The sequence below is a fragment of the Nerophis ophidion genome, linkage group LG05 (genome assembly GCF_033978795.1).
Source record: "Nerophis ophidion isolate RoL-2023_Sa linkage group LG05, RoL_Noph_v1.0, whole genome shotgun sequence".
In the NCBI taxonomy this organism is placed as follows: domain Eukaryota; kingdom Metazoa; phylum Chordata; class Actinopteri; order Syngnathiformes; family Syngnathidae; genus Nerophis; species Nerophis ophidion.
Genome location: NC_084615.1, coordinates 61,550,966 through 61,788,119, shown reverse-complemented (window position 1 = coordinate 61,788,119; position 237,154 = coordinate 61,550,966). Strand labels below are relative to the sequence as shown.

The 237,154-nt window shown below is 39.1% G+C and overlaps 10 protein-coding genes and 2 non-coding genes across 20 annotated transcripts; 4 read left to right on the top strand and 8 right to left on the bottom strand.

Annotated features, from left to right (window-relative positions):
• Positions 1-52,771: 52,771 nt before the first annotated feature.
• trnal-caa (transfer RNA leucine (anticodon CAA)) lies at positions 52,772-52,881 on the bottom strand. Its single transcript has 2 exons — positions 52,844-52,881; positions 52,772-52,817 (listed from the first exon to the last, which is right to left on the bottom strand). It is a non-coding gene; the product is annotated as a tRNA-Leu (tRNA).
• Positions 52,882-59,105: 6,224 nt separating this feature from the next.
• her11 (hairy-related 11) lies at positions 59,106-60,729 on the bottom strand. The gene is made up of 4 exons (XM_061899597.1): positions 60,662-60,729; positions 59,909-60,004; positions 59,735-59,828; positions 59,106-59,665 (listed from the first exon to the last, which is right to left on the bottom strand). Exons 1-4 carry the CDS (start codon positions 60,713-60,715, stop codon positions 59,106-59,108), a joined length of 804 nt encoding a protein of 267 aa, XP_061755581.1. The 5' UTR covers positions 60,716-60,729.
• Positions 60,730-68,912: 8,183 nt separating this feature from the next.
• On the top strand, positions 68,913-69,722 carry her5 (hairy-related 5). The gene is made up of 3 exons (XM_061899596.1): positions 68,913-69,018; positions 69,096-69,191; positions 69,259-69,722. The coding sequence occupies exons 1-3, from the start codon at positions 68,971-68,973 to the stop codon at positions 69,691-69,693; spliced, it is 579 nt and encodes a 192-aa protein (XP_061755580.1). The 5' UTR covers positions 68,913-68,970; the 3' UTR covers positions 69,694-69,722.
• Positions 69,723-79,824: 10,102 nt separating this feature from the next.
• Positions 79,825-89,623, bottom strand: pfdn6 (prefoldin subunit 6). The gene is made up of 4 exons (XM_061901703.1): positions 89,440-89,623; positions 89,170-89,240; positions 88,971-89,095; positions 79,825-80,147 (listed from the first exon to the last, which is right to left on the bottom strand). The coding sequence occupies exons 1-4, from the start codon at positions 89,501-89,503 to the stop codon at positions 80,027-80,029; spliced, it is 381 nt and encodes a 126-aa protein (XP_061757687.1). The 5' UTR covers positions 89,504-89,623; the 3' UTR covers positions 79,825-80,026.
• Positions 89,624-93,842: 4,219 nt separating this feature from the next.
• On the top strand, positions 93,843-106,289 carry mmgt1 (membrane magnesium transporter 1). Its single transcript, XM_061901702.1, has 4 exons — positions 93,843-93,997; positions 94,363-94,415; positions 95,620-95,723; positions 105,353-106,289. Exons 1-4 carry the CDS (start codon positions 93,919-93,921, stop codon positions 105,507-105,509), a joined length of 393 nt encoding a protein of 130 aa, XP_061757686.1. The 5' UTR covers positions 93,843-93,918; the 3' UTR covers positions 105,510-106,289.
• A 1,888-nt stretch (positions 106,290-108,177) lies between these two features.
• On the bottom strand, positions 108,178-156,735 carry ints6l (integrator complex subunit 6 like). 5 transcript variants are annotated; one of them, XM_061901685.1, is made up of 18 exons: positions 136,688-136,991; positions 136,486-136,563; positions 131,458-131,607; positions 127,940-128,029; positions 127,662-127,845; positions 127,430-127,558; positions 123,427-123,587; positions 123,046-123,198; positions 122,809-122,941; positions 122,603-122,697; positions 122,412-122,522; positions 120,937-121,152; positions 120,731-120,857; positions 120,506-120,648; positions 119,618-119,852; positions 119,178-119,543; positions 116,756-116,849; positions 108,178-111,009 (listed from the first exon to the last, which is right to left on the bottom strand). In XM_061901685.1, the coding sequence occupies exons 1-18, from the start codon at positions 136,796-136,798 to the stop codon at positions 110,907-110,909; spliced, it is 2,679 nt and encodes an 892-aa protein (XP_061757669.1). In that variant the 5' UTR covers positions 136,799-136,991; the 3' UTR covers positions 108,178-110,906. The 5 variants fall into 5 exon arrangements, with proteins under 5 accessions (XP_061757669.1, XP_061757674.1, XP_061757671.1 ...); XM_061901686.1 differs by lacking the exon at positions 108,178-111,009 and adding an exon at positions 112,352-116,408; XM_061901690.1 differs by lacking the exons at positions 136,486-136,563; positions 136,688-136,991 and adding an exon at positions 156,715-156,735.
• mospd1 (motile sperm domain containing 1) lies at positions 142,508-151,466 on the top strand. 2 transcript variants are annotated; one of them, XM_061901700.1, is made up of 6 exons: positions 142,508-142,667; positions 146,171-146,450; positions 146,524-146,599; positions 149,864-150,096; positions 150,694-150,855; positions 150,965-151,466. In XM_061901700.1, exons 2-6 carry the CDS (start codon positions 146,297-146,299, stop codon positions 150,994-150,996), a joined length of 657 nt encoding a protein of 218 aa, XP_061757684.1. In that variant the 5' UTR covers positions 142,508-142,667; positions 146,171-146,296; the 3' UTR covers positions 150,997-151,466. The 2 variants fall into 2 exon arrangements, with proteins under 2 accessions (XP_061757684.1, XP_061757685.1); XM_061901701.1 differs by lacking the exon at positions 142,508-142,667 and adding an exon at positions 145,060-146,010.
• Positions 151,998-169,667, bottom strand: pabir2 (PABIR family member 2). Of its 3 annotated transcripts, none has more exons than XM_061901694.1 (11): positions 168,459-169,650; positions 168,184-168,381; positions 166,960-167,038; positions 166,832-166,885; positions 166,548-166,591; positions 161,046-161,100; positions 160,639-160,743; positions 160,040-160,125; positions 159,711-159,775; positions 156,715-156,811; positions 151,998-153,565 (listed from the first exon to the last, which is right to left on the bottom strand). In XM_061901694.1, the coding sequence occupies exons 2-11, from the start codon at positions 168,306-168,308 to the stop codon at positions 153,424-153,426; spliced, it is 852 nt and encodes a 283-aa protein (XP_061757678.1). In that variant the 5' UTR covers positions 168,309-168,381; positions 168,459-169,650; the 3' UTR covers positions 151,998-153,423. The 3 variants fall into 3 exon arrangements, with proteins under 3 accessions (XP_061757678.1, XP_061757679.1, XP_061757680.1); XM_061901695.1 differs by having other exon boundaries at positions 153,370-153,618; positions 168,459-169,667; XM_061901696.1 differs by lacking the exon at positions 151,998-153,565 and adding an exon at positions 153,627-155,036 and having other exon boundaries at positions 168,459-169,663.
• LOC133553713 (small nucleolar RNA U109) lies at positions 160,843-160,940 on the bottom strand. The gene has a single exon (XR_009806975.1). It is a non-coding gene; the product is annotated as a small nucleolar RNA U109 (small nucleolar RNA).
• Positions 169,668-178,166: 8,499 nt separating the features above from the next.
• Positions 178,167-192,109, bottom strand: hprt1 (hypoxanthine phosphoribosyltransferase 1). Its single transcript, XM_061901699.1, has 9 exons — positions 191,886-192,109; positions 188,586-188,692; positions 184,538-184,721; positions 184,407-184,472; positions 184,212-184,229; positions 184,045-184,127; positions 183,525-183,571; positions 183,340-183,416; positions 178,167-180,660 (listed from the first exon to the last, which is right to left on the bottom strand). The coding sequence occupies exons 1-9, from the start codon at positions 191,910-191,912 to the stop codon at positions 180,613-180,615; spliced, it is 657 nt and encodes a 218-aa protein (XP_061757683.1). The 5' UTR covers positions 191,913-192,109; the 3' UTR covers positions 178,167-180,612.
• A 1,881-nt stretch (positions 192,110-193,990) lies between these two features.
• phf6 (PHD finger protein 6) lies at positions 193,991-214,886 on the bottom strand. Its single transcript, XM_061901691.1, has 11 exons — positions 214,719-214,886; positions 211,212-211,373; positions 208,636-208,737; positions 198,393-198,526; positions 198,274-198,320; positions 198,027-198,181; positions 197,808-197,951; positions 197,493-197,597; positions 197,264-197,397; positions 197,005-197,136; positions 193,991-194,876 (listed from the first exon to the last, which is right to left on the bottom strand). The coding sequence occupies exons 2-10, from the start codon at positions 211,341-211,343 to the stop codon at positions 197,007-197,009; spliced, it is 1,083 nt and encodes a 360-aa protein (XP_061757675.1). The 5' UTR covers positions 211,344-211,373; positions 214,719-214,886; the 3' UTR covers positions 193,991-194,876; positions 197,005-197,006.
• A 283-nt stretch (positions 214,887-215,169) lies between these two features.
• Positions 215,170-236,508, top strand: cab39l1 (calcium binding protein 39, like 1). Of its 2 annotated transcripts, none has more exons than XM_061901693.1 (9): positions 215,170-215,565; positions 228,197-228,330; positions 228,718-228,882; positions 229,705-229,823; positions 231,925-232,093; positions 232,171-232,230; positions 232,305-232,370; positions 232,456-232,599; positions 233,907-236,508. In XM_061901693.1, the coding sequence occupies exons 2-9, from the start codon at positions 228,214-228,216 to the stop codon at positions 234,096-234,098; spliced, it is 1,032 nt and encodes a 343-aa protein (XP_061757677.1). In that variant the 5' UTR covers positions 215,170-215,565; positions 228,197-228,213; the 3' UTR covers positions 234,099-236,508. The 2 variants fall into 2 exon arrangements, with proteins under 2 accessions (XP_061757677.1, XP_061757676.1); XM_061901692.1 differs by lacking the exon at positions 215,170-215,565 and adding an exon at positions 227,460-227,823.
• The last annotated feature ends 646 nt before the right edge of the window (positions 236,509-237,154 follow it).

The window sequence follows — 237,154 nt, the reverse complement described above, 5'->3', positions numbered from 1 at the left end:
TGACTGCGTGGGTTCCCTGCGGGTACTCCGGCTTCCTCCCACCTCCAAAGACATGCACCTGGGGATAGGTTAATTGGCAACACTAAATTGGCCCTAGTGTGTGAATGTGAGTGTGAATGTTGTCTGTCTATCTGTGTTGGCCCTGCGATGAGGTGGCGACTTGTCCAGGGTGTACACTGCCTTCCGCCCGATTGTAGCTGAGATAGGCGCCAGTGCCCCCCGCGTCCCCGAAAGGGAATAAGCGGTAGAAAATGGATGGATGGATGGACTATTCAGCCCATTTGATATAATTATTGTGGTTTATGTGTCATTCTTCAAGAATCTGATGGTTTTTAGATAATTTTGAGTACTCCTGTTGATTTTCCATTTTATAGTGTCAAAATGCTTCACTAAAACACTACAATTAGTGGTAGCCTATCACATTTGCACAGTACCCTCTAAGAATGAAAATTTAATTAAATTTGGATGGTAACTTATTTCAAGCAATGCCGAGACAGAACTGCAAGATGGCCTTTCTGAAAAGGAAGAATAAATTATATACTGTAGAGTTAATGCCAAGTCATTGCTTGTAGATTAGATAGATAGTACTTTATTTATTCCTTCAGGAGAGTTCCTTCAGGAAAATACACATTTTCAGCACAATCCCATTCAAGATCAGACAAACATTACAGGGAAACAGAACAGGATCGCTGACGGGTCTGCCGGGTTCCAGCACCCCTTACAAAAAAGGTGAGATACAGGTAAACAAGTGGGGAGGAATGGGAGAAAAAAATAGAAGATTAAAATAAAATAAAATAGAATGAAAAAATCGGTCTAATCCTGGGCCCCTGGAGAGGGGGTCCAGACTGAGGCCAAGGGGGGGAAAAAAAATAAACAATAAAAAACAACAACAATTCATAGCCATTGTACACATCCCTCTCACATGTGTGTAACAGGGAAACATTAAACATCAAAGACCACAAAGGACATGAAAGACATTAAAGCAGTGAATACAACCAGCCACTTCTACATACAGCTATGAATAAAAAGTAAAAGAAACATATTCACTGTGGTGGCCTCTGCGGTGTTCCACGCCATCATCCGCTGGGGTGGAGGAAGCATGGCCAGAGACAGGAGCGGACCCAACAAAGCAACCAAGAGAGCCGACTCCACTCTCGGCCGCCAACCAACTCTCGGCCAGTGTCTGGTCCGCGTGGATGAGCGAGGATACGTCCAAGGAGACTGAGGTGTCCGACACCTGCTCACCCAGCCAAGACACCACGAAGCCTCTCCGTCCCGGCGCTCAGTGCTAGCTCCGCAGCCCTGTCCCCTCATCTGCATCTCCTTCAGTCCCTCTAAACCGACTCCGGTGTGGCAGGGACCCAGCAGCTGGTCTCCATGGCCAAAAGGCTCCCGGGAGGCAGATCCAGAAGTCCACAAAAAAGCACCGCAGAGGTCACGAAAGTGTCACCCCTTGTCACACAGTCCCAAAGGGTCCCGGACCAAAAGGAAAAAAAATATATATATATATAAACACATGAAAACAAGAGGGAAACACAAAAGGATGACACAAGAGCACGGAGCTCCTGCCAACAGCAGCCAATACAGCAGCGCCATCTTGGAAGAAAAAAGCTCAGAGGACGAAAATGCTCAGGCCGAACGGTTTCAGTTTGGTTGTGCTTCACTTTAAAAGATGCTCACTCAGCAACCTGCAAAAAGTAACGTCTCATAAGTAACTTAATTTTAATAATTGAGTACACAATTCTTGCAATATCGTCACAAGTGTGTATACCCGTCAACCTCACTGTTTTGCCAGGAGATCCTGTATTTTGTCGTTCTTCCCGATCAAATTTTTTCCCGAATTTTGCTCTCAATAAAAATCCTCACAAGCTCCGCAATTACAACAGCGATTGGGTCGTTTTGACTCAAACCTCGGCAACACTTGGCATCATGCGCTCAAGACAGTGTAACCTCCGTGCTTCGTCCCCCCCATGCCTTCATCCCATTCCGCACAGGAATATGAACCCGGGCTGTCAGCATGAGAGGCAAACGTGCTGACCTCCGTGCTAAAAGCCCAGGCTGTCTAAGTCGGTGGCGAGAACACCCTTGGAGTAGCCGGGCAGTGAGGTTTGTCCTCCGCTACATTTGCAGCAAGGTGAGTTGCATGTTACGTGATGTAGAACACATTTCTGCCAAAAAGCCAAACTTTGTGTAAACATCTTCACAAATTAAATACTTAGTCTCTTTCACCATGGAAGATCATGCAGCTGCTCTCACTTCCTCGTGCTCCAGGAAGAAATGTTTTCAACTCATGCACCCCCTGCATCTACGCTTGAGTGTGAATCTAGGGAATGCGGATTTTAAACCCGTATCTAACAACAAAATTAGAACCAACTCTATTGAATGCTCTTTTAGCATAAATCAAGAACTAGTATTGTCCCGATGCCAATATTTTGGTACCGGTACAGAATGTATTTCGATACTTTTCGGTATGCTTCAGTACTTTTTTAAATTAAAGGGACCACAAAAATTGCATTATTGGCTTTTAGTGTTGTCCTGATACCAATATGTTGGTACCGGTACTGGTACCAAAATGTATTTCGATACTTTATAGTACTTTTCAGTACTTCTCTAAATAAAGCAGACGACAAAAAAAATTATAATTGTCTTTATTTTAACAAAAAAAATCTTAGACTGCTATAAACATATGTTTCTTATTTCAATTTAGTATTTAAATAAAATAACGAACATACTAGACAACCTGTCTTTTAGTAGTTAGTAAGCAAACAAAGGCTGCTGACATATGCAGTAAAATATTTTGTCATTTTCCCTTGTTATTTTGTCAACATTATTAATGTCAAGTGGTAGAAAATGGATTATTATTCTACCGTATTTTTCGCGAGTTGTCCAGGGTGTATCCCGCTTTCTGCCCGTATGCAGCTGAGATAGGCTCAAGCGACACCCCCCCCCCCCACCCCCCACCACCCGGATTATAAATCGCAGTTTTTTCATGGTTAGCTCGGGGGTGCGATTTATACTCCGGAGCGATTTATGTGTGAAATTATTAACACATTACCGTAGAGTATCAAATATTATTATTTATCTCATTCACGTAAGAGACTAGGCGTATATCAGCAATCGTCACACACACACTTCAACCAATAAAAAATTGGCGGTGGCGGGTCATGGCAGAAGTGCATCGTGAAAAAAAAGATGCTACCTGCTACTACTTCCGACGAAGCGACACCGAGGAAGAAGATTTCATTGGATTTAGCGATTAGGAGTGACAGATTGCTTGGTAAACGTATAGCATGTTCTATATGTTGTAGTTATTTGAAAGACTCTTACCATAATGTGTTACGTTAACATACCAGGCATGTTCTAATTTTGTTATTTATGCGTCATATAACGTGCACTTATTCAGCCTGTTGTTCACTATTCTTTATTTATTTCAAATTGCTTTTCAAATGTCTATTCTTGTCCAATAAATTTCCCCCAAAAATTGCGACTTATACTCTTGTGCGACTTATATATGTTTTTTTCCTTCTTTATTATGCATTTTCGGCCGTTGCGATTTATACTCCGGAGCGATTTATAATCCGAAAAATACGGTACTTGTTCATTTAATGTTAATATCTGGATATTTTCTTTTTTCAACATGTTCTATCTACGCTTCTGTTGAAATGTAATAATCACTTATTATTCTGTTGTTTGGATGCTTCAAATTAGTTTTGGATGATACCACAAATTTAATTTTTAGAGACGGTATAGTACCGAATATGATTCATTAGTATGGCGGTACTACGCCAATACTGGTATACCGAACAATCCTATCAAGAACATATAAATATTTGAACATATTTCAAATTGGTTTCATGTACACGCTGATTTAAAAAGTGCCCTAAATGCAAATGATTTTCCAAAACGTACCCTTTGAGAATAGTAATGTTTCAAGTAGTTATGCTACTGATTAATGAAATAAACCCTGACAGCAATTGAGCTGCTTAAAGGTGTCTAATGTGCAAAGTAAAGCCCTCACATCTGCTGACCAAAGCTGTGTGCGAATCCCTGTGGAGAAGTCATGTCTCCCCTTCCCCGTGTGTGTGTGTCCACATTACACCCTCACAAATTAGGGCTTGACATTTGGGCGCCATAATTGCTTGCTGAAAAGCATGCGGCATCAATTAGGCTCTCAGCACCGTGACAGGTTCTCCCTACAGGACATAATCACACCACCAGAACACACACACTCAATTTGTCAACATTTCATGACATGATTATTTCTTGCATTTATCATTATTGAACATTTCAAAACGAAAGCTGCGGAGGAGTTTGTCTCCCGGTGGCACTGCACTAATAACAGCGCAGCTCTCCCTCTTCCACTCTGGTGCCGCCTGACAGTTTGTTCTCCCCGCAGGGCGTGGAGATCTTTGGGGTCAGGCAAAAGGTCAATTGGTTCATTTCCATAGCTTCCACATGAAACATTCCGCTCCGCTTTGGAAGCAATTCAATCAGCAGTGAAAACACTGCTTAGCAGGAATTAGCAGCCAAAAGATGGATGGGTCCCTCGGAGAACCATCATGTGGATCAAAAGGATAACTTTTCAACATAGGAGTCACACTGTGCACTACCTTCTATTGCTTTTAAATATGAATTAAAAAAATAACACTACTGTAAAAAAAAATGATAACCACAGAAAACATTTGCGCACAGTTTTGATGTTTTACCCTTAGGAGTGTACTCACTTTCGTCGCAAGTGCAAGGGGGCCAGGTGTACGTCGGCAAACCTCGCTCCCAGACAACCTCAAAGAGTGTGCTAGCAGCTGGGGGGTTTTAGCCTAGTGGTTAGCACACTTACCTCTCAATCCGGAAATTGTGGGTTTTGCCCTCGGAACAGTGGCAGTATGGGTAAGATCGATGCACATCACAGTGTGACATTTTTTAAAGCTGCCAGTAAATGTACACTCCTATATACGCTGTACACTGACACTATTTTAAATTGTATGCAAGTGTAATTCCTCAGAGGTGTCCCATGAAAAAATCAAATAAAATATTTTCATAAATGGGATCGGTGTATTGTACTCCCTTTTTGGAGGCACTAAAAGATCCAGCTCACTTTTTAAAGATGTTCCAACTCAATTAAATAAAAACTAGATTTGACCTCAAAGAGGCTCCACATTGTAGAGCAGTGGTTCTCAAATGGGGGTACGCGTACCCCTGGGGGTACTTGAAGGTATGCCAAGGGGTACGTGAGATTTTTTTTTAAATATTCTAAAAATAGCAACAATTCAAAAATCCCCTATAAATATATTTATTGAATAATACTTCAACAAAATATGAATTTAAGTTCATAAACTATGAAAAGAAATGCAACAATGCAATATTCAGTGTTGACAGCTAGATGTTTTTATGGACATGTTCCATAAATATTGATGTTAAAGATTAATTTTTTTGTGAAGAAATGTTTAGAATTAAGTTGATGAATCCAGATAAATCTCTGGGCACTTTAAGTTGATGATTACTTCTATGTGTAGAAATCTTTATTTATAATGGAATCACTTATTTATTTTTCAACAAGTTTTTAGTTATTTTTATATCTTTTTTCCAAATAGTTCAAGAAAGACCACTACAAATGAGCAATATTTGTCACTGTTATACAATTTAATAAATCAGAAACTGATGACATAGTGCTGTATTTTACTTCTTTATCTCTTTTTTTCAATCAAAAATGCTTTGCTCTGATTAGTGGGTACTTGAATTAAAAAAATGTTCACAGGGGGTACATCACTGAAAAAAGGTTGAGAACCGCTGTTGTAGACTTTGAAAGTGTTACGTTTTGGTTTAGGAGGGACACAACACTATCAATATCAAGCAAATGCAAAGCCACTAACGTTTGCTTAAAAATGTTCAAGATCAGTGAATGATTTTGTGATTTTGAAAAGAAATAAACTGAGGCAAAAACTAACGTTAACGCTCGTTTGAATTCAAAATGACTTATTCACTGAGTTTGTAAAGAAATGTAAAAATACTGTAAAAATTACTGTATGAACAACAGGACAATGAAATAAATCGAACATTTGTGGAAAAAAATAGACACACAGTTGAAAAATAGCAATCGCATCACACTAATAATGCTCTGATACTGATACTACCCTAAAAATCAATACTATCTGTATTTGGATCTATCCGCCAGTCCGTGGTACCCAGCATCCTCTGACATTTAAGTGATGGAAGTGCAACATTTTTTTTTTTTATATAAAGTTGTTACAACTCATCCAGTATTTAGCAATAGGATTGTAATCTACTAATGGGTGTGGTGAACTGCAGGATACTTGGAGATTTGATGTAATGACCAAATAACCAAACTTGCATAATTGGCCTGACACATCAGCACAAAGTGAGTAGAAAGCACGTAAAGTCAAACAAATATGTTTGGGACTGTAAATTAACTTCCTCCTGTCAAATTTGTGGGTTCTTCCGAGGATGTTGTAGTCGTAATGATTTGTGCAGTCCTTTGAGACATTTGTGATTTGGGGCTATATAAATAAACATTGATTGATTGATTGATTGAATATTGTGTTTTTCTTTAATGTCACAAAAGTTAGTGAGTGGTCTCCGATGGGGGGGTTGGCGGCCAACTACAGCACCTACAGTAAAAGTGAGTATTGGAATGACCAAATCTCTGTTCACTAGATCTGACATGAAGTTGTCTCTTGAGGGTGCCGATGGGTACCTTTCATATTTTAATCAATACGGTACCGATTCCCGCTGCTTTAGAATTGATATCCTTATCAATTTTCCATACTTTTCTGTATGTTCAAATGTTTTCATAAATGTTAATTGTTTAAGAAAACAAAACTATGTTTTTTAAACGTGAGTTCAAACCCAGAGTCATACCAAAGACTATAAAAATGGGACCCATTACCTCCTTGCGTGGCACTCAGTATCAAGGGTTGGAATTGGAGGTCCATCCATCCATTTTCTACCGCTTATTCCCTTTTGGGTTTGCGGGGGGCGCTGGCGCCTATCTCAGCTACAGTCGGGCGGAAGGCGGGGCACACCCTGGACAAGTCGCCACCTCATCGCAGGGCCAACACAGATGGACAGACAACATTCACACTCACATTCACACACTAGGGCCAATTTAGTGTTGCCAATCAACTTATCCCCAGGTGCCTTGTCTTTGGAGGTGGGAGGAAGCCGGAGTACCCGGAGGGAACCCACGCATTCACGGGGAGAACATGCAAACTCCACACAGAAAGATCCCGAGCCTGGATTTGAACCCAGGACTGCAGGACCTTCGTATTGTGAGGCAGACGCACTAACCCCTCTTCCACTGTGAAGCCGGAATTGGAGGTCAAATCACCAAAATAATTCCAGAGCGGAGCCACCGCTGCTGCCCACTGTTCCCCTCACCTCCCAGTGTGTGGAACAAGGGGACGGGTCAAATGCAGAGAGTAATTTCACCACACCTAGTGTGCATAAGTTTCTGTTGTCTACACTGGGAATCAGTAAAGGTGTTACAGATTATAGGTGTGTCCTGCTGGTTCAACACTTTACACACAGGTAGGAGCATGGTGACATGAATGTGCAGAAAATGTTTGACTGTCTCGGTGGTAAAAGTCCTGTATGCATGCTAAACTGAACAAAAAAATGTAATGAATAAATAATGCACCACTTTTTAATGGCACACGCCGTGTTAGTAAATCACACGCCTACTCACAGAACACATTATCTCGGACAAGGGTGTCAAACGTACGGCCCAAACAGGTTTGATGTGGGATGAGTTTGTTAAGTATAAAAATGAACGGACATTTTTTTATGAAAGAAACAGCTGTTCTAAATGTGTCCACTAGATGTCGCCATAGCAATTCTTTATATCTGTGTAGCTTATGCTACATATGTAAAAAAAACACACACAAAAAACACATGATGTTATTGCACCAGTCGAGGAAAATAAGCAAACTACATAAATAACATCCTGTAATATGATTTTGGTATTATTTTTCTATCTTGATAGATTGAAATTGAACACCAATGAGTTAACTGATGGACATTATCACATAATTTATTCAGAAAGCATAAATAACAACAAATAAAGATTGAATACCATTTACCGCAACATGTAAGTCCAAAAATGGGTTTTCTACCTTCAAGGTACTCAAAGCGCTTTGACACTATTTCCACATTCACGGCGGGAGCTGCCATGCAAGGCCCTAACCACGACCCATCAGGAGCAAGGTTGAAGTGTATTGCTCTAGGACACAATGGACGTGACGATGTTGGCTAAAGGTGGGGATTGAACCAGGAACCGTCAGGTTGCTGGCATGGCCATTCTCCCAACAGCGCCACACTGTACCCCAAAAAAACCAACAACATTATGATTTACCTTTACATTTTAAAGGCCTACTGAAACCCACTACTACGCACCACGCAGTCTGATAGTATATATATCAATGATGAAATATTAACATTGCAACACATGCCAATACGGCCTTTTTTGTTTACTAAATTGCAATTTTAAATTTCCCGGGACTTTTTTCTTGAAAACGTCGCGTGATGATGACGTGTACGCGTGACGTCACGGGCTGTTATGAATACGAGCGCTTCGTACACACACAGCTAAAAGTCGTCTGCTTTAACTGCATAATTACAGAGTATTTTGGACATCTGTGTTGCTGAATCTTTTGCAATTTGTTCAATTAATATTGGAGGAGTCAAGGTAGAAAGACGGAGTTGGGAAGCTTTAGCCTTTAGCCACACAAACACACGGTGATTCCTTGTTTAAAATTCACGGAGGTGAAACTTTACTATGGATCACAGCGAACATGGATCCCGACTACATGTCGACCAGCAAGTTTCGGTGAGAAAATTGTGGTTAAAAAGTCGCCACTTACCGGATATCAGCTGAGCTTGTGCCGCCCATACAGCTGCCGTCGACTTCCCTGAGACACTGTGCGTCAACACCCGGCCGTGGACACATACCTCTGACTATCAGGTAATATTAAACTCACTAAAACACTAGCAACACAATAGAAAGATAGGGGATTTCCCAGAATTATCCTAGTAAATATCTCTAAAAACATATAAATCTGTCTCAATGCAACGCGATTGTAATCGCGTTTTTTTTTTTTTTTAACTTGTTTTTGTTTTTTGTTTTCTTCTAGTCCGTCGCTATAAATATATCCTCAAACACGAATCTTTCATCCTCGCTCAAATTAAAGGGGAAATTGTCGTTTTCTCGGTCTGAATAGCTGTTTTTGTTGGAGGCTCCCATTAAAATCAATGTGAATATATGAGGAGCCATCAACATGTGACGTCATCATCTGCGACTTACAGTAGAGGCAGGGCTTTTCTCCAGTTGCGAACTTTATCGTGGATATTCTCTACTAAATCCTTTCAGCAAAAATATGGCAATATCGCGAAATGATCAAGTATGACGCATAGAATGGACCTGCTATCCCCGTTTAAATAAGAAAATCTCATTTCAGTAGGCCTTTAAGAATGTCCTTGTTTTATTTTTAAACAAAGAAAACAATCTGAAGTTGTCTTTATTTTTAAGTTATTGTGGCGTGATTTTACCAGTCCGGCCCATTTGGGAGTAGATTTTTCTCCATGTGGCCGTAAGTCTAAAATGAGTTTGACACCCCTGATCCAGGACATGGTATTTGGATCTTAGTAAATCAGGCCCTGGGTGCGTTATAATGTTTTGCATGAACATGGGTGAACATGCAGCGCAAAATCTATTTATGGCCGTCTAAATATATTTGGTGCGGGCCGTAGCGAATGTTACGCACTGAAAGGCTGTTGTGCAGGGTCAAAGGTCACATCAATAACTAATTGGCGGCATGTTTAGTTTGTTTTTGGTGTCAAGCTAATGATCGTCTCTTAGTGACGTTAAAAACTCAAAAGAGCAGAAAGGATTTTGTCGCTGTCTAGTACGAATGTCTTATGAATTCTCATGCAAGGATTATTCATGCTCAATAGCTTTCACAATGCTAAGTACGCATGTAAAAGCCATTAAAGAGTGTATAGTTTCTAGCGCATATAACAGCTGTCCCTCTGGTTTCACTGCAGTGCTGTGGGTGTTATTTTCCAGAAGGACCAACCCAAATTTAAGGGGAGTCAAACCATGAATTAAAAGATAAAACATGCACGTGCTATGCACAACATTGCCAAACCAAACAGGGCGACTGGAGGGTGAGCTGCTGCTACCACTAAAGAGACAGGAGGCACGCACAATGTCACACTATTGTTTGTTGTTGCAAACACACTGCAAATATCCAACAACTATACATGAAGGGTATTTGTGTTCTTTGCAAGAGTGGTGCTTCTGTAGCAGCAAGCAGCTTCTTCAGTAGGCGAGAGGAGGACTGCACTCCACTCGGGGATTGAACTCAACGCTGGAAGTTGGAAATGTGCTTTGTTGCTCCTCAGTCAGGTGGAAAATGACGGAGCCATTTGTCATTGTGTGCCAAGATGCAGAGGTCGGGCAGTGGATTCCTTCATGACAAGCTTATGGAATCCAATGTTTTTCCACAGCCTCGCCCTTTTCACACCTGCACCTCCAGGTAAAATAACAAAACAGGGGAGAATAAGAGAAAAGAGGGCTTAGAGGGAGCCAGTTAAAGACAGGGCAGAGGAAAACGATACGAGGGAAGAATTTACCGTGAAATCCTGCACGTCTATTGGCTTGGTTGGGCCTGAGCACTTGCACTGCAGCACTCTGCGGCACATGAAGAAGTGCTAGGATTTGGCTGTCATCCCAAACTGGGGAATACTACCAATTACTTGTGCTGGTGACCCCAGAACCCACTGGCAAATGATGTTGTTTCTTATTGACCAACCCATGATTTGAGGTAATAAATGAAACGCTGAATAAAACAGTTCCAATTCTTGATTTACTGCCTGGTCAGAGGCTAAAGGGTATATTTTATGACGGGAAGAAGATGAAAGGGATACTCACCAAAACATGCACCATGGTGACCTTTGACCCCAGGTGTCACAAGTGGCTTCTCCAGACACAATTTGTTGTGGGACGTTGGTTAAACCCCCTTTACTCTTTATAATGTTAGACATCCTTATATCCACATTTATACACATTAATAAATATCCTATATCCATATTTCTACACAATAGTGCCCCTTCTTCATCCATATTCATACACAATAATATCCCCTTTTATATGCATATTTATACACAATAGTAGAAGTTTGTATCCATATTTGTATGTAATATTAGACCTCCTTATCCATATTCTACACAATAGTATACTTATTTCTATATTTCTACACAATAGCTGCAAGGTACTTATGTTTATCCATATTTTTGCGCAATAGTATACTTATTTATTTCCATCTTTCTATACAATAAGATACTTCTTTATTTTCATATTTTTATAGATTACTAGTTGTCCTTTATCCATATTTCTACACAAAGGTATATTTACTTGTATCCAAATTCTTACACAATAGTTCCCCTATATGCATACTTTTACACAACTGTACACTTCCTTTTATACATATTTCTACACAATAGTAGACCTTCTTCATCCATATTTGTAAACAATAATATTCCCTCCTATATACATATTTACCACACAATAGTAAACATTCGTATCCATATTTATACGTAACAGTAGAACCTTCTTATCCATAACCTATACCAGTGGTTCTCAAATGGGGGTACGCGTACCCCTGGGGGTACGCGTACCCCTGGGGGTACTTGAAAGTATGCCAAAGGGTACGTGAGATTTTTTTTAAATATTCTAAAAATAGCAACAATTCAAAAATCCCCTATAAATATATTTATTGAATAATACTTCAACAAAATATGAATGTAAGTTCATAAACTGTGAAAAGAAATGCAACAATGCAATATTCAGTGTTGACAGCGAGATTTTTTGTGAACATGTTCCATAAATATTGATATCAAAGATTTCTTTTTTGTGAAGAAATGTTTAGAATTAAGTTCATGAATCCAGATGGATCTCTATTACAATCCCCAAAGAGGGCACTTTAAGTTGATGATTACTTCTATGTGTAGAAATCTTTATTTATAATGGAATCACTTGTTTATTTTTCAACAAGTTTTTAGTTATTTTTATATCTTTTTTTCCAAATAGTTGAAGAAATGCCACTACAAATGAGCAATATTTTGCACTGTTATACAATTTAATAAATCAGAAACTGATGACATAGTGCTTTGTTTTACTTCTTTATCTCCTTTTATCAACCAAAAAGGCTTTGCTCTATTAGGGGTTACTAGAATTTAAAAAATGTTTACAGGGGGTACATCACTGAAAAAAGGTTGACAACCACTGACCTACCCAATAGTATACTTATTTCTATATTTCTACACAATACACAAAAACTTCTTAATATCCATATTTCTACACAATAACTGTACAGTACTTATTCATATCCATATTTTTGCATAATACTATACTTACTTATATCCATATTTCTATACAACAGTAGTTGTCCTTTATCCATATTTCTACACAAAGGTATATTTACTTGTATCCCAATTCTTACACAACAATAGTTCCCCTATATGCATACTTTTACACAATAGTACACTTCCTTATATACATATTTCTACACAATAATAGACCTTCTTTATCCATATTTATACACAATAATATCCCCTTCTATATGCATATTTATACAAAATAGTAGACATTTGAATCCATATTTATACATGTAACAGTAGACCTCCTTATCCATATTCTTTATAATAGTATACTTATTTCCTATATTTCTAGACAATAGTAAACTTCTTCATATATTTATATTTTTACACAATAACTGTGCAGTAGTTATTTATAACCATATATTTGAACAATAGTATACTTACTTATATCCATGTTTCTACACAATAGTATACTTCCTTATTTCCACATTTTCATACGACAGTAGTCATCCTTCATCCATATTTCTACACAAAGGTAAATTTGCTTGTATCCATATTATTATACAATAATAGTTCTCCTTTAGCCATATTTCTTCTACACAATATTACACTTCCTTATATATATATATATATATATATATATATATATATATATATATATATGTATGTATATATATATGTATGTATATATATATATATATACAAAAGGACACCATTCTTCAATGATATACATCATAAAATAATTTAAGACAGTTATGTTAACATTACCAACTCTTATTCTAATTGACATAAGTGGTTTTACGGATTACCTGTAGATAACAATTGTGTGCGCATTTACTGGTAACTTTTGCCAGAGACAGAAGGAGAACCCTTAAGTACATAAAATTCCTACAACATAACTGTCACAATGGTGCATTGCAATTTTTGGCAAGACCCCAGGATGCAGAAACAGCAAGCAACGTGCAGGTGAGCTGGTCACTTTTTTTGAGAACAGCAGACAAAAGCAACACAGGCAGTGCAAGAACTCCGGAATGATTGCAAAACACTGTGGAATGCAGAGGGTGAAGCACACCGGACACGGCGGAAACAACACAAGGCAAAAAACACCTGCAACTTCGTCTGAGAAGTGAGACTGGAAAAGAAACCCTTCTGATTAGTGATCAGAGGCAGGTGAATCCCCTGTTCGCTAAACCGAGACAGGTGTGGAGCTCAACACTCAACACAGGATTTGGCAACATAGAGAGAGAGAGAGAGAGAGAGAGAGAGAGAGAGAGAGAGACGGGTGATCTGAAACATAAAAATGTACAGCACAGGAAAAACTTAAAGAAGTAATGACAAAGTCCAAAACTATCCTGTGGGATCATGACAATGACAGCCTAAACAGACTGATCTTTCATAGCTATTATTTATTTGGATTTTAAATATGGTGGTCGACAAATGTGGGTTGACGTCGACTTAATAATTAGAATAACTTAGATGGGTTGTCAACAAAAACGTGGTCAATTTAAACGGGACGGATGGATGGATCTGGATGGATTCAAATTAGAATCGGAATCAGAATTGTTTTTATCGCCGTTGTCAGTGAGGGTTCTCAAAATTTATTCAATTAAAAATAAAACAAAATGAGTAAAATATGAATAGGAATAAAGTTCAATGGAATGGAATAAAATTATCTATTCCGTATAACGTAGATCAGGGGTCGGCAACCCAAAATGTTAAAAGAGCCATATTGGACCAAAAATTCAAAAAAATATATATATAATGTGTCGCGTGCTGAAGCGAATCTTCATTGACAGAAATTTTGAAATGTAATGTTTATTCTACACATTTTTACAACATTGGAAACCATTATTAAATCTGAGGCTACTCAGAAGGTGAGATAACTCCTGGAAATGACTGGCGTCTAATGGCCAAAGGTATAGATGTGTGTGTCCAAGTTAAAGGAAATGGCAGGCGGTCTTCTTTTAATAGATTTATTACAATCTTTGGCAAGCATGGTAATGTTTTCTGTGGTCTGGAACAACATGGCATACAACTATCAGAAATGCAACCAGTATTAAATACAGAAAAATATGTCATGAGACATGCATAATTAAATTATATACAGAGGATAAACGTACAGAAAAATTAAATTAGTTTAACTATACCAACAAATGAGGCATAATAATGTACTATGTACATACAGCCAGCCTAAATAGCATGTTAGCATTGATTAGCTTGCAGTCATGCACTGACCAAATATGCCTGATTAGCACTCCAACAAGCCAATAACATCAATAAAGCGCACTTTTGTGCATTCACGCACAGCATAAAACCTTTGGTAGACAAAATGAGACAAAGAAGGAGTGGAAGATTTTACATGTAAACAAACTGTTGCGTCACGGTCCACACTACGGTGAGTTCAACAACCGCTGAAATTAGTAGGAAAAAAACTAAGTTCACCAAATACTCTCATCAGTGAAGCATAAACACAAACATATTAAACAGTGGGCTTTCTAACAATTGGGAAGGTTTGTGTCATGTTTGTCCTCGAACAAAAAACATTTTCAATTCTTTTTTTAAAATGCTTCAGGGATCCACTGAAGAGCCGCGGGTTGCTGAACCACGACCAAGATAGATTGATGGATGGATAGATAGATAGATGGATAGATAGATAGATAGATAGATAGATAGATAGATGGATGGATGGATAGATAGATAGATAGATAGATAGATAGATAGATAGATAGATAGATAGATAGATAGATAGATAGATAGATAGATAGATAGATAGATAGATAGATAGATGGATAGATGGATGGATGGATGGATGGATGGATGGATGGATGGATGGATGGATGGATGGATGGATGGATGGATGGATGGATGGATGGATGGATAGATAGATAGATAGATAGATAGATAGATAGATAGATAGATAGATAGATAGATAGATAGATAGATAGATAGATAGATAGATAGATAGATAGATAGATGGATAGAAAGAAGGTTGGTGTCAATATGTGTGGTTGATGTTATGTTTGGGGATTCCCACCATCTCTACAACACATTGTTGAAGTGGGCTGGATGACTCAACGTGGACTAAATAATTTCTCTGTTGCTAAGTTGTTACTAAGGGTCAGCCCACTTCTTATCTTACTTACTACATTCAAATGTGTACAGTTTTGTTGGGTTATAGCTCCTCTGGAGAATCAGCCCCATCCGTAGTGGACATCAGCATTTCGCATAACAGAGCTATTTTCTTCCTTAAATGTGAAACTTTGACTAAAAAGAAATACACCAAAAACAAAAGTCCACTGCAGAGAACACTTGTTCTCAAGAGGAAACAGAAGACGATTAAAATGGATAGTAAAACGTTTTGCATCTCTATAAATTTGTATTGGTTTAGCGCAGTGGTTCTTAACCTGGGTTCGATCGAACCCTAGCGGTTCGGTGAGTCGGCCTCAGGGGTTCGGCGGAGGTCAAGACACAACCGACTCATTGTGTGAATAAAAACTTCTCCCTATCGCCGTATTATGGATACCCCCAAACAATGTTCCCGCTAATGTTCCATCTGATATTCAGGCGTGTAATTAGTTGTGAGTTCATGCACTGTGTTGGTTTTGTTCTTTGAACAAGGTGATATTCATGCACGGTTCATTTTGTGCACTAGTAAAAAACATATAACTTTGTCTTGAATATGAAAAAAAAAAAAATCACTAAAGAAGGGTTCGGTGAATGCACATATGAAACTGGTGGGGTTCGGTATCTCCAACAAGGTTAAGAACCACTGGTTTAGCGGTAGTCTACAAAGCTGAAATCAAAACCGAAAGTAACCGTTGCTTGCAGGTCAGTGTCTGTTTTGGTTACTTAAAGTTCCTTTTCATTGATGGGAATTAATACACAAAACAAACAAAAAGTGATTATGAAATGCAATTAATAACAGTGAAAAACAAAGCATTCTTTTTTTTCAAAAAGCAATAATTTTATCTAAAAAAAAAACTGTTTTATTTTCATTTCTGTCTGTGTTGGCCCTGCGATGAGGTGGCGACTTCTCCAGGGTGTACGCCGCCTTCCGCCCGATTGTAGCTGAGATAGGCGCCAGCGCCCCCCGCAACCCCAAAGGGAATAAGCGGTAGAAAATGGATGGATGGATTTTCATTTCAGATTTAATGACAGACAAAAAAATGGCCAAAATCAAATGTGTTTTCATATTACGACACCAGAAGTGGAAGTTGTTATTTATTCATAAGAATGGGAATTCATCATGTCAATTATGTTTCTATTAGGGCTGTCAAAGCTAACGTGATTGACCATAAACCTCAAAAACGGCACTCATCTTTTTTAACAGGCGATTCATACATATGCGTCCTTTTCGACTCTCAGGCCAAGATGTAGCGGGGGAAACTTGACTGTAGTTCACTCGTTAGTGATGAGCCACAAGCGGGAAAATAGCCAGCAGAAATGGACAAAGAAAAGGGCACATTATGGAAATAGCAGTTTCAAAGCCGTGGCAATTTGTTCACCCAACAAGACAGGACTATTTTTTCGCCACAAGATGAGGCGACAACCATGCAGCAAATGCCAGAGGTGGGTGGTGCTCCACTTCCGTGTTTAGATTACAGTTAAAGGCCTACTGAAATGAGATTTTCTTATTTACACGGGGATAGCAGGTTCATTGTATATGTCATACTTGATCATTTTGCGATATTGCCATATTTTTGCTGAAAGGATTTAGTAGAGAACATCAACAATAAAGTTCGCAACTTTTGGTCGCTAATAAAAAAGCCTTGCCTTTACCGGATGTAGCAGACAATGTGCGCGTGACGTCACGGGTTGTGGAGCTCCTCACATCCACACATTGTTTACAATCATGGCCACCAGCAGCGAGAGCAATTCGGACAGAGAAAGCGACGATTTCCCCATTAATTTGAGCGAGGATAAACGATTCGTGGATGAGGATAGTGAGAGTGAAGGACTAGAAAAAAAATGTTTTAAAAGACAGGGCAGTGGGAGCAATTCAGATGTTATTAGACACATTTACTAGGATAATTCCGGAAAATCCCTTATATGCTTATTGTGTTACTAGTGTTGTAGTGAGATTATACTGTCGTACCTGAAAGTCGGAGGGGTGTGGACACGGGTGTGGTGACCGCCAGTGTCTCTGAGGGAAGCCACGTTTCTCGACAAGGCGAAGCGAAGGCAGCCGGTCGGGCCGAGCTTTTTTTCTCCTCCTCCACGGTGGAAGCATTCCACGTTCGGGGGCGGCCAGTCAGAGGAGGCAAGACAGTCCGCAGCTGCCTCTTTGACAGGTGCACGATGAACAACGCAAGCTCCGCTCATGTCTCCGGAAGGAGCCGACTTATTACCACAATTTTCTCACCGAAACCTGCCGGTTGACATGTGGTCGGGAACCATGTTCGCTTGACCGCACTGTTCCATAGTAAAGCTTCACCTTCGGGAATGTAAACAAGGAAACACCGGCTGTGTTTGTGTTGCTAAAGGCAGCTGCAATACACCGCTTCCCACCTACATCTTTCTTCTTTGTAGTCTCCATTATTAATTGAACAAAATGCAAAAGATTCAGCAACACAGACGTCCAGAATACTGCGTAATTATGCGATTGAAGGAGACTACTTATAGCTGGGTCTGGGTTGGAAAAAAATGTCCGCTACCATCCGAGACGTCACGCGCACGCGTCATCATACCGACATTTTCAACAGGATACTTCGCGCAAAATTTAAAATTGCAATTTAGTAAACTAAAAAGGCCGTATTGACATGTGTTGCAATGTTAAGATTTCATTATTGATATATAAACTATCAGACTGCGTGGTCGGTAGTAGTGGGTTTCAGTAGGCCTTTAAGGTGCAGTGATAACCTAAAATGTAGCTTGTTGCTGTGACTGATTTAGTAAGTAAAATGACATAAAATCTCAGGATTTCGAAAGGGGACTTATTGCAAACAGTTTATCTGACATCAAAACATGTCAAGACACTTTCTCAAACCAGTCACACACTTCAAAATAAAAGCGTTACACTATACATTCGGTTTAACTATCCATCCATCCATCCATCCATCCATCCAATTTCCTACCGCTTGGCCCTTATGGGTTTGCGGGAGGTGCTGGAGCCTATCCCAGCTGCACATGGGCGGAAGGCGGGGTGCACCCTGGACAAGTCGCTACCTCATCACAGGGCCAACAGAGATAGACAGACAACATTCAACACTCACATTCACACACCAGGGCCAATTTAGTACTCCGGGAGGAAGCCGGAGTAGCCGGAAGGAACTCACACAGTCACGGGGAGAACATGCAAACTCCACACAGAAAGATCCTGTATCGATCTACATTGACAAAAACAAAATGTCTTACGTTACGATCGTACTTCATCAAAGAGGTTTTGTAAAGTTATCCTGTGATATTTGCACCTAAAAAAGTGCTGGTACGTCAGTTGAGGAATGTGGCGAACAATCAGATCAAAATTGGCACCATGCCATGCCTACATCCTATAGCATAGGCAAAATTCCTTTACTATTTTTTGCCGCCCAGATTTCTGGTATCTGTCATTTTAAACACACCTCAAGGTTGTTGAAGTACGACTCCTGCTTTTGGCCTAAAAGTGGCAGATGACCTGTTTGTTATCAAATATGGGTTCTTGAGACTTTTACGTGCGTTCTGTCATGATGGACGTCTCCAGCTGTTTTCCTGACGATACATCAATATGGCGCCAGGGGCTAATTTTTTAAATTTATTTACAAGGGGGAGCGAGAGAGTCAATTTTGAAATGTTATGTTCGGTACCCTCGAAATATCAAATGTTTCGGCAGACCAGACGCGCTTGCAAATATTTGCAAATTTTTGTGCCTCAAATATGCCATCAAATAAAATATGATACTAAGCTGGACATAGATGAGTTCCCGGACATAGATTAGTTGCCGACTGTATAAATGGTAAATGGTAAATGGGTTGTACTTGTATAGCGCTTTTCTACCCCTTTTTAAGGAGCTGTCACGCCAAATTTCTTCACCCTACAAAAACCTTCCCCCCGTTTTGTTAACGCTATAATATAAAAATATAACGCTATATTATAAAAATACAGAAGTTTTGTTAACGCTATATTATAAAAAAAAATCAAAAAACAATGTACAAACACAGGCTATGGGATGACATAAGAGGAAACGTGACCCCTGAAGTAAATGCGTCATCCCATAGCTTGTGTTTGTAAATTGTTTTTTTATTTTTTTTATAATATAGCGTTAACAGAACGTCTGTATTTTTATAATATAGCGTTATATTTTTATAATATAGCGTTATATTTTTATAATATAGCGTTAACAAAACGTCTGTATTATTCATGACCCCGGAAGTAAATGGGGGGTGAAGGTTTTTGTAGTGGGGAAGAAATTTGGCGTGACAGAGCCCAAAGCGCTTTGACAGTATTTCCACATTCGCCCATTCACACACACATTTACACACTGATGGTGGGAGCTGCCATGCAAGGCGCTCGCCAGGACCCATCAGGAGCAAGGGGGAAGTGTCTTGCCCATGGACACAACGGACGTGACTAGGATGGTAGAAGGTGGGGATTGAACCAGTAACCCTCAGATTGCTGGCACAGCCACTCTACCCACTTCGCCACGCCGTCCCAATCTGCACTTTTTTGTTTCCACTGTCCTGGCTTTGTCTTCATCAAAAATGCAACAGTTTAACTTGTCAGTTAATCCTTAAACAAGAAGACTATAAAATGGTTTGGTGTGTCTGATAAAGTTTAAACGGGGCTTTGTGATAAAAGTGCATTTATCTGCTGCTCTCACGTTGACACAGCGTGTAAATCCTCACAGGAGAAAAAGCGGACAAGTCCCAGCGAGTAGAAAGTGATCCCTTTGCGCTTTATTAGAGCTAAAAAGGAGCCTGAGACGGCGCACAAAAGCACTTCAGTGGAATCAATGTGAGTCAATAGATTTGTAGATTAGATTGTCACTCTCAATGATACAGTCAATCTCCAATTACAGTATATTCACATGGATGGATGTTTTAGGTTTAAAAACGAGAATTGAGATTTTATTATATTTTATTAATCTTAGATAATTAACTTCAAGAGTGACATCAGTGTTTTTCGGCCCTTCACAAAGATCAGAGATCCTCCTCCACAGCAGAAATTTGACAGGCTGCTGGAAGAAGGAAATCCCCTGGCCAGGAGAGACACTTAATTCACTTCAGTGCGGAGGCAACAAGCTGGGTGGTTAAAAACACTCCTTGAAATAACAACGTCACAGAGAACATTTGTTCATCCTACAAGGTTTCATCACGCCAACATCCACTGCAGCTTGATAACCTTCCCTTCATTACTAATTCTACTCTTCAATAAGAACCGCAAGAAATACAATTACAATCTGATTTTTTTTTCCAATTCCATTGAAGTTAATCCAATGATAAAGAGCTTTAAGCGTAATTCTCTACATTTAGTGATACAGTCTGAAAAAGTAATATTATCAAATCATTTTATAAAGACTTTGCAAACCATGTATTAAAGAAATGGCCAGTTTTCAAAAATAATGATTCCATCCAAATTGCTATAAATGGGAGTAACTCAATAATGATATCACTAAACAGAACACCTAACATAAATGTTTCTAAGTAGTTGGAGGGAAATTATTCAACCACCCCAATGTAAGTCATATTGTCATCTTTTATTAATATGCAATATTTTACAGTCAACAAAAAGTGTTGATTCAGTGTAAATTTGCCACAAATAGATTTGGCGCTACCTGTTAGGTGGCAGTCTGCATTATATGCATCATAATGCAGCTCCTAACACGGCTCATACTCACTAGGTCTGCCAGAGAATAAGAATGCATAGCATTAGGGATCAGTGTGGCCCACTTTACAACTTTGCCAGATCCCACTAGATTAGGGGCTCCCTGGGGTTCTGCCTCCAAGAGTCAAAGTGAAAATGTAGTAATGGGCCGTGGACAACAGTTTTAAGCGTACAGCTGCTTAATAAGTGAGTATAGTTTATCCAAAACTGCCATTATCTAAGGTAGTTGAGATCATCACGTTCAAAGATGGTAACTTATTAGCCTTGCGGAAAGGCCATCAATGATTGTGTGAGCTTATAGGGGAACTGCACTTTTTATGGAATTTTGCCTATTGTTCACAATCCTCATATAAGGCAAGCGCGCATATATGTCTCTTTTTTACGCGTTCGAACAAGTGAATAAATGCGATCAAAAGTCCGCTTATAATGAAGCCTATTGGAGTCTTTTTATTCTGCGTATAAAGCGCTTAAAAACATCCAAATTTTTTTTATACGCACTCTTAAGTATTTACTGTATGTTATGTAATAATAGGCACATTCATCAAGCCATGCCATTATCTATGTATTTTGCCCATTTTAACCTTCGTCTTGTGTTAGTTTTAGTTTTTAAATGCATAAAAACACCACATACATTTATTTTTTTGCATCAAAGCTTTTTGACTTTGTCAGGAACCTCTTTGTCAACAAAATAAAACATTTTAATTTTTTTCACTAAATTATAAAATGCTCTGATAGAAATTATGCCCTTGGTGTTGTTAGGGTCGGTTTCGACCCAGTTATTAAAATAAGATTATAAAGCAATGATAAGAGCCAAAACTGAACACACTGACAGCCAGCTCCTCTCCCAATCATGTGAGCTTTAGTGGATTCTCATTTTACCTTCTTATCCTGTACAAAAACAAACAAAAGACGGACACTAAAAGTGTCACTTTTTGCCACTCTGATTATGTTTTTTATTAGTTTTGGAACTAGTAATCTATTTCTCTTGGTTTCATTTGCTTGATTGGTTGTTGTTTGTTTGATGTTGGATTTCTGTTGCTGAAAAAAATACTTTTTAGCCATTTTCTTGAAGTAAATATATATGGGTCGAAATTGACCCGTAACACCATAGATGTTACTATAGTTAAAATTCTTAAAATGAAAAAATAAATAAAACACATTTATTTAAGAGATGTGTTCTAATACCCCTTAGTAATAGTTAGGTAACACAACAACATTTTTTTTATGTATATGATTCTCTTGAGATTCGTTTTACCATTTTTAAAAATTGAAATCGAGGGGTATACTGGCAAAAAAAGGCCCAATGGCCCAAACCAAAAATATTAAAACCAATATTTTCAAGGATAAGGAAGCCTAACGAGGTAACCAAGAGATGAGAAACAAATTGGATGATAGATAATTGTTTTTAGTGTATTTTACAGCTGATTTAAGACATGGGTCAAAACCGACCCGTTAACATAAGAGATGGTAACAGAAAGCTAACAAAAGAGGAAGATTAAGCATATTGCGGGGCATTAATTTAAAAAACGCATCACAATGTTCACTTTTTCTTTCAAAAAGATCACTGATTATTACTCACTGCGGGCTTTATGAGAGCTAACAAACACAATAAAACATCACTTACTGTACAGTGTCTGCTGTCATTAGGTTAGGATGTTCATATATTCCCGTGTAGATGAAGAATGACTCATAATCCTTGCAAAGAAAAAAGGGGGTGGAACCAAATGTCTTTTCATGTCTTCCTGGCCTTTCTTGAGTCTAAATTGGTTGTCAAAGTGAAGTGAAGTGAATTATATTTATATATAGCACTTTTTCTGTAGTGACTCAAAGCGCTTTACATTGTTAAGCCCAATATCTAAGTTACATTCAAACCAGTGTGGGTGGCACTGGGAGCAGGTGGGAAAAGTGTCTTGCCCAAGGACACAACGGCAGTGACTAGGATGGCGGAAGCGGGGATCTAACCTGGAACCCTCAAGTTGCTGGCACGGCCACTTTACCAACTGAGCTATACCGCCCCCAAGTTGATTAACTTGTCGGATTATGTCTTCATCCTCCTACTATCCAGGTGAGAGGCATTATTTATGATCCAGAATAAACTTTCACAAGCTCCGAGGTGAAAAATCAGCTCACCAGCCGATGATGTCTACATAGCCACACAGGCTTGTTAGATCCCCGTGATCACGGAGTCACTATGAATTGTTTAACTGTGTTAGCACTTATAATGACAAAATCCCTAATATTTGGTTAATACTCAAGTCACGAAATGTAAATTGAGTAATTGTTGCCGCTTTTCGGATGTTTTATTAAAGGGCTTTATTGGCGGAATTGAAGACCTAACATTGGCTCCATTGTAAGAGTTTAAATGCTTTTTTTTTTTTTTAAATACATGCGTCGCCTTGTCTATCAAAAGGATTGTGAAAGATAGGCAAAAATTCAAAACAAAAGTGCAGTCCATCTTTAAAAGAGTGTGAATATGCATTTCATTTACGGAAGAGACCCTTTGGTGGGCCAAATAAAACAACTCAGCTGGACGAAGTTGGACCAGTGGACCCTCTTTAGGCATTCCTGCTCTACACACAAGGGGTGGAACAATACATTTATTTGTACTATACATTTGTATAAATGTTTTTAGTACACAACCTCTGTTATGGCTTAGGAAATTATTTATCCATTGATCCATTTTCTACCACTTGTCCCTCTCTGCGTCGAGGAGGGTACTTAAGCCTAACTTATCTGCACTCAGGCAGAAGGCAGGGTACACCCTGGACAAGTTAATTTCACTTAATTAAGATAAACAGGTTGCCAAAATTAAGATTTATTTCTTACAAAAAAATTATATTTGTACAACTCTCGATTTTAGAGACTTACAATGAAGAATTAAATGCTGTTTCACTAGATGGCAGAAGATAAATAAATAACCCGTGTAGCCACATTCATACATACAAAATAAGTCATGGTATGCTTGGTGGTGCTGCTGATTTTGTAAAATATTTTTATGGTCTATTGTTTTCATTGACTTTGATTAATTGCAATAATTTTTATTTATATGCAACGAATTTGATGTATGTTAAAAACATCTCCCGGTGTGACACATTTAAAGAAATGTTTAAGAAATAAATGTAAAACAAAAAAAATTGCCAGAAGAGTTCATTAATGTACATCATATATTTTGTATAGAATTTAGAATTAACAAAGCTTTTGATAACAAACATTTCAAAGTGAAATCTTTGACATAAAGTCAAAATTGAGTTTTTCACTCTATTAAGGCATGTATCCTTTCACAACCCAGCAGCTAATCATGGCAGTGCTCTGACCAAAGAATAGAGTCAATGCTCACAGGAAATATCATTGTCAGCTTTTCTCCGGTTTCACCTGAACCTCCTAAGTTCATTTCCCATGTCGCGATCAGGAAGATCTCCATGTTGTCTGCTTCATTAGACACAATTAGCTTCCATCCTGACAGAGTGGAGGATCGAATGTTGCAGAGCTGCAGCCAGCATAACATAAAAAAAAGATTGTTTCTTAGGACTTGATAATGAAGTTTTGTTCGTGTTGTCTCATAAACATACTTTAAAGTTGGACATAGTCATTCTGGTCTTTTGTAAGTATTTTCCCACATATGGAAATTCATCTAAAATGATGATAAGTAAATAAGTAAATGCAGCAGAGCCCCATGCTTGGTCTTGCATATCAGTTATTCAAGACAGTTGGATCTCATGACCAGAAAACAGCAGCACAAGGCAAATAAAGAAAAATGTCAGGTTTTCTGTGATATATGTTTGTTCTCATGTCTATTTAATTTTGCTTTGTGGCTTATTTAAGCTATCCAATTGAAAAGACTGCAAAGACAAGCGGTTTAATATTTGAACTGAGAAACTAAATTTTTTTTGCAAATAATCATTAACTTAGAATTTAATGGCAGCAACATATTGAAAAAAAGTTGCCACAAGGTCATTTTTACCACTGTGTTACATGGCCTTTCCTTTTAACAAGAATATGTACTGTACAAGTACAGTACATATTCTGTACAGTGGACCACTAAATGGTAACACCCGAAAAAGTTTTTCAACTTGTTTAAGTCGGGATCCACGTTAATCAATTCACGGTACGTTTTAAACAAGTGATTGACGATCATTCAAGAAAAACATTCACAAACGGTTCTTATTTGACATTTTGACGATATAATTGCTTCCCGTCAGTTTTAAAATTAATTTAAATGATGGAAGTGAGTAATTTACGCAATGAATCGTGATCAATGAAATATCACAAATGAGGTTAATCTGGTTTAAAAAATGCATTGTTTGACAGCACCATTTAAGAAATTCCCCCCCAAAATGCAGTTCCCCTTTAACATGGACAAAAGTTAAATAGTTAATGTTGTTTTTGTAAAAGCCAATTGAGCAGCACAGTTACTTGGCACTTGTCATCTTTATGACAGGTTTAGCTCGGTTGGTAGAGCGGCCGTGCCAGCAACTTGAGGGTTGCAGGTTCGATTCCCGCTTCCGCCATCCTAGTCAATGCCGGTGTGTCCTTGGGCAAGACACTTTACCCACGTGCTCCCAGTGCCACCCACTCTGGTTTAGATGTAACTTAGATATTGGGTTTCACTATGTAAAGCGCTTTGAGTCGCTAGAGAAAAGCGCTACATAAATATAATTCACTTCACTTTATTGTCAGTTAGCACATGCTTAGAAATATCTCAAGATGAATTTATGAGCCAATGGCTAAATTAGAGTCATTGAATAGGAGTGCACTTCATAATCCGTTTAATCAACTAATTGTTAAGATAGTCAATGAATCTATCAAAATAATTATTGGTTGCAACATTAGTCGCCACTAACGCGTTATTTTGCTACGAGGCAAGCAAATAAGCCATTGGTATTCAGGGGACATACCCACCAGAGACCTAAATGGGTAAACTCCACAACTAAAACATACAGGTGAAGAAACAAACAAGAAGAGTCCACTTGTCACCATTCAACTTTGGCTGAAAACCATGACCGTATCTGAGGTTCTACACAAACATCTTAGCTTTGATTTGTAGGTAACACAGCAAATAATAAGAACATCTAATGATATACAGTAGCTCATGAATAATTCACTCTTTTTATTTCTGCAATATCCCCATGGCCAGGGGCGCCGAAAAGGGGGAGTAAAGGAGACGGATTCTAGGGGCCCATGATGGAGGGGGGCCCAGAGAGGCCTCTGATGATGATGAAATGATATGAAATTATGTGTTGGGGGCCCTGTAAAGATTATTTTCATGGGGTCCAAAATCCCTATCGGCGCCCCTGCCCATGGACAAAAATAAAACTGGGTGCCGGCTGTAAACCACCCTTTGGACACCCCTGATTTAGAGTCTCCAGTTAACCTAACCTGTATATGTCCTGTGTTTTTTCCTGATAATAATCATGATCAACAAATGAAGGCAAAATTTTAAAAAACATTCAATGGGCTTGAACATTTTTAAGAAAATAGTATGGCTATCGGCAATGCAGGACCTGTATTTTCTTGGTATCAGATCGATGCAAACCTTTTCAGTTCCGCCCAACCCTCGCTAACTAATTTTGAGTGATTGATTGATTGAAACTTTTATTAGTAGATTGCACAGTACAGTACATATTCCATACAATTGACCACTAACTGGTAACACCCGAATAAGTTTTTCAACTTGTTTAAGTCGGGGTCCACGTAAATCAATTCAGGGTAATAGTCAGTAAGGGAGTGGGATTTAGATGAGAAGGCCTCCTAACGCCTGATGGCTGATTTATGTTTACTCTTTTTCTCCTTTTAGTCATCGTGTGCAGGCCTTTGTAGTGAATGTATTCCTGGGTTTTGTATTCCTCAGCAATGCCTGTTTGGCTCTAGTGCCTCACTAGCCCTGGTATGTTTTTATTGGAGCCAAACTTATCAGTGAGATGATCAGAGACCTGCTGCCAACAATGCAGGTCGGCCTGTCCTTGTTATGAAACCACAATGCATAGTTTAATTGGTAAAAAGGAATACAAGTACCTGACGGCAATGTTGCACAATATGGCAAAGATGACAAATTCGTGAGCCTTCTTGAAAGCAATAATCGGCCATTCTTTTAGACAGCTGACGCCCACCTGCTCAGGAGGATCAAAGTCTGTGCACATTAGGAAAATACATCTGAACTGCTCCAAGTGCCACATGGATGCTTAGCCACACATTCCCCCTGTCAGAGGCAAACAAAGATGCTTTTCTGGGAGGCGAAAGGCCCGCGGTTTCCCCAACATGCCTCATCTGCGGTGACCAATCACAATAGTTGTTACAATCCCAGGCCCTGAAGGTAGATAGGTGAGGGTTTATGTTGTCATTGGTGGATGTTTTACAATCGGGCCTAATACATGGCGCAGTTCAGTGTTTATTTTCACAAGGACCACCTCATTCCTTTGGTGTGACCCAGAGAGATGTGGCGTGTAATCATAACAACATTGATAGGGACGCGTTTAAATGTCTGCACAAGCGGTAGACGTTACGCATCCGTTCAGCATGTGCTGTGTCAACAAGCAGGCTGTCATCCTGTGAAAAGTCTTCATTAGGAATATGTGCATGCAACGACACACGTGCACACACACACGCACACACACACACACACACACACACACACACACACACACACACACACACACACACACACACACACACACGCGCACGCATAGGGCTACAAATGTAGTAGCCTGTCTTCAGTGAATCGGTAGAAGATCAGTGCAGTGAAGTCTGACTTCAGCCAACAGAAAACTAAAGTGCCAAGTTCCTCAGGACAGGGAGTGGTGGCTGCTTCTGGTCTCATTTTATTTATTTGCCTTAAATAAGCAGCTGCAGTCGTGTGAAGAGGCGTCGGAAATGTTGCAATCTATTGTAAGTCACTTTTCTCACCGTTCACATACTAAGACTAAGACTTTCCCACTTATTTTCCCAACATAGCTCATTCGGCATACTTACACCGAAAAGTAATACTGTCATGAACTTTTAACAGCATAACGTTTACATGTGTGCATACAGTATGTATATATTGTGGAAGCTGTTAATGTCAGCCCCGCTTATGCAACCCATCTAAGTCCCGCATCATTATTACTAAAAAAAGGGAAAATGGATTATACTTTTATCGCGCTTTTCTACCTACTCAAGAGTGCTTTGACACTATATCCACATTCACCCATTCACACACACATTCACACACTGATGGCGGGAGCTGCCATGGAAGGCCCTAACCACGACCCATCAGGAGCAAGGGTGAAGTGTCCTGCTCAGGACACAACGGACTTGACTAGGTTGGTGGAAGCTGGGATCAAACCCAGAACCCTCAGATTTCTGGAATGGTCGCTCTATCACCCTAGCCACGCCATCCCAAACTGACTAAGTATGAAGTGAGTAAAAGTATTAATTAATAGTTATTAGGTCGAACACTTTTCTGGACAACAAATGTAAAACTCAAAAGGTATCATTTGGTCTGTTATGTCGACATGTGTTGTAGTGTTGTTAGCATTAAAAGTAGCACATAGCGATTTTTTTAAGGCAGGGCAAAAAGCTCATCGTTTTATTGGCATCTATGAAACAACAATGCACTTTCCTTTTTCTTTATTTCCAAGGTTGCTTTTAAGTGATCCTAAATACTCCACATTTTTACTGATCTAATAGATAAGCTGGACTGTAATATTACTGATTCCCTGAGCTTGGAAAATAAATAAAACACTACTAATATGAGTTTCAAAATTACCTAACTAAAATTCTGCATATGCTTGCAGGTATGTATGTATTACTGGTCAATAATGCACATATACAAAATATAATGATTAAAGGCCTAATGAAATGAGATTTTCTTATTTAAACGGGGATAGCAGGTCCATTCTATGTGTCATACTTGATCATTTCGCGATATTGACATATTTTTGCTAGAAGGATTTAGTAGAGAACATCGACGATAAAGTTCGCAACTTTTGGTCGCTAATAAAAAAGCCTTGCCTTTACCGGAAGTCGCAGACGATGTGGGCGTGACGTCACCGGTGGGAGGGCTCCTCACATCTGAACATTGTTTATAATGTGAGCCTCCAGCAGAAAGAGCTATTCGGACCGAGAAAGCGACAATTTCCCCATTAATTTGAGCGAGGATGAAAGATTCGTGGATGAGGAAATTTAGAGTGAAGGACTAAAAAAAGATAAAATAAAATAAACAAAGTTAAAAAAAAAAAGGCGATTGCAGTGGGAGCGATTTAGATGTTTTTAGACACATTTACTAGGATAATTCTGGGAAATCCCTTATCTGCCTATTGTGTTGCTAGTGTATTAGTGAGTTAAATAGTACCTGATAGTCGGAGGGGTGTGGTCACGGGTGTGTTGACGCCAGTCTCGGAGAGAAGTCACGAAGCTGCAGCAGGACAGAAGCTCCACTGATCTCCGGTTAGATTCAACTTATTTCCACAATTTTCTCACCGAAACCTGCCGGTTGACATGTGGTCGGGAACCATGTTCGCTTGACCGCTCTGTTCCATAGTAAAGCTTCACCTTCGGGAATGTAAACAAGGAAACACCGGCTGTGTTTGTGTTACAAGAGGCAGCTGCAATACACCGCTTCTCACAAACACGCGTCATCATTCCGCGAGGTTTTCAACAGGAAACTCAGCGGGAAATTTAAAATTGTAATTTAGTAAATTAAACCGGACGTATTGGCATGTGGTGGAATGTTAAGATTTCATCATTGATATATAAACTATCAGACTGCAAGGTCAGTAGTAGTGGGTTTCAGTAGGCCTTTAACAATTAATAACATTTAAACAAAATGTATGTCCGCAGAACACTAAAAATGTCAGAATGTGTAATAAAATTGATTAAAGGACTGAGTTATACCACAGTGTCCATGTCATTACCCCTGCATTCATTCAATTAATATTATATTTTTTAACAAGTTACTAATTATTCATATCCTGTATTTATACAGTCATAATACAATGTCCCTGACAGTTTTACTCCTGGATATAATGTTTCATCATTTAATAATTCATATATTTATATCATCCAATCTTGAAACTTTTATTCCCATTAGGAAAATATTATTTCCCGTGTGTTAAACACAGGAAGTGAACAATTCACATTGGTACCTCGTTTTTTGTAAGTAATATGTTTCAAAAGGTCTCAAAAAAACACTTGTTTTCTTGTATTATGTAAATCTGACAAAAATTGTAAATCACGGCACTGAGAGGGACAAGCGGTAAAAAAAGGATTTACCTTGGACAGCAAAATTCTATGGCATCTATTAGCTGCTTCTCCTTCAAACACACCATCAGCAGCTTCACTATAATTCAATGGCCAAATGTCTGCCGTTTAGAAACTACTGTTACGACACCACTTTTTTCAACTTGATCAGCCTATGTATGTTGTAGATCAGTGTTTCTTAACCATAGGGCTGCGACTGCCCCTTAGGTGGCCGCCGAAAAATATTTGTTTCTCAGCTGTGGTCCATATAGACCCCAGCGGTACTCAGTTGTAATACAATTTCCCGCCACTTGACAATATGGTAATGACAATATCAAACAAACAGAAGAAGTCTGGAACTAAAGTAATTGAGAAGTTTCTTAGGCGCAAACACAATGACTAAAGTGGTGCAGCTGTATTCTCATTCGTACTTGAATGTTTTTAACAGTTTAGTTTAGAAACATATTCAATTTTAATTTAGTTTGTTTTAGCACAATTGCACACAATACAAGAGTTACACAGCATAATTTTATGTAAATGTATTTTTCCTAAATTATTTATGAGTACCTTCGTATACAGTATATTTGGTTAGTAATTATTTTTCAAATCAGCCATGAGTTAAATAAAGAATACTCTTTGTAATTAACACGTGCTTTCATATAATTTGACAAGGTTGTAAACTCTAAATAGGTTAAATATAATTATTGAATATGATTAAAATCATGCCGACTTGTCTAGGGCAGTGGTTCTCAACCTTTTTTCAGTGATGTACCCCCTGTGAACATTTTTTTAATTCAAGTACCCCCTAATCAGAGCAAAGCATTTTTGGTTGAAAAAAAGAGATAAAGAAATAAAATACAGCACTATGTCATCAGTTTCTGATTTATTAAATTGTATAACAGTGCAACATTTTTCTCATTTGTAGTGGTCTTTCTTGAACTATTTGGAAAAAATATATACAAATAACTAAGGGACGGTGTGGCGCAGTTGGAGTGGCCGTGCGCAACCCGGGGGACCCGGGGGACCCAGGGTCATTCCCCACCTAGTACCAACCTCGTCACGTCCGTTGTGTCCTGAGCAAGACACTTCACCCTTGCTCCTGATGGATGCTGGTTAGCACCTTTGCATGGCAGCTCCCTCCATCAGTGTGTGAAAGCGTGTGTGAATGGGTAAATGTGGAAGTAGTGTCAAAGCGCTTTGAGTACCTTGAAAGTAGAAAAGCGCTATACAAGTACAACACATTTGTTTATTTATTTAAACACTTGATTAAAAATAAACAAGTGATTCAATTATAGACTGACCATACGTCCTCTTTTCCCCGGACATGTCCTCTTTTGCGGGGGCTGTCCGGGCGGAATTTCTTAAATGCCTCAAAAGTCCGGTATTTTGAGTTAGGGTTGCGTGTACGGTATTTCCGATGTACGAAGGTTAAGAAGGGGTTAAAAACAAAACAAATTGTGAAGGTGTGTGCGCACGCAGCTGCATTCGTGAGGGAGGGACAGAGAGAGCAAGAGAGTTATGATAAACGCGCATGCGTCGCCAGACTCCGCTTTATATGATAGATTTATCAGAATTAGCGGTGTCAAAAGTGTGCCCCGGACGCCATTTGCGGCCCGCAGCTAATGTTTTAAAGGCCCATGGCACATTCTAAAAATACTATTAAAAAAAAAAAAAACATAACAAAAGTGACAAAAAAAAGCTTAAAGGTGAAATGTAATTTAGAAAAATTTTCAATATTGACTGATATCATTGCTCAAAACATAATATTGAATCAAAATCAATGTTATCATGAATTATTGACCTATCCAAGGTTCCATTACATCACATCAAATATTCCACTTTGAAAAATATTTTTGGTGGAAGATTTTGCATATTTAGTGCGTTTGCGATTAAAAACATAGCTTTGTTTGACAAAAAAAGGGCAGAAAACAAACAACATAAAAAGAACTAAAACATTTTGAAATGAGGGATGGATAAGAAGTTGATGTAGACTCCAGAGATTTTAGTGTTAAATATAAAATGTATGTATGCCCTGGCACACCATTATCATCATTTCATGACCCAAGCAAAACACTTTTTACACTTTTATACTGAAATAAATACACTTACAACTTATTAAATAAAAACAGAAAAAACTCCCAGCAGCGGTAAAGTTCAGATCCATGAAGAAAAGAAGAAAGTGAATGAATGTTTATAACTGAATACATTTACATATGCATACAAATTTGTTTTCTTTTTTTAATTATTTTTTTAATGGATGAAGTAATGTTTATGACAACCTTTTTCCAAAACACAACATGGAATGTTAGATAAAACAGGATAATGTATACATTTATCATTTTTTTTCAAAACGCTTACAAAAAAGTGGTACCCTAAAAATTTACTAAGGGACCCCATTTTTATGACTTGATGGGGTACCTGGGACCCCATTTTTAAAAGTTCCTAGCGCCAACACTGCTGTCAACATAGGAGAAAAAATGTTCTATTTAAATTAGTACATTACTTATAAAGCAAGTTCGAGTATCATTGGCAAAATTCCCCGAATCGTGGCCTTGGCACGCATATATGTGTCCTCTTTTTGGGATTTCAGAATATGATCAGCCTATTCAATTATAAATAAAGATTTCTACACATAGAAGTAATCATCAATTTAAAGTGCCCTCTTTGGGGATTGTAATAGAGATCCATCTGGATTCATGAACGTAATTCTAAACATTTCTTCAGAAAAAAAAGAAATCTTTAACATCAATATTTATGGAACACGTCCACAAAAAAATCTAGCTGTCTGTGCTGAATATTGCAAAGTTGCATTTCTTTACACAGTTTATGAACTTACATTCATATTTTCTTGAAGTATTATTCAATAGATATATTTATAAAGGATTTTCGAATTGTTGCTATTTTTAGAATATTTAAAAAAAATCTCACGTACCCCTTGGCATACCTTCAAGTACCCCCAGGGGTACGCGTACCCCCATTTGAGAACCACTGGTCTAGGATATACCTTGCAGCTGGTACAGGCTCCAGACCCCGAGGTTTAAGAGGTTAGGAACCACTGTTTGTCACCAATAGATTAAAAAACTGCTTAACCTACCATGATTTCTTGCTTTAATTCAATAAATATTATCTGCTTCTTCCTCTCAGCAATGTCCTTCACACTAAGGATGTAATGATATGAAGAGATCCTATCACAGGCATTGTGACCAGAATTATCATGGAATGTGCGCAATAGTACTTATGCACACAATGAAATGTTTAAACAAGGTTTTATGAAGAATAAATAAACAAATCAATGATCAATGAAACATTCAGGGGGACCTATAAATCATTTTGTCTTTTTTGACTTATAGATCTTGTTACAATTTTGGATAATAATGTTAAATAATGCCACAGTATCATATCATAAGATTCAATCATTTTGGCGTGAGCTCACACAGTTTTTGGATACTTCTCAATTGGTCCACAGATTCAGTCTGCTGATGGGCTCAGCCCCAAGCATCTCATATTGTGATTGAAGCACCCAGCAGCAGTTTGTAGTCGACTCAGAGCAACCTGTTCCTTTCAGGGTAGTTAGGCGCCAGGTGGCAACATTGTGGACTGTGAGGGGAGTAGGGCTCTGGATTTCCCGCCAGAGAGCTCGCTATGCTTCGAGGATGTTGAAGGCGGAGCTGCAAATAGTTGCCACGTGGCGGTGGAAAGAATGGCGGGAAGTTGGCCATTGGCGGTCCAGTTAGAGTTCAGGACAACATTTTGTATGAGATGTCTTGAGTCCAGTGAGGTGCAAGTCTGGGTGCGATGCCAAGAAGATGGGGTAGGCCCCAGGCAGCCAGTGAAGCTCGTCAAGCATGAAGAGTTTTGTGGACGCCTTACTCGTTTCCTGCTTCTCTTGCATCTCGCTTGTTTTTGTTCAGGTCTGAATAAAGCCGGTATTATCCATTTCCTTGGCAAACGTTTCAAAGAAAGCTCAGGTTTTTTGTTTTTTAAAGGCCTATTGAAATGAGAATTTCTTATTTAAACGGGGATAGCAGGTCCATTATATGTGTCATACTTGATCATTTCGCGATATTGCCATATTTTTGCTGAAAGGATTTAGTAGAGAACATCCACGATAAAGTTCGCAACTGGAGAAAAGCCCTGCCTCTACCGGAATTCGCAGAAGATGACGTCACGTGTTGATGGCTCCTCACATATTCACATTGATTTTAATGGGAGCCTCCAAAAAAAAGTGCTATTCGGACCGAGAAAACGACAATTTCCCCATTAATTTGAACGAGGATGAAATATTTGTGTTTGAGGATATTGATAGCGACAGACTAGAAGGAAAAAAAAAAAAAAAGTTAAAAAAACATCGCAATTGCATTGAGACGGATTCATATGTTTTTAGACATATTCACTAGGATAATTCTGGGAAATCCCTTATTTTTCTATTGTGTTGCCAGTGTTTTAATGAGTTTAACTGTACCTGATAGTCGGAAGTGTACGCACAGTGTCTCAGGGAAGTCGACGGCAGCTATGGGCGACACAAGCTCAGCTGATATCCGGTAAGAAGCGACTTTTTAACCACAACTTTCTCACTGAAACCTGCTGGTTGACATTCGGTTGGGATCCATGTCCGCTCTGATCCATAATAAAGTTTCACCTCCGTGAATTTTAAACAAGGAATCACCATGTGTTTGTGTGGCTAAAGGCTAAAGCTTCCAACTCCGTCTTTCTACTTTGACTTCTCCAATATTAATTGAACAAATTGCAATAGATTTAGCAACACAGATGTCCAAAATACTGTGTAATTATGCCGTTAAAGCAGACGACTTTTAGCTGTGTGTGTGTGCAGCGCTCATATTCCTAACAGCCCGTGACGTCAAGCGTACGCGTCATCATTACGCGACGTTTTCAAGAAAAAACTCCCGGGAAATTTAAAATTGCAATTTAGTATACTAAAAGGGCCGTATTGGCATGTGTTGCAAAGTTAATATTTCATCATTGATATATAAACTATCAGACTGCGTGGTGGGCAGTAGTGGGTTTCAGTACGCCTTTAAAATGTTCCTTTATTTTAATTTGTGAAACAAATAAAAGAGTCCCCTCTTCTTTCCAGTTGTTACCTATGTTTTTATTTAACAGGATTTGCTTCCGGCTTATATCCCGCGCGTTGAGACTGGCGCATGAGCGACACAAAGCCGCACTCTCCCACTCTAGACATCTTGTTTTTATTCGCATCATCTCGGTGTGTTAGTCCAACTTTTCAAAAGCCAAACACGATCTGATTAAAGTCTTTCCCTGGGTTGTAGGATGCCTCGTTTGAGCTGAACTATTTGAGAAATCAGACTAATTTAGTGCATGTATTCCAATCCAGTTCAACCTCAAGGTGTGTTGAGTATAAGTATGTCTCCAGCAGGTTAGACTACTGTAATGCCCTTCTCACTGGGCTCTCTAAACGAGCTGTATAACAGCTGCAGTACATCCAGAATGCTGCTGCTGGAGTCCTGGTTAGAACCAGGAAATATGACCATATATAGTGCTTAGGTCACTGCCTGTTGCTCAAAGAGTAGGCTTTAAAACAGCTCTGCTTGTGTACAAGACTTTTCATGGTCTTGTGCCAAAGAACATTAATGAGAACATTAGAGCCTTATGAACCATTTTGGGCCCTAAGCACCCCAGGGAACCACTATGTTCGGCGCCAGGTCGGAACATGGTGAGGCTTTATGTTCCTAAAATCTGGAATAGTCTTCCAGGAGATGTGAGGCCTCAAGGTTGGCAATGTTCAAATGCAGGATGAAAACATTTTTATTTAATTGTGCATAAGACAACTCAAAGTATTCTATCTAGACTTTTTGGGAATTATGATTATTTTTATGATGATTTTATTTTTATTCATGCCTTTTTGTAATTTTCTGTATAACACTTTTAAGTGATTTGAGTACAAATTGTGCTCCATAGGTAAACTTGCTTTGCCTTGGAAGTGCACAGAAGTCAAAGGTACAAAACGCAACGATCCAACAGGTAAAACTAAATTGGCTAGATTAACTTATGGAAAACAGGTGTGCTGGAAGGAAACAGAGTAGAAAGTAAAGGTGCAGCAAAACAAGGAATCCAACAGTAGGTAGAACCAAAATAAGGCCAGCAGGACAGGAAATGATATAAAACATAAAAACAGCGAACAAAGTCGAAATTGTCTTGTGGGATCTTGACGTTATGTCTTACTAGCTATTAGCTTAATCTACCAATTGAGACAACAGAAGTTTTGGTGAGATCTTAAGGGGTTCACTGGGACATTTTCCTCGCCAACTAGCGGTAGGAAGGCTTGAAACCCAAATTTTTGCCCGTAAAGCAGTGTAATTAGCCGAGACACATCTCATATGCCAAAAACTTGAGTCGTGCAAACCGCTGTAGTTTGTTACCCGCAATGTTTGAACCCAGACAGTGTACGAAAACTGGGGCAAACTTATGTTGAAATCTTTTGTCAAAAACCAAATCATACGAAAACCGAGGTACCACCGTATGGGATATATAAAGAATATGCACATTTATCAGTGTAAAGGCCGACAAAAGGAATGAAGATGACTTTTGATCAGGAGCATCATGCATGCAAACATGGTGTCTATTGATGCTTCTGCGTTGTTGTAGATCAGACAAGAGAGAAGAAAAAAGCTGATGACAGGGTACTTTCATGATACTTATCGCAACGTCCTATCAGAAGCATCTCAGTGTGCCAGACAGAGTACCACCAGGTCCCGTAGCTTTAAGCACATCTCCTTCATCATATCTCAGGGCTGATGAGAGGTTGGTGGTCTTCTCTGTTGAACGACAGATAAATTGAGCAGAATTCAATGAGGGGCATTTGAAAAAAAAAAATTACAATCACAAATATGGTACAGGACTGGAAGAAGAAGAGAGAAAACCCCTCTGATAAACTATACACACGTACACACGCACACACACACACACACACACACACACACACACACACGTCGTCTCACGCAACACTTCCCTCGGGGGAGATAAAGAGAAACATTGCCCTGATGTGGGATCTGAACCGAGGATGTCGTTGTGGCTTGTGCAGCCCTTTGAGACATTTGTGATTTAGGGCTATATAAATAAACATTGATTGAACGATAGGGGCTTCACGGTGGCAGAGGGGTTAGTGCGTCTGCCTCACAATACGAAGGTCCTGCAGTCCTGGGTTCAAATCCAGGCTGAGGATCTTTCTGTGTGGAGTTTGCATGTTCTCCCCGTGAATGCGTGGGTTCCCTCCGGGTACTCCGGCTTCCTCCCACTTCCAAAGACATGCACCTGGGGATAGGTTGATTGGCAACACTAAATTGGCCCTAGTGTGTGAATGTTGTCTGTCTATCTGTGTTGGCCCTGCGATGAGGTGGCGACTTGTCCAGGGTGTACCCCGCCTTCCGCCCGATTGTAGCTGAGATAGGCGCCAGCGCCCCCGCGACCCCGAAAGGGAATAAGCGGTAGAAAATGGATGGATGGATGATTGAACGATTGATGTCGGCGTGGAGGCAACATGAATGAAGAGGACACAGATAAGAACCTGCAATTCCTGATTGATTTTATATGAATTTACAAATATGATTAATATTGGTAAATCAACTAAAGACCTTAAGGATAGCTTTTCCTGAATTTGGGAACACAACATGTCTTCATAGTCAGTTTTTGTTGGTTCTTAAAATGCTCTAACTTATTTTACTGATCATCATATGTGCATTTTATTGGGATTCTTCTAATTTCATGTATTATTTCATATTATTTTTCATATCTTGACTACTAAGACAATAAAGCTTTCTTTACATGCAAAATGGCTGACATTCTAAAATAAATTGATAAAATGAAACAGTTGGTATATTAAAATTTGAATTAATTCTGGCATGCTTTTATTGTGAAGCTTGCTTTGCATTGAACAGGAAGTGACGGTGTGCACATTTTAATGATGTAACTAGACAGCGGGCGATGAGGATGAAGTTAAGAATACTACATACACACGTCGACTCAAACGAACCAAATGACCCCTTTGGATCTCCAATTTTATGTCAACAAAAGCGGTCGACAATACATGGCGATGTCAACTTAAGCAGGAACATTTCAGTCAAAAGAAGAAGACGATGAGCCAGGACTTGGTGGGTTGGTCAACAAAGACAGGTTGTCAACATAATCCAGATCAATTTGAACGGATTGCATTGATAAATAATTATACAAGTAAATAGTTAAAGGGAACGTTTGCAGCTTGCTGAAAGTTAACAGAAAGTATAAGAAGAACAGGACCGGCTATCTTATGTTACCAATAGTGGTTTAAAAAAACATACATTTTAAATACCTATATTTTTCACAATTACTGATTATGTTGAACAAAAATTGTTTTTCAGCCCGTAGAAAAAGGCTGTTACTCACGGCTGTCACTTGCACACGTACGTCTCCACACAAACAAAAGGATTTTAAATTGTATGCCCTTTGTGCTAATTCCTTTTCCAAACACTGCTTTAGCATAACATTGCGGTCCTCTCCAAGGTTTCTGATAGTCATTCACATTGACATTCCACTTCGTTGTGAGTTTTTCCTTGCCCTTATGTGGGCTCTGAACTGAGGATATCGTTGTGGCTTGTGCAGCCCTTTGAGACACTTGTGATTTAGGGCTATATAAATAAACATTGATTGATTGATTGATTGATAAACAGTAGATGCTCAAGACTACAAGGTACGCTACAAGCTACGAGTGACAAACCTCAAACGTAGTATCGAATTGTACTACTTTGCCTAACATAGTGTCATGATCCGCAACTTGGATTATGTCATATTCTGTTTTTGTTCCGTCTTTGTATTGTGTTTTGTTATTTGACTTCGTTAATTCCTGGTGGCACTTCCTGTTTTGTTTACGTTGCCATAGTCACGTATCAGTGTCACCTACATCTTGTTTTTTACGCGCACCTGCCTTGTGTTCAGTTCCTGTATTCCAGCCGGCCTTCTTTGTTCATTCTTTCTCGCAGTCTAGTTTGCTGATCGATTCAACAGGTGATGTCGCTGATTCCTATTGTGGTAAAATACTTTTTGTATTCGTTAGCTTCCACGCTATTCCTTCGTTTGTGTACCTAGCTCACATGCTAGCGCTTTCAGTTCTTTCTAGCTCCCATGCTAGTTCTGTTGGTTTTTTTGTCTTTAGTGCCTTGTGCAAGTCTTTTTGTTCTCAGTCTGTTTTATAGTAAAAATAAATCATCATTTCTTACCTTCACGCTGTGTCCAGTCCGCCTGCATTACAGAGAGAAATCACCCGCATAACCACAATGCCAGCTAAGCGTCACACACAGTAGGCACTAATCCAATTAAAGCCCCATGAAAGAACTTTCAGTTTTTGGTTGGTTTTGGCAGCGCCAGTGGACCAAAGCGGTAGTTTTTTGCCTAAAGGAAGACCACAATTCCAATGAGCACCAGCGCAAATAGCGCCAAACTGGCAGGATAATACCTAAATACCTCAACGACTCCAAATGACTGATCTTTCCATAGTAGGAACCTAAATATTTTTCTTTATATTTCCTGTTTGCATTGTTTTTTTCTTCATACAGTACTTTTCAGTGTGTTGCGTGGCTGGTCGTGTCAGTGTGGAACTGCGAACTATCAAGCTGCTGGCTGTTGCTACCACGCAAATTTTCGATAGCTAACATTAGCATTAGCGTTTTGATTTAAGCATTGAGAGTCACTTACTAGTTCAGCAGGAACAGAGCCATGGCAGCATTGGTCTGAAATTCCCTCCTCGTCTTTGAGCTCAAATCAGCGAGTGATATTGACCCTTGACTGTTTTTTTTGTCTGTTCAGGCAAAACTTTCTGTTTTTTTTGCAGCTTCCGCCATGATAGCAGTAAATGCACGTAGCGATAATTACTTTTCTTTTAGTTTTTTAGCGGTACATAAGCGTTTGCATCGACTTCCGTCTTTTTAACGAATGGGGAAAAGGTTGATTGATTGATTGATTGAGACTTTTATTAGTAGATTGCACAGTACAGTGCATATCCCGTACAATTGACCACTAAATGGTAACACCCAAATAAGTTTCTCAACTTATTAAAGTCGGGGTCCACGTTCATCAATTCATGGTATAAATATATACTATCAGCATGATACAGTAATCGCACAAATTAATCATCAGAGTATATACATTGAATTATTTACATTATTTATAATCAGGGGGATGGGATGTGGAGGGGGTTGGGGTGGGGGGGTTAGGTTTCGTCATCAACAATAATATTATCTGAGAAATGGACATTTAAACATTGTAGGTCTGACTTCGTAGGATATGTACAGCCAAGTGACGTAAGTCAGCACATTTGTAGTTTTTTGTCTGGCAGAGTCTTAATGTAACTTTTCAGTCACATTAGAAACAAATAAAGCCTTACCACAGTAAGATGTATCTTCTTGGGGCCAGTGGATGTCTGCTGAGATAGATTTCGATGGCCGTGGTACTAACACAACTGTTTATGTAAAGCTCCATGAAGGTTGAAGGTATTTGTCAGTGACAGTATGTAATTTCCTCTTTTACTGTAACTCACCGCTTGTTCCTGCATGGATGCAGGTGTTGCGACGGGAAACCCCAAGCTAGCCAAGACCATAGCTCATCTGCAGCGGCGATGGCAGGTGTCTGCTTTTGACAGAGCAATAAAAATGTATCTATTTTTCCATGCTTGTAATGCCGCGCTTGAATTCCATAAATATCTTCAATTGCTGGCTTGTCATTCTGACTCGCGTCCCCGGAGCATGGAGTGGTATATTTAAAGTACCTGTCGTCTTTGATCAACTTCCTCTGCATGGTTAAATATAGAACTGCTCGTGACAAACTAGTTTTGAATGAGACTCATTTTAGAATAGGTGTGAGCTGCATTATTCAAAAAGCACATCTTGAGAAAGTCACAGTGGAATTTCTTCCGTGGCAGAGATAAGGACAGAGTGCTCTATTTGTCAGGGCATGGGGCCCCTTAAGGCCCCCGAGAATCTGATGGCCAGGCTCTTTTTTTTTCTCTTGCACTCTGACATTTTCTCAGCAGTATGAGGTTACATGCGACTTCTGCATCACTAAGCCTTCTTTTGCTGCAAACACGCTCGTTTCTGGTGACATCCGGGCACAAGTTCCCATCAGACTGCCCTCAAAATCAAGTCGGACAGGATCCGGTATTTTTAGCTGACCTGTCAATTGCTCGCTATTTTTGTCCATGGCCTCTGTTTGGTCGGCTGACCTGTGGCCTGTTAGGTTCTTGCTGAATTCTGGACGAGGGCAAAGAGCACAAAGTGCGGTGAAGTACATGGCCTGGATTGCAAACGTTCCAGGGTGAGAGTTGGAAACCTGCGGTGGCTGCAGGCGAGCAGGGTCACAGCCCACCCATTGGGTGGTGGGGGGTGGAGGCTCAGGGGGTCACAGAGGCTGAGGAGGAAGTACGTTCCCAAACTGAAGCCCAAACACTCTCACGGGACAACAGACAGAGGGAGACCACTTGAGGATGACGAGTATGAAACAAATAGAAGTAGTCACACAATTTCACCACAATGAATTCATTAAACCTGTATCTAAACCAGGGACCAGGAGGTGTGAAAAGCAAGCCCACTCAGAGCCAGTTAGAGCACAGGTCACTTTTTTGGCGTGTGCATGTGGTTTATTAATTTTGTTCATAACAAGCACATATTGTGATGAACAACTGTGTCTTTTCTTTGTGTTGGAAAGAAATCGATCCAGCACTGTGCTCCACATCAGTGATGAAGCGTTCAAGGATAATTCTGAGGGCTAGTTCAGGCGACTGGTCAATTACGATTTTTTTGGCCATATGTTCAGTTCAGTTCAGTTATGTTTCAGTTGATTTCAAAACATGCATACAATACAATGCAATTCATCACATATTTCAAGTTGTTTCATTGAAGCACGTCTGAAAAGGAGTAGGAAGAACCTGAGCTGTGACCTGTATTGGATTTTTTTCATGTGATTGTTAACAGTGCAAGGCATCTTTTGTATGTGGAAATATATGAGATATGTATCCAACGTGATTCTGGATGCTCCGGTCGGGTTTATCTGACCAATCCCAGCAGGCACAAGACATTGATGCAACGTTGATTATACATACATGTCCTTTAAAACTGACTTTGAAACATTGTTGCAAAATAGTTGTATTTGTAAATTGAGAAAACATTGATGTCTAACTTTGGATCCACATTGTTGGTTGGAAAATAAGCAAATTTCAATGGTCAAATCAACGCCACAATAGCATACGTGTTACAGCCGAACTATACCACGGAGCGGCATAACTCGATTGGTAGAGTGGCCGTGCCAGCAACTTGAGGGCTGCAGGTTCGATCCCCGCTTCCGCCAACCTAATCACTGCCGTTGTGTCCTCCGGCAAGACACTTTACCCACCTGCTCCCAGTGCCACCCACACTGGTTTAAATGTAACTTAGATATTCGGTTTTCACTATGTAAAGCGCTTTTAGTCACTAGAGAAAAGCGCCAGTCTTGCAGCCATGTCCTCTCTGGAGGACAGCTTTATAAGATCTGTGAAAAGGCAGCCATTGTTCATCACCTGCAACAAAAAAATTACCAAGGCGATAGCAACTTCTGATAGAAAAGAAGACTGATGCAAAAAGCGCTGTGTGTCAAATATAATTGAGTGTACTAATACATACAACAGAAAATTATTAAACCAGGATGAAGGAGACAAAAAGGCATATTTCACATATATTCACATATCACATGTTTAGGACCACAACCACTAGAGGGAACACACAATCAGAAAGGTTGTGTGCTGGTGGTTCTCACACCAGCACTTGACTCTTGCCTGGTTCTCCCACCAGCACTTGACCCTTGCCTGGTTCTCACACCAGCACTTGACCCTTGCCTGGTTCTCACACCAGCACCTGCTCCGGGGCTGGAGCCCACACTAGTGCCTGCTCTTGGGCTGGAGCCCACACCAGCACCTGCTCCGAGGCTGGAGCCCACACCTGCTCCTGCTTCCACGACGACGATGACTCTTCCTGCTTAAACGACGACTTCTACGCCTGTCTCCACGACGACGGCTGCGCCTCCAGCTTCCACGGCGACAACGACTCCGCCTTCTGCTTCTACGGTGATGACGGCTCCACATCCTGCTTCCACAACGACGTCTCAGCATCCTCGAGCTAGCCTGCTGCGCAAACAGCAATCTGGGGCCTGCAGGCACTCCCCTCAAAGGTCAGTACATGGACGCCAATGGCGCAAACAGCAGCCCAACATAAGACTTGGTCTAAGAACTCTACGGCTGCTTAACTTTTGGCGCCACTCACGCCCACCTTCTTTGCGGCCACCGATGTGGCCTTTTCGAGGTCGCCCGCTAAGACTTTTGCGGAAGAAGCGTTCCATCCGCCGCCGCCACCTGACTTGTGCTCGGTGGATTCGGGGGGACACAACCCGGCGACCCTCCACCAGGGCCTCCCTCTGCCCTCACTTCGCTTGTGAACTTTCTTGTTGTGGGGGGGTGGGCGGGGTGTTCAAATTTTTTGTTTTTTGGGACATCTGGGATCTGTCCTTTTAGGGGGGGATCCTGTTGTGATCCGATGGTCGGATCATCACATATTGTTGCTTTGTTCCTTGTTTATTGTTTATTGTTCTTCGGTCAATGGTCAACAAAGCAAACAAACACTTGTACATTCATAGATTGAAAATAAAAAGTTGTACATTCATAGATTGAAAATAAAAAATGTTGCAGACCGAAAGGGTTTAGGCTGAAGTTAAACACTTATTGCGCCTAACCCTATAAACAATTTCAAATACAAAATAAACTTCAGAAAATTATAAAATGTCCTTTGCACAACTTATTATAAATACACATTATAAACAACATTATAAAACAACATGAACATAGTTCAATTTTATACACAGTACAGGCATTGTCATATCACATTCTGTTGTTTGGACTTCCTTATTTCCTGTTTGCTTTGTCACCATGGTTGCATATTGTTTCCACCTGCCACTCGGTTCCCGCACACCTGTTTCTACTGATCACTGCCTTATATAAGCCTGCCCCTTTTTATTCTACTGTCTCGGATCCTAGTTTGCTTTCACGCAACAGTTGATGACTTGTTTTCCATACTGTTACTCGCTAGCTCTCACGCTACGCTTTATTTTATTCCTAGATTTCATGCTAATTGTTTTGTTTTCCCTTTTTCTGCCTTTGTGCCAAGTATTTGTGTTTCCGTTTGTTTTCCTAGCTTTCATGCTAGCGCTTTTTGTTTGCCTTTCTGCTTAGCACCAGTATTTTTTTTCCTAGCCTTGTTATTAGTTTAATAAATACTTTATTTCTTACTTTCCGCTGATGCCCCGACGCATCCACGGAGGAACAAATCCGGCATCGCAATGCCAGACAAGTCTCACAGAATTAGGGATTAGATTCCAGCATGAGCACTAACGCTGTGTGCCATGAGGGACAACGAGAACGTCGGGGAAAATGTTCCATGATATTACGATCGGTGATGGAGCAAGAAGGGGCTATAGGAATACATATGCGGTCAAACTTCATATGAAGCACAGTGACATTCATTAATTGAGATTTTTCATGCTCTTATTCATGCGAAACTGGATCTGCCTAGGTTTGCCAGTAACCTAATAAACACTTAGCACCTCTTTCTGTCCATAAAGGTCAAAGGTCTTTCTTCTTCTGGCTTCTCCAATAGTGACTTTCCTATTGATGACTATCAGTATGACGTTATTTGCATGACATGGTCACTACTGCCTAGTTTCTCTTGTTATATTATTATTTAATACTAATTGTTATTCCTCTTCTTTACTGTCATATTTTTATCCTCATTGTTGCTTTGTATTTTTATTCTTATTGTAATTTTTTTTCTATTTTGTTTCCATTTATACACCATTATTTATTTTTAAATTTTTTTCGATCTCAATTCTGTACACTGCTGCTGGAATTTTAATTTTCCTGAGGGAACTCTCTGAAGGAATCAATAAAGTACTATCTATCTATCCTTCTATATACATTTCACATCATGCTCCTTTCGGATTGTATGCATCTCTTTGGACTATTAAGATGCATAAAGAGGAATGACGGACGTGTCCCTCACCCCGCTCCTTGAGTTGTTGGCTGAGTGCTGAGGTGTCTGCAGTGGCCCTTCTCATGGCTTCTCTCTGGCCCGTTCCTGCCGGCCTGGAAGCGCGTCCAGCTGCCCCATCATTCTGTCAGCGCCAATCTCTCCAAAAAAGAGGCCGCCAGGAGAAGTGGATGGCCCCTCCTCTCAGGACTTATGTCAAAAATGTTTCAGTCTGCAGGTAATTTGCTACAGTCTGGGATCCTTTCACTCCTTTCTTCAAAGCAGAGTGAGAGAAATGAAAGGGAGGAAAAATGATGCTTATTGACAGATCTACATTCTTGTGTGGAGTGCAGTCCTCCTCTGCACGCTGCGCTGATGCTGACGGAGTCTCCAGCAGACCTTAAATCTGACTGACTCTGGAGTCTCCTCCAAAATGCTTCAGCTAAATGACTCAACTGCAAAAGAATGTCAAGTTCTGTCTCAAAGAGACAATAAAACACATTTTATTGGTAGCTATTTATCATATGGCTGGTCACATTTGACAGATTTAGGCTATTGAAACTGCAATGTTTATTTTCATCATTATTATCATCATTATTATTATTATTATCTAGTTTCCTTGCATTTTGTGGGCCTTAATATGCAAGAGGGGTTTACAAGTATAAAATGTGATAGTTTAGCCAAAAACCAGGTATGGATCCATCCAAAAAGTATCGATACCAAGGGTAGTATTAATATTGGAACAATACTAGCATGATGACATCGATATTTTTCTATTTATTTTCACAAATATATGTTATTGTTGTTGTTGTTGTGTTGTACAGATTGTTGCATGTCATTGTTAAGGATTTGAATGAAAAGTTGTTTGCCTCTGTTTAGTTATTTTGCACTATTGACTTGCTTTTGGGCCTTGCGATGAGTTGGCGACTTGTCCAGGGTGTACGCCGCCTACCGCCCGAATGCAGCTGGGATAGGCGCCAGCGACCCCACGCAACCCAAATAGGGACAAGCGGTAGAAAATGGATGGATGGATGGATGGATGGATGGATGGATGGATGGACTTGCTTCTGGTCAGTCGTATTTAATAAAAAGGAAAAGTTGTATTATCTTGTTTATATTATTTGATTTATTTATATTGGTTTATATTGTTATATTGTTTACAATTCAAATTAAATGCAAAATTCACCAAACCATTAAGTCATCTGGGAAAACTTTTATTACACTAATACACTAATAGTGTATTAAGAATTTTAAAAAAGCATGGGTGCTGTGTTTACTTTATATGAGATCATTACTAAAATGGCAATATCGCCCAACTCTATAACTCTAAAACTTACTCACTGTAGTGCCCTCTTTACATTTGACAAGATAAATCGCTGTCCATCGTGAAATCTGTTGGTGTTTATTATGAAAAGACGCTATTTTGGTTTATTTTAATGCAAAAACTAGGGTTCAGACTTCAATGAACTCTTCCTTGGGACCAAATGCCGTACAGCCGTACTAGCTGGACTGGGACTCAATTTTACCTGCATTTATACTATTCAACTCCTACTCTGAATTTATTTTGACAAATGTTTTGGAGTAATATAAATACATGGAAAATATTCATGTCCCGTATTCTGTTTTTGTGCAAAACAAAACTAAAATAAAAAAAATAGTAATGAAAATAAAATAAGTTCAAATAAAGGCAATGACTATTAGACTGCCTTTGTTAAAATATAATAAAGGAAATGTTCACTCAATTTCTTTGTCAGGGTCTCTTGGTTTAGCTGTTGTATCATCTGCTTTGGTGGTATGTTTGTGTCAGAAAGTTAAACCCAGTACCATCTCCGGACATCCCCGGACATAAAGGCAAGGTATAGCAAAAACTAAACGCATGGATAAATTAACGGCTGTCAATCAATGGGAATGTTATTGATTGACCCACCGGGAAAACCCCCAGAACTCCAAATCTGTCGGCCAATGCTCCCCCACTGTTCATATAGGATTTGTTTTTTGAGAAAAAATGTTGCCAAACGTTTGCCCCGATTTACTTACACTGTCCCAGTTATGGTCAGAGGTGGGTAGTAACGCGCTACATTTACTCCGTTACATTTACTTGAGTAACTTTTGGGATAAATTGTACTTGTACGAGTAGTTTTTATGCAACATACTTTTACTTTTACTTGAGTATATTTATAGAGAAGAAACGCTACTTTTACTCCGTTCCATTTATCTACATTCAGCTCGCTACTAGCTACTTTTTTTTATCGATCTATTAATGTTTTGGTTACATAGCTTCAAAGTAGAATCTACGCATGCCTGCGTTTCACCAATCACATGCAGTCACTGGTGACGTTGGACCAATCAAACAGAGCCAGGCGGTCACATGACCCAACTTAAACAAGTTGAAAAACGTATTGGGGTTTTACCATTTAGTGGTCAATGTACTGTACTGTGCAATCTACTAATAAAAGTTTCAATCAATCAATCAAAAGTGTAAAGGAAAAAAGACACTTTTTATTTCAACCGTACTTCCCGTCAAAAGCCTGATCGCACAGTTCCTTTCTTCACAATAAAAGAGCCGCTACATCGCGCCTGCGCTAACAAAATAAGAGTCTCCGAAAGTCAGAGCAAACAAGCTAGCAAGCTACGGAGTTTGCCGCCAATGTATTTCTTGTAAAGTGTATAAAAACGAAAATAGAAGCTGGACGAATAAGATGCCAAAAACCAACGACTTTCATGTGGTATTAGACACAAAAGAGGAACTTGTTTTCCTCCTCCATTTGAAAACGAGGACGTCTGATTACCATCATTGCAAGTCATCAGAATCAGGTAATACACCGACTTATATTCTTGTCTTCATGAAAGACAGGAATCTATATGTTAAACATGCATGTATATTCATTAAAACACCTTCAACATGTGAACAAAATCGGCAAAATAAATAAATATAAATTATATACTGTATATATAAATGTATGTACATATATATATATATATATATATATATTCATGTATATTTATATAAATGTATGTACATATATATATATATTTATATATATGATATGTGTGTGTATAAATGATTTGTGTGTGTATGTATGTATGTATGATATGTGTGTGTATAAATGATATATGTGTGTAAACATGCATGAATATTCATTAAAACACCTTCAACATGTGAACAAAAACGGCAAAATAAATAAATACAAATTATATACTGTATATATATATATATATATATATGTACATATATAAATGTATGTACGTATATATTATATATATATATATAAATGTATGTGTATATATATATATATAAATGTATGTGTATATATGTATATATATATATATATATATATATATATATATATATATGATATGTGTGTGTATAAATGATTTGTGTGTGTATGTATGATATGTGTGTGTATAAATGATATGTGTGTGTGTGTATATATATATATATATATATATATATATATATATATATATATATATATATATATATATATATATGAGGTAGATCACCTCGATTTGGTCATTTACTAAGTAATTGATAAACGTTGAAAAACTTATTGGGGTGTTACCATTTAGCGGTCAATTGTACGGAATATGTACTGTACTGTACAATTTACTAATACAGGTTTTAATCAATCAATCAAATCAATCAATGCCTACTGAGGCTATGGTGCTGTTAAGTTATTGTGGCTCAATGTGCCATTTATTTATTTTATTTTAATGTACTATTATTTAATATATATTATTGTTTTAGTTGCTTAAGAGATATTCCTGGCTCTGAATTTGCTCATTGCTATTTTTATGTTTTTGTGCATTATTTGTTGCCGTAATCAGGTTACTCATCAGTTACTCAGTACTTGAGTAGTTTTTTCACAACATACTTTTTACTTTTACTCAAGTAAATATTTGGGTGACTACTCCTTACTTTTACTTGAGTAATACATCTCTAAAGTAACAGTACTCTTACTTGAGTACAATTTCTGGCTACTCTACCCACCTCTGGTTATGGTATGGTCAGACAATCGCACGAATGGGTGACTCAGTCTTTAAAACATAGTTGTTTGCCTCTGTTTAGTTATTTTGCACTATTGACTTGCTTTTGGGCCTTGCGATGAGTTGGCGACTTGTCCAGGGTGTACGCCGCCTACCGCCCGAATGCAGCTGGGATAGGCGCCAGCGACCCCACGCAACCCAAATAGGGACAAGCGGTAGAAAATAAGTCACAATGGGGGCCCAAGAAAGTTGTGAGGACCAGCACTTTGATACAGAAGGTGGGAAACACTATAGTGAATTCAAGAAAGAACTCAAAGTAAAGTATAAAGGTAGCTCGGAAGACTTGTTAATGAAGTTAAAAGTTATGTTAAATGCTCGTTTATGCATTTTATTAATCCTTTACATGAGTTTTACATAGTTTTCTGAATTTAAAACTTTAATTAGGGACCGCAATGTCCCTATTGGTACAATGGGACAGAGGACCCTATTGTGTCTGTAAGGTTTTATTCTTTCTTTCTTTATTATTCTTTATTATTCCGCACCTTCGTGCTGTAATTTGACCCCCTTAACATGCTTCAAAACTCACCAAATTTGACACACACATCGGTATGGCAAACCTTCCCAACTTATTAAACAACCAAACCCCAAAAATCAAAATTGCGCTCTAGCACCCCCTAGGAAAAAACACAGACAAAACTGCTTGTAACTTCAGTTAGGAATTTCGTAAAGACATTAAACAAAAACCTCTGTGTAGATATGACTAAGACGTACATTTCATACACTCACTTCTTTCTGCAAAAATCAACAGGAAGTTGGCAAAAATCCCTTCAAATTTTTCTATAAAATGTCATTTCTGCCTCTTTGAGCTGTAATTTGACCCCCTTAAAATGCTTAAAAACTCACCAAACTGGACACACACATCAGGACTGGCAATAATTGCTATCTAATAAAAAAAACCAAACCCCAAAACTCAAAATTGCGCTCTAGCGCCCCTTCGGAATAAAACACAGCGAAAACTGCACCTAGGAAGAAAACACAGACAAAACTACTTGTAACTTCCGGTAGGAATGTCGGAGAGACATGAAACAAAAACCTCTATGTAGTTCTCACATAGACCTACATTTTAATAGTGACATCCTTCAGCAAAAATCAACAGGAAGTTGGCAAAAACCCCTTCAAAACAAAAATTTTCTAAAAAATTTCATTTTTGCCAGTGTGTCAATGTTAAGATATTATGCTGAGTTGGTAAGTCGATCTGTTTGCTAATAGTAGCTACTATAATAAATAAATGATTAATGGGTTGTACTTGTATAGCGCTTTTCTACCTTCAAGGTTCTCAAAGCGCTTTGACACTACTTCCACATTTACACACACATTCACACACTGATAGAGGGAGCTGCCATGCAAGGCGCTAACCAGCACCCATCAGGAGCAAGGGTGAAGTGTCTTGCTCAGGACACAACGGACGTGACGAGGTTGGTACTAGGTGGGGATTAAACCAGGGACCCTCGGGTTGCGCACGGCCACTCTACCACTGCGCCACGCCGTCCTATCCATCCATCTTCTAACGCTTATTTGGTTTGGGTCGCGGGGGCAGAAGGCAAAGCGGTCCCTTCCATCGCTGCTTGCAGCTTTAATTATTCTTTATGTTTTGTGTTTTATGTTTTGGTTGTCTGGAATGGATGCAATGGGATTTTGTATTTGCCTGGTAGAAAAGAGATTCAAGTGGACTGTACAAATGTTCAGGTAAAGTACTTAAGTCTTAAGAATTATGCACTTTGGTTTCAATACATGTCCTATGTGTCGAATAATCCTGTTTCAGACCTGTGGAATGTAGAAAATGAGCCACACAGGATATTTATATTTTTTCCAACTGCTTTTGCAAAGTGTGCAAAGTGTAAAAGTGTGTCATGTATCACAATTTGTACTCAGCAGGCCGCACGAAAGCTCTCCACTGCAGCGCATCTCAGGTTTTCTCCCAATCAGGAATGCACAACAAAAAGGTGGATTTAAAGCGGTAACAAGATCAGCTCTAATCAGTCTGTCAGGAGGGAAATTCCAGCGTTGTCCACCATTGTCAGGGTGATCTCTTGTCCCCTTTTTTCCCCTATTAATTATGTGCCGTGCCGCAGTAAGCATCCTCCACAGTGTGGCCAAGCTTCTCGGCTTTCATACGCTGAAAACATGCGATGAGGCGCAGTGGAGAAGAATCAAGCCGCTCAGTGATGTGCATGCCCTCTCATTTGGCTGACGGAGAACAATGGCCGCCTCATAACTGATGGACTCACACAAACAGAGCTTCTTCTGAGCAAAGAGAGGGGAAAATAACCATTATCTAATGTACACGTTCTATCATGTGATTCATCCTCTTTTCGTCTATAGCCAGACCCTCTGGTGTGGTGTAGAACTTTCTTGGTGAACATACTCAACTTGATCATCATCAAATAAAGAGCGTCTTTAATGCAAATCTATGTCAGGCCAAGCAATAGAAGCAGAGAAGAAAGATGATGTCCAAGTGATTGGAAGTAAGACTGATGAATGGACTCAAACCAGTTTAGCCTGAATGAAATAGCCTTTTTTTAACATTATTTTTGTGTTTTTTGATTTTTGTAATTTTTTAATTGTATGGCTTGTGGGTTTTTGTTTTCTTTCTTTATATTGATTTATTTATTATTAGAAGAGGCCAGTGTTTTTCTAACATGCAACTAAAGTGTGTTTGTGCTGTCCTCTGCTGGCCAATAATAAAATATATCACATTTATGTATAGATGCATGGATATCATACTGTTTTTTTCACTCGTTATACTGTATGTAAGGCTGCTTTGAACTATTGTACTTTTCCACATTTTAAGTAAAAAAACATTGCGTTTATTTATATGCACAATATTCTCTATTTATCGTGCCCAATTTGTTCCATATGTACAATTCAAATTTTAACGAGCTATTCTGAAATATTCCAGTTGTTTCATTTTAGTGACAGTGACTCTCAAACTGTAGTACGTGTACTAGTACGTTGGCTCCATCTAGTGGTGGGCCAAAGAATCACTTGATTAAAGTACAGTTTTATTTTCCTATATTTAAACACAGCGTTACTGTTCAAACTATGTGTAATGTTACCGTGGCCAAAACTATTAAACATACTTGTTGAATAAAACATTTTCCTTCATTTTAAATCAAGACTCAATCCTACTGTAATTTAACGTCGCTCATTAACGGAGGTACTTGGAAAGCCAAGTTTTTTTTGAGGTGGTACTTGGTGAAAAAAGTTTGATAAACACTGCTTTAATGAAACTGTTTCAATGTGAAATGAGTGGCTTTTTATGGAAAAAGAACTGTCAGAAGTGGGATTTGAACCCACGCCTCCATTCGGAGACCAGAAATCCCAGTCACATGGAAGGACAAGTCCTTGAGTCTGGCGCCTTAGACCGCTCGGCCATCCTGACATGGAAGCTCGCTGCATGCTTTTATGATTTAACTGATATCACTGCCGATGGACACGATCTTTGCGTCGTGCAGGACATCAGTGACAACATTTAAAAACACAAACAGGGTTACTTATTTTTTGGAGAGTTCCTACAATGCTTCAACACATTGATACCACCGTCACACTATCCATATTGTCTAGAGTTGTCTTGATACCAGTAGTTTGGTACCGATACAAAATGAAGTTCGACACTTTTCGATACTTTTCGAGACTTTTCTAAGAAAAGGGGACCACAAAAAAAATGTCATTATTGGCTTTATTTTGATTTAGAAAAATCTTAAGGTACATGAAACATATGTTTGTTTTTGCAATCGAAGAACAATTTTGTCCTTAGATAAAATTGTGAACATACTATACAACGTGTCTTTTAATAGTAATTAAGTAAACAATGGTTCCTATTAATTAGTCTGCTGACGTATGCAGTAACATATTGTGTCATTTACCATTCAATTATTTTGTCAACATTATTGAGAACAAGCTGTAAAATGTATTATTAATCCACTGGTTCATTTACTATTAATATCTGGTATACTTCCTCTTTTAACATGTTCTGTCTACACTTCTGTCAAAATGTAATAATCATTTATTCTTCTATTATTTGGATGCTTTACATCAGTATTGGATGATGCCACAAATGTAGGTATTTTCAGTTTCAGTTTATTTCGAACATGCATATGATACAACGTTGCATCACACAATTCCAGTTGCTTCATTACGACACATCTGAAAAGGAGTAGAAAGAAGCGGAGCTTATTTAATCATACCCCTTTTCATACCATAGCATTTTTTTCCAATTTCCTTGTTCTCTGTAACATAACAGTGACCAAATAAATAATAACTAAATATAATACCGTTTTAAGCATACAAATACATAAATAATATTTGTCTCAATAAAAAAAGGAAGAAAATAAAGGATTCAAGATGTTCATCTTAAGTCTTATTCTTTGTGAACACTTCTAGTTCGAACAGTCTCTTAAAGGCCTACTGAAACCCACTACTACCCATCAATGATGAAATATTAACATTGCAACACATGCCAATACGGCCTTTTTAGTTGACTAAATTGCAATTTTAAATTTCCCGGGAGTTTCGTCTTGAAAATAAAAACATTTTTTTTTATTTTTTTTAAATAAAAAGTTTCTCGTGGCCATGAGAAACTTTCTCGTGGCCACGAGATAATTGTCTTTAGGGGCTCCGTATGAAAACGTTGTGTAATGATGACGTGTACGCAAGACGTCACGGGTTTTTAGGAAGTATGAGCGCTACGCACACACACAGCTAAAAGTCATCTGCTTTAACAGCATAATTACACAGTATTTTGGACATCTGTGTTGCTGAATCTTTTGCAATTTGTTCAATTAATGTTGTAGAAGTCAAAGTAGCAACATGGAGTTGGGAAGCTTTAGCCTTTAGCTAAAGCTTCCCAAAGCTTATTTTTTTAAATTCCTGGAGGTGAAAATTTATTATGGATCAGAGCGCGGTCAAGAGTACATGTATCCCGATCACATGTCAACCAGCAGGTTTCGGTGAGAAAAATTGTGGTAAAAAGTCGTTACTTACCGGAGAAAAGCTGAGCTTGCCCCGTCCATAGCTGCCGTCGACTCCCCCGAGACACTGTGCATCAAGGCACCAATGGACGTACACCTCGGACTATCAGGTACTATATAACTCACTAAAACACTAGCAACACAATAGAAAGATAAGGGATTTCCCAGAATTATCCTACTAAATGTGTCTAAAAACATCGGAATCCGTCCCAATGCAATCGCGTTTTATTTTGTTTTTGTTTTTTTTTTCTAGTCCGTCGCTATCAATATCCTCAAACATGAATCTTTCATCCTCGCTCAAATTAATGGGGGAATTGTCGTTTTCTCGGTCTGAATAGCTCTTTTTGTTGGAGGCTCCCATCATAAACAATGTGAATATGCGAGGAGCCCCCACACTTGTGACGTCATCGTCTGCGAGTTCCGGTAGAGGAAGGGCTTTTGTCTTAACACCGAAAGTTGCAAACTTTATCGTGGATGTTCTCTACTAAATCCTTTCAGCAAAAATATGGCAATATCGCGAAATGATCAAGTATGACACATAGAATGGACCTGCTATCCCCGTTTAAATAAGAAAATCTCATTTCTGTAGGCCTTTAAACTAAATTATACTGGTTCTTTGTTAGATTTATTTGGTTAATCCATTCCATGACTTAATTCCACATACTGATTGATTGATTGATTGATTGATTGATTGATTGATTGATTGATTGATTGATTGATTGATTGATTGATTGATTTAAACTTTTTTTTCTAGATTGCACAGTACAGTACATATTCCGTACAATTGACCACTAAATGGTCACACTCGAATAAGTTTTTCAACTTGTTTAAGTCAGGGTCCACATAAAAAAATATTCTAAATATTTTAAATGTTGTACGACAGGTATCAATCCGATACTAGGTGGTTAGAGGGTCATACATTGGACATAATTTAAGTTCTCTTGTGGGACGTATTTCCTGAGTTTATGAATATTATATGAATTTAAAAAAAGAAAAGAAAAAAGATTTTGTGACGATAAAAAGTGTTGATGTAATCATAGTAGTATTGACTAGTTACTCTTGCACTTGGTATCATTACAGTAGATGTCAGGGGTAGATCACCCGTGGCATTTGTTTTTACGTTGTGATGCCGGTTAGCTAGCGTATCCCCCTATGATGTGTAATAATAATAATAATAATGGATTAGATTAATATCGCGCTTTTCTATTGTTAGATACTCAAAGCGCTCACAGAGAAGAGGGAACCCATCATTCATTCACACATGGTGGTGGTAAGCTACATCAGTAGCCACAGCTGCCCTGGGGTAGACTGACAGAGGCGTGGCTGCCAATTTGCGCCTACGGCCCCTCCTACCACCACCAATCATTCATTCATCATTCATTCACCAGTGTGAGCGGCACTGGGGGCAAGGATGAAGTGTCCCGCCCAAGGACACAACGGCAGCGATTTGGATGTCAATAGGTGGGAAGCCAACCTGCAACCCTCAGGTTTCTGGCACGGCCGCTCTACCCACTACGCCATGCCGCCCCCGTAGTGAAGCATGTTTAGCTATTCCTCGTCCTGCAGGGATGATACTTGTAAAAACTCACTTCATTTGTCGCCAGGGAAGCAAGGATTAGTGATTTACAAGTAGTTAAAACACAGCAAATTGCAGCTGGAGATTAGCCGCTAGCTAGACAGTCATGTTTTAAAGCACCTCTTCCTGAGGGTGTTTTAGTGTTATAGTTTCACCTTCATCGTTAGTTTTTAAGCAAAAATGCGTCAATTCTCCCTTTTTGGTCTACACGCTGTGTCTGCTTGTAAGTACTCTGTGATTATGCACTGCCGAACGTGCTCCTCTGTTCGTAAAATTAGCAATGTCATGACGTAACGGCGGCGTGCCGTCATGCCTGTAAAATAAAAAATATGATGAACTTTTATTTGGTATAGCGCTTTTCAGAGTACTCAAAGACGCTTAACAGGATAACAAACATTTAAATATAAAACAGTTCAAAGTAATAATGTAAAATACAAGAAATATAAAAGCAGTACATTGTAGAATACATAATAATACTGGACATCTACAAGACAGGTCATTTCAAGACACAGAACACAAATCACTGGTTAAAAGCAGATCTGAAAAGGTGTGTTTTGAGAAGGCTTTTGAAAGTAAAAAGGTTTGAGCAGTCACGGATGGGTTTGGGAAGAGAGTTCCAGAGGGTGGGAGCAGCGATGGAGAAGGCTCTATCACCCCAGGTCCGGAGCTTGGTTCTGAGTGGTGGGGAGAGGAGGTTGGCATCAGAGGAGGAGGCTGCGTGAAGGGGTATGGCGGTGAAGCAGGTTGGTGAGGTAGCAGAGGGCCTGGTCGTGGAGGGCTTTATGGGTGAGGAGGAGGATTTTAAAGTGGATCCGGTGAGGAACGGGGAGCCAGTTGAGTTTCTGGAGGACTGGGGTGATGTGCTCACGGGAGCGGGTGTGGGTGAGCAGGCGGTCGGCAGAGTTTTGAATGTGTTGGAGTTTATTGAGAATTTTGCAAGATGAGTTGTAGAGGATGCTTATGCAGTAATTAAGTCTGGAGGTGATGAAGGCATGGAAAAAAACTATTTGAGAAATCAAACTAATTTAGTGCATGTAAACGTAGTGACTGCTGGCATGCCCGCAAGGCTGACAAGTTGCCATCTATGATGATCTCCACTACCTTAAATAATGGCGGTATTGGATTAAACTACAAAACTTTTGTTTAGCTCAGGGCCCACTTGTGCACATTTTCATTTTGGCCCTTGGAAGCAAAAGGCTTGGGTGCCCCTTGCTCTAGAGAACACTATGTAGGCGAGCTCTACTTCACAATTTGAGAAACAGCGCCCTTTGGTGAGCGTGAAGACGAACTCACGTGACAACCAACCTAATGTTAAGTTAAGTTAAAGTTAAAGTACCAATGATTGTCACACATACACACACTAGGTGTGGTGAAATTTGTCCTCTGCACTTGACCCATCCCCTTGTTCACCCCCTGGGAGGTGAAGAGAGCAGTGGGCAGCAGCGGTGCCGCGCCCAGGAATCATTTATGGTGATTTAACCCCCAATTCCAACCCTTGATGCTGAGTGTCACCGTTGCTGCTCTTGGAACCTTGATTTCCCTGAGGACAGGAGGGACCAAGACAGTTAAATGCAATCTAATCTAAATGGATCTACTTGATATCAATCTTCCACTCCTGAACCACCTTTAGGAGTCTAGTGTATGTACAGTGGGGCAAAAAAGTATTTAGTCAGCCACCGATTGTGCAAGTTCTCCCACTTAAAATGATGACAGAGGTCTGTAATTTTCATCATAGGTACACTTCAACTGTGATAGACAGAATGTGAAAAAAAAATCCAGGAATTCACATTGTAGGAATTTTAAAGAATTTATTTGTAAATTATGGTGGAAAATAAGTATTTGGTCACTTCAAACAAGGAAGATCTCTGGCTCTCACAGACCTGTAACTTCTTCTTGAAGAAGCTCTTCTGTCCTCCACTCGTTACCTGTATTAATGGCACTTGTTTGAAGTCGTTATCTGTATAAAAGACACCTGTCCACAGCTTCAAACAGTCAGACACCAAACTCCACTATGTCCAAGATCAAAGAGCTGTCGAAGGACACCAGGAAAATAATTGTAGACTTGCACCTGACTGGGAAGAGTGAATCTACAATAGGCAAGCAGCTTGGTGTGAAAAAATCAATTGTGGGAGCAATTATCAGAAAATGGAAGACATACAAGACCACTGATAATCTCCCTCGATCTGGGGCTCCACGCAAGATATCATCCCGTGGGGTCAAAATGATCATGACAACGGTGAGCAAAAATCCCAGAAGCACACGGGGGGACCTGGTGAATGATCTGCAGAGAGCTGGGACCAAAGTAACAAAGGTTACCAACAGTAACACACTACGCCGACAGGGAATCAAATCCTGCAGTGACAGATGTGTCCCTCTGCTTAAGTTAGTGCATGTCCAGGCCCGTCTGAAGTTTGACAGAGAGTACATGGATGATACAGCAGAGGATTGGGAGAATGTCATGTGGTCAGATGAAACCAAAATAGAACGTTTTGGTATAAACTCAACTCGTCGTGTTTGGAAGAAGAAGAATGCTGAGTGTAAGCCCAAGAACACCACACCTACTGTGAAGCATGGGGGTGGAAACTTCATGCTTTGTGGCTGTTTTTCTGCTAAGGGGACAGGACGATTGATCCGTGTTAAGGAAAGAATGAATGGGGCCATGTATCGTGAGATTTTGAGCCAAAACCTTCTTCCTTCAGTGAGAGCTTTGAATGATTGACCAAATACTTATTTTCCACCATAATTTACAAATAAATTCTTTAAAATTCCTACAATGTGAATTCCTGGATTTTTTTTCACATTCTGTCTCTCACAGTTGAAGTGTACCTATGATGAAAATTACAGACCTCTGTCATCATTTTAAGTGGGAGAACTTGCACAATTAGCGGCTGACTAAATACTTTTTTGCCCCATTGTATGGAGGCCTGGAGTCAGATCTTAACAGTGACTTGAAAAACAACACGCAGCATGGATGGGATTTATTAACAACAAATAAACACGTATGTACATTGCAGGCATGATCCGTTGAAATGTCTTTCAAGTGTCCCTCCACTAGGGGCATCAAAACCAGGGTCTCCACATGAGTGCAGATGACCTCTGCATGGGGTGAGTAGGCGACCTGAGCGAGGTGACAGGCGGGTAGTGGAAGGCCGTGGGCGAGGAGGAAGCCAGCGTGTGGAGGGAGTGCGGGAGCGAGGAAAACGAGGTGTTGGCCGACGGGGGTGACAGACTGGGGGGGAAGGAGAAGTGACAGGCAAAGGAGGGGAAAGCAGGAGAGGAGGTTGAGAACCAGGGGGAAGTGGGAGGCGTGTGGAGCGGCGTGGAGCAAGCGTGAGGCTGAGGCGGGGAATGAACGAAGAGCAGGGAGTTGTCTTTACTCTCAGATGTGCAAATGCCCTCTGCCGACGCCGCATCCGGGAGTCTGATAATACAGTTTAAAGATGGCGCATTGTAGGCCTGCTGCTGCTGCTTCTGCGTGTGTTGCTTCAGCCCCTCCATGAGGTGGGCTCTCTGTGCCGGTGGGATCTTGTGCATGTAGGAGGCCATTTGGGCCACACACTGCTGAAAACCTGCACCCTCTATGGTGATGAGAGGAGGACTTACCGCACCACTGCCGACATCTGCTGGTGCACACATGGTCATTAGGCGGTGCACGTCAAGGTCACAGCACAACACACAGCAGGACTAACCATTGCTCAGCTTCTTGCCTTCTGTCCACTTGTGAAGATACTCCACCGCCAAGTCCAGAATCTCCGCCTTTTCAATCTTGGGATTCTGCAGACGCTGTTGGCGATATTTATTGATGTGAACAATAACACACTTTCCATCACAAATGCATGCTGTCGTAGTTCATGGCAACTCACTGGGTCTGCTGTGTTTGTCAACAATAAGCTTCTCAGTTCTGCAAGACTGTTATTTATTCGATCTCTTCTCTTCTTTTCCACGGCCGGTTTGAGAATCTATGGAGGAAATTCAACGGCAACATATGACTATTATCTATATTAACCTGAAAAGTACCAACTGCTTTTTTTAATGTATTATGCAGGTCTGTGTGTGAAACTAATCATAAATAGTCTAACAAAATAGCCTTATTCATAATATATCAATGCTATATTTTTACAATTATGACAATTTCCAATACACATAAAGTATGCAGAGGTACATATATGTTTGTACAATCCAACCTAATATTATATACTATAATATAACATAATTTAATGCAATGTAATGACATTTTATAAAATAACACAATATTATATTGTATAAAAAAAAACTCTCATATAACTTTAAAAACAAAACAGTTTAAAATATTAGTCAACATGCCAGCCTCATAGTAATAATACTGTTAAATGACAACTTCTCAGACATTTTCATTCAAAACTGGATCTGCATTGTTTTGATTATATTAGATTGACCGAGTGGCCAGTTTGTATGTCACAAAGTGTATAAAATGTTGACATATTTGTTGGATGTGACATTAATAATAATTATTATAATAAAACAAGAACTCGAATGAATAGTGTATTTTTCCCCAAACTTAGCAACTCATTTTTGTCTGTATATAAAGCGATCTAAATAAAAAATTAAAAAAAGAACATATTGTGGCAAATTCTTACCCTTTTTCTACTCTTGGTATCATCCTGGAGATTTCTTTCAAAGTTCCTGGTCATGTTTGGGCCCAACTTCTGTGTGAGAGAGAGGAGTATGATGTTGTGAAGGAGCCATTTGTAGGTCTCTTCTCGCCTCTGATTGGCTGAGGCCGGCAATGACAACGCCTCCCTCATATGGGTTCGATTTTAAATTGCAGTGAAATACAAACAAGAATAAAAGAAAATAAAAAACGAAGTGGAAAAATACAGTAAAAAAAATAACACTTAAAAACATAAAATCTATTTTTTTTCCACTATTAAAATATCTAATGCAAGATACGCTATATAGTTTAGTCAAAACAATTGGATCTGTTATTATAATGAATACATTGTGAGCTGAAGCATCTATTTAGCATTTAAAAATTTTTGAGTTGTGATTGTATTAATTATTGTATCTGCAGGCGTAGAGCAGTGGTTCTCAAATGGGGGTAACGTACCCCTGGGGGTACTTGAAGGTATGCAATGGGGTAGGTGAGATTTTTTTTTTATGTTCTAAAAATAGCAACAATTCAAAAATAATTTATAAATATATTTATTGAATAATACTTCAAAAAAATATAAATGCATGTTCATAAACTGTGAAAAGAAATGCAACAATGCAATATTCAGTGTTGACAGCTAGATTTTTTGTGGACATGTTCCATAAATATTGATGTTAAATATTTCTCTTTTTGTGAAGAAATGTTAAGAATTAAGTTCATGAATCCAGATGGATCTCTATTACAATTCCCAAAGAGGGCCCTTTAAGTTGATGATGTATGGAAATCTTTATTTATATTTGAATCACTTGTTTATTTTTCAACACGTTTTTAATTATTCGTATATCTTTTTTTCCAAATAGTTCAAGAAAGACCACTAAAAATGAGCAATATTTTGCACTGTTACAGAATTTAAAAAAATAGAAACTGATGACATAGTGCCGTATTTTACTTCTTTATCTTTTTTTTTCAACCAAAAATGCTTTGCTCTGATTAAAAATGTTCACAGGGGGTACATCACTGAAAAAAAGGTTTTTAATTATTCGTATATCTTTTTTCCAAATAGTTCAAGAAAGACCACTAAAAATGAGCAATATTTTGCACTGTTACACAATTTAATAAAGTACAAACTGATGACATAGTGCTGTATTTTACTTTTTTATCCTTTTTTTTCAACCAAAAATCCTTTGCTCTGATTAAAAATGTTCACAGGGGGTACATCACAGAAAAAAGGTTGAGAACCACTGGCGTAGAGAATACAAACATATAGTTTTATATAAATAATATATCAAACATTGAAATTAAATTTAATTTGATTACATAAAATATATGATTATAAATAAGTATAGATATCCATGTCTGTGGACCGACCATTGTTCCTAAATACCGAATAATTGCTCATGTTCATATTAATTCAACATTTAATTTAGGTTTCAGATATAAGTGCAAAAAAGAAGTGCGAGGCTGGGAAAGAAGTTTCGTCTCGTGGGAACAGAATCCAAAGTGAGAAAGTGCTCAGCATTTTATGACGTGCGAGACATCAGCACTTTGCATTAAGTGACCAAACGAGCCGCTCGTCATGACGTCATAATACAATGCCCATGAGGGACATGCGCGCCTGAATGGTGGGGGAGTATCGTCTGGCTTACACGTTATATTGCATGAATGCATGATATAAGGTGCATGCACGCATCTTGTTCCCATGGGAACAGGGGACGTGAGGCCATCACGTGAGCGGTGCCGGTGTGTCGAACGTGAGGATGATGATGATGACACCAGTGTGTCAAGTGTGCTGCGAGGGGTCAACCTCATGTTGGATTCACACCACTTGTTGGCTTCACTACACGTTCCCACACTCGCAAAGTCTCGCTCTCACGCACACACACACAGACACACACACACACACACACACACCCGCACACACGCCCACACACGCATTTGTCGGCATGCTCTGCAGGACACACCTCACAGGTCACCATATTGGAAGTAATGATCCATGTGATGCACATAAACACCCTTCTTAAAACACAATTATATGTCACAACAATAAGCTCGAGCAAGCACATTATTACTCATATTGAATAGAATATAATGCGAGTTTTTTTAAGTTGGATGTACCTTCTTAGAATTTGCTAAAGCAACCAAAGAAAGGCATATTTAGTCACGCACTGCTTATTATTTGGTATCACTTTTGTTGTAATTTTTTTTAACGTGCAGAAACAACTACATACCAATTCAAAAATATTGTTTAATGCAGGGGTCGGGAACCTTTTTGGCTGAGAGAGCCATATAAGCCAAATATTTTAAAAAGTATTTCCATGAGAGCCACACAACTTTTTTTTTCTTTTTTTTTTAACACTGAATACAACTATATGCGTGCATTTTTAAGAAAGACCAACATTTTTTGAGTATAATAAGTCTCTGATTCTTTTTAATAATGTTGTTATTCTGAGGCTAGCCAAAAATAAATAAAATACTTCTTACCATTAATGCGACTTCTTGAACAGGTGCGGTAGAAACCCGGTGGATGGATGAAAATGCATGAGAATGTTTTATATTTTGAACGTTATTTTTGATACTGTGATTACCAGCGGATTTATTCATTACTTATCGTGTCAAACAATGTCAGCTAAAATTTATCTGAGAGCCAGGTGCATTCATCAAAAGAGCCACATCTGGCTCTAGAGCCATAGGTTCCCTACACCTGGTTTAATGCAAGGAACCCATTTTAGTTCAAAATAGACCAAGCATGTTGACAAAGCAGAATTATGTATTTTACAACACATACATATTTATCATTTTTAAATAGCTGTATATATATATATATATATATATATATATATATATACATATATATATATATATATATATATATATATATATAATGTGTGTGTGTATTCAGAAGTATTAAGCAAAATATGTACATGTATGTGTTTTAAAATACACTGTATACAGTATATTAAGTAATATACGAAACAAAAAAGATGACAAAAAATAACATATTAATAAAATATTAAATATAATAAAATATAAAATAAAATAAAATACGATATATTTTATAACACATACATATTTATCATATTTAATTAGCTGTCTATATACATACATCGAGTTCATATAAATATATATTTATATATATATATATATGTATATATATGTATATATATATACATATATACATATATATATATATATATATATATATATATATATATATATATATATATATATATATATACAGTATATATATATAAATGTGTGTGTGTGCATGCGTGTATTCAGAAGTATTAATCAAACAAAATGTGTACATTTATGTGTTTTAAAATACACTGTATGCAGTATGTTATGTAATGTACAAGACAAAAAAGATTATAAATAAATGGGTTGTACTTGTATAGCGCTTTTCTACCTTCAAGGTACTCAAAGCGCTTTGACACTACTTCCACATTTACCCATTCACACACACATTCACACACTGATGGAGGGAGCTGCCATGCAAGGCGCTAACCAACACCCATCAGGAGCAAGGGTGAAGTGTCTTGCTCAGGACACAACAGACATGACGAGGTTGGAATTGAACCAGGGACCCTCGGGTTGCGCACGGCCACTCTTCCACTGTGTTAAATGTAAATATAAACAGAATACATTGATTTGCAAATCCTTTTCAACCCACATTCAATTGAATGCACTACAAAGACAAGATATTTGATGTTCAAACTCATAAACTTTTTTAAATGTATTTTTTTGCAAATAATAATTAACTTAGAATTTCATGGCTGCACACGTGCCAAAGTAGTTGGGAAAGTGAAGTGAATTATATTTATATAGCGCTTTTCTCTAGTGACTCAAAGCGCTTTACATAGTGAAACCCAATATCTAAGTTACATTTAAACCAGTGTGGGTGGCACTGGGAGCAGGTGGGTAAAGTGCCTTGCCCAAGGACACAACGGTAGTGACTAGAATGGCGGAAGCGGGAATCGAAATTGCAACCCTCAAGTTGCTTGCATGGCCACTATACCAACCGAGCTATGCATGTTCACCACTGTGTTACATCACCTTTTCTTTTAACAACGCTCAATAAACGTTTGGGAACTGAGGAAAGTAATTGTTGTAGCTTTGAAAGTGGAATTCTTTCCCATTCTTGTTTTATGTAGAGCTTCAGTCGTTAAACAGTCCGGGGTCTCCGCTGTCGTATTTTACGCTTCAGAATGCGCCACACATTTCTGATGGGAGACAGGTCTGGACTGCAAGCGGGCCAGGAAAGTACCCGCACTCTTTTACTACTAAGCCACGCTGTTGTAACACGTGGCTTGGCATTGTTTTGCTGAAATAAGCAGGGGCGTCCATGATAACGTTGCTTGGATGACAACATATGTTGCTCCAAAACCTGTATGGACCTTTCAGCATTAATGGTGCCTTCACAGATGTGTAATTTACCTATGCCTTGGCCACTAATACACCCCCATACCATCACAGATGCTGGCTTTTGAACTTTGCGCCCATAACAATCCGAATGGTTATTTTCCTCTTTGTTCTGGAGGACACCACGTCCTCTGTTTCCAAATATATTTTGAAATGTGGACTCGTCAGACCACAGAACACTTTTCCACTTTGAATCAGTCCATCTTAGATGAGCTCGGGCCCAGCGAAGCCCGCAGCATTTCAGGGTGTTGTTGATAAATGGGTTTGGCTTTGCATAGTAGAGTTTTAACTTGCACTTACAGATGTAGCGACCAACTGCAGTTACTGACAGTGGTTTTATGAAGTGTTCCTAAGCACATGTGGTGATATCCTTTACACACTGATGTCGGTTTTTGATGCAGTACCGCCTGAGGGATCAGAGGTCCGTAATATCATCGCTTACGTGCAGTGATTTCTCCAAATTATTTGAACCTTTTGATGATTTTACGGACCGTAGATGGTAAAATCCCTAAATTCCTTGCAATAGCTCGTTGAGAAATGTTGTTCTAAAACTGTTCGACAATTTGCTTACAAAGTGGTGACCCTCGCCCCATCCTTAATTGTGAATTAGTTAGCATTTCTTGGAAGCTGCTTTTATACCCAATCATGGCACCCACCTGTTCCCAATTAGCCTGCACACCTGTGGGATGTTCCATATAAGTGTTTGATGAGCATTCCTCAACTTTATCAGTATTTATTGTCACCTTTCCCAACTTCTTTGTCACGTGTTGCTGGCATCAAATTCTAAAGTTAATGATTATTTGCAAAAAAAAAAATGTTTATCTGTTTGAACATCAAATATGTTGTCTTTATAGCATATTCAACTGAATAAGGGTTGAAAAGGATTTGCAAATCAGTGTATTCCGTTTATATTTACATCTAACACAATTTCCCAACTCATATGGAAACAGGGTTTGTACATCAGAATAAATGAATATATTACACACATATAGACATAATTACATATACTGTATATACAGTATATGTATATATATATATATATATATATATATATGTGTGTATTAATATGTTTTATATATTTTAAGCATGTTTATCAGTCAGTGAACAACAGCACTTCCAGATGTATGTCTCTAGTGCATGACAATTTATATGAATTTCAAAAATATACTTGAATGAGAGTCATTTAAAGTAAAATATATATGTGCCTATCTAAACAAATGCATTTTGTGGAATTTGACAATAAACTCAAATTTGTTTGTTTGTTTGTTCGTTTTAATATTATCACTTTCTAATTGACTGAATGCAGGGTCTGATTCGTGCAACACATTAACGTTAAAACCGTTATATAGAACTAGTATGATGAATTAAAATATATACAGTATGTGCATTTTAAAAATTAAACATATACATTATTTTTGTAGATTCTGTTGCCCAAGGCGTAAAGCAAAAACGGTTTCGGCATCAAGCCTGTTGTTAAACAATCGTGTTTAACATATGGTGTATCATTCTAATTAATTACGACAAGAACGATTACAAGTGAAAATCCAACATCAAAGAAAATTATTTTCTATGATATATATTTCAATAAATTCATTTTGTCAATCAATACATCGAATATGGTTTCATCACACTCCACCCTGCTGTGTGCAAATGGTCCTATGGGGTCTTTTCACTGCCGTTGCCATGGTTACCAACCTGCTCAACAGGCTTGCACTAATCGCCCTTCTTTGGTTGTAAACGGAAGTATCAGAGAGTCTTTAGAGGCCTCTTTATCTCTGCAGGACCTCCATGATCCGATCACCCTACTGTTATCTCCACACCTGAGCCTATTATGGGGATCAGGGCGGACATATGCAATGTGCACATACACAGAGACACTCCATGTCATACTTAAATATGTATTTTAGTGTGCAGTAACAACACACCGGGCCATACACACACACACGTACACGCACACACACACACACACGCGGCACGCGGTGTGCTCGTGCTTTTGTGTACAGAGCACCTTGAAACAACAGTAACACATGTCGGCGCCAAGGTGTGAAGTGAGCAATTTGGCCATCAATGCGTGTGTGTGTGTGTGTGTGCGTTCCTGACAATTGAAGATTTTTAGCAGAGTACTGCACATCACGAACATTTGCACATCCTTTTTCTTATGCAAAGAAGGGATTGCACGAAGGCTTTCGAAACCAAACACTCCAAATGCAAAAACTTCCGTTTAAAAGTGCAGGCAAAACACCACAACCTGCAAAAATACACGTTTTAACCAAGCTTAGAATGTATTGAATTTTGGATTTTACAAGAAGTGCATGTTTTTGCAATGTTTCTTTTCGGCATTGTTTCTTTTTTCAAATGTAAATAATTCAATGTATATACCTGTACTCTGATGGTTAACTTGTGTGATGACAGTATTATGCTGATAGTATATATTTGGACCATGAATTGATTAACGTGGACCCAAACTTAGACAAGCTGAAAAACTTATTTGGGTGTTACCATTTAGTGGTCAATTGTACGGAATATGTACTGTACTGTGCAATCTACTAATAAAAGTTTCAATCAATCATCGGTTTTATTTTATAATACTGTCTGTTTCTATAGGGCAACACAATCATTTATTTGACACGTGAACTTAGTTGAATTAAAAACCCTTTTCAGCATCAAAGTCAGCAGCATCAACAAATTCCAAATGTTATGCATGATAATAAATAAATAATACTTTTTGGATTACTTTGCTACAGCAGCCACGCCACATATTTACTTGTAGTAAACAGGAACAATTACAGTATAAGAAAAAGTAAATATAATACAGTAGAGGTGTATAATTGCTTGTATTATTAATACAAAATCACCACATAAACGTACACGAGCAAGCTTTGTACTGTGCAATTGTTCAAGAAATTCAATAAATGTGTAATTTAATACAGGCACATTTATGTATGTAATTTTCAACAAAAATGTACAAGATGTATACAATACAGAACTATTTACTTATTTATAGTAATTTACTAATCTTAATTTTAGCATGGATTTTCTTTATATTGTAGTTTAGATAATAATAAATGGAGAAAATTAAATATTTAGATTTTTTTTCCCACATATAAAATCTTGTTTAAAGATTCTGCAACATCTCGAGGATATTCGATTTAAGAATTGCAAGTTATATGCTTATTCTCATATTAACATACTTATTTATAGCTTTAAAGTCTTGCTATTGCTTTACAAATCTTGGTTTAGGATGTCTTCCATCCATCCATTTTCTACCGCTTATCAAGCGGAATTTTCTGTATGCACTTCATTTTACTGGGTTTTTGTGTATTTCCCCCTCAAATCTAGTCTTTTTATCTTAGCTTTTGTGTGTAAATAATACAATAATAACATATGTACACAAAATACATTTATATACTTTGTAAAAAACTGTTAAATTGCATGTATTTATTGAAACCGTACAATTGTACATGGTAATTGGGATTTGTTGTATATTGTCTATATTATATAAACATGTAATATAATATATCACTGTATAATATATACTGTATATATAATATGTAAATATTACATATATGTTATATTTTATATTGCTACTATGGTACATTTTTAGTCTACTTAATACCTGCATTATTTTTTCCATCCTTACCCTTTCCATGTGTGGAACAATAAAGTTTGTCTAAGTCTAATTCAAAATGCATTTTGATATGAATGTACTATTTTAAGGACATACAAATCAAAAAATAACTATTATTACAGATAGTGAGGGTTGAATGCAAGTTTTCAGTGAAGTTGAAAGAAAGGCGGGTCTCGGTGGGCGTGGCTACCTGCAAGGCACACAGATAAATGTGCAATCTGGGCTTCAGGTGAGCTCAGCAGCCCAACATGAAGCCGTTAACTGCACCAGAGACTTCCAGGCAGAGGGTGAGGAGGGTAAGGAATTCCGAAGAACTAAAATTGTCACGAAAAAATACAGTTATATCATTTTAATCGCATCTTATATTTTACAGGTGACTAAGCCTGTAATGGAGAAACGCAGGCGGGAGAGGATCAACCACAATTTGGAGACTTTGCGCCTGTTGATGCTGGACACCACCCAGGATGAGGTAGGCGGTACATCGTTACAGTCAACATTCACGCTCAATAATAACCGAAATGATCTTTACTTTGCAGAAATTAAAGAACCCCAAAGTGGAGAAAGCGGAGATTCTCGAAAGTGTAGTCCAGTTCTTGAAAGAGAACCGTGCAGTGACGTCATTGTCCGGCGGCCAGAAGACCACCGGCCCTGGGCAGCAGCACCGTGACTACCGGGCCGGGATGAGATCTTGTCTGCGGACAATCAAACACTTCATGGCCGCGGAGGACCGGAACGCTGCTGGACGAAATTCCGTTGGACCTCCCGAGGCTCAGATGATTGCGTCGTCCTCAGGACATGTCCCCCACACATTTTACCCCCAACATCCGCAGCAGGGTGGAACCTCTTCTCTGCGGTACCTGCCGCAGGGGGGTGATAATCAGTGTGACACCCGGAAACTGTCCTCTCCTTCTGCCTGCGTCCAAAGCCAGGATCCTGTGTGGAGACCCTGGCTCGCCTACACGTCACAATAAATAATCCACGGATATACTTTTTTTTTCTATCTTACTTTCTCAGCAGTCTTTATTTGATTTTTTTTAAATTTTTTTGATTTTTTTACATTTTTTATGGAACGGCATTTTTTTATTCCACTTGTTTGTGATCATTCCAAGTGAAGTGCTCATCAAGGTGATGATTGCCACATTTTTGATCCACATTGGATATGCTGATGCTGCTATGTTGTCATGCAGAACGTACACGCATAAGCATACATTGGCCACCTTGCAGACTCCACCCGAGTTCCAGAGATTTTTTTGATTTTTGATTTTTTTTATTTTTCATTTTTTAACAAAATGCTGCTGTTGCAAAGACTGTAAACATGTTGATAGTGTAAATCAAATCAAGTCACATGATTTTTCAATTCGGCCTAAACATTAAACTGTGCAGAATTATTTTTACTCCATCTTATCTGCACATTTTCATATTTTTCCCGTATAAATATCAAATTTAAATACATTATTTTCTGTAGAATACAATAAACATTTTGACATTAAATTGTTAGAAATATTGGAAAACATTGGCAAAGCAGTGTACTTTCACTTTTGATTCAGCTTTTTTTTTTTTTTTTTGTCTTTAATTACTTGGGGTTTGGAGATCCCAAAATGTAATGTTCTCTTTTAAATAACATTACATTTAAATGTAATATGTCACGTGTTCATTTGAATTTTTAAACTACTGTATGGGTTTTAGACATGTAATGTATTATTAAATTCGATAAATATATATATATATATATGTGTGTGTATATATATATATATATATATATACATATTAGTCATTTAAAAATATATACTTTTGTGCTCATTTTCCCCTAAACAAAAATGATTGTATTAGTATGTTTGAATGATTAAATATAGTACAGTCGTATTCTAAATGCAATTTGTATGTAATTTGTATTTTTCTACTATTATGGTTGTGGTTGTATTAAGACATATACTTAATTGCAACGTTTTTTTGTTTTTGTTTTAAAGTGTATAAGTTAGGGAAGATACACAGTACATAAACATTTAATTTAAATACATGCATCATCAAATATATATTATTTGAATTTAATATACAGTAAAACTGAACAATGTCTTAATTTTCTACCGCTTGTCCCTATTGGGAATATATTTAAAAATATAAATAAAACATATATAGATTACATTTAAATGATCTGGGATTTAAGGATAATTGGTGGGGGAAAGGAAACAAAAGCAAATGTAGAGATACTTTTAGTGGTATATATAATTTATACATTTTTATCTTGTATTTTTCCACTGATTAGTATGTAAGACATACTGTAATATAAAATGTCTTTTTTTTAAATAAAAGTGTAGGTTACTTGCTTATTATTTTAAATCATGACACACATGTACAATTAATATATATACAGTATAGTTGAGGTTACTGTGGTTTATCTGTTATACAGTGCTCAATACTGGGGGTAGTGCGGAATATACAGGAAAAACAGGCTATTCATCCCTACATCATCCCAATTAATAAATTAATCTCTTTATATATATACATAAATTCATACATACGTTCATACATATATGTAAGTGTATGTATATACTGTATATATATTGATTTATATATATATACATATATATATATATATATGTAAATCATATAAGGTTATGAAGTTGCTGTATAAAGTATGACGTTTTAAAAAAAATTGTTAAGTTAGACGTACCAAAAAAACATAAAATGTTAGTTTTTGTTGTATTTATTTCATGCACTATGGTTATACATCATAAAATCACAAAAAAAAAACAATACTCTTCTCTACCCAATTCGTGATATGAAACACTATTTAAATGCATTATAAGTTTTTTTAAAACTTTTGTACAGTTTCTTCTATAGGCTTCATGCCTCTTCTTCATTTTGAGCACACAAAAGAAAAGACGCTGCTAGATGTTGGTAGTGTGAAAGTGGACAATATGTTAATGGTGATTGTCAACATTATCAACATTACAAAGCAGACTTTAATGGCTCAGCAGGAACTCAAATGTCCTGCATGCAGAACTTGTTTGTGCACATTTTTTACTTCTCAACAACTTGGAGCATGCAGTTGCATGCATCAAATCAAATATATTGTTTACGATGGCTAGACACAAGTATTACACGTTCATATATAACCTATTAGTATTTCAGGAGACAATAAAAGAAAACATGCTCCTTAGACAAGTGAGTGTCGAGCAGAACAGCACAATTCCTTGGCATGAAAAGAGGTGTTAGTCCCGCTGCGCTGCCCTGTGTGCAAAACGCTTTTGTACATTTTGGGGATGAAAGCTCCTGCAGGAAAAGGCAAATGAAAGCAATGAATGAGATTATAGGCTTTCACTTCTGGGGAGCATCTGTCTCCATGCAAACACGCCGTTTATTGTCGTCTTTTGCAACGGCCACAGGATTACTGCTCACCATAGGGATTACTTTTCAGGGCAATCGTTCACTTACAGCCCAAATCGTGTGTGCGCGCGCATGCGTGTGCGTGTGCATGAGTGTGTGCGTGTGCGTGTGCATGAGTGTGTGTGTGTGCGTGTGCATGAGTGCGTGTGTGTGTGTGTCTCACGAGGCCACCGCGGCCGTGCTCCCCGCACCGTTTGGTCTCATTCCAAACACCTTTTGGCGTCAGATCCGACTGAAATAACAGTATTTATATACATTGTCACGTATACAGCAGGGGTGTCCAAAGTTATGCCACTGAGAGCCGCACACAAGAGAGAGCGCATGCGCAAACTCTGTGGATGTTGCCCATACTGACTGTCTCAGGAAGCCCAGGGGTATAGTTGTGTCAGCAAGCTTGTTTGTGATTTAGGTATAAACACCCTGCGATGAACCTGCGACTTGTCCAGGGTGTACACCGCCTTCCGCCCGAATGCAGCTGAGATAGGCTCCAGCACCCCCGGCGACCCCAAAAAGGGACAAGCGGTAGGAAATGGATGGATGGATGGGTATATATAAACACCTTCCAGGCCAACCTGAGAAAACTGATGTTGGGGTTTATACAGTGGGGCAAAAAAGTATTTAGTCAGCCACCGATTGTGCAAGTTCTCCCACTTAAATAAATGACAGAGGTCTGTAATTTTCATCATACGTACACTTCAACTGTGAGAGACAGAATGTGAAAAAAAATCCAGGAATTCACATTGTAGGAATTTTAAAGAATTTATTTGTAAATTATGGTGGAAAATAAGTATTTGGTCAACCATTCAAACCTCTCACTGATGGAAGGAGGTTTTGGCTCAAAATCTCACGATACATGGCCCCATTCATTCTTTCCTTAACATGGATCAATCGTCCTGTCCCCTTAGCAGGAAAACAGCCCCAAAGCATGATGTTTCCAAACCCATGCTTCACGGTAGGTGTGGTGTTCTTGGGATGCAACTCAGTATTCTTCTTCCTCCAAACACGACGAGTTGAATTTATACCAAAAAGTTCTATTTTGGTTTCATCTGATTACATGACATTCTCCCAATAATCCTCTGCTGTATCATCCATGTATCCATTTTGGTATAAACTCAACTCGTCCTGTTTGGAGGAAGAAGAACTGTATGTAGACTGCAAGGGTCCGAAAAAATACAGCTGACCAATACCAATTCTATATGTGGAAACAATGATATTTTTTTAACCTTATATAGAATGAGTAAAAACAGTTTTCAAAGTACATGTTTCTTTGCTGCTCTTATTTGTTAGATGCATTTTACTGAATAAGCCCTTTAAAAAAAAAAATTAGGTGATGTAATGCCTTTACTGTATTATGTTTTATGCTCTGTATGTGATTAGACATTGGAGTATGCGCAGCTTGATGATAATGACACTGAAAAATAGAACTTGAATACACCTCACGGTGATGCTTGGACACGTCATCAGTGATAAACCCGGGGTCATAGGGTGTTTCGGGTCTTTAATCATCAGACACCCTCATCCGGGCGACCCAGCCGGGGGTGATCAGACCCCGGCCTCTGTCCAAGTAGCGCACCGCGGATCCACAGCCACCGGGAGGCTTTTTCTACGGCCTCAAGGATGTTCTTGGTGGCTCTTCTCGATTGCAGTCCTCCAATGCCAAGGATTCTGAACACACGCTGTAGTGAGTGACCAGCAACACTCCTGCACCCAATTTCGACTGGTTCAAAGCGGGCTCTCCAGCCGTTACTCCGACACTCTGCAGTGAGCTCAGCGTATTTGGGCCCCTTTCGCGCATTTGCTTCGTCAATCCGCTCCTCCCAGGGGACAGTCTTTGCGGGGGCCATTTTGATGTTTTTCATTTTCAAAACCAATTAAGTAAATAGATATTTTTGGTGTCCCCTCAAGTTTGGGGACCCAGACGGGTCTCGGTCATGAAAATGGTAAAAATAAGTTGTTTTGTTGCAAACCTTAAATTTCAAGATCAACTTTAAAGCTACGATTTAAATTTCAATTTTATGCCCATCCATTTTCTACCGCTTGTCCCTTTCGGGGACGCGGGGGGTGCTGGAGCCTATCTCAGCTGCATTCGGGCGGAAGGAGGCATACACCCTGGACAAGTCGCCACCTCCTCGCAGGGCCAACACAGATAGACAGACAACACTCACACTCACATTCACACCCTATAATACAGCCAATTTAGTGTTGCCAAACAACCTATCCCCAGGTGCATGTCTTTGGAGGTGGGAGGAAGCCGGAGTACCCGAAGGGAACCCACGCAGTCACGGGGAGAACATGCAACCTCCACAAAGAAAGACCCCAGCCCGGGGATCGAACCCAGGACCTTCATATTGTGAGGCACATGCCCTGTGCACCGCGCGGCTCTACGTTGATGATGATGACACTGAAAAATTAAATCATGCTGGGGCCATTTTGATATTTTTCATTTTCAAAACCAATTGAATACATCGATTTTTTCATGACTGAGACGGACGTGGTCTCAGTCATGAAAATGGTAAAAATACATTGTTTTTCCAACACTTAAATTTCAAGATCTACTTCAAATCTATCTTTTGATAAAAATTTGTATTTAATTAAATGTTTTAATGTGATATGACCCTTTTTGTTAAAAAAACAAACAAACCCTTTTTTACAGCAAAAACACAAAATATGCAATATTTCTCCAACCAGAAAATTTCTCAGTGAAATATATCCATCCGTCCATCCATCCATCCATCCATTTTCTACCAATTGTTAACATCATTGATTTTGAGAAACGAAAGTTTGAAAGAAATAAAAAAAACAGCCTGCATGGCAGCTTTGTCTTATAAGAGTCAACATTGCAACATTTTGCTCGTTATTCCACTTTTTTGTAATAATTATAGTATATTTAGAATGTGTCGCAGGCCGATAGCTAATTAGCTGCGGGCCGCAAATGTCCCGCAGGCCATACTTTGGACAGCTGTGATGTACAGTATTTACATAAATATATGTATTATCATTACAACAAAGGTGTCAGGTGACATGCGTGAACTGACGAACTCCTGCATTCTTCCACTCTGCTCCTTTGGACTAGAAAGTGAGTTGCTTTTCTCATTGTTGTTTCACAAAATCTCGCTCTTTTCCGCCCTTTTTGATTACCTTTCAAGAAACTCTGAAGAAACGTTTATCCTTTTCGTGATTTGAATGATTTGTACAGCCAAAAACAACACAGACATAGAGCATTTTTTCTTCGAGAAAGGCTAAATGGTGCCCATAGTTCAAAACTTGGGCCAACCAAGTTGACTCTGTTGGCTCCCATATTAACCAGAGCCTGCACTTTCTAAAGAGGCTCAAGGTCCATGGTTTGGAAAGTGATACCGTGATGTCGCTTTATAAGGCAAACATTGAATCTGTCATCCCTTATGGCATCCCAGCATGGTTTGGAAATCTGTCTGTCAAACTCAAAACGTTATCAAGAGGGCTGGTTAATAATTGGCATGCAGCCCCCTTGTTTCCTTCAAGAAATATTCAACAAGACCGTGAGGAAGCAAGGTCTTAAAATCACCCGTGACCCACACCACATCCAAGTGAAATTGTGTTGATGCCAAATGGTAAATAGTACAGAACAGCCTCATACAAAATAAACAGGTATAGATTTTCCTTTGTCCCACTGGAAATCAAAGCACTTAACAACAGAAAACTATATTGTAATAAAGGATGCAATAATGAGTGCAATATAGGGATAGTGTAATATGGGAGGAGTGCAATACGGGGGGAGTGTAATTTCCACCCATCCATCTATTTTCCACCACTTGTCCCTTTCGGGGGTCGCTGGAGCCTACCTCAGCCGCATTTGGGGGTAAGGCGGCGTACACCCTGGACAAGTCACCACCTCATCGCAGGGCCAACACAGACAGACAAGCAACATTCACACTCACATTCACACACTAGGGCCAATTTAGTGTTGCCAATCAACCTATCACCAGGTGCATGTCTTTGGAGAAGGGGAGGAAGCCAGAGTACCCGGAGGGAACTCACGCAGTCACAGGGAGAACATGCAAACTCCACACAGAAAGATCCTGAGTGCAGGATCGAACCCAGGACCTTCGTATAATGTGTGATCTCATAACCAACTGATATACCTGGGCACTGTATAGTGTCGTCACTGTATTGTCGGATGAACTGTATGTATGTATATATGTATGTATGTATGTATGTATGTATGTATGTATGTAAAACGATGTGTCTTGATGTCCAATACACATTTCTCCTCAAAGACAATAAAAATAATAAAACTAATAATTTTATTAGTAATACAAATAATTAATGGGTGTGTGTGTGTGTGTGTGTGTGTGTGTGTGTGGGGGGGGGGGGGGGGGGGGGTCGGACGTGACGTCAGTAAAATAGTAACGATTAGCGTTTCTTTGCTCAACTGACGATCCCACACAAAGCATCTGAAATGACCACAAGTACCCCTGGTGTACCGGAGGCACACAGCACTTGACCGCCAGTCGGAGAACAGGTAGTGGAGGGACAAGCGGTAGAAAATGGATGGATGGATATCATTACCCACTCCTACTGGTAATAATTGTGATAAAGCCATGACAGACTCACTCATTCATTCAGCCTGAAACATGCTTAAATATGAACTATTGGCACTAGCTAGAGGTTGTACAGGTGCTGTTCATATTATTAGAATATCATGAAAAAGTTGATTTATTTCAGTAATTATATTCAGAACGTGAAACTTACATATTATATCAATTCATTACACACAGTGATATATTTGAAATGTTTATTTCTTTAAATTTTGATGATTAGTACTGACAATTACTGAAAATCCCAAATTCAGTATCTCAGAAAATTTGAATATTAGTTACGACTAGTACCAAAAAATATTTTTTAGAAATGTGGGCCAACAGAAAAGTATGAACATGGAAAGTTTCAGCATGTACGGCAATCAATACTCAGTTGCAGCTCCTTTTGCCTGAATTGCTGCAGCAATACGGCGTGGCATGGAGTCGACCAGTCTGTTGCACTCCTCAGGTGTTATGAGAGCCCAGGTTGCTTTAATAGTGGCCTTCAGCTCTTCAGCATTGTTGGGTCTGGCATCTCGCATCTTCCGCTTCACAATACCCCATAGGTTTTCTATGGGGTTAAGGTCAGGTGAGTTTGCAGGCCAATCAAGAACAGGGATACCATGGTCCTTAAATCAGGTACTGGTAGATTTGGCACTGTGTGCAGGTGCCAAGTCATGTTGGAAAACGACATCTTCACCTCCATAAAATTGGTCCGTGGCAGGCAGCATAAAGTGTTTTAAAACTTCCTGGTAGACTGCTGCATTGACCCTAGACCTCGAGAAACACAGTGGACCAACACCAGCAGATGACATGGCACCCCAGACCATTACCGATTGTGGAAATTTGACACTGGACTTCAGGCAACGTGGATTCTGTGCCTCTCCTGTCTTCCTCCAGACTCTGGGACCTTGATTTCCAAAGGAGATACAAAATGTACTTTCATCTGAAAACATAAGTTTGGACCACTCAGCAGCAGTCCGGTCCTTTTTGTCTTGAGCCCAGGCGAGACGCTTTTGACGTTGTCTCTTATTCAAGAGTGGCTTTACACAAGGAATGCGACAGCTGAAGCCCATATCTTGCATACGTCGGTGCGTGGTGGTTCTTGAAGCACTGACTCCAGCTGCAGTCCACCCTTTGTGGATCTCACCCAGATTTTCGAATCGGTTTTGTTTGACAATCCTCTCCAGGGCGCGGTTATCCCTCTTGCTTGTACACTTTTTTCTACCACATCTTTGTCTTCCCTTCGTCTCTCTATTAATGTGCTTGGACAAAGAGCTCTGGGAACATCCAACCTCTGTGGCAATGACCTTTTGTGTCTTGCCCTCCTTCTGTTTTGAGTTAGTTAGCTAATTAGAGTGTGGCACCAGGTGTCTTCAATATCTGACCTTTTCACCATATTCTAATTTTCTGAGATGTTGAATTTAGGGTTTTCATTGGTTGTCAGCTATGATTATCTCTTTTTTGGCAAAAAACACTTGAAATGTATCAGTCTGTTTGGAATGAATGTATACATTCTACAAGTTTGACTTTCTAAATGGAATTAATGAAATAAATCAACTTTTTCACGATATTCTAATATAACCAGCACCTGTATGTGTGGGAAATGAACAGCGTGGTATTGTCCACATGAACCGTGCACATGTCAGACACATGCAGGCTTGTGTGCAGCAAGAGCTGGAGTGTCACAAGTTAACACCTTTGGAAGTAAGACCTGGTTAAGGAGGTGTCATGACAATAAATGTACTCTGTGTGTACTCTGTTTTATCAGCTGTGTCTACAAAATATATTATATATTCATCTATTTGTGCCTCTCTACAGTTTTGGTCGGACCTAATTTCAAAGGAACCATGAGAGTGCAAAGACTACCAAGTTGAAACCAAATGCCCATCCATCCATTTTCTACTGCTTGTCCCTTTTGGGGTCGCTGGAGCCATTGTTGGAATGCAATCTTAAGGTGATTTAACTAAATGTTTGTACAGGATGCAACCCGCCTTTATTTACAGTCTATTTAATGCTTTGTGATGTCGCCTTGTTCGTTGTATAGAGTAAAGCCGCACGATATGACTTTCCGGTCTGCTCGGCAGCACAACAAAGCGTAGCTCGTAAGGTCCAGGCTACAAAATAAAAGCACTCCAGTAAAATAACTTTTACGTCTCAGTAGGCCGCCAGCGTCTTTACCTCAGCGCATCCTCCGTTGTATTACATGCTCTCTTTAACAATGTTAACTTCTACCATTTTAAAAGTTAAATAGTATATACAATAGTATACATCCATCCATCCATCCATCCCTTTGGGGTCGCTGGAGCCTATCTCAGCTGCATTCGGGGGGAAGGCAGTGCACACCCTGGACAAGTCGCCACCTCATCGCAGGGCCAACACAGATGGACAGACAAAATTCACACTCACATTTACACACTAGGGCCAATTTAGTGTTGCCAATCAACCTATCCCCAGGTGCACGTCTTTGGAAGTGGGCACATACCCGTAGGGAACCCACGCATTCACCGGGACAACATGCGAACTCCACACAGAAAGATCCCGAGCCCGGAATTGAACCCATGACTACTCAGGACCTTCGTATTGTGAGGCAGACACACCAACCCCTCTTCCACCGTGAAGCCCAATAGTATATATACACCTTGTAAAATCAAATTATATGAAAATAATTATGGAATAAAAAACAAACAGCCTCACACACACACAAAAAATCAGGAAATTTACCTTAGTTTCGAATGGAAATGTTGACAAATATGGAGCAGTTTCCCCACCCAGTGCTAATACATTTAAACACAGTTTGAGCAACAGGTGCACAATCAGTCAAATTTAAATTGGTGTTTTTTAAATTTATTTAACTAGTCTTAGCAGAGTAAATTTAACGTGTGAACTGTTTAATGGAGAAGAAAACCCACTAGTCCCAATTCACTTTAAATACTTGCAAGTTTTGAAGGATTTGTTCATGACGCGCACAGCTCTAGTGTGCACTGTAGTAACTCCATTAGGCAGGAGATTAACAGGCATTGTCTACCACTGATAAAAACAACAGTTTGGACACCAAGTTCCTCATGTGATTAATCTTTTGACAGATTCTGAATCTAATAACTAATGTTCCTCCCTACAGAGATAATGCAAATGTATTGTACAAACACAGTAGTTCCATCAGTTTGTAACCACTTTGGTTTAATGTTTTGTGTTAACATTGATGTTGACAGAAAAAACAGTGTCATAAAAAAAACATGTTTATTAGTTAGCGCAGAAGAGTCGCCCAGGCAAGTGAAAGATACAAGCAGATTTCATTGAAATGGACTTCCGAAACTGAGCTTTATGGTGTGTGTGTCTGTTTGTGCACTTCTTCACTTGGTCAGACTTTTCCTACAGCAAGGCCTTGTGCTTTCTGAAACTCCTGCTGTAAACTAGACAAAAGCTCTCGATGCTGGTCGGATTTCTTCTCCATGTCTTTCAGAAGCGTCTCATACCGCTGACTGGAATAGTGAAGGAGGAGGAAAAAGACAAAAAAGAACGTTAATACTTATTTCCAAAGTATATTGTCATATAAGCTCCATCAAGTTTAAATACATCCAAATGAAGAATCTTACACACTAATCTGAATTTAGAGAAAACACAACATTGTCATGATTTAACTCACAGTTTTTTCAATAAATAGAAAAATGATTTTCTGAAATACTCAAATGTTGATCTGTATGATGGTAATTTTGAGTGTAAACTCCAAAACAACCCATGTTTTCAAGTATGAATCCAACAGTGCCCTCTGCTGGTAAAAAGCCAATTTCAAATGGTCATTACTGTTAAAGGCCTACTGAAACCCACTACTACCCACCACGCAGTCTGATAGTTTATATATGAATGATGAAATATTAACATTGCAACACATGCCAATATGGCTTTTTTAGCTTACTAAATTACAATTTTACATTTCCCGGGAGTTTCGTCTTCGAAACGTCGTGTAATGATGACGTGTACGCAAGACGTCACAGGGTTTTAGGAAGTGTGAGCGCTACGCACACACACAGCTAAAAGTCGTGTGCTTTAACGGCATAATTACACAGTATTTTGGACATCTGTGTTGCTGAATCTTTTGCAATTTGTTCAATTAATATTGGAGAAGTCCCAGTAGAAAGATGGAGTTGGGAAGCTTTAGCCTTTAGTCACACAAACACACGGTGATTACTTGTTTAAAATTCCCGGAGCGGAAAATTTACTATGAATCACAGCGCGGTCAAGCAGACATGAATCCAGACCAAATGTCAACCAGCAGGCTTCGGTGAGAAAATTGTGGTTAAAAAGTCGCTTCTTACCGGATATCAGCGGAGCTTCCGTCCTGCTGCAGCTTCGTGACTTCCCTCAGAGACACTGCGCGTCAACACACCAGTGGACAAACACCTCCGACTATCAGGTAATATTAAACTCACTAAAACACTAGCAACACAATAGAAAGATAAGGGATTTCCCAGAATTATCCTAGTAAATGTGTTTAAAAACATCGGAATCCTTCCCAATGCGATGGCATTTTTTTTTTTTAATTAGTTTTTTTTTTTTTTTTTTTTCTAGTCCGTCGCTATCAATATCCTCAAACACAAATCTTTCATCCTCGCTCAAATTAATGGGGAAATTGTCGTTTTCTCGGTCCGAATAGCACTGTTTGTTGCAGGCTCCCATTAAAATCAATGTAAATATGTGAGGAGCCATCAACATGTGACGTCATCGTCTGCGACTTCCGGTAAAGACAGGGCATTTCTCTTAGCACCGGCAGTTGCAAATTTCATCGTGGATGTTCTCTACTAAATCTTTTTGGCAAAAATATGGCAATATCGCGAAATGATCAAGTATGACACATAGAATGGACCTGCTATCCCCGTTTAAATGAAAACATCTCATTTCAGTAGGCCTTTAAAGTACCAGTAGAGTGGGAAAAAAAGTTGCTTCTGTAGAAGCTATTATCATATATATCCAATTTATGACACCGAAAGTCTTACAAAGTTTTCGAGTAAATAGATATGATCAAAATAGTATCAATCTCATGGAAATTACAGAGCCACTTGAGAGATAATGAGCTAGCCAGACACATCAACCACAACCACAAATCCTTTCATCACCAACAACAATGCAAATCATGCAGACTTTGTGAGAGCCAACAACGATTACTTTGAGAAACATTATAATCCAGAAAGGTATATTGTTGATCCTGAATATAAGGAAGATGAGCTACAAGCTTTAGTGAGACACTAAGCATCATGTAGCAGTATAGCTAAGTGCAAAACAAGAAATACCAACATAATAAAACGATAGCTAACTGCAAAATTTCTGCTCTTACTTTGATGACAACTGATAAGATGTCCATATCTTCCCATTTAGATGTAGAATTAATCATGATGCACACACACGAAGGTTTAACAAGTAAAGGTCTCCCTGAGACACTGTCCTGTTTGTGTGTTTGTCTCCATCACCGGGTATGAATTAAATATCAGATTCCGGCTTCCTCCCACCTCCAAAGACATGCACCTGGGGATAGGTTGATTGGCAACACTAAATTGGCCCTAGTGTGTGAATGTGAGTGTGAATGTTGTCTGTCTATCTGTGTTGGCCCTGCGATGAGGTGGCGACTTGTCCAGGGTGTACCCCGCCTTCCGCCCGATTGTAGCTGAGATAGGCCCCAGCGCCCCCCGCGACCCCAAAAGGGAATAAGCTGTAGAAAATGGATGGATGGATGGAGATGGACAACTTCTAGATTTATGGCTAAATCCTCCTAATATGCAGATAAAAGGCATGATTTATAATCCAGAATTACTTTGACAAGCCAAGACGCGATGGTGTGGGAGCAGCAGGACATCACGACCTGCTCGTAGTAAAGCAGCAGAAGGTTACTTAGCTGTGCGTTATAATTTTGTCGCTAAAAATAGTTTGTCTGTGTTAGAGCTTATAACAACAACATAATAATTTGTTAATATTCAAGTCACAATATGTACGCCACCTTCCGCCCGAATGCAGCTGAGATAGGTTCCAGCACCCCCCGCGACCCCAAAAAGGGACTCACAGTAGAAAATGGATGAATGGAGTGTATATAGAATCCATCCATTTTCTACTGCTTGTCCCTCTTTAATTATCCTAAACAGATAAAACAAAACATCAAAATAAAATGGACTCTCAAACTCGGTTAGCAAAAACTGGACTACATTACATTTCCATAAATTGAAAAACTGTGTCGGATGGTGTGTTTTGTTGCCAGTTGCAATTGTATGATATTTCTAATGACTCTGGACATTGAAATTAATTATTTTTAATGTAATTGAAGGCCTTCAGTTCCATAAAATCAATTTAATGACCCTCAGAAACCCTCCTGGTTCTCACTTTGTACACCCCTGGTTTACTAAATCAAGACAATAGGTTTATATATAGGTTTATATTTATCAATATTAAAAGGCCTAGGTCCCCCCAAAAATGTCATGGGGGTACATGAATATAAACAGGGTCTCTGCAGACTTCAATAAGTCAAATGTACATCTTAACACTTTTATAAGATCACAATAAACTAAATGTCTACTTCCCAATTCATAGTTGTAGAATGCCTTCATGCCAAAAGGTTCCAAGTTTCTTGCAGAAATTGCAGTGTGCTTTGGATATGTTTCCACCACTTTCAACAATGCATTGAATTGTTTGCGCTGGAGCAACAAATCAAACCTGCATTTACTAATTTTAGACAAATAATTTAGCTTTGCTAAACCCACACCCATCCAGTATGGTCGCCGCTGTGCTGTCACGTGATCAAAAACAGTCTATAGCGACATTGTTACTGTGGGAGATAACACCTATGACCTATTTTTCAGGCTTAGTAACACAGCGCCTTGTCCACAGTACTATTGAGAACTAGGAGGTATGCTATCGATTAAAATTTCTGCTACCGCTGAATCACATTTGAGTTTGGAAAAGCACATATTCTTTCTCATGCACACACATCTCTTTCTCTCACACACATTTCTCATTCTACGTCAACAATCTTTTAAGCACAGTATATTTACAAACATTTGTGAACTCTTAACATGACCAATGAGATAAACACCAGCATGCCGTTAACTTAAATAGTTATTCAACAGTTTTGTTTATTTACAATTACATGTTGGCTCTCTCTTGTCCCATGCCCCGAACGGCCCCGACTCGTTCAGAAGTTGCAAAGTTAATCTTCACAAAGGTTTAAAAGTAACCCTTTATATTGTGAATGATTAGTTCTAGTGTAGACGAAGTTGTTCAGTGGTTGTATATAGCCACTCTTCACAGGAAAGAAATACACAATATCTAATCTACTGTTGTTCCTTCTGAAGACACTTCCCCTTAGTGTTTTGGACATTATGCTGAATGTAATATCTAAAAGGGAGCACCAGTTTTGTACTGAAAGACACAACCATCACATCAGTCTGCATCCCAGTGAGAGCGGACATTTTAAAACAATGTTTTCTTATGTTCTTATTTTGTATTTCTTGTTTAACACTACTGTTACATGACGGTTTAGTGTCACGTTACAACTGGATCTGCTTAGTACCCAGCCTCTAAAACTTCGAGCTAATCCTTTGTGTATTCAGGCACAAAAAGATAAGGTTCTGAATCATCATTTGTCCCAAAGTAGTCGTGGTTAGCTTTCAAAAAGTGTGCAATGAATAACGGTTGTTGTGGTTGTGGAACTAGCATTCAATGCTGTGCATTGGGCTGCAACTCACAAATATTTTGTAAGTCCATTGGTCAACAATTATCGTAACAATTTGTTGACTAATCAGATAATAAAGCATACACATATTTAATTCATTTTTTTTCATCCACTTCTAAATGGAGCTTTAGTTATTTTAGGCATGTGTTTACAAATAACAAATATGAAAAATATGTTCATAAATCAAAAAAACGTATACTCACTCTTGTTAACTCGCTAGCAATAACACTCTTACCGAGGTTGAGACGGCATCCTCCCTTCAAATGTCCAATATCATTTCTCCGCTTTAAATGCTCACATAACACAGATGTACTGCCATAAAAACACAGTCCACTTTGCAAAATGAGCATGGTATTTAAGTTTTTTAACCAGAATAAGAGGAAATATCCTAAAACTTGATGTGTTATCACTAGCTATCACTCACTTTTTGCGAGTGAACCACTACTGCCCCGAAAAACAGGAGTGATTACATCTTGACTATGGTCGACAAGTATAATTGTCGGCGACAGATTTTATTGTCAACATTTATCGACAATGTTGACTAATCGTTGCAGCCTGAGCTATGCGTTTTGTGAAATCAATGCACACAGGAAAGAAAATATCAGTTTCGCAGCTGTAGTCCTTATAGGCTGCAGAGGTACTCTATTGTAATACACATTTCCACCACTTGTGGCAGGAATGAGAATCTCCAGCAAACAGAAGAAGTCTGGAGCTAAATTCATAGGGAAGCGCAATAAATATGACAAAAGTGGTGAACCTGCACTTTCATTTGTAATTTAATTTTATTGACAGTTTAGTTAAGAAACATATACTTTATTAATTTACATTATTTGTTTTAGCACAACAACTGTACGTAAATTTATTTTTCGTTGGTTAATTATGAATTCCTTCTTATGCAGCACATTTGTTTAGTACTCAGTTTTTCTAATCAGCTTGAACTAAGCCCAAAGTTTATGAGCTAAGTGAATAATCTTTGTAATTAACACATGGTTTTATATCATTTGAGAAAGCTGTAAACTGTAACTGTAAGTAGGTTACATATAAATGGTAAATGGGTTGTACTCGTATAGCGTTTTTCTACCTTCAAGGTACTCAAAGCGTTTTGACAGTATTTCCACATTCACCCATTCACACACACGTTCACACACTGATGGAGGGAGCTGCCATGCAAGGCGCTCACCAGGACCCATCAGGAGCAAGGGTGAAGTGTCTTGCTCAAGGACACAACGGAAGTGACTAGGAGACTAGGATGGTAGGAGGTGGGGATTGAACCAGTAACCCTCAGATTACTGGCACAGCCACTCTACCAACTTCGCCACGCCGTCCCCAATAACTATGTTGTATTCAATATAATTATTGAATACAATAACAATCAAATGTAGTCAGTGTAGTGGAAAAGTTGGTCCCTGATGTCAAAGAAGCTAACAACCCCTGCTTAAATTGATATGTTATTATGAATGTGCCTGCTATTCACTCCATTGTTACAGCATTAGGGCTGAGCGATATATTGAGTTTTTAAGATGTATCAATATATATTAAACAAGATATGAATTCAGAAAATATCGTAATCGATATAATTTATTTTACGTTAAATAGACCAAACACTGCCTATTTGTTGTGTTCCTTGTTCTCCCCCGCTCCTCACACCCTCTCATGGGCTACTAAACCCCTCCCCTTCCTCCTTCCAAGACGTGCTTGCACGTATAAGAACATCCATGATTGGTTGGTTGTTAACTATGATGAGTCACAAATGGTTGAGATTAAGCCAACCAGAGGCAAGATCGAACCAGGAAGGGAAATCACAACAGACAATCCCTATTGACGAGAGAGTCGTAGGAGAGAAGAGCGATTTATATATTAAAAAACTAGTGAAAAATGGCAGAGGGATTTTCTTCTTTAGATTTTTCTTTTAGCGACGTAGACCACGTCCAGGAAACTCAAAATGCATTTACTTGGCGTCTGGATAAAACATTCATTTGAGTTGTTTACGATGTAAGCCCAAATTCAAACTGTTCTGGAGTTGACAACATGAGAAATGCTACCAAAAATGTATTATTTGCACAGCTTTTATCATATTTTTCTATTTTATTTATGTTATGTAATTCTGTGCTACTTAAACAGTTTATTTTCTGTGCTGTTAACACCCATCTTGACTAACTGGGTTAATAAAAGTGCCACTGACTGTTTACAGTGCAGTTGTCATTCATTTCAATTTCAGTGAATCTCGCTCAAAAATGAATAACTTTATATGTATACTTTCACTGGAAAATATATTGAGATGATATCGAATATTGAGTTTAACTAAAAATATATCGAGATATACTTTTTCATCCATGTTGCCCAGCCCTATACAGCATGTATAGCAAACGTTGGAGGTTTATGGTTTTTTAGAGGGCTTTATTGGCAGAATAGGAGAATCCCCATTACCTGCATGTAGGGATGGGCGATATATCGATGTATTCATTTACTAGCAAGATGGTCTCGCTTTGCTCGACATTTTTAATTCTAAGAGAGACAAAACTCAAACAGAATTTGAAAATCCAAGAAAATATTTTAAAGACTTGGTCTTCACTTGTTTGAATAAATTCTTTTTTTTTTTTTACTTTGCTTCTTATAACTTTCAGAAAGACAATTTTAGAAAAAAAAATACAAGCTTAAAAAAGATTTTAGGATTTTTAAACACATACACCCTTTTACCTTTTAAATTCCTTCTTCTTCTTTCCTGACAATTTTAAATTTGAAGCCCATCAGGCTGCACCAACCTTTTGGTGCCTTGTTGACACAGAAAAGTACAGTGGTGTATGCGCAGCAGCTATGAAGGTTGCAAGCCTGTTTGGTTCAACTTATCATTGTGAATCAGCCTTTTCTGACATGAACTTCATCAACAACAAACACAGAACACGCCTCAGTGATGCACATCTGCAAGACTCACTCAGAGTTGCAGTGTCAAGTTACACAGCAGAGTACAACACACGAGTTAACAGCATGCAATGCCAGGATTCCCACTAACTGACAAAGAAACAGATAACAGATTTGGTGTCCAGTTCAAAGTTTGACATGATTTATTTAAACATTTGAGAGTTTACTTTTGTATTTTACATGAATTATTATTCGTACAAACATGGTGCAAAGTAATTCATGATTTGTTAAAAAATGTTAGTGGCTAGCTAGTTCAAATGGGATATTGTGATTTCACAGGACTGTCTTAGAAGTGATCAGTTGAAAATGTTCAATTTGAAAAATGTGCACTCAGAGAAAATATAAAAATAAAGTGTTGCATATTGGTATTTATTGTGAGAAATCATTAAGATGATCAGTGTTTCCACATAGATAAATATAATTAATTATTAATAATTAAATATAGTTAAAGGTAAATTGAGCAAATTGGCTAGTTCTGGCAATTCATTTAAAGGCTTACTGAAACCCACTACTAGTTCAATGATGAAATATTAAAATTGCAACACATGCCAATACGGCATTTTTAGTTTACTAAATTGCAATTTTACATTTCCCGGGACTTTTTTCTTGAAAACGTCGCGTAAGGATGACGTGGACGCTTGACGTCACGGGCTGTTAGGAAATATGAGCGCTGCGCACACACACAGCTAAAAGTCGTCTGCTTTGACTGCATAATTACACAGTATTTTGGAGATCTGTGTTGCTGAATCCTTTGCAATTTGTTCAATTAATATTGGAGAAGTCAAAGTAGAAAGATGGAGTTGGGAAGTTTTAGCCTTTAGCCACACAAACACACAGTGATTCCTTGTTTAAAATTCACAGAGGTGAAACTTTACTATGGATCACAGCGAACATGGATCCCAACCGAATGTCAACCAGCAGGTTTCGGTGAGAAAATTGTGGTAAAAAGTCACTTCTTACCGGAGATCAGCTGAGCTTGTGCCGTCCATAAAGCTGCCGTCGACTTCCCTGAGACACTGCGCATCAACACCCCCCCCCCAGACTATAAGGTACTGTTAAACTCACTAAAACACTAGCAACACAATAGAAAGATAAGGGATTTCCCAGAATTATCCTAGTATATGTGTCTAAAAACATCTGAATCCGTCCCAATGCAATCACGTTTTGTTTTGTTTTTAACTTGTTTTTTTTTTTTTTCTAGTTCGTCGCTATCAATATCCTCAAACATGAATCTTTCATCCTCGCACAAATTAATGGGGAAATTGTTGTTTTCTCTGTCCAAATAGCTATTTTTGTTGGAGGCTCCCATTAAAAACAATGATAATATGTGAGGAGCCATCAACATGTGACGTCATCGTCTGCGACTTCTGGTAGGGACAGGGCTTTTCTGTTAGCAAGCAAAAGTTGCGAACTTTATCGTGGATGTTCTCTACTAAATCATTTCAGCAAAAATATGGCAATATCGCGAAATGATCAAGTATGACACATAGAATGGACCTACTATCCCCGTTTGAATAAGAAAATCTCATTTCAGTAGACCATTAAGTGTTTATCAAACTGGTAGCCCTTTGCATTAATTAGTACCCAAGAAGTAGCTCTTGGTTTCAAAAAGGTTGGTGACCCCTGCTGTAGACGGTGTATCATCATCATTATTAATGTCATTAGTACTCACATCTCTCCGTTGATGTATTCCAGCCTTTTTGTCACAGTAGCTTTGGCCTCATCCAAGTCTTGTTTCACCAGGACAGGGCCAATGAGTTTGTAGACTGTGTTTGCACTTTCTAATAGATCTAGCTCCTTTAAATAGAAAACGTAAGCATGTGTTTATGTAGGTAAAAAGTATGCGTAAGTAAATCGCTGACATATTATACCTCTTTGACGATGTTGTTTTCTGTCAGCTGCGTCTCCAGCTTCTGTCGGGCTGACATGCTCTTGCTAACATCTAAACAGCGGATAAGGGACATGGAGTGAGCCAGTTAAGGGACATGTATTACACCAACCCAATGAAAGCACATTTCTCAGGATAAACAACTATAATGTAACAATGTTCTTAATAAATACACTAAACTATTTTCGTATACAAGTGACTGTTCTTACAAGGCGTTAGCAAACTAGCATAGCTAGGAAGCATGCAATGTTACCTTTTTGCATCTGAGTATATTTTTCTAGCTCGGCTTTCAGTTTCTTCTGAATGGCCTCTGCCATGTTTGGATTAATTTATATAAATACAATATCAAGATTGAAAAAAAGCCACAGATGTCGTGGGCTATATGTAGACCTTGAAGGCTTTGGCAGAAACGAGTTACCGGAAAGGGGGGTGGGCGTGATGCCGAAGTTATTTTGGCTCTTCAAAATAAGAGCCGTACAATTCAGTATCTCCATCCATTCGTTTTTTGCCGCTTATTCCCTTTGGGGTGGCGGGGGGCTCTGGTGCCTATCTCAGCTACAATCGGGCGGAAGGCGGCGTACACCCTGGACAAGTCGCCACCTCATCGCAGGGCCAATAGTTTCTTATTGATGGTTTATGCAAGGGGTCTCAAACTCAATTTACCTGGGGGCCATTGGATGCAGAAACTGGGCGAGGCTGGGCCACAAGAAAAGATTTCTTAAAAAAATCTAGCATGCACTTTTTTAATGAATTCACCTTCTTTGAATGGCTTTCCCGCCTTAACATACTTGCCAACTCTCGCGATCTTTCCGGGAAACACCCGAATATCAGTGCCCCTCCCGACAATCTCCCGGGGCGATCATTCTACCGGTTTTCACCCAGACAACAACATTAAGGGCGTACCGTAATAGCACTGCCTTTAGCACCCTCAACCACCTGCCGTCTCGTCCACATTTCCACCGTTCAATCAGATTGCCGGCCCAGTCACAAATTGTACAGTATGTGGCTTCTGCAGACTCACGGAAGTGACTGCAATACATACTTGATCAACAGCCATACAGGTCCCACTGAGGGTGGCCGTATAAACAACTTTTCTTACTGTTACAAATATGTGCCACACTGTGAACCCACACCAAACAAGAATGACAAACACATTTTTGGAGAACATCTGCACCATAACACGACATAAACACAACACAACAAATACCCAGAATCCAATGCAGCCCTAACTTTTCCGGGCTACAATAGGGAGCAGGGTTGGGGGCGTGCGGGGGTGTATATTGTAGCCCGGAAGAGTTAGGGCTGCATGGGATTCTGGGTATTTGTTCTGTTGTGTTTTTGTTGTGTTACTGTGCGGATGTTCTCCCAAAATGTGTTTGTCATTCTTGTTTGGTGTGGGTTCACAGTGTGGCGCGTATTTGTAACAGTGTTAAAGTTGTTTATACGGCCACCCTCAGTGTGACCTGTATGGCTGTTGACCAAGTATGCCTTGCAGTCACTTACTGTGTCTACAGAAGCCAAATACAAAATGTGGCTGGGCTGTCACGCTGTTTGTACAGGTCGTAGGGGACGCTAAAGGCAGTGCCCCCTAATATTGTTGTTAGGGTGAAATTCGGGAGAATGATTACCCCTGGAGGGGCACTGAAAATTGGGAGTCTCCCGGAAAAATCAACAGTATACAAATATTACGCTATGAAGCGCCATTCATTTAAAACTTGCGGGCCGCACCAACATTAAATTTCACATCAAGGTGCGGGCCGCAAAATAACGTATTGCGGGCCGCAATTGGCCCGCGGGTCGCCTGTTTGAGACCCCTGGTTTGTGCTTTGGTTCTGTTTAATTATATGAACATAATAGTAGGTATGATAATACATTGTTTGAAAATACTAAAAAGTACTAGGCTAAATGTGAATAATAAAAACCATTGCACCGACTTGGAAAGGGTGGTGGGTGTGAGTTTGGACCATCAAAATAAAATACACTACAATAGGTGGGTTGCAAAATCACGTGAACTGAGAAGCACATCCGGACACTTCTGGGTTTCAAGCAATGGTCGAGGCCTATAGGATCCCATCAGAGGCTATTGTTTATTTACCTGAATCCGTGCAGATGTGGCCGCATTTTGAAATGTTTAGAGGCAAATATGTAGGCGATCATGAAAAAAATATTTACAAGGGAAAATATATATTTTTTAAGGATTTCAACCAATGATCATCACCAAGATGTGACTGCTGGCCACAACTTCACTTCATTTGACCCTCACAGTATTTAGAGAAGAAAAGATTGGAGACCCATCATGTGTTTATATCTGAGGGACCACAAATTGAGCATTAATTCGTACAAGACAAAGTTGGATTAATTTGTGCATCGCTAAGTAACGTATTGACATAACGAGTGCCCTCCTTATGTGATCGTAACATGAATGAGAAAAACATTTTTTGTTTGAAGTTGAATTCCTGCTACAAATACTAGTCTCATCTACAATTCATGTCTGCAGTTATTTTTATGATGTGAGGTTCATACTCTGTCTCATTATTTAGCTATAGATGTCCCTGTTGTTCAGAAATGCTCGCCATATCAATATTTAGTATATGCTGTTGAGCCTATGAGATATTTATTCATCTAGTTTATTAATACCATTAAGGATATTTTATTGATGCTAGAGAATATCACCAAATACGTTATAATGTGGTCATTTGTGTCTCATAAACCTACTCAGTGGTTTAGTGGTTAGAGTGTCCGCCCTGAGATCGGTAGGTTGTGAGTTCAAACCCCGGCCGAGTCATACCAAAGACTGTAAAAAATTGGGACCTATTGCCTCCCTGCTTGGATCTCAGCATCAAGGGTTGTAATTGGGGGTTAAATCACCATAAATGATTCTTGGGCGCAGCACCGCTGCTGCCCACTGCTCCCCTCACTTCCCAGGGGGTGATCAAGGGGATGGGTCAAATGCAGAGGACAAATTTCACCACACCTAGTGTGTGTGTGACAATCATTAGTACGATAACTTAACTTTAAAGCACTTGGCTTTCCTGCACATCAACAACAACAAAAATTTTAGTTTCTTATGAAAATCGACAACAAAAATAGGGTGGATTGGACCAACAATCACAATATGTATTACCAGAATTTAACATGACATTAGTTTATTTGCACAACCAGGTCTCTGTAGTTATATGTAGGCATAGCAACCACAAAAAAACACAATCTAATGCCATCCCTTGTCCTTTTCTTACATTCAGTTCTGCTATCAAACACTAACAATGTAATAGAGAATAAACTTGATTGCATCACAGAAAGTTTCTCAATCAAATTGAATGTTCAAACATTTAACAAAGTGATCCCTGCAGACACAAGCATGGTCTGATTGAATTCCACAAGATGATGAATGTGATATTTTTGAGAGCCTTTTCCTTCGACACACTTTTTTATTTCCCCCCGACTGTATTACATTAATGAACCACTTCTTTCGGGACTCTATGAAAACTCTTTCTTATCTCTCTGTTTGAACGACTGGAACACCTAAGAACAGAACAGCAACATGGCATTTTAGACTTAGACTTCGACAAACTCTATTTATCCACAAGGGAAATTGTTCCACACAGCAGCTCAGTTATAAAGGCTGGAAAGGATAATGCAGGTATAAAGTAGACTAGAAATGTACTATAGTAGCAATATAAAATATATGTAATAGTCCTGGGTTCAATCCCGGGCTCTGGCTCTTTCTGTGTGGAGTTTGCATGTTCTCTCCGTGACTGCGTGGGTTCCCTGTGGTTACTCCGGCTTCCTCCCACCTCCAAAGACATGCACCTGGGGATAGGTTGATTGGCAACGCTAAATTGGCCCTATTGTGTGAATGTGAGTGTCAATGTTGTCTGTCTATCTGTGTTGGCCCTGCGATGAGGTGGCGACTTGTCCAGGGTGTACCCCGCCTTCCACCTGATTGTAGCTGAGATAGGCACCAGCGCCCCACACGACCCCAAAGGGAATAAGCGGTACAAAATGGATGGATGGATGGAAATTGGCCCTAGTGTGTGAATGTGAGTGTTGTCTGTCTGTCTGTGTTGGCCCTGTGATGAGGTGGTGACTTGTCCAGGGTGTACGCGCCTTCTGCCCGATTGTAGCTGAGATAGGCACCAGCGACCCCAAAGGGAATAGGCGGTAGAAAAATGGATGGATGGATGGAAATTGGCCCTAATGTGTGAATGTGAGTGTGAATGTTGTCTGTGTTGGCCCTGCGATGAGGTGGCAACTTGTCCAGGGTGTACACCGCCTTCCGCCCGATTGTAGCTGAGATAGGCACCAGCGGCCCTGCGACCCCAAAAGGGAATAAGCGGTAGGAAATGGATGGATGGATATAATTTTATATTTTTATATACATTTTATGCTGAAAATCTACACTCACTCTCACTTGTTTTAATGCTGCGCTCAAGCTGCTTGGCCATGGTGTGAATTAGGCCTCGAAGAAGAAAAACGGATGTGACGTCATATGCAACGCTCCTATAAATTTTATTTTGTATGCGTATTTGTGGCACCCCTAATGGTAACAGTGTAAAATACGACAATATTTAAGTTTTTATTAATTCCTTTTTTCAAACAGAATCAACATAAACATACATCATTGCGCACCAATAAAGGATAATAAAGTACAATCATATTCCGTTCATTCATTGCGGCTTTTTACGACAGCGGTTTACGACACTGCACAGAGTTCATCGTTGTCCTGTTGAAGATGGCGTCGTCGTTTTGGAAAGGCGTCGTCGGCATTGGACTTTTTGCCTTAGCACATGCGGCATTCTCGGCGGCACAGCGTGAGTTTTGCCGGGTGAAGCGCTTGTCTGGGCGTCAGCACTTTAGTCTGTCGGGAGAGGGGCTGACGGGGAGATGAATTAAAGCAGTCTCGCTAGGCCTTGTGGGGCGACAGCGAGCTAGCAAGATGCTAACCCAGCTCAGCTGGATGAAGGGTTGTGTTTTGATTGAAACTTTTATTATTAGATCGCACACTACAGTACAAATTCCCTACAGTTGACCACTAAATGGTAACACCCGAATACGTTTTTCAACTGGTTTAAGTCGGGCTCCACGTTAATCAATTCATGGTAAAATGCTAGGTGGACATCCCTAACTGCAATTTTCTCCTACATGCAACATTCATTTCATCTTCTTCTCCCGTCAGATCGGTCATACATGAGACTCACAGAGAAGGAAAACGAAACCCTGCCAATTGACGTGAGTTGTATTCATTTATCCCATGTTTAGGATGACTCAAGTCCAATGGATGTGGGAGTGTGTGACAAAAGTCTTTGAATCCTTAAAGGCCTACTGAAATGAGATTTTCTCATTTAAACGGGGATAGCAGGTCTATTCTATGTGTCATACTTGATAATTTCACGATGTTGCCATATTTTTGCTGAAAAGATTTAGTAGAGAACATCGACGATAAAGTTCGCAACTTTTGGTCGCTAATAAAAAAGCCTTGCCTTTACCGGAAGTAGCAGACGATGTGCGCGTGACGTCACGGGTTATAGGGTTCCTCACATTGTTTATAATGTGAGCCTTCAGCAGCTATTCGGACTGAGAAAGCGACAATTTCCCCATTAATTTGAGCGAGGATGAAAGGTTTGTGGAATAGGAAAGTTAGAGTGAAGCACACAAAAAAATTAAGGAAAAAGCGACGGCTGCAGGCGGCGGCAGTGGGACCGTTTCAGATGTAATTAGACACATTTACTAGGATAATTCTGGAAGATCTCTTATCTGCTCGTTGTTTTAATGAGATTGTAAAGTCATTACCTGAAAGTCGGATGGCTGCGGTGAACGCCAGTGTCTCTCAGAGAAGCCGATGGAGGAGCCAAGATCACTGCTGCCTTTTTGAGCTGCAGGAGGAAGTCCCGTTATCCACTGACTTAATATCACAATTTTCCCATCCCGAAAATTGTTGGTTGACGGAGAGAAACATGTTTGCTTGACCGCTCTGTGTTAAAGCTTCACAAGAAACAAAGAAACACAGGCTGTGTTTTGGTGCTAAAGGCAGCTGCAATCCACCGCTTTACATCAACAGCATTCTTCTCTGTAGTCTCCATTATTAATTGAACAAATTGCAAAAGATTCAGCAACACAGATGTCCAAATTACTGTGTAATTATGCGATGAAAAGAGACGACTTTTAGCCGTGTGTGGTGCTAGGCTAATATGTCCCCTCCAACCCGAGACGTCACGCGCATGCGTCATACACGTCATCATTCCGTGACGTTTTCAACAAGAAACTCCGCGGGCAATTTCAAATTGTAATTTAGTAAACTAAACCGACCGTATTGGCATGTGTTGCAATGTTAATATTTCATCATTGATATATAAACTATCAGACTGCGTGGTCGGTAGTAGTGGGTTTCAGTAGGCCTTTAATGCACCCATAGAGCTGTGATGTTGTGTTGCAGATTGTGCTGCAAACCTTATTGTCTTTCGTCATGACCTGCTATGGTATTGTCCACATTGCTGGAGAGTTCAAGGACATGGATGCTTCATCAGAGCTCCAGAACAAGTACGTTGCTTTTTCACCTTATCAGTTCAGCCCCTACTCTTCGGTACTTTGATGTTGACCTCCTTTTTTTTTTTAAATTATTCATATGGTAGAGCAGCTGTGAACATTTTTTTTAATTCAAGTACCCCCTAATCAGAACAAAGCATTTTTGGTTGAAAAAAAGAGATAAGGAAGTAAAATACAGCACTATGTCATCAGTTTCTGATTTAATACATTGTATAACAGAGCACAATATTGCTCATTTGTAGTGGTCTTTCCTGAACTATTTAGAAAAAAAGATATAAAAATATCTAAAAACTTGTTGAAAAATAAACAAGTGATTTCATTATAAATAAAGATTTCTACACATAGAAGTAATCATCAACATAAAGTGCCCTTTTTGGGGATTGTAATAGAGATCCATCTGGATTCATGAACTTAATTCTAAACATTTCTTCACAAAAAAATAAATCTTTAACATCAATATTCATGGCACATGTCCACAAAAAAATCTAGCTGTCAACAATGAATATTGCATTGTTGCATTTCTTTTCACAGTTTATGAACTTAAATTCATATTTTGTTGGAAGTATTATTCAATAAATATATTTATGAAGGATTTTAGAATTGTTGCTATTTTTAGAATATTTAAAAAAAATCTCACGTACCCCTTGGCATACCTTCAAGTACCCCCAGGGGTACGGGTACCTCCATTTGAGAACCACTGTGGTAGAGGACTTGTACTTCGTTTCACAAGTATGCCAGAAACGTTTGAGTAGAAAAATCAAGTAAACATGTACACATTTTTTGACTTATGCTATTACAATGAAGAAAATAAGTATTTGAACACAATGCTATTTTGCAAGTTCTCCCACTTAGAAATCATGGAGGGGTCTGAAATGGTCACAGCAGGTGCATGTCCACTGTATGAGAGAGAATCTAAAAAAAAGAAAAATCCAGAAATCACAATCTATGATTTTTTAAAAATGTATTTGTGTGATACAGCTGAAAATAAGTATTGAACACCTGTCTATCAGCTAGAATTCTGACCCTCAAATACCTATTAGTCTGCCTTTAAAAGTCCTCCTCCACTCCACTGTATTATCCTGAATCAGATGCACCTGTGTGAGGTCGTTAGCTGCATAAAGACACCTGTCCACCCCATACAATCAGTAAGACCCAAACATTCAGCATGGATAAGGGCAAGGAGCTGTCCAAAGACACCAGAGACAAAATTGTACAACTCCACAAGGATGGAAAGGGCTACGGAGAAATTGCCAAGCTGCTTGGTGAAAAAAGGTTCACTGTTAGAGCAATCATTAGAAAATGGAAGAAGCTAAACATGACGGTCAATCTCAATCGAAGTGGAGCCCCATGCAAGATATCACCTCGTGGGGTCTCAATGATGCTGAGAAAGGTGAGGAATCAGCCCAGGACTACACGGCAGGACTTGGTCAATGACCAGAAAAGAGCTGGAACCACTGTTTCCATGGTCACTGCTGGTAATACACTAAGACGTCATGGTTTGAAATCATGCATGGCACGGAAGGTTCCCCTGCTTAAAACAGCACATGTTAAGGCCCGTCTTAAGTTTGCCAATGACCATTTGGATGATCCAGAGGAGTCATGGGAGAAAGTTTTGCGGACAGATGAGACCAAAATGGACCTTTTTGGTCAGAATTCCACTATGCGTGTTTGGAGGAAGAAGAATGATGTGTACCATCCCAAGAACACCATCCCCACTGTGAAGCATGGGGGTGGTAGCATCATGCTTTGGGGGTGTTTTTCTGCTCATGGGACAGGATGACTACTGTATTAAGGAGAGGATGACTGCAGCCATGTATTGTGAGATTTTGGCCAAAAACCTCCTTTCCTCAGTCAGATAATTGAAGATGAGTCATGGCTGGATCTTCCAACATGACAATGACCCAAAGCACACAGCCAGGAAAACCAAGAAGTGGCTTCGTAAGAACCATATCAAGGTTCTGGAGTGGCCTAGCCAGTCTCCAGACTTAAATCCAATTGAAAATCTTTGGAGGGAGCTGAAAGTCTGTGTTACTCAGCGACAGCCCAGAAACCTGACTGATCAAGAGAAGATCTCTTTGGAGGAGTGGGCCAAAATCCCTTCTGCAGTTTGTGCAGACCTGGTGATGAACTACAGGAAACGTTGGACCTCTGTAATTGCAAACAAAGGCTACTCTACCAAATATTAATGTTTGTGTTCAAATACTTATTTTCAGCTTTATCACACAAATGAATTGTTAAAAAATCATACATTGTGATTTCTGGATTTTTTCTTTTTAGGTTATCTCATACAGTGGACATGAACCTACCGTGAAAATTTCAGACCCCTCCATGATTTCTAAGTGGGAGAACTTGCAAAATAGCAGGATGTTCAAATACTTATTTTCTTCACTGTATATGACCTGGGGATAGGTTGATTGGCAACACTAAATTGGCCCTAGTGTGTGAGTGTGAATGTTGTCTATCTGTGTTGACCCTGCAATGAGGTGGCGACTTGTCCAGGGTGTACACTGCCTTTGGCCCGAATACAGCTGACATAGGCTCCAGCACACCCGCTGACCCTGAAAGGGACAAGCTGTAGAAAATGAATGGATATAGATTTCTGTATGAAACCACTAACACAATCTGTATTGATCGAGTTTGTTGCCTTCATATGTTTTGGTGGGTGCTGGTGTCTTCCGTTGACGTTTGGAAACGCACAGAGGCAAAATGCAGCGAGACTGTGCACTATAAACAAGAAAAACAAAAATAAAAACGCCTTGCTGCTGCAAAACGTATCCTAAACATCATCGCATACACACACACACACACACACACACACACACACACACACAGAGGTGGGTAGAGTAGCCAGAAATTGTACTCAAGTAAGAGTACTGTTACTTTAGAGATATATTACTTAAGTAAAAGTAAGGAGTAGTTACCCAAATATTTACTTGAGTAAAAGTAAAAAGTATGTTGTGAAAAAACTACTCAAGTACTGAGTAACTGATGAGTAACCTGTTCATTTAATAATCACGGCAACAAATAATGCACAAAAACATAAAAATAGCAATTAGAAAATTCATAGCCAGGAATATCTCTGAAGCAACTAAAACAATAATATATATTAAATAATAATACATTAAAATAAAAAAATTAAGGCAAATTGAGCCACAATAACTTAACAGCACCATAGGCTCAGTAGGCATTCATCGATTTGATTGATTGATTGATTGATGGAAACTTGTATTAATAGATTGCACAGTACAGTACATATTCTGTACGATTGATCACTAAATGGTAACACTCAAATAAGTTTTTCAACGTTAATCAATTACTTAATAAATGACCAAGTCGAGGTGATCTACCTCATATATACATATACATACACACACATATCATATGTATGTATGTATATATATATACAGTGCCCTCCATAATTATTGGCACCCCTGGTTGAGATGTGTTAAAAGCCTTAAAATAAATTCAGTGTTTATTGCAGAAGAATACTGTCACACTGAAAATTGTAGGAAAATGTAGCCTTCAACTCAAATGAATTGTAAGAAAATAAAAAAATCCCTGACTAAAAAATAATTATTTTTCATTAAATCACCTGTTCCACAATTATTGGCACCCTTAACAATTCCCAGGAAATAAATATAATTGAAGCATTTCTGTCATTTCTACAGTAGTTTACAAAGTTTACCAGAGTACGTAGGAACATTTAATTAGTAATTCATCACTTCCTGTTTCCCTGGGGTATAAATATGACGTGACACCGAGGCCATTTCTCTTATCCACTCTTAAACATGGGAAAGACAAAGGAACACAGCATACAAGTGAGGCAGATGTGCGTCGACCTTCACAGGTCAGGCAGAGGCTACAAGAAGATTGCCACTCAACTGCAGCTGCCCATATCCACTGTGAGAGGAATAATTAAGAAGTTCAAAACAACTGGAACAGTGGTAAATAAGCCTGGACGAGGACCCAAGTTTATTTTGCCACCACGCACAGTGAGGAGGATGGTAAGAGAAATCAAAAGATCTCCAAAGCTCACTGTTACAGAATTACAACAAATGGTAGCATCCTGGGGTCACAAAGTCTCCAAATCAACCATCAGGCGCTGTCTACACGCCAACAAGCTGTTTGGGAGGCATGCACGGAGAAAACCTTTCCTCACTCACAATCATAAACGCAAGCGTCTGGAGTTCGCCAAACGGTATTGGGGCTTCAACTGGGACCGTGTGCTTTGGTCAGATGAGACCAAGATTGAGCTTTTTGGCAACAAACACTCTAAGTGGGTCTGGCGTACCACGAAAGATGCGCATGCTGAAAAGCACCTCATACCCACTGTGAAGTATGGGGGTGGGTCAGTGATGCTGTGGGGCTGTTTCACTTCCAAAGGCCCTGGGAACCTTGTTAGGGTGCATGGCATCATGAATGCTTTGAAATACCAGGACATTTTAAATCAAAATCTGTTGCCCTCTGCCCGAAAGCTGAAGCTGGGTCGTCACTGGGTCTTTCAGCAAGACAATGACCCTAAACATATGGCCAAATCTACACAGAAATGGTTCACCAGACACAAAATCAAGCTCCTCCCATGGCCATCTCAGTCCCCTGACCTCAACCCCATTGAGAACCTGTGGGGTGAGCTGAAAAGGAGAGTACAGAGGAGAGGACCCAGGTCTCTGGATGATTTAGAGAGATTCTGCAAAGAGGAATGGCTGAAAATCCCTCTTTCTGTCTTTGCCCATCTTGTGAAACATTATAGGAGAAGATTAGGTGCTGTTTTGTTGGCAAAAGGGGGTTGTACAAAATATTAACACCAGGGGTGCTAATAATTGTGACACACATTATTTGATGTCAAATAATTATTTCTTTATGTGGGATTTTTTCCCCACTGAATAAATGCACTTGTATTGAAGGTTGGATTTTTCTCTTTTTTTCCATTAAGGTCCCATATTATTTAGAAAAAAAATAAAATAATTGGAAGCTAAAAAACACATCTCAACCAGGGGTGCCAATAATTATGGAGGGCACTGTATATATATACATACATACAGTATATAATTTATAGTTATTTATTTTGCCGTTTTTGTTGACATGTTAAAGGTGTTTTAATGAATATACATGCATGTTTAACATATAGATTCCTATCTTTCATGAAGACAAGAATATAAGTTGGTGTATTACCTGATTCTGATGACTTGTATTGATTGGAATCAGACAGTATAGTGCTGATCATGTCCACATTTTCAAATGGAGGAGAAAAAAAGTTCCTCTTTTCTAATACCACATGAAAGTCGTTGGTTTTTGGCATCTTATTTGTCCAGATTCCATACTCGTTTTTATACACTTTACAAGAAATACATTGGCGGCGAACTCCGTAGCTTGCTAGCTTGTTTGCGCTCGCTTTCGGAGACTCTTATTTTGTTAGCGCTGGCGCGATGGAGCGGCGCTTTTATTGTGAAGACAGGAACTGTGCGATCAGTCTTCAGGCTTTTGACGGGAAGTACGGTTCAAATAAAAAGTGTATTTTTTCCTTTACACTTTTGATTGATTGATTGAAACTTTTATTAGTAGATTGCACAGTACAGTACATATTCTGCACAATTGACCACTAAATGGTAACACCCCAATAAGTATTTCAACTTTTTTAGGTCGGATTCGATGTGTGACGGTCACGTGACTGCCTGGTTTTGTTTGATTGGTCCAACGTCACAAGTGACTGCATTTGATTGGTGAAACGCAGGCATGTGTAGTTCCTACTTTGAATGCGTGTCTGACAAAATCAAAACAAACAAAGCGTGCATTAACAGATCGATAAAAAAAAAGTAGCGAGTAGCGAGCTGAATGTAGATAAATGGAGCGGAGTAAAAGTAGCGTTTCTTCTCTAGAAATATACTAAAGTAAAAGTATGTTGCATAAAAACTACTCTTAGAAGTACAATTTATCCCAAAAGTTACTCAAGTAGATGTAACGGAGTAAATGTAGCGCGTTACTACCCACCTCTGCACACACACACACACACACACAGATGGATATTATATGATGCTAAAAACAATGTTATTTTTGATAAATGAAAGTCAGTTACAGAAACAAACTGTCACCGTCATGCACCTTTTATGTATTGGAGAAAGGATTACACAATGAAAAATTATTCTGACAATGTATGAAAACAAAATAACTGAAGTATAACTAAAAAAATGTTTTTTTATCTGTGCCTTCTTTAAAAACCTGCAGAGGAAATATATTTTACGTAAAAATAACTTAATTTGGAGGGGTATATATCATCAGGTCTGGGCCGATATTCGATAAGTCAATAAACCGACCGATAAATGAAGATAAAGTCGGGTTTGTTTCCAGCGTCGATAACCTCCGTATGCATGCATTAAGCATGTACAGTAATCTATTTATTTATATCTGCACCTTAATGCTCTTTTATCCTGCACTATCAACGAGCTAATGCAACAAAATTGTGTTCTTATCTATATTTTAACGTTCAAATTTGAATGACTATAAAAGGAAGTCTAAGTCTTTTTTGCTCATGCTTCAGCAGCTGCAAACGTTGGTACTGCATGCACATGAACGGCAATAATGATAACTGCAGTAAAATTCCAGACGGTCAGTAGTACCGTATTAAATTACAATGATTGAGAAAACTTAATTGATACCTGCCCTTTGATAAACAAATGGAAGGACTAGCGTTTGCTTACTATCCTAAATACTAAAATGAAATCAAGCTACATTAACGTTTCCCATTAAGAAACGTCATACCCCATTTTAAATTTGTATAATTGCTGTCCAAACTACTAATATACATTATTCACATTGAACATAAAGGCTGTGCAGTCTTTGCACCAAGTGATCTATATAAACTCCACGGTGTCAAGTTAATGATTTACTGTCGAACAAGAAGTGAACTCACGTGACGTCAAATAAACCGGAAGTGGAAAAAACTTACATTAAAAAACAAAACATTCTAAAATGCTTACAAATTAAAATGGAAGAAGAATAACGTACAGTATTTACACACATAAATAAAAATAATATGGCTCTATTTATTTTAGTTATTACAAACAAATACAACTTGGTTAAAAGATTTTAGTGTGTGTATAAGTTATTTATAATAATAATGTTAGCCATGATCATTTTGCTCACAATAACTTTATTTAGCTATTTTCCTCATAGTTCGGTTATGTATATTTGAGATTCCTTCACCCCCTCTTTAACAGAGACATAAACTATATTAATGCCTTTTGGTTATGAGTTTTATTCAAGTGGAAAATTTTGCTGACAGAGTATTTTATTTTTATTTTCATTGTTGGCTTCCTTCCAAGACATGCACCTGGGGATAGGTTGATTGGCAACACTAAATTGGCCCTAGTGGGTGAATGTTGTCTGCCTATCTGTGTTGGCCCTGTGATGAGGTGGCGACTTGTCCAGGTGTATCCTGCCTTTCGCCTAAAGGCAGCTGAGATAGGCTCCAACAACTCCGAAAGGGACAGGGGGTAGAAAATGGATGGGTTTTTTATTTTATTTATATTGGACATTTAAAAGTTTACATTCCAATTACAATGTTAAAACCTACGAACCTATGAGTTTATTACATTTGAAAGGGTATTCTTTCAATATTATGATGTATTATCATCACATCACTGGTTAATTTGGTCTCAAAATAACGTTAAACATAATATTCTTTATTGGCAATCATTTGTGGTCAGTATATGGACCAGCAAGACGTATTATCGTCCCAGGCCTACATTTCCTAGTTTTACATTAATTATTTGAAGCTTTGGGCGTTCCTGTTGAAATTTTTGACTACAAACTTTCCGATTGACCAGCACAACTGAAAGGGTGCAAATTGAGACATAGCGATACAGTGGTCCCACACTTTTTGTTAGTCATCTATTCCAGAAGCTCAGACGAAAACCAAAACAATGTTTTCTATAATGTCAATCCAATCAATCCCTTCAAGGCATCCAACCATATCAACACAATTCCCACAGAATAAATAGAGTTTAACATGCAAAAAAACAATATCACTATAAGTGACATGAAAAGGATACATTTAACATCACTTTTACTTTTTATTGAACACTGAGGGGAAAGCCACAGGGACGGTCACCATTGCACTTTGCTACCCTTTCAATAGTGCATTTCACATTTTTTATGAAAGTGCTGGCACTTGCAACTTTTTCTGGCCCCTATTGTGACTTATTTTGCAGTCATACTTAATAAGCAACGCATGGGTTTCTTTGTTTGGGCACTGTTTCTTGCGAAATGATACGTACAGTGTTTGGTCGTACAATTGGCGAGACAATGTACAAAAACTGAGGTACCACTTTAAAGGCCTACTGAAATGAGATTTTCTTTTTTAAACGGGGATAGCAGGTCCATTCTATGTGTCATACTTGATCATTTTGCAATATTGCCATATTTTTGCTGAAAGGATTTAGTAAAGAACATCCAGGATAAAGTTCGCAACTGGAGAAAAGCCCTGCCTCTACCGGAAGTCGCAGACGATGACTTCACATGTTAATGGCTCCTCACATATTCACATTGATTTTAATGGGAGCCTCTAACAAAAAGAGCTATTCAGACCGAGAAAACGACAATTTCCCCATTAATTTGAACGAGGATGAAAGATTAGTGTTTGAGGATATTGATAGCGACGGACTCTGATGTTTTTAGAGACATTTACTATGATAATTCTGGGAAATCCCTTATCTTTCTATTGTGTTGCTAGTGTTTTAGTGAGTTCAACAGTACCTGATAGTCGGAAGTGTACGTCCACGGCTGGGTGTTGACGCGCAGTGTCTCAGGGAATTCGACGGCAGCTTTATGGACGGCACAAGCTCAGCTGATATCCAGTACGAAGCGACTTTTTAACCACAATTTTCTCACCGATACCTGCTGGTTGACATTCGGTTGGGATCCATGTCCGCTCTGATCCATAGTAAAGTTTCACCTCCGTGAATTTTAAACAAGGAATCAATGTGTGTTTGTGTGGCTAAAGGCTAAAACTTCCCAACTCCCATCTTTCTACTTTGGCGTCTCCAATATTAATTGAACAAATTACAAAAGATTCAGCAACGCAGATGTCCAAAATACTGTGTAATTATGCCGTTAAAGCAGACGACTTTTAGCTGTGTGTGTGCACAGCGCTCATACTTCCTAAAAACCTGTGACGTCTTGCGTCCACGTCATCATTACGCAACGCTTTCAAGAAAACCTCCCGGGAAATTTAAAATTGCAATTTAGTAAACTAAAAAGGCCGTATTGGCATGTGTTGCAATGTTAATATTTCATCATTGATATATAAACTATCAGACTGCGTGGTTGGTAGTAGTGGGTTTTAGTAGGCCTTTAAATGCCACTCTCCTAAGCAGAAATCATTACTATTTCCTGCTCTGTGGTTTTCCCCTGCACAATAAAAGCCAATAAAGGTTAAATCAGTGGTCTTTACCCCAATGGTGTCTCCTTCAGAAGGTTTGGAGAGTCTTTTTTTTTTAAACACCAGTGGGATTGTAGAGGTCTGAGATTGATGAGCTGAATATGCAAGTATTCCAACTTTTAAAGTGATGTTTTCCTGCAACAAAAAGTGCTGTGTGCACTCAAACATGTCACGTTTCTTTCCCCAGAACCTTCGATACGCTGAGGAATCATCCGTCTTTTTACATTTTCAACCACCGAGGACAAGTGCTGTTCCGCAGCCCCGAGGAGGAGGCGTCCTCTCTACGCCAGCCGCAAGCGATTCCCAGCTCGTTTCGGCTCCGCAAGCTGGAGCACTTGCACTAAGACTGGCCTTTTCCCTGCCTGTGAGATGACTAACGTCACTTATTAGTTTTTTTTCATGTTAGACAAGGGGTTCGGGGGGTAGAGTCCCAACTCGACACCCCCTATTTTTTTTTATTTTTATCATGTATTTGTACATACACGATGTATCATGCTGTACAAACACGCACTTCACATGAGTAGTGACCATCATGTCCGCCTCCACCTGTGTGCCAACCCTTGCGTATTTCCAGCAGGTGTTTGTTTGGAAATGCTGTAGAGTCTTAAAATACAGAGACCCCTTCTAGCCATTGTTGTCCCTATTGACACCACTTGGGATGTATCTCTCCTTTGCACTGAATATGCTCTGTATGAAGGCTATCATTGCATCTCATCAGACCGTAGAAGATATTGCGCAGCCATTAGCTTGTTGGTCGTAGCTCTTGTTTGCAATAAAAGGTTTGATATTTGCCACAGGTTACATCACTAAGTCTAAATCTACTGACCTGAAAGTGAAATAATGATACAGTAGTTTTGTTTTCATTGCCGTTTTCTTCATGTATAATTTAATAAAAGCAACCCGATTTTACTCTGAACACAATGTTATGTGCGTATCAGTTCGAAATGTAGTGACGTCATGTAAATGAACTAGGCTGTCGCTAATGTGGCCACTAGGTGTCAGCAGAGCAACTGTAACACGGTCTGACCTTTAAACGAGTTTTAAGTTACGACTCATTTGCAGTTGGTATTGAGATACACTCCAATATTAAACACGAACAATAAAACAGGAGAAGTCCTCACAGACTTAATGTCTTTTTAATTCATGTTCTAAACCTGTGTATAGGTTTTTAATTAGGGGTGAACACTGCAGTCAGTCTCGGCAACTGACTGCAGTGTTTGGAAAATAATGGTCATATATTGTCATTTGCAGAGGATAGTGAATGTATAATGTTATACAAGCTATACATTGACTACTCTAAAGCAGTGTTTTTCAACCTTTTTTGAAAGAATGCGGAGGCGCACCACCGGCAGAAATCACTAGAAAACGAAATTCAGTTGACAGTAAAAAGTCGCAATATTTGGATATGACTTTTAATCATAACCAAGCATGCATGACTATAGCTCTTGTCTCAAAGTAGGTGTACTGTCACCACCTGTCATACCACCATCCATCCATCCATTTTCTACCGCTTATTCCCTTTCGGGGTCGCGGGGGGCGCTGGCGCCTATCTCAGCTACAATCGGGCGGAAGGCAGGGTACACCCTGGACAAGTCGCCACCTCATCGCAGGGCTAACACATATAGACAGACAACATTCACACTCACATTCACACACTAGGGCCAATTTAGTGTTGTCAATCAACCTATCCCCAGGTGCATGTCTTTGGAAGTGGGAGGAAGCCGGAGTACCCGGAGGGAACCCACGCATTCACGGGGAGAACATGCAAACTCCACACAGAAAGATCCCGAGCCTGGATTTGAACCCAGGACTGCAGGACCTTCGTATTGTGAGGCAGACGCACTAACCCCTCTGCCACCGTGAAGCCCCTGTCACACCACACCGTGATTTATTTTGACTTTTTTTTGCTGTTTTCCTGTATGTAGTGTTTTAGTTCATGTCTTGTACTCCTATTTTGGTGGCTTTTTCTCTTTTTTTTTTTGTATTTTCCTGTAGCAGTTTCATGTCTTCCTTTGAGTGATATTTCCCACGTATACTTTGTTTTAGCAATCAAGAATATTTCAATAGTTTTTAATCCTTCTTTGTGGGGACATTTGTTGATTGTCATGTCACGTTCGGATGTACTTTGTGAACGCCGTCTCTGCTCTGCAGTAAGTCTTTGCTGTCGTCCAGCATTCGGTTTTTGTTCACTTTGTAGCCAGTTCAGATTTAGTTCTGTTCTGCATAGCTTCAATGCCTTTTATTAGGGGCACTCACCTTTTGTTTATTTTTGCTTTAAGCATTAGACACCTTTTTACCTGCACTCTGCCTCCCGCTGTTTCCGACATCTACAAAACAATTAGCTAATTGCTGCCACCTACTGATATGGAAGAGTATTACACGGTTACTCTGCCGATCTTTAGACAGCACCGACACTGAGCACATCATTTGCAAACTTCCATTACCCAAATAGGTCAAATTTGATAATCTCCCACGTCACACCAGACTATCTCACAGCACACTAGTGTGCTGCGGCACAGTGGTTGAAAAATACTTCTCTAAAGGACAACCAACTTTTTCTTCATTATGTGCCTCAGTAAGTTAAGTCGTTCTATCAAATCAGTCCCTTATTGTCACTTTCTTAAAGTATTGTGAGGATAAGGAATGCCAAATATATTTTTCATTGTAAAGTCTAATTCTAGGAAGCAGGAACATGCAACAAATGAGAATTTCCGATGTTTAAGGTAGTTTAAATTAATTAGTGTAAACAACATTGATGGCGTACTTTGACTTAAACATTTTGGCTTTCGGCTCAAATGACTCCATACATAAAAGGGTGAAACGATAGTACAAAGTACAATCCTCCGTCTGCTAAGGGAAATTCTACCCTCTAGTGGAGAAGGTCATACATTACAATAATATCCAGCCTCTGATCAAATGTGAGAATTGGGAAGTGGAAACAAAATTAGGTACTATAACAAAATCATCAATTATAATACATATTATATACACACATAATGAAAACAGTTAATATACCGTTTGACAGGTTTATTTGTTTTTGTAAAAAAAAAAAAATTCAATAAAATTCTAAGTTTACAAAATTGGCTTTCAAAATATTTGTCTGCCTCTGACATGAACACATTTGAGAAAAATAATCAGTTTTTCCTATGAACATGAAAACAGTAGTGTACACTGGTCATAGAAAGAAAAGACATCCCCTCCAAAGAAAGTAACTGTCATTAAATGGAGATATTGTGATGTCTGTGTGTGTGTGTGTGTGTGTGCGTGTGTGCGTGCACGCCTTGGCATACTTCTAGGGACTTTTTATCCGTATCTTTTATGAGTGAATTGTTCAGCCGGGAGACAGCTTAGAGTTTCGGTCCAGTTCCTGGAAATGAGCTCATCATCTCCCCAAAGAATCCAAATGTGTTCACGATGGACACTGTCAGCTGCACAAGTAAGAATGTATTCTATTGCTGTAAAGAAGTGTGACCTCTCTGTGTGTTTAATAATACAAATTCATTGGAATAATAAGGACCACCATTGCATGTTGTTTGTTGGCAACTTGGAGGTACACGTGTGACATACATTTGATGGTCTCCGTCCATCCATTTTCCTACCACTCGTCCATTTGGGGTCACGGGGAGGTCGCTGGAGCCTATCTCAGCTGCATTTGGGCGGTAGGCGGGGTACACCCTGGACAATCATTTCAATCATATTGAAGTTTGTTTTTTAAATGATATGTGTGACAGTCATGTCAGGATAGTTGGCACCTTTGAATTGACATTATTATTATTAGTAGTAAACTATCTGCATAACACTCTTGGAACATTTCCTGGGAAAATAGTGGTGTGGAAAAAATACTTGACTCCTTTACTGCATGTGCTTCTCTGTCAACAAAGAGAAAATACAGAAAACCAGTTAACAGGTGTGAATGTCAAAATGTGCAGTAGGAAGGGGATTCACATGGCCCCATTCGCCACCTGACACATGAAATGTGACCAATTGGGGGTGGTTGCATTATCCACTTTGGCAGTCGGTTGGCAGTAAAGTGTTAAATATCCTAAAAAGCGTTTTGTGGCAATTCAAACTTTGACCACAGCGTCCATTGCTATGTAGAGTGGTGCTTTCCATCATTTTTAGCAGACTGCATTGAAAAATGGTTAATTCTACCTTTACGAATCCCTTCCCTACGTAAGAAATATGCTACCTCGAGGTACAGTACATTGTTTTCCTATGCCCTACTTTTCGAATAAATTTCTTGCCAAAATTTTTGTGCCGGTTTTCCTAATATTGTCTGGTTTATCGTACACTGTGCACAACACAGAAGGATTTAAATCAGAGCCAACCAAGGGATTTAAATCAGAGTCAACAGTATGAAATAATTGAACTATCACACATCATTTTACGTGGCTAACAAAAACCTCCAAATGTGTGCCCGTGAGGCATTTCGTCATTAAAAAAAAAAATTAAATGTGTTTCCAAATTGCACGGTATGTAATTGCAGTTCTTAATTTAAAACTATGGTATAAAAACAGCCATTCCAAACATTTTTTGGGGTCATTGAAACCCTTTTTGAAATTAATTCTACAATATCTGAACTTGAATTTCCACCTGTCACCGTGACTTCTGACTGCAAAGCCATTTTCAATCAGTTTTTTGGCATACAATATGATATTCAAACGAAAGCAGCAACTGTGTAACAACATCATGTACAATTACATGGTGCCATGTTAACTGCAATGTGGTCCACCATGAAAATGATTTATTTTTCACAGTTTTTTTTAAGTACGACTAGTATTATTCAGGATAAAATGTGTCATATTTGTTGGATTTACATAATTTCTTATGGGAAATATGCATTTGGGTTATGTACCATTTGTATTTTGTCAGACATTTTGGAAACAAATTACCAAGAAAAAGTGAGGTACTACTTTACTTCTTTTATAATTTAAATAATGGTGGATGCGCCAATACATTTTTCTATATACTTTTACATGTATAGGCACTCAAATGATTTAAACCATCCAATGAAAGACAGTTTTACTGCCTCAAAAAGCTGACAAGAGCTAAAATCTGCAATGTGACGATGAAGGCCAAAACATAGCCTCACTCTCATTGATTAAATATTCAGTGCTGATTCAGTTTTGTGATAAATCAGGCTGCCTGGGGCGATATTTTCCACGGTGTAGACTTTTTTAAAAAAAATCAAAAACAAGTTTGACCCAAATCTCACTAAAACTTTCATGAGCCATCCCATAAAGTTTGTGCGAACCTTAAACTGACGTTCACAACAGCAGCAGCACAACTTTTCTTACACTTCAAACTGACTTCATGAGCATTTTTTGGCAATGTCTGATATGAAGTGATCCAACCATCCTGACTGTGACTGTAGCAACACGATATACTATATTGCTTCCACAAAGTAGGATGACTTCTTGTGAAAAGAGTGGTGGCAGTGGGCAGTGAGGTCAGCCATGTTGTTGGAGCTTTTAGCAACCCTTCCAGACCAGCTGCCGTTTAGAAGGATGTTTTATGGCTTATTGACAAAGTGTTGTGGATGTCATGTGAAGAGGATTATGTATAAAGTCCATCTACTCATCCACACTGGCTGTTTTTGCAGATAAGCCCTCCCTTGGCCTTCGACAGGAAGTGATGTAACAGACCGCTCGAGTACAAGTGCCTTTGTCTTTCCTTGTTTTTCAGGCTTCTCATTCTTGGCACACGGCTCAAGTGAAGTCCTTGTTAGCGCAGCGGCCCAACTAACTACCGGGGTCGTCAGGAAGTTGTGACGGTGCACCGTGCTTCTCGTCCAGCTCCAGGAGGGTCAGCTCTAATTGCTGAATCAACACACGCTTCTTGAACCTGGAAGAGATCATGGATGCAACTCAGGATCCTCGGTGGTGCATGATTGGACATTTCTCTTGAGGGAACGATTTCTGACGATTCTGGATCAACAATTGCATTTAAAGTAGTGGTAACAGATCCATCAGTTCGAGCTCCAATAACATTTGCATTGTTAGCTCGTGACCAAGGAAGCCAACAAATTAATACTTTATTTGGTGGTAGACCAAATAATCACTTAGTAAAAATTACATGTTACAGTATGTATGTAATAGTGGTCAAAAATATTAAATATACCTTTTAAATAAAACTTGTTTTAATGAATATTTAGGCCTACTACGCTATTACTACTCAGTGGCCTAGTGGTTAGAGCAGGGGTGCCCATTACGTCGATCGCGAGCTACCAGTCGACCGCAGGGGGGGGGGGTGTCAGTCGATCTCCAGCCAGGCTTTTAAAAAAAATAGACCTAAAAATTAGTGATCATCAATCTTCACCAAGACGTCACTTAAATGACATTCACGGTACCGGAGGGTCTTGTGAGATGACGCTGGCTGCTGCAAGATCATTATTATGAAAATATGACAGAGAGGAAGGCGAGAAACACTTTTTATTTCAACAGACTCTCGCGCCGTACCTTCCGTCAAAACTCTAAAGGCCGACTGCACATTTCCTATCTTCACAATAAAAGCCCTGCTTCATGCTGCCTGCGCTAACTAAATACAGAGTCTCGGAAAACTGGCGTGCACAAGCGATCCCTCAGAAAGCTGGCGTGCACATCACTTGTGCACGCCAGCTTTCCGAGACTCTTATTTTGTTAGCGCAGGCAGCATGAAGCAGGGCTTTTATTGTGAAGATAGGAAATGTGCAGTCGGCCTTTAGAGTTTTGACGGAAGGGACGGCGCGAAAGTCTGTTGAAATAAAAAGTGTTTCTCGCCTTCCTCTCTGTCATTTTTTCATAATAATGAACTGGCAGCAGCCAGCGTCATCTCACAAGACCCTCGGGTGCCGTGAATGTCAATCAAGCAAGCTACGGAATTTGCCGCCAATGTTTTTCTTGTAAAGTGTATGGAAGCTGGATGAATTAGATGCCAAAAACCAACCACTTTCATGTGGTATTGTGCAGAAAGGACAACTTTTTTTCTCCTCCATTTGAAAATGTGGGCGTTATCATCATTACTTTCTGATTCCAATCAATGCAAGTCATCAGAATCAGGTAATACACCAAATTATATTCTTGTCTTTGTGAAAGAAAGACATCTATATGTGTTACACATGCTTGTATTATCATTAAACACATTTAACTTGTTTACAAAAATGTCTCTTTCATAAATAAATAAATATAAATGATATATATAAATGAGGTAGATCCCCTCGAGTTGGTCAATTGAAAAGTAGCTCGCCTGCAGAAAAAGTGTGGGCACCCCTGGGTTAGAGTGTCCGCCCTGAGATCAGTAGGTTGGGAGTTGAAACCCCGCCCGAGTCATACCAAAGACTATAAAAATGGGACCCATTACCTCCCTGCTTGGCACTCAGCATCAAGGGTTGGAATTGGGGGTTAAATCACCACAAAAAATTATTCCCGGGCGCGGCACCGCTGAGGCCTACTGCTCCCCTCGCCTCCCAAGGGATGAACAAGGGGATGGGTCAAATGCAGAGGGCACATTTCGCCACACCTAGTGTGTGTGTGAAAATCATTGGTACTTTAACTTTAACTTAACTTGTGATTTAAGGTTTATCATTATGATAATCGTTAAACATGTTTTCTGAGGGGGTATTTGGTCAAAAAAGTTTGAGAACCACAGCAAGTAAGTCAACATGAGTTGAAAACACACAAACTGTAACACAAACAACTGATCACATCATGCAACTATTATCATTACCTCTTAAAAACATCAAACTCGTCGACCACCGCATTATGTTACCTGCAAGTCGCCACTATGGTTACCAACTCTCTGAAAATATCAACACAACTTGTAGGCAGAGTTGGCCGACCGATTGTCTTCACAACTACCAGTTTGGTGGCTATTTTTAATCTGTGTGAAATCATTTTAATTCTATTCCTCTCAAATATTTAGATGCATGTTTTGGATTTTTAAGAATAATTGACAGATTGCTTAATAATGTATTTTTAGTACAAAACAAGAAAGTTAACAAAGTAACTGGGCTATTCTCTAATTAACAATTCAATCAGACATTTATAGGGATCGAACCCAAAGTTTCTGCTTCAAAACACTTGAGTTAAAAAATGTTGGTAAGGCGATTAAATTTGTTGTTAAATTTCACAAAGCACCATATCATTTAATAATCTTTTTTTTTTTAATCTTATCTATTATCTAAACGGTGTCAGGGGCCATGCTGTGAGTTGGAGAAAAAAAAACGATGTCCACCAGTTGTAACTCTCCCTCTTGTACCTGGTTCAACATAATGCGCTATACCTTAATAGTACTCACACGCACACACAAATGATAATGTAATGATACAAAAGCACACATTTGACAAAGTTTAATAGTCTCACTCACCAAAACAAATAAATAATTTTTAAAACATTTATTTAACATATCTCTCAGCTGGCTGCACGCAACGGGCACATGCAGGTCTGTGTGCGACACCCCTAGACTCCGTGGCATTAAGGCGACCCTAACCTTATTGTATCGGAAATTGGTCCGATATCAGCAAAAAATAAGTATGGGATTATATCGGCTTGCACCTAAAATTTCAGCTACAATCAATCTCGCAGCATGTTTACTTGAGCAAAGCTGGACAGACAGTTAACAACGGAATGTTACCATGACTTGATTAACGTGGACCCCGACTTAAACAAGTTGAAAAACTTATTCGGGTCTTACCATTTAGTGGTCAATTGTACGGAATATGTACTGTACTGTGCAATCTACTAATAAAAGTTTCAATCAATCAATGTCCTCCCATAAGCAAACAAGGAGGGTCTTTCCTTCTTTTTAAGTCAAGTCATTTACACGAGGTAAACATGGTAGGTTATATGCTACCAGGAGCTTGCTGCTACACAACAGTTAAGCACACAATGGCACACAAGCTAGACATATGTAATAAGTGTCCCTAATTGAACAATATTGCAGTCTAAAACACCACATTTTTCAATATAAACCATTATCAAATAATTATAGTTGCATATTACTTCCATATTCAAAGTCTCCAAGGCAGAAACGCATTAAGTAACATGTCCTTATCATTTAACTTACTGCATCGTGCCTTTAATTGATCAAGAAACAATCTTAATTAAAGACAACATACGCCCACTAAAGATGGTTAATAAAGAAAAGGTTGGTGTTTTTCATACCATTGTTCTCAGTTTGACTAATTTCACTTGATCAAGCCTTTTCTGACATTCTACACAACTAAATAAGGAAGGTATGTATGATTTGTGCGGATATCGTGCTGGATCAATATCCTTATCAGCTAATACTCAAGGCTTCAATAACGGTATTGTATCGAAAGTGAAAAATGTTGTGTTGCGACACCCCTGGTAGTGATTAGGCAAAGGCAGTGTTTTGTCACGGCCAGCCACAAATACATTTGGCAATACCCGTTTTCCCTCCCACTAGTTGTCTAGGAGTGCCTTACAGCTGAGTTGGGACCAATCTGGTGTGTAATCCGCCTCTTACCCAGAGTCAGCTGGGATCGGGCTCCAGCTCACCTAGATGGCAGTATGGCTGGTAACTCCTCTTTCCTTAACACACCTGGGGCCTCATGTATTTAGAGTCGCATGGATTTCCTACTACTAAATTGCGTACGCTCAAATCCAGAAAATGTCGTAAGCACAAACAAATTCAGATGCAATATGTTCACACTTATTATTCCAAGCATTTTTCTTCTGCACAGCCCAATCAACGTGAAAGTGAGCTCACATGTTTGAGTGGCTGTGTCACTCTCGGTCCACGCCCCCATTTGAACAGGGATATCACATTTAAATTGGCCATGTGCCTGAGATTCCCCACTTAAACAATCAGAAAGTCAGAATTTAGAAAGATAATAATGAGTTGGATGGCAAAAGAGAAGAATTTAACGGACAATGAGCTGGAGGTGCTTCTTGCTGGAGTGTAAAAATGTAGTCTATTTTCACTATTGTTGCAGGTTAGTGCAGCAGTGCATGTGCAGGGGCAACGGTGTGGTTTAGCATCTTGCACTTTAACATGAGTCTACTTTGCACACAGGCTTGCTTGAAATATCTTAAGATGTAGTTTAGCCAGGAAAAACAGCAAGTCATTAACTTTAACCACTGACTCGTAATGATGCTGTAACAATGGAATACAACATTTTCGAGGTAATTAAGCTTAATGTGCATCACACAGGGTTACTATTAGGACAATCACATAAATTAATGTACTCACCAAGAAATCACAAATAGTGCACAATGCCAGCAAGTAGTTTGTTCCCTACTGTAACTTAGAATGTAAGAATTATACATCGGACCAGCCCACATCGCTACAATGTTGCTTTATTGCAATTGTGCATTGCATGTGATCTGTACATTGATCGAATGAATATCTTTCCTGTTGATATACACTGTACATATTCATCATATGATGGCTTGCAATGTGTGTGTAGTTTGTAGCTCCGATTACATTTGGAAAAGTGGCTGTCACTGCAAATTGCGCTTTAACGTTACCCTGTTCAACTGCATTGTATGGTAAATGAATATATCTTTCTATACATGCCCATAATTCTTTCCCACACGGCTGGCACGGTGTGGCTAAAAGTCAACTGGCACAGTCGTTATCAGTCGGCCAGCTCCCTCTGCAATGGCCCGTGTTGCGAGGAACCCCAGTGTGGTAAGCACCTGTGTGGGCACAGGCAGTGCACGGCCCCGCACTGTGTTGTACTCTACAAGTGGCATTAGCTCTGCGCACAGTTCCAGGACGAGCGTTGAAGGGAACCTAAAGCGGCTCATGAGCCAGATGTCATCATTTGCCAATAATTCTTGTCTGTCTCAAAGAACACGCTCTCTTGGCAGTGTACCATTTGCTATATTGTTTTATGCTGCTAAGGCAGCCATAGTTTTATTGTCTTTCTTGCACAAATTTGCCTCTGCTTTTAAGCCATTAGTCAAACATACAGTACATGTAAGTGGTTTACTTCATCTACACACCACAAAGCAGGCTGGGTAACATGTTGTACTCTTTCCTAACATACACACCCAGACTCTTTTAGGCATTTTGTTCTCAAACACATAAATAGCAAAACATCTACCACTTTTGGAAGCTTTAACATGAAAGCGCATATTGTTCTTTCCTATTAGCAACTGACATCTAGTTGCTCTTTTTGAAAAAAAGAATCTAGAGGGGTATTAATATTTGCTAAATATATCGACAAAGTCGATCAGTTAATACACTGATCCCTTCTGCTATGTCTTCTTAGTCTCTGGCAGACCGGGATGTATGAGCTGTGTTAAAAAAGCATAGGTACAGGCTACATTAACAGACGGTCCCGTGATAATGTGTTTATGACCAAGGGCGCAAAAGGTTGCACGTATTATTAAAAAACGCCTCAAATCCATATTTACGTTCCCATTCACACATAAATTGAATGCAATCCTGCTCAGCACATGAGTCCTGCCCACTAAGTAGTTAAAAAAACTACACTGCTCAAAAAAGACAAAGCAAAACACACTTGTACCTGTGCTCATGATGAGTGTAAGTACTGTAACATTCTGGCTCACAAAGCTATGGCTCATTTAGACCAACCTAACAGGCATGTTTTGGACTGTGGGAGCCATGTGCTGCTGCTTACCTGGAGGCCTCTTTGATGGCATGTTGGATGAAGTAGCGTTGGACATTTACCGGTCCTTTCACCTGCTGCAGTAGTCCTAGTATTGCCTCCATGTCTGTCAATAAGAGAGACAAAGCAAAATGGAACAAGAAGTATGCAGAATAATAAAAAGTGGTGTTGTACTGTACCTGAATTTTAATGGAAGGACGGAAGAATACTGTGTATATTAAAGAGAGATTGAAGAGGGAACTCAAGGTAGATGGTCATGTATGATAATAACACAAAGTACCACAACATTGTTGGATATATATATATATATATATATATATATATATATATTTTTTTTTTAAATAGCACAGCCATGTTGGTGCAAAATGTGGTGCACTCAATCATTCCCATGTTCTCTGGCTTTGTCGCAAAAAAAATAAAAAATAAAATAAATTAAAAAAATAAAAAATAAAAATAAAAAAAAATATATATATATATATATATATATATATATATATATATATATATATATATATATATATATATATATATATATATATATATACATACATTTGGGAGACTCAGGGATCCCAGTTAGTTCAAATAAAAATAGAAGGAAAAATTAAAATAGAAGGATTTAAAAAATATCAGCCGATAGTCAAGGCGATCCTTTTGGGGGAAACAGAGCATCTCCCCCTGAAGTTGAAGAGATTTTAATCATTTGGAAGGAATTTCCTACATATAAATTCTGTAAAAATGCAAGAAAACTTACCAATGGTTTTTATCTATTGAATGTTATAAACTAAAAGCCACACCTCTTTTTCATGACTGTAGCACACCATCAATAGTTCCTGTTTTTTGTTGGGAAAATACCTTCACCATCCATCCATCCATCCATTTTCTACCGCTTATTCCCTTTTGGGGTCGCGGGGGGCGCTGGCGCCTATCTCAGCTACAATCGGGCGGAAGGCGGGGTACACCCTGGACAAGTCGCCACCTCATCGCAGGGCCAACACAGATAGACAGACAACATTCCCACTCACATTCAAACACTAGGGCCGATTTAGTGTTGCCAATCAACCTATCCCCAGGTGCATGTCTTTGGAAGTGGGAAGAAGCCGGAGTACCCGGAGGGAACCCACGCATTCACGGGGAGAACATGCAAACTCCACACAGAAAGATCCCGAGCCTGGATTTGAACCCAGGACTGCAGGAACTTCTTATTGTGAGGCAGACGCACTAACCCCTCTGCCACCGTGAAGCCCTTCACCATACCAATATAAGCAATTCCAAAATTCACAACAGCCATAGTTTATTTCATTATTTCTAGGTTTTGTTTGGTTTGAGAAAATATTTTCACTTGAAAAATGAAAGGCATTTCATGAATACTTGAGATATGATGGTTATATATAAATGTACTTAATGCATAGCAAAATCTTGACACATCTGGATTTAAATCTTTCTTTTTCTGAAAGATTTTACTGCAGTAGAATCTGATTATATTTTCCTTGGCTTCTAAGACCTGGATTTTTCCTTCTTTGTTAAAATAATCGTATTTACACCAAACATGATTGTGTTATTTCAAATGAAAATCACTCCACGATTTTTTACCCATAATACATCATCTATATCAACACATTAAACTCTAAGCACCTAAAAATGCGAAGATGTTTAAGATACGTTTTCTATCAAAAACGCAGCAAAGGCGTTTTCATTTTTATTTTTCTTGCTTATAGCGCACAGTCTCGCTGCATTTTGCGTCAGAGCGATTCCAAATGTCAACGGAAGACACCGACCAAGATATACGAAGGCAACAGACTCGACCAATACAGATTGTTTTACTGGTTTCATACAGAAATCTATCTATCCATCCATCCATTTTCTACCGCTTGTCCCTTTCGGGTTTGCGGGGGGTGCTGGAGCCTATGTCAGCTGCATTCGGGCGGAAGGCTGGGTACACCCTGGACAAATCTCCTCCTCATCGCAGGGCCAACACAGATAGACAACATTCACACTCACACACTAGGGCCAATTTTAGTGTTACCAATCAGCCAATCCCCAGGTGCATGTCTTTGGAGGTGAGAGGAAGCCGGAGTACCCGGATAGAACCCACGCAGTCACGCGGACAACATGCAAAATAAAATCAATTTAGCAAGAAGAATAGCGGAATTACGCTAAGTAGCAGACGTCTGGGATCTCTCGGACTGTAAGTAAAATTATTGTGAAAATTCTGGGCAACAGTGTGACATTTGCATGTGAGCTATTGTATTATGGCACTGCCATTTGAAATTGTCAATAGGTGGGATAGTTGGTTGTATATTTGTGCCCTGCAAATGGCTGACGTCCAGTCTAAGGTGTAACCTGCCTCTCGCCCGAAGTCAGCTGACCCGCGATCCTAATGAGGATAAGCGGTATAAAAAATTGATGTGTGGATGCTTCACTGGCTTTTACTCACTTCTTCCAGGTTTGCGGACCTCCTTGATGACTCTTGTCCTCAGCTCTGCCTGACTGCCATCTAGTGGGGGTATGAAGATAGTTTCCAGCACAGCCGGTTCAGAGTCTATGCTCTCTATCTGGCTCTGTGGACTCAGACGTTCACAGTTGTATCGCTCCTCTAGCGGCTGGTCTTCTTCACCATCTTCGACCACAGGTGTCTCCTCGCCCATGTTTTCGTCCTCCCCATGATCTACTGCTGCTACTATTTTCCCCTCCAGGCGTGTCTCTGCTACAACGTCTATCTCATTGGGCCATTTTTCCCCTGATCCCGGCCCAGGAGGTCCATCACCATTACTCTCGATGTCTGCCACATTGCCATCCACTCCTGCACGAATGAAAAAAAATTGTCCTGATCTAAACAAAAGCTCATTTTGCAAACCATCAATACTGCAGTCTTACCTTTGTGCTGTGCTGGTAGCACCTTTGGCACATTCTGTTGCCCTTGAATCCCGGCAGGACTCTTTCCAATCACAATGTGGTTGGTACCGACAGGTGGAGTCTGGGGTCGCCGTAGTAATGGTGACATGCTCCGCCTTCTCTTCAGCGTGGCACCAGAATTGGAATCACCAGAATTTGTCCTTTTCTTGTTTTGAGGGCCTGCCACAAACTCATCAGCCTCATCGATCATCATTCCCTGGGAAACACAAACAATTGAATGTGAAAGAGCCCCAATCTGCATGATAGGGAACAAAATGGGAACATGGACATGTTGAACCTGCTGAGATGCGGCGTCCTCTCCAGTGGACACTTGTTTTTGGTGACCAAAAGCAATAAACCTAAAACAAATGTCCAATAAAGAGGACGCTGGCTCTCAGGAGGGATTTTCTTGAAAATGAAATCCGGGCCACTTCAAGTCAAGTCAAGTCAAGTCAAGTCAAGTCAAGTCAGCTTTATTTGTCAATTTCTTTACATGTAAGACATACAAAGGAATCGAAATTATGTTTCTCACTCTCCCATGCGTAGACAAAAAGAAAAAGAAAACACAACAGTAAAGTGCAACGTGAATATGTCTACCTACTAAAGTGACAATATATGTAGTTCCTGTTGTTTTTAAATAGGATATGGCTGTAAACAATGAGTGTTTCATCAGTAGTGCAAATACTTGTGATATACTTAGCAGCAGATGTGTGCATTTTTGCATAGTCATTAGTATTGTTATTATTATCATGATTACAGTAATTCAGATAGTTCACACAAAGGGCAAATACATGAATTTGGGTGTATTCCCCAAAAAATGGAAGTCAAAAGTGTACATAGGAGGTAAAGCGTCCTCGCTGGGTTGTATACCTTCTTATCCTGCTTGAAAGGGTTCCCAAACGTGTGCAAACGTTTAGGTTGATCTGGGTCGATCTCTCTCAGAGGAGACGGCATCATCTTCAGGTACTCCTGGTAGTTTCCCATCTGAGCCACTGGAATACTGTGCAGGTAATCTAACAGCAGTGACACACAGGAATGAATAACTCATTGGACGTAAATCTGAGTGGATTATTGTGACATAACGGTGATCAATACCTTCATCTTGCCCTCTGATTAGTTTTTGTGATGTCCTCAGTAGGTTAGAGCGCATTCGAGTAAGCTGATCTAAAAGGTTCCGCCTTGGGATGTCGTAGGCATTTCGGTATGCTTGAGGTTTTACGTCCTGTGAACGCGATGTCTCTAGTTATATTTTCTAGTTACACCTCTAACATGAAGAAATGTCCTCGTGATCCTCCACCCACCTTGTTGAGCAGGGCGATCTGGAAGCCTGCAAATTCTTTGACATTTATGTCCACCATGCGAAGCGGAACCTCCCCAGTGATTCCCTGAAGTAGCTGTTTAAAGTCTCGCCTGTGGGCCAGAGACAGCGAGCTGGAGTGGTTCTTCACCCTTATGCCAGTTTCCGGGGGAGCCTTCTTTCCCACAGACACAATTAATCGCTCCGACTCTATCTTTGCCTTAAAGAACAAGAGGAAAAGACGCCATTTTACAACTATAGTCATTTATTTATTAGCCAGTATTTTTACCTTCACTGAATTTGTTGCTGTATTTAGTGGGTAGCATATTAGAAACCTCTTCCTGCGTTCATGAGAGGGAAGCGAGATGAGTACCTAAATCCTCGTGGGTGGCTTGGCAGGATGTACTTAAATGAGGGACCTGGGGCAATTCAGGGTGCCCCGAGCTGCTGGGCACCTTTCACCCGAAATTGGACCAGGCGTATGTTGCCAAGGTGCAGCTTCAGCCTGATAGGAAACCCCCCTCACAATATCTCTCTGGCAAAGGAAACCTTGTTGCGATGTTTACTACTTGGACAGTCAAGTTTGGTTGTTTTCTCTACGTCCACCATACCTAAAGCCGATCCTAGCTGGGCCGATCTGAGGATCTTATTAATGCATCCAATCTCTGCCATGATTATTTATCTGTGCGTTTAAGCCTTTTTTAGGTGGAAAAAGTCACAAATGAGATCTGTATATTTGTGGAAAAAGACACCTTACCCACTTTGCCCCCAGTGCCACCCACACTGGGGTAAAAGTAGCTTAAATGTATCTAATAGGTTTCTCGATGTAAAGCACTTTGAGTCACTAGTGAAAAAGCACAATATAAATACAGTATAATTCACTTCATTAACTCACACTTCACTTGCTGGCAAATTTTACTTCAAAGCGCAACCTGACTGTAATTTAAATAAAACTATTACCAAGTTTTGAACAAATAGATGGCATGCATTCAAGTAAAACATTAAAAAAAAATTCTGTGTGAAATTCTGACAATAAAATGTAATTTGTGTCTAAATATTGGTCTATTTTTTCGGTTAATTTAAATCATGCAAGCAAGTAATAACATGGGATTAATAATGATTATTCTAAGTTCAAAACAGCACCACTTTAAATATAAATATATTATTAAATATATACATATTTTTTACATGCATATACACAATGTCCAACTATGCAGCACGCAACCACAAATACCACGCTCCCCACTTCCCGTAACTCTGCCGCTCATCAACAAAGATATACCACATACAGGCAAAGATGATTCTAAATTTGAAAATCAGATGTTCATTAGCCTACTAGGAGAATAAGTGTTGGACATTGGGGGTTCAAACTTTCATTCTGGGCTTCACGGACACTAAAATGGTCAACCACATTCCTTCCAAAGCGTTCACAGAAATGGCATGCAAGAACATGGAGTGGTGGCCGTCTGGTGTGTTTACCTGCTGGCTGAGCTTCTTCAGATAGGAGATGACGCTGTAACTCAGACCACAGTCCATGCTGTCTCCGATTAAATTAGGTGCACCCATCATTCTCAGGGCCTTTTTTAAAGGCTGTCAAAAGATAGCAAGAATAAGAATTTCAATGACCGAGGTGTTGAAAAAAGGCTGTAGGAGAATTGATAGCCACTTACTAAAAGGAAGTACGGAGGCATGGTCTTCAGGTACATCTCAAAGGCTTGTCGCCACTTAAGGTTTGGTTTTAGTTTGTGCACTTTGAACAAGTCATCTGGAGCAAAAATAATGAAGAGAGTGAGGAGCAGCTAATATTGACCTTATTTACCGTCAGATTGATAAAGGCTTCACACCACACTTCATAAGACAACAGTGTATGTCTCACCGAGGAGTGGGAGGAGCACGGGGTAATTGTAAGGCATGACAAAGAGGTTGACACATGTGAGAGTGGTGCTGGCTTTAAGGTAACCAAAGGGTTGGCCCAGGTCATTCTGCTTCCCGCTGCTGTTAACAAACACCTGAGGAAAAAAGACGTGTTATCTTTTCATATAAAGTCAAGTATTTTTGCGTTGAATCACGAGGATCAAAAGAGGTATGAGAGGTATGTGTTGTGTATATAGACCTGCCAGCACATGTGTGGAGACTTCCTTTCCAGAATGTACTGAGTGAGAGGGGAAGGCTCCAGTTCATATTTGTCAAACGGAAGCTTGTCTATCACCATGGGCTCGCAGTCCACACAGGAGAAACGCACCACAGGATGAGCAGTCCGGGGCGGCTAGGAACAGGATATTAACACAGGGTTAATATACATTTACAGGTCACAGAAATAAGAACACAAAAGCTGCCTTTACAAAGAAACTGATGCTCAATTTGATTGATATTGTCAATAACAACACAAAACAATATTCGATGAGCTGGAAATCAATGACCAACTAGTTCTTGTCAGATGGTTCATCAACAGACAAATTCCAAAGCAAGACAACGCATCCTAATCTCTGCTTACCAGCGTAGGAGAGTTCTGGTCCGGCCAGAAGGACTCTGGGATGGGCCAGTGCCCAACTGGAACCCCTGTCTTTGGATTTGGACGCACATAGATGAGTTTGTGGCAGCTGTGCCACAAGTGTGGGCTGAAGGACGACACAGAACGACTAGACTCAGAGTTCTCTACAAAACAGGAGAGGACATTGTTTAGTCAAAATGTGGCATGCTATTTGGCTGTTAAAGACATTTCAAACGGACATTTCTGGAACAACGGTTCTCCTTTCATTGTAAAATGGCACCGTGAAGGAAAATACAAACTGCACACAACTTTCCCACAGATTTGTGCATGGGGGATACCGAATTATAGTGCAATCAAGCTGTCACACCCAAATGAGAATGTTCTTTAAACTAATTCAAATTGTAGTACGTGTAGAGTACAGTGTTTATGCGCTATTCAAATGGTGCGTTTCAGGTTAAAAAAAAAAGGTCAATATTGTAATCGGGGTCGTGAAGAGGGGGAGCTCGGAACTGGAGTTAGTGCATGTGCCTGACAATACGAAGGTCCTGGGTTCGATCCCCGGGCTCGGGGTTTTTCTGTGTGGAGTTTGTATGTTCTCCTTGTGACTGCGTGCGTTCCCTCTGGGTAACCCAGCTTTCACCAACCTCCAAAGATATGCACCTGGGGATAGGTTGATTGGCAACACTAAATTGGCCTTTGTGTGTGAATGTGAGTGTGAATTCTGTCTGTCTATCTGTGTTGGCCCTGCGATGAGGTGGCAACTTATCCAGGGTGTACCCCGCCTTCCCCCCGGGTGCAGCTGGGATTGGCTCCAGCACACCCGGCGACCCCGAAAGGGACAAGCGGTAGAAAACGGATGGATGGATGGGTCGTAAAGAGGAATTGGTAGCTCCGCCTGTGATTGCTGTGTGCCATGTTCACCAAGAAAGACTTGACCGACTGAACAGACAAGAAATGACAGCAATATGTTCAGTAGAATGGAAGGAGGGGAGATGATTTTGTGTCCTTCATTTAGTCAGTAGAGTTGTTTGGCTGTTATGTATTATTACTACTGTACTACTTGTTACCTCTGTATTATTATTTCTATCTTCAATCAATCAATCAAGGTTTACTTATATAGCCCTAAATCACCAGTGTCTCAAAGGGCTGCACAAACCACCACGACATCTTGTGAATGTTATGTAAATATGTTGTATATTTTCCAACTAGCTTGTCCAACATTGCAAGCAGCTGTGGACAGTGATGGGCACATGTGCTGACGTAAACAACAGTAACCAAAGCAAAAAAAACATGTAGCCATTGATGCCTAATATTGGTGCTTAATCAATGCAGACTCAGCCTTCTGCAAAAAGTGCTTGAAGGTGATATTGTACAAGTAACGTCTTGTAAGTAGTGTAGCGTCCTGACAGAAGCACACTGAGTCTGACGCTCTTTATACATTTTTTTTCCAACCTTAAAGGGGAACTGAAGTTTTTATTTTTTATTTTGCCTATTGTTCACAATCATTATGAGAGACAGGATGACGGATGTATTTTTTTAATAGTCTCTCTTGTAAATAAACATAACTAAAAGTCCACTTACATTGGAGCCATCGGGAGGTCCTCTTTTTCACCAGTAAAGCCCTCCGAATAAAACAAAGCGGCAACAATACTCCATTTACACTTTGTTACCTGAATTTTAACCAAGTATATTAGTATATTGTTATTATAAGTGCTAAAGCAGACAAACTATTTTTGGTGACGCATTGTCACAGAGAGCATAAAGCGTGTTGCCGCTGTATTGACATCAACTGATCTTTTGGAAGTGTATTTTATATCATAAATAATGTGTCTCACCTGGATAGTAGAAGGATGAGGAAATAATCCTACAAATTTGCCAACTTTGGCATCCATTTTAGACCCGAAAATGGCAAGAAAGACACAAAAACACACTTGGTTTCCCCCACCTTTTTCTCCGTGAGAATTTTGACTAATTTTTCCATCCAAACGGGAATATATAAACATCCAATCAGTCTGCATCCTAATGACAGCAGGCATTGTACAGTAAGTGATATTTTATTGTTTTTTTGGCTCTCATGAAGTCTGCAGGGAGTAGTAATCAAAGATGTTGGAATAAAAAAAAAAAGATTGTTTTGATGCATTTTTGAAATTAATGCGCTGTGTATCCTTAAAATGATCAAAACACGTAAATATTACAGTGGTGTGCCGTCAGAGCTAGCAAGGCCTGTTCTGCTGGCATAACATAACCACAAATCATGATCATAGTTAAAGATTAAAAAAATGTTTTATTTACTTTCCCTAAATATCTAAAAGTATTCATATCCTCTTCATGTCATATTATGCTCCTTCCACGCTGTTGTTTTTGGTTTATAGAGTTTTTATCCACTCAGAATTCAGTTAGCTTATGTTGCCATGCTGTACCAAATCTGCCTAGAGCCTTCAGAATCAGCATTGCAGGCGTCCATGCGCTGTAAGCGAACAGAGACATACAGTGATAGACAATTACAATAGCCAATCAGATCACGCGTTGTTGTCAGTAAGGCCTTCTAGATGGCCTAAGGCGGCTATATAGTGATGTATGAGCCAGGTTATATAATAACTCCATTACCCAGCATGCCACAGTAGTGGGGAACATGCGCAGTAGCCCCGTTTTAGGTTCTTAGTGTAGACATCTTTTATGATCAAACAAGACAACACATATATTTGCAAGGCCATTTTTCAAGAAGGATATTTAAAGAGAAACTACATCTTGTGAGAACATCTCGGCCGACCCTGGAGCTAGCTCAGTTGTCCCGGCGATAAAATGTGAGTTCATATATTTTATTTCTTTCACATTAAAAATGTTTTTTGCAATTTAAATTTTGACAGTACTACGTAAGATATGCTTTACGTGCTGATGTGGGTTTATTGATTTTTAAATGCGCCACAAAATATCCCATTTTGTACAACGCGCAGTAGTGTGTAAATGTGTTTCTGGATAGTATTTCTCCAGCAATGGTCATGTGGTGATATCAATGATGTCACCACATGCAGCCCTTTGAACACTTGTGATTTTGGGCTATATAAGTAAACATTGATTGATTAATGATGGTATTTTGAGAGGTAATCATTGAAGTCAAACATCACTGAAGGCCCAGGTGTGAAACGCACGGCCCGCCACTGAAATATTACATGGTATTATAAATGTGCTACATTACATTACAAATATACTTACAATGTGGCTATAAAACCTTGATGGAGGAGTTTGGATGTTTTTACAGTGCTTTATAAACAGAATAGAGTGACTCCTATAGGTTCCATTCTAAGCAGGTGATCACATTTTTTTACTTTTTTAGCTGGAAAGGCAACATTCCAAAAAAAGTGCAGTTCTGCATTAACATTTCAAAAGCAGCCCTTATAACATCACTATCTAGTAGCCAGAACTACACAGCACTTTCTCATTATGCACCAATGATGATTACAGCGAGCGAAGTTGCATTCACAAATACTCGGAATTGTGAGTATCAAAAATTAAAACTCACTAACTGATGTTTTTTTTTTGCACATTCAATAATTATGACAACCCGTTGTAGATTGTATTTCTTATTTTTGAATGCATTACCTAAGTATTTCCATTATTAGTCTGGAGGCAGTGTTTTTTATTTTACAAAAATTTAAATGTTTTTTTTTTTTAAGTACCAGTTTGGCCACTGCTTTTAAAGTACCAATTTGGTACTAGTATCAAATATTAAGTAAACAATACCCATCACTAACTGTTTTGTTTGTTACATAAAAACCACACAAAAAAAACACAGAAGGAGGTTAAGTTGTATTTGTTTTTAAGTTTTTTGCTCTCATTGTATCTCTCACAGTGTCCATATTAGCTACAATTATTATCACCTACAAGTCTTTATCTAAAACTCTTATGTTGTACATTGTCTGCAGTACACAGCAGGATTCAATCTTTACATTGATTGTGTATAATCACAGTGATTATCAGATGTATTGATCATTGCGGAGGGACTCACCTTCGCCTACAATAGGCGGATCTGGCCCAGTTTTCTCAAAATTAATAACTACACCACTTTGAACTTTTTGGACTAGAGACTCCAGACACTGGTTCAGCATTCTCTGCGTTCGCACGCAGTATGAGCGCCCTGAGACAAAAACAGAAACGTGTGTTACTAACACAGAAAAAGTTCAGGCTTTAAATATTTACAGTAAATATTACTAAAGCATATTTAGAAGAGAATGTCAAACCTCCTGTGACTTCACACATTTGGGTGATGGCAGACTCATCAGTGGGAACGCTACCGAGCTGCTCGTTGTCTGCCGTTGCTGCTCCTGGGAGGCGAAGCACCAGTGCAAACAGTCTCTGATCCCAGCGGAAGGGCTCTTTGGTCAGCTCGCTCCCAGCCAGAGGCGAGTTTAGAGGCAGGTGGAGCTGCACAGGGGCAGAATAAAAGTGCAAGGTAGATTAAGAACATAATTTATGAACAGCTGACGTTATCAAGAAAATAGTAATGCAATTCTCCCACCTCGTCTGGGACCCCTGAGCTGTGTGTGAGTTTGTTGCCATCAGTGATTGTGATGATCACAGATGGCTCAAGGAAGAAAGGGTTACGCCCCTGCGGAGAAAACAGCAATCATTAGCAACTTAACAATCCATTAGTTTTCTGTACTGTTTATTCTTGTCACGGTCAATGGGAAGCTGAAAGTGGTCCCAGCAGAAAAACATTCATTCACATTCACACCAGATTTGGAGAAAGAACACACAATACAGCTTGAAACATCCAGCACTGAGGCAGACTTCTCCAACAATATTGAATAATACATTAGCATCATGCAAACAATAAACATCAGACAGTGAATGCTTGTTGTTGTCAGGATCCGTCCATTAAATGATTGTTTTTTTTTTGTATTGCTCGTATGAGACCCAAGCCGCCACAGCTGCACGATAGAGGTCAGCCTTGTCTTACTGCATCACAGAGAGCATACTTAAGGAGATTTACACACTGGAGAACTGGTGTCACTACTTCGGTAGAGTAATCTACCCGTGCCTACTCGCAGAGGAATCCATATGAGAGACGAGTTGAGAACATGAAGCCAGATGGAGTAGTGGATTAGATGTCTCCGATGAATAACTACACGCTTTGTTATGGCCATCAAATCCTTCACTCAACAGTCTACATCGAAGTGTGAGTACTATTCAAAATGGTATACTGGAAATTTAACTATTACTAAAGACACATTCGTACTGTTTGCCATACATTTATTTATTTGTGCAGACCTCCACAGAAAAAATTTGGTGGATGACATCATGACTGTTTCCTAACACACCTTATATGCACCTGGTCTGCCAGACAATAAAAAAATGCAGCAGGGGGATCAGTGTTGCCAACTTAGCAACTTTGTTGATATATCGAGTATATTTAGTAAGTATTCACACCACTCTGGACTTTTCTTTTTTTTTAAAAAGGCAACCTGCGACAAATGTAGCAACTTCTTCTGGACTTTTCAGACACTTAAGACAAAAGTTAATTTCCTGCAGTGTCCATAAAAACTACATAAACATACACAAATATGAAAGTAAGTTTATGACACCCCCCACCCCCATGGTTAAGACCTCCACTTGAATAAATAAACAGTTGGTGATACCAATAAATAACAATGAACATATGAATATTAAAACAATAATGCATTGCTGAAAAAAGCAATTTTTTTTTAATAAATACACAACCCCCTAACAGGCACCCACGATTTTCAGGTATAAATAAACCCACTGGGGTGCTCTATTAGGAAATATAATTCAGTTTTCCTGTGAGTGTCAGAAATAATAAAATTGTTGTAACAGTTTGTAAGGTAAACAAAATACTACATACAGCTCTCAAGTCCCATAATGCAGTACAGCTTTCCATCGCTGTACTGAAAATTATTACAACTACAGTAAAATGAACTAATAGTTTCATTTAAAACTGACCAATATATATTTTTTTAATGGTGACTTTTTATTTTGCAGCTGTTATATTGTGTATTTGGTGAAATTATACAGGTGTACTTAATGAAGAGGCCAATGAGAGGATGCATGTAGCCCATGAACTGATTGAATGTATTTACAGTTTTACACGTAAATACATTATAAACCAGGGGTCTCCAATTACTAACTTTTCAGCTGATTTTGAGTAGCTCACCAAAGGGTGAAAGAATATTTGATGAAACTCAGTCATTTTATAACTGTTCAATTCAGAAACGATGCCTCTATTAAATGACAAAATACCAAAAATTGTATAAAGACAATGAGCCACTGTTGAGTGGATACAGGCCGCTGCTTCCTAATATATAATGCCAAAATACATGTTTTTAAACAGCTTTTAATCTCTAATGCTTTCGTTTTATTCAATGCTTTTCTATTTTTAAGTCAATCGCTGATTTTTCTGTATTGTAAACAGTTTAAAATAAAAATAATAGACACATATTACTTACACATCCAAAGTATTCAAAACAGAAGATTATTAGAAAGCATTGAGTAATAAAGGTGTCCGCATCATTCAACTTCCTGCGTCATACCTTGAATTTAATAAAATTTCGTGACCACTAGGAGTTGTCAAAACAAACTATCACTTCTTCAAAAGCATAACTGTGTTATATTAAGTTTGTGTCTTTATACCCAACATTGTTGTCTGATTAATTTTACTTCATCAAACCTTTTCTAACATTCCACACAATAAAATAATAAAATAATACAAGTATGGTCATTCTTGAACTATTTGAAAAAAAAGGTATAAAAATAAAAAAGTGATTCAATTATAAATAAAGATTTCTACACACGGTGGCAGAGGGGTTAGTGCGTCTGCCTCACAATACGAAGGTCCTGAGTAGTCAGGGTTCAATCCCAGGCTCGGGATCTTTCTGTGTGGAGTTTGCATGTCCTCCCCGTGAATGCGTGGGTTCCCTCCGGGTACTACGGCTTCCTCCCACTTCCAAAGACATGCACCTGGGGATAGGTTGATTGGCAACACTAAAATTGGCTCTAGTGTGTGAATGCGAGTGTGAATGTTGTCTATCTGTGTTGGCCCTGCGATAAAATAGCGACTTGTCCAGGGTGTACACCGCCTTCCGCCCGATTGTAGCTGAGATTGGCACCAGCACCCCCCGCAACCCCAAAAGGGAATAAGCGGTAGAAAATGGATGGATGGATGGATGGATACATAGAAGTAATCATCAACTTAGAGTGCCCTCTTTGGGGATTGTAATAGAGATCCATCTGCATTCATGAACTTAATTCTAAACATTTCTTCACAAAAAAATAAATTTATGGAACATGTCCACAAAAAATCTAGATGTCAACTTTGAATATTGCATTGTTGTATTTTTTTCCCCACAGTTTATGAATTTACATTAATATTTTGTTGAAGTATTATTAAATAAATATATTTATAAAAGATTTTTGAATTGTTTTTTTTAGAATATTTTTTTTAAAATCTCACGTACCATTTGGCATACCTTCAAGTACCCCCAGGGGTACGCGTACCCCCATTTGAAAACCACTGGTCTATTTCCTGTTGATATGGTATCAAATTAATATCGGTATCAGCAAACACTCAAGGCTTCAATATCGGTATCGTATATGAAATGAAAAAGGCGTATAAGGACACCTTTAACATAAATATAAGATGTAGATGAACAAACATGTTTGATAAAAAATCTGAGTTATGGATACCAACACTTTGTTAATGCTCTGGCAAAACAAGCGCATTCCCTTTTATTGGGTTGAAATTGCTATGAAAATAAATGTTTAAATAAATAAGTATCTCTGTGCCATATTTATTTTGTTGAAGTATCTCTCAAAAGACAAAAAGGTTGGAAACCTCTGATCTAAATGGACAATTTATAAGAAATTAACCACCCCAAAAATGCCAATTTTATAATTATTTTTTTAAATAAAATTACATTAAATAAACTTGATTAGGCTGTTCTAGCTACATACTCATTCTTAAAGCTTCTGCTAATGTAACTAAAACACTACGGAAAATAACACTGGCAACACCTACTGTACCTGTCCGTAATTGTCTATGCCTGAGACAAGGCGGTTGAGGTTAAGCAGGTCGAACGCTGTGCGGAGAGCGTGGCCTAAAGTGGTCAACCCGGACGCTTGCAGGTTCTTCAGCTCACACATGAAGGTGGCGTGATTCTCCTTCCAGCCTGCCTGAAAGAAACACAGCAAATAAATCACTATAATGTTATCTGAGGTGCTAGAAAACACTGAACACAGCGTTCAACGCAGAAGAAATAATATAAGACATGTTGTATCTTTACAAATCAGGTCTGCAAAAGAAGACAGCTGATCCATACCTAAGAGCCTCATTTTCTATGGGAGCGTCCAAAAATACAACTCCCACTGCTGCCTGTTCTCTGTGAAGAGTCCCACTGGAGAGGATGTGGGTGTGTAACTGCTCTTAGACTTTCCTCCAGTAAGGTCAAGTACTTCAGTGCTGCAGCTTCATGCTTAATCTAAGGATCACCTGCAAGCTTACTCAACTGCTTCCCATGTCAAAAAGAGAGAGGCAGTATAGATCTAATGTTTTTACAGAAAATTGTCACAAGGTAGAGTTTTGTATCTAAGTTCCAAAACCAGGATCTGGGTGTAACCTCGTTGCTGCTGCATGTTTGATATTAGCTCATTCAAGCCACAGCGCAGTAGAGAACTAACAGAGACGTTCACGCTTTGTACTAGTAAACATACAGTAGAGTGCCGAGATTGCACCCGATAATTCAGACTACAGAAAATGTTCATTTTTTTCCCACCCACCAGCCACTCTCTCCTTCTCTATCAACAATTTATTGCCCGTGTGACTGCATAATCAGAGCAGTAAAACCTTGTCCTTCCATCATAATCCTTCATGCACAGAACCGGCACATACAGCATAAGCAATCAAAGAGAGAGAAAAAAACAAATGTTGCATCTTGGATTTAAAAATGTGAGAGCCGACTTGCACTATTAATGAATGTAATCAGTGTTCTATATAGAAAGCACAGCATAACACAGGCTTACTAAAACCTGCAATGCTGATGATGAATTGAGATTAAATGCTAAAAATAAATTATGTGAAATGCATTTTATTTTGCATCAATTACACATAAAAGTATCTCAGTGATATAATTGAGTGCTACTAAAAAATTAAGTGTACTAAATAGTGTGTGGCACTTTTTTAACCAGTGTGCATATGTTAAGCACAGGTTCAGAAACCTTTACGATCAAGGGGGTTTTTTTGCCCGCTTTTCTACAAAACAAAAATAGTCTGAAACCACAAAATGTAACTCAGCCTATAAACTTTTTTAAATTTTTATTTTACCTTTTAAAAAAACAGAATACAACAAAGAAAAGTGCATGAAGGTCAACTTTCAAATAGGATTGCAGCAATGGATTATTTTAATAATCGAGAATTGAGTAGATTTTTCAAATAATCGAGTCATCAAATAACAAAACTCTTTACACTAAAGCCCTAATGCGTATTTTAGGGAATATAGCCAATGGTTGAAATAAAAAAATAAATAAATTATTTTTGCAATAAAATTCATTCTTTTTTTTTAATAAATGCACTTTATCAACATTTCAATTACACTCTTAACGTGTGCAGTAGGGTTGCGCGATATAGACAATAGCGATAGCGCTTTTACTACTATTGTTACATTGTGACAAGGAATGTTGATGACACACTGTAGCTCTGTCCTGCAAATATGACATCGACAAGAAAACGAAGGCACCCTCAACGCACTAAGCATTTTCACTAGCAACTTATGTCCTACCACAGTGCAAAGCCACACTCCTTAGTCTATGTTGGCAAATAAACTAAGTGTCTTATGAGTACCATTATCACTGGAGGACGAGAAGAACACTACCACTACTAACCACAATCATGAGCTCTTTAATGCAAACAAAGTTGGGCGGATCGATACCATTATCGACCATGACAATATTACGTAGAGTGATAGTATACGGTCGATACAATTGTTGTTAGATTAATATTTTTTTATTTTTGCTGTTTTTGTTACTGTTTACAAATTTAGGAAATTAGTCCCTGGACACAGAACTTTAGGGGAAAAACCAAAGCATTTAAATAAAATTTTATGTTGCAGTAGGAAATAATTAAAATATTAAAATAATATCAAAGAAGTAATCCTTCAATTATCTTGAACATTTTTATGAACATTGGTATGACGGATACTGCCCCTGCAACAACTTGGTATTGGATCAATACTCAAGTTTGTAGTATCATCCAAAACTAATGTAAAATATCCAAACAACAAAAGAATAAATGCTTATTACATTTTAACATATGTTTAGATAGAACCACATTACAACAGAAAGTAACCAACTATTAAAAGTAAATTTAAGTAAAATACAGGAATTTAAATGAATTTAATATTAATAATAGGTTTAACAAAACAATACAACCGAAAATGATGCAATATGCTATTGAAAAACTCTGCTGTTTGCCGCCACACATATCACAACAACCACACACCACCACTCTCATGTGCTCTTTATTGCAGCGGCCGTGTGGAAACTATAGCCGCAAAATTTGAGTTCTGGATTTTATCAATTGGGATTAGTAGCACTCATTAACCATATAATCGAAGCAACAGAAAATATATCGAAGCTGTTTTTCTGATGTAATCAATTGATTATTGGTTGCAGCACTTTTTTCATAGATATTACTACCTTTTCAGGAAATGCTAGACGCTTGTTTTAAAAAGGTCTTTCAACATTACATCTTTTAGTATTTGCTCATTTATTTCCACATATCAAACACATTTGGGAGTGAAGGCCAAGGAATTCACCTCTCTAATTTATTGTTTATACACATACTGGCTCTTGTTGTATTTTCCTTGCCTTCCTCACACTCATAAGCACAAGTCAGGACTCAACCTCACGTAAAGTCAGAAATTATAGAACTGTGTGTTTAAAAAGAGCCACAACAAGGAGGCTGTAGAGCTGTGGGTTGTCCACCATTGGTCTTAGACTACATGCCAAAAAGGAAGGAATGTTCAAATTTAGCAATGGAGCACATAAATTAATAACTATGATGATTGATGATGCATCAGGATACAGACATAATGATAATAATATGGTATACATTTAACAGGTTCATATATGTTAGAATATTACAAACACAAATATAGGTTGTAAAATTAGAAAACAGAAAAGAGGGCATCTAAGGAATACAGTATTATTGAAGTATTGTGAAAAATCCACCACATCACAGAAATAAAAATGCTTTGCTGTAAAATAAAAATGTGACAGTGTATTTCATTACACCCTCTGAAAATGTCCTACTGAGGACTATTGGAGGACCCTATGCCACCTCATAGAAAAGGAATGGCTGATTGGTCATGTATGAGAAGTCATAACCATGGACATCCTCTCATAATCATCCAATCTTTTAGTGCTGATTGTATAAGTATTGTAAACAATGACAATACTGGAAGGACGATCAAAGCATTACAGCCGCTTTAAGACCTCAACTTGCCTCCTTTCACTTTCAATAGTGTCAAAGAAAACTGAGAAAACCCCAAGACATTGAACACATCAGTTGAAACGAGACACTAAAGCGCAGACTGTGTGGCCTATCCAGATTAAGGCACATCATCTCAGCGTCACACAGTAAATGTTTTTATGAAGACGTGTTGTAATCATTGAAGTCATAAGGAAGTGGCCGTGTAGCTTGTATAGCAGCAAGAATAATTTTTGTGAAAGTGCAGTGAAGTACACTGCATAGAACAACCCAGCTTTCAAGTATGACAAGTAAATGTGACTACATAATCGAATAGTTATGGCTTGGACAAGAGCCACTTCATAGGCACTTGGTGAAATGATTTACTTTCAACCTTCCTACCCCATATTTTGTTAAAAATACAAAATATGGGGTACAGTACTCCAGTATAATGTGATCAAAGTAGTTTGGTTTGGATACATTTGTTGCTATTTTCTTCATTTTAATGTGTGTTAAGGTAATAAATAAATGATAAATGGGTTGTACTTGTATAGCGCTTTTCTACCTTCAAGGTACTCAAAGCGCTTTGACGCTACTTCCACATTTATCCATTCACACACACATTCATACACTGATGGAGGGAGATGCCATGCAATGCGCTAGCCAGCACCCATCAGGAGCAAGGGTGAAGTTTCTTGCTCAGGACACAACGGACGTGACGAGGTTGGTACTAGGTGGGGATTGAACCAGGGACTCTCCGGTTGCGCACAGCCACTCTACCACTGCGCCACCCCAGGTCAGTTTCCTTCTAAGTTGGTGCTATACAAATAGGATGTGTATTAATCACCAGGCATGAAAATGACCAGAGTCAGGTGGCAGGTTACGAAACAAGTCAACAAGATAGCAAAGGGGCTCTGGAATTATTGTAGTGCGTCACTCACAGGTTGCATCAACATGTAATATTGCTTTATTTATTATAGCACTATATTCATTCAAACTCTGATCCAAGTGTAAATGAATAGGGAGACAGCCAGACATTCACTTGACTGTCAACAAAGATGAGTCCCTAAAAAGCTATATAACATGTGTGGGCGTCTGAGAGAGATACAGTTTGGGAGGGGGTGGGTGTGATTATGTGCTGAAACACAGTCCTCGCAGTATGGGCAATAAAAAAGAAATCATCATATATTGTTTCCCCGCACACACACATCTCGAGAAGGTTTATCAACTTTCACCTCATGTTGGGCCAATGGTAACACACAACTAGGACAAGGGGCGGGGCTAATGATGACGGGCAGGCTCTGCGGCCAATACGGACAGTGAACTGTGAGGAAAATATGACGTCACGGGGGCTAATATATTTCTACGCCTCCATCTCAACGCCCCAGACTTTTCTCTACACAAAAGCAAAATGTCCGCTGGATGTGAGGAGGCAGTGCTGCTCTGCTTCTGCGGATAGCTCCGACAAATAAATTGCCGCTTTTTTTGCTATCAGGAAGCCAACGACAGCCGGCAACAATAAAATTCCACTTACAGAAAAAAGACCAGTTGGCCTGGAAAATGTAACAATTGTATCAGTTGCTAATTACCTTCACTCCGTATGGTGGCTCATCGAATGTAACTAGCATGTACCTGTCGCCTCTACTAGCCGGGTCTCGGGCACGCAGCTGTCAAAAAAAGGAAAACCAAAACAACATATATATTAATTTCGACCGATTTCGCCCAAGGAACCCTAGGAGCACCAAAGGTGAACACTTTCGAGAAAAAAGTCGGGGTAAAAGCATTCGTTACCTTCATAAAGACCTCAACCGCGCCTTTAGCAATGTCCAGATACGTCGTACCCAAATAAGTGCGCTGATTCATAGAGGCGGACGTGTCTAACAGAAAAACTAAAATAGGCATTTTAAATGTAAAGCCGCTCTTGTATGCTTGTCTAAATTTACTGTTAGCCACATATGACCTACAGTACGGCCAAGCAGTTCACACATGTGTGTATATATTTGTTCTAATAAGCCCCCCCCTCCAGAAGAGGGCCGTTGCCTCTGCCCTCCCTCTAGCCGCCTTTCCTGTGCTCTGTCTCAGCTCGCGCTCTTCAACTTCTGCTCCCGAACGAAAGGAACGCCCCTTCCCTCCTCTGCAGCGCCATTGGCTCGGTGGAGCGGGCAATGGCCACGCCTCTTTCGCGTAGAATCTATATAAACGAGCAGAAACGAGGTCCACGTCATGGTTCGTGTGTAAACATAAGACACAGCCGAGCCTGGGAGTTTAGATATCGATCTATTACCAGTTATATACAGCAACGATACCGATACATTTTCCTTGAAATTGCATTATGAAATAATTAATAAATTGTATTAATATCAAACAAGTAATCATTCATTCATCCATCCATCTTCTTCCGCTTATCAGAGGTCGGGTTGCGGGGGCAGCAGCCTAAGCAGGGAAGCCCAGACTTCCCTCTCCCCAGCCCATACTTGCCAACCCTGCCGGATTTTCCGGGAGACTCCAGAAATTCAGCGCGTCTCCCGAAAACCTCCCGGGACAAATTTGCTCCCGAAAATCACCCGAAATTCAGACGGAGCTGGAAGCCACGCCCATTCCAGCTCCATGAGAACCTGACTCAATGTTGTGACCCTCTTAAACACGACAATACTGCCATCTACTGTACATAGAATAGAATGTCTGCTCTGAAGCCCACAGTAAAGAGACGTAACTTCATCACGTCGCCTGGTTATTGATTCCAACCCAATATATTACACCTTCGACGAGCAAAATGAAGAAATACGCATGCAAGTTCCAGAACGATTGGAAACAAGAATTTCAGTTTATCCAGGAGAGTTCGAATTGTAAGGGGTATGTTGCCTGTAAATTTTGTAGAACAGACTTCTCCATTGAACACGGTGAACGGATATACTCAGCCAGGAACGGTCAGCGAAGCACAAAGCGTCCGCAGCACAGCATTGTTCACAACCCAGTATTATGGCCCATCTTGCAAAATGGAGACCCGATGGTGTATCTTATGCTGAGACAAAGATGGATGGCTATGCTGATAGCTGGAAGCAACATCCCGTTCTCATTTGCGGATGTCTACAACAAATCAGTGAAGGATGTTCCCGGATTCGGAGATCGCTCGCCAATACGCAAATGGCAGAACAAAGGTTACTCAAATAGTGAAAGGTAAGTGTTGTTTTTTTTTTTTTTGTAACCAGCAAGCACAGTACAGTTAGTAGAACAACTGTGTTTTTATTACTGTGTATTTGATAGGTGCCGTCGGAAATTCAGCTATTTCTTTTATGTATATATATATGAAATATATATGAAATACTCGAGTTGGTGAATTATACGCCACCCCTTAACCACGCCCCCCGCCCCAACTACGCCTCCGCCCACCCCCGACCACACCCCCTACCCCCCCACCTCCCGAAATCGGAGGTCTCAAGGTTGGCAAGTATGCCCCAGCCACTTCGTCTAGCTCTTCCCGGGGGGATCTCGAGGCGTTCCCAGGCCAGCCGGGAGACATAGTCTTCCCAATGTGTCCTGGGTCTTCCCCGTGGCCTCCTACCACTTGGACGTGCCCTAAACACCTCCCTAAGGAGGCATTCAGGTGGCATCCTGACCAGAATGCCCAAACCACCTCATCTGGCTCCTCTCGATGTGGAGGAGCAGCGGCTTTACTTTGAGTTCCGCCCGGATGGCAGAGGAAACTTATTTCGGCCGCTTGTACCCGTGAACTTATCCTTTTGGTCATGACCCAAAGCTCATGACCATAGGTGAGGATGTGAACGTAGATCGACCGGTAAATTGAGAGCTTTGCCTTCCGTCTCAGCTCCTTCTTCACCAGAACGGATCGGTACAACGTCCGCATTACTGAAGATGCTGCACCGATCCGCCTGTCGATCTCACGATCCACTCTTCCCTCACTCGTGAACAAGACTCCTAGTCCGAGTCCATAGTTCTTGCCCGTAAAAGGGTGGAATGCCATGTCCGGGTTGGGGAGGAGACCTTGCCCCAAGTGGAGGAGTTCAAGTAGTCATTCAATTATCTTGAATTTGAAGAATACGTATGAACATTGGCATGACCGGAACTGCCCCTACTTGATATCGATCGGATTACATTCAATTATTTGAACAAAAAAAAGGAAAACTACTATCTGCTGCCAATCAAATCATCCAACGCCCTCTTGTACACTATCCCTCCGTTTGTTAAGATTATAGCATATTATCTACGTTAGGCATGGCAAACTTTTTTTTATTAAGGGCCACATTGACATTGCAGTTGTGGTTGCACTCAGAGTGCAGCATATGTAACCCATCCCTTTTCTACCGCTTGTTCCTTTTGGGGTAGCGGGGGGTCGCTGGTGCCTGCTTTAGCTGCATTCGGGCGAAAGGTGGGGTTCACCCTGGTCAAGTCGCTACCTCATCGCAGGCCCAATACAGATAGACGGACAACATTCACACTCATATTTACATGTCTTTGGAGGTGGGAGGAAGCCGGAGTACCCGGAGGGAACCCACGTAGTCACGGGGAGAACATACCAACTCCACACAGAAAGATCCAGAGCCCGGGATTGAACCCAGGACTACTCAACACCTTCGTATTGTGAGGCAGATGCACTAAACCCTCACCCGCCGTGCTGCCCCCGCATGTTACCGTATATATGTGTATATATGCATATATATGTATATTTATATGTATATATATATATATATATATATATATATATATATATATATATATGTATATATATATATATATATATATATATATATGTAATTGCCTATGTATTTCATAATTATCTTTTTTACATAGGCTGTACAAATAAAATATATAGCTTTTACAATAAACAAACTGGCAACTCCTTCGCCAGAATGTTACCGTAAAATTTGCGTTTTTGTTTTTTTTACAGCATATATAATTATTATTAAATGGAAATAAAATAAATGGAATGGAAAAATTGTAAAATTCATGTAACGGCACGGTTCTTGTTTTTATAGTGTATATATGGAAACATTTTACTTAATCAAACTTCCAAAGACATGCACCTGAGGATAGGTTGATTGGCAACATTAAATGGTCCCTAATGTGTAAATGTGAGTATGAATGCATATTGTTTATCTGTGTTGGCCCTGCGATGAGTGGGCGACTTGTCCAGAGTGTACCATGAATTGATTGACGTGGACCCCAACCGAAACAAGTTGAAAAACTTATTTGGGTGTTACCATTTAGTATTCAATTGTACAGAATATGTACTGTACTGTGCAATCTACTAATAAATGTTTCAATCAATCAATAAAAAAAAAAACTCTGCCTTCCTCCCGATTGTAGCTGAGATATGCTGCAGAACCGCACACCCCGAATGGGATAAGCGGTAGGAAATGGATGGATGGAGGGTTCCAAAGTTGATTACTGTAAAAAACTCAAATGCCAGAATTTTTCCATAAAATCTACTGTCATTTTTACAGTGTGCAATTTGATGCATAACTTGCTTTGAAATATTAAGCCAAGCAGATATTAAAGTATTTATCTTTATTTTAACAAAAACATCCATCCATTTTCTACCGCTTATTCCCGTTCGATTGTATTTTAAATATATGAGTGTACATCTACTTTCATTATCAGAATATATGTAGAATATATTTATACTATTCATATATTATATATTACATATATATGTTATATATTATTTATTTTTATTATGGTCTATTGTGAGCGAACTGTGGTGCTGAATTTCCCCCAGAGATCAATAAAGTACTTTCTATTCTATTGTATTCTATTATTACATGCAGTAATATTAAAGTTAAAAGACATGCAATTGCATGCAGATTTTTTATTTTTTTTAATGTCACAATGTAAAGAACAAATACATTTAGTAAGAAAAGATGAAGTACTTCACAACACGTTATTTTTTCACGAGCCACATTATATTATGTAGCGGGCCAAATCTGGCCCGTGGACCTTTAGTTTGACATTTGTGACTTACATTATACATTATTAGAACACAACAAAAACACATACGTATAATAAATATTGATTGATTGATTGAAAATTTTATTAGTAGATTGCACACTTCAGTAAATATTCTTTACAACTGACCACTAAATGGTAACACCCGAATAAGTTTTTCAACTTGTTTAAGTCGGGGTCCACGTAAATCAATTCATTGACGTAATTACACAAGTATCAAACCTCTGCTGATACGCCGGTGTTATCGTCGATCGGTATTAGAATCTGCCCCCAAGTTAGAACATCCGGTTCCCATGTAGTTTGTTTCCTATATCAGTGTTTTTCAACCACTGTGCCGCGGCACTAGTGTGCCGTAGGAGATTATCTACTTTCACATATTTGTGACAAAAACATTTTTTGCAAACCAGTAATTATAGTCTCCGAATTATGTGTTGTTGTTGTTGAATGTCGGTGCTGTCTAGAGCCGTGTAATACTCTTCCATATCTTATGCTTCAACCAAAAATAAACAACAGGTGAGTGCCCTTAAGAAAAGGCTTTCCAGCTTAGGGGAGGCTATGCAGAATGAAACTAAAGCTGAAACTGGCTGCAAAGTATACAAAAACAGAATGCTGGACGACAGCAAAAACTTACTGTGGAGCAAAGACGGCGTCCACAATGTGAATCCGAACATGACATGACAATCAACAATGTCCCCAAAAAGATGGATAAGAACACCTGAAATATTCTTGATTACTAAAACAAAGTAGATGTGGGAAATGTCGCTTAAAGGAAGACATGAAGCTGCTACAGGAAAATACCCAATTTTTTTTTTAAAAAGCCACCAAAATAGGAGCGCTAAAACATTACACACAGGAAAACAGCAAAAAACTCCAAATAAGTCAGGACGTGATGTGACAGTACACATACTTTGAGACAAGGGCTATATTGATGCATGCTTGGTTATGGTCTAAAGTCATATCCGACAATTGCGACAACTTTTTATTGTCAACTGAGTTGATGATTTCTGCTGGTGGTGTGCCTCCGCATTTTTTCAACGCAAAAAATGTGCCTTGGCTCAAAATAGGTTGAAAAACATTGTCCTATACGATATTGTTGTCACACAATTTAATGTACATATGCTCCTGGGGATAGGTTGATTGGCAACACTAAATTGGCCCTAGTGTGTGAAAGTTGTCTGTCTATCTGTGTTGGCCCTGCGATGAGATAGCGACTTGTCCACGGTTTACGCCGCCTTCCGCCCGATTGTAGCTGAGATAGGCACGAGCGCCCCCCGCGACCCTAAAGGGAATAAGCGGTAGAATGGATGGATAGATGCTCTCTAGCTAACCTTCACAGTATTTGTCCATGACATACCTTGTGTTTTTCTTCAAAGACAATATTATAATAAAATAAAACTATGTTTAATTTGATAAAAACCGACAACTTATCAATAATAATAGCATTGTAACATTTTAAAAAACACGTGTTTGTATGCTACTTTAGCATAGCATTTGCTTAAACTCGTCATATTACATAAAACAAAAAAAAGGCAACTATAAATAACTCCAGCATCTTGTACATCATATTTGTTACCAATAGCAGTTCGGAATGTGGTTGTAAACATGACCGTAGTGACATGATTGATCACCATTGATGTGAAGTCGTTGAGTTGACGTCGAGCACGTTCTGAATGTGACATCCCAGCATGCATTGCGAAGTCTGCAGCAGCCCCTTATTGACAAAAGAAGAAAAAAAAAAACAGCAACAACAGGCTGGGTTCGGGACGGCTATTGCCTCCGCGCTGGTGTAATCGACATTCAACGAAAGGTAAATTCTCGCTTTCGTGTCATCTTGTTGCAGTAATTTAACGGTCAGGCATGACACAGCGGAGACACTTTACACATGCTGTCGGATAAGATTTTGGTTAACCGAGCATGCTAACGCGTTAGCTACATTATTATAACAATGTAACATGCTTAAAATATAATGTCAGCGGATTTAAAGTAGTTGTCATTACTAAGCGATTTACATTGGGTGTGTGTAAGCACAGTCTTTGTAAAAATAAAATAAAAAACAGAGTTTAAAGTCATCGGCATAAGGGCTTCTTGGCTATGTTGACTTAACTAGCATCCATGATTACTTTGCACTTTAGCTGCCCAACAGCACATTATTGCGTTAAATAGCATAGTGTCGCATGACTTAGTTGGTTTCAACGTCAATCTTGAACCTGGTTTGAGTGCTTGTGGGGAACAAAGTGTCACAACAGCACTGGTTCAGAACACGTGAACACGTTACCATGTGGAGGAACGTTGTTTTCTTCGACTGTGCCACGAAACATCAGACATATGATTAGCTCCCACTTGTAACCTCTTCAGACAGACGGACAACTACACATAAAGGTACGTTACAGTCAAAACACACAGACGCAGTTTAAAAAATAAAAATAAAACAATGTCTGAATAACATCAGTATTTCCTTTTTTTAAAATAAAAAATCCATGTTGAAATTGAACACCTGAAATATAAATTCACTGTTTTAATCCTACAAAATGATTTAAGTCCATCCATCCATTTTCTACCACTTATTCCCTTTTGAGGTCGCCTATCTCAGCTACAATCGGGCGGAAGGCGGGGAAACCCTGGACAAGTCGCCACCTCATCGCAGGGCCAACACAGATAGACAACATTCCCACTCACATTCACACACTAGGGCCAATTTAGTGTTGCCAATCAACTTATCCCCAGGTGCATGTCTTTGGAATCGGGAGAAAGCCGGAGAACCCGGAGGGAACCCACGCATTCACGGGGAGAACATGCAAACTCCACACAGAAAGATCCCGAGCCCAGGACCTTCGTATTATTGTGAGGCAGACACACTAACCCCTCTTCCACTGTGAAGCCCAATGATTAATGTACATAGCAGTTATTTCTTACTTCAGGAATTTACACTTAAATTCACAAACATACATTTATGTAACCTTTAAACAGTTTGAAGGAATCTAATACTATTAAAAAATAGATGAAATCAACATTTAAAACAAATATTTTATAAATGAAAAATAACACATTGTCCTTTCTTCTTTCAGAGAAGTGTCGATTTAACCACTACTTGTTTCTAATACAGCATTAAGGTAGATGGCAGGGTAGAAATAAAATGGAACAATATCCATCCATCCATTTTCTACCGCTTATTCTCTTTGGGGTCGCAGGGGGCGTTGGTGCCTATCGCTACAGTACAATTCTTGGCTATGTTGACTTTACTAGCATCCATGATTACTTTGCACTTTAGGTGCCCAACAGCACATTATTGCGTTAAATAGCATAGTGTCACGTGACTTAGTTGGTTTCAACGTCAAATTGTGAACCTGGTTTGAGTGCTTGTGTGTGTTTGTGGGGAAAAAAGTATCGCAACAGCACTGGTTCAGAACACGTTACCATGTGGAGGAACGTTGTTTTCTTCAGCTGCCACGAAACATCAGACATATGATTAGCTCCCACTTCTTGTAACCTCTTCAGACACACGGACAACTACACTTAAAGCACGGGTCGGCAGCCTTTTCCACTCAAAGAGCCATTTTGACCCCTTTCACAAAATAAAGAAGACAATGGGAGCCGCAACCATTCTCGCGAATATCTGCTGGTGGTCACCCATATAACAGTAATAAGGGCGTGCCATGAAACCATTGTCTTTGACACCTTCTATAACATGTACAGACAGCTTGCCAGTCCAGTAACAAGTTATATGTGGCTTCTGCAGATACACGTATACGACTGCAAGGCATACTGGGTGATACAGGTTACACTGAAGGTTGTGATATAAATAACTTTAACACTCTTACTAATATGCACCACACTGTGAACCCACACTAAACAAAAATGACAAACACATTATAAACGCAACATAACAATTACCCAGAATGCCATGCATCCATGACTCTTTCAGGCTATATTATACACCCCGCTAGCACCAACCCCCCCCCTCCGTGCGTCGGTTGAGGTGGGCGGGGTTGGGGGCGCGGGGTCTGAAAGAGTCATGGATGCATGGCATTTTGGATAATTGTTATATTGTGTTTATAATGTGTTACTGGTTACTGTGAGGATGTTCTCCCCAATGTGTTTGTGATTCTTGTTTGGTGTGGGTTCGCAGTGTGGCGCATATTAGTAAGAGTGTTAAAGTTGTTTATATCACAACCTTCAGTGTACTCTGCATCACCCAGTATGCCTTGCAATCTTTTACCTATGACGATAAAAGTAGTGAAATGCATGTGTCCGGCCAGCACGCAGATAGCATGGGTTAAAGGCGGGCGCGATATGTTTTAGAGGACGTTAAAAGTAAAGCCATCACGGCACGCCCTCAATATTGTTGTCCGAGTGAAAATCGAGGAATGTTGACCCCGGGTGGTGTCCGGGTGAGGCTCCGAGAACCGGAATCCCCCCGTGACAATCGGTGGGGTCGGCGATTGTGCAGCTGAGCCACATCAGAGTGGCCAAAGAGCCGCGGGTTGCCGACCCCTGACAGTCAAAACACACAGGCGCAGTTTAAAAAAAAAAAAGTAAAAAATGTCTAAATAACATCTGTATTTCCTTTTTATATAAAACCCATGTTGAAATTGAACACCTGAAACAAAAATTCACTGGTTTAATCCTACAAAATGATTAAAGTACATAGCAGTTATTTCTTACTTCAGGAATTTACACTTAATTTCACAAACATACATTTATGTAACCTTTAAACAGTTTGAAGGAATCTAATACTATTAAAAAAATAGATGAATTCAACATTTAAAAAAATATTTTATAAATGAAACATAACACACTGTCTTTTACTCTTTCAGAGAAGTGTCGATTTAACCACTACTTGTTTCTAATACAGCATTCAGGTAGATGGTAGGGTAGAAATATAATGGAACAATATCCATCCATTTCCTACCGCTTATTCTCTTTGGGGTCGCGGGTGCCCATTGCTATAGTACAATTAGGTAATGTGATTTGGTATTACCGTACACAATTTTTAAAACTTTCATATATCCATCTATCCATTTTCTACCACTTGTCCCTTTTGGCGTCGCGGGGGATGCTGGAGCCTACCTCAGCTGCATTCAGGCGGAAGGCGGAGTACACCCTGGACAAGTCGCCACTTGATCACAGGGCCAACACAGATAAAGTGATGCGTAAGGCTGTTTCAAAAGGAGTAATAATATTGTCACAATTCCCTTTCTACATTAATTGGCTGAGAGATTTTAAACTAAAACATTTGCTGTCCATTTTGAGAGTATTTTGAAGTTTGAGTGGAGTAAATCGTAATGACAGGACAATCTTGTGTCTTCGCAGTACCATGCCACATAAGCCCTAAGTGCATTCTTCTGAAAGGAAGTTGACGCCATAGCTTGTGGCGCGCGGGAAGGTGGGGGGCTGGCAGACTGTGGACGGGGACGGAGGAGAGCTCTGCTGGGGCCAATGCAGCAGCAGTATCGACAGCCTGAGCTGGTGGAAGGAAACCTTCCCGTCTTCGTGTTCCCCACTGAGCTCGTCTTCTACGCCGATGAGCAGACATCTCACAAACAGGTGCTCACCCTCTACAACCCCTATGAATTTGCCCTCAAGTTCAAAGGTCAGTAGACAAAACGGCACACGCACCTGATGTATTCAACTCGATTAAGTTGTATTTCCTTCTGTCCCCCAAGTGCTGTGTACAGCACCAAACAAGTACACTGTGGTGGACGCCATTGGAGCTGTCAAACCGCAGTGTTGTGTGGACATGTGAGTGACAAAGTATAATATTCATGTACTTTCATGTATTTGTAGGCCACGGCCATGTACAAATTGCATAATAACTGATTCTAACCATTGAGGAGAACATGTAAAAAAATATCAGTGTAATGCAGAGCAGTTTGTACATGAGTGCAAACTACTGCAGTTGAACCCATTTATGTCGACAACCAATCGGTGTTGGTGCATTGTGTTCTTATTATTAAACATGGGACTATCGATTGGCCTCCGATCCATATTGGACGATTTTATGAAAAAATATGATCGCCATTGCAGAGTAATGCTGATCTACTTTGGCTGACACTTTATTTATTTTTAGTCCCTTGGCTGACAAGCTAGCAGCTATTTGTGTGTCCATACACATTGTGGAGCCGATACCCTTAATAATCATCACCTCCATTACAGCAATTAAGTGAATTGTGAAATATATTCATATAGTGCTTTTTTCTAGTGACTCAAAGCGCTTTTACATAGTGAAACCCAATATCTAAGTTACATTCAAACCAGCGTGGGTGGCACTGGGAGCAGGTGGGTAAAGTGTCTTGCCCAAGGACACAACGGCGGTGACTAGGATGGTGGAAGCAGAGATCGAACCTGGAACCCTTAAGTCGCTGGCACGGGCACTCTACCAACCGAGCTATACCGCCCCAATTAAACTACATTGCTCAATATCGTAAGTACTGGAGTCACTGGAGGACAAGGCTAAACATGATAGACACCAAGAGCAGTAAAGTTTTAAGTGAAGATGGAAGAACGTTGCAGAAGAAAGTAAGGAGTTCTTAACATGTAGAATAATGAGAGTTGAGAGAGAGGATAACATGACAACTGGTGTGTCAGCATTGTCACAGCCAGTACACGACATATAGGAAAGCAGTTTGATCCATAAATTAGTATCAGTATATGATTGACACTAAAGTGATTATGTAGATATTTTAATTTCATCAAAATGTTTACACATTTAGAGAATAATTTCCTGGACACAGGATGACTTTGAGGGCAAAACCAAGGAATTTAAAAGAGCAGTAAATTGTTTTTTTTTTTAATTTATTGTGTACTATTTTGACTTGTTTTGCTGAAATATTTGTATGTATTACTAGAAAACAAGGAGCTTGTGTAAATATTGTTAGACTTTCAGTATCATTCACCATGGATATATCGGAACATTTACAGTTACATTACAGTGATCTGTAGTGGTATTGGTATCGGTTGGTGTCACACATAGATTATCGAAATTGGCAGCACAAAACCCTGATCGGAATTATTACTAAGACCATGTTCACACAAACACAGATAGTTTAAAAAAACGCATATTCGAGGTTAAAAAAATATCTACCCACATGAGTGTAGTTTCAAAACTGTCTATGTCTACACACAAACGCATATACATCTGCTGTCATGCACATTTGGTCCAATCAGAAGCACGGAAAAGCAGCCACAGCTGACTTGGTGGCATTACATCTGTTTATTATGTTTACTGTAATAAACCAGTCTTACAATGACATTTACATCATCTTTAAAACCGGCTTTCACTTACACAGTGGTCATGGGAACATTATGAATCTTTTTTCACTGCCAAAAGCGCGCATGCACCATGCCCGTGTTGCTGAAACCTAACACATGTGAACTTATAACATGTTTAATCAGCAACAGGGTGATATATTACATGTGCAGTAAGTGTACATTATTTCTAAAATCAGCGCATACTAAGAAAACCTCTTGAATAGTTAAGTGCCTAAAGTGCACGGACATGCATGTAGAGCTGTAAAACTCTTGTGGAATTATAACGCATGTAGTCATCAGTATATCGATATATGTGCCATGAAGTGAACATTGTCTTCAACATTCTTAAGAAGAAGCAACATGTTTTGTGTTTAGTCGCACATTTACACCCAGCTTCATCGACACAAGTGCAACCAACACACATAAGTTAAATGTTTGATAAGGATTAAAAACAAGATATAGTGGGTTCGGGGTTAAGGTTTCGTATGACACAAAGCAAAAAGTCTTGCTTATCATAGTTGCCCCATCGCAATTGTCGCAAAGCCCATTTTAATGAGTTTAAAAAAAAATTATATATTAATGTAGAGTAATAATTGCAGCACGTTTGCATTCAAACATACAGTAAATCATCTTATGGTGTGCTTAATTAAAGCCAGCAAGCAAGGCAGCGTCCCTCAATTTAGCTCACAACACAACAATAGATAATGGAGTGTAAGTATTATTTCTAAGAGCGCTCAACCGTGACGCCATCAGGCAAGTACAAATGTCCGTTTGAGCAGAGTACACGTGAATGCTGAGCGGAGAGTTTTGGAACGCTTCGGCCAGCGTTTGCAAAAGTCTGCCTTTTTAATAACAAATGTATGTGTTTGTGTGTGGACAAGAGGCTTAGATACGGAGATAAGTATGCGTTTACAAATTATCCGTGGCTTAAAAAGTGCCTGCCAAAGTAGGTGTCAACATGGATTTGAGGCCCAAAAGATTAATTTATCTGAAAATGAGACTATTTATGCCGTCCTGGGTGGTAGCTTATTCAACTTAGTTATCACTAAGCCTCCTGAAATGACTGACACAAATGTCCAATTCTACAGAATTAAAACATACACACAGTAACTTTTTGTTAGGGCCAAAGTAAGCTTTAATATAAAAGCATGGCATGACAGTGCCACCCACTTAAATCAGACCGCTTTTGTCGATATGAAACATGAAACCCAACCGGATACTTTCTATAAAAATGGGTGTGGTAATGGACATGTGTTGTAGTATTGGTAATGTCATTGTCATTTAGCAGCAAAAATGGACAACAGTGGCATAGCAATTGTCTAATTACACAGCATTAAAATGTGCACACAGTGACTTCCTGTTCAGGGCAAAGTAAGCTTCAAAATAAAAGCATGGCATTCTGGACTCTAGCAGAGCAACTGACATGTTTTTGTCAGCCACTAGAAGAAAGATTAGAACAGCAAAATTACATAAAAACTCTGAAAAAAATGCACAAATAGAAGAAAATAAATATTCCTTTATTGTTCATTCTAATGTGTCCAAATTCAAAAGAAAATGTGCAAGAAATGGCTAATTTTGGTTATTTTGACATCAGTCCGCCAGTCTGAGGCGCATTGACTTAAACAGGTTCACTGTACAATAAAAACATTATTTCACTATTTCTTCTTGTAAAGATATGACAACCTATAGCATATGTATGTGAAATTTAGAGTTTAAGTCAAAGAAAAAGCAGTTTTGTTGTGTGTTGTCTTGCAGAGTAATCCGACACAGAGACGTGCGGCCGTGTCATTATGGCGTGTACGACAAGTTTCGCCTGCAGGTGTCGGAGCAGAGTCAGCGGAAAGCTCTGGGTCGTAAAGAGGTCACGGCCACGCTGCGTCCCTCAGCCTCGCAGGAGCTGAGCAGCCAACGCTCACACGATGATGAACGCAGAGTCAAAGAGCAGCTGGCAGACAGCGAGTTTTTTGAACAGACCGTATTTCAAACAGGTAGGACCAAATATGGCCACTAGATAGAGACAAATGCTCATTAAGCACAACAAGAACATGTCTAAACTAAAGCAACCTCATATAGTACTAGACTACAAGCTATTATGTTTACCAAACAGTTTTTGGCGGGAATCTAAAATAATTTTATTAGGAACACATGTTCTCATAAAAATAAAACCATTAATAGTGTTGTTGTAGTATGCAATGGTGTAGAACAGTGGTCCCCAACCTTTTTGTAGCTGCGGAGCGGTCAACGCCTGAAAATTTGTCCCACGGACCGGGGAGGGTTGTTTTTTTTTCATAAAGAAATACAATCATGTGTGCCTACAAACTGTATCCCTGCAGACTGTATTGATCTATACTGATACATAATGTATATATTGTGTTTATGTTGATTTAATAATTAAAAAAATATATATATTTTTTTTCGGTCTGGTGGTTGAGGACCACTGGTGTAGAAAACTGAGAGCTGTTAGGAACACTGATCCACATGGTCTAACATCAAAAATTTATGTCTCAAATTCAATTTTTTAGTGCTTGATCATGTGGCCAAAATTTAGTAATAAGATTTGGGATATGCTTTGTCGTGTCTCGCAGAGAGCCGTCCTGTAACTGGAGGACCGAGTCTGTTGACGGTGCTGCTGGGGCTGGTGTGTGTGGCTGCCCTCATGCTCCCAACCCTGGGGGAACAAGAATCTACTGTGCCTGTCTACCTCCACTTAAGTGTTAACAAGAAACTTGTAGCTGCTTATGTTCTTGGTGCGTTAAAACCCCTCTTGTTTTTTTTTTTATATATTTGAAAGATTAGTAAGGACTGAAATGAGTTGCAATTGGGGAAAAATAATGCATCTATATTGTATATTTGTAGGACTTCTTACGATGGTCATCCTCCGCACATGATGGACAAGAATATCAGACATCGTCACATACCACCGCTGCAAGGAGTTCAAAGCTCACAATATGCCTTCACTCCTGAAACATGAGTATTTTATTTTCCCTAACCCAGGTTTGTTTGACACACTGATGCAAACAGTGACTCCAGTGGACAAGTCCCAGAATGAGGACCTGTGAAGAAGCGTGATTGCTGTGAGGCCCTCGTGCTTCTAGTATATGAAACCGAATAGAACGCCAGAGTGAAGGAACATTCATGTATATAAAGCCATAGCAGTTTTCTTATAGTTTTTGCGTGTTACCAACAAATTGATGTTTTGAATCATTGTAGTGTAGAATAAAGACTTAAAGGGCAGTTTTCTGCATGGATTGGTACCCATGTAATTGCATTTTTCCAACTGTGATGTAAAAAGGCCTTTTTTTTTTAAAGATTGTTGTACAATAATATTCATAACATGTAATAAAGTGTCAGTACATCAGTTTTTCCCCAGACATTCATTTATTTGCGCTGTCAGAAATACATTTGGACAGCCACAAATAGATTAGCCTCCATTTGTTGGCACTCAACACATTTTACTCAGTCTGTGACTTTAGCTTAATTTAGCTGACCTGCCTGAGAATAAGACGAGGTAGCAGGAGGGATCAGTCTTTCCAATTCGTTATATTTAGGTTTCAGACCCCTCGTGAATCGCAATGAACATTGCCACTTCCTGGCCTTGTTGGACATTGACATGAAATCAGGTATTGCTCTTTTTAACAAACATGTCCGAGCTGAGGCCTCCCTTGCACTCAGACAGCTCAGTCTTGCTTGTGACATAAAACACAAAAGATCCGGATACAGTCCCTTTATATTTCCAAGCATATTTGATTTGCTTGTCTTTTTTTTTTTTGCTCACTTTAATGTCCATCAAAATGAAAATTCACATGCCGCATGACAAAAGAAAAATCCCCCCACCACAACTACAATGTAGTCCTGTTGAAAACCATTTCAAGAACTTGGTAAACGTGGATTAAGTTTGTAAAGACAACATTTTTAAAGAAATAATTTATTTGTCTTTGATATGAGCGCAAAAACAAAAAGGCAAAAGTTTGATTTGACATTGGACATCAAGTTAATGCCTTGGAGAAATGTATTGCATTGACAAGCAAACTGCTTTTCCTTGTTCTAATTTTGGACAAAAAAAAAAAGAAAAAAAAAAAAAAAGAGGACATTCAAATAAATGGTAGAATGCAAACAAGCCTTTCTTCATGGGCATGACTTCTTAATGATTACAATCACATCCTTTTTTGTACACGCAGGCCGAAAAGCCAACGGGGAGCACAAGGTAGACAGTTGAACAAATGCAGGTGCAAAAATCACAGTTCAGGTTTATTAACCTTTACATACTGTTATGACCTTTTCTTGTTTTAACAAATGGAGGCCATGTTAAAATTCTCCACTTAAGACTTAATACAGGCTGAGAAAATAAAACAAGAAACGGGTACCCTGTGCAACATGAACCACAGCAGAAAATAAACATGCTGTCATTGGGATTTTAGCTGCATATGACTGCAGCCAGATTACCACAACCGCAACTTGGACTTTTATTTGAGAAACAACCTTACCGCCATCCTTTTTCATATATATATATATTTTTTATATAATCATTTTTTTTCAAAACCATAAATAAGATTTGTTTTCCAGAAAAAAAACTGTACAACAATCCATAAGTCTTTAGTGTTACACACTAAAAATACAACGTAAGCCACAGTTGCTCCAAAGGGTAACATGACACAGGAGGCAAACATCAGGCCACTGAAAATGAAAAACACCACAGTTTTAACCAAATGACGGGAAAAGTATAACCGCTTACAGTAGAACAGTAAAGATTCCCATTTATACACCTTCCCCTCATCACTCACTTATACACAAAATCCACAAGGTTAAATATGTACATAAAAGCAAACATTGCAGGGAAACAATAAGTTAAATCTTACAAAATCTCAAGACTGTACATACAAAAAAGCCTGATGGACAAAAATGTTCCAGCACAAATAAGGGGATACACTAATCCAAATATATATTTTGTTTGTCCAGTGCTTCATTTCGCCACCTCTATAAAAAGGGGGGACACGTGAATGATGGCTACTTCTAAGAACAAATGCCAGTATTTTGAAGCCAAGCACCATCCAAAGACTAGCAGCTTGTGCTCAGCATCCTTGGCCTTATCTAGGTTCACCAGATTTTTACTCCACATCCACACAACTAGATTTTACCTCCACACACAACATCAGCCATGCCTTTCACTTAGTGCCTCAAACTGCATGACCACGAGATGAAAGGACTACAAAGTACACATGGATTCCTCAAGGCAACGCTGAGGCAGAAGGTCTAAAACAGGCAAAAAAGATGGTTTTCCGACGGTTCCTTTTTTTTTTTTTTTTGCCTTGGCGCTGTCATTTTGGAGACAAATCCTGGAGGGAGGCGAAGGGAGAGTTGCTGGATGATGAGGGGGACACTCCCTCCATTTTGCCCGGGGAATCTGTCGAGGAGCAGACGCTGCTCAGGCTGCCATCCAGCATTCCATCTGGAGAGTGACTGCATGAAAGCGGTGGTTTCAGTAAAAGTGCACATTTCCTTCAGTGCAGATGCTGAAGAATCAAACCGGGTGATAAGATGTGGAGTGAAATATACAAAAAACTACTATGCTAATTACTACCACATTCTTCTTAGCATATAAGACAATGCTTTAATCACCGCTTCACAGCAGTCACAAATCAAGTCTGTGGAATTGCAGCAATGGTGATCGTTTAGGGCCACTAATCACTTTGCAATGTGACATCAGTGTCCATTTATATCTAAAAAATGACCACCGATGTAATTGTAAGACATTCTCGTGTAATTGCAATGTTGTAAAGTAACAAAGTACAAACCAACATGCAGTGCATACTGTATTCGCAAAGCATTCGTACATAGAGGCTGAAGCTGTGTTGCGACCTACAATAATTTAACTTATTTAGCGACCTCCTGTGCAGCGTCGCATTTCCTGTATTAATTGTTTTTGTATTACTTTGAAACAGAAATTCTCAAGCTGGTATTCACACCACTAATGCTACATAGGCTCCAACTCATGGTACGCCAAATACTAAAATATTTAAACAGTGTTACTTTTCAAACTGTGTGTAATGTTACAGTGGCCAAAACTATTAAATTTACTTGTTAAATATAACCTCTGCCTTGTTTTTAATGTATAATTAGGCTTTATACACTACTCTACTTTAAGATTGTATATTATGGTGGTACTTTGTGAGCCAAGTGTTTTCTGAGGTGGTATTTGGTAAAAAACATTTTTAAAAAAAAGAACCACTGCTTTAAAAAGGACCAACAAATTGCATTTTGGGACATTTGTGTGTACATACATATTATACCTGGCTGTAGAGGCAATTATTTCAGCCTGGTATGAAATCATCACTAATGCTATTAATGCAAACAGCTAAAATATCAAAATAATACAGAATCAACAAATGTTCTAATTTAGGTACAGCAGTGGGACTAGATTGGAGATTGAAAAAAAAAAAAACGTGGATGGTCTCATCTCTGGTGATCTTACACACCCGTGGCTATATTTACATGGTTATTTTTGTATGTTGGAGTAAAATATTCCTACCTGATTATCCATCCATCCATCCATTTTCTACCGCTTATTCCCTTTCGGGGTCGCGGGGGGGGCTGGCGCCTATCTCAACCACAATCGGGCGGAAGGCAGGGTACACCCTGGACAAGTCGCCACCTCATCGCAGGGCCAACACAGATAGACAGACAACATTCACACACTAGGGCCAATTTAGTGTTGCCAAACAACCTATCCCCAGGTGCATGTCTTTGGAAGTGGGAGGAAGCCGGAGTACCCGGAGGGAACCCACGCATTCACGGGGAGAACATGCAAACTCCACAGAGAAAGATCCCGAGCCTGGATTTGAACTTCAGGAACTTCGTATTGTGAGGCAGACGCACTAACCCCTCTGCCACCGTGAAGCCCCTATGTGCCTGTTAATAAGTTGGGGTTGTTCTTATGACACAGTAGACAAAAGGGAAGTTGAGAGACAAAAGGGAGAGAAAGAAAAATGACTGTATAAGTTTAATTTAAATGTTAAAAATAGTCTCTGTTCAACTGAATATAATGTTTTTTGTAGGGATGTCACAATACATTCTAATAACTCACTTTGTTGAAATACAAATTATTTGTAGTATAATACCCATTCGCATAAGTCCCGTAAATTTGAAAACAAACCGTGGAGGCATTCCAAAACATTTATAACACCATCTTGGCTTCTTTCATACTTTTAGGATTTTGCACAATTTGGAATTTGCCCATGTGGTGATATCGGCAGTTGATCCATACATGGTATACATTTACCCTAAGGGCTTTGCGCGGATCTGTCATTGTAGTCAATAAGTGCCTTTTTTGAGATCCTCTTGTTATGGGGCAAACTGGGTTGTAAATGCACAAGCATCCTCTGCTGTTGCCATTTCTAATAAAAAGGTAGTGTATAGTTCTAACTTATATTTGTCAAACTCTATATGAAAGTGCTAAAAATTACAACAAATATGGTGGGGAGAAGACACATACAAAGTGCAGCCACAAATAAAACCGCCCACAAAACGCTGCATTCTGAAGTGACACTCAAAGCAGTTTGAAAAAGGGTCTGTTAAACAATATATGCAAGATTTTGACAAAATAACCAATTACATCTTATGTAGATCACAAGGAAGTGTTTTTAAAATTAATATGACGACTTGTCCGGGGTGTACCCCGCCTTCCGCCCGATTGTAGCTGAGATAGTTGCCAGCGACCCCCGCGACCCCAAAAGGGAATAAGCGGTAGAAAATGGATGGATGGATGACCCCTTCAAAGTCACACAATTTGCTTTTAACTAGTGTGGTCAAATTATTAATTTTGTTGTTAAATGATTCACATTTTTTTGTCAAGACAGTCACAGGGTTGCTGTGGAACAAGTAAATTAATCTTGATGAAATATTATTTTGCATTAATAGTGCTTAATTTTGCATGAGCCAAGGGACTCAAAAAAAAAAGGGAATATAAATAAAGTGCTTTAGTGTGTCATGTTTTCTAAAACATTCATCCACATTTATGTGGACCTTTTAATCTTTTTGTGGAAGTACTTTGGTGAAAACAAAACTCCTTCCTTCAGAGTGTGCATGATATTTCATGTCGGTCGAATGTTCCGTCATGTTTTTGAAATCTTAAATTTTCCACAGAGAGAAAATGCTGTTTAGTCTTCCACATTGACTTGTTTGCTTTTGCAGCCGGTCCCTAACAGATAAAATCCCTATTTTCACAAGCATCTAACACTGCTTGGAAAGTGCCAAAAATGTGTTTTCAATCAGTTTTATGATGATTCATCTAGATAGAAGCGTTCATTTTGACATCCCTACTTATAACACAAAAGGGTGGCATGGAGTGCTGTGATGTACTTTTCATTCTGACGGTCAACATGGAAAATCGTTTCATAAACAGTCTAAAATGGGCCAATTGGGAAGGTATCTGGTAGTGTGGAGGCCACTACATAAGGCCAGAGACTATCCTACTGAATTTAACAGGCTATTAACCACTAACAGTAGGATATTCTAACTTTTGGTATCAGAACAATAGAGTATGTCAATACAAATACTAAAATGGCTAGTTGTTTTTGTATGCAAGTTCTGACTTTGTAAAAAAGTCTTACCAGGAGCCGAGGTCCGACATATTGGAGACATCTGAGGACAGCATTGTGGTGGTGCCTTGAAAGAGCCGCTTCGGCTGACTCTCTGTCTCCATCTCACCTGCAAAGTCAAATATGTGTAAGATTTTTTGACTCTTGAAATGTGGCTACATGATCATCTCTAAGGACTTACAAAATATCTAATTTTGAACAACTGTGTATTTATAAAAATGTATACTTCGATGCTTTTGCATGAATACATTGTGACGGTTTCCTAACAGAACTCATAGCACATACCACTACCACAGCTGACAAGGTCACAACACATTTTATCGTTTTGTTTGTTAGAATACAGGCCTCCACTGCTGCATGAAATACAATAAAATCTTAAATCAACTTTATGTTCTGTTTAATAAGGTTTACAAACAAATTGCGGAAAATGTTTTTATGACAAACCAAAAAGCTCAGTTTTAAAACGTCCACAGAAAGACTAGTTACACACATATGCTTCTTGTTGAATTGTTTTAGTGAAAGTGTGCTTTATTTTTTTCTTTATCAACTTTATTAAATTATGATCCATCCATCTTCTACCGCTTGTCCCTTTTGGGGTTGCTGGAACCTATTTCAGCTGCATTTGGGCGGAACGCGGGGTACACCCTGGACAAGTTGCCACCTCATCGCAGGGCCAACACAGAGAGACAGACAGCATTCACACTCACATTCACACACTAGGGCCAATTTAGTGTTGCCAACCCTAGGCGCATGTTTTTGGAGGTGGGAGGAAGCCGGAGAACCCGGAGGGAACCCACGCAGTCACGAGGAGAACATGCAAACTCCACACAGAAAGATCCCGAGCCCCGGATTGAATTTAGGACTACTCAGGATCTTCGTATTGTGAGGCACATGCACTAACCCCTATTTCACCATGTTGCCCTATTACCATCCATATAAAACATATTATACAATGACACCATTTAAAACAACACCACAGATACATTTCAGTCCTGTGGGAGAAATACTGAGGTCCCATTAAGGCATAGTCCACATGGGAACACATTAGATTTCTGTAACATTGAGGAAGAAATTGTCATCCAGCTTGAAAAATAACTCACCTATAAACTACATGAAGGATCCCAGAATTAGTTTTTTTTTTAAATGTTTGCAATATTTAGAAATCATATATTTCCTATCACTCATACATACCATTTAGAAATAATTGATGTATATTGTGAAAGTGAACATGTGTGCAAGTAATTGCCATGAAGTGAAAAAGGGGTAGCATTAAATAAGCTTTTAGTCTTCCGAACTTTTATTCGGACATGTAAAGAGAAATGAAAATATGTAAAGTATTTGAGGTATCATTTTCTCACAAGGAAACCTTACAATGTATTAATCCATAAACTGATATAAAATTGATTGGCGATGTAGTAAAATAAACAGTTTTACCAAATTTCAGGAGATTTCCTATATTTTGAAATGCAAATGTCGATAATATTAAAACATTCGTGTATAAGGTGTTTGTAATATGCCCTGATGTTTTTTTTTTTGCTACTAAATAACCCCAACATTAGCACCGCTTTAAACATGGTGTTGCTACTAGTCCGCCGTTTCCTTAAAAATAATGTTAAAAAAACAGGTATACTTTTCAGGTTTGGATAAATCTTACTGCAAAAGAATATAGGCTCTAAATATCGGTTATTGACCTCATTGACTACTAATAATCAAAATCTGCCCTGCAATCGGCCTCTAATGCAAATCCAATGTTTTCATACCTGTTGGTACATGTTTTAGTGCCTTTGGGTTCCCAATAAGTCTCGAGAATGTGAAATCAAACCATGGATGCACGGCAGAGATATTTATAAAACAATCTTTCATTTTTGTAAAGTTGGTCCAAATAAGCAGTTTGGATTTTGAGACTTCAGTGACATATTTTGCCTTGGTTACTTCAGCGGATATCTCCATATAAAAAGGTAGAGGTTTACCTGAAGAGCTTTGCATGAGGCCGCCATGTTTATTCAGTTGAAGTTCAAAGATGTAGTCAGTAAGTTCCTTATTTTTCCTCTATCCTCTTGTGAGGCAGACTGGCTTGTACATGCAGTCTAAAATCATACACTGTATCAATTTGTAATAACCACAAGGATGTGTATTAAATGTATAAAAAAAAAAACATGACCCCTTTATGAAAAGTGAGTGAAATTCAAGAGCTGACCTTGCAATCCCGCACATATTCGTTCAGACAAATAATTTACTATTATTAACACCTCCACCTGGAGGTTATGTAATTAACATTGCCTTTCTAGCTATTTTCTAAAAATAAAAATAATAATAAAAAAATTAAAAAAGTATGAACATGTCAAAATCTGCGACGAGGTGGCGACTTCTCCAGGGTGTACCCCGCCTTCCGCCCGATTGTGGCTGAGATAGGCACCAGCGTCCCCCGCGACCCCAAAGGGAATAAGTGGTAAGAAATGGATGGATGGAACATGACAAAATGAAAAAGTGGTCAAAGGATGAGCAGTGACATTCCAGCAGGTGACCAACACCAGCTGGAATGTAGCAAAAGTGAGGGTTTGCAGACATATTGAAGAGCTTTATCTCAATCCATTCACTAATCCACTAGTCTTTGCCACAGATTTACAACACGGCTCTTACATTTCGAGTTCAACATGCAAGCTTTCTCTTGACATGTGAGAACTACAACAGCACATCGTCTTTGATTACATGTCAACAATCTGTCGAGGCAATAAACAAGCTACGTTTGACTTGCCTTTTCTGGAGTTAATTATCAAGTAGCGTTAAGACAATGTTTACACAACATAACCTTGTTGATGACAAAATGTAATGTTGTTAACACAACATCATTTTGTTGATCATGATCAAACATGATCAAACTAAATTGTTAATTATCAAAAAAACTGCTTTGTTAAACGCACGCCATTAAATAATTGAATTTTAATTTAAAAAAGTAACCACACTGTGACTAATGGGCACAAGTATACAATGTATACAAAGTAGCTCACCTTTGCGCTTCATAGGCCCAAGTATGCTAGCTCGGATGCAGTTGATGGGACTCTGGCTCCGTCGGCTGAAGGGGAAAAAAAAATGCAGTTTACAGTAAGCTGTTCTAATTATGCAACCAACTATAGCTACAGCAAGAAGGTGCAGGTCTTAACATAATAATGTAAAGTATGCCAAATTTAAATCAAAACATAAATGCAAGTGCTTTATTTAGCAAAATCTAACATGATGAACCACGTTTCCACCAATTGGTCAAAGCAAACAGATAAACATCCATTCATTTAAAGAGCAGAAGTGTTTCCAGTAAAGTCACAATCAGTCTAAGACTCACCCAAAGCGTCGCGTTGGACTCGGTATAGGACTGGGAGTAAGGCCATTGCTGCTCACAAGAATTTGTAGAGATGGAGAGAAGCACTGCTGCTCTCAGCAAAAAAACAGTTGTACAAAAAAGGATGAGACATTAGAAACAAATCATTCAATTTTGCAGTAAAATAATGGCTGTGCTCTACGCAGTTCTATTTCCACACTCTGCTCAAGGATGTGTTGATGCCTGCCACCTGAATAGCTTTAACACCCTTCCATTTCTTCTGCTGGGCCTTTTAATCTTTCACTTAGTAGGACATTTAAAATGTATCAACAGTATGTCCTTGTCCGTGTTTAGTCAATAGATTGTTAGCCTCGTAAATTGTTAGCTTGAGCAGAGCAGTTGTTTATGTCTCTGCAGCAAACCTAACAGCTGCTTCACGGTTGCTGCTTGTTATTGTTTAGAAATTACTTCCTACTAGACGCCATGCAGCTTTTATTTAATTACCAGTTTGGGGTTAGTGGGGAATTAAGTTAGTTTAGAGTCGTTTCACCACTACCGCTTTCCATTTAGTGAAGCGGTATAATCACATAATGCATATGTAAACAAATCAAGTTCACATGTACCTTTTTCCCTATCCCTCTGGTTGGAGATGGTGCCGGGGACACGGGCACGAAGTCTATGCGCTTGGGGGATGATGATGATGCAGTCTTTTCCAAATCATTGTCGCTCTAAAAACGCAAAAATAGGGCCTAAAAAATGGGTCATCGCACACACTAATGTAGTTACAATTGTAATATAGTACAATATAAATTAAAAATAATATAGTAGTATGTTGGAGTATTATACTACCAACTCAGTCTGATCTTGAAGACTGGTGGCCCTGATAACTCCCAAATATTTTTTTCTAGCATGTTTGTCCATGCCCACTCTCTAGAGAAGAGAGCAGCAATACAGAGGGCTCAAAGCATGCCGATTTTCCAAGAACAACAAAATTCCATGAGTCACAAGTAACATCATAAAGCTTTCTTACCAGACTCAGACTTTCCTCCCAGGACTGGCTTATTTGCATAGCAGCTTGCACTTCCCTGTGCAAACACAGTAAAAAAAAAAATGGAGATGTTTATTTTCCATAACACTTCCATCAATGAAAACCACAATCAATTCACAAAGCTCACCGTTTCCCATACAGCGTGGCGGGTTGCCACAAATAGATTTGGAGCTCTGTGTTCCACCATTCTCATGAACAAATTATGACCAGGAGCCTCATGTATTTAGTGATTTTAACAGCAAAGTTGAGATACATAAAGAGTGAACCGAATGTGGAAATGTGCTGTGCCTAGCGCCAACTTCATGGTTGTTGTAAGCACATTTCTCTAAGTTGTTGATATGTTAGCGACACTCAGGTGATACTGGTTTACAGCTTAAATAAATAAAAGTTACACAATTACTCAGAAAGATTGATGTGCCTATTAGAGACAGAAGCCCCAGAGTGTGCAATTACACAAATGTAGTGAAATAATGGCAAGTCAAAAGAATAACTTAAGTGTATATTTTTTCTCCCAAACAATGACAAAAATTAGGTGGAAAATACAAAAACGGAGAAATTGTTGAACATGTCCAGAAAATGTATTTAGCTGAAATATTTACATAAACTATATTTTAAAAAACAGTATTTAATTTACTGTGTGACACTTAAAGTATTTTACCTTCTCTGTAAAAGTAGACAAACAAACAATTATCCTTCTCTGCTGACAAGCACTAGCTCCAACCTAACACACCTCTACCATGAATTGATTAACGTGGACCCCGACTTAAACAAGTTGAAAAACTTATTCGGGTGTTACCATTTAGTGGTCAATTGTACGGAATATGTACTGAACTGTGCAATCTACTAATAAAAGTATAAATCAATCCAAAAAAAAAAAACTCAGCTGCCAGGTAAAGGCATATTTTTATATTCTAGGCCCTTCCCCCAGAGCATTAAAAAAACCTCAAAATCATCAATTAAGCAAAACATAGGCTAAATAAACTGCTTCTTTCAAAATGTATTAAAACAAAAAAATCGTAGAAAAACTAAATATCCAATGTACAGTGACAAATGCCAATATGCAATATAATATTTTTGAAATGAAATTAAAAAAATTGTTAGTGACAGTGACGTCACTGAAATGCGCCCCACAATGATACTTTAAAATGCGCACAATGACTTCAGCGCAGTTTGACTCCGGCGACCGCTAAATTACCAAGTAAATTGAGAATACTTTTGTTATGCCAGAATTGTCAATTATGGATACTGAGGATAGGCAGAGGCATCAAGTGCGCACCCTCGATGCTCTGCCGGGTTTGAATAAGAGCTACGTGGTCCCCGGAGTGAATGTGTGCGAGTATCTCTGGTGGAGTGTGTGTGTGAGTGCTCCGGGTGTTTGTGTGTCTTGCGCAGATCTCGACGGAGCCACTCAGTCTCAGGATATAGAAGCTTTTGCAAAGCGGTGAAAAAAAACATTAAATTATTAGCATGTTAGCCTATTAAATTCCAGCATACAAAGCAGTTGAAATTCCCAGATTTTAAGCACAATTTGAAGCAAAAGTGGGGTTTTCTTATGTAATTGGAGCCATTTGCTGCACAGACATTGCTCGCCATCATATGACCAATATGTATATTTCAACAGGAAACATTTTCAAACAATGTAAAGAGAATACTGTATGTGATGTGCAAATTCTATCAAAAAACATTGTAGCAATGCTACCTGGTTCAACATACTTACTCTCTGAGGAACAGCATGGTTGGAAGAGACAACAAGCTGGCATTGTGCATTATTTGTGGGTTGTCTGCAAGTACATGTATTTATGTAATTGTCCTAATATTAATCCCTGAGATACATATAGAGTATATGTGCTCCCCAGTCATCACAGCATCATTACAAGTCAGTGGTTAAAGTGAGTGATGTGCTGTTTTTTTCTGGTTAAACTAGATCTCAAGAAATTTCAAACAAACCTTTTCGTGTCTGTGTTTCAAAGTATATTCATGTTAAAAATCAATGCTAAAAGTGGGAAGTAATTTCCTTGCCAAACATAATGCTGCACTAACTTGCAACAATACTGGAATAGATTACATTTTTACACTCCAGCTAGAAGCACCTCCAGCTCAATGTCGGTGAAATTTGTAAGTTTTGTCATCTTGCTCAATATTTTCTGATGGTGCAGAGGAAGGTATCGTAGAGGCATAACAAATTTTGATATGATTTGCATATTTAAATGGAGGCGTAAACAGGGAATGGCCCAGGAACTACAACATGAGCGCTCAATATCCATGTTAATTGGAATGGATAAAATAAATGTGCTTGGATTGATGTGTGTGCATACATGAAAAAGGTGTCTTCTTGTGATTGGGATTTTTACCTACTTTAAAACACTTCCTCTTGGTCTACATAACACGTAATGGTGGTTCTTTTGTCAATATTTGCATAGATTATGTTTTACAAACTATCTGAAAACCGCTTTCTAACCATCTCTTCAGAATGCATCGTTTTTTGAGTTGTCTTATGCTACCAGGTGGCAACCCATCAGTCTTCTATGTGAACGGATTGTACTGAAAACTAATTTCATTGTACTTTTTAAGTGCAATTGCAATAAGGTTGTATTCTAATATGTATGTGCTTCTCCTTTAAATGAATCTTCTCCCAGTCAGCAGTGTTGTAGTTTTCAGCGCTTCCAAATCGACTGACAGATACAAGTTTGTCCTATACGACACTTTGTATTACAAATGGCACCAGCGGAGTATGGATGTGCATCTACAGCCAGTGTGCCCGACAACAAGGGGATAAAGAAAAAGAAGGAACTTATTGATTAAAACTTTGGACGACAAAGGCGGACTCGCGGAAAGCTCTTTGGGTAAAACTTTATTATATATGGAGAGATCAGCTGACGTCACATGTAAAACCGTTACAAATGGGGAAAATTCCATATGGCTGGTATGGAGGAGGTATGAAGAAAGGCCAGATTGTTTTCGAAATTTCTACGCCATGCCTTCAGTTTGATTTCAAATTTTCAGGACTTATGTAGGTAAAATTCACAAAAACAGGTACAACAGGTAAGAAGGAAAAATTGGTTTTGCATAACAGGTCCCCTTTAATAAGTCTGAATTGCGTATATCTTTTTCTGGATTTGAGTGGACACCATTTTTAGTAAGAAATCAATGAAAGTTCTACAGGTGAACTGTACTTTTGTTTGTAATTTTGCCTATCAGTCACAATCCCTCTATGTAAGACTAACACATGTTCTTAGGGGTGTAACGGTATTTTAAATACCGTGATATACAAACCCTGTTTCCATATGACTTGGGAAATTGTGTTAGATGTAAATATAAACAGAATACAATGATTTGCATATCTTTTTCAACCCATATTCAGTTGAATGCACTACAAAGACAACATATTTGATGTTCAAACTGATAAAAAAAAATTTTTGTGCAAATAATCATTAACTTTAGAATTTGATGCCAGCAACATGTGACAAAGAAGTTGGGAAAGGTCGCAATAAATACTGATGAAGTTGAGGAATTCTCATCAAACACTTATTTGGAACATCCCACAGGTGTGCAGGCTAATTGGGAACAAGTGGGTGCCATGATTGGGTATGAAAACAGCTTCCCAAAAAATGGTCAGTCTTTCTCAAGAAAGGATTCAGCGAGGTACACCCCTTTGTCCACAACTGCTTGAGCAAATAGTCAAACAGTTAAAGAACAACGTTTCTCAAAGTGCAATTGCAAGAAATTTAGGGATTTCAACATCTACGGTCCATAATATCATCAAAAGGTTCAGAGAATCTTTTGATGGGCAGAAACCAATATTGAATGACCGTGACGTTAGATCCCTCAGACGGCACTGTATGAAAAACTGACATCAATCTCTAAGTGCAAGTTAAAGCTCTACTATGCAAGGCGAAAGCCAATTATCAACGACATCCAGAAACGCCGCTGGCTTCTCTGGGCCCGAGATCATCTAAGAGGGACTAATGCAAAGTGGAAAAGTGTTCTGTGGTCTGACAAGTCCACATTTCAAATTGTTTTTGGAAATATTCGACATTGTGTCATCCAGATCAAAGGGGAAGCGAACCATCCAGACTGTTATCGACGCAAAGTTCAAAAGCCACCATCTGTGATTGTATGGGGGTGCATTACTGCCCAAGGCATGGGTAACTTACACATCTGTGAAGGCACCATTAATGCTGAAAGGTACATACAGGTTTTGGAACAACATATGTTGCCATCTAAGCGCCGTCTTTTTCATGGACGCCCCTGCTTACTTCAGCAAAACAATGCCAAGCCACATTCAGCACGTGTTACAACAGCGTGGCTTCGTTAAAAAAAAAATAAAAATAAAATAAGAGTGCGGGTACTTTCCTGGCCCGCCTACAGTCCAGACCTGTCTCCCATCGAAAATGTGTGGCACATTATGAAGCGTAAACTACGACAGCGGAGACCCCCCGACTGTTGAACGACTGAAGCTCTACATAAAACAAGAATGGCAAAGAATTCCACTGTCAAAGCTTCAACAATTAGTTTCCTCAGTTCCCAAACCTTTATTGAGTGTTGTTGAAAGAAAAAGTGATGTAACACAGTGGTGAACATGCACTTTCCCAACTACTTTGGCATGTGTTGCAGCCATGAAATTCTAATTTAATAATTATTTGCAAAAAAAAAAATTAGTTTTTGAGTTTGAACATCAAATATCCTGTCTTTGTAGTGCATTCAACTGAATATGGGTTGAAAAGGATTTGCAAATCATTGTATTTAACACAATTTCCCAACTCATATGGAAATGGGGTTTGTAGAAGTTAGGTCTTTACAATAATGCCGTGACGCGTGACGGTTTCAAACAAATCTTAATGTTTAATATTGTTTCTGCCGCTATAGCGTTGAACAGGTCTGAAAACAAACTACATCCCCCAAATGCCTCTGCGCACCGTGAGGGGGTGTAACATTGTAAGCACAAAGTGAAGTGTGTTTGTAATAGATAAAGAGGAATTGTTTTTACACACAAATTCCTGGCGCAAGTCTGCATTCTGCATGGCTGAATGCTACTTTCATTCCAAGTGTTTCCAAGGCGACACAGAGCCAGGCAGTCACGATGCACCGTACAGAAGTTTTATTCAAACATGAGGACATGGATCTACAGTTTGTATGTTAATGCTAACGAGTTGTTGGTTGAAAAATCTAACAAAAAACTTTCAAATGCGTGTGTTCAAAACGTTATCACTGAATGTATCATACTTAAGTACTATACATACCATCAGTCGTTTTGTGTAGTTATGTTTATTATTACTTATCACCTGTTTTTATAGCTACGAAATGTTTTTTTTTTTTAAGAAACATACTTGCAAAGCCACGGTTATTTCTAAGAAAGAGTAAAGGTCATCTATTTATTTCAACTACTTTCTATAAAATACTATAGGGCTGGAAAGTGAGGGTTTTTGATTACTTGAAAAAAATGTAATCGAGGTAATCCAAGTGTATGTGCACATATGATCTTACCGTTCATGTGCTGTTTCTCTGTTCATCACGTCTACCCCTTCTTCCTATGAGAACACAGAACATAATGTTGATTTTTATTCACACAGCCAGCAACTGCCTCTCTGCCGACACGACTCTGTCGGAGTTTGATACTACCAATCGATCAACTATGTAAGACCAATGTCCCAGTTCACTCCAAAAAAATACTTTTGCATGCGTATGAGACAACAACCATCCAAAGGCATGAGGAGGAAACTATGGTCTGCCAGCTCACTTCTTATCAAACAGTGTCACATTATTCTTACTTGTTTGATTTGATGAAGCCTGGTGCTGGGAACACGGATTGGAGATGAAGGAACCTATAAGATGAATTAAAGTGGGAACATTCACAATGACATAACTCAGACATTTTTATTTTTAAAATGTGATGCACCATATTGGGCCTGTTGACCACCGTTGTGCTATTTCTGCGGCTCCGCAAGACCTCTCGCTGGAACACTTGGGAGTTATCACTGCAATGACAAACTTTTCTTCATCAGAATGTTCAAACAAGTTAACATTGGTGACACTGGACTAAACACATTTATTATTTCCTAACAACCAGCATTTTTGGCAGTGGACATTTGTGCTTTCCATAAAATGTTTTCTAACTGACAAAATAAATCTAAACCTGAAATGTCCACTGCAGAGAACATTGCTTCACATTGAGGTATAATAAAATGTTAGGGCTGGTCAGCTTTCAGGTGACTTTTCAGAATTAGGCTCAAATGCAGTCAAACCATTTACCACTGAGTGGTTATTAGGGGTGTGGAAAAAAATAGATTCGAATACGAATCGTATTGGATACGTTGTGCGATTCAGAATCGATTCTCATTTTTAAATAAATCAATTTTTTATATTTTTTTATCAATCCAACAAACCACTACACAGCAATACCTTAACAATGCAATCCAATTCCAAAACCAAACCTGACCCAGCAACACTCAGAACTGCAATAAACAGAGCAATTGAGAGGAGACAAACACGACACAGGACGAACCAAATGTAGTGAAACAAAAATTAATATTATCAACAACAGTATCATTATTAGTTATAATTTCAGCATAGCAGTAATTAAAAATCCCTCATTGACATCATCATTAGACATTCATAAAAAATTTTAAAAAAAGAACCATCGTGTCACAGTGGCTTACACTTGCATCGCATCTCATAAGCTTGACAATACACTGTGTCCATTGTTTTCACAAAGATAAAATAAGTCGTATTTTTGGTTCGTTTAATAGTTAAAACAAATTTACATTATTGCAATCAGTTGATAAAAAATTGTCCTTTATAATCATAAAAGCTTTTAAAAAAAAAAAAATCTACAACTCTGCTAGCATGTCAGCAGACTGGGGAAGATCCTGCTGAAATCCTATGTATTGAATGAATACAGAATTGTTTTGAATCGAAAAAATATCGTTTTTGAATCGAGAATCGCGTTGAATCGGAAAAAGATATATTATCAAATCGCGACCCCGAGAATCGATATTGAATCGAATCATGGGACACCCAAAGATTCGCAGCCCTAGTGGTTATAGTGCATTTTATCCTCACTCTGAAAACCCCCCCAAAATTAACTTTTTGTAAGAAAGAAGTCCAAATGAACAACTAAAACCTTAGGCCATTGATCATGGGCGCACTGTTGGATCTCCTCAACTGTCCATCACTCTGAACCAAGGAGGACGGGCTGTGCAGGTCCAGCTCCATCTTTTCTTGCTGCAGGACTCCTGAATTGAGCATACTGCAAAGTTCACTCAGGTCTACTTTTTGGAATCAAAAAGGTCCAACCCCAGGCTCTTTACATGTTTGCTCTCTGAACGGGAGACATCGTAGCAAAACAATCAATCATCTTACACGGCGAATGAAAAAAAAAAAAAGGCTCAGACCCACCTCAATCAATGAGGCCCGTCCAATGTACACAACTCTGCAGTTGGGAAAACTTAACTATGTTAGTTTAAAACAAATACCGTTGTAATTCTATGCGACAGTCCATCGACGAGTCCGAGTTAACATTGTTCGTAACGCTATGTGAAATCACCAACTTTCCTGACGCAGAGTTAGCATGCGATGGCTAAAACCAGCACAAAGCCCACTAACTCGCAAGCTGAGAGTTGCAAAAGCGTGACCGCTGACAAACAACGAGCACCATTGAATGCCAGCGCATTGAAGCGTAGCTCAGTGGTTACAACTGACAACTAGTGACAAAGTACAAAAAAATAAACGTTCGAGTTAAAAGTAATTTTAAATTGAGTGGTTCTGATAACGCGTGGCCAAAAAACATTTGATAATGTTGGGGTTAGCTTATCGCCCGCTTCCATTAGCCGACTCAACTACACAGGCTAGGAGCTAAATTAGCATCCACGCTAGCAGCCATGTCCAGAGAGCCGGGTGATTAAAACACACTCATGTTTGTCTGAGCGTGATAAAAAACAGCGTCTAAATGAAACAAATTAGGTTACGCATGACGATAGTACACGACGTGGAGATGCATTATTCCGGTTCGGCGAGTCGCCCCCAATAATGCATAAGCTCTGCAGAGTATAGCATCGTAGAAGCTAGTTGCTAACTTGCTAACAGACAACTTCACGCCCCTTTAAGACGAACACGGCTGGCCAATCACAGAGCACAACACTCGGCGCGCTACATCTGCACCGGGAAGTCGGAATGTTCGAGTTCCTTGACGGAATTTCAAGTGGAACGCCCGTCGAAGTCGGATTTACGACTCGGAAAGTCGGAGCATTCCCATCGTTTTCTATTCGGACTCCAGTACCCTGGAATGTTCTACCGATAACAGTTAGAGATGCTACCTCAGCAGAAGCATTCAAGGCCCATACTTCCATCTTCTTCCGCTTATCCGAGGTCGGGTCGCGGGGACAGCACCTTAAGTAGGAAAACCCAGACTTCCCTCATTCAAGGCCCATCTTAAAGGCCTACTGAAACCCACCACGCAGTTTGATAGTTTATATATCCATCCATCCATCTTCTTCCGCTTATCCGAGGTCGGGTCGCGGGGGCAACAGCCTAAGCAGGGAAATCCAGACTTCCCTCTCCCCAGCCACTTTGTCTAGCTCTTCCCGGGGGATCCCGAGGCGTTCCCAGGCCAGCCGGGAGACATAGTCTTCCCAACGTGTCCTGGGTCTTCCCCGTGGCCTCCTACCGGTTGGACGTGCCCTAAACACCTCCCTAGGGAGGCGTTCGGGTGGCATCCTGACCAGATGCCCGAACCACCTCATCTGGCTCCTCTCGATGTGAAGGAGCAGCGGCTTTACTTTGAGTTCCTCCCGGATGGCAGAGCTTCTCACCCTATCTCTAAGGGAGAGCCCCGCCACACGGCGGAAGAAACTCATTTCGGCCGCTTGTACCCGTGATCTTATCCTTTCGGTCATGACCCAAAGCTCATGACCATAGGTGAGGATGGGAACGTAGATCGACCGGTAAATTGAGAGCTTTGCCTTCCGGCTCAGCTCCTTCTTCACCACAACGGATCGGTACAACGTCCGCATTACTGAAGACGCCGCACCGATCCGCCTGTCGATCTCACGATCCACTCTTCCCCCACTCGTGAACAACACTCCTAGGTACTTGAACTCCTCCACTTGGGGCAGTGTCTCCTCCCCAACCCAGAGATGGCATTCCACCCTTTTCCGGGCGAGAACCATGGACTCGGACTTGGAGGTGCTGACCGGAATGAGAATCAGCACCTCCAAGTTTATATATCAATGATGAAATATTAACATTGCAACACATGCAAACAAAGCCTTTTTAGTTTACTAAATTACAATTTTAAATTTCCGGGGAGTTTCGTCTTTGAAACATTGTGTAATGATGACGTGTAAGACGTCACGGGTTTTTAGGAAGTATGAGCGCTGCGCACACACACAGCGAAATGTCGTCTGCTTTAACGGCATAATTATACAGTTTTTTTTGGACATCTGTGTTGCTGAATCTTTTGCAATTTGTTCAATTAATATTGGAGAAGTCACAGTAGAAAGATGGAGTTGGGAAGCTTTAGCCACACAAACACTGTGATTCCTTGTTTAAAATTCCTGGAGGTGAAACTTTCCTATGGATCAGAACGCGGTCAAGAGAACATGGATCCCGACCACATGTCAACCAGCAGGTTTCGGTGAGAAAATTGTGGTTAAAAAGTCAGTTCTTACCGGAGAAAAGCTGAGCTTGTGCCGTCCGTAGCTGCCGTCGACTTCCCTGAGACACTGCGCGTCAAGACACCCTTCTGACTATCAGGTAATATTAAACTCACTAAAACACTAGCAACACAATAGAAAGATAAGGGATTTCCCAGAATTAACCTAGTAAATGTGTCTAAAAACATCTGAATCCATCCCAATGCAATCGCGTTTTTTTATTTTTTTTAACTCTTTTTTTTTTTATTATTATATTTTCTAGTCCGTCTTTATAAATATCCTCAAACACAAATCTTTCATCCTCGCTCAAATTAATGGGGAAATTGTCGTTTTCTCGGTCCGAATAGCACTTTTTGTTGGAGGCTCCCATTAAAAACAATGTGAATATGTGAGGAGCCATCAAACATGTGACGTCATTGTCTGCGACTTCCGGTAGAGGCAGGGCATTTCTCTTAGCACCGAAAGTTGTGAACTTTATCGTGGATGTTCTCTGCTAAATCCTTTCAGCAAAAATATGTCAATATCGCGAAATTATCAAGTATGACACATAGAATGGACCTGCTATCCCCGTTTAAATAAGAAAATCTCATTTCAGTAGGCCTTTAAAGGCCTACTGAAACCCACTACTACCCACCACGCAGTCTGATAGTTTATATATCAATGATGAAATATTAACATTGCAACACATGCCAATACGGCCTATTTAGTTTACTAAATTGCAATTTTAAATTTCCCGGGAGTTTTTTCTTGAAAACGTCGCGTAATGATGACGTGCACGCTTGACATCACGGGCTGTTAGGAAATATGAGCGCTGCGCACACGCACACACAGCTAAAAGTCGTCTGCTTTAACGGCATAATTACACAGTATTTTGGACATCTGTGTTGCTGAATCCTTTGCAATTTGTTCAATTAATATTGGAGAAGTCAAAGTAGAAAGATGGAGTTGGGAAGCTTTAGCCTTTAGCCACACAAACACACGGTGATTCCTTGTTTAAAATTCACGGAGGTGAAACTTTACTATGGATCACAGCGAACATGGATCCCGACCGAATGTCAACCGGCAGGTTTCGGTGAGAAAATTGTGGTAAAAAGTCGCTTCTTACCGGAGATCAGCTGGGCTTGTGCCGCCCATAAAGCTGCCGTCGACTTCCCTGAGACATTGGCGTCAACACACCCGTGGACACAGACTATCAGGTACTGTTAAACTCACTAAAACACTAGCAACACAATAGAAACATAAGGGATTTCCCAGAATTATCCTAGTAAATGTGTATAAAAATATCTGAATCCGTCCCAATGCAATCGCGTTTTTTTTTCTTGTCCGTCGCTATCAATATCCTCAAACACAAATCTTTCATCCTCGTTCAAATTAATGGGGAAATTGTCGTTTTCTCGGTCCGAATAGCTGTTTTTGTTGGAGGCTCCCATTAAAAACAATGTGAGGAGCCCTCAACGTGTGACGTCATCGTCTGCGACTTCCGGTAGAGGCAAGGCTTTTCTGTTAGCAAGCAAAAGTTGCGAACTTTATCGTGGATGTTCTCTACTAAATCCTTTCAGCAAAAATATGGCAATATCGCGAAATGATCAAGTATGACACATAGAATGGACCTGGTATCCCCGTTTAAATAAAATCTCATTTGAGTAGGCCTTTAAAACTAACTTGTATTGTACTGTATAAGGCAGCACGGTGAAGGAGGGGTTAGTGCGTCTTTCTTTTTTTCTTAGTTTATTTCGAACTTGAACACATTTACAAAACATCAATTTCATATTACATCACATCATGTACGAAAAAGAGTATGAAGATGGGACTGCGTAGGGTCTGCGTGGCGCAGTGGAAGAGTGGCCGAGCGCAACCCGAGGGTCCCTGGTTCAAGCCCCACCTAGTACCAACCTCGTCACATCCGTTGTGTCCTGAGCAAGACACTTCACCCTTGCTCCTGATGGGTTCTGGTTAGCGCCTTGCATGGCAGCTCCCCCCATCAGTGTGTGAATGTGTGTGTGAATGGGTAAATGTGGAAGTAGTGTCAAAGCGCTTTGAGTACCTTGAAGGGAGAAAAGCGCTATACAAGTACAACCCATAATTAAGAAGCAAAGCTTATTTAATCCTACCCCTTTCCCACGTGAGGGAGCCCACAAATATATACATTCATTCACTGACCCTTTTTATAGCAAAATAGTAAAATGACATCCGTGAATGAGTAATACAACAGTTCTGTAACATGTAATTAATTAATTCAGTCATTACCAACATACTAAAGTAAAGAATATCTTATTTTCAATAAGGTTGAAAGTGTTTCTCATAATTCTTCTTCTTTGTACTTTGTAAGCACTATTCATTTGAACAGCCTCTTAAACTGGATCATATCAGTATGTCTGCCTTACAATACGATGGTATTGATATCAACCAAACCTACCCCCCGGATTGCAAATAACGTAAATAATTGCCTGGAGGTGTTGTGTTAGAGCGGTTTTGAAGGACTATAGAGATGCACTTACTTTTACACCTGTTGGGAGTGCATTCCACATTGATGTGGCATACAAAGAGAATGAGTTAAGACCTTTGTCAGATCGGAATCTGAGTTTAACGTGGTTTGTGGAGCTCCCCCCGGTGTTGTGGTTATTACGGTCATTTACGTTAAGGAAGTAGTTTGACATGTTCTTCGGTATCAGGGAGGTGTTGCGGATCTTATAGACTAGGCTCAGTGCAAGTTGTTTTACTCTAACCTCCACCCTGAGCCAGTCCACTTTGGAGAGGTGGGTTGGACTGAGGTGTGATCTGGGGTGGAGGTCTAAAAGTAACCGGACAAGCTTGTTCTGGGATATTTGGAGTCTAGATTTGAGGGTTTTGGAGGTGCAAGCGTAATCGAAAAGGGGTTGAATGAGAGTTCCCGCTAGAATCTTCAAGGTGCTTTTGTTGACCAGAGGAGATTCTGTAGAGGAATCTCGTTCTTTGGTTGACCTTTTTGATTACCTTGGTTGTCATTTTATCACAGGAAAGATTAGCCTCTAGAATGGAACCGAGGTAGGTGATCTCATCTTTCCTGGTGATAACGTCACCCACTTTTATAGTGAAGTCACTGACTTTCTTAAGGTTGATATGGGACCCAAATAGGATGGATTCCGTTTTACCTAAGTATAGATAGCTTGTTGTCAGCGAGCCAGGTGCAAATATCAAGTAGTTCAGCACTGTGGATTTGTTCCACCTGTGACTTGTCCTTGCCGGATACAAGCAGGGCTGAGTCATTCGCAAACAGGAACAATTCACAGTTGCATGCTGATTGCATGTCATTTACGTATATTAGGAACAGTAAAGGTCCTAGTATACTGCCTTGGGGGACTCCACAGCTTACTGAGAGGGGAGGGGACACGGTGCCATTCACATCTACCACCTGTTTCCTCCCCTCCAAGTAAGATTGCATCCAGCTCGATGAGCTTTTATCGAATCCGATTGCTCTGAGCTTATCCAACAGTATAAGTATAGCGTGGTTAACGGTGTCAAAGGCCTTCTGAATGTCCAGCATGACCATGCCCCAGTATTTGCCCGCGTCCACCTCATGTTTGATGTTGTCGGTCAGATAGAGAAAGCATGTGTCAGTGGAGTGGTTAGTTCTGAAGCCGGATTGGAATTTGTACATTAGTTTATTAGTAGCAAGGTATCTATCGACCTGTTCATAAACTATTTTCTCCATTACTTTCGAAATGGAACTGAGAATAGAAACAGGTCGGTAGTTACCAGGTTCTAATTTGCTTCCTTTTTTATAAACGGGGGGTTACTCTTGCTATCTTGAAATCCTTGGGTACTTGGCCTTGTTTGATTGAGAGGTTTATTATATGTGTGATTATTGGGGCAATGGTGGTGGCAGAGTCCATGAGGAATCTGGAGGGGGTATTTGTCAAGGCCGGTGGCCTTGTTTGGGTGGAGCGCACTCAATTTATTAAGCACCTCGTTAGCTAAGACCATTTCCAATTTGAAATTGTTGTTGATTACTTCTAGCTTTCTGTAGAAGGCTTTAATGTGTTCTACACCAAAGCGACCAGAGTGATGGACAGCTTGTTAACGAGAGTTGTGGCTATGCTGGGGAAAAAGGTGTTAAGTCTGCTTGCTACCTCCATTTTGTCTGTAATAAGGGAGTCACCCTCCTTGATGTTGACGAGTCTGGTTTTAAGTTTTTGGCTGACCCTAACATCTAATTTCCCCTCAGGGATCAATAAAGTACTATCTAATCTATGCGTTTGGGACTGCCAGGTCTGTCTGACATCCTCTCCCACCATCGGAGCAGACTCACCACAAGGTGGTGATTGGTTGAACGCTTCGCCCTTCTCTTTACCTGAGTGTCCAAAACATGAGACCGCAAATCTGATGATACAACCACAAAGTCGATCTCCGAACTGCGGCCTAGGGTGTCCTAGTGCCAAGTGCACATAAGGACACCCATATGTTTGAACATGGGTGTTTGTTATGGACAATACGGGAAGAGCACAAAAGTCCAATAACAAAACACCACTCTGGTTCGGATCAGGACGGCCGTTTCTTCCAACCACGCCTACGCGCATCTCACTGTTGTTTCCAAGGAAAGCTTTGAAGTCCCCCAATAGAACAAAGGAATCCCCAGAGGGAGCACACACCAGAACTCCATTTAGGGACTTCAAGAAGGTTAGGTACTCTAAATTGTTGTTTGGTGCGTAAGCTCAAGCAACAGTTCGGACCTGTCCCCACATCCCGAGGTGGAGGGAAGCTACCCTCTTGTCTACTGGGTTAAACTTCACTGTGCAGGCCTTGACCTGCGAGACAAGTATTAAACATTTTAATGACATCTAAGGGAATTCACTCGATCACAACTGGACTGTTCGGTTTGTCTTAGAAGATGTTTCGCCTGTCATCAGAGTAGGCTTCATCAGTTCATGCTCATGGACTTAGATTTGTCAGATCAATCTATGGCCCTGTTTACACTGCACACCTAATCAGATTTTTTTGCCCTTAAGTGATACAGATGTGATTTTTTTTTGGCCAGTCCAAACGCTCCAAAGTGCTTCAAATCTGATCTTTTGGCATCAGATTCAGATCCAATTCGAATTTGATCTTTTCATATGTGACTTCAGTCTAAACGCAATGCAAACCGAATGTGATTTGTTCTTCAACTTTGGGCGAGCTACGTCACTTGTGTAGAGTCGCCAGCGGAAATGGATATTTCATCAAAACATCCGGTTTAGGTTTTTATTTAAGGCGACCAAATTTTTGGTGCATCACTATCCATAGTGCGCAAATAATAGGCTATATGTAAGATATAAATATATATTTTGATTACGAAGGAAGAGGGATGGTTGAAAGATCGAAATTCACGCTGTGGCATATTTGCTTACATGTAAATTGTAAAATAAATCTCCTGTAGGTCCACGCTGATGTCCGTGTCTCCTCTACTTAACAGCCACGTAAAGATTACAACACTCCAAAATATATTCCACTACATCCATTCATACATTACTTTCATTTAATTTCACGTAAAAAACTTTTTTTTTTTGTCCTGTCCATCTTTTCAGGCAAATCATATTGTTGACGTAGACGCCCATATCGGCTGTACAAATTTACTTTACAAAAGAGAAGTGTGGCATACTTTGCTTCTTACCTTATTTGTATTTGACTTTATTAAATGTATTTATATTGTGCAGGAGGGGATAGAAAGAAAGAGAAAAAAACAACACTAATTTTTAAGGTGTTACGACTTTAATTTTATTTTGTAGTGGTAAAAACTATCTCCCGGTCAACTTCCTTTGTTTTCACTTTATCGAAGCGCGCATTGAAGGGACGTCGAGGCCACATTGGGGCCTGTGGGCGTTAATCAATCAACTAGTGTCTCAAAGGGCTGCACAAAACACAACACAAACCACGACGACATCCTCGGTAGAGCTCACATAAGGGCAAGGAAAACTCACACCCAGTGGGACGTCGGTGACAATGATGACTATGAGAAACCTTGGAGAGGACCGCATATATGGGCAACCCCCCCAGGGGACCCAAAGCAATGGATGACGAGCTGGTCTAACATGATACTGTGAAAGTTCAATCTTTAAAGTTTACAAAGTTAACACTCGAGTCTGATAGAAATCACATTTTACTTGCGGTGTAACCAGTCAGCTGGAAAAAATCTGGTCTAAAAAATCCTTTGTGGGCCTACTTTGGCCTGCAGTGTAAACGTAGTCTAAGTCTGACCTATCTAAGTCTATCAGCATGAACAGATGAAGCCTACTGAGGCATAGTCTCCAGCTGCTACTCGATCTGACCAATCTAAGTCTAAGACTCGATCTGACCAATCTATGTGTATGAACTGATGAAGCCTACTCGGATAAGGCGAAAGACAAACCAAACAGTCCAGTTGCGATCAATTGAATGCCCTGAGATCACAGTGACCTGAAACAATGAGAACAGTCAGACATGTTAATGACAAACTATAAACAAATGTGTTATGTTAAATGTCAAAATATCAGTTCAAAATAGCATGAAATTGGCCCACTACCCAATGGAAAACTGGTAAAATAGTATCAATCAACGCTGATTTGTGCTGTTAAATGATCGTTGTGCAATTTTTTAATTTTGAAGGAATTTATTTTATAGGTGAATTTAAGTTCACCCACTGCCCCATTGGCTCCTATCCATCCATCCAATTTCTACCACTTGTCCCGTTTGGGGTCGCAGAAGCCTATCTCAGCTGCATTCCGGCGGGAGGCGATGTACACCCTGGACAAGTCGCTACCTCATCGCAGGCCATTGACTCCTAATTAAATAAAAATACAGCAGCCTTGTTTGTACTGATAAAATGATGTTATTACCATTTTAGTTATCGTAAAAAGTTAGTGTGATGTCCATCCATTTTCTATCGCTGATCCCTTTCGGGGTCTCTGGAGCCTATCCCAGCTGCATTTGGGCGGAAGGCGGGGTACTCCCTGTACCACTCACCAACTCATCGCAGGGACAACACAGATAGACATCATTCACACACTACAGTTGCCAATCAACTTATCCCCAGGTGCATGTCTTTGGAGGTGGGAAGAAGACAGAGTACCCAAAGGAAACCCACGCAGTCACGGGGAGAACGTGCAAACTCCAAACAGAAAGACCTTGGGACCTTTGTATTGGGCCGAGAACCCGGGACTTTTGTATTGTGAGGCACATGCACTACCCCTGTTTCACCGTGCTGCCCTAGTGTGTTATATGTTAATTTAATGTATTATGTTAATAAAGTACTTTCTATTCTATTCTATTAAAACAAACAAAGCCTAACCAAATATAACCCTTTTTCTTTTTAATCTCACATGACGACTTGGCTGTTGGGCTCTTCAAGTATATTTCATATTCTTAATGGAAACATAGAGAATGAATATTAGCAAAGTTAAAACATAAGCACAAATCATAGAGAATTAATATTAGTAAAGTAAAAAAATAAGCACAAATTAAGAAATGTTTGGTCGGTATTTATTGAGCAACAGAACACAAAACATGTCTTTCTTTTGAGCGGTAAAGGGTATTAAAAAAAACATTGTTCAATCTGTTTTCCCTTGATTGAAATGTTAAACTTGCGCGTGATTGTATTTAAACGTTGATCTTAGACAGATTGTCTGCTATTGATGTACAGCATAAACTTAACAGCTTGAATTCAAATAACTCAACTCTCAAATAATTATTGTTCACAAGTTGGAAAAATCTTGTTTTTTTTTTAGAATGCAGCAGACAAAAGGGTATATTGTAAAACATCTGTTAACAGCTTCAATCCAAGCAGAAAAAAATATATAGTTGTACAATTTTGAAGATTTTAATTGACACATGCATTGTGATATTGTACTTTACTTGAAGCAAGCAGGATTGCTTATAATACATATTTCCATAGCAACTGTGAAAGCTACAAGACAACGTTGGTGCACAGGAGCAGCAAATAATTGAATTTGAAATGTGAGTTTTATCTTCCTCAAGCCTTCTTCATACAGAAAGTCTGTGTGCAAAATTATCAGGCAAATAAAATATTTTCCTTCCCATTATTCTTTGGCATTGTCAGTTTTAACCTAAAGAAAAGATCAAACATTTCAGGACAGTGATCAGTCCTTAGTTTCTTAAAAAAAAAATAATAATAATTTCCCGTAGCAGTAATAACCGCTTCTTGTTTGTTTTCACTGAATAACATATTGAAAAAGTTATTCTCATGCAAGCAAGTCACAAAGAGCAACATTTGGTAGTTGAGAAAGTTGCATTTGCCAATGCCAGAAATTAATGCTTGATGATGCACACTCTCACTTTCGCATGAAACCTGCAATGAGGCAGTCTTGAGCAGAGCCTACCCTCTGATTGTGCAATCTTTAATTCATCTACACCAGTCTTTCTCAAATAGTGGGGCAGACCCTCTGGGAGGGCACGGTGCGATGCCAGGGGGAAACATACTTTTTTGGCCATACCAGAATACGATGAAGCCTATGTGGCACTTGGCTTTACTAGAACCACGGTGGGAGATGAGGAAAGACCGGTGTGTTGTTTTCCAGCCATCTTCTTCCGCTTATCAGAGCCAGTTAAAGCCATCAGGACCACATCATCTGCAAAAAGCAGAGACCTAATCCTGCAGCTAAAAAACCGAATCCCTTCAATGCCCTGACTGCGCCGAGAAATTCTGTCCATAAAAGTTATGAACAGAACCGGTGACAAAGGGCAGCCTTGTCAAAGTCCAACCCTCACTGGAAATGGGTCCGACTTACTACCGGCAATGCGGACCAAGCTCTGACACTGCTCATACAGGGAGCGGACCGCCACAATCAAAGTCCGATACCCCATACTCTGAGTACTCCCCACAGGATTTCCCGGGGGACACGGTCCAATGCCTTCTCCAAGTCCACAAAGCACATGTAGACTGGTTGGGCAAACTCCCATGCACCCTCAAGGACCCTGCCGAGAGTATAGAGCTAGTCCACAGATCCACGAAAACCACACTGTTCCTCCTCTCCAGTACACCTGAATAGACCTTACCGGGAAGGTTGAGGAGTGTGATCCCACAATAGTTGGAACACACCCTCCGGTTCTCCTTCTTAAAGAGAGGAACCACCACCCCGGTCTGCCAATCCAGAGGTACCGCCCCCTCGATGTCCACTGAACTTCGGGCGTTTTGACTACCTTGGCAACCTCAGCCCCAGAAATAGGAGAGCCCACCAGATTCCCCAGGGACTGCTTCCTCATAGGAAGACGTGTTGGTGGGATAGAGGAGTTCTTCGAAGTATTCCTCTATTGTTTTCTTTAATGTAATTAGCTTACAATGTTATATCTAACAATTTTATAGACAAATGACACTATCTATATTTATGATTGAGAGTGCAAAATATTTTCTTCTTTCGAGAGGGCACGTAACAGAAAATGTTTGAGAAGCACTGATCTACACATCCATCTTCAACTGCTTGTCCCCCTCATAAACATCACAAATGGGTTAGATGGCGCATGCCAGTTTGTTGCCAAAATAATTTTTTTGCAAAAACATTTATCTTAAACAATTACTTTTTCGTCGATGTTTTATGTCTTTAATAAGAGTGAAATTATTATTCTTGCTAAATTGGACAATAAATAATTAAATATTGACATTTTGAAGTTTTAAAACCAAAGGACTTGACCATTTAAAGGCCAACTACCGGTATTCACAAGCCAAATAATTCTGCAGACAGATTATAGATTTTAAGCATATCTGTGCACCATCCTGTATACGCCAGAAGTTGCTCTATCTTCAGAAAGCTTAATTAAATAATTGAAAAAATTTAAAGGATATCGAGATCATCACCATATCAGTGCATCCCTGAATACCCTGAGCATGCAGCACTCAAATATAAAATGGGGCTCTTACAAAAAAAATGCACATCAGAGTGTACATAAAGTGCTCTTCATGCTTTGTACTTCTCCTTCCCGGTTTCACTAATGACGCAGATATGCTGAAACACAAAATAGGCAAAGGTAAATTTAATAGGATAGTTACGTTGAAAAACTCATACATCACATTTTCCCAAGGGAGGGAGAGTACATGTTACAAATTGTTTTTCCCTCAATGAATTACAGCTTCACAGTGAAGAAGGCACTCATGCTGCACCAGACCACGCTTGATGGTAGAGAAACTGTCCTGGTATTCACCTGTGTTGCCACCTCGTTAAACGATATTAACAATGTGTTGACATTTTCAGGGGATAGTAAATCTATTTTGTTATACAACTTGTACACTAGATACTCAAAAGTAAATCCTATTTCCATTTTTGTATAGTACAGTGTTTCCCATACATGTATTTACTTACAGCAGCCTGCCATAAAAAGAATTTAGACAGCCACAATTAGGTATGGCGCTATCTGTTATAATCACTCCCATAAAATGTGAGTTGTCGTTAGTCAATGTTTGCTGCCTGTACGCTTTCCATAATCCACTCAACTGACTGTAACAAAATGTAGTTATATTAGTGCTGTCAAATGTTGGTGCTTGTAATTAATAGCAGTAAATTACTTGCATGATTTAAATCAACTTAAAAAAAGACTCCAATATGTTGACATAAATGCAATTTCATGTGATACACAAAATGTATGTCATACACAAACATTTGTAAAATGTTTTCATTGAATGCATGTAATTTATTTGTTGTATTTTGAAGCAAAATTTGCCACAAACACACACATACATATATAATCGTATATATACAGAATATACACCCACACGCATGCACACAGACGCACACACACACACACACACACACGTATATACGTAAACATATGCATACACGCACGCACATCTGGCTTTTGAGGTCAAGGTAATAGATACTTTTTTGTGACTAATCACATGTGTTAACGCGAGGAGTGTTCAATGATGGCATCAATTGCGATTGATTAATTCCACTCATGTTTTGTGTATTATGTTTTTTAATAATTTTAAACTATAAAGTTACAGTCTCAGTATAGTTTTCTCGCCACCTTTATGAGTTTGACTTGTTGGGGTGTAAAAAACAGAAAAGTCAGTCACACCCTGTAATGGACATTGATTGGCTCTCATTGCGTTTAAGCTTGTTTATCAGAAGCTGATGGGCTCCATTCTAGGTGGGCAAGCAAAGGGAGGAGTGGTGAGTAGTGGAGTCTCTGGATCTTGTCTCTTCTTTGCACTATTGCTAGTGAGTTTTTGAACCAATGAATATGAATTTTATTTATCAAAAACGCCTGACTGCACCACTGATAAAGGTAGAGTGATATGCCTTTTTTTGTAAGAATGAGTTTACTTACCACCAGTGCAGCTTAACCACCCAGTCACGCTGCAGCCACGGCCAATGTTAGCAGCACAGATGTTAGCAATTTATCTAGACATAGCATTAGCTCCTTACCAAACACGACTGGAAAACACTCTGCATATGAGCACTAACAGCATATCTCTGACTCAGAGCCTGTGAAAATGACTTGACCTTCCCGAAGAACAAATAAGAGGCATTAGGTCAGCATAGCTGCTTTGTTGTCTGTAGCCTACTAGAGATGATTGCCTAATGTTAATTTCCTCATCACCTTATTTTGGCATGATGAAGAACAATGTTATTTTTGATGATCTACTGTAGTTCACAGCACTGTGGTTAATAGGTCTCTTTTATCGATTTTATATTATCTCAACCAGACGAAAAGCTACAAGTTCAACGTTCAATACGTGCTTTTGTGTCACTAAGAAAATTGTTTTAACAGTTTTTTCATGTGTTGAATTCAGCATTTCATACAAACCTGTAAATGGCTAAAACGGCCTCTGTTTAAATCTGTTAAAAACAACTAGAAATAAAGCCACTTTATTTGTTATACGGTATATATTATCTTTTAATTTGCCACAATAATGTAATGAATTTACATAAAAATACCTCACGTTGAGGGCTTTTCCCCCCATTTTATGATGAGACTATAAAAACAGATAAAAGTAATTAATTATTGACCATATCTAATTAAACGCTCATTTATTTATTTTAATCGCTTGACAGCACGAGTTCGTCAACTTTGACCTAGTTTACATAAGCTTGGAAAGATGGCTAACGTCACCCTGGACTCGGTCGTTGATCATGGAACAGCTAACCTGCGACCATGTTGGCATGTGTTTTTAACAAAATATATTTAATAAAGCCTTGCTTTACATTGTATTTTTATACTGTGAAGAGAAGGTAACCCAGTTTCAATGCTCTATTTTTGGTATCATGGCCTAGAGTGACTTGACAATTAAGAATCTTGAATCTGTTCAGATTCTTTATATTGTCTTTTTTTAAAACCACTACCAACATTTTCTCATCTTACTGGACAATTTGAGACTAACATGAAAGCAGTATTGCTCATGATTAATTATGTAAATCCGACGATGCAGTAGAGAAGATTATTTTCAAGCTATGGCTTCTCCAAGGCACCATCACCAACCATGACACCTGCTCGCAGAAGGATGCACTGTATTTTGCTACTCAGCGACTTATGTCGCAAGGCAGTAAATTTCCTGTCCCTCACTTAATGCGTTACATTTGGTAACATGAACATTTAATTTCCATTTCTTGCTCTTAAAGATACAACAAAAACTGATGGGACGGACACAGTAACAATATGATTGTACGGATGTAAAAACTACTTACATTTAGATCTCTGAAGTACTCGTTGTAGTCTAGGGCATATCCCACCACAAACTTGTCAGGGATCTCAAACCCCACAACTGAAACACAAATAGTAAGACACTTTAGTTGATAATATGGATGCTAGCAAAGCAACATCTGGTCCTTTTTAAATGATCAAAGACAGAAATCAGAAAGCCTAAACTCACAGTCTGGCCGGTAGCCAACACTTCTTGGCGTCCTCTTCACCAACAAACTGTGCATAGAAATCATGTTGAGTATCATGCACTACATACAATTAACACTAGTCAGATACTGCTGTTTATGTGTATAAGGCACATTGTTACTGTAAGTTAGTGCTTTTCAGTTATTTTCTGTTACACCCCCCATAGGAAGAAGATAATCTGCCTCCACTCTTCATTACAACTATAAATAGTACCAATTGTCTATAAAATTGTTACAAATACACCTCTGCAAAAAATTGTATACTTGATATTAAAGAAAACAACACAACAGTCTTTCCTTGTCTCCCACCAAATCACAGTGGAGCCAAGCACTACATCCTACATACGCTTTGTCATATTCTAGTATAGCAAAATAAATCATATTCCCCAAGGTCACAGGCAGTCCCCCTGGCATTGACGCCCCCACCACCCAACTAGAGGGGCCGCCCCACTATTTGAGAAGGACTGCTGAAAGTACATTAGCTTTAAAGAAGAGTTATATTACCTTGCAACTTTGACCATTTTGGGCTCGTACTGCTTAAGGAGTTGCAATAATGTCTTCATCGTCTTCCCTGTATCAATAATATCCTTAAACGGATCACAGGAAAAGCTCATTTTAAAGACTGCATGAATAGGACAATGACTGCAATGATGTACAGTGTATTTACTTACCTCCACAATTAGGACATTCTGTGAAAAACAACAGAAACGTGGATTACAAACACTATTTCAACACGCAGCGTGAGTGTTACTCAGCTGTCTGTTGCTCTGTTCCTGTGGTATCGCACAGTAACACGGGAAATAGACTGCAGCAGTGAACGATAATGAGTGGAGCGTGTGTATTTTCAGGTGATGTATGACGCTCACCTTGCCTGTCAGAGTAGACAAGTCATCTCCTCCAATGACTTTGATTTCTCCTGTTGACTGGTCATTCTGAGCGGACACATTGCATTCAATTTTTTCATGGCTTCAAAGCATGAGCGTGTGAAAGTGCTTACACAGTAGCTCTTGAGGCGAATGAAGTCCACTGTCATGGGGATGGAGCGGTCGCTGTTCCTGTTCAGGGCTTTAATGGAATCGAGCAGGTCTGCAAAAAACTTGTAGCCACCTTTCAGCACGCAGAGGGCAACAATGTGGTGTCCTCCCATTTCCTTCATAATCTCCCTGGCAAGTCTTTCAGTCCTGCGATTACATGGGGCAAGAGGGGAAGGAAGGTTGGTCAGCTCAGTTTTCTGCTACAGTCAGCAGTACTTTAACACTTTTTTTTTATTTGTGTCAGCAGACATCGTGTCATTGTTCAAGCTCAACTAGAGCCCTAACTAATAACGCCATACATCATAATTGCCAAATCTCCCGGATTTTCCGGAAGACTACCGAAATTCAGCGCCTCTCCCAAAAACCGAAAATCTACCGAAATTCAGACCTGATGCGGACCTGAGTGAGGACAGCCTGTTTTCACGTCTTCTTTCCCACAATATAAACAGTGTGCCTGCCCAAAGACGTTATAACTGTAGAAGGATCGAGGGCGAGTTCTTGGTTTCTTATGTGGGTTTATTGTTGGGCAGTTTCATTAACGTCCTCCCAGCGCGGTAACAACACACAACAACAGTAGTCACGTTTTCGTCTACCGTAAAGCAGTTTGTCTGCCGTAAACAGCAATGTTGTGACCCTCTTTAACAGGATAATACTGCCATCTACTGTACATGCATATGGTTAGAAAAATAGTGACAGAGAATAGAACAATGATGGACAATTCAACAATGAGTAGATGAGTGTTATTTGTGTGTATATATGTGTAAATAAATGAACACTGAAATGCAAGTATTTATTTTATATATATATATATATATATATATATATATATATATATAATATATATATATGAAATACTTGACTTGATGAATTATAGCTGTAAATATACTTCTCCCCTCTTAACCACAAATATTGTTAAATACTCGTGGAATACAATGCCAAAGTTTGTAATAGAGGAACATATTTGACATCACAGATTGACAAACGTTAGTAGAGCATCCTCGTATATGCTGTCAGCCATCTTCCTTCCCCTATGCTTTACTGACATTGCCGTGTCATTCCTTTTTGTCCAATGCGCTGTTGCCTGCTTTGATGTCCTTAAAATACAATTTTAATTAATTTACCTTATCCTTTGAGAACCTCAGGTGTGAAGCAGCCACAGTTTAAAGAGAACAGAAAAAAGACAATAACACCCACAAAAACATTAAACAAAATAAATACTTCCATGTTTATTCGTCCATTATGAGGGGGTTATTTGCGATCTAACAAACCAGACTCAGAAAGTGGTTTAATGACTTTTAATGCGTTTTAATGACCTATGGTAACCTTATGTAATACAAAGAACCTTGGTAACTGAAGCGGTGTGAGTAATACATCGGTATATTTCTGGCGGCCCACAACAACTGTCTGTCACAAATACATTTGCAGCTACATGCTCTCCTTTACTCAAACACATTTTAATGCACCTGCTTTATATACCAGTGAATAAGATCATCAGCATTGCCTAGATACATTGTCGCTATTCTTCCGAGAGTAATCGGACACCTCAAGATACTTTTTATAATTTTTACCCACTTTTTGCAAATGTGTCACAGCTAATTATATAAATTGAGTCATTGCATAATTATTTATCCGTAACCAACAACCAATACAAATAGATTGCAGTCCTATGGGAAACAGTGAAAGATACATAATTTTCCAGTTTAGCTCACATATATATATATATATATATATATATATATATATATATATATATATCAGAATCAGCTTTATTGTCATTACGCAGTGTAACGAGATTGAGGCCATTCCATACAGTGCGATGTGTGCATGCAAGAAAATAATGTGTACACCGAAGAGAAGGCAGTTATGAGGGTCAATGGGGCAGTCCGTTCAGGGTGGTTATGGCCCTGGGGAAGAAGCTGTTCTTTAGCCTGTTTGTCTTGTTTATAATGCACCTGTAGCGCTTCCCAGAGGGCAGCAGGTGGAACAGGTCAGAGCCAGGGTGGGTGCTGTCCTTGATGATGGCACTGGCTCTGTTGAGGCAGCGGCAGGTGTAGATGTCCATCAACGAGGGGAGAGGGCGGTCAATGATCTTCTGAGCCGCCTTGACCACTCTATGCAGCCGCTCCCTGTCTGCTGCAGTGCAGCTGCCGTACCATACTGTAATACAGTAGGTCAGCAGGCTCTCGATGGACGAGCGGTAGAAGGTCAGCAGCAGGTCAGGCTTCAGGTTGTATTTCCAGAGGACTCTCAGAAAGTGGAGCCGCTGCTGAGCCTTCTGGATGATTGATGTGGTGTTGACTGTCCAGGAAAAATCGTTAGAGATGTGGACTCCAAGGTACCTGAAGGAGTGAACCCTCTCCACACACTCGCCATTGATGTAGAGGGGGGAAGGGTCGGTGCTGTTCCTCCTGAAGTCGACAATGATCTCTCTGTTCTTGCTGGTGTTGAGAGCGAGGTTGTTCTCCGAAGACCAGGTCGTCAGCTTCAGGACCTCCTTCCTGTAGGCAGCCTCGTCACCCCTGGAGATGAGCCCGACCACTGTGGTATCGTCAGCAAACTTGACGATAAGGTTGTCACTGTGGGCTTTACTGCAGTCATAAGTGTAGAGGCTGTAGAGGAGGGGGATCGGCACACAGCCCTGTGGGGAGCCGATGCTCAGTGTGCGGGTGGATGAGAGGTGAGGGCCAAGTCTCACATTCTGGGGTCGGTCCGTTAGGAAGACCTTATCCAGGCGCTTGTGAGAGGGGGGTGGCCAAGAGTGTCCAGTTTATTGCAGAGTCCGTCCGGGATTATTGTATTGAAGGCAGAACTATAATCCACAGAGAGCAACCGGACATAGGTCTGCTGCTGCTCCAGGTGGTTCAGAGAAGAGTGAAGAGCAACAGCGATTGCGTCCTCTGTGGATCTGTTCGTCGGGTATGCGAACTGGTGGGGGTCGAAGTCTGGAGTCCTTGATGTGCTGGAGAACCAGCCTCTCGAAGCACTTCATGATTACCGGAGTGAGGGCCACTGGTCGGTAATCATTCAGGCTGGTGATGCGAGACTTATTCAGCACCGGGATTATTGTAGATGACTTCAGGCAGGATGGGATGACAGGCTGATCCAGGGAGAGGTTGAAGATCCTGGTGAGGGACGCACGCCCTGAGCACCTTTACAGGTACTCCGTCTGGTCCGGCAGCCTTCCTGGGGTTGACAGCCAGGAGCACTCGTCTGACACTGTGCTCTTGTACAGTGAGTGAAGTGGTGCCGGAGCCCGGTGCCGGTGGGGGCAGGGCTGGAGCAGATGAGAGTTGCTGGGGCCAAAGAAACAGTTAAGCTCCTCTGCCAGTGTCGCACTCTGACCTGCAGTTGTCACATCGCAACCTCTGAAGTTTGTGATGTCATGAATGCTCCGCCACACCTCCCGTGAGTTATTGCTGGACCGATGGGACTTTATCCAGCTCCTGTGGTCCGCTTTTGCTTTTTTAATCCCTCTGTTCAGGTCGGCTCTAGCAGGCACTGTACAGTGCCCTGTCCCCTGACCTGAAGGCTGCGTTGCGGGCCCTGAAGAGTGTGCGGACCTCGCTGGTCATCCAGGGTTTCTTGTTGGGGTAAACCCGGATGTTTTTTTCCACAGTCACATTCCCGATGCAGAACTGTATGTAGTCCAGCACCATTCCTGTGGTTGTCTCCAGCTCCTGCTGTTGGAAGAGGTCCCAGTCTGTGTGTTGGAAGCAGTCCTGAAGTTTGTGGAGTGCATCGTCAGGCCAGATCATCACAGTGTTTGTGATGGGCCTGGCCTGGCGTCTGATGGGGGTGTAGGTAGGAGAGAGCAGGAGGGAAATATATATATATATTCACACACACACACATACATACATACATATACATACACATATATATACACACACACACAAACTACTCATTCCTGTTCACCGAAGCTAAAAATCACTGATTTAGAGAAACAACCTATTTTAGTTTTAGCTATGTCTTCTGAACCTGCTACAAGTTAGAACACATTTGACAACTCACCTGTCCAAAATGAGTCCATGTGGGATGTAAACTCTCTCTAAGTCACATGCATAGTGCTTTGGAATGCAAAACAGGTCCAGATCATAGCCCTGCTCCTCATCAGCGATCTGAAAGAGGCAAACTAGAGTTAAAAAATATTTCAGGCATGTAAGAGTACAAGGGAAACTTACAAGGTCACTTCTTTCCCATGAATACTCTGTTTATGTCAGTATTTAAACTTGTGTTGTGGACAGTAGAGCTGACCTTTTCTAAGGCCAAACCTTACCAGCAAAGTTAACCACCACCTGCTTTGACTAATACTTTGGGAATAAGATGTATGTTAAACTAAAGATATGGTATAAAATGCAGGAACCTGCAAAAAAAATTGATCACACACACATTTATTTCACCTTAGCTATTATTTTTTCATCAAAGGTTTTTGACTAATTGTGTCTAAAGAAACTTCCAATGGGTTTTCTGTTCTTTACTGGGATACCCCGGAGGACTGTTGATTGGATACTTTTTTGGCAGAAACAAATAGAAAGAGGAAATATTCCATCAAGTTAAAAACATGGCATTCTCACCAACAGAAAGACAAATCAAAAGAAAAGTTAATTTCCAAGAGAATAGAATAGAATATATTTGTATTGTCATTGACCATTTTACAACAAAATTGCAAGCAAACTAATTTTGTGCAAATCCATGACACATGAAAACATGGTACGCAGATAAATAGATAACAATAATACATAAAATAAATAAAATACCAAGCACACAGCTCACATGCAGTTATTCTTCTTTTTGCTCTCGGGTAAAAATTGTTCTTAAATCTGTTTGTGCGGCATTTCATTGTCCTATATCTCCTGCCCGAGGGCAGCAGTTCAAAAAGTTTATTGCCGGACCTAACGAATGACAGCATGCCTCACTAGCCATAGCACTGAAACCACCACTTGCACTTGAGAGGTGTGTTTTATGGGAGACAGGCAGCGCGAGGAGGTTTAATACTCACTCTATTAAGTACATGTATTTTTAAAAATAGCCAATATATTATTAAGAAATTATATCACGTTACTGTGAATCAAGAAGATACTGTATATGTTTTTTTGCGGTCTTTCTTGGCTCACGCAATCCTCCTATACAAAGTTTTACAAATCTATAGGTAACTGTGTGGCTGCACTTACATAAGAAGGGAATCTTAACATGTCTTTGTGAAATTCAGCCATTTTTTTTTCATTTGCTAACAGTAAACATGTGCAAGTTTCATCTGTCTGGAATGCTCAACAACACTATGCAATGTTTCCAGTATTTTTCACATAGCCTCCAGCCAACACTTCGCCTGTGTCATGACATAACTGGTGTCATGTGAAAGCTGAGAAGCTGGTGCAAAACTTGAGGTGCCTTAAGAATAACATGGGTGACCACAAGCAACATAGTGTTACCAACGGCATTTAAGAGTGTGTTTTGAGTCCTCCTGCACCTGCTAGTCTAGTTTGTAAATAGTTGAGAGTAGGCCTGGGCTGATAATCTATAAGTCAATTAATTGAACTATAAATGAAAATTAAGTTGATATATTTGCTGAAATCAGTTAAAAAGGAGTCACTCTGGTCAGCGCTCTCAGCACCTGAGCTTGTTTAACAGTAAAATTAACTGAATGCATGTGAGCTTTCTTTTCAGTTATGTAAAATATGTATCTCTGTGGGTGAAGAGCAGGACCGCCAGCTTACACATACAAGACTCAAGGACAACACCTTCCTACTTGTGATTCCCAAGTTAAATGTTTCGCAAAGTAACAAAAATTAAAAAGGAAGAACATAATTACAAAGCCAATATTTCAGCTTTAAACCGGGAGCCTAATATGAGACCTTCCAAATGCATGAAAGAATGCAGTGATTGCACCAAAAAAAGACAACACCCAACATAGATTTTCCAACCGGGAAAAAAATGCACTTTAAAATGTTCAATATATACTTAAGTTAAATGTTTGAGTAACTACAATGTTAGAAAAAATCTACAGTAATGACAAATACAAGTTTTATATCCTTTTAAATACTTACATTAGTCCTTAATTTGGTCATAAATAATGCTGATAATAACGTCGTTTATCAGCAATAATTTGTGGGACAATTTATCGCCCAGTAAAATGTGTTAACGGCTTATGCCTACTTGAGGATCCTGTTTAACTACAATAAAGGCCAACTGAACATAAACATCTGTTTGGGCAACACACTATCAAACCAAGAAAACAGTGGCATACACAGTACAAGTCACATGATCTGTAGGAGTATTTTCCACCTAAAATGGATGATGTCTGTTTGAGAAGAAGGTCAACTCGGGGCGTCCTTGAGGTTTTTGCAAACAAAGTCCAAGTTTGGCAACTGCACACTCACCAGCACTTGAACTCTATTTCAGGAACTCCATTTTCCACTTGTCGGTCTGATTTCGGCTAGAGTTTCCTATTCGGTCCTTTTATTTGCTTTTTTATGTCAGTCCAGTACGGTAAATTGAACCTTTTAGGCTAGTTTAAAATAGTTGTTTAAAAATTAGATCACATAAATAACGGGATCATTAAATAGATAACTAAGTGCAATTTGGAATTTTCCAAGTTATTGACCGGACTTGATGTTTGTGCATATTATTATTATATATAACAACACGCTTGAACAGAAGCGTACACAACTCGGTCCTCATCATATGTCTGATTAATTCAGAAATCAATAGCACACTATATGCAGTAAATTGTGCCTCTACTGTATTTCACATTGACTAAACTGAATTATTTGCACGAGTGGTAACAAATAATTAGTCACAGATATAAGTTTTGTAATATTAATAGAAAAGAAAACACATTTTATTTGCTTTGCTGTAATGGCAGATTCCCGACCCGCGTTGACGATTACCTACAAACACGCACGCTTAAAGTTAACAGACGGGACAGACATGTTGCAATATAGTTCAGTTATAACTTGCAAACGAATTCACACGTCCCATGTTACATCTTGAAGTATATTTTCTATCGTGATAAGCGTGGGTCTATGTGATCACGTTAATTGTATGGAATAAATAACGGACACGTTAGATATGGCGGTAAAATAAAAAGTACTGCGTCACGTACACAAAGCATGGTGAGCATTTTGACACTATAGCCACAGGCCATGTTAAGAAACCGTTGAAAGTGCGTCTAAACATGGGTGTTTAAGGGCGAGTTACTCAATAAATAACAGTTTTATCTAATTAACCACAGTAACGCCCACGTACGGCGTGCGAGTACTACCAGCACGTTGCGGCTGCGACTGTCGCTGTCTTCTGTGCGGGAGACCTTACCACGATACACGGTCTGGATGTCGCCATGTCCGTAAACGTCTTCCCTTTAATGCGGCGTGGTCCACAATATGGCGGGGATTAAATGTATCTGGAAGAGTTCAGGTAGCGTGGTGTAGTTCTCCTAAGGACAGCTGGCTCATGGAGGAGCTAGTTGTTTCGTTCTCTTCCGCCTTCAGCACAAGGTCTCTCGCCCGGGGTGCGGTTGTTGTCACCAATCACGACGTAAGAAGCCAACCAAAACTAGCAGGCAAATGTTAGCTCCGCCCCTTTTGAGAGAGCGCCTGGGCCGCATGCTTTGATTGACAAGGTACGCCAACTGTATTTTCATGACTATACATTTCCAATAGTCACGGTTTTCCTACTGTGAGCCAAAGATTATTGGATTTTTGCAATCAAAGACTTGCAATAGCAGGTTAAAGAGCAGCAATGGTAATGATATTCATTTGTGTCTTTATTTTTTACACTGAATTTTATAACGGAATTTTGTGAACTGATTTCTTTTTTTTTTACATTAATTTATGCAGAAAATTTCGTGAGTTCACAAACTCAATTCGTTTTTGTTTGAATTAAAAAACAGTAGTATAAAAATTAAATGCAGAATTCCAATATTAGTTGCTTTGAAACGCAAGACCCACTTCCGGTAGATTAAGACTGACTCAATCGATCCTGTCTCAGAACTAGTAAATTGAGTGATTTATACATTTTTACCCCGAATTTTTATTAAATATTTTTTTTACGCTGAATTTTTATTCAATACAATTTTTTACACTGAATTTTATTAATGGATTCATCCACTTAATTCTTACTCTTTTTTTTTTTACACTGAATTGTTTTATATATACATACATACATATACATCTATATATATATATATGTGTGTGTATATATATATATATATATACATACATACATATATATATATATATACACACACATATATATATAAATACATACATACACACACACACACACACATATATATATACACACACATATATACATATATATACATATATATATATACATATATACATATACATATACATATATATATATACATATATACATATACATATATATATATACATATATATATATATATATATATACACACATATATATATATACATATATATATATATATACACACATATATATATATACATATATATATATATATATATATATATATATATATATATATATATATATATATATATATATATATATATATATATATCCATCCATTTTCTACCGCTTATTCCCTTTCGGGGTCGCGGGGGGCGCTGGCGCCTATCTCAGCTACAATCGGGCGGAAGGCGGGGTACACCCCGGACAAGTCGCCACCTCATCGCAGGGCCGACATATATATATATATATATATATATATATATATATGTATATATATATATATATATAAATATATATATTGATGAGGTGGCGACTTGTCCGGGGTGTACCCCGCCTTCCGCCCAATTGTAGCTGAGATAGGCGCCAGCGCCCCCCGCGACCCCAAACGGGAATAAGCGGCAGAAAATGGATGGGATGGATGGATATATTGACTTTTTATACAGTTAATTTATTTCATTTTTTTTAACACTGAATTGTCATGTACATGTTATATTGACTTTTTACACAGTTAATTTACTTCAAAAAAATTTAACACTGAATCAATGCATGTTTTTACACTAGCACAGGGCTTAGTGCATGTGCCTACATTTTTATTCTATTTTTTTAACTGAATTGTGATACGCTGATTATTTTACAGTTAATTTTTTTTTTACACAAAATTCTTTATTCAATGATTTTTTTTTCCGCAGAATTTGTATTCAATGCATGACTTTGTGGTCCCCCCCCGACCCACCAAGTATTACAGTTTCCTCCCACCTCCAAAGAAATGCACCTAGGGATAGGTTAATTGGGAACACTAAATTGTGAATGTGAGTGTGAACGTCGCCTGAATGCAGGAGGAATAGGCTCTAGCCAGGGGTAGAAAATGGATGGATTTTCCTGGATTTTTTTTTTTACACTGATTAGTTTACCCCAGTGTTTCTCAATTGTGTTACCCCTATATCTACAGAAGATTTAAGTGTCAAACTGAAGACTTGTTTACGAAAAAAGATATCTGTGCATTTCCATGAATGAAACGCACAAATTGATTTATTGAAAACACTACAAAGGCAGAATGAATGTTCCAGATGAGCTTAAGAAGCTTCAGTCTGATCAAAGAATGTAAAAGTAAGGTCAATTCACAGAGATAGACAGTGACATCCTGATACTTTGGGCTGGTGTGACATTCCTCTCACTTACCAGCTCTATGACAAGTACATTTTCTCTCACTTTTCAGCAAACATGTAAAATACAAAACTTTGCAAAATAAAAGAAAGATTGGATACATTTGCAGAGATTACAAGTAACATCACATCAAACCAAGTCCACTTACCTGTCGAGCTTGACTGTGCTCTTTAGCGCGGCTAAATAGAAAAACAAAAATCCACATGGAAAAATGCAAGTGCATGCCAGGAAAACTTGGGACTTGTGTCTGAAATGCACATATTCAAAAAGACAGACAATGATAACACAATAGCAAAGTATTATATATCCGTAAAGAAAGGCTAACATGATATCTTTTTTTAAGATAAGACCAACAAAACTGCACTGTTTCATTAGTTGTAGTAATCTGTGAATTGACAACTAAAACATTAGTCCATTCAGCACTAATTGGTGACAGCAGCACACTCAGTAAAGATGTGTCCAGAACTATCTCTTGAAAAAGTTAACCTTTGGCTTTTTCAGTCCCATAGGAGTCCATGCTCGGTCCGTATCACCAGTGCATGAAAATCTCATCTGGTTTCGATGCAGTGTGTCCATTTATTTGGAAAGGCGAGGTTTTGCAGAGTTTATGGGAAATTATAAATCACAACTTTGAGAGTAGGCTGATATCATGTATAAAAATGTAGAGCTCTCTCTGCTGTTTGCCACCAATCACACCTGCAAAACAAAACAGATTTTAAATAGGGACTTCTTTTTCAAATTTATGTTTAACGGTCTTGTCGTCTGTATCAGTCATGTAGGTCGATCCTTTAACTGCATTTCGGTCTTAAAAAGGTAGGAGTCTGAAATCCACATAAAGGGTAAGTGCACATTTTTTTCTTTGAATTTTGCCTATTCAAAATCATGAGAGACAAAAGGACGAATGTATTTTTTTAAATCAATTTTAACTCGAAAATAAAAATCTGCTTACAGTGGTGTTATTAGAAGATTCTCGAATACGCCCCATAAAGACCTCTTAAAAGCCATCCAAACACAGCTAACAATACTTTATTGATATTTTGTGACCTGAATATTACGGTAACTAAGTATTAGTAATAGTTTTATTATAAGTAACACAGACTAATTGTTTATAGCGGCATCGTAATTAGACAGGTAACTAGCTTGTGCTCCTATATTGACATCATCGACTGGTAAGATGCTATCTCGCCTTGGAGCCCAAGAAAGTTTATTCTAGATTATAAATCATGCCTCAATTAAATTGTAGAAGGATGATGACATAATCCGACAAATAGGTAAACTTTGACAGCCAACCTAAACAGCCAACCTAAACTCGAAAATGGCGAGAAAGACACAAAAAGAGGCTTGTGTCCAACCACCTTTTTTCTTTGTGAAGATTATGAGTCATTCTGCTAAACAGGAAAATAACATCCCCTAATCAGTGATGTCGTTAAAGTGAAAAGCCAGCGCCATAATGCGTTTGTGAAATGAACGTACCCCCATATAATAACAATGAGCAAAATATGTGTTAATTACATATTATAGAGGAGGAAATCTTTGGGCACCTCACGATTTGATACAGTAGCTACGATTCAATTAAAAATAGATTTTTGATGCACCTTCATTTTTTTCAAATTATGTAGTTTCAAATTTCTTTTCATTTTATTAAATAAGCGTTAATCACTTGTAACTTTAGAAACAGTGCATTTATAATAAGAAACAAATGAATTCCAATCACATTTATTTAATCAATGAAAATGTGAGCAAAACTGGACTATAGGCTCTATTATTATATTGCTGGTATTTGTATTTACTAGTTAATGCATAAAAGCAAACATGTGAGCTTGTCTTACATAAGGATTGTGAAGATAGGCAAAATTCCAAAACAGTGCAGTTCCCCTTAGAGAGTATTTTCTTAAAAAGGTACCAAAGTAATTTGTGTGCATCATGGGCACAAAATTCGTCTGTGGGGGTCAGAATGCAAACACTTATTTCGCTCAATAAAATAGAAATTCATTCATAACCATTACTTAATGTTACTTATTCTACGTTGTCTCTCTCTCTCTGTTACAATAAAACTGCCATTATAATTCTGGGCTGTTCATATCTTTGGAAAGTAGGAGAAACATACAAAATTAGGAGGTTGTTTTCCCCACTGTATAAGTTAAAATGCCATACTCTTGTTCTACATGATGTGGAAGTGCCACATCAAAGGCTTGGTGTGTTTGCTTGCTTATATATTTTTTGCAATACCAAAATCTCCTTAACAGTTGGGTAGGACAACCTCAAAAGATTTCCAAAACTTGTTTTGTATTTCTAAGATCACATTCACAACTTTGGGAAGTCCAACTGCCAAACCGCTGCTCAGTACCATTTGTTGCATACTGGAAGTCAGAAAATATATTTTCAGGTGTATGAATTTTGTATTGTATTCCATCCATCCATTTCCTACCGCATTCCCTTTCGAGGTCACAGAGGGTGCTGGAACTTATCAGCTGCATTCGGTATTGTACTTAAATTGCATTAACCTTGTATATAACCTTGAAATTTGTGGAGTATTTTATTAAAACAACAAAAAAAACTATTAATAAACATTCATCTAGAGTTAAATGAGCGCTAACAAGTGTACTGTACAAAGGAGCAGGGAACAGATAGCCCATAATACATCAACTATTGTGGTGCATGCTGGGCCTTGTATTACTAGCGACGTTCGCTTAATACAGGTATTAACTTGCCAGTGTACACATTAAAATTTCATTTTGAAGTGTAAACACACACACCACTCTTAGTTTTTACTGTAAAAGTGTTGTAAGCAATGTGAAGAGTATAAATTGCATTAATAACTCACACTTAGTTGCCATTCACTTGCAGTGAGAGTGTTCCTCCATGGTCGGTTGCTGCTTTTTCTCTACTGCGATTCTCTCGTTCTTCATCCTCCTCATCCCGTTCCTCGTTTCCACTGTGGTTCTTACAATAAAGCCTAAAATAAAAAAAGATTTGTAACCAACACGGCACAATAATAATTAACATGTTGGGGCTTAGTTTACCCGCGTGAAATATTAAAAGTTTGAATGAGAAATACTTTTCGCAGTAAGAGTGTTGCTCACTTGTAGATTCCACGTGCCATGTTTTCAATGTACTTGGCTTTGTCCTGCAGACCGCAGTGGTAGTGGTAGGTCTTCACACAGGCTTTGATTTCACACCCAATGGTTGCACCGAGCTGAGTGCAGAGCGTGCATTTCTTCAAAAGCAACAAGTAAGGCAAATAATTATTTTTAGTTTGAAATCTAACGGCAATTATGAATGGATAACATTTAATATAGAAACGGTTATAACCATTCTTTTCCCCCTTTTAATCTCTTGGATTACTGTTTTCACATCAAAGTTCCCGAATTCGGCCCGTGATGTGGTGGTCAGCTGAACTGTTCCAGATGAAAACAGCTGTAATGAAGAACACAGCGCATAGATGATTTTGTGGGTTCTTCCGAGGATGTTGTAGTCGTAATGATTTGTGCAGTCCTTTGAGACATTTGTGATTTGGGGCTATATAAATAAACATTGATTGATTGATTGATGATACTAAAGTACGTTGCAGAAACAGGTTAGCCTCACATGCAGGTACACTGCACGCACGCACGCACGCACCCTTACCATACACTTGTAGTGAGCAGCCACTTTTTTGGAATTATCGGTGTGAAGCACTCCCCTCATTTCCTTTTCCTCATCTCCAGCATGACAAAAGCCACAGCGCTGGCCGCTATCACCTGGGCTGGCCCGAAGAGGTGACCTCTCCCGCTAGCAAAAACACAGTACACCTCTCAGACCTAGATTTGGAGAGTCAACCCACCAAGCAAATGATAGTTTTCCTACATGTGAGGAAGTCTCCTCATCTGCAGCCTGGGAGGAGGTGGAGCGGGCGTCTTCTGATTGGCCGCGAACCTTGGCTCTCCCCCTTTCAAATCTTCCTCTTCCCCTATTTTGTGGAGGCGAAGAGTCCGAGTCATTGGCCACACCTTCCTCTTCATCTGAAACGAAACACCAGACAGATGTTCTACTCATATTTGACATAGTTTCTAAAATAATTATTTATGGCACAAAGTAAAGAGAGCAAACTTGCCTTCAATGTCATCTCTGGAAGCATCTCGATGTTTGCGGCAGTAAACTCTACATTTAGGAGCGAACATAAACGTATGACAAAATCCGACAAAACCAGAGTCCAATGGCAAACTCACTTACAAGTAAAGTCCTTGTGATGGATTCTCTTTAACCTGGGCTTTGTCCTTTACAGCGCAGTAATAATGGTAAGTCCTTCGGCATGAATTCACATCACAGCCGATAGTAGCCCCTGGCCGGTGACAGGAAGAGCACATCTGTTGTGGGACATGGAGCGGTTTCAGTTTCTTTCAAAATAAGAACAATAATGATGACACAGGACATGAATGAACAATTACAGATAAATAAAACATAGCCTCGCTATTCATGAATTGAAAAAAACAACTAGTAATTGTAACGCCACTAAAACTTTCTATTTTTTACACTAATAAAGCCTGGATGGTGCTTCTGCATCAAGGTGCCACTGATCGCAAATACTCCAATCCCTCCTGACAGCTTTTCTTCTGATTTTGTATGAACATTTGCAATTAAAGGCCTACTGAAACCCACTTCTACCGACCACGCAGTCTGATAGTTTATCAATGATGAAATCTTAACATTGCAACACATGCCAATACGATCGGTTTAGTTTACTAAATTGCAATTTAAAATTTCCCGCGAAGTATCCAGTTGAAAACGTCGTGGAATGATGACGCGTTGAACGCGTGCCCGTGACGTCACCGGTTGTAGCGGACATGTTCTTCCAGCACCGATCACGGCTAAAAGTCGTGTGCTTTAATCGCATAATTACACAGTATTCTGGACATCGCTGTTGCTGAATATTTTGCAATTTGATTAATCAAAAATGGAGAAGTCAAAGAAGAAAGATGTAGGTGGGAAGCGGTGTATTGCAGCTGCCTTTACCAACACAAACACAGCCGGTGTTTCCTTGTTTACATTCCCGAAGGTGAAGCTTTACTATGGAACAGAGCGGTCAAGCGAACATGATTCCCAACCACATCTCAACCGACAGGTTTCGGTGAGAAAATTGTAGTAATAAGTCGGCTCTTACCGTAGACATGATCAGAGCTTGCATTCTCCTGCAGCTGCGGACTCTCTTACCTCCTCCCACCGGAGACACTGGCGGTCACCACTACCCTCCAACTTTCAGGTACCATATAATCTCACTAAAACACTAATAACACAATAAGCAGATAAGGGATTTTCCAGAATTATCCTAGTAAATGTGTCTAATAACATCTGAATCGCTCCCACTGCCCCCGCCTTTTTTTTTTTCTAGTCCTTCACTCTCACTATCCTCATCCACGGATCTTTCATCCTCGCTCAAATTAATGGGGAAATCGTCGCTTTCTCGGTCCGAATCGCTCTCGCTGCTGGTGGCTATGATTATAAACAATGTGAGGATGTGAGGAGCTCCACAAACCGTGACGTCACGCGCACATCGTCTGCTACTTCCGGTACAGGCAAGGCTTTTTTTTTTATTAGCGACCAAAAGTTGCAAAATTTATCCTCGATGTTCTCTGCTAACTCCTTTCAGCAAAAATATGGCAATATCGCGAAATGATCAAGTATGACACATAGAATGGACCTGCTATCCTTGTTTAAATAAGAAAATCTCATTTCAGTAGGCCTTTAAAATGAGTGTTATAATTACTAGATTAGTGTGGTTATGTGAGTATGAATGTTGTCTGTTTTGGCACTGCGATGAAGTGGCAACTTGTCCAGGGTGTACGCGGCCTTCCACACAAATGAAGCAGGGATAGGCTCCAGCCACCCCCACGACCCCAAGAGGAACAAGTGGTAGGAAATGGATGGATGAATAGATTCAGCTCTGTTAATACTTCCCGTCACTCTTCAATCGCCATTGTTCATTTACGGCGAATGAAGCAGACATTGCATAAAAGGACAATAAAAGTTTAAAAGCTGCTGTTTGCAACTTCCTCACAGTAACATTTTTCAAAGCAAAAAACACACCAAAATTGCTACCATTAGTGGTTTAACGGAACATATGTTTGACGATTGTCAATATTTGTCACAATTACAAAGTTTATGTAATAAAAATGTTTTGCCGGTTTAAACAAAATGATTGGTGTTCACGGCTATTACTCACCCGGTCTCGTCAACATGTAAGCAAAGGAAGCAGGAGCATACTTACAAAAGCAGCCCAAGAGAAACAGCAAACAATTTGCAGTCATGGTTTTAATGATAAAATATACATTCAGTGATACCTAACGTTACCTATCCAAATTGCTATTATTAGCTAACAACACCTAAAGCCAATGTGTGTGGATGTGTTACATACAAATTATTAGCTAACAACACCTAAAACCAATGCGCAGTTTTGTGTTACGTTTGTACGTGATTACATCATTACGTACGAGAAGCCGTAAGAGGGCGGGCTATATTGTGTAAAATACATAGGAAAGTTGTGACCTACGAGGCATCTGTGTAAATGTTATGTTTCAACCCTAGATATACACTACCGCACAACATTTTTAAAAATAAAATGTAAGTGTCACGATTTAACTTTTAGTTTAGTCGTCAGGCTTTTGTTAAAATCATGTTTGCAACTGCTGTGGGTCGCCTGCATCCCCTCAAATGCAACTAGAGTTGGCTCCACAGCTTCGCAGGCCGCTGGGTCATACTGTTAGTCTAAGAACACGGATTGTAAGAAAGTTGACTGCAGAAGCTATTTCTTCTAAAACCGGGTAAAGTAAAATTTGAATGCAGTTCATATCGCCCCATTTCTCTTTTAAATGTTGATTATAATATTCTAGCAAAATATTTGCGATTTGAAACGATTATGCCAAGAATCATTTCACCAGACCAAACAGGGACTCTGAAAAACCTACACTCTTATTCCAACATACGACGCCTCCTTGATATTATTTTTCCCCATCATCTGGTTTAGACAGCAGAACTGGTGGTATCAATGGATGTGGCTTGACAGGGTGGAGTGGAGTTATTTGTTAAAATTCTTAAAAAGGTTTTGCATTGTGTCTAATTACATATCTTGGATAGCACTATTATATTTTAATCCTAAAGTGTCCATAAGCACTAATTGGATGTAATCCCAATATTTTTCCCTGAATAGGGGAACCCGTCAAGGGTGTTCTCTAAGCCCGTTGTTCGCTATGGCAATTTAAACTCTACCTATTGCACTTAAATCAGCTAGTTTTAGCAAAGGAATCAGTAGATGCGGTTTGGAACATACACTTTCCCTATATGCAGACGATTTGTTACTGTTAATTTCGGATCCAATATCTACAATTCCTAAGATAGTTGATCTGCTGAACACTTTTGGAACTTTTTCTGGTTACAAATTGAACTTTGCTATGAGTGTGAATGACTTTGCTTTTGAGATTCCCAATACTTATCTTCCATTTAAAAGGTCTACAAACAGCTTAAGTACTTAGGTGTACACATCAGGTACGAGAAGGTAAGAAAAGTTGCTGTTTCATAATATTGCAAAACAAAATGCCAGATATGTATGTCTTACCTTATACACACACACCATATTAATACTCGTATGTTTAAGGCGCTGACAATCCGTCAAGCGGTGCGGCTTCCTAGCTTACTAAAGTCGTACTAAAATATTTTGATAAAATTTTGTAATGTTCTATATTTTCAATGGAACATACAAAATGTTGTTTACTTGAATCATACTGTCATCATAATGCAGTCTACATGTATCTCTTATGTTTGACTGCTATCTACTGGCCAAACCTATTAAACCATGTACCAAATAAAATTGCTTCGAGATCAATAAGCAAAACCAGAATTATTCCCTAAATTAGGCGCACCGGGTTATAAGGCGCACTGTGAAGTTTTGAGGGGAAAAAAATACTTCAGATAGTTATTATATAAAGTCAATAGCTTAATTGCCTGTATAGACAACATTTTAAGCATTTGACAGATGATAATGTTGAATAGTTTAACAAGTTTACATTAACTAAATCAAGCACAAATGTGATAAAATTTGATTTATTGATTTTATTCATAACAATGAGCCTATCCAGCTGCACTTGGGCAAAAGGCCAGGGTACAAAAAAAGTTTAATTCTTAGTTTACTTTTCTGAGAAACAGCATTTTCCAGACTGATATAAACATGTCTGTGGAGGACACTGCTTTTTAGAAAGTAAAAGTTAAAAGTTTGACACCGGATGTTTACATTTGTCACTTTAAAAACATAAAAAGTAAGTTGTTTTTTTTTTTAACTTTGTTTGAAACAGTGGCAGTCCCGGGACAATTCTTTGTACTTAAAAATGTATGTCTGTAGTAATTAGAACATTTTAGCATAAATTTTGTCTTCAATGACATTAAGAGTATTTATCCTTAACATTCCTGCCACTTCATTTTACTCACTAACATTTTAAGCCTTATTATTTTGGACATAATACAATATTATCGTACCGTGGCGTGGACTTAATACCGTGATATTGTACTGTGAGATTTGATACCGTTACATCCCGTAAAATAACCCTTTTAAACGCCATGGGTAGACATGCATTCTACTGAGGTGGCAAATTATGAAACATTAAATCTATCACAGCACCAAGCAAATAATCTCAAGGTCCCCACCATATCAATTTGTAGATGTGATCGAAATTATTTAAGGTGCACCATGCGAAAAAGACATGTTACTAAAACAGCCTTCTTTCATCTACATAATATCGCTAACATGTCCCATTTTGTACACCACCGACTCTAAGATCATTATTCATGCGTTCGTTATGTCTCATCTCGATTATTGTAACATATTATTTTTGGATCTCCCTATGTCTAGCATTAAAACATTACAGTTGGCTGTGGCTGCTAGACTTTTGACAAGGACAAGAAAGTTTGATATTAGGCCTATACTGGCTCACCGGCACTGGCTTCCTGTGCGACTTTAAGATTTTACTACTTACGTATAAAATACTAAACGATCTAGCTCCATCTTATCTTGCTGATTGTATTATACCCTATCTCCCTGCCAAAAATCTGCGTTCTAAGAACTCCGGCTTATTAGTGATTCCCAGAGCCCCAAAGAAGCATTTAAGTCCCATCTTAAAACTATTTTATACATCCTAGGCGTGGATAGGCCCCTTTTTACACCAGTTGACCTGCCATCTCTCTTTTCTGCTCTGCCCCCCTCTCTTGCAGGGAGAGGTTATCAGGTGGCCACAGATTAGTTTCCACGGACGACGCGCAAGCTGTTCGAGGTCGGGACCCGGGATGGCCCATTGCTCTATACAACATTAAGTGATGCTCTGCGCGGTTAAACTGTCTACATACAAGGGAATCAACTGCTGGTATTACTATGAACTGGACTGTCACGTTATTAATTGTAAAATTGTTTGAATATAGAAATACTTGAAAAGTAGACGTTATCTCAATGTTGAAAATCGGAAATTATACTGAAATGTACTATGACTATAGAAATGATAAATGTTTGTCGTAATAGTTGGAATTAAACTATATGACTTAAAGATGTAAAATTATTTTTTAAATATTTGGTCCCTCCGTGATTTGAACCAACATTATCTGGGTGAAAGGCAGATGTTTTACCCATTCTGGCAAATGTCCTAGCTGTCATGGTGGTGTCCAACCGTTGATTTGATTACCCAGAGTTCTTTTAGGGGAGATAAAGATGACGTGGTCCTTATTATGTCATTTTGTGCTTAGGGCCATAAAATCACCCAATGTTACATGTTGTACCATTACACATGTCACAGATGGATTCTTGCCTTTACAAAATTACTTCAATGTGAGGCTTCACAAAAAGTAAAATACACAAGCACAAATAAATAAGTTATAATTTTTCAATAAACTAACATTAACATATTGCAAATGAGCCCTCAAGGAGACTATTTATTGAAATACAAAGGTGGCTGCCAATTTTTAATCTTAATGCAATAGGTCAAAATGACATCACCCAGAATGCACTAATTTCAGACTACATAAATGTTTGTTTTTTTACCACAATACATATATTTTCCGATAGAGTAGAACATTTACTTGCATTCAAGGTTAAAAAAGGCAACTGTATAAGAGATTGGTGGGCTGAGTACCATTTGTATTGTCCAATATCTTGGAAAGTTATGATTAGCTGAAAAACTTTAATTTATTTCAGTTTGAAAAACATCTAGTTTTAATGTCCTGATTAAGATGAATATTTGTCTTGTCCAGCTGGCTGTGGACATTTCCTGTTGATTTTGGGTAAGCAATCCATTTTCGTCGAATTAGCTTGGCTCCCAGTTCCATATTCATAGCGTCAAAATCGCTTTCATCCCCCTCTCCTGGCTTCCATCTGCTCCAATGTCTCACTCTTCCTTTGTGCTTGCTTCTATAAGCAGCAGTATATTCAACTTCAAAAGTATAAGGTTGTAAATCCTAATTTTCCCAAAAATAGTCATCTCTGTTGTCTATTACCAAGTCTGTCATGATTATAAAATACACTTGTGTTTGATTACGGAAGTAGGAACACAAATGTTGTCAAAAGTCAAACGTGCGCTGCTATGGAAACAGAAATCAATGAGCAGAAAAAAATCAGTTCCGTAAATGATTAAATTGATCAAAATACAGTAAATATTGAACATATTACATATTGTATTGAACGTGTCTGTTATTACATTATATATAGTTCAGATCAGTTTATTAATTTATATAGCACACTTAAACACAACCCCAGGTGGCCAAAGTGCTGTACAGACAAACAATTTGAAAGACAAAAAAAAAAAATTAAAGTGCACGCAATATCACATTTACATTTTAACACAGAAAGATGAATAAAATACAATAGTAAAATATACCAAAATATGTGCAAAATATATATCACCTAAAATAATAAAATGTAATAAATAAAACATTTATAAAACAAGAACTAAAACAACCAAAATATCCTGCCTAACTGCATTTGAACGCCAAGGAGTAAAAAATGTTTTAACCTGGATTTAAATTGGCTCAGAGACGGGGAGGATGTAATGGATAGTGCAAAGCTGTTCTACAGTCTGGGCCCTGCCACTGAGAAGGCTCTATCTCCTCTGATTTTGAGTCTGGTTTTAGGGACAGCCATGAGGAGCTGGCCTGAAGACCTAAGGGTCCTGCTGGGAAAATAAGGCTGCAACAGCTCAATAAGATAGGGCAGGCTTCTTGGTGCTGGCATTTAGAAATAATAAGTACAATTGTTAAATGAACTCGAAAAGTAACTGGGAGCCAGACTTGCACTGTGTATATAAAATGTGGCTAAAGGGTTTGAAATTGTTATAGAGGGCTTTGAAGGCTACAACAGTGACTTTTATCATCTTTATAATCGTGAAGAAAAAAAAAAAGACGTGTGTTCTTGTCTCTCATAATGATTGTGAACAATAGGCAAAACTCCAAAAAAAGTGCAGTTTCCCTGAAGGGGCTTAATTTTCGCAAAATCATTTTAATGACTTTTATTGTTTTTTCATGACCCGTGAAAGCCCTGTGAATTTAGAAATACAAAATAAAAGACACAGCTGTCTGTGACTTAAGTGTTTTAGATGTGGGTGACGCGTTGCTGGTTGGGAAAATGGCATACATGCTTGTATGTTACAATCTCCTAAAGTCCCCTAAAAAAGATACTCTCTTGCCAGCTGTTTTTCTTTTTTTTTTTAAACAGAAGGTAATCTAGAAACGTGGTATGTCAAAGACTGTGCGTGTTAAAAATCACAGTGACAATGCCATCTACTGAACAGAGTTTTTATGACAAGGAACATCCAAGAAAGTCAGATTATGTGTTCATGAGTGAGTAAAAACAGGGAGCTGCAAATCTATCTGTGGCAGTCGAAATTTTATTTCCGGTTGATAGATTCCGCCTGATTGCAGCTGAGATAGGCTCCAGCACCCCCCGCCACCCCGAAAGGGATAAGCGCTAGAAAATGGTCGGATGGGAAATTACAAATTACAAAAGCACTCTCGGAACCCAGACCTCTGCTAGGCTCGATTGTTAAACAGTCCTGAATACAGACGGGGATCTAAAAAAAAAAAACATTATAAATCTAATAACTTGTTCCTGACCCCATTTCAAACATTTCCTAAGTTAGATGAATATCTGTCATACACTTTTCAAGGTGCCTAGCAGAATAAATAAAACCCTCTTGTCAGTCTATACTCTCTGTTTCGCACACGCACTCAAAAAACAAAACACTGCAAGGCTTTAGATGTTTTTTTCTTTACATATATTTAATGCATTATACCCTGGATAACCCGAAAGGGACAAGCGGTAGGATATTGATGGATGGACTGTTTTAACCTTTTTCACAATATGAAAAATATTAAAATGGTTTCTTGTATCCTTTGTATTAGGGCTGGGCGATATATCGATATACACGATATTTTGCGGGTTTGTCTCTGTGCGATATAGAAAATTACTACATCGTAATATTTGAGTATACTTTGTCACGCAGTTGCTTTTAGTTGCGGACAATACACTACAGGCTCTTCTCACTCTTTCCTGTTTCTCCTTTTCACAGACAAGCAGGCACACAAACTTACACACGTCACATACTGTCACGTCATACGTCACATACATATACGCCCTCGCTCAGCAGAGAGGTAGCAGACTGAGTAACGTTAGCTGTGATGCAAACGTAACCGTACGAGTGTTAATACGAGAGAAAGAAGGTGCGGATCTGGTAACAAATGAAGGAAGACTTAATTCCCGATAAAAACAGCAGGGGGTCCATCGTCTGGCGGTGGTTCGGTTTCAAGTGGGAAAATGTCGAACAGACAACCGTAATTTGTCAAGTGTGGGGCAAAAGCGTTGCTATAAAAAGTAGCATTACTCCTAATATGTAGCATCATTTGAAAAGTCACTCGCTTACAGAACGAAGACAATTTCATAAAATCCGTAGTAACCTACCACATAGTGGAGGACGAATACTATATGATTTCCTATTATGCAGCTCATTTTTATTTGACACTTAAAATGTATCCGACAATCTTGCACTTTCTGTTTGGGAAATGACATTTATGTTTGTGCCATTGCTAAGTAACATTAATAAATACACTTTTGGTCAATTGACTTAGTTGTGATTTCCCTCTCTGCATGAAAGTTTAATGTTTTAATGTAGACACATAGAATCATCATACTGCTGTGATTATATGCATCAAGTGTTCATTCAAGGCCAGGGCAAAATATCGTAATAAATATCATAGGGCTGGGCGATATTGGCTTTTATTAATATTGCAATATTTTTATGCCATATTGCGATATACGATACATATTACGATATTTTGCCTTGGCCTTGAATGAACACTTGATGCATATAATCACAGCAGTATGATGATGCTATGTGTCTACATTAAAACATTCTTCTTCATACTGCATTCATATATGCTACTTTTAAACTTTCATGCAGAGAGGGAAATCACAACTAAGTCAACTGACCAAAAGTGTATTCATTAAATACTCTTCATTCTCTCACGGGTGACTTTCTAAATGAAAGAACAAATTAATAGTGTTGCTACCCTTTTGTAGTAACACTTCTGCTGCATACTTTGCATATTGCTGTTGTCTGCTGAATATCTTCCCACTTGAAGCCAAACCACCGCCAGATGATGGATCCCCTGCTCTTTGTTCTGGGCATTTATTGTTGTTCCTCCATTTGTGATCAGTTTCGCACATTCTCTCTCTTGTATTGTCACAAGCTGCGCTCCGCTCCGCTCGACCCGCCTCAGCTAACGTTAGCCATGCTGCTACCTCTCTGCTCGGCGAGAGCGTATGACGCTAGACGCGCGAAAGAATGTGACGTATGTAAGAAGGCGGGCTTGTTTTACCTCTCTGTGAGAAGGAGAGGAGAAGGAGTGAGAAACAACCAGTAATGTAATGCCCGCAGCTAAAAGAAACTATGTGAAAACATATAATCGAATATTACAATATAGTCATTTTCTATATCGCACAGAGACAAACCTTTATCGTTTATATCGATATATCTATCGCCCAGCCCTAATATATCATATATCGCGATATGGCCTAAAAATATCAAGATATTAAAAAAAGGCCATATCGCCCAGTCCTACTTTGAATGTTCAGAATTTGGTCCTCTGTGGAAATGTTTGGACACCGTTGACTTAGGCGAACACAGGATGGTATGCAAGTTCTAGATTCTGAATGTATGGCTTATGTTTAGACAGAAAAGTGTACATACTAGTAATTTACATTAAGGACGTCAGCTAAGAAGAGGAATAGAATACGTTTGTGGAAAATGTTTTACAGACAATGTCATGCAATTTTTAGATCAATTATTTGGTCCTCTGAAAATGTTTAACAATACAAGCACAAAAAAGTATAATGAGAAATTACAAATGTGAGCAGAACCCACAATCTTTTGCTACTGCAATGTTGAAAAAGACTCACCAGTTTGTTTCCCCTTTTTATCTCCTTCTTTACATCCTCAATGCAGAACCCGCCAATGTTTTCGCTCTCCGAGTGTGACGAGACCAGGGCCGAAGAGAAAAGCTGCACGATACAAAACACATACACAAAATAAAATGAAAATTGTTTGTTGGGTACCAGCAAAAATAGATTTACATCACACTTCCGAATCAATACATAATTTTCACAAATCAATTTTTAAATATAATTTTTATAATGTATACCTTGTTTTGAAAGGTTTATTATAATTCATATACCAAATAATATACTTTATGAGAATTGGTTTGACTCAAGAATTGATTCTGAACAGTCACGCCAAGAACAGGAATCATATTAAATCATGAGTTGTAGTAAGATTCACATCCCTATTATTAATCAAAACTGAAAGAGCTTAAATATAAGCAAGATTAACACCTGATTTTTTTCGTATAAATTAGATCACAATTTAACATAATAATGAGTACTCACCATTTGAAACTATATCTTAAATATGCTCAATTTTACTGTGTTGTACTCAGACAGAAAAACGAGACACAATATGTATAATTAACATGCTGTATGTTTATAGACAGCTCCAAATGAAATGAAATATTCCAATCAAGCTTAAACATACTCCACATTCCGGGGAATCTTGGGATGGATTGAGAAGGTGAAACGATCTTAGTCCAGAACGCCAAATAGGTTGCGGATAATGATGTGATCATCACAGGGCTACAGGCAGTTAACTTAAATATGTGCACTAGCACGCAACAAAGATGCAATGACATAATGAAATCTCACCTTCAAGAATTGACACTCAGAGCATCGGTATTTGGGAAACAAGGTGAAAAAATGGTAAAGTGTCACCATCAAAGAAGGTTATGGGTAATTCCCACTCCAGCACACAATAATAGTGCGTTCAAAGAGCATTGAATACAATGTGAAATTACCTCAATACAAGGGTGTTGCTTGTCAAGATGTGTTTGCATCAATACATAAAAAATGGTAATGTATTTCATGAAATAAATAAGTTACCACCACAAATACCTTTTTTAATGACAGGCCATAATAAAGATAACATAATTTTAAGATATATTACATGTAAACGCTGAACAAAAAGGTAGTATTTTCCAACCTTTATCATAGATAAGGTTTAAAATGTATTTTAATTCAGAGCTCTCTTCAGAATCAAGTACAAACAGCACTCAGAAATGAAAAGATAACTAGTAACTAACCCCCCCCCCCCTAACAATTGACCTGTTTAGACCTCAATGATAAAGGCAAGAAGAGATTCTGATTTGAATAATTTTTGTTTTAAAGACATGCAATTTCATTTTAAAAAAGTCATGAATCTGGAGGTGCAAATAGGTCTTCCAAGATCATTTGTTTTAGGGAAGGGCCATAAATATTGTAAAACTATCTAATCTAAAACAACACCAAACATTCTACTTGTGACAAATGCAAGATGAAACAATACAGACTAAGTAAAGAGTTAGCACATCCAGTATTTTGTTTTGACATGGCAGCCTATTATTTTGTATTTAGACTACCTGCTTGTCAATGCTTTTTAGTTTGTTCAGCGAGCATCCTATGCCAGTTTTCACAATAAAAGCCCCAAGTAATAGTATAAATAGGTGAATGGGTCAAAATGGGCATTTCATAGACAGCAAGGCCATGCAACTCCTCAAGCACATATCAAAAGCAGAAGAAAGAGTATGATTTATAAGTTAAGAAATGCAGACTAATATATTTAAAGAACAAGTAAATTGTTCGGGAGGGCGAGGTGAAGAAATGCTTCATCATTATTGTAGTAGTAGTAGTAGTAGTAGTACAGTACGTGTGACAGCAGCTAGATTAAAAAAATCACAGTTTGTGTTCTTGGTCACTTAACAGCTTTAAAGTGGTATAAATAATATGCTGTATATGCATACACTTTATCCCTTTACGCATTTGAGTTATTTATGTATGCTTGTTTGTGGAACATGCAAGAGGATCCCCTGGTGGCCCCAGTAGGGACTGGACTCCACATTATTAACCGTATCTACTCAGCATCCATTGCATACAGAGGGATTGATTGATTAATTTCCCTAAATGACTACCTTCCATAAACTTATAGCTATAAAATTGGTCTCATCACTTTTGAAGAATCATTTTGTTAGTATTGTAGTTTTTTGTTTTTATTTCTCTGCCCATTAGGTGTAATAAACCATCCATCCATCCATCCATTTCCTACCACTTATTTCCTTTGGAGTCACAGGGGGCACTGGTGCCTATCTCACCTACAATCAGGCGGAAGGCGGTGTACACCCTGGACAAGTCCCCACCTCATGCAGTAGGTGTGATAATGTCAAACGCAATTATATTTTGCAGCTGAAATGTGGCTGTAAGTTCAGTGTTTGTTAACATCCATAAATTATTTTCCATAATTGGTAGAAAATAAGTACTTTCAAAAAGCAAAAAAAATCATGATAATTTATTTTAAATTTCCTCCGGACAAAACTATGCAGCAAAGTTTACAAGTGACAGCTAATGTCATTTTTAAAAAGCAATGAGTTGTCCTCTTGTTCTGTTGTGCTTACCATGCACTTATGGTGGGCTGCCACCTTCTGGCTGTCGGACACCAGTAGCTTCCCGCACTCTTTTTCCCGGCTGGTTCGGCAGAAGGCACATTTTGGCAGACGAGCTGCAGCACCTTTCCTCTGTCCAGACATGGCCCGGGGCTTTTAAGCGTTGGCCCCCTTCTAATGTAAAAATGAAAGAGAAAATAAGTGTAAGGATGTGATGGCGCTCAAAGACGATTGCTTTTCTTGATTGAAATTGCTTTAAGACCAGACTGTGAGTGATTCATACACTTGCATCCACTAACATCTGATCTTATTTCTAAATATCCAAACTTTTTTTTTTTTTTTTCAGTATAGTTCAATCACAACTACATGCTGCTGACTCTTCCTCACTGTGCCTGACCCCAGCGAGTCTCACTGGGAAGGGCGAATTGAATCAGCGACCCCGGCCAGCAAGGTGTGCTGACCATTGTTGTCACGGTTACATGCGTGAATGTATTGTGGAGTGAGTAAGTATCAATCAATCAATCAATGTTTACTTATATAGCCCTAAATCACTAGTGTCTCAAAGGGCTGCACAAACCACAACACAAACCACTACGACATCCTCGGTAGGCCCACATAAGGGCAAGGAAAACTCATACCCAGTGGGACGTCGGTGAGAATGCAATGGTCTTTCTGCAAAATAAGTCCCCTTTATCAACGGTCCTTCTGGGACCTCTCATGAAGAACATCATAAAGAAGACCAATGAAGTCTCTTCAAAGCAAAACAAGACAGGTGTCAAATAATAATACTAATAAAAATACTGTTTTGTTTAGTTTTCCATCCATCCATTTTCTACCGCTTATTCCATTTTGGGGTCGCGGGGGGCGCTGGTGCCAATCTCAGCTAGAATCGGGCAGAAGGCCGGGGTACACTCTGGACAAGTCGCCACTTCATCGCAGGGCCAACATAGATAGACACACAACATTCACACACTAGGGCCAATTTAGTGATTTATCAAAAACCATGGCACAATCTGCTAATACATGGGGAAATACGCCATAAGAAACTCTGTGCACACAAAACTCCAATAAACAAGCAATGAAAGACGGAAAAAACAAGACAGTAGCATCCTACACATGGTTTAAGACATAGCTAGTTAAAACCCGGATCATAAATGCTGAATCATCTATTCTGCAAATTAAAGCTGCAAGATTCCGCAAAAAGGCCATCATGATTTTCTTGCTAAGAATTGAGATTGTGCTTCTCATTGTTCTGCTTTAAACAAATATCCAATGCGCTCATGGAAGGTCCCAAAAAGACAGTTTTTTGTTTTAATACAATGATCAAATAATAATAATCCCAGTCAAAAACATGACACATTCGGTCACAGGACAGTACATTAATGCTTGTAATAGAGAAAAGTCAAAAGAAAAGTAATAAATGCGATTTCTCCACCTGCAAGCTGATGAATGATAGCAATGCCTCGCCAGTGACGTCAGCCATCAGTGAGTAAAACCAGGGCAGTAAAACCAACTCAGCCTGACCGGCAAAGACGTTTGAGTGTGGATGGGTAGGGTGAGGAGGAAGCATGTGTTGGCTATGATGCAAATGATTCCCAGAGTAAATTTCAAGTGTTTACTTCCGATGCAGCTCGCTACGTAAAATACAGAAAATGGTTTTGATTTACAAATGAAATTGCGACTGTGATTTTTACAACAGCCCTGCTGCTGATGCATTTGTAGACAACGAAGGATGAATGTGAGTTTTCCCAAGATAATAAACAACAGCAAACGCCTGTGAACACAACATCAGCATTACGTGTGAAGGATGCATTTGTTTGAAAAACATGCCTCAGATGTGCCTCTTAGAAATGTGTGCATTTTGTTCAGTGTGTGGTTCAAAAAAAATGTTGGCCATAAATGTTGCAGCACAAATGGGCAATTTCAAGATTAATATTAACATTCGAATGACAGTGGATGTTTTGTTTTCTTTTGTTTATAAATCACAAAATGTTCTGCGATGTCTTGGACGAACCACTACTGCCAACTGTGATTTTTACAACAGTACTGCTGCTGATGCATTTGTAGACAATGAAGGATGAATGTGAGTTTTCCCAAAATAATAAACAACAGCAAACGCCTGTGAACACAACATCAGCAGTCATTAAAAAGGTAGATAAGAACATTCACGGTTAAGTCAAGATCAATTTAACCACATCTAAAAAGCAGGCGCCTGGGTGAAAGCAATACTAAAAGGATCCAATGTGTTTCGTTATGCTGAGAGAGAATGCCTCAATATCTATAACAAACAATATCTATCAACATTTGTACCATAAGTCTTCATTAGTAAAAATACTTATTCATCTCATAATGTGAAGCCAAACTTATAGACAACTGTTAATTCAAACTTTATAGTTCAATTATCTGTTACAGCTTAAGCAGAGGAAGTGAACAAACAAACAAACGTGTTGTACCAAATTGCTATGAAACAGCAAAGGAGTAAGATTAAATGAGCTCTGCTTCTTCCCACACCTTTTCAGACATGTTGTAATGAGAAACTGGAAATGTGTGAAGCACCACATTGTGAATGTATGCATGTTTGAAATAAACTAATAGCATAATACATTTGACTCATTTAGTATCCATTCTACCTGCAAAAATAAGATTCTTCAAAATTGGTGAACATTTGCTTACTTAAATATATTTTGAATTATTTTGCAAAAACTGTTAGCATTACGCGTAAAAGGATGCATTTGTTTGAAAAGCATTACTCAGATGCACCTCTTAGAAATGTGTGCAGTTTTGTTCAGTGTGTCGTTTAAAAAAATGTTGGCCATAAATGTTGCAGCACAAATGGACATTTACAAGATTAATATTAACATTCGAATGACAGTGGATGTTTTGTTTTCTTTTGATAATAAATCCCAAAATGTGCTGCGAGGTCTTGGACGAACCACTCCTGCCATGATCGCAGAGCCACCATTGCCTCACTGCGGCGGTGTGAAAACACACAATAATCCCCTCCTGTAAATAACTTCAATATGATTTATTATTACGTATCCTCCTAAAATGCTCCCCACATCCAAAATGTATAAGAGATGGCGACAACGACGAACGTGTGCACTTGTAAGTGAAAAGAGGAAACTGCCCCATGTTTCTTGACAAAGTTTTGAATGAAAGGGGGTGTGTGTCTCCTTCTGCAACAAACTACCTACAAACTGCTCTCGTTTTCAGCATTTCAACACCTTCCGATGTTCCTTGGGCCGCTTTGAGTGTGGGAAAATATTAAGGCCACTGGTGTACAATGTGCGACTTGTTTGTGGTTGTGTGTGAGTCCTAAGCAGAAAAGGCAGAATATTTCCCTTTAAATGCGGACTATGGAGCTGGCAGGCGCGGGTGTTTGCAAAGAGCGCCATCCGTGATGTTGCCCCAACCAGAGGGAGCAGCGAGCGGCTTCAGCGCCGAGCACAACGGCCCTCAAGCCACCGCAGGCCACAAAACCCGGAGGCTTTCGTCCAGAGCACGACACAAAAGTCTTACCTTACAACTATTATCTTACGGCGCCAAGAGGTAAAAAAGAGGGGGAAAGTGTGGCGAGCGGCGACTGAATTTCTCCCCCGTCCTTCACAAGTGATTGTGTGCTTTTTCTCACTCTGCCGCCGTGAAGCTAGTAGCTACAAAGGCCTCGCTCTAGCTACTTCCGGGTGCGCACTTCAAAATAAAGCTTTTGGCGCCGAACTACATTCTGATCTTTCGAAATGCGAAAGTATAACTTCAAACGCACGTACCTAAAAGGCCTACTGAAACCCACTACTACCCACCACGCAGTCTGATAGTTTATACATCAATGATAAAATATTAACATTGCAACACATGCCAACACGGCTTTTTTAGTTTACTAAATTACAACTTTAAATTTCCCGGGAGTTTCGTCTTGGAAACGTCGTGTAATAATGACGTGTACGCAAGACGTCACGCGTTTTTAGGAAGTATGAGCACTACGCACATACCCAGCTAAAAGTCGTCTGCTTTAAGGGCATAATTACACAGTATTTTGGAGATCTGTGTTGCTGAATCTTTTGCAATTTGTTCAATTAATATTGGAGAAGTCACAGTAGAAAGATGGATTTGGAAAGCTTTAGCCTTTAGCCACACAAACACATGGTGATTCCTTGTTTAAAATCCCGGGAGGTGAAAATTTACTATGGATCAGAGCGCGGTCAAGTGAACATGAATCAAGACGGAATGTCAACCAGCAGGTTTCGGTGAGAAAATTGTCGTTAAAAAACCGGAGAAAAGCTGAGCTTGGGCCGTCCATGAAGCTGCCGTCGCCTTCCCTGAGAAATTGGTGTCCACACACCTGTGGACACACCCCTCCAACTATCAGGTAATATTAAACTCACTAAAACACTAGCAACACAATAAAAAGATAAGGGATTTCCCAGAATTATCCTAGTAAATGTGTTTAAAAACATCGGAATCCGTCCCAATGCAATCACGTTTATTTTTTTAACTTTTTTTTTTTTTCCCCTAGTCCAGGGATAGGGAACCTATGGCTCGCGAGCCAGATGTGGCTCTTTTGATGACTGCATCTGGCTCTCGGATAAATCTGAGCTGACATTGCTGAACACGATAAGTAATGAATAATTCCACTTGTAATCACAGTGTTAAAAATAATGTTCTAAATATAAAACATTCTCATGCATCCGTCTGTTTTCTACCACACCTGTTCAAGAAGTTGTGTTTATGGTAAGAAGTTATTTATTTCTTATTGGTTAGTGTGGGGCTTGCCCTCCTGGGGGTTCTTCAGACCACCAAGCACCGACATGAGAGCCTGTTTCAGGGTTACAATATTGTTTTATTTTCCAATAAGTCCCTCAGTTGCTTTCCAGATATTGTATTTTTCTCTTTTGTTCTCGCTCGTGTTCTGGCTCCAGCCCCAACCCCGTCTCTCCTCCTGGCTGCTGCTTATAACAGAGTGACAGGTGATTAGATAACATGGCCCAGGTGGGCCGTTTACACACCTTTCGCTGATTTTGAGGCCGGTCCTGGCACACCCTAGTTCGCTGCAGGCGTGCAGGCCACGCCCCCTCCACAGTTAGCTTCATAACATTATTACAAAGAATAAGAGACCTATTATACTCTAGAAATGTTGGTCTTACTTAAAAATGCACGCGTTTAGTTGTATTCAGTGTTATAAAAATATATATGGCTCTTACGGAAATATATTTTAAAATATCTGGCTTTTTGGCTCTCTCAGCCAAAAAGGTTCCCGACCTCTGCCCTAGTCCATCGCTATCAATATCCTCAAACACAGATCTTTCATCCTCGCTCAAATTAAAGGGGAAATTGTGCTTTTCTCGGTCCGAATAGCACTTTTTGTTGGAGGCTCCCATTAAAATCAATGTGAATATGTGGGGAGCCCCCAAACTTGCAACGTCATCGTCTGCGACTTCCGGTAGAGGCAGGGCTTTTCTCTTAACACAGACACTTGCGAACTTTATCGTGGATGTTCTCTACTAAATCCTTTCAGCAAAAATATGGCAATATCGCGAAATGATCAAGTGTGACACATAGGATGGACCTGCTATCCCCATTTAAATAAGAAAATCTCATTTCAGTAGGCCTTTAATATCAGTGCATTGTGTAACAAAGAATGGTAACAATAAGTTCATGTTTTGTCATTATCAATCAATCAATGATGATTTATATAGCCCTAAATCACTAGTGTCTCAAAGGGCTGTACAAACCACAACACAAACCACTACGACATCCTCGATAGAGCCCACATAAGGGCAAGGAAAACTCACACCCAGTGGGACTCACACACAGTGGGACGTCGGTGACAATGATTACTATGAGAAACCTTGGAGAGGACATATGTGGGCAACCCCCCCCACCCCCCTCTAGGGGAACCGAAAGCAATGGATGTCGAGCGGGTCTAACATGATACTGTGAAAGTTCAATCCATAGTGGATCCAACACAACCGTGAGAGTCCAGTCCAAAGTGAAGTGAAGTGAACTATATTTATATAGCGCTTTTTCTCTAGTGACTCAAAGCGCTTTACATAGTGAAACCAAATATCTAAGTTACATTTAAACCAGCGTGCGTGGCACTGGGAGCAGGTTTGTAAAATATCTTGCCCAAGGACACAAAGGCAGTGACTAGGATGGCGAAAGTGGGGATCGAACCTGCAACCCTCAAGTTGCTGGCACGGCCGCTCTACCAACCGAGCTATACCGCCCCAGTGCATCCAACACAGCAGAGAGAGTCCCGTCCACAGTGGAGCCAGCAAGAAACCACCACAAGCGGAGGTGCATCAGCAACGCAGGGATGTCCCCAGCCGATACACAGGCAAGCGGTCCATCCTGGGTCCCGGCTCTGTACGAGCAGTCCATCCTGGGTCCCGACTCAGGACGGCCAGCACCTCATCCATGGCCACCGGACCAGACCCCTCCAGTGGGACAGAGGAGAAAAAGAAAAGAAACGGCAGATCAACTGGTCTAAAAAGGGTGTCTATTTAAAGGCTAGAGTATACAAATGAGTTTTAAGGTGAGACTTAAATGCTTCTACTGAGGTAGCATCTCAAACTGTTACCGGGAGGGCATTCCAGAGTACTGGAGCCCGAACGGAAAACCCGCTGTAGCCCGCAGACTTTTTTTGGGCTCTGGGAATCACTAATAAGTTGAACGCAGATTTCTTGCCGGGACATTACTTATTCATATATTTATTAGGGGTTTAGAGATTCGTTTAAATAAGATTTGATTCAGAATTTGTGGTTGCTGATACGATTCAGGGACAATATATTTTTTTTCCGACACCAACTGAAACTATGCAGTGAGTTAAAAAACATTCAGTAACTTTTAAGCAAAAAAATAAAATAAAATAAAATCAAACAGTGTTGCTGTGAAATGAATATTGAAACTACAAGTGAGGTTTCCTATATTCCAGTTATTTTTTGTGGGGGAATTAGGTATTAATTAATTATGGATACAAACAAGCAAGTATCCATGCATCCATCCACTTTCTACCGCTTATTCCCTTTGGGTTCGCGGGGGTCGCTGGTGCTTATCGCCACACAGCAAAAAGACGGAACGGACCTCCGAAACGGACCCGTATCGTCGTCCACCTGTCCTCAGAAACCATAAATGTTGCAGCACAAATGGACAATTACGGAGGCGGGTCGTGGACCGAGCTGGATCCGCTCTGCATCCATGATCAAAACCTTACCTCTGTGGCGAGTGCGCTTCGGACCCGCTCATACTGCACATACATCTGCCGCGGACCAGCAACGGACTCATAAAAACCCTGGTTCATCTGGCCCGGGGCCATTTTGGACCAGTTTATCTTATTTTCAAAATCCCTTCTGTTCTTGCTGTAGGATAAAATAGGAAACTAACAGTAGTGATATATCACTAGGCCCTACTACAGCAATATAAGCTATCTCAGCTACAATTGGGCGGAAGGCGTGGTACACCCTGGACAAGTCACTACCTCATCACAGGGCCAACACAGATAAACAGACAACATTCACACTCACATTCACACACTAGGGCCAATTTAGTGTTGCCAATCAACCTATCCCCAGGTGCATGTCTGTGGAAGTGGGAGGAAGCCGGACTACCCGGAGGGAACCCACGCAGTCACAGGGAGAACATGCAAACTCCACACAGAAAGATCCCAAGCACAGGATCGAAACCCAGAATCTTCGTATTGTGAGGCAGACGCACGAGGCAGACGCAATAACCTCTCTGGCACCGTGCTGCCCCTCACACAATTCAGTTCTGTGTAATAGTAGACTAATTACCCATGGACCCAAAAAAATAAATCTAACCACAGGTTGCAAAAGGCAACCCGGGCTGCACTTACCCATAATGTAAATCTAGTGAAATATACATGCAGCATTTTCTTTTTGTTGTGGGTTTACCAAATATATGTGATGATTTGATAAATAAAAACAGGTTGTTATGCTTTGACTCCACAGGAGATCCCCCAAAATACCAGAGAGGCAGAAATACAATTTGATCCTTTTAATCTCACAAAAAGTGACAAATAATGAAAGGAGATGATCCTGACTGGAAAGGCAAGGATTATAAAAGCCTGCAAACTAGTAACAAAAACAATGTCATATTTTATGTCACTGGAGTGAAACAGCCAGTGACACGAAAAAGAGGACAAATAAAACAAACAAGAAACAAAAGGAGACCACAGGCTGAATAGAAGTGGCGTCACAAGTAGCGACTACATGGATCCCTCACCAAACAGGTGCATGAGTGGAGACTAAATAGGTGGAGGTCAATTGGCTCCAGCAAGTGAAACATGAAAGGGCACAGGGGAGAGACTACGCCAGCAGGAGGCACTAAAACACAAATGTGTAACACTGGTATTTCATTTTAGTGCATATACTGTACATTCAAAATTTGTAAGAACATATATATTTATTGTACAGCCCATTCAAATAATATCAGACAATGCTGACACTGGGTATTCCTTTTAGTATAATTTACATATTTGAAATTGGAAATTTCAGAAATTCAGATTAGTGCGGTGCCACTGATCCTAACAAATATGGAGAAATAACTGTGTGGTGTATTCTTCCTTTTTGGAACAAGGATCCCGGAAGTATATGTTTTTTTCTCCTAAAAAACACATATGCGTGTTTTACAGAAGTTGATCAGTGTTTTAAATAGACACTCAGCGATACTGAATCCTAAAAGTGTTGCAGCTTTCCTGTGTTGTTAAGCAAAACAACGTGCTTGAAAGTTGAGAACTAAAAGAAAGGTTGACATTCCAACTTACCAGTAGGGGTGGGCAGGTCGATCCAAATATCGATTTAAGGTATTATCAATATTGAATCGATACTAGTGTGGTGAGATCGATCTTTTTTGTTCTCTTGAGTCTATTTCCACATACATCAACGTGTTTAGTATTGTGTCATTTACAAACTCAGGGAATAATTAATTGGAGCTTTAAATGATTTGAATTAAAGCCTAATGTTTGTACTGTTTGTATGTGCATCCAATAGAAATAAACACTTGTATTATTTAGTTGATAAATATAGTTACAGTGTTAAGGTTGGTTGTTTTGCTTAAAATCTTTGTTATGTGTTTCATTCTGATTCTATTCATGATCAACACAATGAAGGAACAACCACAAAATCATTTAAATATTTGGATTTTTTATATATTTTTTTTAAATAAAAAACTATAAGCAATACCACATTTGCTTATTATTGCTCCAACACCCCCCGCGATCCCGAAAGGGACAAGCGGTAGGAAATGGATGGATGGATTGCTTTATACTAAAATTGGCATATCGCAACAGAATATTGGTATTAAACGGGATGCATGACCTACAGCTAAATTTTAGATTTACTTTAATTCTCTTTCAGGACATCCCTGTTAATTGTTGTCATGTACAAACCCCGTTTCCATATGAGTTGGGAAATTATGTTGGATGTAAATATAAACGGAATACAATGATTTGCAAATCCTTTCCAAGCCATATTCAGTTGAATATGCTACAAAGACAACATATTTGATGTTTAAACTGATAAACCTTTTTTTTTTTTCCCCAAATAATCATTAACTTTAGAATTTGATGCCAGCAACACGTGACAAAGAAGTTGGGAAAGGTGGCAATAAATACTGATAAAGTTGAGAAATTCTCATCAAACACTTATTTGGAACATCCCACAGGTGTGCAGGCTAATTGGGAACAGTTGGGTGCCATGATTGGGTATAAAAGCGACTTCCATGAAATGCTAAGTAATTCACAAACAAGGATGGGGTGAGGGTCACCACTTTGTAAGCAAATTGTGGAACAGTTTTAGAACAACATTTCTCAACAAGCTATTGCAAGGAATTTAAGGATTTTACCATCTACGGTCCGTAAAATCATCAAAAAGTTCAGAGAATTTGGAGAAATCACTGCACGTAAGCGATGATATTACGGACTTTTGATCCGTCAGGCGGTACTGCATCAAAAAATGACATCAGGGTGTAAAGGATATCACCACATGGGCTCAGGAACACTTCATAAAACCACTGTCAGTAACTACAGTTGGTTGCTACATCTGTAAGTGCAAGTTAAAACTCTACTATGCAAAGCCAAACCCATTTATCAACAACACCGAGGAACGCCGCTGGCTTCGCTGGGCCCGAGCTCACCTAAGATGGACTGATGCAAAGTGGAAAAGTGTTCTGTGGTCTGATGAGTCCACATTTCAAATTATATTTGGAAACTGTGGACGTGGTGTGCTCCGGAACGAAGAGGAAAATAACCATCTGGATTGTTATAGGCGCAAAGTTCAAAAGCCAGCATCTGTGATGGTATGGAGGTGTATTAGTGCCCAAGGCATGGGTAACTTACACATCTGTGAAGACACCATTAATGCGGAATGGTCCATACAAGTTTTGGAGCAACATATGTTATCATCCAAGCAACGTTATCATGGACGCCCCTGCTTATTTCAGCACGACAATGCCAAGCCACGTGTTATAACAGCGTGTTTTTTTAGTAAAAGAGTGCAGGTACTTTCCTGGCCCGCCTGCAGTCCAGACCTGTCTCCCATCGAAAATGGTTGGCGCATTATGAAGCGTAAAATACGACAGCTCGCCCCATCCTTTTTTGTGAATTACTTAGCATTTAATGGAAGCTGCTTTTATACCCAATCATGGCACCCACCTGTTCCCAATTAGCCTGCACACCTTCTTCTTCTTCTTCTTCTTTTGTTTTTATGGCGGTTGGCAAGCAACCTTCTGGTGTGCATTACCGCCACCTACTGTAATGGAGTGTGGACCGAGGTGGATCCCTACTCTATATTCTTTTACTTAACCCAGTGTTTTTTAAATATGTGTATATTGCTTTGTATCCTATGTTTTCTGAATGCAATCCTAATATATCTCCCACTTCTAACCTAATATTTTCTTTTGCTAACTTATTTTCCAGTATTTCTCTTTCTCTATTATATTTCCTACATTGTATTAAGACATGGTCAACATTTTCTATCTGGTGGCAAAAATCACACAGCCCTGTAGTATGTTTGCCTATCAATTTTAGTGAACTATTTAGATATGTATGTCCTAATCTCATTCTAGTCATAATGTCTTCTTCCTTCCTATTTCTACCCCCTCCTCTCATTACACCTACTTTCCTCTGGACTTTGTAAAACTCTCTACCTTTTGTTTCCTTATTCCAATTATCCTGCCACTTTTTATTGTGTTCTATCTTAATTATGCTCTTCACTTCTTCTTTACTGTGCTTAATCTCCATGTTTACTTCTGTTTTAGTGGTTGCTTGTTTTGCGTATCTATCAGCTAACTCATTTCCCTCAACTCCTACATGAGCAGGAACCCAGAGAAATGTTACCACACCTCCCGCTTTATTTATTCTGTAGATTGCCTGAACTATTTCATAAACTATATCTAGTCTTGTTTCTGATGTTATGTTTTTTATGCTCGTCAATGCACTGCTGGAGTCCGAGCACACGACTACTTTCCTAGCTTTGTTTTCCTCTATCCAGTTAACTGCCATATAAATTGCTACCAATTCCCCCGTAAAAACAGATAGTTTATCACTAATTCTTTTATTCAACACTATATTTCTCTGTGGGATAACTGCAGCAGCTCCTACTTTACTATTTATAGTTTTTGATGCATCTGTGTATATCATAATATTATCAAAAAACATTTCCTCAATCCGTTGTTCTATTTGGTAACTATTTAAATGTCTATTCTTCAGTAACTGCATGTCTACCTTTGGGTTTTCATACATCCACGGTGGTATTGCAGGAATTGGTACTGTAGGGCTCACTTTAATATTGTCAATTTGTGTTTTTTTACATATATCTCCTATTATCCACCCAAAACTATTCATTTTTTTCTTCCCTTTTTCTTGGCAATTTATTAGCACTTGACGGGTTGGATGTCCTTGCTTGGATCCTTTTAAGTTTGCCCAATAAACTGCTGAGAGTTGATCTCTCCTCATGTCCAAAGGTTTTTCATTCATTTCTACTTGTAATGCTGCCACTGGAGTAGATTTAGTAGCTCCACAACATAATCTTAACGCCTGCGACTGGATCCGGTCTATTTTCTCAAGTAGAGTTTTTGAAGCAGATCGATAAATAATGCATCCGTAGTCGATAACAGACCGAATTAAAGTGATATATATTGTTTTCAATGTTAACCTATCAGCCCCCCAATCTTTACCCCTCAAAGCCCTCATTATATTTAACACCTTTTTACTTTTCTCCATTATCTTGCTGATGTGGGTTGACCAGTTAATATTTTTATCAAACCATATTCCTAAATATTTAAATACTTGTACCTCTTCTATGTTTTCTCCATATAGTTTTATTTGGAGCTTGTTTTGTATTTTCCTCTTCGTAAAATGTATGACTTTTGTCTTTCCAACAGAGAATCTTAAACCCCAAGCCGTCCCCCAGTCTTGAACATTATTTACCGCTTTTTGAATCTTCTTTTCTATATAATTTGTATTTCTACCTCTCTTCCACATCACTCCATCATCAGCAAACAATGCCACCTCCACTAACCCTTCCACTTCACTAAAAACTTCATTTATCATGATGGAAAATAGTACTGGACTTATTATACTCCCTTGTGGGGTCCCATTTTCCACTTTGTATTCTCTACTATATTCATTCTCTATCTTTACTAATAATGTTCTACTTGTTAAAAAGTCTTTTATCCATCTGTACATTCTTCCTCTAATCCCAATCCTATTTAGTTTCATCAGCAACCCCTGTTTCCACAACATATCATACGCTTTCTCTATGTCAAAAAATACCGCAATTATACTTTCTTTATTTATTTGTCCCTTTCTAATTTCCTCTTCCAGCTGCACTGCTGGGTCATTTGTGCTTCTTGCTTTGCGAAAACCACTTTGGTAGTTTTTTATAATTTCTTTTGACTCTAAATAATATATTAATCTTTCATTAATCATTTTTTCCATTACTTTGCCCAAATTTGAGGTCAATGCAATCGGCCTATAATTTCCTGCCTCTTCCGGATCTTTCCCTGGCTTGCATATTGGAATTATTACAGCTGTTTTCCACTCATCTGGTAATTTTCCTTCTTCATATATCCTATTATATAATTTCAAGACCACTTCTTTGCCGATGCTACCTAAATTTTTGATCATTTGATAACTCACCAGGTCTTTCCCTGCCGTCGTATTTTTAACTTTTTTTAAAATTCGAACCATTTCATCCAAAGAAAATGTCATATCCATAGTGTTGATAAAACTATTATCGTTGTCTTCCTTCATTTCCTCAATATTTACACTAATTGTTTCTTCTCTCTTTTGTTTTTCTACATTTTTCAAATTATCATTACTGTGCACTTTAACAAAGGTTTTTGCTAAAAGTTCTGCTTTTTCTTTATTTCCTACCACACTCCGCATTCCATCTTTCATCACATGATTTTTATGTTCTTTTCTGAGCCCTGACATTCTCTTGATCATTCCCCACACCTGGCTTAAAGGAGTAGTTCTATTTAGTGTTTCACAAAAAGTTCTCCAATGGTGTTTTCTTGTTTTTTTAATAACATACCTTACTCTAGCTTGATGCCTTTTATACTGGATCATGTCTTGGAAATTATGTGTTCTTCTCAATATTCTAAATGCTCTATTCCGTTCTTGTATTGCATCTGTGCACTCTTGTGTCCACCACGGCACTATCTTCCTTCTTCTCCCTATACTATTCCTTGGTATGCTCTGTTCGGCTGCTTCTATTATGCACTTTGTAATATCTGTATTTAATTGTTCAATATCTTGATTTATATCTACTTCCTTTAAAGTTATGTCGGTAATTTCCCTAAATTTCTCCCAGTCACCATGATTATACTTCCATCTTCCTTCTATCCTAGTGCTTTCTGTCCTATGATTTATGTTTATGTGAATGACGATTGGATAGTGATCACTTCCCATTGTGCTGTATTTATTTACTTCCCACTCCACCTTTCCTGCTAACCCTTGTGACACTAGTGTTAAATCTATTGCTGTTTCTTTACCCGTGACGACATCTAACCTTGTTCCCGACCCATCATTCACACACACCAGTTCTTTTTCCTCCAAAAGTGCTTCCAATGTATCCCCATTCCAGTCATCCCTTTCACCCCACATTGTGCTATGTGCATTAAAGTCACCACACCAAATAATATTGCCACTCCAGTGCTCCATTATTGTTTCTAGTTGGTGAATTTCTAATTTCTTGCATGGATTATAGAAGTTTAGTACTTTGTATCTTTCTTTATTATTCCATACTTCTACTCCTACTATCTCTAGTTCTTGTTTTACTTTTAATATTGAATAATGCATATCTTCCTTAATAAATATGGCACATCCTCCTCCTTGCCCATCATTCCTATCTTTACGTATCGTTATATATCCTTTTATTATAAAGTTTAATTTTGGCTTCAGCCATGTTTCTTGAATACATATTATATGTGGTTTATTTTTCATATTATTAATATATCCCTTTAATTCCTGTCCGTTTGCTATCAGACTTCTGGCATTCCACTGAACAATTAACATGGCGTTGGATTGTGGTAACATGACTCGGTCTCGTCTACTCTCTGTAGCTCACCTTGCACCTGTTCCCAGGATAGTTCTTTTAAATTTAAAAACTTTGCTGCTGCTTTGACAATTATTTTGATTTTCTCAGTCTTGTTTCTAGCCTGTTCTGTACAATTTATTACATAAGCCAGGAATACAACTAGTTTATCCATGGAAATTCCTGTATTTGCTGCCTCTTGTTTTTTATTTCTTGAACTATTTTCACTTCTGTCCTGTTCTGCACTTTCTTGATTTCTTATTTTAACTGCCTCTGCATAAGTAATATTTCGTTCAACTCTGATTTGCTGTACTTCTGTTGCCTGTTTTCTTATGATGCAGCCCCCATACGCTGCTGTGTGATTCCCGCCACAATTACAACACTTGACCTGTTCATTTTCTCCACATTGTCCATATTCATGCTCCCCTCCACACCTTCCACATCTCATTTTAGCATGACACACACTAGCTATGTGCCCATAGCGTTGGCACTTGAAACAACGTACTGGGGGTGGCACGTAAGCTCTAACATAGAAGCTTAGATACCCAATCATGATTCTCTCTGGTAGGACCTCCTCTGCAAATTGCACTAGCACGGATTCGCTCTCAGTCTTTTCACCGTTCCTAAATGCCATCATTCTTTTCATCGTAGTGACAGTTCCTCCTTTTATTTCTCTTTTCAGATCATCTAAATTTTCTCCTCTTGGGATTCCTGTCACGACTCCTCTTGCCCCCTTTCGTTCTCCCACTTCGATTTTTTCCTTTATTATTTTGTTGCACAGTTTTTGCAATCGCATTGCTTTGTTCTTTTGCTCTCCATTTTTGCATTTAATCAACAGCCGTCCGTCCCTGAGCACCTTCGCTATCTCCACCTCTCCAATGTCCTTCTTTAATCCCTTAACCAGAGTCATCAAACTAATGTCATTCATATCTTGGTTTGATTTAAATGTATAAATTATCTTATATTCATCCATCATAACCCTTTTCCTCTTATCAACCTCTTCATCGTCTTCATGCACTCTTTTAGTACTCGCCTTTCCTTCACTCCCTCCTCTCCCCTTCTTTCCTCTCTCCCCTCTAGTCCTATCCATTTCCATACTATCCTCATACATCCCGTCACTATCCCCTTCCATCTCGATCCAGTCACAAAACAGCTTATGCTCAACCGCCAAAACAGATTTAGATACTCTCGCCGCCGCCAAATTCACTCCAAATGTTTGGTAGTTCCGCGTCTCTCCTTCCGGAAGCTTCCCTCACCCGCAAAAACCCAACCCTAGCCTGCACACCTGTGGGATGTTCCAAATAAGTGTTTGATGAGAATTTCTCAACTTTGTCAGTATTTATTGCCACCTTTCCCAACTTCTTTGTCACATACTGCTGGCATCAAATTCTAAAGTTAGTTATTATTTAAAAAAAAAAAAAAAAAAAAAGGTTTATCAGTTTGAACATCAAATATGTTGTCTTTGTAGCATATTCAACTGAATATGGCTGGGAAAGGATTTGCAAATCATTGTATTCCCTTTATATTTACATCCAACACAATTTCCCAACTCATATGGAAACGGGGTTTGTAGTTTGGAATTGATCTACCTAAAAAAACACACATGTATTTATAAAACAAAGGTAGCGTTTGAGTGGGCGTTTAAAAAAACAACCAAAAAAAACAAATGTCGCTTACGGTAAACACGATTGGCTTAAACCTACGTCAATCATTTCGTTGGTCAAAACATACCCACTGACTCGGGATGAGGACCGAGAAGAGGACGAGACTTTCAACAGTCGACAACGGGGAAATTAAGTTGTCAGGCTAGCTAGCTCGGTTGGTGATAGACGGTCCACAGTAGCCCAATTTAGTTTAAGCAACATCGCTATGACGGTCGTCCGTAAGACACATTAACAGCCGTGTGTTGCTTTGGAGTTAGACACTAAAAGATACTGATCAGAGATAAAGGTTACTCGCGTTTAACGCAACTTAACCGTGAAACCGGAAAGTCGGACAAGTTGCTAGCCTGCTAGCTTACTATTAGCCAGCAAGCGTATACCAACTTTCAAATTTCACAGCACTTTCGCTCGGTGAGTTTTGACACTTACAGAGTATTTTATACAAATAATGTTGTTTTCTGTAACGCCCGTCTACTATTAAACATCGTTTTTAGCTATAGCTGCTGTAGGTCACAAGCGAGCCCAACTTTTGTCGAAAAACATTGCTGCAGCGCGGAAATAATATATTTTTAACGCGACATGGCGATTGTTAAAACGTCAAGTTAATTGTCATTCTTTAGAAGAAATTGTGGTACGTTTATGTATTTGCCTCGCACAGGTCTTAATAGTTTATTACATAAAGTATCGACATTCCAGAAAGCTGTAACGTACGGCAGTCGTGGCCTTGCTTTCCTCAGGTGTGCGTTTTGCAGCCATTTCCTCACGGTGTGTTTCTTTTTCACAGAGATTACCTACCCAGTCATGCCTTTTCCGTTTGGGAAATCTCAGAAGAGTCCCGCAGAAATAGTGAGGAGTTTGAAGGAAAATGTTGCATACATGGAAAAGCTGGACGCTGGTGAAAGTAAAAAGTGTGAAAAGGTAAGATGTCTATCTGCCTTCTTCATCCAGGTCATTGTATTCTCAGGGTATTCATTCGATCACAATTGTCTGCACTGGTTTGTTCTAGAAGACGTTTCACCTCTCATCCAAGTGGGCTTTATCAGTTCTTGCTCATAAACTTAGATTGGCCAGATCTACTTTGACCAAGATAGATCCAATCCAATATTTCTGACTAATCTAAAGTCTTAGATCTGACCAATCCAAGAGCATGAACTATTGAAGCCTACTTGGATGAGCGGTGAAATGTCTTCTAAGACAAACTAAACAGTCCAGTTGCGACCGATCGAATGCCTTGAGAATGTGTAAAGATAAACGCTAGTTTATGATCACTGTATATAACTTGAATATTCACTAAGCACTTCTTAGGTTGCAGAGGAGGCGTCTAAAAATCTAGCTTCTCTGAAGGAAGTTCTTAGCGGAACAGGTGACAAGGAACCTCAGACTGAAGCGGTGGCTCAGCTCGCACAGGAGCTGTACAACACCAACCTCCTCATTTCACTCATTGCAAACTTGCAGCGGATTGACTTTGAGGTAGGACACATTCTCGTTATGTCAAAAAGTATGGGTTCGCAGGTAGGAATGGATATTGTTGACATAATAAGCTATACCTTTGGCGAAACGGTGCCGGTGTTTAAGCCGGTGCTTTTAAAGAAGTAAATCATACCTATTTTCTCTTTTTTTTTGTTTTTACTGAAATTTAGAACATGCAACTTGAACAAAACAGTAATTTAAATACTGCCACTATTTAAATGCAACAAGTAATACATTCACCTGCATGAACTAAAATCCACAACACATTGTCATAGTTATTAAAACAAAAGCAGTAGTAATACAGAACACTGAAAATATGCTAGTTTTCACAGTTGTGAAGAGACAGGATCACAGTATTGTGTAAGGTTCTGAGCAGTCATTCATAGGTTGGGCTTTAGGGGCAGTAATGTTTGCATTGCTGGGTTGAGGCCAGCATGAGAGTGAAGAAGAGTTTTTTAGTAAGTTGGAAGTATAGATTGTGTCTGTACTGTAAGAACTATAGGTGTTTTGTGCATGCCAATAAAAGGCTGACTCATGTCATTTTGTTTCATTGTCATTCGGCTGACTGTACTTAAAAGGGGAACTGCACTCTTTTCAGATAGCTAAATGAAATTTGCTACATTTAGCGCAGAAATGACACAATAGCGAATTAGTTTTTCAGTCTGGTTACTCATGTTTACATGTTCATAAGTGCCATTATGGAACCGAGTTTTGGTACTTACCTCCCTTTGCGAACAATTATGTGCGCCAGGCCTAAGCAAACTGTTTTGTTCATGTCATTAGGACCATTTAACTTAGTGGTTTCTTTTTTTTGTTACACAGGGGAAGAAAGATGTGGTTCATTTGTTCAGTAATATTGTGAGACGACAGATTGGCACCCGCACTCCGACGGTGGAATACATCTCCACGCACCAACAGATCCTCTTCATGCTTCTAAAAGGGTACGTTCACCTCATAACATGCAAAGAGAAACCAATGTTAACTTATCCCATCCATCCATTTTTCCACTGCTTATTCCCTTTGGGGTCGCGGGGGGCGCTGGTACCGATCTCAGCTATAATCGGACGGAATGCGGTGTATACCCTGGACAAGTCGCTACCTCATCGCAGGGCCAACACATATATGCGGACAACATTCACACTCACATTCTCACATTAGGGCCAATTTTTAGTGTTTACAATCAACCTATCACCCAGGTGCATGTCTTTAGAAGTGGGAGGAAGCCAGAGTACCCGGAGGGAACCCACGCAGTCACGGGGAGGCCAAATGTGTTAATTTAGGATTAGAATGTACTTGTTGAAACACTATTCAGACACATGCCTTGTGAATTTCTAAGCCATGCAGAATATGTTTCAACAGCTCCCTACATGCAGCGAGCAGGAACTTGTGTGTGTTGAACAAAAAAAGCTGTTTTTATGGCACTCTAAAATGAAACCATCTCGCTTGGGTTGTGGATTTTTAAGCTGTAATGAGATATAGAGTCAGCTGCGGCTGCTGTCTGACGGTCAATAACGTCCCTCTTTGTCAGCTTCATTTGCATGACCCAGATCAAATAATCAAGTACAACAACAGTGTTCTGCAATAAATCCCCCTTCATGGAAATGTTTACCGTATTTCTTTCCATGGTCACATAGCAAAGCTTCAGTTGTAATAAATTTACAGTGGAATCCTAAAGACTGAACACAGTATATTTTTTGATGCTGGACCTGTATTTTGTTGGTATTTAGAAATATTTGCTGTATTCAAAAACATTTAATTAACTGCAATAACCAATAGCTTTCATTTGTATTTGTCTAAGAGTCAAAACCTTTTCATAAGACTGTGAGGGCAGGCTCATGGGTAGTGTGTGGAGTTTAGATCAGGGATATTCAACTCCATTGTGTCTGAAATAGGCTCCAGCACCCCCCGTGACCCGAAAAGAGACAAGCGGTAAAAATGGATGGATGGGATGTTCTGGGGGGGTCAAAGTTACAGAAAGCTAAGGACCGGGGGAGGCAGGACTTTTCCCTTCACTATGATTCTTAGTTTGTGTATTCCTGAGAACCTGGGTCCTGTGCAGAACACATTTGATTATTGTTTATCTACTTTGCCAATAACAGAAATACATTAAAGTACTGTTGTTAACACCGCACAGCATTCAAGGAAGTGGAAAATGGTCATACAAGGGTAAAAAGAAGGTAACCGATGTATGTTGACGACAAAGGTGGGTTGCTCAACACAAATAACAAAAGTAATGACACCAGGTATTATATTTTATATTATATTATATATTGATACTTTTTTATCATCACAAAATATTTTGTCATTATTCTTAACAAACTTAGGACATCCATGTGTACAGGAGGGCTTTAAGGACACAAAACAAAATATATAAATCAGACCCAGTAATAGGAAATCATTTAAATATTTGTTTGATATTGTTACACCACCATCCTGTGTTTTTGTCTGATTATAAATGTGATCAAAATGTATACAATACTACCCCTGCAACTTCTTGGTATTGCATCTATACCCAAATTTGTAGTATCATCCAAAACTAATGTAAAATATCAAAACAACAGAAAAATAAATGTTTATTATATTTTAACACAAATGCAAATAGAAACATGTTACAACACAAAATAATTCATTAACAGTGATTTAGCAAGTAGAATAATAAAACTTTTGGTGAAATAAATCAGCCGAAAATGATACAATGTTACTGCCTATGTCAGCCTCCAAATTAGAAGCTTTTGTAACCTGTTTAACCTGTTTTGAAATGGGTCTATCCTCTACATACCTAAAAATATATTGTGATGTATATTGTTCTGGCAGGAGGCTGCAATATATTGTATATCTCAATATAGATTTTAGACCATATTGCCCATCCTTATCTGTGGTGGCGTTATAAAACAAATAAATTACACCTTTTCAGATGCTCACTGAGCTGAAGTAAGATTTTATTGTTGTATGCAGACAAGTCAGCGAACTTTCCAAAATGTCTGACCTGCTTAACCCTCATGAAGATAAGCTGGTACTGACTGCCTGTGTGCACATGTACAGTTATGAGAATGCAGAAGTGGCTCTGAACTGTGGAATGATGCTGAGGGAGTGTCTCCGCCACGAGCCATTGGCGAAGACGATTCTCCTCTCTGAAGAGTTCTACAGTTTCTTCCGATATGTGGAACTCTCTACCTTCGACATAGCCTCAGATGCTTTTGCATCATTCAAGGTATGCATGAACAAAATTCTCTCTGTCCAACTTTGTCAAACACGTCTTTTAACATCCTGTTTTTTCTACCCTGGCAGGATCTGCTCACAAGACACAAGCTTATGTGTGCTGATTTCTTAGAGACCCAATATGAACGGGTAAGTACGCAAATGCACTATTTTAGCACAGCTCAAGAAAGTAAACATTAACATTCCTTTAATGTGTTCGCCAGGTTTTTACAGAATATGAAAAGCTCCTGCATTCTGAAAATTATGTCACCAAACGACAGTCTTTGAAGGTAACACCTACCCCGGTTTAACATAAATCAAAAATGTCTAAGCTTTTGTTTTTCGGCTATAATAAAGTTCAAAAATAATTTTCAGCTCCTTGGGGAACTTTTGCTGGACAGACACAACTTCACTGTCATGAAAAAGTACATCAGTCGAGCAGATAATTTGAAGATGATGATGAACATGCTAAGAGATAACAGTCGAAACATCCAGTTTGAAGCCTTCCACGTCTTCAAGGTGTGTGTGCTTTTTGTTTTGTAATGTTTATGGGAAGTATCATTTGTTTGTATGAGACTGGTCTTGCGGTCTAATCATTGATGGGGCAATTTGTCACGCATACATACTTTAGGAACAAGTTGACAGACATTGTAATATTTATTTTCTAAAATCTAAAGAAGCTGCTGATGGTGTCTTTGAGAAAGAAGTAGTTTACAGGAGATACACTACTGTAAAACTTGGCTCACCAAGATAAATCCGATACATTATTATTACATTACTTCATAATACTGTAGTTCTTGGTAGTAGATTGTATAATATTGTTTTTATACAATATTTATTGAAAAACACTATGTTACATGTTATAATTGTAATGTTTTGGTGGTCGCAGAAAGAAATAATTACATTTTACTGTGAACATTGCTTCGAGATGCTAGTATTTTGGGTTAAGAGCTGCATCACAGAACCAATTAAACTCGTAAGCCGAGGTACCACAGTATATACAGTAAAGCTGGACAAAAAAAAATTGGGGGGAAAATTGTGATCTCCATTCATACTAACATGCAATTTCATTTCTAAATATCAGTATCTTCCAAATAAATTAGACTAAAGAGTAGGTTTATAAATAAACAATGCCATTTTGCTCAAGGATTTCCCCCAACCCGAGCAAGGCAATGGCCAGTTGACTCTGCTGCCCTGGCTGATGAAGCTGATTGATTGATTGATTGATTGATTGGAACTTTTATTAGTAGATTGCACAATTCAGTACATATTCCGTACAATTGACTACTAAATTGTAACACCCAAATAAGTTTTTCAACTTGTTTAAGTTTGGGTCCACGTAAATCAAGTCATGGTAACTGAATGAAGTGATTGCATGAATTAATTGACTTTCCTTCAGACTTTTCTTTATTACATACATAAACATACAATGGAGGAATTAATTTTTTGTATGTCTTCTAAAAACATCCGGTGTCGATTGTCCCGCTGGGACGTCCTGTAAAGAATGGCCATTGAAGTTTCTTAAAAGGAATGCACATTGTGTTCGTTCACACGTGAAAAAAAAATAATCCCAAAGAATCTCAATCTGAGCAAGAAAATTGTGATTAGTATTTTCTGCAGAATGGTGCAGGCCAAGTAGTATAGGAGAGCAAACGGTAAATGGATTATACTTGTATAGCGCTTTTCTACCTTTTTAAGGAATTCAAAGTGCTTTGAGACTATTACCACATTCACACGCACATTCACACGCAGCAAGAGTAAATATCTTATCTGACAATTTTCTTTGTGTGCTTTGACAACACTGTGACTTCTCTCTGATCTCACAGGTATTTGTTGCAAACCCCGAGAAGACTCAGCCAGTGCTGGACATCTTGCTGAAGAACCAGGCCAAGCTAGTGGAGTTCCTCACCAATTTCCAGACAGACCGATCTGAGGACGAGCAGTTCTGTGATGAGAAAAACTATCTGATCAAGCAGATCCGGGACTTGAAGAAGCCCACAGCGCCGGAGGAAGCTTGAAGCCTGCCGAACGAAGGCGCCCAAAGGTGGTAGATGCAGCACCTGAAGATATCTTTAAGGTCTAGCATTCGTTACAAAATATAGGAACAAAGTAAATATGACTTCCTTCTATTTTTAGTATGGATGAGATTACCATCCAGTAAACTAAGTGGGCCAAGAACTCTTATATAAACCGTAGTGCTTCACAAGTGTTAAACAGTCCATCCTTGTAACGTTGGACCTTTTAACTGTTACTTTTCAACTTGATGCTAGTAGAGACCTGGAGTGACAACATCACCCTGTCTGTATCAGCATGAGAACTGGCAGTACGTTGACACAATACTGAAGTCTAAATATTTTTGCCTTATTGTTCCTCACATTGGTAATTTCCGGTGCCTGATACAGTTTTTGGCCACCGCCGAAGACTACCTTACCTGTGCATTTACAAACACGAGAAGTGAAAATCACAACGGCAGAGGAATTCATTGATCGTGCTGCGTTTTTAGCCAGCGCTCAGTGAGGCTCGCATGTCTGAAATAGAAACAGGGCAACAGATAATGCTGCAGGGTGTAGCAGCCGTCCCGGATACACAAAATACCAATTGATCCTCATGTTTACCAAGCACAATTTGTCGTGTGCAAAAGAATGCTGGGGTTACACTGAAAAGCAAAAATTAGAAATATTCCACACAAAAAAAAGCCATACAATTATGAGAATAGTTCAATAAAGAGAGATTATCAAGATAATAGTGTTTGCAACAAGGATGATGACTATAAAACATGTTTGGGCACACCAGGACTATAATTAGTTCAATTAAATTGTTACTAGAAAACACATTATTATTATCATCGAATATTTGTTTGTTCTAAAGAGAGAATGCTGGTCTCAATTTGTTCAACTCATGGAATTCCATATTTACTTATATCTTAAATCTTATAATGATATGGCTTTATTTCCTAACATTTCAACATTTGTATCTGAAGTACCATTACATAATTTTATTTTATTTTTGTCTTTCTTTTCAGTGTGATGATAGCACTTTTTTTGTACCGTCTTTCAAACAATAATTACCAAAAGGAAAATTCTCAGGCACAGCCCCTTTTTCAAAGCACGTAACAAGTCTGCATGATAAATATGTTATTCTGATGCAAATAATATTCAGACCAAAGTACTGTCTAATTTAAGTCAGTTAATGTTTGAATTTAATTTTCAGAATGGCTTTGACTTAAAATATCTTTCTGGATTCAGACTAATTGAGAATAGAGTACATTTAATATAACGTTTTGGAATATTATATTCGGATAAATGCCACAACCAAATGTGCATTGGTTCTAATGTCACATGCCTGGGTGATATTTATATATTTTTGAATATGTGGTCGTAGTATTATTTAATCCCATGTGATGCGTCACATAATCAGACATAGTATGTTCAATTTCTTACGGTCACAATTTCATATGTTCAATTAATGCTTTATTTCCTCCTTTGGGATTTAAATGTTTAATTTCAAGAGTAATTTTGTTGAGCTCGCAGTCCTCCAGCGTATACCTCAAGGATTTAGAACCTAGTTGTACTTGCTATTCCTTGACATTTCAATTTAATTGATTTTGTATGCACACATTATATAATGTGATGTGTATGATCAAACTTGAACAGGGTTTTCTTAGGAGGAAACATTTTGAAAATATTTCATTGGGTGGTGCCACATAAATGCTGCTCTTAAAGAATTGCATTGTGGGACCTGAGAATGAGTGATGCCTTATTGAAACATTGAATGCTTTATTGCGGTCAGGGTCATTTCAACCAAAGTCTTGTCTCGGAAAGGGTACCGGTATTTGAGTTTATGAATTCATTAATAGTTTAAATCTATTATGTGTACTTCATAAATATTAGCCTTGATTTAGTCTTTATCCATTTCACATAGCAATACAATAGTTTCAATGTACAGTACAGGACATTCCTTAGTTTTACAGAGTTTTCACTAGAGGGCGCTCTTACTAACATTTGGCACCTTATTTATATTGTGCTAAGTAAACATTTCATGTCTGTAGAATCCTACCTCCATTTGTGAGCATATACAGTAAATCACTGGTAATATAACAGACATTGTAAGACAATATAAAGTGCTAGACCATATATCATTTTATAGTTAACTGTATGTTTCCTTACTTTGGCTCTTCCATTGAAGTATTTTACTATGTGTTGCCTTCCCCTTTTATTTAATCACTTGTGTACTTTGGGTGGAGTCCTATGTACATATATTTGTAAAGGAAAAGTGTGGAAACGTTCATGGAAATAAACTTTTGTGGCAATTTACCAAAAAGTCTGCATGTTACTATATATTTAACTCTGCTATTATTCCTTTATTCTAACATTGTACATGCTTAATGGACCTTCAATGTACAGTAAATAAAGCACTACGTCACACCAATTATATTTTTTAAGTATACTATCTAACTTTTAATTTTGTTACGTCTTACATTTAATTTGTACATTGTTGCCAATCCTGAAGATTTTGACTGACTGTCAAGTATAAGTTTCCACATCTCTTAAAAGTTCAAAACATTCCAAAGGAATACATCAATCAATCAATGTTTATTTATATAGCCCTAAATCACTAGTGTCTCAAAGGGCTCCACAAATCACAACGGGAATTTACAGACATTAAGTCAATTGCAACTACTACTGTCAGTACTTACTAGTACAAGTTTACTAGCTCTGGTCATTTACCTTCCCACAACAATCATTTCCAAAACTAAAAGCTACACTCAGTGTATTGAAGACTTTGGCTGCATCTATCAATTATTTTAGTAATTGAGTAATCTGTTGATTCGCTTGTTCAAGTAATCGAATAAAAAAATTTACAGCCTCAATGTGTATCTTAGGGAAAATAGTTTAACAATTTATATGCTTGCCATACTTTTCATTCTTTTTTTTCTAATAAATGCACATCATCATAATTGAAATTGCACTTTTAAAACGTTTTAACATAGAAAATAACAACAATATTAAACACTCATTTACTGACTGACTGACTGACTGACTGGATTTTAAAGTTCCGGGCTGTCCATGCGTTC

What these genes read in the sequence shown, in the direction of transcription:
- her5 (XM_061899596.1), top strand. Translation starts at nt 68,971, where the DNA reads ATGAAGCCGTTAACTGCACCAGAGACTTCCAGGCAGAGGGTGAGGAGG. An exon ending in CCAGGCAGAGGGTGAGGAGG is followed by an intron (nt 69,019 to 69,095) that starts GTAAGGAATTCC and finishes TATATTTTACAG; the next exon opens with GTGACTAAGCCTGTAATGGA. An exon ending in TGGACACCACCCAGGATGAG is followed by an intron (nt 69,192 to 69,258) that starts GTAGGCGGTACA and finishes TTTACTTTGCAG; the next exon opens with AAATTAAAGAACCCCAAAGT.
- cab39l1 (XM_061901693.1), top strand. Translation starts at nt 228,214, where the DNA reads ATGCCTTTTCCGTTTGGGAAATCTCAGAAGAGTCCCGCAGAAATAGTG. An exon ending in ATGCTTTTGCATCATTCAAG is followed by an intron (nt 232,094 to 232,170) that starts GTATGCATGAAC and finishes CTACCCTGGCAG; the next exon opens with GATCTGCTCACAAGACACAA. An exon ending in AAGCCTTCCACGTCTTCAAG is followed by an intron (nt 232,600 to 233,906) that starts GTGTGTGTGCTT and finishes CTGATCTCACAG; the next exon opens with GTATTTGTTGCAAACCCCGA.
- phf6 (XM_061901691.1), bottom strand. Translation starts at nt 211,343, where the DNA reads ATGTCTGGACAGAGGAAAGGTGCTGCAGCTCGTCTGCCAAAATGTGCC. An exon ending in CCATCACAAGGACTTTACTT is followed by an intron (nt 198,321 to 198,392) that starts GTAAGTGAGTTT and finishes TCCTAAATGTAG; the next exon opens with AGTTTACTGCCGCAAACATC. An exon ending in ATGGCACGTGGAATCTACAA is followed by an intron (nt 197,137 to 197,263) that starts GTGAGCAACACT and finishes TTTTTATTTTAG; the next exon opens with GCTTTATTGTAAGAACCACA.
- her11 (XM_061899597.1), bottom strand. Translation starts at nt 60,715, where the DNA reads ATGACCAGGAACTTTGAAAGAAATCTCCAGGATGATACCAAGAGTAGA. An exon ending in ATACCAAGAGTAGAAAAAGG is followed by an intron (nt 60,005 to 60,661) that starts GTAAGAATTTGC and finishes TTTCCTCCATAG; the next exon opens with ATTCTCAAACCGGCCGTGGA. An exon ending in AGGCAAGAAGCTGAGCAATG is followed by an intron (nt 59,666 to 59,734) that starts GTTAGTCCTGCT and finishes GTGCACCAGCAG; the next exon opens with ATGTCGGCAGTGGTGCGGTA.
- ints6l (XM_061901685.1), bottom strand. Translation starts at nt 136,798, where the DNA reads ATGCCTATTTTAGTTTTTCTGTTAGACACGTCCGCCTCTATGAATCAG. An exon ending in TGAAGAAGCTCAGCCAGCAG is followed by an intron (nt 121,153 to 122,411) that starts GTAAACACACCA and finishes TTGTTCTTTAAG; the next exon opens with GCAAAGATAGAGTCGGAGCG. An exon ending in GCCATCAAAGAGGCCTCCAG is followed by an intron (nt 111,010 to 116,755) that starts GTAAGCAGCAGC and finishes GATCTCTTCCAG; the next exon opens with GTTCAAGAAGCGTGTGTTGA.
- pfdn6 (XM_061901703.1), bottom strand. Translation starts at nt 89,503, where the DNA reads ATGGCAGAGGCCATTCAGAAGAAACTGAAAGCCGAGCTAGAAAAATAT. An exon ending in AAAACAACATCGTCAAAGAG is followed by an intron (nt 89,096 to 89,169) that starts GTATAATATGTC and finishes TTCTATTTAAAG; the next exon opens with GAGCTAGATCTATTAGAAAG. An exon ending in GAATACATCAACGGAGAGAT is followed by an intron (nt 80,148 to 88,970) that starts GTGAGTACTAAT and finishes TCACTATTCCAG; the next exon opens with TCAGCGGTATGAGACGCTTC.
- hprt1 (XM_061901699.1), bottom strand. Translation starts at nt 191,912, where the DNA reads ATGGCGACATCCAGACCGTGTATCGTG. An exon ending in AAAATGGTCAAAGTTGCAAG is followed by an intron (nt 183,572 to 184,044) that starts GTAATATAACTC and finishes TTCTATGCACAG; the next exon opens with TTTGTTGGTGAAGAGGACGC. An exon ending in AGTACTTCAGAGATCTAAAT is followed by an intron (nt 180,661 to 183,339) that starts GTAAGTAGTTTT and finishes TTTGTGTTTCAG; the next exon opens with CATATCTGCGTCATTAGTGA.
- pabir2 (XM_061901694.1), bottom strand. Translation starts at nt 168,308, where the DNA reads ATGCTCAATTCAGGAGTCCTGCAGCAAGAAAAGATGGAGCTGGACCTG. An exon ending in AGAGAAACAGCACATGAACG is followed by an intron (nt 161,101 to 166,547) that starts GTAAGATCATAT and finishes GTGTTTGCACAG; the next exon opens with GGAAGTGCAAGCTGCTATGC. An exon ending in GGGAGGAAAGTCTGAGTCTG is followed by an intron (nt 160,744 to 161,045) that starts GTAAGAAAGCTT and finishes TTGCGTTTTTAG; the next exon opens with AGCGACAATGATTTGGAAAA.
- mmgt1 (XM_061901702.1), top strand. Translation starts at nt 93,919, where the DNA reads ATGGCGTCGTCGTTTTGGAAAGGCGTCGTCGGCATTGGACTTTTTGCC. An exon ending in GGCATTCTCGGCGGCACAGC is followed by an intron (nt 93,998 to 94,362) that starts GTGAGTTTTGCC and finishes TTCTCCCGTCAG; the next exon opens with ATCGGTCATACATGAGACTC. An exon ending in ACGAAACCCTGCCAATTGAC is followed by an intron (nt 94,416 to 95,619) that starts GTGAGTTGTATT and finishes GTTGTGTTGCAG; the next exon opens with ATTGTGCTGCAAACCTTATT.
- mospd1 (XM_061901700.1), top strand. Translation starts at nt 146,297, where the DNA reads ATGCAGCAGCAGTATCGACAGCCTGAGCTGGTGGAAGGAAACCTTCCC. An exon ending in ATTTGCCCTCAAGTTCAAAG is followed by an intron (nt 146,451 to 146,523) that starts GTCAGTAGACAA and finishes CTGTCCCCCAAG; the next exon opens with TGCTGTGTACAGCACCAAAC. An exon ending in ACAGACCGTATTTCAAACAG is followed by an intron (nt 150,097 to 150,693) that starts GTAGGACCAAAT and finishes CGTGTCTCGCAG; the next exon opens with AGAGCCGTCCTGTAACTGGA.